Source organism: Megascapheus bottae, chromosome 28, assembly GCF_031878675.1.
Source record: "Megascapheus bottae isolate mThoBot1 chromosome 28, mThoBot2.hap1, whole genome shotgun sequence".
Classification (NCBI taxonomy): domain Eukaryota; kingdom Metazoa; phylum Chordata; class Mammalia; order Rodentia; family Geomyidae; genus Megascapheus; species Megascapheus bottae.
In genome coordinates, this window is record NC_143536.1 from 7,114,286 (window position 1) to 7,402,643 (window position 288,358).

Here is a 288,358-nt window from a genome sequence, read left to right on the forward strand (position 1 = left end):
CAGTTAATCATGCTCTTCCTTGGAACCTGAAAAATGTTTTGTTTTGTTTTTAAAGTGCATGCAAAAGAAGTAAAGCCTTTTTTTTTTCATCATTTTTTATTGTAAGAAAATACACAGTTTGAAAGTGTGAAGAATGCAGTTATTTATGACCAAGATATGGGACTCAGGAAAAGGGAAGGGAAATAAAGAAAAAGGCCGAGATGGTTTGATTGAGAGACAGTGTTGAACTCCAAATACTGAATTGGAAAAGGAGGAAGGTGGGGGGGAGGGGAGAACAGGAGGAGGAAGTAAAAAAATTTGATCAGAGAAACAGTTAAAATACAATATGAAAATAAGTAATACCTCTCCTTAAATTCCTTCTATACACAAAATACACGATTTGCCAAAGCCCGATTTGTGCTACTGGGATTCTGTGAGTTCTTTAAGTGTATTCACATCCTCTGCAAGTGCAGAAAATGGTTATGATACAATCAGGATATGCTGAGGACAAGTTAAATGCTTGCCAGCAAGTTCTTAAAAATCACAAGATCTCTCCACCCCCCACCCCCAGCCCCAAAAAAGTAATAATATGTCACCACTGATATGTACATCACAATTAGTTTCTGTAAAATGTATCAAATTTTCAATCTTTAATAAAACTTTGTTTTTTTAATTCCTGATGAATAAATACCAATAAAATAAAATAAAATAAAAGAATGCAGCAGCTAGTTAAGGTGTAAGGCTGCGGATATTGTGTCTCTCTCCCCCTTGGCATTTAGTATTATTATCATCATCATTATCATTATTATTATTTTTTTTTTGCTTTACTTTCACAGATTGAGCAATTGCTTAAAGCAATATCCATCCACTCTTTCGTTGTTGGTTTATTTTTTTTGTTTGTTTTTGTTTTTTTGTTCAAAGTGTCTCCGAGGTTCTTGTGAATCTGCAGCCACGTCAGCATGACGTGGGTTATGGAGAGAAGGCGGCTGGGAGCTGGCCAGCACTGCAAGTGGACACGGGGGAGGAAGGGGGCCCCTGATGGAGGAAGAATACACAGGCACTAGTCCGACACGGTGTCAGGAAGAGTAAGAGAGAGAGAGAGTGACAGAAACGCCCGTTCAAATGGGGAATGTGGTTTTGCAGGGTCTCAACTTTTTTCTGTTTTCATTTTTTCTGTAAATGGCAAAAAAATTTAATCTCATCTATAGTCCTCCTTAGGAAAATCTAATGTAACCAAATTCCCAAATCCCATTCTGAGGCTCTCCATGTCAAAAGTTTCAATCTCTCGCTCTTGCCTTTCCAAGAGGAACTTGATTCTCTCGCTGCGTTCCTTCTGCAGGGCAGCCAGCTCCTCTTCAATCTGAAACAAGCAGACAGCTATCCTTAGTGGGCTCTCAGCGGGCCCCTCAGGCACATGGGACGCACGTGCACCTACTGTGTGTGTGCATACCTACTATGCATGCACAGGGGTGCCTGGAATAACTCTCACCATAGAAGGCTGGGAGAGGCCTGGGAGGAGTATCCTGTATGGTACCCATTAGGTTTCAGACTTGCTGCTAAGGCTCACCCATGGGAATGATGCCATTCCAGCCAGGCCTCCAAGTTCTGTGCTGATCTAGGTAAGTGTCCTGACTCAGCAGGAGGTAGCTAAAAGTGACAAGGCCACTGTGTATCCAACACAGTGAGATGCGAGGCTTATGCATGGAAAGGCAATGCCTCTTAGAACAGCAGCGGGGAAAGCAGGCTGCTATGCTGGTCTTGGCTAGCAATTAGATTCTCACCAGCTTCCAGATGCCCCATGGCACTGTCCTACTTCCTATGCTCAGGAGATCTGGGGATATTTTGATTGGAATAACATTTACTACAGATGGCAACATCAGCCTACCTTCGCTTTAATTCTTGCTTGTGGCTTAAACACCACATGTGCACTTGGCTTTCCCATGCCACTCAGAGGCTAGACTACCTGCTGAGAAGGTGGAGGGCTTCTTAGCAGAGGGGCAGGAAGGTTGTGGCTATGAAATCAAACTATGTAAGTTCCTGACCTTAGCATCCTGGGGCCAAAACCTGCCTCCCAGGGGTGCCTGGAGTATAATGCTAGCAGTAAGTGCAGTCACTAGTGGGGCTCCCCAGGCCACCTCACCCCAGCCCACCCCATTTTCAGCTTCAGGGGCTTGGCGAGAATGCTCGTACCTTCTGCTCAAGATGTGCTCTGCGCAGAGACACCCTCTGCTCTAGCTTCTGGAGCTCCCGTTCATGTTGTGCCTCTGTCTGCATCTTGATTTTGCTCTGGTAGGCGTTGAGCAGCTCCATTTCCTGCTGGAGCTGTAGCCTCAAGGCCTGGCATTCTGCTTCCTGAGCCTCATCTAGCCGTAACTGCGGGCACACACAGAAGACACACAGTGTAATGCAGCCCTGGCTGGCCACAGGTGGATGACTGTGATTGGTCCCCACGATCTATTCACCCTAGGATCCCACCAGGGATGTCTGCCCAATGAGCCACAAGGTCTTGTGGACACATCGCCTTTGCGGGGGAGGGGTCCTAGTGGATAATGTGTGGGCCTTGGGGACAGAACCTGAGTCTGAGGTCTGGCCACACCATTCAATATGAGTACCCTTGCTAATTACGTAACTTCTCTAGTGCGCCCCCCCCCTCCCTGTCTTGGGGCTTGAACTCAGGGCCTGGGCACTGTCCTTGGGCTTTCTCAAGGCTCTACCACTCAAGCCACAGTATCACTTCCAGCTTTTTCTGAGTATGTGGTACCAAAGAATTGAACCCAGGGCTCTGCGCATGCTAGGTAAGCACTCTATCGCTAGGCCACACTCCTGGCCCCTTCCTCTTTTTTTTTTTTAACTCTAAGGAAACAGTTGTTCCTACTGCCTGAAATTGGCACAAGGGTCACACAAAAGAATCCAGTTTGTAATCCCAGGCGTACTAAAACATCCAATGACCAGAAGTTGGTTTGGTACCATTATTTTGGTTTTGATAGGACCATTTCATATGTAGACTCATTTAACCACAAAATCACAAAGCCACGGAGGATAGCTGTGCATTCGTTAGTCTAATGGCTGTCAAACCTGGGGAGCACATCACAGTACTGTCATGACCTTGTCTTACTAGGTTGGTCCCTCTGGTTGGCTAGAGAGGCTGCCACCCTGTTAGTTGGCTGAGGTGGTTTCAAATCTTTTCCCCCAAGGGTGGCTTAATAATCTCAAGGGCAGACTGGGGGTACAGTATATTCTGAAAGGGGTCCCCAGTGAAAAAAAGAAGACCTGGGCACATTCTTAGCCGGGACCACAGGGTCACAGCCAGGGTGCCTGCCCAAAGGGCTATGAAATCCTGATAACAGTTCTATCAGGATGGAAACTGCAGGAGCTGGTGCCAGGGTGGCTGAGCCCATATAGCAGGTGGAGTCGTGAGGTCTATCCTGCAGAGGCAATCTGGCCAAATTTCCTCTGCTTCCAGAGGCAGCTAACTCTCTCTAGGTCTTGTGTACAATGGGTCAAGCTAGCCCTTGGAAATGCCAACCTCACTTTGAGCAGGAGGAGACGCGGTGTTCTGTGCCTGACTTATTTAGACCATAGATGGCGACACCTAGTTTGGCTGAGACCTGCAAGATGAGAACCCTTGAATCTGAGACGTGCGCGTCTCACCTGAGTGGATCTGCATGCAGATGGAGCTCCATGCAAATCTTGACAGTAAACAACCTATCCTGGCATCTGAATGGAAAACTGACTACTTCTAGTTATTGTGGGAACACAGAAATTCTGGAGAAATACACCATAGATGAAAGGAAAACATAATAAATTAGTAATCATATTTCCATGGCACCTTCTGATCATTAATCCTCACCAGCTTCCATTAAATCCCACAAGTGTTAGACCACTTTCTTCGCATCTCCCTTGTCAGAGGGAGGGGAGCGGAAGGGTGAGTGGTCTGCAGCAGGCGTAGCCTCACAGAGGAATGGCAAGGCGAGACGTTACTTCCCGACATGGGAGGTTCTTCACCGCTCAAGTGCACATCCTGTTCTGTGCTGCTCACTGGTTTTAGGCACTATTACCCTGAGCACGCACATGAGAGGCTGGCTCATTGTACAGGCAATTTAGAGACCAGAATCACCTCTATCCTCTGTTTCTGGCATCTCTTTCTCTCTCTTCTGTTATGGGGCTTGAACCAGGGCCTGGGCACTGTCCCTGAGCTTTATTTTGCTCAAGGCTAGTGCTCTACCACTTTGAGCCACAGCACTACTGGTGGTTCATTAGAGATAAAAGAGTCTCATACAGTTTCCTGCCTGGGATGGCTGGCTTTGAACCAGGATCCTCAGATCTTAGTCTCCTGAGTAGTTAGGATTATATGGATGAGTCACTGGTCTCTAGCTTTTTGGAATTTTCTTATTGTTAATAGAACTCTGAGTATACAAATTCCTAGGCTAGAAATCAGAAGACGATAAGGGACTTGGTGTACACCAAATCCATTAAAAAGCTGTTTATCTGTGTGTTTGTGTTTTCTAAAGTGGCTTAAATGGAAGCCCAGGATTCAAAAGAGGCAGTATAATGCAGCAATGGCCAAATTCACCAACTTGCTGCTCTCATAATGGGTTCAAATCCCAACCCTATGACTACGCAGCTAATTGAATCCCCATAGGCAGGGGCTGACGCACTGTAGTGTGTCTATGGGCCAATGGATCCTGTGGCCTGCGTTTGTGAATGAAGTTTTATTGGAGGCAGGATTGCTCATTGTCTAGGCTGTTTCTGTACTACCTAGCTGTGAGACCTTATAGCACACAAGGCTTATGGCATTTACTATCTGCCTCATTAGACAGAAAAGCAGGAGCTACTCTGCTCCAAGCAGAAGCCTGCCTGTCTCAGAATAGAAGACAGTTGCTGTCCTTCCTTCCCTATTTTCTCTTTTCCATCTTACACAGATTCACTGAATGGCTGCTACATGCCAGCCACTGGCATTGGTGCTAAGAAATAAACTTTTGCAAGACAAGAATCCTATCCACCATTATGGCCCCAGCACCTCTCTCTACTTCTCACCTCTTACCCCTGCCTGTTCTGGTTATGTTCTGACCAGATCCTTCTACTCAAACTGCATCTTCTCCCAGATCTCTGAGATCCTACACATGCCTCTTGTGTTTTTCTCTCACTCTGCACTCTCCTTTCTGGCAGTTCCTGGGCCCTTACTAAAAGTAGGCGCTCCTTAGGGCTTTGTCCCCGGGCTCCCTAAGGCTCCTTCCTAAGGGACCTGGGTCCACTATGAAAGCCTCAGTTGTCAGGGACTCCCATGATCTCAGACTTCCTTTCTGAGGCCTGCTAGAGACAGTCACACCAAAGTCAACTAGTCATTTTCCTTACCACTTTCCCAACCTATTCTATCTTTTTTTTTTTTTGGTGGGTGCCTGGGCACTGTCCCTGAGCTCTTTAGCTCAAGGTTACCATCCTACCCTTGAGTCAAGCCCCACTTCCTGTTTTCTACAGGTTAATTGGAGATAAGAATCTCAGGTCCTTTTGTGCACAGGCTGGCTTTGAACCTTGATCCTCAGATCTCAGCCTCTTGAGTAGCTAGGATTACAGGTGTGAACCACCGCGCTGGGCTCTGTTCTACCATTTGCGTGTGTGTGTGTGTGTGTGTGTGTGTGTGTGTGTGTGTGTGTGTGTGTGTGTGTGTGTGTGTGTGTAGGCAAATGGTACTGTCACTCACCATTCTACTCAAGTCAGAGGCTGGAGCTATCCTTAAACCTCCCTCTCCACTGCCCCCCACCCCCATCGAGAATGCCCCTTACCTAGCCACCCCCAGTGCCCAGGTAAAGCAGCACCATACATGATTTCCTCACACCCCCTCTGGCTATGCCTCAGGTCATTCTCCATGTCACCATTGCTCAAAAGTGCACATTTGATGTCAGGCCCTGCACTAAGCATCAGGATGAGCACTCTTCAAGGTGCAAGTCTTGACTAGAAGACTGGGTTGTTTTCACGTCTTTGCACCTGCAGCTCCTCATTCCAGCCCAGTCTAGCTTCCTGCTGGCTTCTTGAACTCGATGGGCCTTGTCCCATGTTGCTTTCCCTCTATTCTTCCAGAAATTCCTTGAGGACCTTGTCAATGCCACATTTCCCCAGACACAGCACAGGAACTCAAGAAACATCTGCTAGATGGGTGAATGAGTGAATGCAGGAGTGCCTTGGCTCCCCTCCACAGTCTGAGAACATTTAAATTTCTCTCAACTTGCAGAATCTTCCAGAAGCAGGGGTCTGCAAAGTCTCACATACAATTTCTCCTTCCCTTCTGGTGGTACTAAAGGTTTGAAATCATGGCTTCATACTATCACTTGAGCCATACCCTCAGCTCTTTAGGCTTTAAGCTTATTTTTCAGTTAGGAGCTTTTGCCTAGGCTGCAGTCTTTCCACTCTGTGTCCTTGCAGCTGGAATTACAGGTGCACACTGCCACACCTGGCCTCTCCCTCTTTGGATGTTCAGACACTACATCTCCCATTCCCACTGGTCTCATGATGGTCTATGGAAAGCAGTGGACAGATTCACAGCCAGACACCCTGAAGTCCATCATTCTACCTGGTCTCTTTACACTTGACATCTGTAGCTAAGGGTTGCTCTCCTCTGTGGTAAGGGACAGGCTCTTTCCTCATTTTCTTTGTACTGCTCCCTACCCTCTTCCAGTACTGGGGAGTGAACAGAGGGTCTCATGATAGCTCGGCAGGTGCTCTATTCACTTGAACCACAACTCCAGTCTTTTTTTTTTTTGTGGGTCATGGGGATTGAACTCTGGGCTTGAGTGCTGTCTCTGAGCTCTTCAGCTCAAGGCTATTACTCTATCCCTGGGCCTGGGCACTGTCTTGGAGCTCTTCAGCTTAAGGCTACTGCCCTACCCCTGAGCCACAGCCCTACTTCCCAGCTCAAGTCTTTTTTTTTTTTCCATCAGTTATTTTAGAGGGTCTCACTATATGCTGGGCTGGCCGTGGCAGTGATTCTCCTGCCTACACTTCCCCTTTAGCTGGGATAACAGACATGTGTCACCACAGACGGCCATTGGTTGAAAGTTCTGCCTTCCAAGCAGCTAGGATTATGGGTGTAAGAGCCATTATGCCCAGCAAAAAAAGACTTTAAACAGAAAAGGATTGTAATACTAACATTCTGGGGTGGTTTTTTTTTTTTTTTGAATGTTTAAACTCAGGGCTTCACGCTGGTTAGGCAGGTGCTCTACTACCTGCTCCATACTGTCAGACCTTCTTTGTACTCCTTTATGCAAGGGACCCAGGTCTTCTTTCCCTTCCTAATTCCGTGATCCCACCTGCCACTGCCCCCAAATGGTGATGATGTGCAACTTCGTGCCTTTGCGTGGGACATCCTATAGGAACTAGACTTCCATGTCTGTAGGGCTCCAGCTGGGCACTGGGAGAACTCAGGTAAACTACAAGCATCATAGTCACGTCCTATATCCCCCTCCTCCTCTGTCTGCCTTGGTAACAGGACGGCTACAGCTGTCTGTTGTCAAACTCACACTCAAACCAGCCACTAAGTTCTAACTGCTACAGCTCTTATACATTTCTCAAATCTTCCCTTCTTTCTTTCTTTCTTTTTTTATTTTTGCCAGTCCTGGGGATTGAACTCAGGGCCTGAACACTGTCCTCCGGTTTTTTTCAAGTCCAGAGCCCTACCATTTGAGCCAAAGCACCACTTCCAGCTTATCTATGTATGTGGTACCGAGGATTCAAACCTGGGTCTTTGTACATGCTAGGCACACATTCTACCACTTGGCCAAACTCCTGGCTATCTTCTTTCTATCTCCATTAGCAGGTCTGTCTATCTGCCTCTCATGCTGGGACTGGAGCTTGAATTCAGGTCCTCAAGTTCTCAGCTTCTTTTTCACTCAAGGCTGGTAGTTTTACCATTCAGCTACACCCATTTCTTGTTTTTTATTGGTTAATTGGCGATAAGGGTCTCATGAATTTTTCTGTCAGGGCTGGCTTTCAACTGTGACCCTCAGATCTCAACCTACTCAGTAGCTAGGATTACCCCCTCCCACTCTCATCGCTTCCTGACTGGTCTCTTTACCTGTATCTGCTACATGAGTGTAACTCTTTTTGTGGTACTAGGTACCTGCTTGCTAGGCAGGTGCTCTACCATTTGAGCCAGGCCCCCAGCCCTTTTGTTTAGGGGATAAATCTTGTGTTTTGGCCCAGGGCCAGTCTTAGACTATAATCCTTCTACTTATATCTTCCTCATATTTCAGATAAAAGGCATGCACCATTACATCTGATTTGCTGGTTGAGATATTTTGAACCCAAGTTCAAAAATCTTGTTTTTGTTTTTGCTAAGGCTGGCATCAAACTGTGAGCCTCTAGGTGTCTGCCTTCCTAGGAGCTAGGATTACAGGTGTGAACTACCACGCTTAGCTCTGGCCAATGCCTTTTGGTAACACAAACCTCATCCTGATCTTGCCTTCATCAACAGGTTTCAATAGCTCTCAGGTGTCTATGGCATTGCACAGTGACCACACTCCTCCTTTTAGAGGACCTGACCCCAACTACCACCTGCTTCCACTTCCAAACCTGGCAATGACTGGCTGCTTGTTAAACACGCCACCTCTCTAGGTTCCTGATCTGTGCATAGACTGGGGTCTCCACCCAGGCCTTTTCTTCCTCTGTTGGTGGAAGGCTAGCACTCTGTAAGTCCCATTTCCTCATGAAACCTTCATGAATTACCAGGCAGGCTCCACCCCTAGCTTATCAAGCCCTTCATCATTTCACCTTCTGAGGTTCTCAATCTCCCTCCAACCCCGCTTTTTTGTGCTGGTCCTGTAGCTTGAACTCAGGACCTTGATACTTATTCTTGAGCCTTTTTTTTTTTTTTGCCAGTCCTGGGTTTGAGCTCAGGGCCTGAGCACTGTCTTAGGAGTTCTCAAGGCTAGAGCTCTGCCACTTGAGCCTCAGCACCACTTTTTCTATGTATGTGGTACCGAGGAATTGAACCTGGGTCTTTGTGCATGCTAGGCAAGCACTCTACCACTAGGCCAAACTCCCGGCCCCATTCCTGAGCATTTTTGCTCAAGGCTAGTGATCTTCCACTAGAGCTACAGCTTTACTTCTGGCTTTTTTTTTTTTTTTTGTAGTTAACTGGAGAGAAGAGTCTCATGGCTTTTCCTACTTGAGCTGGTATTGGACCATGATCCCCAGATCTCAGCCTCCTGAGTAGCTAGGATTACAGGCGTGAGCCTCAGCACTCAGATTTCTTTTTTTTTTTTTTCTTTTTAGTGTTGGAGACTGAACCCAGGGCTTTGCACATTCTAGGTAAACACTACCACTGAGATATACACCTTCAGTTTTGAGACAGGGTCTTGCTATGGAACCTAGGCTGTCTTCTGACCTCTGATCCTCCTAATTTAGCCTGCTGAAATTACAGGTATGTAGTACTCTGCCTGGCCCAACTCTGGGCTCTCACTTAAGTATGGAGTTCCTAGATGTGTCTTTTCTACCCTTGCCTATGTAGGTACCTCCTCACAGAGCCTTTAAAGCTTACTTCAGTGACTTTCTCTCTACCTCCTGGCTTCCCCAGGACTAGCTTCATTGTCCTTCCTTGTCCCCCCATAAGCTTGCTCCTACTTCTTCCAAGCACAGCTTGGTTACCTCAACTCCTGGTTTGCCTGATCTAGTGTGAGGACTGACTGAGACTCCTGATCTACTTTAGCTCCTGGCTCTGAGCTGAACACAGAGGCTTAGCTAAAGTTTACTGACTGAATGTACCTACTGCTTTATCTCCCTTACTAGTCTGTGAGTTCAGAGACAGTGTCATCCATTTGTTAAGTGTGGTGAGTGGAGGAGGCCAGCAAACCTTTGATAAATGAACATATGACATTACACACAAAATCTATCACATCTAGCCCTTAAACGTCCCTAAGTGCCGCCACAGGGCTGGTTTAGCACAGCATGCCTGGAATTCCATCATTTATGACATTCCTGAAAGGATCCGCATGGGCGTGGGTTTATTCCTCAGCTGGTGGTTGGTTGTATTTCCTCCGCTTGTTGGGTGGAAAAAAAACACCAATATCCTAAATGTGTGCCATGAGCATCCTGGGAAACAAAGGCTGGATCTTGAATTCTCTGGAATCCCAAAGCTCTTGCAGCTGTGGCACCAAACCTACCCACTTACCGCTTGAGAAGCCATCATTTCATTTATACTCTGTTCATACTGCTCGGCCAGAATGGCCAGTTTTCGCGTCTGCTCATCTTTCAATGTCTTTAAGATTGTTTTGTGCTCATTCTTTGGAGTGACTTCCAACTGGTGATTCTTGAGTGCTTTATACTGTTTGGTCTGTACTTTGCAAGTGTCCTGAAACTGTTTTTTAATTTGCATTTCCATGGCCTGTTAGAAAAAGTGACAAAGAGAAAGTAAAGACACATAAGTCAGTCAACCCACAATGCTCTCTGTTCCATCAATTACATAGTTCCCAGGCTGCAACCAGCTGGCTTTTGGTGTGGTGCTAGCCAGTAACCCAGGAAAATAACACAGAGTACACAGACAAGAGTAAACTTTATCAGTGCTTTTGGTTTGACCACAAAATGAGTGGTGGTGATCTTGAGTTTGTAAGAGATTTTGAATTTATGACTCTAAGAGGATCATGCAATAGTATGAAGCTTGTTAACAGGTTGGCAGTTACTTCCATGTGTTCCTATTCCTAGTATTTATAGTAATCACTATTGTTTTTCTTTGTGTGTATGTGTGCATGCACATTTGCACAGGTATCATTTCTCTGTTTTCAGGTCATTATATAAACTAGACCACCTCACCGTTATAATTTACAATATTTCCTCCCCTACATTTTCTGGTTCTAGGGCCTTGCCCTTGCTCAGCTTACTCATAGCTGGTGATCTACCATATAAGCCGTTTTCTGCACAGGCTTCCAGATCTTGGTCTCCTGAGTGGCTAGGATTATGGGTTTGTGCCACGGGTGCCTGGCTATTGTGCTTTGTTGACAAATCAGTAAAGGGAAACATCTGGATAATACCATGCATCCAACCCATTTCTACTGGCTTTCAGTATCAGCTGACAGGGACTGGGATTGTGGGTATTTCCTCATTAAGAGGTATGCTCACACATGGCAATACCAAATTTGGACTTTGGTGTTTATTATTATTATTATCATATTTTATTTTGTCAGTTGTGAGGCTTGAACTCATGACCTATCCATAAGCTCTTTTGTTCAAGGCTAGTGCTCTATTACTTGGACCCACAGCTCCATTTCCTGTTTTTGAGTGGGTAATTGGAGATAAGAGTCCCCCAGGGACTTTTCTGCCTGAGCTGGCTTCCAATCACCATCCTCAGATCTTAGCCTCCTGAGTAGCTAGGATTATAGGTATGAGCCACAGACGTCCAGAGCACTGTGGCTTTCCAGAATCACATGTGTATCTGGTATATGGGGTGATGGGGATCACTCAGGAGACAGTTTAGGGTTTGACATACTGTCATATGAAGGAGGATAGCCCCATATCTGTGCCGGTATAGATGTCTTCCAGACCCAAGGCTTGTTAGAATCATGTGGAGGCCAAAGGAGTTCCTGATAGCCAGTGAAACCTACCCTGGGTGAGGCTATCTCCTGGCAGACAGCACAGGTCTGGCCCAGGTAGGGTCAAACCTGCCTTCCAGCCCATAGCAGACCTCACAAATCAACCATGCTTATTCCTCCCAAGTTCCAGCATATGGCACTCAAGGCAGCTACTACCAATACTGCTACGTCATTTCCCAGCACTAGAACCCTGGACTGGTACTTGCCCCTTTTCCTTTTTCTGGTGTTGAGGTTTGAACTCAAGGCTTTGTGCTTGTCAGGGAAGGTACTTTACTTCTTAAGCCATGCCCTCAGCTCTTTGATTTGTAATTCCTAAAATAGGGTCCTGATTTATGTCCTGTCTAGGCTGGACTGCGATCCTATCACTTTTCCCCCCTCCCCAATGTTGCTGGGGAATACAGTGTGGGCTTCCACACCCAGCCACTGTGGCATGTGCACACAACATCCAGTTACAGGTCTTGTGGAACTTAGAGATGGATCTTATGATTTTTCTTTTTTGACCTTGGTTGGCCCTGGACTTTGTTCCTCAATCTCTATTTCCAAATTATGTAGGATTACAGGCTTAAGCCACTCTGTCTAGTTTATTCAGCCACCTTGAAAGAGGGCAGGTCCTGAAAGGCTGGGAAAAATGACCAGTGGAATAAAAGGGAAATGGAGAAATCATATGGCTTGTCGAACATAGACCCTTGGCTTTCTTTACAACCAGGGACTCGGGGCCAGTGAGTGTGGGCCTAGAAATGCACAATTCTGAACAGATGGCTGACAATCTCTGGGTTCAGATAACCATAACTGGTCTGGCCCCACTTTGTCCTGGATGTCACAACTAGGATGTGCTCCTGTGAACTCTCTTCTCACCTTTAAGTTTTTTGGCTGCTGCCGAAGTTCCATGACGTGCTTCCTGTGCAGCTCCCTCTCTCGCCTCTTATTGTACTCCAGCTGGTTCTCTAGTTCAGTCTGGTGCTGCAAACGGATCAGATCCATGCGGAGCTTCTGTAGCGTGTGCAGCTGCCGGTACTCCAGCTCCCGGGTGGACTCGTCATGCCGGATGAGCATGGCGTGCTCCATCTCCTTCTGCGTCCTCTTCTTGTTGAGTTCCTGCACCGGGAATGAAAGAGGGACGCAGAGATGAGTGAAGGGGGTCGGAGAGGAATATATCACTGATGAGTGGCAAGCAACCACCTCTCCATCAAAGCATGCTGGGACTTGATGAACCATCCCTGGAGCTTTAGGCCCACTGCTTACAAGCAGTCACAACGGCGCTGTCTGTTAAATGATGACTCCCTCCCACTGCACAGATTGGCTGTGACCCTTTGTTTGGTGCTGTGCTGTGCTTGAGTCTAAAATGTTTCTTCAGTGGAGCTGGTGCTTCTTCACCATGCCTGCCTATTACAATCACGTGAATAAACCATTCAGACATAGGAAGCTTAAAGCCCACAATTTGTTGGGACAGGACCTTGGGGTCAGTTTTAGACAGTCCTCCAGGTAACCATTTTTTGGGGGGGGGAGTTCGGGAGGACTACAGCCCAAGTCAGCCCAAGAAGGCTGTGAGCTTAAGACTGTAGCCCCAATTTATTTCTAAATCCAGTCATATACTTTCTTGAAACCAGGGAACTGCCAGGGATTACATTTTTACAAAGTGGTAAATCTCAGATTAGTTAAGCAGGACAAGGCCATAAAACAATAAAGCAATAAATCGATAAGGTCAGGGAGCTCACAATACAGTGTAGCTCAAAAGTTCCTAGGCATGGCACCATACACGACAGCTCATATCTTTGTGTGGTTGTCTTACTGAGTTATGCAGATTCATGGGTCAGTCTAACTCCACACTCCGGCTCCCAACAGTATGGCAATTCCTCAAAAGATTAAGCATAGAGCTCTCCTATGCAATCCCACTCTTGGACATTTCTCCAAATGTCCAGAAACAAGGACATACTAAAGCTACTAGCACAACAATGTTCATTCCAGCATTATTTACCATAGCTAAGATTTGGAACCAGTAAATGAATGGATCAAGAAGATGTGGTATTTATATACAATGGAATTTTATACTGCAATCAGAAAGAATGGTTTGTCTTGTGTTGTTACTGTATCAGTCTTTGGTACCTTATATATTGTATATATATTTATTTACTTGAAATAGGGAAGGGAGGGGGAAAAATGTTGATTGGGAGGGGAAGGAAGAGGGAAAGTAGGAGAAAAACATGAGAAGGGTATCAATATGCAAGAAGTAATGTATCCACTACAGGTGAATGAACTGTAACCTCTTTATACATTACCCTGACAATAAAATACAATATAAAAAAGTGGCATTTTGGGAAATGGGGTCAAAAAAAAGCGGCATATGGTGTGTATTTCCTACATTCCCCCAATTTCAAGGAAAGTATCTATTTGAATAGGCATATTAAACCTGATTTAAACATTGCATAAGGTAAGTCTGTAATCCTAGCTACTTAGGAAGTAGAGATTAAGGGCCAGGAATTTGGCCTAGTGGTAGAGGGCTTGACTAGCATGCATGAAGACCTGAGTTCAATTTCTCAGTACCATATCTACAGGGGAAAAAAAAAACAGAAATTGTGCTTTGGCTCAAGTGGTAGAGCTCTAGCATTGAGAAAGTCCAAGGTCAGTGACTTTATTATGCTGATCATGTCTACAGTGCTCTTAGCTTTTAGAGGAATGCCCTATGTTTGTACATACCAGACATAGTGATCTATTAAACTCTGAGTTTAAGCTATGCTGGGAGAAAACACAGGAGACTTCTTTCCTTTCTACTCTTGAGTATGGCCTGACTGGTCATCTCTATGTCAATCACTATCCCTTCATTTCTAGTTCTCCCTCCTTCTGTCCATTCCTCCCACCTTTCTGCTGAAGTAGGGAAGGAAAGAAAACTAAAAGGGGAACTTGGGCAAAGGGTTCAATGATTTTTCATTTGTTTAATTCAAGAAGATGCACGGTATGCAAAAATTAGACTCCTATGATCTGGATTCTTCTCCTTCTCCTCCTCCTCCTTCTTCTTCTTTTTCTTCTTCTTCTTTCTCTTTTTTGCCAGTCCTGGGCTTGAGCTCAGGGCCTGAGCACTATCCTTGGACTTTTTCAAGGCTAGATCTCTACCACTTAAGCCACAGCACCACTTCTGGCTTTTTTTTTCTCTATGTATGTGGTACTGAGGAATCGAACTTGGGTCTTTGTTCATGCTAGGCAAGCATTCTACCACTAGGCCAAACTCCCTGCCGACTCCCCCATCTTCTAGGCAAGTTGCTGAATTAAATGAAGTATTGCTAATTTCTATGGTAGATTCTCTCATTTTGGCTTAATCCAGTCAAATAAACATTAGTAAACATCCAGACAAAGGGATATTGATTAATATGAAGAAATAAGTTTTATAAGCAGATTTAGGAGGCAAGACAGAAAGGTGAGAGGTGCTAAGATCTCATGTGCTACTGCAGGAAGGTCTAAACATGATTTGGATTTGTTTCAAGGAATTGAAGATAATACCCTAGAGCTTCCTCCATCCCCCCTAACTTGTTTTATTCTCCTATTCATCTAGTCCACCATCTTTCTTCCTTAAGAGATCAGCAACTGGCCCCTAGATGGCACCAAAGGGAAATGAGCCCTTCTAGCCAACTACATACAGCTCTCCTGGCCCAGAACCAATAGAGTCAAGGAAGTTAGGCACCTGTAATCCCAGCTAAGGCTGAGATCTGAGGCTTGAGGTTCAAAGCCAGCCCAGGCAGGAAAGTCTATGAGACTCTTATCTCCAACTCAAATGGTAGGACAGTAGCCTTGAGCCCAAAAGCTAAGGGATAGCACCTAGGGTCTGAGTTCAAACCCCAGGGCTGGCACAAACAAAAACAAACAAAAAAAGAGTGCCAGGCCGGGAGTTTGGCCTAGTGGTAGAGTGCTTGCCTAGCATGCACGAAGACCCGGGTTCGATTCCTTGGTACCACATGCTTAGGAAAAGCCAAAAGTGGTGCTGAGGCTCAAGTGGTAGAGTTCTAGCCTTGAGAAAAATCCAAGGACAGTCCTCTGGCCCTGAGCTTAAGCCCAGGACTGGTAAAAAATAAAATAAAATAAAAGAGTACCAAGGAAAGCCTGGAGGTGGATAAGGAAAGAACCTGTTCCCAGGTCCTGGCAGCATCACACACGACAGTTCCCAGAGCCCCAGGAGTGCGCATTCTCCAGCCCCCTCTCCCCCAAGCAGACAGGTCCAAGGAGAGCCCTGAAACTCAAGAAAATCACTGGGAACAGCAGGATACAAGACATGGAGAACCCCTCTGGGGAAGCAGGGGCTTTTCTCATGTTTAGTGGAAGGACACAGGATACAAACACCTGAGCTGGAATGATCAGGTCAGGAAACATAACAAACTCACCAGCTTCTTCTACGTGGGGTAAAGTTTGAGGGCTCACAGGCAAAGGCTCAGAGGTGTCTGCTAGCCTCAGCTTCTCCCTGAGCATTAGCCTGGGCTGTGGGTACCTCCTTGTCTACAGATTTGTTATGTCCATAATGAACATGTGGGGGAAGGCAAATGAAAGGCCACAAGAACATACTTTGGAATATATTAACATGCTCTCATTTCTCTGTATCTGGAAATGAATATCTAGAATATAGTATCTTTAGTGTGGTTAGTATTAATCAGGAGAGAGAGAGAAATGTTGACACTGGAATGATTTTTCTGTTATGACCCATAGGTTGTTCCCTTTATCTTCCATTTGTGTATCTGAGTTGCCGAACTGTAAGATGGTTAGACTGCCTAAACTATTTTAAAACCACGGGAAAAACATTATTTGCCTTATTAGGAGTCCAGTAGTATGATTAACTCATAATGTGCACATACTTCCAACTGCATTTTCTTGAGACTGGATCTCTGGGTTGCCCAGGCTCATTTCAGGATGGTTGCCTAGCTTTCAAATTCCTGGGACCAAGAGAGTCTCTGGTCTCAGTCTTCAGAGTAGCTGAGACTACAGGCATCATATTCTGGCTCTCATTTTTAAAAAGTATTTCACATATCTCATTCTGGCAGCTCTGTGAAGTGATAATCTCACAGAGATTTTTTTATTTGTGAGAGTAGGGACTATTATAAGGTCATGTGACTTTCATAAACAACATCAAAGCTAAAACTTAGGTTTTTAAGTTTTCAACATTTTTTGGGAAAAGATGTCCTGATAGTTTTCTGCTTAAACTTTCTCAGTGTGAGAGAACAATTTGGAATAATTCCTCTGCTGTAGCTACATAATCTATGTACATGAGAGCCAGGTGTGCATTTAGTCCTGATGATATTTAAAACTCTGAAAAGCAGGTGGTTTTTTTTTTTTTTCTGCTTGTTCGTTTTTGTTTTTGTGGGTCATGGGGCTTGAATTCGGCCTGGGCACTGTCCTAGAGCTCTTCAGCTCAAAGATACCACCCCACCCTTGAGCCAAGCCCCACTTCCCGTTTTCTAGAAGTTAATTGGAGATAAGAGTCTCAGGCCCTTTTGTGCCTGGGCTGGCTTTGAACCTTGATCCTCAGATCTCAGCCTCATGAATAGTTAGGATTTCAGGCGTGAGCCACTGTGCCTGGCTAAAATAGGTTTTTTTTTTTTTTTTTTTTTTTTTTTTTTTTTTTTAACACAACTCTTTGGCCTAGAAATTTCACTGCAGAAATATCCTGCACAAATATTTGCATACATGCACAAGTATTTACTGATATATTTCTGTGGTGCTAGGGATGGAATTTCGTGCATTCTAGACAGAGCTCACTCACAGCCTCTAAAAATACTTACATACAGGCAATGTTGATGATACTATAACATTTCAACAAAATGCCCATTGCAAAGTGCCTCATTAAACACAACCCTATGAGGTTGTCAGATCAGTGTGTGTGGAGGGTGTTGTTTGTCCTGCATAATGAATGGAACACAGAAACACAATCACAGGGTGCACTCCACCAGGCTTGGCATCCACCTTCCTGTCTGTTTATCCCCCATTGTTTTTGCTCCACATTACCCAATCTACTTCTGTCTCCCAGGAGTCTGAATCTCATACAGAAATACTACAGAGGTGAGGAGTGTTGGAAGAGATACATCCATATGCAGTGCCCTGGGGAGTGCGTGTCCTCTCTTGCCCTTGACCTTGTCATGCAGGTACTTTTCTGGGGGTGGTTCTCCATCTCTTCTGGCTCTGGTCTTCAGCTCTGTCACCTGCCCCATGGCCTTGTGGTGAATTCTTTTCTATGTTTAAGTCAGACAGAGTTTGTTTCTATTGCCTACAAATTCAATAACCCCACTGATACAAGAGCAACCTTATTTTGATAAAGTTGTAAGTTGTAAATATGAGGCTGAGTGGAATGAAATGATTAGAAAAGGGAAATGAGGAGATGCTGGTCAAATGCTACAGAATTTTCCTTATGTAAGATGAATAACTTTGAGATGTAATGCATAACATGATGACAGTAGTTAATAAGTGCTAAGAGAATGGATTTTAAATTAAATCTTCATAATACATGCACCTGTACTTACATGTAGCAACAATGTAGAGTTTAGTTAGTTTGAATGTAGGGAACATTTTATAATATATACATACATATAAGCATCAAGTTGGCTACCTTAAATATGTATGATTTTTATATTAACAATATCCTAATAAAGCTATTGAAAAAGAATTATTATCAAGTTTTCTATTTTTTACATGTGTCTCTTTTCAAAGTTCTTTTTTAAAATTATTTTTGTAAGTAGAAAAACTGTACATTTTCATGGAAGTATCTCTTACTTTGCTCTCTTTTAAAAAAAAACACTTCTATAGACTTGCCTGAGCCCAGCTAGTTAAAACCTAGTCTGTAAGGAGTTACACGTGAAATTACCATCCCTTTGGGGAACAATAATCTGCTAGAATAGCTAGGATTACAGGCATGACCCATCATAGCCTGGTTCGGTTTTCCTTTCTCCAAGATGAGATAACATATACAAAGATGCTGAGTCTGGCCTCAAATTCTGTGGGGTGCCAATACATTTTAGTTTGCTTCATCCAATCTTCCCATCTGAATATGATTCTCTGAGCCATATGTGTGTATACTCCTGTAATCCCAACACTAAGGAAACAGAGGCAGGAGAACTGAGAGGTTCTAGCTTGTACTACATAGTGAGGACTCATGTCAGATAAGAAAAACCAGCCTGTCCTTGAACTCACAATCTTCCTGGCTCAGCCTCTTGAGTGGAAGTAATTCTCCCATATACCTAATCATGGTTACTAGAGATTTTGTCTTAGAAATATCACTTCAAGGCATGGTGGCTCATGCCTGTTATGTTAGCTACTCAGGAAGCAGAGATGAGGAGGATTGAACCTTGACAAGTTAGTGAGATGTGGTGCCAGATGTGGTGGCTCACACCTATGCTCCCAGATCTGCAGGAAGCTGTTAGAAGCCCTGAGCAAAAATGAGAGACCATATATATATATATAATATATATATAACTATATATATTATATATAAAATAACCTAAAGCCAGGCACCTGTGGCTCACACCTGTAATTCTAGCTACTCAGGAGGCTGAGATTAGGTGGTCTTGTAAGACCCAACCACAGGGAGGGGAGCTGTGGCTCAAGTTGTATAGTGTTAACCTTTGAGCAAAAAAGTTCAAGGACAGTGTCCAGGCCCTGAGTTCAAGCCCCAGGATTGGGACTAAAAAAGGAAAATAAAAAACAAATAAAAATGAAAGCAAAAAGGGCTCAACCAGTAGTGTAGCAGCCTAGCAGGCACACAGTCCAAGTAATACCTCTGTGTTGATGGGAAGAGTATCCCACAGGCCTCCTGCTTCTTACCCCTCCAGTGTGGGTCCATACTGGTCTACTAACTCTTCCAAGCACAGTCAGATATTATCAGGTCTCTCCCCAGCCTAAAAGCTTCAGATGGCTATGGCTGCCTTCAAGCTACAAGCTAAATACTTTGCTTTTTTTTTTTTTAAACTAGTCATGAGGCTTGAACTCAGGGCCCGAGCACTTTCCTTGGACTTTCTCAAGGCTAGAGCTCTACCACTTGAGCCTCAGCACCACTTCTAGCTTTTTTCTATGTATGTGGTACCAAGGAATTGAACCCAGGTCTTGGTGCATGCTAGGCAAGCACTCTATACTAGGCCAAACTACTGCCTCCCCTAAATACCTTGCTTTAAACAAGGGCTTCGAACGCTGCTCCCAAAGGCACTTCCTGTGCCGCTCCTTTCCAGACATCCAGAACTCTGGTGACCTTGGACTCCTCATCCAGCTCTGAGTTCTCCAAGAGCTATGTCACAACTATGTGCCTGAGATCGTTTATAGTCCATTATGGCACCCAGTGCACTGGGTTATAATTGACCTGCTACTTGTTTTCCCTCCTAGACTCAAGGCCTCTCAGAGGCAGAGACTAAATGGCCCCAGGGCCTTGGCATCTGCCTGTGTGAGTGTCAGATGACTGGCTGAATGAAGTGAATTTGAACTGATTTTGAACACCATACCATTATTTAAGGGTTTATATTATAAAACTCCAAGTATTCAACCGGTAGGCACAGAGCAAAGTTCTCTATTATGCCCCTTCTGATCTTTCACTATGTCATGTGGCAGCAGAGTGAGATTAGATGTTCATTAAAATTCTCTAATGTCTTTAGGACAAGTTGGTTTTCTGTTCTGCAATCGAGCTTTCTCTTACCAATGGTAAATGAAGTCTCTGATGTGTTTTGTACACCTGTTGTGTGTCAGGCATTGTGCTAAAGGCTGAAGATGTAGGAATACAGCACGCAGATAAGATCACCAGCCTCTTGTAGCAAAATGTCCCTTGAGCCAGAGACAGTGGCTGGGAACCAAACATACCTCCCGAATGTTCTGCTGCTCCACCTCATGCCGCTTGATCATGATTTTCCGCTTGAAGAAACGACAGTGTTTGTCGTAGTACAGTCTCTGCTGGGTGAGAAGGTGAGCTTCCTCTTCAGCCTGTGTGTGCTGCAGGTTCTCTTTATGCTTGGAGATCCGCTCTTGCTTTTCTTTCTTGGGTGTGCTATGGTCCTCATTCATTTCCTTGAATAAACAACAAACCCAGGTAGTGATCAGAGGAGATAGAATATGAATCTGCGGTGAAAGGAAGAAGACAACCTTTACAGAAAATGTGTTACTTTTCTATGTTTCTACTGACTTGCTTGGCCTATATTTGGTTAAACATATTTGCACAGTTGAAATCTCCTAATTGCTGACATCCATGTTATTTAAGGTTTTACCATGTGGCATCATATAATATTTTGATTATCTCTGCCTTTCTAGAAAGTCCTGTGGGTCAACTCTGCACATGTTCTATGAAGTCTTGAAAGAAACCTTCAGGCCATCAAGAGAAAGTTGTTTCCAGCATGAGGCAGGAAGGCGGGTGAATCCTCTGCTCAGGCTCTGACCTCAGTTTCAACATTAGTCACATAGTTTGCAAGTCCAGATTCATAGGACCATAAAAATGTATTCTGAAATCAAGAATCAGTGATTTCTGATCATGTATCATTTTGTTTTGTGCATATCCCTGTGCTCTATCAACAGCTGAGATATGGAGACTCACCATTCTGAGAATTCTATATCTAAATATTTATATCAAATCAAGCTTTACTTAAGAAGGAGCTATAGAAGTTTTGCACAGAAAGCCCTACTCAGGTTTCTCAAATTGGCTTTCATCTTTTTTTCTCAGAGTACCTTGAAAGACTTGGAAGTGAAGGCCTTTGATCGCTTTCACATATCAATCTGAATCTGGAAAACCAAAAGAAGCGGGAGGACTACAGGGACTCTTTTTTTTTCGTCATGGGACTTGAACTCTGGGCCTGGGCATTGTCCCTGAGCTATTCAGCTTAAGGCTACTGCCCTACTCCTTGAGCACAGCCCCACTTGCCATATTCTGGCAGTTAATTGGAGATAACAGTCTCTCTGTTCTCTAGTGCCTCAGGCTGGCTTTGAACTGTGATCCTCAGATCTTAGCCTCCTGAGTAGCTAGGGTTACAGGCTTGAGCCACCACGACCTGGCTATTCCAAGTAGGAACTCTAAACAAAACAAAACAAAACAACAACAACAACAAAAACCCCTTGGTGGTTTGGGGTTTGAAATCAGGGCTTCATGCTCGCTAGGCTGGCATCATCACACTAAGTCATATCTCTGGTTTTTTCCACTGGTTATTTTTAGGATGGGGTCTCATTTTCCATCTGCATGTGCTTCTTTGAGTTGATCTGTCTATTTTTTAGACTTTCTCATGTTGCTGGGATGACAGGCAGGTGTCACCACACCCAGCTTCACTTCAGTAGAGTCTCATGGACTTTTCTGCTTGAGCTGGCTTGGCAGCACAATCCCCACAGGCTCAACTTCCCATTTAGTTTGGGGCTGACATGCACACACCATTGTGTCCAGCTATAAATCGAGAAGTCTCCAGAACTTCTCTATGTTGTTCAGCAATATGTAGCTAGGATTAGAGATGAGAGCCACCATGCCTGACCTGAGTGGGGACTCTGGAATGTTGTTTACCAGGCGAATCTTCTAAAGTTAGATTCTAACTTTTTTTTTTTTTTTTTTTTTTTTTTTTTTTTTTGCCAGTCTTCAGGCTTGAACTCAGGGCCTGAGCACTGTCCTTGGGCTTTTTTTTTTTTTTTTTTTTTTTTTGCCAGTCCTGGGCTTGAGCTCAGGGCCTGAGCACTGTCCTTGGACTTTCTCAAGGCTAGAGCTCTACCACTTGAGCCTCAGCACCACTTCCGGCTTTTTTCTATATGTGGTACCAAGGAATCGAACCTGGGTCTTCATGCATGCTAGGCAAGCACTTTAACCACTAGGCCAAACTCCAGGCCCATCCTTGGGCTTTCTTAAGGCTAGGGTTCTACCACTTGAGCCACAGTACTGCTTCTGGCTTTTTCTATGTATGTGATACCGAGAGATCAAACCAGGGGCTTCATGCATGATAGGCAGGCACTACCCCTAGGCTAAACTCCTGGCCCAGATTCTAAATATTTTCTAAATATTTCAATTTTCCTAGTGTTACAAAAGCTCAAAATGGTTGTCATATTCATATAGTATGTTGTATAGGGGGAAAAAGGTAAGAAGAGCTGAGAAAAATGACATTTCTTATGAAAAATCAATTTTATTTCTGTCATCCAGTGGCAATGCTGTAAGAATTTGTCTCAAGGGCTGGGAATGTGGCTTAGTGGTAGAGTGCTTGCCTAGCATGCATGAAGCCCTGTATTCAATTCCTCAGTACTATCTAAACAGAAAAAGCTAGAAGTGGCACTATGGCTCAAGTGGTAGAATGTTATCCTTGAGCAAAAACACCTCAGGGACAGTGCCCAGGCGCTGAGTTCAAGCCTGAGACTGGCAAAAAAAAAAAAAGGTCTCAAGTCAATCACTAAGAAAAAACAAAATGAGCTATTTCCACTCCACTCTCTAGTTTCCTAAACCTTACAGCATCACAGACTTCTCACTTGGCCATTGTGAATCAGTCACAATTGTCTGTCCAGCCTAGCAGTTACAGTGGCTACAGCCACAGGGCAAGAGATCCCTGGACCCAGGCCCACCCCAACCTACTTGCTCTCATTCCCTAATAAACATAGAGTTGGGGAGGAATTCTGTAGTATTAACCTACAAATCAGAATATACCAAAGTAACGGCACATACTGAATCTTATTAAACCATAGTCCACTTAGTAAGTCCACAAATAAGAACGCCTGAGTCTTCTAAGAAGGAAAGTCTACAGAACTACAGCCAATTCTCCCATCAGTGCTAGGAAAGGAGACCTGAAGGAATCCAAGTTTTCAGATGAAACTGTACTTCCTCAAGGAAACGTTCAAAGCCCACCAGTGGTCTTCAACCAGACATTCCTGTACCATATGTACATGGACTGTACATAGTGATACAGTCAAGACCCAAACCAGGCATGGACTCTGCTCTTACAGTACATATAGTAGCTCAAACCATCATTGAAAAAAATAAAAAACTGAAAGTAGCACTGTGGCTCAAGGAGTAGGGCGGGAGCCTTGAGTGGAAGAGTTTAGGAGCAGCGCCCAGGCCCAGAGTTCAAGTCCCACAGCTGATTGAAAAATAAATACATAAAATAAAAAACTGTTATGAAACCAGACACCTGTCCTGCTTGAGACATTCAGAAGAGCTCTCTTGGGGGAATGATATTGAGTCAAAGTTCTGCTTACCCAAGGTCCTAAAAAGAGGAGGAAGATTTAACTGAGCAGAACTGAGAAGGGCTTGAGGGTGGGGAGGGCATCTTGGTGGAAGAGGTTGCATGTGCAGGGGGTGGCTGGTACATCTGAGGAACTGAAAGGTCACTACTGTGGCTGGCACAGCCAAGAGTGAGTCTAAGAGTAAAGGAAACACTGGTGTGAGAAGCCAGTGGAAGGGTAGGATGATTGATTGTACACCACGTCAGATGTTTTGGCATTTTGAGCTGTTCTAAGAGTAACAAGAAGCCACTGGATCTGAAACTAATAGAATAAAATAACTGGATTTATTGTTTGAGAAGAATACTCTGGGCCAGGCAAGATGGCACATGTCTATAATGCACATGACTATAATTGTGGTTCAAGGTCAGTTCAAGTAAAAGGTTAGCAAGACCTTATCTCAGCCAGGGTCTAGTATGATAACATACACCTGTGCCCAGTTATGAGGGAGGGAGGCAGAGATAGGAGGATCTTGGTTCAAGAGCAGACCAGGCAAAAACTCCAGACCTAACTAAAAAGACAACTAAAGCAAAAAAAGGCTGAGGATATGTGGCTCAAGTGGACTAGAGCAGAGTTAGTGAGCAAAAGGACCTGAGTTCAAGTCCTAATATTCCAGAAAAAAAATATTTTCTAGCTCTTTGGCTGAAATCTGAAGAAGCAGCTTGAAGTAGGCAAAGTGGCTTCTGGAGTAGGAACAGCAGACTTTACCTGGGAACTTGTAAGAGATGCATGACCTTTACCTGGGAGGAGGGATGGCTTAGCAATTTGCTTTCATAAGCATTTCTGGTGATTTAATGGGAGGCTGGGGATGAGCTGGATTGGAAAATTTTTTTGTGTGTGTGCAGGTCACGGGGCTTGAACTTGGCCTGAGTGCTGTCCCTGAGATCTTCAGCTCAAGGCTACCGCCCTACCCTTGATTCAAACCCCACTTCCTGTTTTCTAGAGGTTAATTGGAGAGAAGAGTCTCAGGTCCTTTTGTGTCCGGGCTGGCTTTGAACCTTGATCCTCAGATCTCAGCCTCCTGAGTAGCTAGGGTTACACACGTGAGCCACCAGGCTTGGCTGGTTTAGAATTTTGTCCTGAAGAAAGGTGAGGCATTTCTCAGTGTCCGCCATTCTAGTGGTAAACCTGGAGTCTCCCCCATCCCCACAACACACTTGTACCCTTACCTCTTTTATTTTTTCCTTGCAAATCTTATACTGCTTTTTCTGACTTTCTAAGAAAGTTGTCAAGTCTTTCTTCTGCTGGGCCAAGATCTGTTGCTGGAACTTCTTCTCATCTGCTGCAGCTACCTTTGCCTGCAGAGACAACAGACATGACGACCATGAACCTGGCTTCCAACCCATCTGCAGCCTGTGTGCAGGACCATGGTCTCCAAGTGCTGAGTCAGCTTCGAAACAGATAATAGTAACATGAAAGAGAGAGGTCTTGTTTGCCTCGTTCAGATCTTCAAAGAAATGTCATTCCCAATTATGGAGAAAAAATTAGGAGGGTGGACCACAAACATATTTTGTTGAATACAACAAAGACATGTTTTATTGATTCTCCTTTCATGTGGAGAAAGACAGCTTAGCTTAGTTCCTGAGACACCCCTGGTACCATGTCTCTGAGACTCACTGTCCTCCCAAGAAGGAGCATGCACCCGTGCTTTTCCACACTGGGTCAGTGTCACGGAATGACAGGGAAGGTAATTTGATGAGAACTTGTGACTGGGTAGGTCAGTTGAGTTGTGATCAATGTGACTGAGTCATCTTTAATACTGAACACTTACCAGGTGTGACATGGATATTTCAACTTAGTCTTTCTTTTATTTTTCTCCTGATACTAGGGATTGAATTCACACTTGTTCAGCTGGTGGTGTACCATCTGAACCACACCTCCATCCATACTTTTTGCTGGTTTGGAGATGGAGTCTCATCATAGACTATTCTGTCTAGGTTACCTCTGAGCCTTGATTCTTTGGATCTCATCCTCCCGAATAGCTGGATTACAGATATGAGCTGGCACCCTGCCTCTCTTACTCTGTTTTAAAAACTTAAATTCCCAGGGCTGAGAGTGTAGTCAAGAGATGGACTGCATGTTTAGTATGTATGAGGACCTGACTCTTAGCACCAAATAATGTAAATAAATCGACTATAAACTAAGTTAGCTTAGAATGTAGATAAGGAAGAGAGCTATTTTGTAGACATCACAAGTCAAGGCTGGATTAATCCTTTGTTATACTGGGAAGGTGACCCACCTTAGTATACCAGCCACAGGCTGGGACTATCTCACTAAAAGGACAAACTGTGAGTGAGGCAGGTAGAGGACTAGACCTATTTGGTTACCAGAAGACAGAAGCCTCCTGTTTCCTACACTAGTACCCAGAGCACCATGGAGGGAGTGATGCTCAGAATGCATGTGACTAGGTTTTACCTTTTATGCCCACTCAGTGCTCCCCCCTCCCCGCTTGCAGGAACCCACTCCTGTCCCTGGCAGGAACTACCACTGGTGGTAGCATGCTGGTGCATACTGACCTCTTTTTCTATGATAGCCACTTGCTTCTTGGCCAGCTTCTCCAGCTCGATGGACGAGTTGTTGGCATGCGTCTCTACCTCCTTCTGGAGTTTGAGGCGGTGCTCGTCCATCTCAGCCTTCAGCTTGTTCTCCAGGGCGATCAGCTGCTTCTGGTGCTGGCGCCGCATCCGCTTATAACCTGACATCTGTTCCCGTAACTCGTTCTCCTGCTCATGCTCATGGATCTGCCGTGTAACCTGCCACAGGGTGGGGACAGCACTCAGGTCACCAGAGACCAACTCTTGGGGGAAGCCACACTCCAGAAATTATGTGTCACGGTCACCAGGCATTTCCTGTCTGCCTACTGCTCGGTTGGTGGGACACCAGGCTGGGCTCTTTCTGTACTTACCCCACTCCTCAAAGCCACCCTATTCTCTCCTTTGTTTGACACTCTCACAGGAAGGTGTTACTGCTCCATTGAAAATAAACTTGAGACAGGAGGGAGGTAATTTAATTATTCAGCCAAAACACACAGAGACACACACTCCAGGTTACATGGCTAGTAAGAAGGGGACATTTCCACCCACAGGCTCTTGTGCACCCCTATTCTCTGGGTACTACATGCCCCTTGCCTCATCGCCTGGACTCTGTCCACTGGAAGCTTTTCGGTTCCCTTCATGGTACCCTGTCCACATACAGGAAATGATGGGTCCAATATATTGAAATGGACCATGATGATTTGACCTTCAAGTGACAATTTTAAATAGCCCTGCCCCCAAGCAACCACATTCCCCCCTCATCTGTAGCCTATTCCCCACTCTTTCCTCCTGTGGAAGATGTCACTAACTTCACAAATCACGACCATCAAGTGTCTTCTGGTGTCTGGGGTGGGCAATGGCAAAATCTCTCCAGATGAGACACAACTTTTTTTTTTTTTTAAAGCATACCTCTAATAATCATAGAACCTTGAATATTCTTTTAAAATACTTTGAGTATGATTTATTCTCTATCCTTACAACAGGAAAGAGGGAGAAGCAGAGACAGACAGACAGTATACACACACACACCACACACAACACACACACTCACACACACACATACATACACACACACACACACAGAGGCATTTAAAAAATTGTATTTTCTGGCAGCACTGCAGTTTAAACTTTGGGCTTCATATTTTCCAGGTAGATACCCTACCACTTGAGTCATATCCACTTAGCTTTTTTTTGTCAGTCATGGAACTTGAACTCTGGGCCTGGGCATTGCCCTTGAGCTTTTCAGCTCAAGGTTACCATCCTATCACTTGAGCCACAGTACCACTTCCAGTTTTCTGGTGGTTAACTGGAAGTAAGAGTCTCAGGGCTGGCTTTGAACCGTGATCCTCAGATCTCTGCCTCCTGAATAGCTAGGACTGCAGGCATGCTTTAACTTTACTTTGTTGTTGTTCAAATTAGTTTTCAGGTAGTGTCTCACAGATTTTACCTAGGGCTGGCCTCAGATCAACATCCCTCCACCTATGTCTCATGCACAGCTAGGATTACAGACACAAATCAACATGCACGGCCTTTTTTTTTTTTTTTTTTGCACTGAGATGGGACTCTTGTTTAACATTTTCCCTATGCTAGCCTTGTACCTCAGTCCTCCCAATCTCTGCCTCCTGGTTAGCTGGGATTACAGGTGTACCACCATAATCAGACAGAGACCTCTGAAAACATCTGTCATCTGTCTCCCTCTCCCCATTTCCCCACAAAAGAAATGTCAACACAATTATTATAATTTTCTTCCTTCAAAGGAGAAGGTATTTTTATGATTTTTGGATGGCTATTTTTCCCTAATTCACTGTCAAGTAAATATCCAATGAGATGAAGAAGGCAAAGGAAATCTTGAAATCATGGTACCTCTTGCCTCTTCCTTTGAACCTCCCATGATTTTTCAGTCCTTCAATTAATCACTCCTCTTTATCTTCTAGATCTATTCACCTCTCATTTCCTTTTCAATCTTCCTATCTAGTTTAGAAAAACATACTTGACTCCAGGACTATAACTTTAGTTTTGTTCTTCTCTAAGTGATTTGTGCACCCCAACTGGTCCAGGAGGCCCTTTTCCCCAACCTCACCCCTAAACAAGTTTTACTGGAAAATTTCATGCTGCTACTTTCAGTTTATGGGTCAAATTATGTTTAATACAAAGAACAGGTTGTTTCTCTGCTCTTTTTGGAAGGTGTCTCTGCACATTAGACTTAGTCCTGCCTGCCAAGGGAGGGCAGCTCTGTAATCAGGTAGCACAATCACAGTATCCCATTAAACAGTAGCCGAACTTTGCAACTCTTCCAACTGAAACAATCACTAGGTTTCCTATCCATGCATAAAGTTCTGGGTTCAATTCCTTGACACCACCTATACAGAAAAAGCAGGAAGTGGTGCTGTGGCTGAAGTGGTAGAGCACTAGCATTGAGAAAGCTCTAGGACAGTGCCCAGGCTCTGAGTTCAAGCCTCAGGAATGGCAAAAACAAACAAGCAAAAGACATCTAATACTTAAGAATGAACAACTGACTTCATCATCTCATTCATTCATCCTTTTTTGATTCAGTGTTAACAACTGAATCTAGGGCCTCCTATATGTAAAACATGTGTTTTACCTCTCACCTATACTCCTGGCACTGCTGTTGTTATCACTGTTTTTGCTTTTTTGGGGGGACAGGATGTAGTCTCTTGATTGCTGAGATTATAGTCATGTACTACCACATTAGCTCTATAGGAACTTATTATTTTTTGTGGTGCTTGGGATGGAACTCAGGGCCTTGAACATTCTAGGCAAGTGCTCTACCACTTGAATTATACAACCAATCCTATTTATTTTTATTTATGCTGGTTCTAGGTCTTGAACTTGTCTCTGAGCTTCTGTGCTCAACGCTAGTGCTTTACCACTTGAGTCATAGCTCCTCTTCTGGCTTTATTTATTTTGCAGTTTAGTAGAGATGAGAGACTCACAGACTTTCCTGTCCAGGCCAGCTTTGAACTGTGATCCTTAAATCTCAGCATCCTGAGTAGTTAGTGTTACAGGCATGAACCACTGGCATTCTTTTTTTTTTTTTTTTTTTTTTGTCACAGGACTTGAAACTCTGGGCCTGGGCGCTGTCCCTGACCTCTTCAGCTCAAGGCTACCACCCTACCCCTTGAACCACAGCCCCACTTCCCTTTTCTAGTGGTTAATTGGAGACAAGAGTCTCATGTTCTTTAGTGCTCAGGATGGTTTTGAACTGTGATCCTCAGATCTTAGCCTCCTGAGTAGCTAGGATACAGACATGAGGCACTGCATCCAGCTTCCATCTAATTTTAACCAGATACAGTATTTTAACCAGATACTTACATTTTCTTTTTCTTTTTGCTAGTCCTGGGGCTTGAACTCAGTATCTGAGCACTGTCTTTGGGCTTTTTCAAGGCTCAAGTTCTACCACTTAAGCCACAGCACCACATTGGCTTTTTCTATGTATGTGGTACCGAGGAATCAATCCCAGGTCTTTGTGCATGCTAGGCAAGAATTCTACTTCTAGGCCAAACTTCCGGCTCTATTTCCTTATTATAGCATTCCTCTTTAATGAAACTGGGAGATAGTGCATTGCTAACACTATCATGTCACACTTAAATCCTGTCATAGGCATTGGTCTATGTTCAGCAAAAATTCTCAGGATGGCCATTTTTTCTGGGTAGGAGGCTCATATATAGGGCAGCAAGGAGGCAGGAGTCACTTTTTGTCTTCTCAAGCAGATAGGTCCTGATAAAGAGGGAAGTTCTATTGCACACAAGACCTTATCTGGTGTAAGCTCAAGGCATAGACAGATACATGTCAGTGTGAATGGGCCATTAGTTTGCCTCTCCCACAAGGCACTGTGTTTTTCCTGGGCTCTCTGTGATGTGGAAACACCTAGTATCACCTTTCTAATGTCATAACCAAACTTCTAAGTTTTCAGTTGTCTTTCTGGGTGCATGTCAAAATACTAAGTTTTATATTTTCACACTCCAAGCAGACAGATACCTATAAATGAAAGTACAACTAGGTATTTCATTTGTTAAGTGTAACATGCTACATAAGTAAAGTTCATTGATTACAATAAGCATGCTCATGTATTTTAAGGTAATAATGTGTATCTGAAGAACCATTCACTCAGTACATTTTAAAAGCCAACTTATTTCTTCTTTTTTCTTTTTGCCAGTCCTGGGCTTGAACTCAGGGCTGGACGCTGTCCTTGAGCTTGCTCAAGGTTAGTGGTCTACCACTTGAGCCGCAGCAACACTCCCAGTTTTTTCCATGTATATGGTACTGAGGAATTTAACCCAAGGTTTTGTATATGCTAGGCAAGCACTCTACCACTCGGCCACACTTCTGGCCCCAATACTTTTATGTATAATCATACTTTCTGGTTTCTAATGTGGTTACATCCATAATTTGCCTCTTTAGGGATGAAGGAGTGGCTTAATGGTAGAATACCTGGCCTAGCAAGCAGGAGACTGGGGTTTCCAATTTCGTACTGCCAAAAACAGAACAAGCATAACAACTACAACAAATAGCAATATAGAAACCAAAAACAAGAACAAAAAGAAATACTTTAACTTTTATAAGCCCTATGTTTTGAATTGCCTCAGAGAATCCCAGCACCAAGGCAGAAAAAGAGAGGTCATTTTCAGTTATTGAGCAATGGAAGGAACCAACTCCCTCCAAAAGTCCAAGATGGAGGGTTGGTGGGGGAAGTCTGAATGACTTGGTGGAGTGGGGCTGAAAACAGGAAATCACTGCAGAGATGTAATAGTTTTTCTAGGGAAGTCAAACCTCTCCCACTGAGCTGCTTAGAGATCATTCTCTTGTCCCTTATTGTACACCAACCTGGGGGCTAATGAAAATCTCTCCACGTATTTTGGTTTTTCCACATACAAGGAAGAACTAGGAATGTCATCCACAGGGCTGGAAGAACACTAGAAGAACCCCATCAAAGGAATCTGACAATACATGTTAGCTTCCTTTCTTCTCCTGCCAGGCCCTGAGACTACACTGCTTTCTCCCCCCACCCCTCACCCCTGCTCTCACATTTACTGTTTTAGGTGATAGGGATATAGTTAAAAGTGGATCTAAGAGCAAAGAAAGGTGTAAGCAGATTATGGATTGTCAGAGTAAAGATGAAGCTACAAGTCCAGGTTGGTGTGCTTAGCTTAGCATGCACAAGGCCCTAAGGTTGCATCCCCAGCACCAATAAATAAGAAAAGAAATAAGAGTTCAAATATACTATTCACTCTGTCTTCAGTGCTGGGGGATTAAGCCCAGAGGTTCATGCATGTTAAGCAGTACTCTACCATCAAGCCACACCATAGTTTCAGAATCTGAATTATTACCCATTTCATCTACATGGGATGTGTAAAAAATAGCAAATGATATACAAAATGGAAGGTTTTAATTTTTTTTTCTTTTGTGCGTCATGGAGTTTGTACTCTGGGCCTAGGTGCTGTCCCTGAGCTCTTCAGCTCAAGGCTACCACCCTAACCCTGAAGACACAGCCTCATTTCCTGTTTTCTAGAGGTTAATTGGAAATAAGAGTCCCAGGACTTTAGTGCTTGGGGTGGCTTTGAACTTTGATCCTCAGATCTCAGCCTCTTGAGTAGCTAGGATTACAGGCGTGAGCCACCACACCAGGCTAAGATTTAACATTTTTTTTTTGCATGTCCTGGTCCTTGAACTCAGGGCCTAGGCACTGTCCTTGGGCTTTCTCAAGGCTAGAGCTCTACGATTTGAGCCATAGCACCATTTCTGGCTTTTTTCTATGTATGTGGTACCGAGGAATCTAATCTGGGTCTTTGTGCATGCTAGGCAAGCAATCTACTACTAGGCTAAACTCCTGGCCCAGATTTAAACTTTTTAAGGATAGTTTCTTTAATCTTTTAACATGACCTTATTTAATTCTGACAAAATTTGGTCCTTAAACAACATTATACAAGGTGTAGAGTATGAATACCATGTCCAAAACCCTGTACGAAGAGGCTAATAAGCTACTAATTCAACACAAAGAGGGGCGTGGTGGCACATAATATTACCCTCATAAGAGTTCAAAGACAATCAAGAAGATTATTTGTAAAAATCAAAATGATGCATATGAGAAAAGTAGCCACCTCATCACTTAGAACAAATGAAATCCATAGCTGGCTCTTAAAAAGAATAGAATGAGTCACATTTGGGCCTTAGGGAACTGCCATCACACTCTTGAGAACCCCAAGAAAGTCTTTAAGTCCTCACTGGAAACAATGACAGATCCCAGGCAATTCTGCCTCCTGACAGAGAATATTACATGACTAACTCTGAAACACACACTTCCACCATCACATTCTTGCATGTCAGTGTTTGGAAGAGATTTCACAGTTCATTCATTCAGCAGGTGTTTATTGAGAGTGGCTGCATAGGCTGGGCATATTGATTGACAGCACATGTAAAAAAAATAGCCTCTGCAATGATCTGAGTTACAAGGAAGGAGACATTCAGAGTTTGGATGGGCATCTCCTGGCACCCTGTTCTGACAATGGGAACACTTTCTTCTGAGACATTAACACTTCTGTTCTCATGTACTAAACTCACTCAGGTATTCAATTGTACAATGAGGTGAATAATTGGGTTGCATTTTCAAAAAACTCCAAATGTAGTTTTCTTTAATTTGTAATTTTTCCCCCTGAATCATGTAAAGCCAAATAAGAGATTTATATTTGTATGGATGCAAAGCTAATCATATTCTCCTCCGTGTTTTCCTGGGGACTATAAGCTGGGAGTTTCCCCTGTACATCCCTCTCCCTAATGTGTGTTCTGTCCTCAGTTCACCTGGATTAGAAGGACACTGTGTTCCATTCAGAATTCCTGCATAATAAGGCCAAGGCTGAAAAAAAAATGGCTTACGTGTTTTCTCTGTGAACTCAGTGCTTGGGTATTGCCCCATAATATTTTTGCTCAAGGCTGGCTCTCTACCATTTGAGACACAGCTTTAGTTCTTGGCTTTTTGGGACTTTCTTTGAATTGTGATTTTTAGATTGAGTAGCTAGGATTACAGACGTGAGCCACCAGTGTCTGCTCTTGGTGTTTTGTTGTTTTGTTTTTGTCAGTTGTAGGGCTTGAACTCTGAGCCTGAGCACTGTCACTGACCTCTTCAACTCAAGGCTACTGCCCTAACCCTGGAGCTACAGCCCCACTTCCTGTTTTCTAGAGGTTAACTGGAGATAAGAATCTCACAGACTTTACACTTTAGTGCCTGGGGTGGCTTTGAACCTTGATCATCAGATCTCAGCCTCTTGAGTAGCTAGGGTTACAGGCGTGAGCCACCACACCCAGTTCTTGGTGTTCTTTATATTGACACCTCCCAAGGAAATGGCTAGGGACCTGGGCTATTACAAAATTTGAAGAAGAAATAACATCAGATGTACAGACAGATGAAAGCACTTTGTGCATAGGTCAGGAATATAATTAAAATATCATGCAGGGGACGGGAATATGGCTTAGTGGTACAGTGCTTGCCTAGTATGCAGGAAGCCCTAGGTTCAATTCCTCAGTACCACATACACAGAAAAAGCCAGAAATGGAGCTATGGCTCAAGTTATAGAGTGCTAGCCTTGAGCAAAAGAGGCCCATGGACAGTGCCCAGGTCCTGAGTTCAAGCTCCAGGACTGGAGATACATACATATATATATATATATTTATTTATCTTTTCACTCAAGGAAGATTCATCTCAAATGGGCAAGGAATCTTTTGAAGAATTATCCAAACAGTTCTCATTCTCCTCCAGACAACAATTCAATAGGAATATTTTTACAGACAGAAGAGGAGTCTAAAACTAAAAGAAGATGCCATGGCATCTAATTCATATTCCTAGTGCTTCAAAACAAGGTTAATAATCTCTGTTCTTAGGAAACTATGAAGAAAATTACAATTCTAAAGTTTACTTTGTTTCATTTCTTTGTGACAATTGCATTTGTGTGGCAGAGCCTACAAACATAGAAATCTCAATTTTCAGGTGCCCAAACCACCTTTAACAGTTGAGTACTTCAAGTTCATGGGTTCCACACACCTGTCCTAACCTGATTTGCAGGCAGAAAGGAGAAAGCTATACAGAGGAGAGAAATGACCAGGTGTTGCCCCTTTCAGATTTATGTTGAGAGGTAGGTTCACCAAACAATTTAGCTATAATGTTCTTGTTAGCTGTGGCTCAAGAGGTAAGTTGGTAGCCTTGAGCTGAAGAACTCAGGGAGAGCACCCAGGCCAAGAGTTCAAGCCCCATGACCGTAAAAAAAAGAAAAAGATATATTCTCATGAATTACTGGCTCATCATTGAAAATTGAAAATTTAAATTCCTCCTCATTTTGTTGTTCATGTTTGGACCTCTTAGCATTCTCTAAAAGATGACAAAGAATAAAACCAAAATGAATCAGTATTTTACAGCTACCAACTAGGGGAAGTTAGGTTTCCCATCTATCTCACTTGGTTACTCATTACACTGGACCTTCATTTTTCTCCTGGTCTTACTTCTCTGATATTTTAGTCCATTTGAGCTGGGATCCACCACTACTACCAACAAAAACCAAAGAAACCCCCAAACCAACAACAACAAAATACCAAAATAGAAACATCCTCCTAACAATAACAAAGCATCCACAAAAAATAAATCAACTAATAGAATTCATGATCCACTCTGGAAAATTGAATACTTTTGGCTATTCAGTGTCCTGACTCCGACTAGAACTCACCTTTGCAATGATCTGATGTGGAGTTCTGTAGTGTAGGTGAAAATAGCTACACTAGAAGTTAGCTTATCCAAAGTAAGAGATGCGCTACATCATACCATATGCTTTCTGCCTTCCATTGATTTATTATTCCCCCTCAAAACCACTAGATACAAACCCCCTAAACTCTGATAAACTCTCATGGGTCCCATCACAACTCCTGAAGCATTTATTCAGGGAAAGGGCACTGCAAAACCAACTTATTTTTGTGATTAAAGCAAGAGCCCATCAACTACTCTGTTTTGGACTTCATACAGGAGCAGCCTTTTATTCAATCACAAGTCCATCAGAGACATGGCCATGGACAGTTCCCTGGAGGGGTACTGCGAAGCCTGTAGGAGTCAGCGGGGTTCCTGAGTACTTCACTCACAGCCTGTCCTGGCCTAGCAGGGAAGCAGCTTTCTCCTCTGCAGAGAGGAAGACTGTGATGGCTGAAACACACACAGAGAGCAGCCCTGAGTGAGTTCACAGAGGCCAGTGAGAGATTTTTCAGGCCTTGCTGTAGTAGAGTCTTATGGGGAGGGAGGAGAATCATGAATATGTGATGTAGGAAGGAGGGTGTGGCCAGTAGAGAAGAGAATCCGTCCCAGAGTAGGGACTGCACTTGGTACCATGTCTGCTTCCTTGCTAACCTGCCTGTGTTGTGGTGATACTCAGGGCCCTTCGCCATTTCTCTTTCCTCTCTAACACGAGCAGGATGGGAATAGGGACAAGCCTCCCAGGAGCCTGCTCAGTATTTAAGCTCTTACAAATACCATGTTTCTTTTGTCAGCAATCATGGCAGAGAGATACTTGTTATTTAAATAATCCCACCCTGCTTTATTTTGACTCAGAAGCACAATTTCAGTACTTAAGACAGTCATTAGCAAATATAGAGTGGACATTTTAAGACTCCATTACACAGTGTAACATTCTTTTAAAATGAAAAATTGCCCATCAGATTATCAGAAACTTCACCGTCAAGGAACTTACATCTAAATTAAATTGCTTGCTTTTTTTTTTTTAAACAGCATGCATAAGCAATAGGTAGGTATTTTAACTTCCATTTTTCTTTATATTTGGGGTTTAAAAAATTATAATCCATTCTAAATTTCAAATGTAATTGGAGCCTTTCAGAGACTTGAGGAATCAAAGTAGAAATCAGGTTTGAAAAAAAATAGGACAAGGAAAAAAAAAAACCACGATTATTTCTGGGTCGGCCTTGGATGACGTCATCACAGGTTCTAAATGTAATAGCCAAGCAAGCGAGCGGTGTACACTAACTCTTCTTCTTTGCCCATGTGACCTCTAACATCCATTTGGACAAAACAACTAATATTTCAACAATTTTCCTTTTAGTTTAGAAATGAGATGCAAGAGGGAAAGATTAAAGAGAGTTTAGAATGCCAAGGATGAATCGATGTGAGTGTGTGTGTGTGTGTGTGTGTGTGTGTGTGTGAGCGCGCACGCGCACGCGTGGGGGGCCAAGGGGAGGAGGCATGAAAACTAACTCTTCCAGCACACACCCCTTTTGCTACTACAAGGACATGCAGCAATCCCATTTACAATAGTAAAAATGCTGAAGGATCTCACGGTCCCTTTGCTCCTGCAACCACCCCTCCTCTCTCCTACAAAGCCCTTCTGGCTTTACTGGTGCCAGGGAATTCTTCAGGGGTTAAATGGGGAAGCACAGCCACTACCATTGTTGTAATAAATAAATGAATGAACCAGAACGAACCAGCAATCCATCCCTGGGAAGCAAGTATCTGATTTTTTTTCTACAATTTAGAGATGTTAACTGGCACCCATATATTAAAAAAAATTATGTTTTATCTTTTCATGTGTGTATGTATGTGTTCATTACAGACACACATGCATCTCTACATAAAAGAGGCACATACCCCTGCATACACATACATCAATACCTTTAAAACATTTTAGCATTATTTATTTCAATGAAAGACAGATTGCTTAAAAAATTGGATAGGCTAGCAACTCACCTGGAAGGCCTTATTATTTTACATATACAGCATATACAAATACACACAATCACACACACACACACACACACACACACACACACACACACACAAAGGTTTTTTTTTTTTTTTTTTCCCATGCCATACAGAATGCTAAAATATCTGAGATCAGGTTGCTATGCCAACAGATTTTTTTTTTCTAAAATGAATAAAATTATTAAGGAGGGAGAGAACATTCTTGACTCCTTTCCTCCCATCCATGAAGCCGAGAGAAGCTCAGGGAGGGCGAGAGGCTGCCAGACAGGGAGGAGGGGAAGGAAAGGGAAGGTGGGTAGAGGGGTGTTTGCTTACCAAAGATGCTGATTTGATCGTGGCAAAGCGCTCTCTGTTCCGATAGTGGAGGGCCTGGCTCTGAACTGACTGGGTAGGCCGCGGCACAGGCCTGGGATCGCCGTGGCCCGCCTCATCCCTTATGAATACATGACCCTGCAGAAATGGATAAAAACCAGGAGAAAGTCCAGCTGTGCTCTTTCCTCGCCGGCTGCCTCTCTCTCACCCCTCTTTCTGCACAAGCGCTGCTGTTTGAAATGCATAGTTTAGCTCTCTGCTAGTCCCCGCAGCTCCCACGGTACAAAATGAATAAGCAACACATTGCAGCCTTCAGTTAGGAATGTCAGCTGATCGCTAGTGGGATGCCTTCTGAATCCCTGGCAGGCTTTTTCTTTACCTCCAGAATTACATACATGCACGAGAAAAAAAGAATAGAAAAAACAATGCAATGTACAGACTCCTTAGAACGGTTTGCTTAAAAGGCTGTAACCAAAGAATTCCTTTAAAAATGTCATGTCCATGTCTAGCGGGGAGGATGCTGGTGGCTTTGAACATAAAAGCGAGCCCCCGCCTCATTCCCTTGAAAGATCTGTGCTCTCAATTGAATTGTATTTGAGAGCTGGCCGGCAGGACCATCGTTCTGCTTTTAGAATCAGTGGAGGCTTGTGCTGAACTGCCTCTCTAGCTTGTGCTCGGAAGATTCGGCAGTCACTGAGGGATCCTGCTTTCCAGTCATGATCGTACACAGTTCTAGCACCTTCTCTCTACAGCTTCTGAAAGGATTTTTTTTTTTTTAGATTTAAAGAGACAGGCGTACAATTCCATCCAAATGATACTTTCTCAAATTCTCCCTCAACTCAGCATGGGTATGTCAGCAGCGTAAGCAAAGCTAGAATTTAATGTCCTTGACTAATTTAATCAAGCCTGTGCTTCTTGATGGACAAAGATGATTAATCTCATTCTAACGCCCAATAAAAAAAGCACATTCCCTGTAAGCGTAATAATGGATGTTTCTTAGATCTAACCGGGATGACTTTTAAAGGGGAAAGACTTCTAGGCTTCTCCGCTCAATAAAAGATGAAGTGGTCAGTCAGTGAGTAGCCCTAATGCTTCAGATTAAAAAATTTTTTTTCTAGTAATTTGTGGCTCAAAATCATGTACAACTGTGGGGTGTTTTTATTGCACACACTCAGGATGAGGAAGGAGAGACCAACCCCCTATTTCCCCTGGGTTCTAGGAGAAACCATTTATGAGAGAGGTCAGTTTTGCATTTTGTCCATTACTACTTGAAATTTTCCCAATTGTGCTTTCCTTCTCTATAAAGCAAGACACAAATAGATTTAGAAAATACAAGATTGTCTTACTGTCCAGAACGTCAAAAAAGTCAAAACACATAAATTCTTTGGAGGGAAATGAAATTTTACATCCACATTTTTATGTAAAAGCCAAGACCTATGATTAAATTTATTATAAGACTGGTTTTCCTTTTATCTTTTCTTTTGGTGTTTTGATATATAGGGCAGGTAGTTACTGTGATATCCATGTTTAAATATTGTTTTGCATTTATATATGGCAGTTCGATGAATGTCTTTAAGAAACTTTCAATTGTGGGCAAATTCATCATATTTAGCACATTTTCTACAGCTGTGCTGTCCAGTAGGATAGCCGCTAACAACATGTGGCTACTGGAATTAAATTGATTTTAAAATAAAAGGAAATAAAAGGTAAAATTCATTTCCAAAGTTTACCAATTACATTTCAAACACTTAATGGCCATAGGTGGTGGCTGGTAGCCAATGTGGACAATGGGATATAGAACATGTGTCCATCTGGCCATCTATGCAGAAAGTTCTATCAGGCTAAGCTATAGGCTCAAAGTACACTTTTTTTTTTTTTGCCAGTTCTGGGGCTTGAACTTAGGGCCTGAGCACTGTCCTTGGGCTTTCTCAAGGCTAGAGCTCTACCACTTGAGCAACAGCACCACTTTCAGCCTTTTCTGTGTATGTGGTACTGAGGAACTGAACCCTGGTTTTCGTGAATGCTAGGCAAGCCCTCTACCACTAGCCAAACTCCGGGCCCTCAAGATATACTTCTTAAGATGGATGTAGTGGTACAGGCTTGTAATTTCAGCACTGGGGAGGCTGAGGCAAGAAGATTTTGAGTTTGAGGCCAGCCTGGGCTATAAGTTAGCCTTTGTTTTTGAAACACAGAAGAATTTGCTTAAAGGATCAATTAAAATTATTTGCTTTACTTTCTGGGAGATAGGTTACCACTGAAATTCATTGTCTGGGTTTAATGTTCTAAAGAGGGCACTGGAGCCTGATGCCATTTTTTTAAACTATGTATTTATTAGTACATCATATTTATGCCAGAAATCAAACTGATTTAATACAATAGTCTCTTAAAATGCTGCCAATTATCAGAGATCAATCAGGGAGAGATTTATGGTTTTCTATGCAATACTAACACAAGTCTTAGTTTTGGTATTGGCTAACTTATTAATAAACACACTGATGGGGAGAGACCCCAAATATGTAGCAGCAGCCACATTTCAAATAACAGTTAAGTTGACTCACCTAGCTATGTAACAGATCACAGTTATTTGTATACAAATAGGTATAATTTTCATGGCTTGTTTTATGTCTGGTAAAAAGTTAATATTTTAAGTTCAGTGCCCTGTTCATCAAATGAAAAGCCACACTGTATTTTCTCTCTCTCTTTTTTTTTTTCCTTTCTTTCTTGCTTTCTTTGCCAGTTCTGAAGCTTGAACTCAGGACCTGAGCACTGTCCTTGGGCTTTTTCAAAGCTAGAGCTCTACCATTTGGGCCAAAGCACCACTCCCAGCTTTTTTCTATGTATGTGGTACCAAGGAATTGAACCCAGGTCTTCGTGCATGCTAGGCAAGCACTCTACCACTAGGCCAAACTCCCAGCCCCACATTGTTTTCTAAGTTCATGAAAGGTAAGAAGGTTGGTAAAGTTAAGTCAAAATCATATGGATAATTAAATTACCAACTAAAAATATTAAAAAAATCAGGCTGTCTTTTTTTTCCCTGCCTAGGCTCTAATGTCTCTCTGTCTGATTATAATATTCTAGACAAGGGGTTTTACTTTTTTTCTGTAGATGTGTCCCCATGGGTGTTGGGCATGAAACTTCTGGGTTGAAGATTCATGGTGTGGTCATTTCCCTCAAATTTGTATGAATCAGAACTCCTCCGGACTACAATGTGTTTTGGGTGTACTTTTACTACAGTGCTTCACAACTCCTATCTGTCAATCTTATCCTGAGGCTGTGGGTTTTTATAAGGCAGAGCAAATATAATTTGAAAAAAAAAATTCAGTCTCCCCCCAGCACCTGACCTAGTACTTGATACTTAGTTTGCATTCAGTAAATGTTTGCTGAATAAATAAGCTCAAGAATACAGTTCTGGAGAGATTTTGAGAAAATGACATTTTCTGTTGGATTATTTAACAGAATTCAAATGTGTATTCATAAAAAAAAACCCTGCCACTTCTGTATTCTAAGAAAGTCATAAAATAGTGGCACACACACAAGCACACCTTCATGCAGTGTGTGTAGAGTGTGTCTAAAAGTGGCTTTTTTTTTTCTGATGATGTGAGGCCTTTCTATTGACGCCCACACTTTTGCTGTAGAGATCAGCAAACTCTCAGTCTCTCCTTTGTTTTGTTCATTTCAAAATTATTACATGGCTGTGCAGCAGGTGTGGTCACCCAAACCTGAGGTAGAGGAGTGGAGGACAAGTGGGAAGGGCAAGGCAAGGGTGGAAGGGGTTAGGGCAGAAGATGAAAAGGGGCAGGAGAGAGATGGGTGGTGGTGCTGGGCTCTCCTATGTGATTTGATTTTTACTTTGCCATATGTGGCTTTGCCCCTCTGGTCAGCAAAAATAATGGGAAAGGCCACTGAAGCAAGGGAGAACTAAATCAAAACAGTGTAGCCCCTCAAGGCCAATTTCTTTGATCCCTCCCATAAAAATGGTAAAATACTGACCAGTAAAAAGGGCAAAGTAAAAGACTGGGAATACTGCTTAGTGGTAGAGTGCTTACCGAGCATGCATGAAGTCCTGGGTTTGATTACTCAGTACCATATAAAGAGAGAGAGAGAGAGAGAGAGAGAGAGAGAGAGAGAGAGAGAGAGAGAGAGAGAGAGAGAGAGAGAGAGAGAGAGAGAGAGAGAGAGAGAAAAGAGGCTGGGAGTTTGGCTTAGTGGTAGAGTGTTTCCCTCCCATGCATGAAGACCTGGGTTCCGTTCCTCAGTACCATATACATAGAAAAAGCAGGAAGTGCTGTTGTGGTTCAAGTGGTAGAGTTCTAGCAAAAAATGTAACCTGAAATTCTATGCAAAGAAAGGTTTCAAGGTCATGCAAAAATCTGTCCTTATTTATTTATTTTTTTTGTTGGTCTTAAATTCTGGGCCTGGGCGCTGTCAGCTCAAGGCGACCACCCTAGCCCTGGAGCCATAGCCGCCTCCGCCTCCGCCTCCTCCTCCGCCTCCTCCTCCTCCTCCTCCTCCTCCTCCTCTTCTTCTTCTCCTTCTCCTTCTCCTTCTTCTTCTTCTTCTTCCTTCTTCTTCTTCTTCCTTCTTCTCCTTCCTTCTTCTCCTTCTCCTCCTTCTTCCTTCTTCTTCTCCTTTCTTCTTCTTCTTCTTCTTCTTCTTCTTCTTCTTCTTCTTCTTCTTCTTCTTCTTCTTCTTCTTCTTCTTCTTCTTCTTCCTTCTCCTCCTCCTCCCCCTCCCCCTCTCCCCCCCCTCCTCCTCTTCTTCTTCTTTTGTTCTCTCCAGGGGCTTTGAACTCTGAGTATGGGCGGTGTCCCAGAAATTCTTCAGCTCAAGGCTACACTTTCTGTTTTCCAGTGATTAACTGGAGATAAGAGTCTCTCCTTCTTTAGTGGCCGGGCTAGCTTTTTTATTTTGGTGGGCCAGGGGCTTGAACTCTGGGCCTGGCGCTGTCCCTGAGCTCTTCACCAGGCTAGCTTTGAACCGAAATCATCAGATCTCAGCCTCTTGAGTAGCTAGGATTACAGGCATGAGCACCATGCCCAGGCCTGCTTCCCATTTTTTAGTGATTAACTGGAGATGAATCTCTTGTTCCTTAATGCCCGAGCTCGTTTTGAACGGTGATCCTCAGATCTCAGCCTCCTGAATAGCTAGGATTATAGGTGTGAGCCACCTGGCCCAGCTTATTCGTTTATTTTTAAACTGTATTTTTTTGGTCTTCTCTTTTTTGAACCCAGGATGCTGTCCTTGCTAGGTAAGCGCTTTGCCACTGAGCTGCATCCCATCCCTAAAAATTTGTCTTTATTGTGATATGTGGCAGTTAGTTGTAAGCCAAGAGCTAGTTACATGCAGCCTTCAAAAATAAGTTACTAGCTGGGCATCAGTGGCTCATGCCTGTAATCCTAGCTACTCCTGTGTCTGATATCTGAGGATGTTGGTTCAAAGCTAGTTTGGGGATGAAAGTCAGTGAAACTCTTATCTCCAATTAACCACCAGAAAACTGAAAGTGGTGTTGTAGCTTAAGTGTTAGAGCAATAGCTTTGAGCTGAATTGCTCAGGGACAACATCCAGGCCCAGAGTTCAAGCCCCATGCCTGACCAAAAACAAATAAAGTGAGTTACTTCTTGTATAAAATGGTAATTTTATTTATTTATTTATTTTGCCAGTCCTGGGGACTGACTCAGGGCCTGAATACTGTCCTTGGGCTTTCCTCAAGGCTAGTGCTCTACCACTTGAGCCACAGCACCACTTCCGGCTTTTCTATGTATGTGCTACTGAGGAATGGAACTTGGTCTTCCTGCATGCTAGACAAGCACTCTACCACTAGGCCAAACTCCTGGTCTGTTTTGCTTTTATGATTTAATTGTAATGATCAAGAGAGATAAAAATTCCTCACCCCTTGGGAGGGATGGGAGAGAATGAAGAAAGGGATGCTACTGATCAAGTTGCATTGTTAGTACAAAATGACAGGTTGAATGGTAACCCTTTTGCACAACTACTTAAAGGTAATTTTTAAAATTCCTCTTCCCTCTTTTAAAAATATTTTAGTATTTACCAGGCATGTTTTTATTGTTTCAAGTATTATCACTGTCCATTAACTCTTTCAAACCATCATGATAATACTTAAGATTATAATTATTTTTTTATACTTAAAATTATCTAAGCAGCCACTATGTAAGCCACTATGTCCTATGAACAAAATATGAGATATTGAATTTTTGGTAAGCAGAGTATTGGTTGATTTGCTCATTCATTTGTTAATTCCATAGTTACCTTGAAATGAAGTAAGTACTTCATGAAGTACTTCAGTGTACTTACTTATTCTGTGCCAGACACTTTTTTAAGTATTGGGGATACCATGCCAAGTAGGCATGACCCTTGCCTGGTAGATTTCACATCCTATTCATGAAATAATAAATTAATACACAATGTACATTTATATAGTGATAAGGATTAAAAAGAAGAAATAGGATAATGAAGTAATGGCTAGAATGCAATTTATTATACAATAAAAATTTTCTGAAGCCAGGTGCGGTGGTTTACTCCTGTTATCCTACCTACTCAGGAAGCTGAGATCTGATCACGGTTCAAAGCCAGCCTGGGCACTAAAAAGTCCATGAGACTCTTATCTCCAATTCACCACCAGAAAACTGGAAGTGGCCCTATGGCTCACGACTGACAAAAAAAATTTTTTTTGAAGTGATGGAGTTTGAATTTAGGGCTTTGTATTTGCTGGGCAGGTACAGATCACTTGAGTTTTATTCTAGCCCTTTACTCAGCTTTACTACTACTTCTTCTTCTTCTTCTTCTTCTTCTTCTTCTTCTTCTTCTTCTTCTTGTTTTTATTATTATTATTATTTATTTTATTTTTGTTGGTCGTGGGATTTGAACTCTGGGCCTGGGCGCTGTCCCTGAGCTCTTCAGCTCAAGGCAATAGCTCTACCATTTGAGCCTCAGTGCCACTTCCGGTTTTCTGGTGGTTCATTGGAGATAAGAGTTTCATGAACTTTTGTGCTGGGGCTGGCTTTGAACCATGATTCTCAGATCTCAGTCTCCTGAGTAGCTAGGATTACAGGCATGAGCCGCCAGTGCTGGCTGATTACTGTTTTTTTGAATAGGATGCCACTCATTGCTCAGGCTGGCCTGGACTGCCATCTTCCTATTTATATTTGTGCATGGTTGGTTTTATAAATATGTGGTATCACATCTAGCTTCTTATTGGTTAAGATTAGGATCTTGCTAACTTTTCCCTCTGGTTAACTTCAAATTGCAATCCTCCTGATTTCTGCCTCTCAAATAACTGGGATATACAGGCATATACTACTGTATAAAATATATTACACAATAATTTGAAGATATGCTGGCTTTTCTGAATTTCTGGACAGGAACTCCAGCAGAGTTAGTAAATATTTCATAAAAACAAACTACTAGCCAGGCACGGTGGCTCACACCTGTAATCCTAGCTACTCAGAAGGCTGAGATCTGAGGATCACAGTTCAAAGTCAGCCTGGGCACAAAAGACTGTGGGTGGGGGGGAGGGAAATGGGGACAAAAACATAAGAAGGGGTATCAATGTGTGAGAAGTAATGCACCTACTACTATCTGGCGAATGTAACTGTAACCCCTCTATATATTACCTCGATAATAAAAAATAAAATGAAAAAAAAAAAAAGACAGTGGGACTCTTATCTCCAATTAAGCATTGGAAAATGGGAAGTGGGGCTATGGCTCCAGGGGTAGGGTGGCAGCCTTGAGCTGAAGAGCTCAGGGACAGTGCTCAGGCACAGAGTTCTAAAATAATCTGGGTTCATGAATTATGATAGAGTCTGAAATGCACTGTGGATCCCCGGAAGCATTTCTGGTCCTAGCTGCATGGGGATGCTGTTAGCTGTCATTTCCTAATACTAGTTCCTTTGTGTGTGTGTGGGGGGGGTTCTGCTTCAGAGCATATCTGCTTCTATTCCATGATGGATGCAGGCCAGGGCATCTAGACTTGGTCCGTTTCTGCCCAGCTTAGACAACTCAGAGGGGCTGAGTTAGCTCCAAAACTGTCTGTGGGGCTGGTTGCAGGAGACTTTGGTGTAACTCAGTTTCTGCTGTGCCCAGTGTTGTGCCCTGCCCTCTCCCATGGGGGTTCATCCCAAGGGCTGTCCAAATTAAACAAAGAACTCCAGCAGGGCTAAACTATCTCAGCTTGGTTTCCTGGAGATTCCAATCTGAGATAAGTGTCCCCTGGCCCTACAAGGGATACAGTCGAAGGGACTGAGTGCCCTAGTGGCTTCTAGAAAAACCCACTTACAAGGGAATGCCTAAGTGGGTTTGACATTTCTTGATATAAAAGAGAAACAGGCCTTGTCCAGGCTAGAGGAGGATAGGGGAGAGCTGCTTCTTTCAAGGTTACAGGAATGTTGCCTGGTGTTTGTGGTTCATGCCTGTCATCCTAGCTACTCAGGAGACTGAGATCTGGGGATCTTGGTCCAGAGATAGCTCAGGCAGGAAAATCTGAGAGACTCTTACTAATTAATCAGCAAATAGTCAGAACTAGAGGTGTAGTTCAAATGGCAGAGCAGTAGTGAGCAGATAAGAGCTGGAGATTCTGAGTTCAAGGACGAGTATCGATCAAGGTGGGGAAAGATGATTTTACAGGAACAGAAATACAAGATGTTAGAAGGAATCTGTGAAGTTGTACAGTACAAGGTTTGTGACCCGTCCAAAGTAAAATACATCTGACCTGCAGCAGACAGAACTATAGACTAAATTCATCATTCTTAAGAGCTCAATATCCACAAATTTCTGCTGAGAGTTTAAAATCCTTCCATTGTTTTGTTTTTAAGGAACATCTATTTTTTAATATATTTTTTATTGTAATTAATAGAAGGGTTACATGATATTTGCCAGATAAATGGTGCATTAATTCCCACACATTGAGGAACATCTATTTTTAAGCTCAGGTGTAAGGACTAAGTGGATATTATGAAGATACAACATGTTTAAGTTTTCATTTCATTTCATCTTTCCCTCTTCCATCTATCTTTTGCTTTCAATTTTTTGGGGGGAGGGGAAAGAGTGATTTTTTTTTGTCAGTCCTAGAGTTTGAACTCAGGGTCTGGTCACTGTCTCTGAGTTTTTCTGCTTATACTCTACTACTTTGAGCCACAGCTCAACTTCCAGTTTTATGATGATTAACTGGAGATGGGAGTCTGAAGGAGCCAGGCTCACACTTGCAATCCTAGCTCAGGAGGCTGAAATATTTTCTTTCTTTCTTTTTTTTTTTTGCTTTTTTGCCAGTCCTGAGGTTTGAACTCAGGGCCCAGGCACTGTTCTTGGACAGTTTGCTCAAGGCTAGTGCTCTGCCACTTGAGCCAGTTCCGGCTTTTTCTGAGTATGTGGTACCGAGGAATTGAACCCAGGGCTTCGTGCATGGCTAGGCAAGCACTCTACCAGTAGGCTATGCTCCTAGCCCTCAGGAGGCTGAAATCTGATGATCACTTTTGAATCTAGATGGGGCAGGGAAGTCTGTGAGATTGTTATGTCCAATAAACTACTCAGAAAAAGCTGGATGTAGTGCTGATAGATGCAGACTCAAGTGGTAGCGCACAAAGATGCTCAGGACAGAGCCTAGGTCCTGTGTTCAAGTCCAGGACTGGCAATCCCACCCTCCCTCCTGCAGAAAAACAAAACAAAAACAAAACAAAAAACAAAAGAGCCTCACACACTTTCTTGCTTGGGCTGGCTTCAAATCACAATCCTCAGATCTCAGCCTTAGCTAAAATGAGGCTAGGATTACAAGTGTAAGCCACTGGCACCTCATTTTTCTTTTTTTTATGGTAGTACTGGGGATTAGGGATTGAACCCAAGGCCTTACTAGGACTGTGTTCAACTTCTTGGCCCCATGCTTCCACCTCAGCTCCTTTTGCATTGCTTCTTTCTGTTGTTTTGGTACTGAGACTTGAACTCTGGGCCTCACTGAAACTCTACCACTTGAGCCACACCTCTTTTGCTGTCTGATTGGAAATGAAACTCTTGAGAATTTAGCTGTCCAGGCTGTTCAGATCTCATCTTCCTAGGAAGGTAGAACTACAGGCTTGAGCCACTGGTTGTAGTTGAGGACTGGCAAACAACAACAAAAACAACCTATGACTGTGAGGCCTTGAGTTTAATCCCAAGAATTGCCAAAAATGATATCAGAAAGAAAATAGGGGGGAAAAAAGGAACGATTGGTAGATCACCACTGGGAAGCTTTGATGGCTAGCCATCTGAAGGACATAGGTTTAAAGGAGGATTGGGTTCTGTGATATGAGACTTTTTAACTTTTATTTATTGACAGCAGTGGACATGGGAGCAGGCAGAGGAGATGAAGAAAAAGGCATAGGTGAGGCTATGCGCTACTTTTTCACTGAAAGAAACTGTCAGTGTTTGGTTTCCATCCTTATTTCAGTTGCCAAGTGGAGAACTAAAGCATCTTGAGGCCAAGTGGGCCAAACTTGGCTCACCAGGGTGGCAAATCTCAAGCTGCAAGGACCACCAGGAAACTTACCTTCTTGTGCATGATGGAGGAGCTGGAGTTTACTGTGCCGTTGTCATCATGTGACAGGGTAAGCTCAGGGCTGCTCTGGTCCATGAGCTCCTGCATGCTGTTCACGCTGCTGCTCTGGCTGCCGGTGCTCACTGACACACTGGGGATGGAATGGTTGCTGCCCAGACTGTCCATTTCCCTGGTCAGGCTGCTCCCATGTTCACCATCCTAGAGAAATGGGGCATCATGGTTAGAAACCAAAAGACTGGGAATGAAGTACCAATCCCCTGACCAAGAAACTAAGCATGTTCAGTTCCACAGTGGCGGGCTGGTTTTTGGCCAACCTGCGGGGCTGGGGGGTGGGGCGGGGGGGGGAAGGCTATTCATTATGGAGTGAGTCCGGTTCAGCCCTGTGCCTTCCTCCAGGATAGTTCTGGACATGGGTCCCAAAGTTCTCGACGCACCTATCCTAGGGCTTAATCATACACAAGGAGCATACTATTGGGAAGAAGCAATCCAGGTGTGTGAGAGCTCATGGAGCACCACGGTGCTAGAGAGAGGACTGGCCACCAGGCAGGTGACCTGCAGGGTATCTGCAGTCATAGCCGTGGTCCCTGGACCTGAAATGGCATGGGAAGTTTTCAGAGATGCAATGAGCTCCATGCTCCTGTGTGCGTCATTACTGGGCAACTTCATGTCTGAGCAGGGATATTAATTTTACTGTCCTAGACAGGTAATTAAATTCTGCCTCCCTTAAGCAATTCTATCATGTTTCTTCTGTAGTCTTATTAAATATCTCTGTTAAATAATACTGGCATTCATCACTGTTGGTCCAAAGACTATTTGAGAAATGGTAAAATAATCTGAATGTATAATTTATCCATCACAGTGGAATATCTTCAGATATAAGATTAAATAATATAATTAAATTGGCTTAGCTACAAATAAACCCCATTTTCAAAGAACTATACTATAGCCAGATAATATTAATGAATTGTTACTTAGTCATGGCAATATAAGGAATCACTGGGTAATATAAAATGGTACATAATATATTGTATTTTAATAAATTAATTTTCCCATTTCTACATATGCGATCAAGACATTTTATAGTTCAACTCTACTTCCTAAGTATTGTGTTTAAGATTATTGGTAAAATAATTTTGTTTTGTTTTATATTAAAAACCTAACACAAATTCTTCACTCCTTTCTTTTTATTGTTTCTACTTACTCAAAGCTAATTCCTGGAATAATTCTCTTGTTCTTATTCTCTCTAGCTTCTCTACTTACATCTCTTTGCTCTGCCTTCAGTGTCTCTGTCCCAGCTCCATATCTTTTGCATATAAACATGAAACAGCCTGCCCCATATTTATGGGCCTGTGCACAGGCTGAACCCTCTCATATTTCCTTCTTAGCTCAATTCTAAATCTCACAATAACTTTTGCTGTCTGTATCTTCTTTTCTTTTAGTTTGAGACTGGGGCTCAAACTTAGAACCTTCTACTTTTGCTCATTGGTTACCACTCTATCAACAGAACCATACTTCCAATCCCTTTCACAACCACAACTCACAGCAATCCACTACCTGTCCTGTGAAACTGCTTTAACAAAGGTCAACAAGGACCTTTTTATTTTCTTGTCTTTTGGAGGGGGGTTGTCTTTGTCTGACCCGACTTCTCTGGTATCTGACACCACTGCATTTCTCTACTTAAAGCTGTGAACTTTCTTTTTTGGGGGGCGGGGGAGTCATGGGGCTTGTACTCTGAGCCTGGGTGTTGTCCTAAGCTCTTCAGCTCAATGCTACTGCCCTACCCTTGAGCCACAGCCCCACTTCCCATTTTCTAGTGATTAAATGGAGGTAAGAGTTTCATAGCTTTGTATTGCCGGGGCTGGCTTTAAACTGCAATCCTCAGATATCAGCCTCCTGAGATCTACTTTACCTTCAGTTCATGTATGACACAGGCCTTCATCCCATTCTACATCTTGACTCGTGACTACTTAAGGCTCTTGACTTCCAACCAACTTCCCCACACCAGACCACTTTCTTCTATTCCAGATTTGTGTATCCCAACCAAATGCTGATAATTACCTTTCCAGTGGCTCAACCATCATCCTCTTTGTCTTCAACCATTTCTCTTTTATGTGTTAGGAACCAGGTACCTACCTTGCCTGAGAAATCTTCCATCTGTCCATAGTATCAAGAGGAGTATGCTACGACCTTAAATTCAACAAATCCCATCCTCAAATAATCCCAAACCTACTCTTTCTCTTTAGACCTTTTGACTCACCTTGTTATGGACATATGCCTAAGCTGCCCAGGCTCAAGTGTTCAATCACCTTAAACTCATCTGTCCGTGTCACTTTGTCAAAAACCATCCACATCATGCCTTAAGTGCCACCTGCACTAATGCCACTTATTTGTCTCCCATTAAGGACCTGACAATGGCCATGTGCTTCTATGACAGTTCACCATCTGCCTTAGGTAAGAGATGTTCTATGCATGCCTTCTGGGATCTTTGTGTGTCTCTTCAGGGTGTAACTGCAGGGTTATCTTCAAAAGTGTTTCTTCTATCCAGAATGTTCTCACATGGTAGACCTTTTGTGAGGATAGGCTGGAGTAAGCCACACTTACCTCTTCATCTTCTTGGGACTCATTCAAGGGTCCATTTCGAGTTTCTTGGAAGAGGATTTTTTTCATTTTCCGGTACTGCAAATTGTCCAGCTCACGCACAGCATCTTTGGTCCTCTGTATGAGGTCAATGAGGACTCGAGGTGGCCGTTCCCGCCGAACAAAGTCATGCTGTTTAAGGGAGAAGAAAGAAACTGGTAGTACAAAAAGTGTATTCTGAGATGTAGGTATAAAAGCAAATAGAGAAGCATATGAATTTTGCAGAAATAACCAAATATTACTGTATGAGTGTTTATATACTAGTATTGGATACTTTCTTGTGCTGGTAGTTGTCCTGCTCAGGCTGGCTTTGAACTGTTATCTTCAAATCTGACACAGTCTCCCAAGTAGCTAAGATTGCAGGCGTGAGTCACCAATGTCTTAACAGGAATGGTATTTCAATGCCAGGAAGAAATGTGAAGCAGAAGCAGATTATTGAGAAATAAGTAATAGTAATAATAATTTGTAGAGTTTGTCTTTTGTGTTATTTTAATTATTAAATTTATCACTGGAAAAGCCCTAGATAGCTTAGTTTTCTATAGTGCTTTAATGTTTATAATATAATTTTATAGGGCAGTAGCCCTGAGCTGAAGAGCTCAGGGACAGTACCCAGGCCCAGGGTTCAAGCCTTACAACTGACCAAAAAAAAAAAAAGATTTTAACTTGTTATGCGTTTTTCTCCTCCTGCTCCTCCTCCTCCTTCTCCTCTACCTGCTCCTCCTCCTCCTTCTCCTCCGCCTGGCATTGTCCCTGAGCTCTTCAGCTCAAGGCTAGCATTCTATCACTTGAGCCACAGCACCACTTCCTTTTTGTATCTTTTTGTTGCCCACTTCCCTAAATTTTACCTTCTTTTCCTTCCCTTAATTTTGATACAGCCAATATTTATTTACATGTCCTTCCTCTTCTCTCAGCTCTATTCTCATATCCCACTTCTTGCTTGGTTATTTAGAAATCTGCCAGTGATAAAGGTACCATCTTTGTTTCTAGTATATTGTTCTCCTTGCTGTCTCTCCCTGTAGACCTGTGAAGCTGTTGCTCAGGTAGACAAAATAGCTCATGTCTAGAACCTATGGCTCAGGTACAAGAGAGAATGAGGTCAAGTCTGGTCTTGTTGCTTCTGTAACCAGATACCTGTAACCAAACACGCAACAAGAAAGTCTTTACTTTTAGGTGAGTTGGTTTCAGATTGACCTTTTCACTAACATTCTGGGAATCAGAGAACAATGTCTGCAAGATCTAGATGATTTAAAAAAATGACCCAGACAAGGTGTTCTTCAATGATAAAGATAGCTGATATTTTTAAACAATACAAATTTAGTTAATAGAAACCCGAGTTTTTCTTAAAAAAATCCAAACCCCAAAAATGTAACAGTAAAAACTGTTTAGGAATAAAATCCAGGCAATTTGGAGTGAACCAAATAAACAAAGAAACAAAAAAAAAAACCCAACAGTGTTGAAGACTACACATAAAGAAAAAGATTACAAATCTGGAGTGCTGCATATATTAATATTGCAGGAGATTCCTACACATTGTGCCGATGGTGGTAGACTACATGTGTGTAATTTATGGCAGTCCATAGAAAAACATCATGGAGAGATAGATGCTCAACATTATGTTTCAATCAAGTGGATGTGGTACATGTGATATTCTTGCCTTTATCACCTATAGTATAATGTCAGGTAAATGTATGGTTTGGCAACCACATATCTTTACTGCTGGAAGATTTGTAACAACCTAACTTTGGCACTTGAACCCCTGGCAGACTCAGACTTTAGGGCATTGCATTAAAGTCTATGACTCTGAAGTTAGGCACAGAAACATCACTATGATGACCACAACTAGTAGGGAATACTCGTGTGTGTGTGTGTGTGTGTGTGTGTGTGTGTGTGTGTGTGTGTGTGTGTGTGTGTGTGTGTGTCCTGGGGCTTGAAATCAGGGCCTGAGTGCTGTTCCTAAGCTTCTTTTGCTCTATCACTTGAGCCTCAACTCTACGTTTGGCTTTTTGGTGACTGCCTGGAGGTAAGAGACTTATGGACTTTCCTGTCCAGGCTGGCTTTGAACCACCATCCTCAGATCTCAGTCTCCTGAGGAGCTAGGATTACAGAGGTGAGCCACTAGCACCTGGCTGGAAATAATCTTTTTGTTGTTGTTGTTGTTGGTTGGTTGTGTGGCTTGAACTCTGAGCCTGGGTGTTGTCCCTGAGCTTTTCAGCTCAAGGCTCCTGCCCTAACTCTTGGGCAACAGTGCCATGTCTAGTTTTCTAGTGTTTAACTGGAGATAAGAGTCTCACAGTCTTTAGTGCCTGGGCTGGCTTTGAGCGGGATCCTTAACTTTCAGCTTCCTGAGTAGCTAGGATTATAGGTGTGAGCCATCACACCCGGCTTTGGGAATGCTCTTTATTGTAAGACAAAAAAAAAAAGGTGAGGAATGGGAAAAAGGACAAGAAAAGGGTAAATAACCCATGGGGAATTTATGGAACATACATCATGGTGATCTTATTTCTTTGCTTACTGCCATCTCTGGGTAAATGACAAGGGACTTTCTAACCCAGTTTGCCATGATGCCCTGACATTGTCATGATTTACCATGTCCCCCCACAGTGGGACTTTAACATTTCCATCTCAAATATAACTGAAAATTTACCCGTAACAGTTCTGCTGATGTTGGCCTTTCCTGAGGTATTTTCTGCAAGCAGTAATCAACAAATCTCCTGAAGGAGTCCGTCCTATGTGGGAATATATGAAAAGAAGGCCGAGTGAGGGACTGCAGAGGGAGCACTTGATTATACAAAACAACTTCATTATAGACAAAGGTTTGCATGTTAGGAGATTTCAAAAATCCAGTGCTTTGTGGGGGTGGGGGAGTATGTGAATTAATGCACCTTCTATCTGGCGGATATAATGTAACCCTTCTAATAATTACAATAAAAAATATATGAAAAAAAAATCCAGTGCTTTGGAATCTTAAGAGAACTAGACTATTTCCATGTTCTCTAAGTTTTAAGGTATCTGAGGCTAATTCTGGATGTCACTGTTTCAAGGAGGTCAAATATGTGCACACATAGTCACTGATAAGGGGGCATACTTAGGTTAAAGCATAATGCATATCAGACAATGAAAACTACTACAATAATATATAATTGTCCAAAGTACTCTTTTCCTAAGGGGTAACGACCCTCATGGTGTCATGTTGGTATTCTTCATGTCCAGTTAATATCCCTCCCGGTCCACAGCCCTAACAAGGGAGCAAACCCTGAGGTACAAGGCAGAGAGGACCTGGGGATATACTTTCTGAAGAAAAATACTTTCTGTCTTGAAAACTCCACTATCTGCTTTCTAGAACCCTTGTGGCCTCAATGTTATACAGACATCATAGTGTGGGGGAAGGATAGGTACTAAATATCCTGTCCTTCTTCCTTACTTAACTATATAAAGTAAACTAATGACAATTAGGAAAGATGATATCAATAGGGCTGATGAGGGTGTGACAGGCAGGACTTGTTAGGTTAGGAGGCAAGGCATGCCCCCACTAGGATTTCAGATGCTGTACACAGTAGGGACACAGCACCAGCCCAGGTAAGGGCAGAACTAGAAACTGTGCATGTGCATACTTGTCACCTCACAGGTGTGAAGACACTGCTTTCAGAACATCAGTGTCACTGGCTGTGACATACAATGAAGGGTCAGCTATAGAAACTGCAATTTAATGAGACTGTCAGATATCAGGGGCATTTTATTGGAGATGTGGAAGGACAGCAGTCTTACCATTCACTGGACTGCAAGGTGGGGGAATCGTTCTGGGCAATGTGGTACAAAGCACTCATCGCATTCATGTTGAAAAGTGGGGGCTTCCTTTCCGCTGTGAGGGAAGAAACATGATAGGGCCATTCAGGAAAGAAATCAGGCAGAGAGAAAAATAAGGCACTCTGCACAAAGCTTGGCTTCCGAATCGATAGACAGCTCATTACTGTCATCATGCCACACGACCCACTTATTTTAATCTGGAAGGTCAGCCCAGGATAGCCATTCACAGACTGCTGGTCTTTTAATGGACATTGGCAAAGCTCCTAACAGAGCTTGCTTCAAAATTCCTTGTGTCTTTTTCTCAGATCTTCAGAACATTGATCACTGCCTACTTTCCTATAATAGGTATAAACATCTTCATGCATACATGTGCTTTAACTTATAAATATGGACCCATTAAGTATAGAGCAGAATAGAAAAATATTATTATTTGGAATGGAACATTTGAAACCTCACTAACATATATGGGAGATAATCCTCTTCAATGAAGAGTTTGGCAGCCTACCCAGGCCAAAACATTGTTGGAGGAGGGGCAGGGAATTGTGAGGGAGAAAGTGGAAAATAAGTAATACACAAAGCCTGGTCCAACCCATTATAGAGAGAAACTCTGCAACTTAAGTTTATTGTTTCCTTCCTTCCTTCTTTCCTTCCCTTCTTCCTCCCTCCACAGTACTGGGATTTCAACTCAGAGGTTTGTGTTTTAACAGCTAGGCTCTATCACTTGAGCCATGCCTCAATCTCAGCTTTATGCTGGCTAATTGGAAATGGGTCTTGAGATCTTTTCTGTTCATGCTTGTTTCAAACCATTGTCCTTCAAACCACTGTCCTCTAGACATGGCCCTGGCTATCTGTACAGCATCCTCCGGGAAATCTAAGCTCTCAGGACACTGAGTTGTACAAGAGAAATGGCAGGATAGGGGCTAAAGAAAGAAAACAGGTAATTAAAAAGAAGATAATACAACAACAAAGCTTGGTAACAATAATATAGCTCAGAGTTCAACAGGAAAGGGGAGCCCTATAAAGCACAAGTACTAAGCCCATAAACTGGACAAGATAGCTGGGTGTGGTGGCTCATATCTGTAATCTAGCTGACAGCTGGACGAGAGTTATATGACAATCATGAGGTGTGACTCCGAAAAATATAAAGAAAACAGCTTGCTACTCACCTAGCTCTATGCAGGTAATCCCAAGGGACCAAATGTCAACTTTTCCATCATACTGTCCTTCATCCATAGCTAAGATCACCTCTGGAGCCATCCTACCCAAAGAAAACATGTAAAGCTCAGGTCAAAAATCAATCTAGGGGCTGGGAGTTTGGCCTAATGGTAGAGTGCTTGCTTAGCATGCACGAAGGCCTGGGTTCAATTCCTTGGTACCACATACGCAGAAAAAAGCTGGAAGTGGTGCTATGGCTCAAGTGGTAGAGCTCTTGCCTTGAGAAAAAGTCCAAGGACAGTGCTCATGCCCTGAGTTCAAGCCCCAGGACTGGCAAAAAAAAAAAATCAATCCAGGCCAGGCGTGGTGCCACATGCCTATAATTCTAGCTTCTCAGGAGACTGAGATCTGAGAATCACGCTTCAAAGCCAGCCTAGGCACTAGAGTCTGTCAGACTCTTATTTTCAATTAACCCAGAAGTGGTAATGTGGCTCAAGGGGTAGGGTGGCAGTCTTGAGCTGAAGAGTTCAGGAAAATGCCGAGGCCCAGAGTTCAAGCCCCACAATAGACCAAAATAAAAAAAAAAAAATCAAGCCAGGTGCCGGTGGCTCATGCCTGTAATCCTAGCTACTCAGGAAGCTGAGATCTGAGGATGGTGGTTCAAAGCCAGCCTGAGCATGAAAGTCCGTGAGACTCATACCTCCAACTAACCACCAGAAAATTGGAGGTAGTGTTGTGGCTCAAAGTGGCAGAGTGTTAGCCTTGAGCTGAAGAGCTCAGGGACAGTACTCAGACCCAGAATTCAAGCCTCATGACTGACCAGAAAAGAAAAAAAAATCAAAAACTATTTCCCTTATAGGGTCAGTACCAAAGTGTACTCAAGCACACTAAATAATTTTACCTGATACAGCTTTTTTTTTTTTCTTTTTTCTTGCCAGTCCTTCACTTGAGCTTAGGGCTCGAGCCCTGTCCTTGGACTTTCTCAAGGCTAGAGTACTACCACTTAAGCCTCAGCACCACTTCTGGCTTTTTTCTATGTATGTGGTACTGAGGAATCAAACCTGGGCCTTCCTGCATGCTAGGTAAGTACTCTACCACTAGGCCAAACTCCCAGCCCCCTGACACAGCTAGTTTTTACACCAATAATTTTGAAAAAATATTCAAAATGTAAAATATACTTAGCAATTTATATGCAAAACACATTATTTATAAGTCCTGGTTTTTGTCTTTACTATTGGTTTGACCTTGGGTAAGTAGTGCACTTGTATATCACTCTCCATTTTTTTTTTTTTTGCCAGTCCTGGGGCCTGGACTCAGGGCCTGAGCACTGTCCTTAGGCTTTCCTCAAGGGTAGCATTCTACCACTTGAGGCATCGCACCACTTCTGGCTTTTCTGTGTATGTGGTACTGAGGAACTGAACCTGGGTCTTCGTGCATGCCAGGAAAGCACTCTACCATTAGGCCAAACTCCCAGCCCTATCACTCTCCATTTTTATAGATGAAGAAACTAATATATATATGTAGTATCATTTTGCTTGTTTATCATAATCTTTTAATTAGGAGGACAGGGGCCATGGACAGAACTATATTCTATCATTGTGTGGAAGCAATTGCTTGGTAAATGCTACTTGGTGGTAGAGGGAAAAATTCAAATAATAGCTGATGTTTTCTTAGTACATAATTCATTTGCCAGCATATAAATCATTCCTCAAGATGCAGGAAATTTCAGCATATCTACAAAATACAGGCAAGACATCTGGACTAGAATAGGGAACAACTTCAAGTCAGAATGACAAACAGGGTGGTACATGGGAAAGCTCATTCACCGGAAGGTAACATACTTGCTGGCACACCTGAGAAGGCTGTCCTCACCTAGACACTCTGCCTCAAGAGAAAAGTTCAAAAGAAACCTCCAATGAAATCCAAAACCTGAGCTTGGACAGTGAGTTGATAATACTGCTCGGTTTACACACGGTGACATCAAAACCCTTATTTGAACAATTCAAAGTCATTCTCAGTTGTATATTCAGAACTTAAAGTGCTCCTTTGTTTGCTTGTGACTTTTCTAACCTTCTCAAATAAAATCCCATTGGGGACAGATGGGTACCACACATTGCAAAGAAGAAAAACACCACCAAACTAATGCCAGTGCTTTATCTTGTTCATGTGTACCTATTTTAATGCTGTGGTAGATCCACATACCAATAAGGTGTGCCTACGAAGGAATTGGCAGGGGAAGCTATGGAGGCAGATCCAAAATCAGCCAGCTTCACCTGGCCTGGCTCTGTCAGGAGAATATTTCCTGCTTTAATGTCCCTGGAGGAAAAAAAAATAAGAGGAATTAGAAAATTACCTCTCAATTTTGATTATGGGATAGGTCAGAGCATGCAGTTAATAAGATTAAAAAGTTTATTTAAAACAACAACAACAACGACTTTGCTCACATAGCTAGAAGGGGATGTTAATAACTACTGCACATTGTTGGGGGGGTTCAGATTCTTGGGTGTACTTACAGGTAGATCATTGTAATTACTTAAAGATAGAGCTTCCTTCAGAGGGAGGGTATACAGCGAGAAGGAAGGCAGACACAGCAGACAAGGAAAGCTCTTCAGCTGCTACCCCTTTCAAAAGCATCTTCTTCAATGCTAAATCCAGTCACTGCAGTATTCCTTGGATAGAGAAATTGGTACCATTCTAACTGCCTTTCTTATTCTCTATCCCAGATTATGCAGCATTCTGGGAGATTACATGAAATTGTGATGGCTGTGCATTGACTACCTGCAATAACCCTCAACTATACACATACCTTTTCTTTCTTGCCTGTTACCCTTTCTCTCTGCTTTTAATTGTAACTGCAACTAGAAGGCACTTGAGGGTGCATGCTAGATAGAAGGTATTGTTTTAGAAATAACACCATACAGTAAAAGGAAGCCCCTGAAAGATCAAAACAAACAAGGATTAGGGGTTAGGATGCAGCATTTGGATTGTGTTAGACAATGAATTGCATGTGTTTATAACTAAAGATATTCGATCTTTTATGAAGCAAAAAAAGTTTTAAAAATATGGTTTAAAAGATTCACTCTTCATCAAGTCGTTTATAATGAAGATGGGAATGTTCTCCTTATGTTTAGTTACAAAAAGACATGATGTATAATGAACAAAGGAGCCAGGAACTGTAAGTTTATGGACCATGGAAAGATAAATAGAAAAAAATTGCGCAAAACTTATTCCAGGTTGAAAATGGTCAAATTCAAATGCTTCTCAAACAACTTTTGCAAAAACTTCCCTTGGAAATGCAGTTTCCTTCCTCACGGTTGCATTGGACATTGGCAGAAAGAACTAAAAAAAAAGGCATTATTTACTTCTCTTTGCAATAGAAAAAATTATCTTTCTTTTATTTTCAACTAGAATACTGAACTGCCTCTCTTAAATAAAAATAATAAAAATTGGACATAGTATTCACTTTTAAAACTAAAAAACTCAAAGTATTTTTTTCCTTTTCAACTTCTTTTATAAACCAAAGATGATAATGTATTATTCAGAATACAATAGTATGTCAGTGTGGATATTAAGGTAATAAAGACATACACAAGCAAATAATTCACTCAGCAATAACATCTTAGGTCCAAATAAACACATTTTTAAAAAGTCTTCAAATACAGATATTATAATAAATGTATTTAGTTGCAGTCAGGACAGACACACACACACACACACACACACACACACACAAAACGAGCTTAGTTTTTCTGTTATGCTGGGGATAGGACTTTTGGTGTCACACTACCACTGAGCTCTACTCCCAATGCACTATTTCTCCCTCGTGATGACTAAGGCCAATTCCTGACAGGATCTGATGGGCCTGTATTAAGGAAGTTCTTCTCTTGTAGTTGTAGTAACTGTCAGGGCTGCTGCAGGGTGACCTCTGAAACAGAAGCTAAAGGGGGAACTGTGACCTAATAGTTTCACTTCTTCCTAGTAAATGCCAAGTGTTTCCATTGGCTGCAAAGCATTGCAAGTCCTTTGCATGTGGAGCTTTTCTGCTATTACTGCTCATGGCTAGGAGCTCTTCACTGACGGAAGGACAGACTGCTAATAACAGCTTTCTTAGGAGAAGTTAGTGGAGGGGGGGGGGAAGTGGAGTGTGGTGGAATAGTCAGTGGTATACTGGCTTATCAATTTCAAGAGGTCCTGATTCACACATCAGCAGCAATAAAAATAGAAAGAAGGAAGGAAATAAATAAGAAAAGAAAATGGATAAGAAAATAGTGGGTTACTGCATTAGAAGTTAGGAAGTTTGAGGTACAGTTCTTACTCTATTTCTTCAATGCTCCAAAATAATGGGCACATTATTTCTATCTGTCCGAGCTTTACCCTCTCATCCACCAAAATGTAAACTTTAGGAATGAGAAGTGTTTGAGAGTTATGAAACAGCATCTGTTTATAGACAATTAACTTGTTATTTGCAACAGGAAAAGAAACTCAGCTGAGAAATAAATATATCAAAGAAAGGTTGATTTCATTTTTTTTAAATGATGACATTCTATCAAGAGTTACTAAGTGCTTCTTGAGTTTTCCTGAAATGTTTGCCCTGGAGAATGTTAACCTATAGAACAGAGGTGACATAAATCTTTGTGGATGAATGGGAGAGATCAGAAGGTAGGGGATAAATTCTGACAATCTAGTTCCTTATATCCAAGAACAGTAACATCTGTTTGAGCCCCATGAATTCTTAGGTACCCTGAAAGGTAGAGTTCGCACTAGTTTTCAAGGTTCTTGGAAGAGAGGGCAAACAAACCTTACCTGTGAATCAATGCATGAGAATGTAGGTAGGCTAGCCCCTGCAAAGCACCATGCGTAATGGCAGTAATTTCCACTTCCTGAAGTGGCTTCTTATGAACTGAGGAAGGAGGAAGGGAAAGTTAGTTGTGTACTTTGTGAAATGAAGGTGCAGAAATAATATTACTTAACTACATAGGGTATATATTTTCTAGAGAATAGCAATACATGAACAGGTAAGAGAAAAACCAAATGTGAGAAACAAAACAGACCCACCCCTCAAAACAAAACAGTAAAACCCTAATATTCATCAAGGAATGCATTACTAACTTATTAGTCAGTTGCCAGTTAATGCCACACTGCTTCCAATTGGTGTGGTGTGAATGTATTACATGTCCTTCTGACATCTGAAATGCCTGGAATGGTCTAGGACACATTATTCTCCTCTGCCACAGAGCCATCTATAATTATCCCCTCTAACCACAAGTTTTCATTATTTGTAAAAGCAGCTAATAAGTAATTTCTATTCAGAGATCAAGGATGATCTAAGAGATACTTTAATGTGAAATTGTAACATAGTTTTCTGGTTATGCCAACATCTACAGAGGAGAACTGGGTCAGTTACTATTTTGGAGGGGGTTAAATATCAATGTATTTGTTAACTCTTAACTCTGTTATGTGTATGCAGGCATCTGATGTGTTCAACTACATACATGCCACATCAAATTAACCCAACAATTTAGTAGGATTTTTCCTGGATGGGCCATGAATGTATGGCAGGAAAGGTGCTAACATCATGTGATACTCCAGTGCTAATGCAGAGGTGCAGTTTGCATAGCTTACCAGCACAACTCTTATCCTTATCCAAGTAGACTGCTCCAGACTACACTTTAGTACCGGGACAGATAACATGATGACCAAGGTAAAACAGAAAGGAGGGTACATCCAGTGCTTTTATTTACAGAGCTTACCTTCTAACAAGTCAGAGGCTGAACCCAAGCAATATTCCATTACCAACTGTAACAAAGAAAAAACAAAAAAAATGGAACAATAAAAATATTAAATGGTGAATTCTAAAGGTGAATAATACATCTATATTAAATTGGATGTTATTTGAAGTAGCATGCAGAGACTTCTCACTGTCTCACTCTGTTCTGCTCAAGAAGTGAGGTATCCTTTGCCCGGAGTATCCCCTCTGGATACATGACCCACTCATGGCCACTTAGTACTCACCTTGGTTATCACAACAACTTTCAGATCAGCTTTCACAGCACTGCAGTGCAATGTTCAACTAAACCTCAGCTTATTCAATGATGCTTTCAAAGTACAAGTGGAATGGATACTGGCAATTTTACTGTTATTAATATCTTACTATGCCTTAATTTTTACATTTTAGACCTTATTACAGGTGTGTATGCACGGGAAAAATCAAATTATGTACAGACTGGTATTGTCTGTTCAGGAATTCACTAGGATTCTTGAAACCTCTCCCAGTGGTGATATGGGCAGGGACTCCACTGGGATTCTTGGAATATATCTGCCAGGGATCAGAGGGAGAGAGGGGTACAATAATCTGCAGAATGTTGGTTGTCTTTGTCATCACCAGGTGATGGGGAGTTGTAACTTGCTGCCACTGTCCAGCATCAATGGAGACTACTGTACCACACATCACTAGCTTGGGAAAAAGAAAATCAAAAGTCCAAATCCAGGCTAGATGTGATGGCTCATGCCTGTAACTCTAGCTACTCCAGAGGTAAAGATGAGGAGGATTATAGTTCACCAGGGCAAAAAAAAAGGTTCACAAGGCTGGGAGTTTAGCCTAGTGGTAAGAAGAGTGCTTGCCTAGCATGCACAAGGAGCCGGGTTCGATTCCTCGGCACCACATAAATAGAAAAAAAGCCAGAAATGGTGCTGTGGCTCAAGTGGTATAGCTGTAGCCTTGCGAAAGCCCAAGGACAATGCCAAGGCCCTGAGCTCAAGGCCCATGACTGCCAAAAAAAAAGTTTCACAAGACTGGTCTCAAGCCATGGCCGGTTGTTATTGATGCATGCCTGCCATCCCAGCTACACAGGAGCATAAATAGGAGGATCTTGGGCTGGGCCACTGGGGCAACACAAATGCAATCCTATTTTTTTTTTTTTTTGTGGGTCATGGGGCTTGAACTTGGCCTAGATACTGTCCCTGAGCTCTTCAGCTCAAGGCTACTTACTGCCCTACCCTTGAGCCAAGCCCTACTTCCTTTTTTCTAGAGGTTAACTGGGGATAAGAGTCTCAGGTCCTTTTGTGCCCAGGCTTGCTTTGAACCTTGATCCTCAGATCTCAGCCTCCTGAGTAGCTACAGTTACAGGTGTGAGCCATCACATCTGGTGGCAATCCTATTTTAAAAAGCAAGAAAGGCTGGAAGTGTGGGTCAGTAGTAGAATACCTGTCTAGCAAGTGCAAGGCTCTGTGTTCAAACCCCAATACTACCAAAAAACTCAAAATCCAGATTATGGTTTTTATGGAATGTTCACTATAAAGCTGAAAACTCCTAAAGTAAACTGTTCAGAGTCAAGGAACATTTGTATACGACTTCAAAACTGAATGGGATATGTTTGGTGTGGGTATTTTTAAAGTCACATGTTAACAATTTTAACATTTTTTTATCATAGATATTCTTTGTCTTTTTAATCCACAATAAGAAAAATCTGTATATTGATTGTGTTGCTGAGCCTAGACATCTCTAGCTGCTCTTCCTTTAAAATCACTGGGTCTGGCTTCTAGCTGCATTGGCTTCTTCCTCCTGGGCAGATTATTCTTGGACCCACTTGTTTGTATTTCTCCAGAAGCTCCATTCATGAGGTCATCTTCCAATTAGTTTATCAGTTGTAGACAGAAGCTAGGTACCCAAGCTTATTAGCATTCTAAGTAACCTAAGAGTGAAAAGCTTTAAAGTAAGAGCTATAGGGATTTCCTGAAGAATTGAAACATATGAGATTTAGAACCTGGATTTTGTGACTGTTTGTTCTGCCTAAATGGAAATCCCATTCTAGACTCTTCTAAGTCAGCTGAGATTGCTAGAACTGATTTCCAGATAAAATGATATTTCTTCCGTTCATTTCTTCAGTTCAGAATGGAAGCAATAATTGTAGGTATCTTAAAGTCTGCAAGAGTGGAAATGTTTATGCTGATGTATACCACTTGGGAACAAAAATTCCATTCCATAATTAGGGAGTATGTACAGGAAAGAACTTGATACAGGTAAGCAATGAATCATAACTTAATTGAACTTTCAGTTATCAGAGGTGCAATTTGATAACCTGTAAAGTTTAATGTTTTCATGTTCTAAGTAGTACTCACTAAGCCAGTTTAAAAATAGAATGCAATTATATGAAAATATCCAATAGAGTGGACAAATGACTTTTTCACTTTAAGGACATGGTAGGTCTTGGGACTAAACAATGCACAGAGATGAAAATATCCAGCACAATTTCAATTTCGTGTGTGTGTGAACTGGATTGTAGGGAGAGGGCTAAAAAATGAGGAGGGGGATCGGAGCATGGCCTAGTGGTAGAGTGCTTGCCTAACACACACATGCACAAAGCCCTGGGTTCAATTTCTTGGTACTATATACACAGAAAAAGCCAGAAGTGGTGCTGTGGCTCAAGTGGTAGAGCTCTAGCCTTGAGAAAGCTTAAGGACAGTGCCTAGGCTCTGGGTTACAAGACCCAGGACTGGCAAAAAACCAACCAACCAACCAACCAAAAAAAACGTGTAGATAAAAATATTCAGATGTGACTCAAATGTTTTGTCATTTGCTTTTATAAATAAATCATTAGAAGATGATTTTATTAAGACATCACCATTCTTTGCTGTGTCCTCCCTCCCCCTCCAGTCCTGAGGATGGAACTCAGGGCCTGAACACTGTCCTTGGACTTATCCTCAAGGCTTATGTTCTACCACTTGAGCCACAGCACCACTTCCAGCTTTTTCTGTGTATGTGATACCAAGCAATCGGACCTGGGTCTTCATGAGTGCTAAGCAAGAACTGTACCACTAGGCCAAATTCCCAGCTCTTTGCTGAGTGTTCATAGGAGATTTCCAATAGCCTTATACTTAATCTAATGGAATCATATTTAATCTTATGGAATGTGTATTGTAAGACATACCTGGAAGTATTAACAAATGTCAAATACTGGTAATAAAACACAAATGGTTTGGTTATCTGAAATTGGATAGGGAATGGGGGAAAACAAGATGAGGGGTGGGGGAGGGGGGAAGGGAAATGGGGACCATGACATGTGAAAGGATATCATTGTGTGGGAATTAAGGCACCATTTATCTGGCAAATATCATGTAACCCTTATATTAATTACAATAAAAAATATATTAAAAAAAACTCAAATGGGACAGAAATGGGACAGAGACTTTTATAGTTCTGATAAGCAACAGGAAGAATATTTAAGAGATTCTGACTTACCCAAGCAGTGTGTTCTTTCAAATAACAGCCTTTGTACTCAATAGTATTAGGATGCTTCAACTGTCGTAAAAATTTAACTTCTTTAAGTATATCTTGCCATTTCTATTAAAAGAAATGTTTTAAGTTTAAAACTAAAAATAGCATTTTATCAAGTACACATATATAATGTCATTATGATTATAAATGAGCATGTAGTAAATGTTTCATAAATGATGGAGCTATTTTAAATTGTATTATGTCTTAAGTCTGAATATATGTGAATGCAAGTATACACCAAGTACATTAAAATAAGTTCATATTATACATGTCCATGCTCTAGTCTGGAAAATAATTAAGCTAAACTACTAGGAACTTTTCTCCACAAAAAGAGGGAAAAAATGTGATAAGGAAATGTGTAAAGAATTTTGTGAATTACTTCTCTGTAACTTTTACTTTATTTTTTAAAATTTATTTATTTGTTTATTTATTTATTTTTGCCAGTCCTGGGTTTGAGCTCAGGGCCTGAGCACTCTCCTTGGACTTTCTCAAGGCTAGAGCTCTACCACTTGAGCCTCAGCACCACTTCTGGCTTTTTTCTATATACGTGGTACCGAGGAATCAAACCCAGGTCTTCGTGCATGCTAGGCAAGTACCCTACCACTAGGCTAAACTCCTGGCCCTACTTTATTTTTATTATTTTTTTTTCCAGTCCTGGGGCTTGAACTCAGGGCATGAGCACTGTCCTTGGACTTTCTCAAGGCCAGAGCTCTACTACTTGAGCCTCAGCACCACTTCTGGCTTTTTTCTATATATGTGGTACTGAGGAATTGAACCTGGGTCTTCGAGCACGCTAGGCATGCACCCTACCACTAGGCTAAACTCCCGGCCCCGCTTTATTTTTATTTTTTATTTTATTTTTTCCAGTCCTGGGGCTTGAACTCAGGGCCTGAGTGCTGTCTTTGGGCTTTCTCAAAGCTAGAGCTCTACCACTTGAGTTACAGTACTATTTCAGCTTTTTCTATATATATGTGGTACTGAGGAAATAAACCCGGGTCTTTGGGCCCATACCAGTAGGCCAAACTCCCAGTTGCACTTATTTATTTTTTTTATTTTTTATTTTTTGTCAGTGTGATGGGGCTTGAGCTTTGGGCCTGGGCATTGTCCCTGAGCTCTTCAGCTCAAGCTAGAGCTGTAAAGCCACAGTGCCACTTCCATTTTCTGATAGTTAATTGGAGATAAGAGTTTCATGGACTTCAGGTGCCTGAGCTGGCTTTGAACCATGATCCTCAGCTCTCAGCCTTCTGAGTAGCTAGGATTACAGGCGTGAGCCACCAGCGCCTGGCCTTTTACTTTATTTTTAATAGACACATAGTAATTGAATGTATTTGTGGGGTACAATGCAATGTTATATATCTAGATATTGTGTCATCTTCCAATCGGGGCATTTATGTTATCTATCATCACCTCAAACATTTACCATTTCTTTGTGGTGAGATCATACAGAACCTCTCTTTCACTTACTGTGAAATATATGCTCTGCTGTATCTTTACTCATGGTCACCCTAGTGAGCTGAGGAATGCCAGCCCTTCACCTTTGGTGATGCATCAGCCTGGACAGCTGTGGTCTCCTCTTACCTCATGTGTCTGTTTTCCACTGTAGGACATTTTCTTAACTGCCACCACCTCATTGGTGTGAGCATTTGTGGCCTGTATTTGGGGGGAAAGGAGAAGATAAAAACAAACAAACAAATAATGAATCATGTTTAATATTTAACTAGAGAGTTTTATAAAAATAATATCCTCATAGTTCAGTGCCACTGTTCAGAGATGCTCCCAGATGGAGCAACTTTATTCCTCAGCTTTGGGGAACAGTTTCTCTTTATCCTTTTATGAATATAAGTTGTCACTTGAAAAAAAATAAAAAGGATTGTTGCCAGATGCTATGGCTCTCACCTGTAATCTAAGCTTCTTAGGAGGCTGAAATCTAAGGATCACAGTTCAAAGCTAGCCTGGGCAGAAAAGTCCCAGTGAATCACTCAAAACCAAAAGTGGAGCTGTGGCTCCAAGTGGTAGAGTGCCAACCTTGAGCCAAAAGAGCTCAGGGACAGGGCCCAGAGGGTGGCCTAGTGGTAATGTGCTTGCCTAGCACACATGAAGGCCAGGGTTCAAATACTCAGTATCACATGCATAGAAAAAACTGGAAGTGGCACTGTGGCTCATGTGGTAGAGCACTAGTTTTGAGCAGAAAGTGTCCAAGGACAGTGCCCAGGTTCTGAGTTCAAGCCGCAGGATTGGCAAAATAGAAAATGAAAAAAAAACTCAGGGATAATATCTAGGCATTGAATTCAAGGCCTGTAACTGACAGAAAGAAAGAAAGAAAGAAAGAAAGAAAGAAAGAAAGAAAGAAAGAAAGAAAGGAAGGAAGGAAGGAAGAGAAAAGGATATGTTTACCAGTGGAGAAAAATATGGCTAAAAGTTGTACAGCAAGATTCTACTTTTGTAAAAACAATAATGATGTGATTAGTGTATGTTTGTTAAAAGCTATAAAATAATATATCAATGATACCCCTGGAACAGCTCTTTCCAATAGAGCTTTCTGTGGTGAGGGAGATCTATAGCCACATCATTTAGAGGTTGTACTAAACTATGATGTGACTAGGGTGACTGAAGAAATGAATTCTATTGCAGAAAAAATCTCAGACAAAGAATTAAAAGGAAAGATTGTAAAAATGATCAATACAGCTTAAAAGGATACTAATAAACATGAAGAAATACAGAAGAAATATACATATATAAATATATATCTGACTAAAATAAGAGAAATTCATTTAGAAAAAAATCAAATTAAAATTCTTGGACATGATGGGGCCAGAAGTTTGGCCTACTGGTAAGAGTGATTGCCTAGCATGCATGTAGACCTGGGTTCAATTCCTCGGTACCACATACATTGAAAAAAGCCAGAAATGGTACTGTGGCTCAAGTGGTAGAGCTCTAGCCTTGGAAAAAAAGCCCAAGGACAGTGCTCAGGCCCTGAGTTCAAGATCCAGGACTGGCAAAAAAAAAATTCTGGACATGAAAATCTCAGCAAGTCATGTAAATCAGCTGAAATCCTCATCAGTAGAACAGACCAAGTTGAAGAAAGAATATGAAACCTTGAAAAGGAAAGTAAATGAATTAGAATATTCACAGTGATCAAATAAAATTTGGAAAGATAAGATCTCTGGACCATCAATAAAAGATCAAACCTATAAATAATAGGAGAAGACAAAGAAGACGAAGATGAAGGGGAAGGAGAAGGAAAAAGAGGAAGAGCATGTCCATTGTATAAAAAACGTATGTGGGGCCAGGCATTTGGCCTAGTGGTAGAGTGCTTGCATAGGATGCACAAAGACCTGGGTTCAATTCATTGTTACGACGTACATAGAAAAAAGCCAGAAGTGGTTCTGTGGCTCAAGTGATAGAGCTCTAGCCTTGAGAAAACCCAAGGACAGTGCTCAGGCCCTGAGTTCAAGGCCCAGGATTGGCAAGGAAAATAAATAAATTAAAAAAACATTTAACAAAACAATAGCAGAATATGTCATAAATATCAAGAGAGAGATGAAAAAAGTAACATTACAAAGGGTATTTTCAATTAATGATGCTGCAGCTGAAACTTGAAGCATGAGCAAGGGTTCGAGTGTTTCATATATGGGAGCACAATATATGGAGTTGTCTTGGTGAGGAGAAAGGCACAGAGAGGCCTTCGGGGGAAAGGGACTGCTATTCACAATGAATGCACAGGGCTCATATTCAAGCTCTAACATTTGTATGCTACCACAAATAAAGCCTGGAATCTTAGAACTCACCTTTAAGGGAGGTACCATTTAATTTGTAGGACAAATATGAAAATCAAGCACAGTTCACAAGTAACAGCTATTGTGTAGAGAATGAGTGTAATTCAAACTTTCCTACACAGATCTGATTTTTTTTTCCCCCTGTCAGTCCTGGGCTTGAGCTCGAGTCTGAGCACTACCCCTGAGCTTCTTTTTCGCTCAAGGCTAGCACTCTACCACTTGAGTTACAGTGTCACTTGCAGCTTTTTCTGTTTATGTGATAATGAGGAACTGAACCCAGGACTTCATGCATACCAGGCAAGCACTCCATCACTAAGCCATATTCCTAGCCCCTGAATGACTGTTTTAGTACTTACAAAATACACTGCTCCAAAACTTCCATGTCCAATTTCATGCAAACCAATAAAGAGTTCTTCAGGGTCATCTTTGTAGAACAGATCAGCAATCTCTGGGTCCTTTGGTACCCCTTTACGCATGGTGGCCACTCCAGCAAGGCTTCTGCTTTCTAATACCCCAGTCAGTTCTATCTCGCATTGACAGGTCTGAGTATTTACAAATCTTCAGTACCTATAGAAAAAATAACAGTTGTCAAGTAGGTAATTTATAAAATACAAATTAATATTAAAAATATTGGGGAGTTACAATTCAATATTAAAATGATAAAATGCCCAAATGAAAAATATGCTAAGTATTTGGATAAACATTTCTGTACAAATATGTACACATGACCATTAATACATGTGTGATTGCCTAGTATCGCTAGCTTATTAGAGGAATTAAAAGTAAAATTTCATAGTGGGTTGTGGTGGCTCACACCTGTAATCCTAGCTACTCAGGAGGCTGAAATCTGAGGATCACAGTTCAAAACTAGTCTAGACAGAAAAGTTCCAGTGAGACTCTAATCTCCAATTAACCACTAGAAAACCACAACTGGCAACTGGTGCTGTGGCTCAAAGGGAAGGGCAGTAGCTTTGAGCTGAAGAGCTCAGGGACAACGTCCAGGCCCAGGGGTAGGGCCATAGTTTTGAGCTGAAGAGCTCAGGGACAGTGCCCACTTCATACCCCAGGACTGCCAAAAAAAATTAAAACAAAGTAAAACTTCAAATAGCTACGTCTTCATATTCTCCAGAATGGCTATTAACAAAAATAGAAGTATATGGAGCTGGGAGTTTGGCCTAGTGGTAGAGTACTTGCCTAGCATGCACAAAGACCCAGGTTCGATAAATAGAAAAAAGCCGGAAGTGGTGCTGAGGCTCAAGTGGTAGAGCTCTAGCCTTGAGAAAACCCAAGGACAGTGCTCAGGCCCTGAGCTGAAGCCCAGGACTGGCACCAAAAAAAAAAAAAAAAAAAAAAAAGAAGTATAGGTGAGGATGTAGAGAAGTTATAACTGTCCAAAAATGTTGGCAGGAAAATGGCATAGACATTCTGGAAAACAGCATGAGCTCATCCACAACTTAAACACTGAGTTGTTTCTCATCGATAGTTAATCCAAATATTGTATTTGGGGGAGTATACTCAAAGGAAATATATATGTCTATCCCAAACCTTGTGCATTAATGCTTGTAACAGTATTGTTCATAATAGCCAGAAGGTATAAATAATATAAATGTTAACTGGTGAACAAATAAATAAGCTGTGGCATATCCATACAATGGAATATTACTTAGCTATAAAAGGGAATAAAGTATTGGCACATGTTATAATATAAATTAATCTTGTAAATATTAAGCTAAGTGAAAGAAACCAGCCATAAGAGAATACACATTGTATGACTCTATTTATATAAAATTCCCCAAACATGCAAATTCATAGAGACAGAAAACAGATTACTGTTTCCTAGGAGGCTTTGGAGAGCAACAGCCAAAGGATCTGGGATTTTCCTTCGGAGTGAAGAAATGTTGTGACCTGATTGTGGTGATGACTGCAAGGCTCTTGGACCTTGTTCAAAATCACTAGACTGCATATATTATAGATATTATATTATACATGATATAATATATACAATATATAAAATATGTACATATACTATATAGTGTATAGTATATGTATTCATTTCTTTGAGGCTTAAACTCAAGGGTTAGATGCTGTCTTTCAGCTTTTTGGCTTAAGGCTAGTGCCTAATCACATGAGCCATAGCTCCACTTTCAGCTTTTTTGGGTGCTTAATTTGGAGGTAAGAGTATTATGGCAGGGAGTGGCACTGTAGCTCAAAGTGGTAGAGTGACAGCCTTGAGCAGTCACTGTCATGGCCTGACAGTGGCCAGGCCATGAGTTCAAGCCCCACAGTGACAAAAAAATAAAATTAAGATTATATATAGTTGGGAATATGGCATGGTGGTAGAGCGCCTAGAATGCATGAGGGTTTGATTCCTTGGTATCACATAAATAAATTAGTAAATAAAATTAAGTGTAAAAAAAAAATGAGTTTCAGGGCTGGGAATTTGGCCTAGTGGTAGAGTGCTTGCCTAGCATGCACCAAGACCCAGGTTCCATTCCTCAGTACCACATACATAGAAAAAAGCCGGAAGTGGTGCTGAGGCTCAAGTGGTAGAGCTCTGGCCTTGAGAAAGTCCAAGGACAGTGCTCATGCCCTGAGCTCAAGCCCAGGATTGGGGGGAAAAAAAAAGTCTCATCAGGTGTGGTGGCTCACACCTGTAATCCTAGCTACTCAGGAGACTGAGATCTGAAAATCATGGTTCAAAGCAAGCCGGGCACTAAAGTCTGTGAGACTCTTATCTTCAATTAACCTTCAGAAAACCAGAAGTGGCACTGTGGCTCAAGGAATAGGGGGGTAGCTTTGAGCTAAACAGCCAATCAACCAAAAAAAAAAAAGGGCTGGGAGCATAGCCTAGTAGTAGAGTGCTCACCTAGCATGCACAAAGCCTCATATATAGAAAAAGCTGTAAGTGGGCTGTGGTTCAAGTGGCAGAGCACTGGCCTTGGGCAAAAAGTGTCCAAGAACAGTGCCCAAGCCCTGAGTTCAAGCCCCACAACTGGCAAAAAAAAAAAAAGTCTCCTGGGATTTTCCTGCCTAGGCTGGCTTCAAACTATGATTCTTACCTCTCAACCTCATAAGTAGTAGCTAGGAGTATAAGCATGCGCCACCAGTGCTTGGCTCACACACATAATCTTTTTTTTGTTTTGTTTTTTGTCAGTCATGGAGCTTATAGTGAGAGTCTGGGTGCTGTATCTGAGCTCTTTCCCTAAAGGCTAGTAATCTACCATTTTGAACCACAGATCTACTTCCAGTACTCTGATGGCTAATTGGAGATAAGAATCCTCTTGTAACACAACAGCTTTGAGCCACAATGCACATCACTCCCCAAGTCTGTTCAGTTCATTCATCAGCATGGGTGGCTCAGAAGCCTAACTTCCTCCTCCCCCACCAACCCAACTCATTCTTTCATTCTGGAATCACTCACTACTTGCCACATGCTCTACTGGCACAGGTGTTGGAGACAGATTGGGATATAGTTCCTGTCCTTAGAGGGATTCTAGTCAAAAGGGGTGACAGATATTAGATTACAATGACAGGAATGACATAATGGTTGTTACTGATGGCTGTTATGAAGAAAGCTTGAACTGTTTTAACGTAAGGATGTAATAGACTGACTTGGCCTGTTTATGACTTAGAAGTGAAAAAGCATGCCCTTATAGGGAAAATAAATGTAGTTCATTTATTATGGATGGATGGGAGAGCTGGAAAGAGAAAACACACAGTTGGTGTTAAGCCAAGGAAAATCACAAAAGGCTTTTTAAACCGTATTAAGAAATTTGGATTTTATCCTAAGGGTAATGGGCCCCTGAAGGCTTTAAATAGGAAAAAGGATGTCCCTGCCAACAGTGCACCTGCCATTCTGGGCAGAGGTCCTGCCAAGTCATGAGTACCAATGACAGAGCACAAAGCCACTTCATCAAGACTGTTAGAGAATTAACCTAAGTCTTCCTGTCAGACAGGTAATAGAGTACAAACTGAATTTTTTTTTTCCTTTTGGTGGGTTGTAGGGCTTGAACTCTGGGATTAGACGCTTTCTCTGAGCTCTTCAGCTCAAGGCTAGGGCTTTACCATTTAAACCACAGTGCCATTTCCAGTTTTCTGGTAGTTACTTGGATATAAGAGTCTCCTAGACTCCAGGTGTCTGGGATGGCTTTGAATCACAATACTCAGATCTCAGCCTCCTGAGTAGCTAGGATTACAGGTGTGAGCCACTGGCACCCAGCTCACTAAGTATTTTTTTTTCCTTCACTGTTTGTATCTAAGAACAGGAAAGAAGAATAGAGATTCAATCAAGGACATGCCTTTTGGAGACCATGCTTAAAAGCAAATGAGATTGCCTTTCAGGAAAGCAAAAAGATCTATGATTTAATTTTATGTGAACAAATGTTATGATCTTTTCAATCATCATACTGTGTTTTAAACTTCTGAATGTTTTGGTTTCAATGATAATAATGCTAAGTACTATGGATTATGATTTAGATGGAAATGTAGATTGCTAATGTCATACTACAGACATAACTGATTTTTTTCAAACAACAAATATTTAAATGTAAAAATGAGATCACAGAAATTTCTAGAAAAAAACTACAAGAAAATATTTAATTAGTAAACAATATACTAGGGACCAAAGTTAAAAACAATTAGTAAGTTTGACTACATGTAATTAATAACTTCTTTATTTTGAAAAATATAATGAGGGGACTTCTGCTTCTAACAAAGATGGAACAACAGGGACTAGATTTATTAACTGCCACCAGAAATAACCAGAACACTGGATAAAATGAATATAATATTTCAAGATGAGGGATAGAAAGCAAAGTTAAAGATCCCTGATGTAAGAAAAGCAAATTATAGAAGCTATAAGAGGTCCCAGCTTCATGTCCTGGGAGAGATTCCAATCCATGATGCCGAGCAATTACCAAGGAAGGTGGTGGACTCTGGTTTGAGATGAAGAGCTGGGTGACTATGATGATTTGAGTTCACAGGGCAGAGAGACAGGGTTTGGGGACACGCAAGAGTTCCCCTCAAGTCTTCAGGTGAGCAGGGACTAGTATAGCATATGAGAAGAGGCTCTAGTTCAGAGAAACATCCTGAAAAGAGCAGAGAAAACAATACCTGGTGATCACAAAGGGCTGTTCTCACTAGCTAGGGCAGGGAATCTCTAAGTCACAGGCATTGGTGACAGTATTCAAAAAGTCCAAACTCAGCATTAGGAATAATTCCTCACGAACTTAATAGTAGAGTCTGATGTCTAAGCTAGAGCCCAAAGGGCGAAATTATTTCTATATAACACAATTGAAAGTAAAGGGAAAGAAAGAACACTAACCAAAATGCAGCCGAACTAGCTATACTAACATAAGATAAAGTCAATTTCCACTTGGAAATATTACTATTGGGCATGAAGGTGCTTTTACTCTGATCAATTATTTCACCAAAAGGATATAATAAACTTAAATGATTAGGAACTTAGTAACAGGTTTTAAAATATGTGATTAAAAATGAAAATATACAGAGAAATATACAAATCCATAATATACAAGTATCTATAATATACATATTAATATATTTATAATATATAAATCAACAGAGGTTTCAATATAACTACATTGACAGTGAGTCAGTAAGGACACAGAATTTAATATTATCAACCAACTTATTAACATTTGCAACAGAACTCTGCCAACAGCATCAGAATTACATATTCTTTTCAAGTGCACCCAGAACATTTATTCTGGACCATGAAACAGGACATATGGCATAGTGAGTACATATCTAAAATAATGGATTTAAATACATAGCTATAATTGATCCTTGAAAACTTCCAAATACAATGAAATTAAACAACACATTTAAAAAGAATCCATGGGTCAAAGAACAAATCAAAAGAGAAATTAGAACACAGTTTTGTCTGAATGACAATGTAAGTACAATGTGTCAGACTTTGTATGAGGCTGCTGAAGCTGACCTAACAAGGAAATCTAGGGTCTAGATTGCAGATTTGGAAAGGAAGAAAGGTCTCAGGTAAGTGCCCTTAAATTGCACTATTAAAACAACAACAAGCTGGGTGCCAGTGGCTCAGGCCTGTAATCTTAGCTACTCAGCAGGCTGAGATCTGAGGATCGTGGTTCAAAGTCAGCCCAGGCATGAAAGTTCTTCAGGCTCTTATCTCCAATTAACCACCAGAAAACCAGAAGTGACATTATAGCTCAAGTGTTAGAGCAGTAGCCTTGAGCTGAAGAGCCCAGAGACAGTGCCCAGGCCCAGAGGTCAAACAACATGACCAGGGGAAAAAAATTAAAAATAATAAAGGAACAGCAAGAGGAAAAAAGACCAAGTTAGGCTTTAAGTGAACAGAGAAAATAATAAAGATTAAAGCCAAAAATCAATGAAAGAAAAGCCAGAAAAATTGAAGAAGAAAATCAATGAAAACAAAGTCAATTTGCTGAGAAAAATAACCAGACTCATACATTTCTTACTGGACTGACTACATGAGAGTCATGCGAACATATAACAAAAATCATAAAATTTCTAATTGGAAGTCAGAAATGAGAGAGGAGACATCAGTACAGAATGTTCAGATACTAGAAGGTCAGGGGCTATGAGGAACATTACACAAGTGTAACTTTGATGGGAGAGACACATACTTCAAAAGACACAAAGCACTTTAGCTTGCTCCACAAAAAGATAATCTGCATAAGCCTTTATCTATTAAAGTAATTGTATTTGTAACTTGAAGTATTCCTGTAGAGAAAATACCAGGCTCATAAGGCTTTCCCAGTGCATCTAACAAGAATCTAGGGAATATCTCCAATTCTATACAATTCTTCTAAAAAATTGAAATAGATATATGACTATGTCTCAGCCTAAGAGGCTTGCCTATCCTGATATCAGAACCAAAACCCAAAGACATACAAGGCAAAATGGGCAAATCAGACTTCGTCAAAACTTAAGACATCTGTGTTTTGAAAGGCTTAGGAAAATGAAAAGAGAGACAACTCGGAGGGGGATTAGTGGCAGGGGTAACACTAATCAAGGTGCACTGTACTTATGAATGGTGTTTAGTTGAAACCCATTTGAACAAATACTTAAAATACTAAATAGAAGAAATTAAAAAGCCAGGCTAGTTGTTGGGAAAAAGACTTTTGCCAAACCTATCTAAATATGGACTATATTCAGAAATAATAGAGAATTGACAGAACTCAGAAACAATAACCTAATTTAAAAAGAAAGATTATAAACATTACTATTTATTATGGAGACAATGGTTGCCACCCACCTATTAGAATGGTTAACATTAAAAAAAATCTAGGTGTTAGTGGCTCACACCTGTAATCCTAGCTACTCAGGAGGTGAGATCTGAGGATCACAGTTCAAAGCCAGCCCTAAAGAACTCTCCAATTAATCACCAGAAAATGGGAAGTGGGCTGTGGTCTGGGGTAAGGTGATAGCCTTGAGCTGAAGAGCTCAGAGACAGTGCCCACGCCCAGAGTTCAAGCCCCATGACTCATAAAAACAAAAACAAAAACAAATACAAAAGAAGCTCTGAGACAATGTGCAGGCCCAGAGTTCAAGATCCAGGACTGGTAAAATAAGAAAAACAAAAAAGCTGATCAAAACCTATTTCAAAAGGAAATGACCTACATTAACTGGATCTCTCATACATTGCAGGTAAGAATGTAAAGTAGTCAGGCAGTTTGGAAAAACACTAAGTTACACAACTGTAGGTATTCCACTTGTAATATTTACCCAAGAACCCTGCACACCCATGTCCACAGTTCGTGGTGTGTGTATGTGTGTGTGTGTGTGTGTGTGTATGTGTGTGTGTGTGTGTGTGTATGTGTGTGTGTGTGTGTGTGTTTCGGTTGTGGGGCTTGAACTCTGGGCCTGGGCGCTGTCCCTGAGCTCTTCAGCTCAAGGCTATCCCCCAACCCCTGGAGCTACAGTGTCACTTCTGGTTTTCCAGAGGTTAATTGAAGAGTCTCATGGTCTTTAGTGCCTGGGCTGGCTTTGAACTGCGATCCTCAGATCTTAACCTCCTGAGTAGCTAGGATTACAGGCACGAGCCACCGTGCATGGCTTATTTTTTTCTTTTTTTAAAATAGCCAGAACTGGAAGCAATCCAGATGTCTGTCACCAAATGAGTGAGCAAACACTCAGAGCTGCATGTACACGATGGAATGCAGCATTTGTCAAGGGACTGACTGGTGCATGCTACAACACGGTCAATTGCAAACCAGCCATGCCCAGTCTGGGAGTCAACCAGTACATTCTTCATGATGTCAATGATACAAAATTCTAAGATACAACAACAAAGAGGCAGCACGTCAGTGGCTGGCTAAGACAAGTTGGGCATGAGAGGGTTAGGAGGGACTGAAAAGGGGTGTGAGGAAGTTTTGAGGAATGAAAGGTTTATTATCATTACCAAGATGGATGACAGCTTTCATTTCTTTCTATCTATCTATCTATCTATCTATCTATCTATCTATCTATCTATCTCTAGATTGATAGATGTATGCACATATTAAACTGAAAGGCAAATAAAGTGAGAAAATCCTTACAAAACATATACCAGTGAAATTATTCTTAATATTAGAGATGTACACATATCTACATACAGATATATATTTCCTCCAACTCAAGAGATAGGAATAGGAAATCCAAATGAGAAATAGCTATTCTTAATTCTATCTAACAAATGTAACTTCACTAATAATCAAAGAAGCAAAATATTAGGAGACACTTTATTTCATATACCAGTTTAGCAGGATCATAGAGCAAATCTATTTTTTTTGTGGCAAGCAAAGGAGGAAGCAGTCACATTCATCTGTAGTTGAAGGGGTAGAACAGCGAGTGCCCTGACCCAGTGATGCCCCTTGCAGGGGGGTTCCCTGTGGGAGGGTCTCATGTTTGCTTGTTCGCTTTATTAGAAGAGGTAGGTGTAAGCACGTGGAGCACAGAAGGCACTGATGGTGAATAAAGAAAATGTGGCTTCTTCAGCCTACAAGCTTAAATTTCTTTTTTATTATTATTTATTTATTATTATTATAATGATGATGTACAGAGGGGTTATAGTTACGTAAGTCAGGTAAAGAGTACATTTCTTCCTGGATAATGTCACCCCAAGTTTTATTTTCTTTGCAGTTTTGTGTTTTAGCTTAAATAGATATTGTGATTTCAGCTAACTGATTTTTCTTCTTTTTGGTTATCTATATTTGGAAAATTTGTCTTGAAACTTCTATTCCTTGTATAATTACAGAAGTGACATGAAACTGATTTGGTGTGGATCTTAGATATCCCTTAAAACCCAGGCTATAGGTTTAGTACCCAAGGTGGGGTTGCAGGAAAGTAGTGGAGGCCCCTTGGGAGGTCTGTAGGTCATTGGGGTGCCCCACAAGGACATTTGAGGACACTGTTCCATTTATCATTCTCTCCATTGCTTCATGGTCATGAGGTAGAAAGCTCTGCTCCACCAGGCACTTCAGCCACAATGTCTTGCCTCAGCAGTTCAATCTATCATGGAACTAAACCTCCAGTGACAGTAAGCCAAAGCCAACCTTTTCTCTATGTAAGTTTATATCTCAGGTGTTTCATTATGATCTCAGAAAGCTGACTAACAGGTGGGAGTTTGGTCTAGTGGTAGAGTGCTTGCCTAGCATGCACGAAGACCCAGGTTTGATTCCTCAGTACCACATACACAGAAAAAAGCTATAAGTGGTGCTGTGGCTCAAATGGTAGAGCTCTAGCCTTGAGAAAAGACCAAGGACAGGGCTCAGGCCCCTGAGTTCAAGCCCCACGATTGGCAAAAAAAAAAAAAAAAGAAAAAAGAAAGCCGCCTAACAAAGAAATCATTTAGACTTCAAAATCTAATGATAAAGTATTATAACCAAAGAGGATATATATATATACATATACATATATATATTTCTGAAAAACAATTCAATAATTGGAGCCAAGAAACTTTAAGTAAAGCCAGGTGCTGGTGGCTCACATCTGTAACCCTGGCTAATGAGGAGGCTAAGATCTGTGGATTGAAGTTTGAAGCCACCCTGGGCAGGAAAGTCCAAGGGACATTTAAATTATTTTAACCATTTAACCAATTAACCACCATAAAATTTCAGAAGTAGTGCTCAAAGTGATAGCATACTAGCCTTGAGCGAAATAGCTCAGGACAGTAGCCAGGCCCCGAGTTCAAGTCACAGGACCAACAAAAAACAAAACCAAACCAAAAACAACAAAAACAAAAAAGGAAGACACTTTTTTTGTTTTTTGCCAGTTTTGGGCTTGGGCTCAGGGCCTGAGCACTGTCCTTGGACTTTCTCAAGGCTAGAGCTCTACTACTTGAGCCTCAGCACCACTTCCAGCTTTTTTCTATGTATGTGTACCGAGGAATCGAACCCGGGTATTCGTGCATGCTAGGCAAGCTCTCTACCACTAGGCCAAACTCCCGGCTCCAAGGAAGGCACTTTAAGTAAGCATTTGTTTTAAACAAGTAGTTCTCTATGCTGTCAGAACTGAGAATAACGAAAATCTATTAGGAAATAATTTGAAACAAACATTATTTATAGTCTTACTTTTTATTTTTCTAACAAATAATAAAATTAATTGTAGAAAACCCAGAACATATATGTTTTGGATAATGCCTAGTCACAAATCTCTTTATGGTACCTTTTTGAGTATGGCACAAAATACACCATCTGGCTCAGATGCATTGTAGCAGCAGCATTTTATTCCTCCTTTATAACTTCTGTCTTTTGTATTTTACGTGCACCTGTTGGGGGAAAGGAGGGAACTACGTCATTACAGGAGCAAAATTAAAGACACAAAATGAAAGCTTAGTGGTACACTGTTGTAGTCCCAGCTACTGAGAAGGGTAGGAGTAGGCTGGAGGATATCATTTGAGCTCAGGAGTTTGAGGCCAGTCCAGGCAAAACACAGGTCACAGTATCATTCTCCTGAAGCTTGGACTTCAAAAACTCCCTCCTTCTGAGGTGGCTCCAAACCAGTGTTATAATGAGTCTGTGACATGTTCATACACATTTCATAGGTCATGTCATACTTTGTCTTTCCATGTGTGGTTCTTCTATCTACAGTGTCCAAATCCCAACCACTCTCATAGTCTAAATAAATATCACTTCATTTATGAAACCTCTCACTTGGTCCCTTTGCTTCAGTTTTAAATACACAGCTATCACTACTCTTGTGGCAAGGGTCCTACTCTTCAGAGTAGGATACATATATGTAAGTCTATTTTGATGGACCCTTGGATCCTTCTCTCCTACCCATCCTCCATTCCTAAGCAAATACTCATCTGCTTTCTATCTCTCTAGATTTGCTTGTTTTGGATATTGCATGAGCGCAGAATCATCCAGGATGTGTTGCTTTGTGATTGACTTCTTTTACTTAGTGTAATGTTTTCAAAGTTAATCTATGCATCTACATCATGTGAAGCATAATGATTTTATTATGGTCACTGCTAAGTAACATTCCACTATGTAGGTATTCTACATTTAATTCATCCATCTCTCCGTTCCTCATTTGTTAGACCTATGAACTCTTTCTTACTTTTGGCTATTGTGGACTGTGCTGCCGTCATCACTGGTGTACACGTTTTTGTGGGGGTGTATGTTTCCATTTCTCTTAAGTATGTACCTGTGTGTGGAAGTTTGGTTCTATGTTGTTGTTGTTGTTTTTAAATTTGTGCCAACTCAGGGCCTGGGCCTTAGTGTTTTTGCTCAAGGTTAGCACTCTGCCACTTGAACTGCTCCTCTACTTCTGGCTTTTTTTTTTTTTTTGCCAGTCCTGGGCTTGAGCTCAGGGCCTGAGCACTGTCCCTGGATATTCTCAAGGCTAGGGCTCTACCACTTGAGCCACAGCACCACTTCTGGCTTTTTGCTATGTATGTGGTACCGAGGAATTGAACCCAGGTCTTCGTGCATGCTAGGCAAGCACTCTACCACTAGACCATGATCCCCATGGCTTTTTTTTTTTTAGAACTTAATTGTAGATAAGAGATTCATGGATGTTGGACTTTCCCACCAGGGCTTGCTTCGAGCTGCAATCCTCAGATCTCAGCCTCCAGACTAGGTAGGATTATAGGAACTCTGGGCCTGGGCACTGTCCTTGAGTTCTTCAGCTCAAGGTTACTGCTCTATTCCTGGAGCCACAACACCACTTCTGGTTTTCTAGTGGTTAACTGGAGATAATAGTCTCACAGACTTCAGTGCCCAGGCTGGTTTTGAACTTCGATCCTCAGATCTCAGCCTCGTGACTAGCTAGGATTACAGGCGTGAGCCACCACACCAGCTCTGTGGCATTTTTATATAATATATAATCCATAAAACCCTGGAGAAATCTTTTCTTCTTTTCAATTCCAAAAGTCGAATTGAAAACTCAAATCCATCCTTCTCCTCAAATATGAACAGAAATATTTTCCCCTTCAACAGGATAACATTTGAAGAATTAACTAAAAAAATATGCACAAAATAATTTTCTTCTCTCTCTGTTGACCTCCGGTAACCCCAAGTATTACATTTACAGTGAAGACTTAGAATTGTGCCAAGAATGTAGTCTTTCAAGTCTTGGGCCCTTGAGCCAACTCAACAATCCAGCTAGCTAAAGAGTAGATTTCATCAGATATACAATTAAAATAGTGTTCTTTACTCTTTTCTTCTCAGAAGTGGAAACCCTCCAACAATGGTAATCAAATAAATTCCTTTTCATAGACATAACTTAATTTTTCATAATTTTCCTTTTCCCAGAAGAAGCTTTAAGTGCTTAGTTGCCTTTCAGTGTTTTGTTTTGTTTTGTTTTCCAATTCTTGGTCTTTTGTGCTAGACCTGGGGTTTGAACGCACAGCATCAGCACTGTTTTTGAGCTTTTTTTTGCTCAAGACTAGAACTCTGCCACTTGCACAACAGCTTTACATCTGGCTTTTTGGTTGTTAATTGGAGGCAAGAGTTTCAAGGGTTTTCTTGCCCAGACTTTGAAAAATCATTCCTCAGATGTCTCTCACACGTGGAAACCAGCAAAGTTGGTCTCACAGAAGTGGAGAATGGTAGCTACCAAAGACTGGGAGAAAAGAGGGAAAAAGGAGGCCAGGAGTTTGGCCTAGTGGTTAAAGTGCTTGCCTAGCATGCATGAGGACCCGGGTTCGATTCCTCGGTACCATATATAGAAAAAAGCTGGAAGTGGTGCTGAGGCTCAAGTGGTAGAGCTCTAGCCTTGAGAAAGTCCAAGGACAGTGCTCAGGCCCTGAGCTCAAGCCCAGGACTGGGAAAAAAAAAAAAAAGAGGGGAAAAAGGAAAGGAGAGACAGGCTGACCAGTGGTTACTAAGTTACAGTCCCTTAGTTGTGTGAGGTGCTTATGTGCTATTGCACAGCAGGATGCCTGGAAAGACAATATACTACCTATTTACAGACATACAGAATTTTGAGAATGTTGTCATTAAACCGACTTTACAGGGCTAGCTGGGCAGTCAGGCAGACACATAGATGGAAATCTTACACCTCTGATAGATCTGGGAATCATTTGTAAAGAAGAGAAAAGATAAAGAAGAGGCTATGGTAACTTAGGCAAAGAACTCAGAGGGAAGAGGCAGCTAGGGACAAACTACTAGAGAACATTTCAAAATGCTGAATTCTAGAAAATGTTAGATTAATGCTAAGTGCAATATTATATTCTTTAATTAGGTATGCATTCCATCTAATATATAATTAAAAGGTTAAAATCACCTTCTTGGGGCCAGGAGCATGGTCTAGTGTTAGAGTGCTTGCTTAGCATGCATGAAGCCCTGGGTTTGATTCCTTAGTACCATATATACAGAAAAGGCTGGAAGTGGTGATGTGGCTCAAGGGTAGAATGAGACTGAGATCTGAGGATCACAGTTTGAAGCCAACTCAGAAAAGTCCCAGTGAAACTATCTCCATTTAACCACTCAAAAACCAGAAGTGATGCTGTGGCTCAAGTACAGCACCTAGGCCCTGAAGTCAAGCCCTATAACCATCACCACCAACAAGGTAAACTGCCAGGGGGTGATGGCTCATATTTGTAATACTAGCTACTCAGGAGGCTGAAATCTGAGGATTGCAGTTTGAGGACAGCCTAGTCAGAAAAATTCAAGTGATTCTTATCTCTAATAAACTACTCAGAAAAAGCTGAAAGTAGTGCTGTGGTTCAAGTGGTAGAGTATTAGCCTTGAGGGAAAAGAAGCTCAGAAACAATACTGGAGCTCAGAGTTCTGAGTCCCATTACTGTCTAAATAAATAAACAAATTACTAGGAATAAAATTTAGGTTCTTATATATTTTTAAAAAGTTTACAGTGACATTTGCTTCATGACATTGTAAAGAAAAAAATAAAGGCCATGTCTTTTGAGATTTTTTTTTTGTTATTGTTAAGTAAGCTCACTTTTAAATTGATAAACTATCCTAGGTGGTTGGTTGAGGTAATTTCTAAGTTCTCTTTCAACTTGAAAAGTGTGTAATTTGGCATGTCACTCTTCTTAAAAATCTTTCATTCAGATTCACATACACACACACACACACACACACACACACACACACTGATAATTCAAAGAACTGTGTGAAAACACTATTCTTTGAAATGGAGCTGTTTGTTTATTTATTTATTTATTTATTTTGGTGCCAGTCCAGGGCTTCAGCTTAGAGCCTGAGCACTGTCCTTGGATTTTCTCAAAGCTAGAGCTCTACCACTTGAGTCTCAGCAGCACTTCTGGCTTTTTTCTATGTATGTGGTACCGAGGAATCGAACCTGGGTCTTTGTGCATGCTAGGCAAGCACTCTACCACTAGGCCAAACTCCCGGTCTCTGGAGCTGTTTATTATGTTTAGTCTTTGCTCAATTACTGAAACCCACTACACACAAATAAGGTTCCTAGAATAGATATACTAGGCAAAGAGCAAAATCTTGACTAAAAGTCATCTTCCCAAGACTAAATTTATTTGACCTTTCAACAATACTGCCTATGAATATGAAGCTAAAATGTCTATATGTTCCTTGAGGTAAGTGACTTCAACTATTTTGCTTTACAGGTATATAAAGAAGTTTCTTTGAGTTATTTATTTGACATTTGGAAATAAAGTGAAATTGGACTGGGATGTAGCTCAGAGTAGCATGACTGCACAGCATGTATAAGGCCTTGGGTACAATCCCCACCACAGCAAAATCAATCACTAAATAATAATAATAATAAACAACAACACAACATCCATCTTCCGTAAACCATGGGATTTAAAATGTTCTTTAAAACCATTGATGAGGGACTGGGAGTTTGGCCTAGTGGTAGAGTGCTTGCCTAGCATGCCTGAAAATTGGGGTTTGATTTCTCTGTACCACATACATAGAAAAAAGCTAGAAGTGGTGCTGAGGTTCAAGTGGTAGAGCTCTAGCCTTGAAAAGGTCTAAGGACAATGCTCAGGCCCTGAGCTCAAGCCCAGGATTGGCAATTAAAAAAAAAAATAATAAAAACATTGATGAATGGAATCAGCCCTCTCTACTTCTACTAGCTTTGTCTCCCTCAAAGTCAAACCCAGCTCAAAACCTACCATTATCCACCCTGTTCAGGACATATGTCCAATGTCCTCTGCTATGATCTGCTCCTCAATCTCATTCTTACTAACTCTGGGCTTTGCTGCTCAGAATCCTCCCCTCGGATAATTAAGAAGCCCCTGTTAGCAAGAGAAGAAGAAACATTTCCTTCCTAATGAACTAGAATCTGCTCGAGGCACTGCCTATATCATGGAGGTTTTCTACTTTATGTTCCTGGAGAAGAGTGGTACAAATGCTTACTCTCCACATAGTACTTAGCATACAGAATTTAGGTTGTAACAGTAAATATGTCCCCATCAGAAACACATGCTGCTGGAGAGCAGGGGTCCTATTTGTATCAGTACTGTCCAGCAGACTGGCTGACACATTATGTGTGGGCCAAGGGCTGCTGTAGGCTATTAACTCACACATGATATTTATTAGTGTTCTCCTTTTAGAGGAATACCATAGGAAATATTTCTGTAAAGCACATCACCATGATTTCTTTATGTGCTTTTCTGAATTACTGTTTCCACAGACAGCTTTACTTAAGATGAACTTGACCTTTATTTTGAAGATCTATTACTTTTATTAAATGATGTAATGTCCAAATGTCAACAACTTCAGACTATCAGCATTCCTAGTGTACTAGCTGGATGTCTTAATGAACTGGCATTTGAAATTACTCCCATTTAAACATCTATGAGCCTCTTTAGACTCAGATGTATTCATTTTACAAAAGTGAAATAAAGGGCCGGGAGTTTGGCCTAGTGATAGAGTGCTTGCCTAGCATGCACGAAGACCCGGGTTCAATTCCTCAGTACCCCACATACATAGCAAAAAGCCAGAAGTGGTGCTGAGGCTCAAGTGGTAGAGTGCTAGCCTTGAGAAAGTCCAAAGACAGTGCTCAAGCCCTGAGCTCAAGCCCAGGACTGGCAAAAAAAAAAAAAAAGTGAAATAAAATCTAGATTACACAGTTCACAAAATTTTAATCCTATTCCATAACATTTTTCTGTATGAAGGGTCTTAATACATGGTATCTTTGCTTTAAGAAGTTTAGAGTCCCTACTTAGGCGTGCTGTCATCAGCAAGCCCTAAATATAACATATTAATTGACAGGACTTCATCTAGTCTTTTATAAGGATTTCTTGATCATTCATTCACTCATTGGTAGTGTTGTGGTAAATGAAGACATTTGGAACAAGCAGAAAAGAGAAAACATATTAGTCCTGATATTAGACTACTCTGGGCACAGAGAACAGACAGAAGTAAGAGTTAGTGTAATTTACACCACATCCCCTCATTAACATTTATTCTGTACCTGTTGGCTGCCAGGCACTACATCTCATTTAAGCCTTAGCATAACAGCTTCACAGAGCTAGTGTGGGGTAGAGCCAGGATTCAAAGCTCAAGCCCAGTCTTTAAGCCACTCTGGTAGAACTTTCAGCTAAATCATTCTATGAAAGACTTCAGAACTGAATGGCTTAAAGTACAAAGGATTCCATTCAGCCTACAAGCTGCCTGATTGTACCTATGTAATCATTTTGAATTATTTTGTCCACAGCTACACCAGAAACTGAACCTCTTACTCTCAAACTTTCTTTTCCTTTTGTATTTTGTGAAAGGCAATATAGCCCAGTACCATGATGTAAACTTGTAGTTCCGGCTTCTCAAGAGGCTGAGGGAGGAGGATTGATTCATCTCAGGTGCTCAAGACTAACTAGGGTAATATAGAAGCATCTTCTATATTCATGCACACATGTGCACACACACACACATGCACACACACAGAGGCAGTATTATCATTGAGAGTGGAATACAAAATCAAGGAAGTCTAAAGTTTATAAAAGTATCTACATAAGTGTGTTTAGGTATGCTGACCTATACAAGTATATGCTGTGTTAGCTTTTGCCCACCACACTCAGCACAGTGACACACTGCCCAGCCAGATGTGGAACAAGTTACCTCATCTAGGTGTGATGAATTATACTCCAAGTTGTTCCCCCACCGATGACGCATTTCTCAGCACTTATCCCTATTGTCAAATGATGTGCAACACTGGTTTAAAATATAAAACTAATCTTAAAGGATAATTATACTAAAAAAGTTAAATAAAATAGGCCCCTCTAAGACACAAAATTTTAAAGTCTTCTCAAACCTTTGAAGTCTATTTGTTGGCTTCAGCTCTATATTCCCACACCACATATCTAGATTCATACAACTGTTTCTAGCTACACTGAGTTCTGAGTACACTGCCCATTCTTTTAAAAATCAATAAATCATAGCAGATGAATGACCATGAAAAGAGGCACAAAATATGTTCCAAGATACTTTATATAGATCCAAGATACATAAAGTTGCTCATAATTTTGTGAATTATCAACAGAGTTCTACGATTTGTATTTAAACAACAACCTGAAATGTTGATCTTTGTGGCTGTTCTCTAGAGAAACGATAGTTGTGATTTAGTGAAACCCAACAAGACTGTTGAGAAGGCATGTTTCTTCCCCGAGAGTAATCTAAGGCCAGTGGGTATTTTTGACTTTCTTTTCTCTCAACCTGCAATTAAACCTAACATGTACAAATCAAGTGGGTGAATGGGCAAAAGCTGGCTTACCAGGGTGTGAAAGGCTTTTTTGGGAGTCTCAGAAAGGCAGCTCATAAACGGCCACCAAAACCAAGGAAGATGATCCCTTTAAGTGAAGGAAATTGCAAAGACTTTTTAGAAAAGAAATAGCTCTTTTAGTCATACAAATGTTCCCGTACTCATCTGAATGCCCAGAGCTCTGTATTTACAACTAAGCAGCCTCAAAGACCTGACCAAAAGCTGAGAAGACAAGGGTGCACAGGAGAGTTTCTTTTCTGCTCCCTTCTCTGGCAGCCACCACACTGAATTTGCCTCTGCCTAAGTGGTTATGTCCAAAAGTCTGAGTAGAAAATCAAGTTGTTAAAGAGATAATTAGGAGAGATGTGTATGGGAGGAGGGTTGGGGGTTGAATACAAAAGGGGAAGATCAGCATAGTGAAAAAAGCTCACCAAGTTAAAATCTACCCTAAATAAAAATGGGCAGAGAGTAGCTGTAAAAAAAAATAATAGCCACACTATGATATACATGCATGCATGTATAATATGTATGCATGTATGTATAGAGAGAGGCGGAGGGAGGGAGATAGGGGAGGGGAAAGGGAAGAGGAAAAGGAAGACAGAAGAGAGGGGAGGGGAAAGGAAGAGAGAAGAGAAGAAGGGTAAGGGGAGGAGAAGAGAGGAGAGGAGGCAACTTCAGCATTCTGAAGAGTATTTTGTTTTTCTTTGTGAGTTCTTTTTTTTTTTGCCTCTCCTGGGCTTGAGCTCAGGGCCTGGTCACTGTCCTTGGACTTTCTCAAGGCTAGAGCTCTACCACTTGAGCCTCAGCACCACTTCTGACTTTTTTCTATGTATGTGAGACAGAGGAATCGAACCCAGGTTTTCATGCATGCTAGGCAAGCACTCTACCACTAGGCCAAACTCCCGGCCCCTTTCTTCCTGAATTCTATTGTTCTTTCTGACCTTAGATAATTTTGTGACTGTGGCCTGATCATTTTCTCTTTTCTTTTGTTCATCTCTCTTCCCCCCCATTCTTTTTCTCTCTCCTCCCTCCCTTCCTCTTTCCCTTCCTTCCTTTCCTTCTCTCTTTTCTTATACAACCAGAAATAATGAAATCCAGTTTTAAAGTATTGCTTCAGTCCTTCATTTTTGATCCTCCCCACAGATACGTGGCTTCCTTGGAGCCTGATGATAAGTATCAGATACTACAATGCCACAAGCCACAGCAAGTGTCCCCATCCACCAGGTACCATAACAGTTGCAAAGAGGGGGAATTATCCAGGCTAACTAGTCAATGGAAGCTAAACAAAAACAGGAAATGAAAATTTCTACAATTAGTCACTTAAGGGGCCGGGAGTTTGGACTAGTGGTAGATTGCTTGCCTAGCATGCACAAAGACCCGGGTTTGATTCCTCGGTACCACATACATTGAAAAAAGCTGGAAGTGGTGCTGAGGCTCAAGTGGTAGAGTGCTAAGCCTTGAGAAAGTCCACAGACAGTACTCGGGCCCTGAGCCCAAGCCTAGGACTGGCAAAAAACAAAACAAAACAAAACAAAAAACAAAAAAACAATTAGTCACTTAAATGTGAATAGTAAACTTTACAGTGAAATTTAATTGCAAAAATTTGCTTCTGTGTTTGTTGAAGCTTTTAGGATCTTTTCACCAGGAGCACCCTTGGCCTTTGTAGCTAGACTCCTCCCCTAAACCTAGAGAATTTATGAATGGGGTTTCAGTAAGATACTTTTTTTTCCATTTAAATTTGCAGTTATGAAAGTCAGAAGCAGTGATGTGAACAGTCCAGATTCAAAGTAGGACAGAAGAATGTGGTCATTTGTGATCTTATTTTTTTTCTCCTCAGACTTTTTCTTTCATATAATTACATTATTTATGATAAAAAGTGACCATCAAAGCCGGGTGCGGTGGTTCACACATGTAATCCTAGCTACTCAGGAGCTGAGATGTGAGAACTGCGGTTCAAAGCCAGCTCAGGCACTAAAGACTGACCACGAGACTCTTATCTCCAATTAACCACTAGAAAACAGTAAGTGATGCTGTGGCTCAAGGGGTAGGGTGGTAGCCTTGAGCTGAATTGCTCATGGACAACTCCTAGGCCCAGAGTTCAAGCACTATGACCCCTCCCACACACAAAAAATGACCAAAAGGTCTTTTTTGAGGAGTATTTGTGTGTTCTGCTTTCCTAGTAGGTGCCTTTTGTCATTTTGTGTCCTGTTTTCTTGTAAGTGGGGAAAACAATAGGAAGCATGAGTTTCTGGGTAGATTCAGGCAGGACTGAAAAGATCAGCCATCCTTAGAAGTGAAAGGAGACAGAGTAAGCTGTTGGCAAAAGGAAAAAGTACACAGGGCCCAGGCCCAGAGTTCAAGCCCCACAACCGACTAAAAAAAAAAAAAAAAAGAGGAAGCTGGGCGAGGTGGGGGCTCATGCCTGTAATCTTAGCTACCCAGGAGGCTGAGATCTGAGAATCAAGGTTCAAAGCCAGCCCCAGCACAAAATGACCTGAGACTCTTATCTCTAATTAACCTCTAGAAAATGGGAAGAGTGGCTTGGGTCAAGATAGAATGGTAGCCTTGAGCTGAAGAGCTCAGGGACAAGCACCCAGGCCAAATTCAAGCCCCATGACCAACAGAAAAAAAAAGGGGGGGGAGTACATTAGGAGCTCCAGGTCTCAGTATGAATGAAAGTATAGCCTGGGAGATTCTGGCACCTCTCCTGCTGACTGCTGAAGACTGAAGGCAGCCTCACTTGTGGGCTACAGTGTGAACTCAGAAAACTTGTGAATGGTGCTTTTGCTTTTGCTTTGGGGCCACTGGTCAATTCAATCTCTGTCCTAGCATCAGGTAGCATATTGATAATATGTAGACCATCAATTAGAGTTGCTGCAGAGATTATAGGATAGATTGCCACATATTGAATCACACTTTAAAAAGTTTTTTAGTTCTTATCTATTATTGTGGATAAATGGGAATTCTTATTTCCTAAATCTATTCCTATAAACAGAATATTAAAAAAAACCTACACCAGGAATAATGCCTTTCTCACCTTTCTCATGCCTCAAATTATTTCTTATAGCAAATACTGTATATGAAGTAATCTATCCTTAAACAAGCACAATATTTATTTTCAGAATATTCTGAAACTTGAACCTGCTCACATGTGAGTGTTTCAAAGTGGACAAACTTGCCTGGCACTGGTGGCTCCTGTGTATAATCCTAGCTATTTAGGAGGCTCAGATTTGAGGATCGTTGTTCAAAGCCAACACAGGCAGAAAAGTCCATGAAACTCTTACTTCCAATTAACCACCAGAAAACTGGAAATGGAGCTGTGATTCAAGCAGTAGAATGCTAGCCTTAAGTGAAAAAGTTCAGGGACAGCATCCAGGCCCTGAGTTCATGTCCCAAGACTGACAACCCATCAATCCATCAATCAACCAAATAAAGTGGTCAAACCTGAAATAAATAGAGAATAATCTAGCAGACCCTACCTGTTCTTTGCCCACTGACACAAAATCCTTCTTATTTGGGTACAGACAAGTACGTGCCCACCCTGCCTTACAGGATGGGGCTTAAAGTAACCAGTTATGGTAAACTTTCCAATGGCCACTGCAGTCCAGGGTCAAGCATGAGTTTCAGTTATCCCACAGAACTTTCTTATCTCCTTTCCTGTTTTTTTTCCCCATAGCATCTATCACTTTTAATGTACCTCATGGGTAGGGTTCCCCGCTCCCATTTGCATGTTTCTTGTCCCCTCCTTTCAGGCTGTTTTGTTCACTGCTGCAGCTCCAATGTTGGAACTCATGTTTGGCACATTGTATTTGTATAAGAAATAGTTGCTCTGCCAGGTGCTGATGGCTCATACCTATGAGATCTCAGGAGGCTGAGATCTTAGGATCTTGGTTCAAAACTGGACCAAGTAGCAAAGTTCCCAGTTAGCCAGCAAACATCCAAAGTGTAGCTCAAGCGATAGAGCACCAGCCTCAAGTGGCAAAAGCTAAGCAAGAGCTCAAGGTCCTCAGTTCAAGTTCCAAAACAAACCATCAAACAACCAAAACAAAAATAAAAACAAAAGCAGAAAAAAGGAAAAGAAGAAAAGAAAGAATTGCTCTAAGCCTGAATCTACAGCCTAATTCTAAGACCATGTGGAGCAAAGTTCCTTTCGCCTTGCCTTTTGTCTGTGTGCTGTTTTTCCTGTGCTGACAGCACTCTCCAGATTTCATACGATCATATGACATGCTAGGCAAGTCATCAGCACAGAGCTACACCCCAGGCTACAAGTTTCATGAAGGTGCGTTTATGTGTGTCCTGAAGTTATTTCCTTATTGCTGTCGTATTTGCAATACTGGCTGAGAAATGCTGTGTAGTTAACTTGTCTCTCCATGCTCCTGGGGTCCTGTCCTTCCCTCTGCTGCTTCATGCCAGCGGCACTTTGCTCGGGAGTCTGGCCTTCTTTCTGTGAAGTCATTATCTCCACGACTTTGTTAGAAAGTGACTGAATAGATGGCGGTTTTAAGTTTTTGAGACGGCAAGCAGTGTTTTTCAGAAGGAATTCTTTTATGAGTTCAGTGATTCAACTAGCTGGATTACCTTCGTTCACCGAGAGGGAAATTCCACTAAAGAACAGTAAAGAGAGCACACTTCTCTTTAATTTTTTGCTCTCCAGAAGCTTCCCACTCGGTGCCATTTTTCACACTGAGCACCAGAGCTCTCAAAGGTCTCAGGGAACAGAGATGTGGATTGTTTGAACTGGGTTGACTGCAAAATATATTAGTCAAAATGACACCTTGGCCACTTGGCCCAGAATTACCAACTGCCTCTTGTTCAGCTCTTTGGTATGAGAGCTGCTTATATCTTTGCAAACTAAGTTCTAGAAAAAAAATTACCCAAACTTGTGTTTACAGTAAAAGATTCTCGAACAAGTTTGCTGGGTTGCAATGTTCTCAGAAAGACAATAATCAATAATCTGAAATTAAGACAATGCTAAAATAAGCATCTGTGCTTTTTTTTTTTTTTTTGGTCAGTCTTTGGGCTTGAACTCTGGGCCTGGGCACTGTCTCTGAGCATTTCGGCTCAAGGCCATACCCCTTGAGCCATAGTGCTACTTCTGGTTTTCTAGTAGTTAAATTGGAGATAAGAGTCTCACAGACTTTAGTGCCTGGGCTGGCTTTTAACTGCAATCCTCAGATCTCAGCCTCCTGAGTAGCTAAGATTACAGGCATGAGCTAGCATGCCCAGCTGTGCTGGCTTTAAAACTTCTGAGGTTTGAATAATACATGAATACAGCTTGCACCTCAGTTTGTGGTGCTTATGGTAGGTTTTTGTTTGTTTGTTTTTGCAGTTTGCTCAATGTCTTACAACTTGATGTGTCATAACCTTAGGAAACTTAGTTGTGCTATTGGGAATCCAAGAATTTCATTAGACACTGCTTTCTCTTTATTTTCAATTGATAGGAAGGGCAAATGGTAAAGCAGAAAGAACTTGGTTTCCTGGAGTTAGAAGAGTGGTCGGTATCTACAGCCTACTCTGCTTCTTACTAGTGTGGTCAATATTTGAAAAGTACTTGAAAAGACTGAGAGCATAGGTCTTAATTAAGAAGATCTGGGTTCAAATGCCAGGTAATTTAGCCATATGACCATGATCAAGTTTTATAACTGTCTAGGGCTTAGTCTCTTCATCTATAAAATGGACATCAGTGGGTTTGGTAGGACAGTGCATGGAAAATGTGAAACAAGATGACTCATACACAGTAAGCAGTCAACAATTTCATCTATATATAATAAAATAATTAGGTGTGTGTGTGTGTGTGTGTGTGTGTGTGTGTGTGTGTGTGTGTGTGTTACTGGGGAATTGAACCCAGGATCTTTACATATTCTAAAGCAAGCACTTTACCAATGAACTAACATCCCTAGTCAATAAAGGAAATAATTAACTGATAGTCTATATAGAATATATATAAGAACCTTAAAAGTACTTAACTGTTAATTTTCTGCTATTTTATACAAGTCAAAAAGTTGACTAGTCTCGCTGGATGGGGTGGTTCACACCTGTAATCCTAGCTACTCAGGAGGCTGGGATCTGAGAATCTCCGTTCAAAGTCAGCCCAGGCACTAAATCGTGAGACTTATCTCCAATTAACCACCAGAAAACCAGAAGTAGTGCTGTGGCTCAAGGGGTAGGGCAGTAGCCTTGAGCTGAAGAACTCAGGGGCAGCCCCCAGGCTCTGAGTTCAAGCCCCATGACTGATCAAAAAAGAAAAAAGTTGGTTAGTATGTTGTTAAGTTTTCACCCCTGCTGCTTTGGATACAGTCATAACAACAATATAACCAAGTGCTCCTTTAGTCTTTCTCCATTGATAATTACATTTTGTGACAGGAATTGCTCTTAAGACATTTTCAAGAGGTCACCATGGTTACATAGAATAATAAATAATGGAGAAAGCATCAGTATCATTTGATGTTGATTTTTTTGTGTGTGGGTCGCGGGGCTTGGACTCAGCCTGAGCACTGTCCCTGAGCTCTTTAGCCCAAGGCTACCACTGTACACTTGAGCCAAGCCCCACTTCCCGTTTTCTAGAGGTTAATTGGAGATAAGATTTCAGGATGTTTTGTGTCCGGGCTGGCTTTGAACCTTGTCCTCAAATCTCAGCTTCCTGAGTAGCTAGGATTACAGGTATGAGCCACTTGGCCCAGCTGGGGTTCTTTTTTGTTGTTGTTTGTTTTGTTTTGACAGTCCTGAGCTTGAGCTCAGAGCCTGATCCCTGTCCTTGGGGTTTCTCAAGGCTAGAGCTCTACCACTTGAGTCACAACAACACTTCTGACTTTTTTCTATGTATGTGGTACCAAGGCATAGAACCTGGGTCTTCATGCATGCTAGGCAAGCACTCTTAGCACTAGGTCAGATTCCCACTAGGCTGGATTTTTTTTCTTATTCTGTGCTTTATTTTCCACTAATCTTTATTATATCAATTCTATCTTTTTAATTGCCCTTAAGTGGTTACAAAAGGGTTAAAAATGGTTTCAGGGCTGGGATATAGCTCAGTGGCAAAGTACTTGCCTAGCAAGTGCAACATCCTGGGTTTGATCCTCAGTACTCACAAAGAAAGGAAATCAACTCACAAATCAACTGTAAGTACAATGTATCTTAATCAATGCTATTCTTTTCATCATTCTCAATTCTTTTTTTTTTAAAGCCAGTTCTGGGCCTTGAACTCAGGACCTGAGCATTGTTCTTAGGCTTCCCTCAAGGCTAGCACTCTACCACTTGAGACACAGCACCACTTCTGGCTTTTTCTGTGTGTATGGTAACTGAGGAATATGAGCAGGGTCTATGTGCATGCGAGGCAAGCACTCTACCACTATGCCATGCTCCCTGCCCCATTCTCAATGTTTTTCATTTTGACTTATATCATAAGGAATGTGAATGGATGTAAAACATTTCATATTTCATTTTCTATCAGTCTAAAATTAACATAAATATATCTTTGATTTAGCAGACTCTAATGTCCACTTAAAGTATTATCATTTATGCCCAGGATAATCAAATCACTTGGTAGGTACTATCTTTTTATTTTGTTATTTGTTCTCTGAGACAGTGTCTTACTAGGCTGGCTCAGAATTCAAGATCCTCCTGCCTCAGCTTTGGTGTGGTAGTTAGATTCTATCTTTGATTAAAAATTAGACTATACTTGACATTAGATTTCTGCTCTCTGGTGTTCACTGGCAGATCACTGCTTCCAACAGAATGTTCCATGACAATGGAAATAGAGGATCACTGTCCAATATGGTCGTCTTTTAGGACATGGACTATTAAGCACTTGAAAGACGGCCAGTGCAACAGTGGAACTGAATTTATAATTTTGCTTTACTTCCATGAATTAAAATGCAAGTAGGCTATGTGATTTGCAGAGGCCTTGCTGCATAGAACAGTTTGGGACAGTTTAAACAACATCACCACTGGCAGTCATGTTGAAGTAGAAAAATGATACTGAATGAGAGTGTAAGGCCCTGAGTTCAAGCCCAGGAAATGACACATAAACACACAAAAAGTCTATGAAAGAAGTTTGGTTAAATTATATAAGTAAAGCCAGGCGCAGTGGCTCATGCCTGTAATCCTAGCTACTCCAGAGGCTGCCCAGACCCAGAGTTTAAGCCCCATGACTCCTCTCCTCCCCCATCATAAAAAAATTATATAAGTAACTGTGATTTTGAAAACACATAGAAATGTGGGCAGAGGATATAGCTGGTATGTTATGAGGACTTGGCTTCTATTCTAGCCCAGGAAGAGAAAGAAGAAGGACAAAATAAATGGAAGGAAGGAGGGAGGGAGGGAGGGAGGAAGGGAGGAAGGAAGGAAGGGAGAAAAGGAGGGAGGGAGGGAGAGAAAGGAAGGAAGGAAGGAAACACCAATGTTATGATTTTGGATTATAACAGGTAGTAAGCATTACATATCATACCACCATCACACAGTGTCTATTAAGAGGACATAAATATCTTGGAATGTAATCAACATCTAGCTATGTCATTCACAATAACAATAAAGTAGGACATTTTCCTTGGGCTGGGAAAGTGAATGGTAGTGAGCAAACAGTTTCTCAAAATACGTTATTTGTTAATGATTTATTACTAATATCTGACTCAATAAGTGTCACCATAGATCAGTGTCTTACATTTATATTATTCACAGGATCTGTGTAACAGCTCATGTTAGCTTGATCTTATAAATGAAGAAATGAAAGCAACACTAAAGGAAACTAATTGCCCATGGTTGCATACTGAATCGACAGAGACAGGGGAGTATCACTTCTACCATGAGTTTCTTGGTTCTCTATAACAGCTTTTGTCACAACCTTACACCCTGATAGTATTTTTGGCTCAGAGTAACACCCATCTTAACCAGAGGGCTGTAGTATCAGGATTTTACACAACAAAATGGTAATAAGGACCTGGAAAGGAGAAACACAGATCATCTGCTAAGGCTCCATTCTGCTGAGCCCTATATTAAAATCTGGAGTAAAGAATCAAACTAACAAAGAACAAAAAAACCTCACCCTTAAGGAGAAGAAAATGCAGAAAAGAGAGTAATCAATGAAAAAGAGTTTTAAGGAAACACAATGAGACGGGGTTGGGGGAAAGTAGGGAGACAGAAGCTTGACTAATTTGAACTGGGTATAATTTGAGCTATCTGGGAGACAGAAATAGAGAGATTGAGGTTTTGAGGCCTGCTTGGGCAAGAAGTTCATGAGACTGAATTTCACTCAGTAAAACCTGGGGTATGTTGGCCTGTGCCTGTCATCCCTGCTATTCAGGAAGTATAAACCGGAGGGTCAAAATTTAGGTGAGCATAGGTAAAAGTGAGAGCCTGTTTAAAAAATAACGAAAGCAAAAAGAGCCATAGGTGTGGCTCAGGTGAAAGAGGGCCTGACTAGCAAGTGAGAAGTGGTTCAGAGTTCAAACCCCAGTACCATCAAAATAAACTTAAAAATGCAACTTTAACTCTGCTATAGATAATGAACTGACTTGGGTGATGCTGATCTAGGAAGACACAGGCAAGCACTGCAGAGAAAAGGCACTCGCAGCTCTATTGCAAGGAGGAAGCCTTCCTCACAGAACTTCACATAAGACTGGCTTTTTCTACTATTTGAAAAGTTTCTGACAATCGTAACCTAGGACTGGGGTGTGCCTCAAATGGCAGAGCACTTGTAAGGCCCAGTGTTAAAACTCCAGTAAGACCACGGGAAAACAAAAACAAAAACCCATCAGGTTGTGTCAGAGACTGAAGTAGCAACTCTTTTTCTTTGGTGGGTCGTGTGTTGTGAAACTTGAACTCTGGACCTGGGTATTGTCCCTGAGCTCTTCAGCTCAAGGCTACTGCCCTATCCCTTGAGCTACAGTGCCACTTCCCGTTTTCTGGTTAATTGGAGATAAGAGTCTCACCGTCTTTAGTGCCCAAGACCTGGGCTGGCTTTGAACCTCCATCTTCAGATCTCAGCCTCCTGAGTAGCTTGGATTACAGGTGTGAGCCACTGGGTCCAGTTAAAGTAGCAAATCTTTACAGAAGAGGAATGACTGAAGCACTCAGTAACCCAAGGTCAAAATTTAGGGAATTGAAAAGCAAACCTTTTACATGGAAAAACAACCAGAGTGACTTTTATGAAGCAATCAAGCACTCAAGCAATCAAGTACTCAGGACTCTATCTTGCTTGGTGACATTTACCATCTCTGCCCTTGAAGTCTTTTGGAAAGTATTTGTTAAAACTTTCTTGTAGGCTGGGTGCAGTGGCTCACAATTGTAATCCTAGCGACTTAGGAGGCTGAGATCTGAGGATATCTGTTCAAAGCCAGCCCAGGCACCAACATCCGTGGGACTCTTATCTCCAATTAACCACTAGAAAACCAGAAGTGGCACTGTGGTTCAAAGGGTAGGGCTGTAGCCTTGAGCTGAAGAGCTCTGGGACAACGCCCAGGCCCAAAGTTCAAGTCCCACAACTAACAAAACAAAATAAAACAAAAAGACAAAAATTGTCTGGTTGCCATTCCTTTTACCCTGTTTGCTTTACTTAAGGAACAATAAAATGAATTAGCTTCTAGTAGGGAGAAAGCCTACGAAGGAAGAGCTGGATCCTTCCAAGCCCATTAAAAAGCAAATCTTTCAGAAGTTCCATGTCCATTCCCACTATGGTACATGCCTATGGACACAGTAACTATGTATTTGCCTGGGGTTTCCTGAAATCAATCAGACAGGAAGTCTTCAGCTTGCAAACAGTTTGCCTCCAAGCATTCATTTCCAGGCTATGTATCTATAACTTTGACTGTTTCATGCACAGGTCAATGTTTCAGATGGAATCTAGGTTTGTGGGTTATTTTACAGAAGATATATTAACTGGCATGCAAATCTAGTAGATTATTTTGCATTTTCAAATCTTTTTTTAAAAAGTGCTATTAGGGCCAGGAGTTTGGCTTAGTGGTAGAGTGCTTGCCTAGCATGCACGAAGACCTGGGTTTGATTCCTTGGTACCACATACATAGAAAAAAGCCAGAAATGGTGCTGAGGCTCAAGTGGTAGAGCTCTAGCCTTGAGAAAATCCAAGGACAGTGCTCAGGCCATGAGCTCAAGCCCAGGACTGGCAAAAAAAGTGCTATTAAAATATAGTAATATAAATCATAATACACTTAGTTATTAATTTTTAAATGTATCTTGAATTAAGACAGTGAGCATCATGACATGGTAAATGGAGACAAGGACATTCGAAACTGAGCTTTGGTATTAATTAGGATTGTAGCATTGGTAACACTAGTTCTTTATTGTAGCTAATTTAATTTAAAATGGTATAGTTCTTTCTCTCTACACCTATATTATTTTTTTGTAAAACCAGAGAACATGGTTAGTAAAGACTTCAGAGATTATTTTCAGTCTACTCTAGAAGTGGAGAAACTTAGACTTAGGATTGCTATATAATCAAGCACTCCTGGTTATATATAAGCAGGAAATCCTATCAGTATATTAGAGGGACATTTTCATTCAGATATTCATTGCAGCATGATTCATCATAGCTACGATATTGTATCTACCTATATATCCAACAACAGGTGAATGAAAGATGGAATATGTATACAATAAAATACTAACGAGGCTTAAAAATAATAAAAGAGAAAGGAATCTGTCACTTGCAAAAATCCAAAGTACCAAGGTTCTAAGCAGATCTATGTACACCAATGATCAGAGTGGTACCGATCATAGCCAAAAGATGAAAACAACCTAAGGGTCCTGGATGAACAGGTGTGGTATAAATGGAATGGAGTATTACTCAGCCATAAAAAGAAATACAGTTCTGAGACATGTCATGTGAACCTTGAAAACATTATTTAGAGGGAAATAGCTTCTCACAGCAAAGAGGAGAAAGTAGGTGAGAGAGGAGGAAATAGGGACTTGATGCTTAATAGGTACAGAGGTTATATGGATGAAACAGTTCTGGAATTAGATAGTGATAATGTCCCACTATTGCTTCCTTATGATAAATATCTCCAAGTGCAATTGATGGGTCAAAAGGTACAGAATATGAATAGTACTCTACTTTGTATTTTCATACTATAAATAAGGCTTAATAATTTCCTACTTAATGATTAACTCTTCATAATCTCTTTTATTTATCTCTGGTGAAATAGAGGACCACAGGTTTCCTGAAATATAATGATCATATAAAGATTTATGTCTATTTTGTGTGCTGGTGCCTGAACTCAGACCTTGGGTATTGTCCCTTAACTTTTGCATTTGAAGGTGGCATTCTACTATTGTAGCAAAGCACCATTTGTCGGGGTCCTTCGTCCCCAGTCCCTCTTGACTAGTAGGAGGGATGGGGAAAAACACACCCCGACGAGGGCCCACTATCCTCCCGCACTCAGCCTTCCTTCCCAGGAGCATGAACAGAGACACTACGCAGCTTCATCAAGGCAGGAAAATCTCCTCCAAAAAACCCCCCTCCTGAGGAAGTCCCTCCAGCTAATATACCCTCACTCTAGGTCCCAGCAGAAAGTGATAAACAATAACACATTTGTAACCAATGGGAATCAAGTCTTGCACCCTGCCTCTTGCGCCTTGCCTTGTCTCAGCAGAAAGTTATTAGACATGGCATTATTTGGCCCCCAACACCATTTCTGGCTTTTTGCTGGTTAGTTGCCTGAGGTGGCTTCCAAGCTTGATCCTCAGATCTCAGCTTTCTGAGTAGCTAGGATTATAGCCAGGAGCCACCAGTACCTGACTCATTTTCATTTCATTAAGAGGATACTACTGACACATCAACAAGGAAATGGAATAGCACACTGTGCACTTCTGATCCCAAATGGCATAGAATACCCATTGTCTATTCTCCTGGTTCAAACAGGGTTTTTTGTTGTTGTTGTTGTTGTTGGTAGTAGTGGTGGTGTTTTTTCGTTCTGTTACTGGGGCTGGCAGTCAGGGCCTGGGGGCTGTCCTAAGCTTTTTACTCAAAGCTAGTGCTTACCACTTGTGCCTCAGCTCTACTTCTGGCTGTTGGTAGTTAATTGGAGATAAGAGTCTCATGGACCTTCCTGCCTGGTCTGGCTTCAAACCATGTTTCTCTGATTTCAGTGTACTAACTAGGTAGGATTATAGGTGTGAGCCACTGGCATCCAGCTCAAACATTCATAAGTTCCTGTTAGATATACACTTGGTTACATACACTAGACTATTGATTCATCCCTCTGTAATTTGTTGGAGGCTCAAGGCAAATAAATTTATCAGCTTATGGTCAAGATTAGCATTTTACAAACACCGTGAGTAATAGTTGTAATTGACTGGTTCTATAGTTGCCATCCACATTAGACTGTGAGCTCACTGAGAAAAGAACTATATTACTATTAAGAAAACACACACAAAAGAACTTGTGGTTAGCACACCTCTTCATAATAGTCACTGCTAAAATCATGTTGTTTAAACTAAAGGTGCCTTACACTGCGAGAAGTTCATGAGAAAAACAAATAGCTCCCTATATCAGAATATTTTAGAGTCAGAGTAGATGAATTGAAGATGAATCACACTGCTATTTATAATGATAATTACAGCAGAGTCTGTAACAGAAAACATTTGGAAACAACCCAAATGTCTATCACAGAGGAACTGATTACTGTGTAGGGAATACAACCAGAGGAGAGCTCTAGGAAGGTGTCTTACTAATGAAGTCTTCACCAATATGTATGATATGATAACACTTTTAAATAGCACTAATAATGTGAATAATGTTAGGCAAGAGATGCTAGAAGGACCCTAGAAAGAAAAGTCAACTAGGAAAAAACTGCTTTGTATGTTGGGAAATGAACTGAGGCTTGAGTGTTGACCCTGCATTCTCTTGCTCAAGGCTAGTGCTCTACAACTTTGAGCCTCAGTGTCACTTCCAGTTTTCTGGTGGTTCACTGGAGACAAGAATCTCATGGACTTTCCTGCTTCAAACTATGATCTTCAGATCTCAGTCTCCTGTAGCTAAAATTATAGGTGTGAGCTGCTAACACCAGGCCTAATTGGTCATTCTTGACTAGTGTCTACTTTCTCTACTGTTAATTATTTTATTATGTAAATGTTTTATATGTTTGAGTATATTTTCCATAAAAAAATGCTTCCAGCTGAGTGCCTGTGGCTCATGCCTGTAATTTCTAGCTACTCAGGAGGTTGAGACCTGAGGATCATCGTTCAAAGCCAGCTCAAGCAGGAAGACTCATCTCCAATTAAGCATCAAAAAATTTTTTTAAAAAGGAAGCCTTTGTATATAATTATTAATATGAAAATATTTTATGTAGAAAATGAAAATTATTTAGCCAATATAAATGCAGGTGATTTTTTTTAATTTCAGGTTTTAAGAAGGACAAAATGAAGCAATTCAAAAATTTATCAATACTGCTGCACAAAAATGTCAACTTCAAGTCCTGCATGGTGGCTCATGCCTGTAATCCTAGCTATTCAGGAGGCTGAGTCTGAGGATTGAGGTTCAAAACCAGCCAGCCAGGGCACTAAAATCTGTGAGACTCTTATCTTCAATTAACCACTAAAAAATGGGAAGTGGTGCTGTGACTCAAGGGGTAGGGTGGTAGTCTTGAGCTGAAGAACTCAGGGACAGCACCCAGGCCCAGAGTTCAAGCCCACAATTGACAAAAAAAAAAAAAAGAAAAATCAGGCTGGGAGTTTGGTCTGGTGGTAGAGTGCTTACCTGACATGCACGAAGTCCCAGATTTGATTCCTCCATACCATATACATAGAAAAAAGCAGGAAATGGTGCTGTGGCCCAAGTGTAGAGCTCTAGCCCTGAGAAAGCCCAAGGGCAGTGCTCAGGCCCTGAGTTCAAGGACCAGGACTGGCAAAAAAAAAAATCAACTGGTGATCTTCCAGTTCCTAGCCTCCAAAATAGTTGAATTATAGAGGTGAACCACTGGTATTAGGCCAGTAAGTTAAAATTTTAAGTGTCACCTTTCTACAGTGCTTCATTTTTTTTTCTAGTCCTGTGGTTTGAACTCAGAGCCTAAGCACTGTCCTTGGGCTAGCACTCTACCACTTGAGCCACAGTACCACTTCTGGCTTTTCTATGTATGTGGTACTAAGGAATTGAACCTGGGTCTTTGTGCATGCTAGGTAAGCTCCTGGCCTCACAGTGCTTCATTTTTATAATCATGGATTTCACAATTATCAGTGATGAAAAAATACTTACTCTGTGATTTCATCCACATAGTGAGAGATTTATTAGTTCTATTGACAATTTCCACTACACCAACTGCTGCCAAAACATTTAATTGTTTCTGTTTTTTTTTAATTATAAAAACAATACATGCTCAACCATAGTCTAGCATATACTGGAAACTTCCCTCTCTATTTCCTCTCCATTCAGTCTCCCTATTCTCACTCCTCAAAGGTAAATAACTCCTTAAGAAACTACTGAAAAGTCTTTAAAGTTTTTCTATAGATGTATACAATGATCACACCTTTTTCTTATTATACAAATAGTCACATTACAAAATAGACCTGTATTTTGCTGACCTACACCCTCACAAATTGGTTGCTTGATTGCTACATGATTACAATAAAACATTCCTTCTTATTTAGGGGCCTGGGAATGTAGCTCAGTTGGTAGGGTACTTGCTACCATGAATGGGGCCCTTAGCTCAAACCCAAGAATCAAGAGCAAAAAAAAGTTCTCATTGGAAAGACATGTTTGAGCTAATTTGGGGGTCACAGTGATCAAGAACAAGCAAACAAGCAAAACTAAGGAACTCTATCCCAACATCTGGTTTTAATCATGAAAACCATTGGCGATGCTGCTCTGGTGCCATCAGCCAGAATTCACTTACTTTGTCTTTCAAATTTTAAGTGAATCTCAACAGTCAATTCCCACAGGGATCCTGAGCCATAAGCACTATCCTGCCATTTGTACAGATGAAGAAGATGATGTTCAAAAAAAGCTAATGATCACGACCAGAGAAAGTTCCATTTCTTTGCTTCTCAATTACAGCAAGAAAGGTAGAAAGCCAAACAAGCTCCAATCACTCACTTATGTAAAGTAAGCATGTGTCACTTTGAAAAGAAAACACATATGTTTAGAAATAATAATAGTAGAGGAAATTGTTCAAACATTTGTGTAAATGCTATGTATAAGCTACTTTGATCTTTTGCCAACAGTACTGAAATCAGTGCATACTAGAGACCAAGTTAAGTTCATTCAGTATCAAGTCCTTGGAGACTGGCTCTCAAACTCTAGTTTCCTTTCTGGCAGAAGAGGAACTTCTATAAAAATCCCATAACTTGAAGCTTACAAATGAGCCTCAGGATTATTGGTATTTAGAATTTCCATTTCATGTTTTCCTGAAAAAAAATCTATATAGAGGCCACAAACACTTTCTCAAGTTCTTTTGCTATACATATACATCTTACAAAGTCCAAATGTGGCCCCAACAGGGCCAGTTTTTATTTTCATTTAATCATCTAAATATGTATGTATGTATGTATGTATGTATGTATGTATGTATCTATCTATCTATCTATTTATCTATCTGTCTATTTATCTATCTAGTGCTCTGGTACTGAGGCTTGAACTCAGGGCCTTGGCACTATCCCTTGGTTTTTTCTTTCAGGGCTGACACTCTACCATTTGAGTCACAGGTCCACTTCTTGTTGGTTAATTGGACATAGGAGTCTCATGGACTTTCCTGCGTGAGCTGGCTTTGAATGTTGACTCTAAATTCTCAGTCCACTGAGTAGGATTACAGGTGTGAGCCACTGGCACCTACCTGGTGCTATTTATGTGTAGAAAGTGTATTATATTTAGAGGGTAACAGGTATCTACGCATTCTATACCACACAGCATATGCACATCAATCCATATAATACTTCCTCTTTCAGTAATGGATTCCTGATGTACATTCTGGAGTGCTCATTTCTTCATCTACCTAGACAAGCTACAAGTTTTTCCTCTAGGGGAACTGGAGGCCGCTTCCTAAGTAATCTACACAGGCAGTCCCTGATGTTAAATGTAACTGAATAATCAAAATTTTCTGCTGTATTAAAAAAAGAGAAGCTTGAATTATAATCACAAATGGATAGTTGGGAAGATGAGATTTATTATGGCTTTTAAATTTAAAAAGCAATTTGAAATTAAGTAACTTTTTCCCAGTAATTTTATCTATTCCTTCCACAAATAGTTATTTAATATCTATCTGGCTTCAGGCCAGATAGCATAGATAAAATCATGAACATGTTAAGATCTTATTTCCAGACAGATAATATCCATTGAAAATGCAAGCCTGAAATACAGTATCAGATCAGTGCAGATCACATATAGGGTATGTGATCAGTCTTGAGGAAAGGAGGTAAGAAAATCCCAGGAAAGCCAGTGAGTATATATGAGGTTCCAAGCACTTGATGTAAAGACCTAGACATTGACTTTACTTCTAACAAACACAACTGACAGACTGGAGTGCAATACAGACATTTAGAATTTGAAATTTTCTTCAAAAATTACATAATATAGCAGTGATACTAACTAGACACTATACTGAAAATGAACTATTCAACTTGTGTGTGGGGACAGGAAGGAAAAACTGGGAGAAAACAAAGTTAGAAGTGATATTGTTTAACAAGAAATGTACTCATTACCTGACTAAGAAACTATAATCTCTCTGTATATTACCTTTATAAAACCAATAAAAAATTTTAATGGAAAAAACAAACAACATAATGTTTCCTAAAAGTAAAGATGTGGTAGTTACTAGGGATAGTGGCTTGCTACTGGAATCTGGATTCATTTCTCCAGGAAATGTGCCAGGATTCTGTGTCTTGACATCTGAACTGCTAAATGATTCAAACTGATTCTCAACCTTTTCATATCATGTGAAGGTAAACATATATATATATATACATATGTATATATGGCTCATATCTCTAATCCCAGCTATTCATCTGAGGATAGGTTCAAAGCTAGCTTAGGCAGAAAAGTCTATGAGATTCTTATTATCCAATTAACCACCAGAAACCTGGAACTGGTTCTGTGGCTTTTTGCCTTGAGCAAAAAGAAGCCCAGGGTTCACCCAGACCCTGAGTTCAAGTCCCACAGCCAACAATAACAACAAAAAGAGATGGAAGTAGAGGTGTGGCTCAAGTGGTTGAGCACAGCCATGAGCAAAAAAGCTAAGCAAGAGCCAGAAGTCCTGACTAAGTTTAAGTTCTAGGACCAGAAGTATGTGTGTATAAACACAAACACACACACATACACACACACACACACACTCAGATCTTATGTTATTTACTTTAGAGTATAAGTAGGAAGATCAAATGGAGAAATATAATGTATAATTACCAGAAGTATTACATTCCATACTACGAGTCATTTTCTGTATGTTCCTTACTTATATGATATGGAGGAGTAAGATTTCTATATCAAGATATAAAACATGGTATATTCATGAATTCAGCATATTTTAGGAGCATCAATCTTTCTGCCCTTTTACTTTGGAAAGTAACATTCCATCAACTACTGTGAAACAAGGTTAAAACCAAAGGAGATGGGAACACAAATATTCTCTTACTTGTGATACTTCACATTTCATGTGTGAATTCATACTAGTTCTCTGAGGTAATAATTTAAAGATTTGTATAAATACTTGCATACAGCTACTTCTGCAGGACTTAAAGATAGACCTCTGGTTATAGGGCTAATAAGAAATATAAGGAAGAACAATGGGTTGTTCATTAATGATCACACAAAAAAAGACAAGAGAGAGAAACTATACAAATCATTGACATTAAGTCAACTCCAATATGGAAAAATATCTGGGTGTCTGCAATCTGGGAGAAAAGTACAACAGCCATTTCAAGGTGCCTGCTTTCTAGAAAATACCAAGAGTCCTAAAATAAAATCTGATCTTTCATTTCTTCTTTTTTTTCCTGCTACAAAATATTTCTATCTAAAGATGTCCAGATGAGAAAAAAAAACTTAACCTTTTGATTATAAAAAGTCAAAATGGCTAATGAGAAAATACATGTGAAGACTGCATTCAGGTCTATGAGCACAATTACTTCTGGTGGATTGTTGAACTGATATTCTGGAATAGTGACACTAGGTAAGTGTTTACTCACTTCTTTTGTTGGCAAGGAATAGCTCTATGTATTTTTCTATATTCCATCATAAATATACCCACTGGTGGTAAAGGAAAAAATCCTGTTTCTAAAAGAATTTTAAAATATGCCTTAGGGCATAAAAGTTCCTCACCAGTATGCACAGGTTTTTTTTTTTTTTTAATGATTTCTATCTCAGTTAAAACATTTAAACAATGACAAAAACATGAGAAGGGGTCTCAATGTGAGAGAAGTAATGCACCTACTACCCAACAAATGTAACTGTAACCCCTCTATACATTATCTCGACAATAAAATGAATGATAAATCAGCTTTGTGGGTTTTTTAAGGTCATGTTAAGATTCCTGGCCCCAAAGTACATGGAGGAAGCGTAGGCCTCAGCCCTGAGATGGTGAAGATGTGGGGTGAGGGCATGTAAAGTCTGGGCTCTGTTGATAGCAGGGCAGAGAGGAAGTGAGCACAAAGAGGAAGTATGTCACAAAAGAGTTTCTTTGAATTATGCAAATGGACAGTCACCAACTAACCTTTCAATGGGTTGATAGATAAAAAGAAAAAAAAAAGAGAAAGAAACCAAGAAGCTCAAAAAAGAAAAAACTGGAAACGCGTAAGAGGAAAGGGAAAAAGAAAGAAAAAAAGAAAGCGGCAGAAAGAAAAGAAAAAGGGAACAGAGCTGGAAAAAAGTACAGAAGACGATACTGATGAGAAATGAGCCTTGGTTGGGCAGTCATTTATCTTCCTGAGTCTGAACAGCCCAAAGCCTTGAAGACCTAAGACATCTGTTTCCTTTGGTATGATGAACAAGAATAGGGACTTGACCTCATCCGTGCCCAACTGCCACCCACCAAAAATGATCATGAGAAAACCCAGCGATACTATATACAGAGGTCTGTGGCCTCACTTCAGACATTATGGAAAGCTCTTGAACGACATGTACTACCTATGAAGAGTGTCTTTTAGAAAAGTAATTGCTGCAGAATGGAACTATCACAGAATTTAATTCCTTCACCTTCAGTATGAAATATAATGTGCAACTGTTGATAGAATGAATAGAAGTAGAGACATGGAGTTCCAGAAAATACCAGGCTGCATCATGTCCTGAGATTTCAAACCTATCATTTCTTAGAAAGTAAAGATGATATTATCTGATTTTATAGTAATCTTGAGGAACAAATTCCTTAAAATGTACTTTCTTTTAACAAATTGTTATAAAACACAATGTGTTTATTAGTGGTAGGTGCTACTTTCTCAGCTACTCAGAAGGCTGAGAAGAAGTAGAGCAGTCTACAACACTCCACTTCTAAAATCACAAAGAAAAAGCAAGGCTGGGGACATGGCTCAAGTGGTAGAGTGCCAGCAAAATAAGGAAGACATGTGAAATTGAAGCCCGGGGTTCAGATTGTGGGCAAAACACCCATGATAATATTATTAGTAAGTAAAAGCATTTGGAATCCTGTGATGGTGAAGAACCTCAGTTTTCACATTGCAAACTTATTTTTAATATCTGTGAAACCTACAAATAGGCTAGAAAGCTCAGATGCATTTTTAGTGTTTATACTAAAAATTTATTTCTTAGCCACAGTCTTTCTCTATGTCTGTTCTTGTTACCTGCCCACACTCTTTCCAGCCTTCATTTCCCATTCTTACTCATTGGTTATAAACAATTCTCTTTTCATTCCACCTTCTTTTACTTTAATAAACCTGTAAGATTTTTCCATTAAAAAATTATTCACTTTTGAAAAGTACCACTACAGAAAACATCTCAACAGTGTTTCTAAAGCTTCTAGGTCCTTTTTAGATCAGAGTAAATAAATGAAGACTAAACAACAGTCTTTACAGTACAGAAAAAGGAACGATATCTAGCCTTCCCCAACTGCTGGATGATAGAATTTTCCAAAAGCAGAACTGGATATACCATCTCTTACATAATGGTTGGGACAGGCAGTATATTTAAATCATGTAATCAACTTCAAAACATTCTCTAAAGCCCCAGGCTAGGATTACACTTGTAATCCTAGCTACTCAGGAAGTTGAGATCTGAGGATGGCGGTTCAAAGCCAGCCTCGGCACAAAAGATGGAGAGACTCTTACCTCCAATTAATCACTAGAAAATGGGTAGTGGAGCTATGGTTCCAGGGGTAGAGCAGTAACCTTGAGCTGAAGAGCTCAGGGACAATGCCCAGGCCACAGACGACAAGCCCCATACACCCCCCCCCCCCAATGCTCACACACACAAAAAGTTTTCCAAATGAACCACTTGAAATCATTCAAAAGTGGACTATGGGGGCCAGGAGTGTGGTCTAGTGGTAGATTGCTTGCCTAGCATGCACAAAGAGATGGATTCGATTAATCAGTACCACAAACACAGAAAAAGCCAGAAGTGGTGCAATGGCTCAAGTGATAGAACACTAGCTTTGAGAAAGCCTAAGGATAGTGCCCAGGCCCTGGGTTTAAGCCCTAGGACTGGGGGAAAAAGAAAATGGACTATGTTCTCATTGAGATATGTCGACATTAGCTAAAAAACTTAAACTTTTTTACAAAACCACGATAAATACAAAATGGTTTGCTAATGTCAATTTATAGATTTCCTTACCACTGTCACTCACACAGTAGAGTGCCACCTGTGAACAAAAAAGGTCCTGAGTTCAAGCCCCACGACTGGCACACAAAAAAAGTAAATTAAAAAAACAACAACAACAAAATACTAGGGGGATCATGGGGCAATCTTAGGAGAGGGGAAACATAAAATAACCACTTTTGTGCTGCTTGTTAAAATAAACAAAACACATAGGAATACCATACTTTATTTACACTTTGGTTTATGTGTTCATTAGCTTGGTTGTGAGGCTTAAACTCAGAGCCTGTCCATGAGCTGTTTTATCCAAGGCCAGCATTCTTCTATTTCAGGGTGTTTGTTTGTTTGTTTTTGGTGATTAATTGGAGATAAGCGTCTCTACAACTTTCCTTCCAGACTGGCTCTGAAATGCAATCCTCAGCTCTCAGCCTCCCGATATGCATCCTGATATGCATTTTTTGTTGTTGTTGTTCATGGGGCTTGAACTCTGGGCCTGGACATTGTCTCTGAGCTCTTCACTCAAGGCTAGCATTCTACCACTTGAGCCACAATGCCACTTCCAGTTTTCTGGTGGTTAATTGGAGATAAGAGTCTCATAGAATTTTCATGCCAGGGTTGGCTTTGAATTGTGATCCTCAGGTCTTAGCCTCCTGAGTAGCTATGATTACAGGTGTGAGGCACCAGCACCTGGCTTAGGCATTTATTTTAATAAAATCTTTTTTGGCTAGAAGATTCTTATAGTAGTGCCCCAGATCCTACAAAATCCAGAAGCAACCGATAATCCATCGGTCTCACTGATTTTGTTTAGTGTTAATTAATCAATATTCCACTTCCTTAAAAATCCATGTTGGTTCCAAAATAAGTTGGAGTATATCTCCTCAGAAGTGCAACTAGATAACCTGGAAATAATTTAACAGACAATCACAGATGGATTGTGGATGTCAGAGGGAGGAGGACAGCTGGCCAGAGACCTCAGGATGTGGATACCTTCACAAACCACTTGGATTTTGTTTTGTTGTGGGACATGAAAGGTCTCACAGCATAGTACTACCAATGAGTACACAAAAACATAAGGGAAACAAAAAAGCCCACAGCAGTTCCATAGCAGAGAGACCTACATTTCAGCAGGGCTAAGATGCTGCAGAAAGGGCCACAGGAGAACCTGGGCCTGCGGCCCGTTCCAACTTGGTAGAGAGTGGTAGCAAGTGTGTTCTTCCATCTACCCTGATGACTCCCAGCCTTCAGACTATAGTAGAGGACCGTCAGGAACTGGTGATTACTGGCTATCTACTGTGGCCAGGGATCTCCTAGTGCTTTGCCCTTCAGCAAAGGTGAGTAAGGCCCAGGGTAGCAGATGGGGACCAGGGATATGACATTTATTCCCCTGTGACACCAACAGGCATGCGTCCAGGCATTGGAAAGAAGAGGCAAAAACTAAATTTTCGTTGAACCTACCAACCACAAAAAAAAGTCAGTAGCTGTAAACAACAATGCAATATCCAGGATATAATGGAAATGACAATAATAATATTACTTGTCACACTAAGAACCAACAAACCACAATTTGAATATGTAAAGACATTCAACTGAGGCCAGCACTGAGATAAACTGGATCCTGGAATGATCTGGCAAGGATTGTAAAGTGGCTACCATAAAACTCAGAGACTGGCAGAAAGAATAACACCTGAGAAAACATACTGAATGTAAGAAACTCATCTTGAACGTAAGTAGGATAGAGCAAAAATAACTATAGATATGGCTATTCTCCTTTGAGCTCTATTTTGTGCAGTTTGCAACTGTGGTCTGCAGGATTACTCTCTTCTTGGTGGCCTGACACTTTTATCCTATCAGAAGGCATTTATGGAAGGTATGCAAGGGTGGACCCCACATTTGGAAAAAAATCAGTGTAATCTGCCTTATCAACAGGCTACAGATTTAAAAAAAAATCATACGATCATTTCTATTCCAGCAGAAAAAAAGAACAAACCTCAACATCCACTTCTGGTTAAAAACTAAAGAACTAAAACTTTCCACACAAACTTAAGAGTGAGGCATTGAGGAAAACAAATTCAACTTGCTAAAGATGATCTACAAGCTTGATTACCAACTTCACACTTAATGGTCTATGGCATTCCCTGGACCAGTGAAGAGTTTAGTGTATTTAGCTCCAGTTCTCTCCTGGGAGAGGTAAAGGACCAATCTAGAAGTCAGACTGTGGCTATTAAACTAAGACAGTTTGGACTTTCATATAAATCATATGTCACAGGGGAATTTCTGACATCAGAAAAGGATGAGCATATTTGTCTTCTGGGAATTTAACCCTGCAAGGCAGGAAAGATGGACAGCAAGGAGGACAGCCACCAAAGCTAAGAGACTAAGAGACAATGAGAATTCTCAGTTCTTCATAGAGTTCAGTCTATAAGAAAACTCCATTCTGATATGGATGAGAATTGTCAGTTCTTCATAGGGTTCAGAAGTCTTTATCCTTTCTGATTTTTATAACTTTATCTTCAGAAATATGTAATGAATCTTATCGTAGGGCTATGAAGTAGAGCATGAGTCTTTTTATTGTTCTTTACAGAAGATTCTTCCAATATAAGCATATTACTATGTACTTCTTAATTTGAAATCTTCTTTTATATTTTATAAACTACCTTTAATTTTGAAATCAAAGCACATACTTTCACTCCATCAAACCTTGCATGGCACTGGTCAATATATTACAGTTTCATTATCAAAATTACTACTTCCTCATATTCTTTAGGATATTGAGGAATGGTGCTTTTCTTTTTTTTTTTTTTTTTTTTTTTTTTGTCGGTCATGGGACGTGAACTCTGGGCCTGGGTGCTGTCCCTGAGCTCTTCAGCTCAAGGCTACTGTCCTACCCCTTGAGCCATCGCCACTTCCCATTTTCTAGTGGTTAATTGAAGATAAGAGTCTCACAGTCTAGTGCCTAGGCTGGCTTGGAACTGTGATCCTCAGATCTCAGCCTCCTGAGTAGCTAGGATTCAGGTGTGAGCTACCTCACCCAGCTAGGTACTTATTTTTTCTTAAAAAAAACCAAAACAATTGTTTTAGCAACTAGTTAGACAAAGCTTTCATAACTGAAACACTGATGCCTGGAGAGAATAAGTTCCAAATGTGAAACTGTACTTTCCATTTATTTACATGCACAGGTACAGGGATTTGCTTTTGATAAAATGCAGAAATAGTTGAATGGAAACTACAAGGCAATGGTAAGCTAATAGCTCTCAGTTCTGCACATCCCTCAAAAAGCCAACAAAACAACAACAACAAAAATGCTGCCAGTATGGAGAAGGAAGAAGAGTCAAGAGTCAAGCAGAATTCATTCTGAGTATAATAAGATGACTTGTTCTTTCCTTTGCTTTCTTATTATATCAAGTGACAAATTTAATGTGCTTTTCCTATAGCAAAGAGAGAATCAGGGAAATAGACTACAAAGAAGGCTCCCACCCTACCCTAGAGCCAAGCCCCACTTCCCGTTTTCTAGAGATTAATTGGAGATAAGAGTCCCAGGTCCTTTTGTGCCCAGATACCCAGATCTTGATACCCAGATCTCAGCCTCCAGAGTAGCTAGGATTTCAGGCATGAGCCACCATGCCCTGCAACAAGAAACTTTTTAAATGAAAATATAAACATGTTATTTATTTGTAGGGAATGCTCCTGCTTCCTGTTTCGTTTTACAAAGAATAGAAACATTTAAATAGCTTTTTTGGTTTTGTTTCTTGCCAATCCTGGGGCTTGAACTTAGCACCTGAGCACTGTCGTTGGGCTTTCTCAAGCCTAGGACTCTACCACTTGAGCCACAGTACCACTTCTGGCTTTTTCTTTATATGTGGTATGGAGGAATTGAACCTCGGTTTTCGTGCATGCTAGGCAAGTACGTACTCACGTACTCTACCACTAGGCCAAACTCCCGGCCTTAAAAATTCATCTATGGGTACTAAATTTTAGCTTTTGAATCCTCTTTCTCCTCCTCCTCGTCTTTCTTCTTTTCCTCCCTCCTCCTTCTTCTTCCTCTTTTTCTTCTTCCATCTTCCTCCTCCTCTTTTTTTTTTTTTGTTGTTGTTGTTGTATGCTTCTGCCTGTCCTGGGGTTTTCAGGCAGGGCTGAGGCCCTGTTCCTAAGCTTCTTTGTGCTCAAGGGTTAGCACTCTACCACTTTAGCCACAGCTCTACTTCCTAAATCTTCCTCTTATGGAAAATGTGAAACATACAGAAAAGTAAACAAAAGAATATCCTGAACAGGCTCCTGTAAAGCTGTAAGAATTTCCTACTCATGGCTCAACAGCTTTCCACTCCACCCCATTATGAAATAATTCCTAAGGATTTCAGTTTGACTTCAAATATTCAGGATGTATGTTTCAAAGATAAGAAACACTATTTGGACTTGATTATGCAAATTTCAAAAGAGCTTACTTTTAAATGGAGATCAGTTAAAAGTAAATAACTATTTTAAAAGCATAATAATGAAACCATTAGCACACCTAATTTCTCTCCCCCCCCCCCCCCACTTTGGCAGTGCAGGGATGGAATCGATGCTGGCTGTTTTTTTAGGTCAGTGCTCAATCACTGAGCTATACCTCCAGCTTTGACTGCTATTTTTAGTTCTAAATATTTATGAGTAATTTCTTACTAGAACCAAGTTTAAAGTAAAAATTTGAATGTATTCAATTTGCATCACAATTTTTATTTCCATTTTTTCTGTTAAGTACAAATTAGATCTTAACATTATTGGTTGATCTATCCATTTTTATTTCAATGCAAATAATCAACTCAAAAGTCATAATGAGTTTTAAGTAATTAAATCCAATATAAATGTAGTAAACATCCAGAGGAGGTCACCCCAGCAGGGCAGCACTGATCTAGGTGAAACCAAGCAAACTTGAGAGGGAAAAAGGAGGTGGAGACTAGCTGATTTCATGTATGCTTTGATTCAGAACACTTCCTTCTATGCTGATGGGCTTAAATATGATACGATTTTTATCAAGGAAGTCTATTGGGCCATCCTAACAAAATCCTTCCATGATCTCTCATTTGTTTGCTTAACATTTTCACTGTTTTATTTTGGCCAAATAGCTTGCTTCTTTATTTGCAATGAACTTGAGATCACAGGACTTCAGAGTTGGGAGGGCTCCTGTGGCTTCCTGCTTTCAGAAGAGGCAGCTTTGATACTGGGGTGATATCAGGCCTTCCAGTGCAAGAGTGCCATCAGGAAGCAATGTGCTGACAGTACATTCTAATTTCTTGACAGACACTACTAAGCAAATACGATAAGTAACAGTTTTATTAGGACTTGAAATAACTTTGAGTTTGATCCTTTTACAATCATTGGTAAAGTTAGTATTTCCTCTGATAAGTTGAATGATCTGGTTATACAGGAATAAAGAAGTACAGATGTGTGTCCTATTTATAAATAAAATATCCAACATAAAATATTGGATTTTTTTTGTGTGACATTAGAAAATCTTAACAGGTCTGATAAAATATGCATATCATGTCTAATAGTGTGTTTTGGGTGTAAAAAAGATCACTTAGTGTTTCTTTTTTTTTTTTTTTTTCCGGTCCTCGGGCTTGAACTCAAGGTCTGAGCACTGTCCCTGGGCTTTTTTCCTCAAGGCTAATGCTCTACCACTTGAGCCACAGCACCACTTCCGGCTTTCCTATGTATGTGGTACCAAGGAATTGAACCTAGGTTTTTGTGCATGCTAGGCAAGCACTCTACCACTAGCCCAAACTCCCAGCCCCACTTAGCGTTTCTTTTTTTTCTTTTTTGGTGGGTCATGGGGCTTGAACTCTGGGCCTGGGCACTGTCCCTGAGCTCTTCAGCTCAAGGCTACAGCACTATCCCTGGGCCTGGGTGTTGTCCTTGAGCTCTTCAGATTAAGGCTACTGCCCTACCTCTAGAGCCACAGCCCCACTTTCTGTTTTCTAGTGATGAATTGGAGATAAGAGTCTCACAGTCTTTAGTGTCCAGGCTGGCTTTGAGTCATGATCCTCAGATTTCAGACTCTCCAGTAGCTAAGATTACAGGCATGAGCCACCATGCCTGGCTCTACTTAGCATTTTTTTTACATATCCACTGGTATATTCTAGATGGCATCTCACAGTAAATTCATTAATGAAAAGCAAAGATAGTTTTAATGGAAAACTCAAACCAGTAACTGGTAGCTTCACACCTGTAATTCTATAGGCACTGAAAAGTTTTGAGACCTGAAGGATCTTGGTTCCAAGCCAGCAGACAAATGTGGGAGAGTCTTATCTCCAATTAGCCAGCAAAAAGCTAGAAGTGAGTAGAACTGTGGCTCAAGTGGCAGAGTGCCAACCCTGAGTGAATCAAGCAAAGCAAGAGTACATGATACTCTGAGTTTAAGCCTTAGTGCTGGCAGGTGTGTGTGTGCGCACGCGCGCGCGCGCGCGCGCGCGCGCGCACGCACACACACACACACACACACACACACACACAATGGTATCAAGGGCTCAGTATGTAGCTTGTGTAGTAGAAGCCCTTACCTGGCTTAAGACCCGGACTCACTCTCCAAAAGAAGGAAGAAAAGGTGGAGGGAGGGAGGGAGGGAAAGAAAAATACAATTGGCAACTAAAACATTTGGACCTTCCAGTCTTGTTCTTAACATCTTGTATACTCTTCTCTTTCAATTCATATTGGAAACTAATAAAAAGAAAAAAATTAAAAATATTGCTTCCAGCCAGGTACTAGTAGCTCACATCTGTAATTCTAGCTATTCTGGAGGATGATATCTGAGGATCACTGTAGGAAGCTAGCCTGGGCAACAAAGTCAGTGAAACTTACTTCCAATTAATCACAGAGAATGCTGAAGGACTAGGAATGTGGCTTAGTGGTAGAGTGCTTGCCTAGCATTCATGAAGCCCTGGGTATGATTCCTCATTAGCACAAAAATCAGAAAAAAAACTGGAAGTGGTGCTCTAGCTCTAGTAGTAAAGTACTAGCCTTGAGCAAAAGGTCAGGGACAGTGCTTAGGCCCTGCGTTCAAGCCCTAGGACTGGTAAAAAGAAAGAAAGGAAGAAAGAAAGAAAAAAAGAAAGAAAGAAAAGAAAAGAAAAGAAAAGAAAAGAAAAGAAAGATGGCCGGGAATTTGGCCTAGTGGTTAAAGTGCTTGCCTAGCATGCACTAAGACCTGGGTTTGATTCCTTGGTGCCACATATATAGAAAAAGCCGGAAGTGGTGCTGAGGCTCAAGTGGTAGAGTTCTGCCTTGAGAAAGTCCAAGGACAGTGCTCAGGCCCTGAGCTCAAGCCCAGGACTGGCAAAAAAAAAGAAAAGAAAAAAAGAAAGAAAGATGGAAATGGTGCTGCAGATAAAGTGTTAGAGTGCTAGCTTTGATCAAAAAGCATTTAAGGATAGCACCAAGGCCCACAGTTCAAGCCCCATGACCAACCCCAGCCCCCCAAAAGAATACAATGAATAAAATATTGACACTAGTGCATTAATATATAATACAATGTAGGATAGAAATAATATAATTTATAATACTACTAGTATATTGAGACTGGTAGTATTAATAACTGCAGATAATATCTGTTAATGGTATGAATAGTATGGTAGTTCTGTGCTTTCCCATGCTTAACATGATGTGTTTCTTGTTTCACATTAAAACAGTCTGAAGACCTCTGTTATTATACTTCATTGTTTAGTGCCTTGAGAAATCACTCAGCATATGTCTTTAGACATCTTCGTCTTGTTAATACCCATCTACCCTTTCACCTTGCCAAGGATAATTAGAACTTTAATCTGTTCTTCCAAGGTGTTAGCCTACTAAGGATCACTAGCAAATTTCATAAGCTTAGTAATATGCTTGATCATGTAGTCCTTTTCTTTTTTTGGACACAGAATCTACTTCACATATAGTAAGGATGAAAATATATATCTTAGGGTCAGATCAGGATAGAAACTTCAAAATTAACATGAAATTGAATAATTAAAGAAATGAAACAGAGTCCTTAGAATGATGGACTAAAAATATTCATTAATTAAGTGATCAAGTAGATCATTTCATGATGATCTCAAAGGGCTCATCTCCAAGAGGTTTGAAGGCAAGACTAGTATTCTGGTACCCTGAATTCCCTGGGCAGGGATGCAAAGAGAAGGAAGGCTGGTGACTGTCTGAGGAAAGAAATGTTAAAGGAGCGGCGTTGCAGCAAAAGAAGGCCAAGTACAGGGCATGTGTCCAGGGAGATAAGTCTCCATTCTCTGGAACCCTGTTACTCTGAAAAACTGTCCAAACCTGGCTTCTGTTTCTGGTGTGTGGATTAAAAAGGGAACATAATGTAAAACAATGAGTGTCTTTGTCCGGACTATAGTATAAACGTTTGTCCATCCTACTTACTTAAAAAAAGACAAACAGGAAAACCATGTTTCAAGTAACTAAGTCCTCATGATCTGTCTGCTGTTGAATCTGCTTGTGACTGGAAAGAAACCTAAAATTGTACTGGAGATAAAGTCAGAGACAGAAACAGGATGGCACAGGGAGAGAGAGGAGGAAGGGGTAGGGGAAGAGGGGATGGTGAAGAGAGGGGACAGATGATTATGAAACAATAAGAACTCTGTAAGAATAAAACTAAAAAGAAGCCAGGTATGGTAGCTCATGCCTATATCCTAGCTATTCAGGAGGCTGAGATCTGAGGATCAAGGTTCAAAGCCAGCCCCGGCATTAAAGAAATGAGACTCTTATCTCAATTAACCTCTAAAAAATGGGAAGTGGGGCTTGGCTCAAGGGTAGGGTGGTAGTCTTGAGCTGAAGAGCTCAGGGATAGCCCCAGGCCCAGAGTTCAAGCCCCATCACCCACAGGAAAAAAAAAAAAAAGACTGTGAGACTCTTATCTCCAATTAATGACTAGAAAACTGGATGTGGCACTGTGGCTTAAGGGGTGGGACAGTAGCCTTGAGCTGAAGAGCTCAGGAACAACACCCAGGCCCTGGGGATAGGGTGGTAGCTTTGAGCCAAAGAGACAGCACCCAGGCCCTGAGTTCAAGCCCCAGGACCTGGAAAAAAAAAAAAAAAGACGACTAAAAATAAACACGCTTCAGGCCTGGCCCTAACTACTGAGATCTGAGTATCCCAATTCAAAGCCAGCTCTGGCAGGGAAGTCTATAAGACTTTTATCTCCAGTTAACCACCAGAAAACTGGAAATGATGAGCTCAAAGTAGTAGAGCACTAGTTTTGAGCACAAAGAGGCTCAGGGACAGTGTCCAGACCTAAGGCATAGGACTGGCAAGAAAAAAAAAGACAAAATAAAGAAAATGAGGTGGAATAACCTTATTCCCCCCAAATAAGTATTTGTTGATCTAATAACAGTGTTAAAGTAAAAACAACAAAAAGCAGCTTATAAAAGAACATATGTAATATAACCTAGCCACTATTTTTACAAATACTTTGCCTTAAAAAAGGTATCTGGACTAAGGCCAAGGTTATTATAGACAAATGTCACCATATATCTAAATATGAAATATAATTTTAATCTTTGTCAGTCATGGGACTTGAACTAGGACCTGGGTACTGTTCCTGAACTCTTTTGCTTAATTGGCCCTCTGGTTAACTGGCCCTTCCTGCCCAGGCTGGCTTTGAACTGTGAGCCTCAGATCTCAACCTCCTGAGTGGCTAGAATTACAGGTGTAACCCATAAGCACCTGATAATTTTTTTTTTTTTTTGCCAGTCCTGGGCTTGAGCTCAGGGCCTGAGCACTGTCCTTGGACTTTCTCAAGGTTAGAGCTCTACCACTTGAGCCTCAGCACCACTTCCGGCTTTTTTTTTTTCTATGTATGTGGTACCAAGGAATCGAACCCGGGTCTTCATGCATGCTAGGCAAGCACTTTAACCACTAGGCCAAACTCCCGGCCCCGCACCTGATAATTTTTATCTTTAGTTATGCACAGGTTTTTTTCCTACGGATCCAAACAAAAAGCCTGTATTACCTGTGTGGTGGTTAAGAAAGAAGTACATAAGAGGGAGGGACTTCTCAGCACTTTGCTGGAAAGAGGAAAAAGCATTAAACGAAATGAAGAAGGTCTTAGCTTCCATACTTATCAATTTACCAAGTCTTTTTACTCAGAATCTCAAGGTTTGGGACTTAGAAGGAACTGATTTTTGTAGCATCTGAAAATAGGACATTCATAATTGCAAAGCTACATATGTTCATCATGACCTTTTTATAGTGATTGTGCAGATTCAGATGTTATCCTAGTACCTGCCACACTCTAGACTTTTTTTTTGCCAGTCCCAGGGCTTGGGCATTGTCCTTGAGCTTTCTCAAGGATAGAACTCAACCATATGAACCACAGCACCAGTTCCGGCTTTTTGTATGTATGTGGTACCAAGGAATCAAACCTGTATCTTTCTGCATGCTAGGCAAGCATTCTTATCACTAGGCCAAACTCTCAGCTCTATAGAATGTATTTTAACAAGCTAGAGAAAATATAAATATTCTTTTGGGGGATCTTTTAGAAAGAAGAAAACATTTGTATGATTGTTTTAAACCAAGGATTATAAACTAATTTTTAAACTAAATGGTGTACTAATAATATCTACTATTATTAGCGTTTAAAATACCCAGTTTAAATAATTACAAGAAACATGGTCTTGACTGGCCTAACTAGTGGCCTGTATAATTATACCATGAAGCTCTGCTGTTGCAGTCAAATGTATTTAAAAGCATTAGAAAATACATAGTCAATACATAAAGAATAAAACACATAGCAGTGACAGAATTTAGCCTTTCTATATATGATGGAAGTAATTCAAGGCATTTATTTTCTAATTCTAAGTACTAATTATAAGCATTAATACTATAAATTCCACATCCAAGCCATTCAATGTTTGGGTCCTCAACTTTTGTCCATTCCATCAAGAAATTTCCACATAGATCAACTGCCTTCATACTGTAATTCTTCAGCCTGTGGTCTGCTCTTTGCATTAACTTGGCCTTGTCATTTTTTAAAATCTTCAGTTGTTCTCTGTATCCACCTTTCCTTTGGGCCTGTGGTACACTCCAGTTACCCTTTGTTGAGGAACGAGGGAGACTCATTCTGTAGTAAGCTCACTAGCTCTAACCTCCTCATCTCTAAACCCAACAGTGTCTTTGACAGGTTGTACCTTTTAGAACTTCTACATAACAACTTGCTTGAAAGCCTCTGATTTCTTGGTTTGTGTGGCACTGCATTTGGCCACCTCCTTTAGTGGCTTTCCCTCCTCCTACCAGCTCACACAGGCATCTGTGCAGGGAAGCTTCTCTCTGCACGTTCTCTTGTCCATCTCATTCTCTCTTGGGCTCTCAGGCGCTCTCCCAAGCTGTTAATGCCCTCAATAAATCTCTCCCAAGCTGCTTTTCTTCTTTCTCATGGAGGCCATCCTAGTTCCAGAACCATTACCAGTCCCAATTCTCATTCCCAGTCTCTTTCTCCCTTGAAGTCAATCTACAAGCTATCCATGGACTCAAAGGCTCTGGTTGCATCCATCCTTTCTATTCAAACACCATACCTGGCTCTCCATTTTCCTGTTTAAAGTTCAAACCTCTTGGTATGTGAGTCAAAGGCCTTTGATTTGCCACTGTCCCTGAGTATACTAGCTTTGTTTTCCACATCTGAACTAGCCTAAAGAACAAAACGAAACATTGATTATATCCCAACACACCTGCTGAAGAGCTGTCCAGCACTCAAGACTCAGCTCAAATTCCATTTCCTAGCTTTATCTCTTTCCATCCTAAGCAATCTCTTTCTTTGTTATTCACAAAAAATAATTGACGACTTCTAGACTACACTGGTGTCCTTGGGCCTGTCTTTAAAGAACAGGAACATTTCTGAATTTAATTTACTGTGTAGGACTACTAAGAGTCTTAATTATTTGCTCTCCATAGTGCCATCAAGATAGTAGGCAAAGCCGGGCGCAGTGGTTCACACCTGTAATCCTAGCTACTTAGGAGGCTGAGATCTGAAGATCAAGGTTCAAAGTCAGCTCAGGCACAAAAGGACTCTAATTTCCAATTAACCTCTAGAAAATGGGAAGTGGTGCTGAGGCTCAAGTGGTAGAGTTCTAGCCTTGAGGAAGTCAAAGGACAGTGCTCCGGCCCTGAGCTCAAGCCCAGAACTGGCAAAAAAAAAAAAAAAAAGAATTAAAAAAAAGAATAAAGTCATATCATTTGCAGGAAAGTGCCTCAAACTAGATATAATCATATAATCATATTAAGCTTCATGAAACAAGTTTCTCTTTTGTAGAAACTAGAATTTAAAAAGACGAGGGGCAGGAAAGGAGCTACTAAGGGAATAGGATGGAGAGGACAAAGAGGTTACCTGGGAGAGGCTACAATCAACCCACAACACACATATGTATGGGAATGTCACAGTGGAAACCTATTAGTATATGAAATTAGTATGCACTAATTATCAACCCCCCCAATCTTTACTTCTGTAAAGAAATAGCAATGAATAAGACACTATACACACTTTTGTCCATTGGCTTGCTAAATTAAAAATCACCTGGGAATTTGCACCCAAACCAATATATGCTGAAACAGGAAAAGCTTCAAAGAGGAAGTATATTTGGTACAGGGCCTTGAAGGCAATGTAAACTCTGAGTAGTCAGAGAAAAGATGGAGGAGGGTTTTTTAGATCAACGAAGTCAAGTAATAGAGAAGGTCTCAAGTGTGTATGGAGAAGCTGACTTCAGAATTACACAAAGGATGGGTCCAGGATCACAAGAACTGAAACTGGGCAAAGAGTATGGGCTTAGACCCCAAAGTCAGGAATATGAAGCAAAATTTAATGCAGATCTAGCATATAATGTCAAGTATGATACAAACAGCTTCATGGTTTGGTTTAACCAGTTTATACAGACCTGAACTCCCTCCCCAATCTCTCACCCCCCCCCATTTCTCATTTACTTTGATAACATATCTCATGAAAATTTGTTTGTGTAACAATCACTGTATGTTTTTAATTCATGAGTAAAGTTACAGAGTGGAAGCCTCTAGGATGCAGAGGTTGAAAATAGAAAAAACAACAACACATTCTTGTTTTATCTGTTTTTGTTTTTGTTGACACAAAGTTAAGCAATGTAGTATTGGTGGGCTGGCCTCAAACTTACTATGTAATTCAGGTTGTCCTTGAACTCTTAGTCCTCCTGCCTCAGCTTCCACATTCTGGAATTACATGCATGCAACACCATGCTTTGCGAACAGTCTTTTCTATAATCAAATATATGTTCTGTACCATTTGTTTTCGCCAAAGTAAAATTAAAACCTTGTTTTGTATCTGATCTAAAGTCTAAGATATAGTCCTAATATATGTGACAGCGGTCTGCTTGGAAGCTTCAAACACATGAACACTGAAAAAAGGAATTTAAAAAAATTAATTCTTGGAAATCCAGAGGGGTATATATATATATATATATATATACATATATATCTTTTGTCATGTTGCTTTCCTAAATTCTATCAAACTGAGGAGAAACTCTGAGGTGAAACAAAGAAATCTTACTAATGCAAAAGTTGCCTGACTCAACAGTCATTCTGACTAATATTGTCAAAATGCACACAGTGGGTCCTGTGCCCATCCTCCCATCAGGTTAGAGTGGATGGCATATAAAACATCAGATCATAAAAAAGCTCAACCGACTTCACTGATAGGCTCTACAGCACTACCTAAGCACTTCTGTTACAGAACACTGCTTCTGTCACCTAAACATGATGTCATGTGAGAAACTGGAATACTCCAAAATCACAAAGAAGAACAAAGCTGCCAGTAGCCACTGTTTTCTTCCTTTCCACATACGGCTCACCTTGGATTTACCATAAAGTATCTCAATTAATCCTCCCAACACGAATGTCCAGTTTACAGCTGAAGGAAAGTTTCAAGGAGGCTATAGGGTTCGTACTTGTTTCACAAAAACTAACAGGTGGCAGACGTGTTCATTTAACCTATTCTGTATGCTCTTGTAAATCATTAGATTATACTCCCAATTCCAAATATATGGGACCAAATTCAAAAGTAAGAAATAGAAGGAAACTGGAGTACATACCTATAGCCCCAGCACTTGGGAGACTGAGCAGGAGGAAGGAGAATTTGAGGCCAGCTTGGACTGTATAGACATACTGTTTCAGAAAACAAACAATGACACAAACAACAATAACAACAAAAACCCTATCTATCTATCTATCTATCTATCTATCTATCTATCTATCTATCTATGGAGGCTGGCCTTGTCTCTTACTATGTAAAAGAATTAGGGAGGGCATCAGGTGACAGGTTCCTTCACTCTAAGCTGAAAAATTTGTATTGGGTTTGTGAAGGATAGGGAGGCACAGGTAGGGACTGGGGGTCTTACTGTCCTTTCAGCAGGACAACTTATTTTACATCACAGTCCAGTGGCACTGACAAGGCTGAAGTATTTTTCTTAGTTAGTTACATATATGAAGCCCCTCAGCCAGTTGAAGATTTAAATATTTTTCAGATGACCTAAGGATGCTGGAAAAGTATCTTCTTAGAATTTCAGTGACCTGAGCCTCTTATGCTAACTCCTAGAAGCAAAACTAACCTTTTAAATATAGTTCTTGCTACCAAAAAAAATAAATCCATAAGACACTTCTAAAAATAAACTCTCCACTGTAATTCCTTCCTTTCGCATCTGGGCACAGATGTCATATTTCCTCTACAAAGTTTCCTTTTATGTTGCAAGAGTAGTCATGTCAATTTCAAGCTGAACTGGAACAATCTAGAGCTACTAACTCCTTCACAGGAAGTGATTTTTTTCTTTGGTATTTTACATAATGGTTTGACTGCAATGGGACATCCTTGTATCAGAATTGTGCAATACATTTAAGTGGAGAAGAAAGCACTTGGGGTTTTTAAAGGTTTGCCTCCCTCCCCCACTCATTGCTGCTAACACATGGTCTTCTAGAGAAGGTCCATGAGATCTGGGATCTCCAGGGATAAGAAGTATGAACACAGGAAAGGAGGGGCTAGAAGATGAAATGTGTCAGGTCCTTAAAGAATGTGAAGCCTGTCATCTGAGGAAACTAGCAAACTGTTATAATGGCGAAAGAAACACACAAATGAATAAGATACAGTTAGTGACTTCCACTTTTTCCCTTCCACTAGTGGTGTTTCGGCACACAGCCATATATAATCTGCAATAATCTGTCGCTGGGGAGAACCACCCATTTCCTCTACCCCACCCGCTGCTGAGCTGTGACCAGGACACTTCTGGATAGCCACTGTAACCTTCAGACCATCCTGAAAGGCCAACTTTTCCATTCCTCTGTGACCTGAACTCAAAGCATTCACACTTTAAACGTTCAAAAGTCTTAAGGAAGAAAATAAAAGCCACAGATCATATTTCAAAATGATTTTTAATCATTTGAAAAATCTAATTTCCTTTGTTAATACATTAGATAAAATCCTCCTCCAGCATGGGAACTATGCCCGCAAAGCTTCTTGAATGAAAACTGTTCGTACACAATTCTAAGACTGAATTTACTCATAAAACATGTACAACATTAAGGATTATTGTCCAGGTCAACATATACATTTATATATACAATATATACAAGACATACAGGTCAACGTCTACATTTTATTTAAACCTTATTCTGAGGGCCTCGTGAAGTTGGTAAACCAGAACCAAGCTAAAATAAAAACATTTTGAGTAGCTTTACTGATTTATAAAATGTTTCTGAGTGAATTTTTAAATATGCAAACTATGAGTTGTCACATTAAAAAATATTGGGCCAGGAGTTTGGCCTCGTAGTACAGTGCTCGCTTAGCATGCATGAAGCCCTGGGTTCAATTCTCGGGACCACATACATAGAAAAAGCCAGAAGCGGCACTGTGGCTCAAGTGGCAGAGTATTAGCCTTGAGCAAAATAAAGTCCAAGGATAGTGCGCAGGCCCTGAGTTCAAGCCCCAGGACTGTCAATACATATGTATATATATAAATATATGTGTGTGTGTATATATATATATATATATACATATATATCTACTTGCTTACTTCATCCAATTATATTAATGGACTACAGTGGTCTCCTCAGTTATTAATTACCTCACAGTTAAGATATTTTGTCTTCACACTTCTCTAGGTAACTAACCCTATGTACAAACATAAAAAAGTATAGTAGATGAGACTAAATTTTCTGATTTCTCTAAAGTCAGTTTTATATTGTTTTCTCCTATTTTCCTTTTCTGTGAAAGAAATAAAACAGGAAGAATGATATTGTTAAAGAGCACTGAGATAAAGGGCTGTTTTGAGTAGCTTTATTTTCAAACACCATACATTAGCATTACCCATTCTTTTTTTTTTTTTTTTTTTTTGCCAGTCCTGGGGACTGAACTCAGGGCCTGAACACTGTCCTTGGACTTTTTTTTTTTTAATCCTCAGGGCTAGTGCTCTACTTCTTGAGCCACACCACCACTTCTCCATTCATGCTATGCAAGCACACTAACCACTAGGCAAAACTCCCAGCCCCCCCATTCTTAATAAAGATGTCCTTTAGTAAATTTAAGCATTTTAAAAAATAAGACTCATCTGCTAAGATTTTGTTTACCCAAAGAAAAAATAAACAAACAAAACCTCAATTAAAAAATGGCCTTAATGTATATTAGTAGACTATAAAACTACAAATTAAAGTAAATAGAGCATAGGAATGCAGTGGCTTTTGAGGTTGATGGGCTTTCAGCTGAACTTTGAGTTAAGTCGGTAAATAGTCACATGAAATTCAACAGGGAGTTTAAGTTATTCCTATGCGTTAACACTAGTCAGAATGGAGCCATTTCCAGTAAGATATCCAATGCAAACTAGAGGACCATGCAAAGTACATCTGAAATGCAGGAGCCAGTCTTTCCAATCCAACAGACCACAGACCTACAGCAATCAGGTAAACTGGCCCCTGTGATGGCTTAAAAACAAAACAAAATTGTCTCTTAATTTACAGGAAAGATAAAACTAAAGACAATTTCACTAATAAGAATACCACTCAGCTACGAGGACCTTCATCCCCAGAAAGGAAGTTATTACAGACACTTAAGTTTTATAAGCAAGATTCAAACACAGGACTTCCTGGTCACACAATTAACATCACGAACACTTTGTACAGCTTTACACATTGATTCTTGGGAAAGAATTTTCTAAAAATGTTTCCAGGACTTCCCCAATACTCCGTATGAAAGAGAAAACCACACGCACGCTACTCAAATCTTAGGTAAAAACCAGATATTCTGATCATGACTACCATTTATGGTGGTAGCATGTAAATATGAGAGCAGGTTACTGCTGTCAATAAGTGTATCAGCTCAGGTTTTAATGTCTTATGTTCTCTCTCCCACCCAGCATGCTCAAGTAAGATTTCATGGGACAAAGCACTGGACTGGAGAAAAAGAAGAGACTACTCACCAACTCGTTGATAATGAAGGAAAGATGAGCAACCATTTACATTTTAAATTCCAAAATCTACAGTGCTCTATTAAGCTTGTATAAAGAAGAATCTCCAGGAAGCCTGGTATGATCCCAACAAGGAACTGCAGAGACAGCAGAATGCCCTGGGTGCCCCACTCGGCTATCACTCAGCAGATTGAGGTATTTCCTGTTCCCTCCCATTGGTTCTCACAGGTGCATCAGCCAATGGGTGGCGGCAATCTAGCCTTCCTCTTGTACGTAATTCACAAAGGGATATTTAAAATGTCATAGACTTTCAGGACTGGAGCACCTGGGCTAATACTAAGCACTCTAAACTAGGTGGATTATGAATTGATAATCAACTAATTAAAGCATTGTAATTATGGTTATTATATTAAGCCTAAAAGGGCTTTTCCAACCAGGTCCAGTGGTGCAGATCTGTAATCCCAGCACTTGAGAGGCTGACATTAGGAGGATTGAGTTTGAGGCCAACCTAAGCTACACAGCAAGACTCAGTTTCAAAACACCCAGAAAACAAACAACAAACAAAACCAAATAACAAACTTCCTTTTCTAGAACCTAGTACACAAAAGTAAGGGTTTTTAAAAAATACATCTTAAAAATGTTTTCTGAGGGGCCAGGCGTTTGGCCTAGTGGTAGGGTGCTTGCCTAGCATGAACAAAGGTTCGATTCCTCAGTACCATATACATAGAAAAGCCAGAAGTGGTGCTGCAGCTCAAATGGTAGAACTCTAGCCTTGAGGAAAGCCCAAGGGCAGTGCTCAAACCCTAAGTTCAAGCCCTAGGATTGGGGAAAAAAAATGTTTTCTGAATGTTTTAAACAAGCATGTTGGAGGCAATGGCATAGGATCTAGCAGGAAAAGAAAAACTTCCCACCATGAGTCACCAGTGATTAAGTTATTTTAATTTAGGCTTAAAACACATTCATACCCAATTATTTGTACATATAGAAAAATGATAGTAACCCTAGAAATCAAGCTGACCAATTTTCAGGATTAATATCAGCATCTAAGAAAATTAGATGGGTCTTTGTCTTTCTTGGTTTTGTTTTAAAACAGGAATAATGCTCCCATCCATAATTTTATTGTTATTTTGGTGCCTGAGCCAAACATCAGCAGACATTCATTAGTCTGTGTGACAATGAACAGTTTTAACTGGTTTTGGCCAGACTGAGACACTGACATCTCAGGTGAATGGTGTCAGATGGTAGAAATGGATTTTATTTGCATTCAACAACAACAACAGAAATAGCAAATTCAGACTCTCGAAGAAAAATGAAAAAATTCCAGAGAGCAACATATACAGAGAAAGTCTACCAGCCCAAGCTATGCTTTACTTCCTTATGCTTAAAACAACACTTAGTGGGCCAAGAGTTTGGCCTAGTGGTAGTGCTTGCCTAGCATACATAAAGACCCAGATTCGATTCCTTAGTACCACATACATAGAAAAAAGCTGGAAATGGTGCTCAAGTGGTAGAGATCTAACCTTGAGAAAGCCCAAGGACAGAGCTCAGGCCCTGAGTTCAAGGCCCAGGACTGGCAAAATAAATAAAATAAAACAACACTTAGGAGGGTCTGACTGAAATCCAGAAGATGGAGGTTCAAGGCCAGCCTAAGCAGAAAAGTCTTTGAGTCTCTATCTCCAATTAACCCACAGAAAACTGGACTGGAGCTAGGCACCAGTAGATTATACTTGTAATCCTAGCTACTCAGGAGGTTAATATCTGAGGAAGGTAGTTCAAAGTTAGCCTGAGCAGGAAAGTCTGCAGACTCTTATCTCCAATTAATCACAGAAAAGCTGGAAGTGGTACTGTGGCTCAAGTGGTAGAGTGTAAGCTTTGAGCAAAAGGAGCCCAGGGATAGTGCCCAGGCCCAGAGTTCAGGCCTCAGGACTGGCATTTAAAAAATGGGCTGGAGGCATGGCTCAAGTGGTAGATCAGTTCTTAGTACCATCAAAAAGGTTTACATATGCTAATTATAATATAATAACATTATAAACATACATTAACATATGAGGCTTAACAACTGTGAGGCCGGGAGTTTGACCTAGTGGTAGAGTGCTTGCCTAGTATGCACAAAGACCTGGGTTTGAATCCTCGGTACCACATACATAGAAAAAAGCCAGAAATGGTGCTGAGACTCAACTGGTAGAGCTCTAGTCTTGAGAAAGCCCAAGGACAGTGCTCAGGCCCTGAGCTCAAGCCCAGGACTGGCAAAAAAAAAGTTTACATATGCTAATTATAATATAATAACATTATAAACATACACTAACATATGAGGCTTAACAACTGTGAGGGTCAGAAGTGAATTTTCCATTTAGGAATCACCCCTGGCAGCAATACCTTTACTGGAAGCAATAATTATGTTCTATAATTATCTGTATAATTATACTAAAGTATTATTTGAGCCTAAAATAAGTCTTTAAATTTAATACAATTCAACAATTAGGATGTTAGTTGCAAGGCACTCTGTTAGAGGCATCAGACACCATTGTGAAATCAAGAAATCGATGTCAGGGCTAGGAATGTGGCTTTGTGGTAGAATGCTTGTCTAGCATGTATGAAGTTCCTCAGTTATACATACACAGAAAAAGTCAGAAGTAGTACTGTGGCTCAAGTGGTAGAGTGCTAGCCTTGAGCAAAAGAAGGTCAGGGACAATGTCCAGGCCCTAAGCTCAAACCCCAAGACTGGCAAAAAAAAAAAAAAAATGGATGCCTGTTATCATGACACAAGGACAAACCCTATAATTTAACATCAAAGAATATTATCTAATAAGAAAAAGTACAGATTAAGAATTTAGGGAATGTGCCAGGCACGATGGCTCACAACTGTAATCCTAGCTACTCAGGAGGCTGAGATCTTAGGACAGCAGTTCAGAGCCAGCCTGGGCACTAAAGTCCATGAGACTCTTATCTCTAATTAACCACTAGAAAACCAGAAGTAGTGCTGTGGCTTAAGGGGTAGGGCAGTAGCCTTAAGCTGAAGAGCTCAGGGACAGTGCCCAGGCCCAGAGTTCAAGCCCCATGACCGATTAAAAAAAAAGAAGAAGAAGAATTTAGAATTTAGGGAATGCAAAGAAAAGAGAAACAAGGAAACAAGGATGATGACCAGAAATAAACTCATGAAAGGTAGTACTGTAGCTCAGTAGCAGTTAAGATGCTTGCCTGGATGGACGTGTCTATACTACGCACTTGGAAAGAAGAAAAATCTAGAAAATGAGGAACAGGGACATGGAGGCAAAAGAAAGAACAGGAACAAAGACCCAGAGGGTGGCACAGCAGAAAGAAGTTGGCCAGTAAGCATGCCAGTCTGATGGAGCATGTCTATGTGGGTACAAAATCTGTGATAAAACCTAAGAACAGGTTGATAAATCTGTACTCAAGTCAGTAGGCAAAGTTAGAAGTTTCGAACTTACATACAAAATCAGAGCTGTCCTTCACGCAGAGCAAAAGAATAATGAACGGTATATGGCAAAGACAAAACAGATGACTGGAAAATTGTCATGGGAGTACTTCCTGAGAACCTGATCAAAATCTTCAAAGTCAGACGATGGTGCTCAGGCTGCCTAGCTAACTAAGGAGGGTTGATATTTGAAGCCAGCAAGGAGCTGAAAAAGCTAGGGGAGAGAAAGAGGCCCTGAGTTCAAATCCAGTTCTAGCAGAAAGAAAGGGTTGGAAGGAGGGAGGGGCAGAAAAGAAAGGAAAGGAGGGAAAGGAAAGAAAAGGAAGGAAAGGAAAGGAAAGAAGAAAGGAAGGATTGGGTCTTGATCACTGCCATTTATTGTAATAGATAAATAAAATCTATTTGAATTGTCATTACTCACTCTGGCCATAAGCCAGTATCATTACACAGAAAATAAGATACATAAAAATATAGACAGGTGGTAGTGGCTCATGCCTATAATAACCGTATCTGCTCAGGCTGAGATCTGAGGATCATGGTTTGAAGCCAGTCTGGGTAGAAAATTCTGTGAGGCTCTTTTTTTCAATTAACCATCCCCAAAAGGGAAGTGGAGCTGTTTGGCTCTAGTGGGAGAGAGCTAGCCTTGAGGGTGGGGGGGTGTGTGGAGAAGGAGAAGCAAATCAGGGACAGCACCCAGTCCCCTGAGCTCAAGATGGCACATAAGTCAACAATATATAGAGTTCCATTTGATCTTGAAATACAGGGTTTTCCCACTGTTCCTGAAAAACAGTGGAAGAATAGTGTAAAATGGAGCTCTTCTAATGAGTACTTCACTAATTAGCTAGTTAACCACAATATTAAAATATACCACATCTTACATGGGCCGCTCCACTACAGAATCCTGCTCTACATGAACAGCACCTCTGGTTAACAGAAGGATGTTTTGCTACTTATAAACTATTCTGGGGTTAGGGAAAGCACTTGTCTGGCAAGTTTGCACTGAGTTTGGTCCTCAGCTTTGAAAAAGAAAATTAAGCCTGCCCACCTTCTGTCAGTCTCTTCATGGATGAAAACTACGTATTTGCTTCTATATCACCAGCAAATCTCAGGCTTCACAGAAAATAATGCCTTTGGTTGGGTTATAAAGTAGCTAGGTAACCTTAACAACATACAGCTGGACCAATAAATTTAACTCCTACTGGTTTATCATAAAAATTCTAGTCTTTTTAAAAACTTGGTGCCTCTAGTTTAAGAGTGAGTTAAGTTGCTTTTTTTCTTTCTTTTTTTTGTGTAAGATTAGAACTCGCACTCAGTATCTGACATTTTCCCTCATTAACTGGGGCTCTACCAACTAGGCCATGCTTCTAAAACCCTAAATTGCTTTTTATTTAGCCCACAATTTCACCCTAATTAATGTATAGTTACACATAGCTAATAAATATCACATATTTCTTTTACTAAGCTCAATCCAAGAAACAGTAATGGGCTTCTAACAAAGCAATCAATGAAATGTGTGTATGCTAAACAATTACAAATTAAAATCTTGATGCTGAAATACAGCCGTGAAATTTCCCCTAACTCAAAAATAACAACTAAAAAACTATTGATTGGCAGGAATTAAACACATTGACAAACTGAAAGACCTTTTCTCTTTGATGGGTCATAAAATGTTTCTTAGATGGAATCTTCCTTGCTTTCTCTCTCTTCTCCTTCCACTTTCTTTGTGTCTTTTCTGTGTTTGTCTACTTTCTGGACAAGAGGGAAGAAACTGAGGGGAAAAACTACAAAGGAAAAAAGGCTATTATGCTAAAACTGTACAGAAAAAAAAACATTAAAACCAATAGGTATGAATTCTGGCAAGCAACCGGGGAGGTTTATGCAGGTTGGCTTAAACATTAAACCAAATTAGATATGCAGCTCTCCTGTGAGATTACAATGGCTTGACTGTACAGGATTGAAGGAGTAAAGGAAGTGTGAAGTGGGTTATTGTTTCCTGGGCAGAACTTGGATCCTTGCTAAAACTACGACTGAGGGCAGCTAAAGAACCCAGGGGAACTTCCCTCTGAGACTGCTGCAACCATTCCTTTGGAAATGCATCTGAATCTCTTCTTTTATCTTTGTAAACAGAAAACAAATGGTTTAAATGAGTGAAGGCATAAAGATACCATACTTGTAGTTTCTTGTCCTGTAAGTTTTAGTTTCTGAAACAAATGACAATTCCCACATTATTCCTACTCTCCCCTTTCCTGTCCTCCTTCTCCAGGGAATAAAACAAAAATACTAGAGGTTCTTTCTTGCCACTAAGAATTCTATTAGCCAGGCACAGTATCTCAGGCCTATGATGTTACTATTTAGGAGGATGAGACTGGATCACAATTTGTGGCTGGCCTAGGCATACATAGACATAAACACACACACACACACACACACACACACACACACACACACACACACACACACACGTGTGCGCGCGAGCCCTTTATAAACAATTTCTGGCTACAGTGGTGTGCTACTCATCCCAGCTACATGACAGGCTGAGATTGGGAGGATAACGGCTTTAGGTCAGCCCAGACAAATTTTTATGATTATATCTGTGTGGAAGAAGCTGTGTGAAATGGAACTGGCAAAGGCAGGAAGGATGAAACAGGAGGATGGTGGCATGACACACTGGGGTGAACAGTGAGACTGTATCTCAAAATGACCAGTGCAAAAAGGGGATAGAGGGGTAGCTCAGCAGTGCAATGCCTTCCTGTCAAGAGGAAAACCCTGAGTTCAAACCTCAACACCATAAAAAAAAAAAACGAAAACAAAACAAAAAAACAGGCAGTGCATCATGAATTTCCCTGCTCAAACATTTCTATTACGTTGTAGAGTTACTGGCAAGTCCGAGAGAATCTCATATAATATATATTATGCACTACATAACGAATACACTGCTCTTCTAAACAGCCTTGAGTTGAATGACCTGTCTTGTACTTGAATTGTACTTAGCATTCTGGAAAAATAAATTTAATGTAAAAAGTTACACTCAACCCCTCTAAAATGATAGTGTCTGATATTTTAAATTTGTGTTTGTGCTGTTGTCACCCCTCATCTGCATTTCTATTTCTCAGGGGAGGACATTCACTTAGTGGAATTTTCATAACCACATCAAGTTCACACCAGAAACCAGCTCTGAACTATTCTGTATAGGCTAACGTGGTGCCAATACACGGGCTTGAACTCAGTCTGGGCTTTTGCTCCAGGCTAGTGCTCAAACTACCTCTTGAGTAGCTGGGATTACAAGAGTGAGCTGTCAGTGCCCACGCAGGGATTTTTTTTCCCCCTTGGATTTAAACAGTAGAACGGGGTGGGAGTTAGTACAGTGATAGAATGCTTGCTGAGTATGTGTGGAGAACCTGAGTTCGATCACCAGCACATACATGTGACATGCATACACACATACATAGCAACTGCAGGTTCACCTCTATGTTACAGCTTTGGAAATTAACGTGTCGCTCCTTTCTTCCTCTTAAGTTGAAGCTGCCTTTTACTAGTCAATGGATTTTTTAAAAACACACACACATATTTTAAGTGACATATTTTAAACCTGAATTAGGTATCTAAACAACTGGAATGGTGTGGTCATCACGTTCAATTTTTTCCTAAAAGCATCATTTTCAAAGTCTGTTTCTTAAAAAAAGAGAAAGAGAGGAAGAAAGAAAGAAAGAGAAACGAGTGAAGAAGTGAAAATTTAACAAATGAAATTATAGGCTATCACAGAGCATGCACAGTGGAGAGAATATTTAAAAAGTAGTTTGGGTGGTATTAACATAGCCTAAAGTGCTGTGAATAAGTGTCTGGTCCTCAGTTTAATTTTCCCTTGTCAAAGGAGGAGCCAGCCCCCTCAATTTGACATCCCCCGTACATACCATTATTTCTTTTCAATTTAATAGACATCCCTCCCACCAGATCTTAAAGGGTCTAGCACATCTTGGCCTCATAGCTTGCCCTGGAATTATAAAGCCTTTGACTTTTGGGATGAGAAATCCAATGGAAATTATTATGCGTTGGGTGAATCTTATTTGTCTCTCTCTGTTTGACCTTTCAACTGTCTCTAATACGTCAAAGTTAAAAAGCCCCTTTTCCAAACCTGCTGTACAGTTCTTCTAAATCTGCACTGTAAATATTGAAACTGACATTCTGCCAATCTGAAAAACTTTACTCCTTGAGTTAAAATGAGAGAGAGAGAGGGAGGGAGAGGAACAAAAGTCCTAGCAGTCCAGGGAAATGCCAGGATCAAAATAAACATTTTAATGAATCCAGCACGTGGGTCTCCAAAAAGATCCATATCCTCCAACTCCCCCCCACCCCTTCCCCCAGCTTCTCACCCGACTTTGTCACTGAGGCCAGGGCGGCACTCCACCCTCCCCGCCCTCGCCCCACGTCCCCAACAAGACCTGGTCAAGCAGCGCTAGTCTTCATCTTCCCAGGACCCTTCATTACATAGCCGGGCTTGGCTGGAACCCCAAGCTCAAGCCCGGCGGACTCCGGATTCCAGATCCCATGAGCAGTGCGGGTCTCCCACCTCTCACCCTGGGCTTTCAGACCTGGCTCCCTCCGTGTGGGTGCTGCTCCCCGCGCCACCTCGCCTGTCTCTCCCGCTCCCTGCGGGTCGTGGGGTCCACCACGCGCAGCCACTGACCTAAGTCCCTCGGGGAGCCGTCTCTCCCCGCTGCTGTCCTGACCTCTCTCCGGCAGCCCCTCCCCACACCTTCTGCTCTGGTCCCTTGGTTCCTTCCCCTAACTCCTCGGCCCCTGGCCGTCACCTCCGTCCTGGCTCCTCTTGGGGAGAACCCACTGTCTCGACCTTCTTGGCTCCCCCTAATCTCAGACTCGGTGAGAGAAGACCCTCTGAGGACAGCTCCCCTCAGCCCACTGCCCCGGCTTCTCTTGGGGATCTCATGGCTCACCCCTCCCCCCCACCGCGTTCCTCCCTCCGCCCCCACTCTACTCTCAGGGCTCCTTCCATTCATCCTGATGTCCTGACCTGCCTCAGACCTTCTGGGGTCCCCCGCCATGTCACACACCTCAGGGTCCCTTCCGATGTCCTGGCCCTACTCGATGTCCTCTCCCCTCACCCGGCCCCTCTCGAAGTCCCTTCTGCCCCGTCCCTTCTCCACACCTCGCTGTCCTGGCTCCTGCTGGGGAGGGGTGGCGCACTCAGGATCCCCTGTCCTGGTCCCTCTCGAGGTTCCCTTCCCTCCCCTGGCTGGTCCAGATGTCCTGGTCAACCTCGGGGTCCCTCTCCACATCCCGCTGTCCCTGCCACTCTCGGGGTCCCCTCTCCACACCCCCCTGTCCAGTCCACTCTCGGGGTCCCTCTCCACAGCCCCCTGTCCGGTCACTCTCGGGGTCCCCTCTCCACATCCCGCTATCCCTGCCCCACTCTCGGGGTCCCCTCTCCACACTCCCCTGTCCAGTCCACTCTCGGGGTCCCCCCTCCACATCCCGCTGTCCGGTCCACTCTCGGGGTCCCCTCTCCACACTCCCTGTCCGGTCCACTCTTGGGGTCCCCCTCCACATCCCGCTGTCCCGGTCACTCTTGGGGTCCCCTCTCCACACCCTCTGTCCAGTCCACTCTCGGGGTCCCCTCTCCATATCCCGCTGTCCCGGTCACTCTTGGGGTCCCCTCTCCACACCCCCTGTCCAGTCCACTCTCGGTGTCCCCTCTCCACTCCTCCCTGTCGGGTCCACTCTCGGGGTCCCCCCTCCACATCCCCATGTCCGGTCACTCTCGGGGTCCCCTCTCCACACTCCCATGTCCGGTCCACTCTCGGGGTCCCTCTCCACACCTCCCTGTCCGGTCACTCTCGGGGTCCCCTCTCCACACCCCCATGTCCGGTCCACTCTCGGGGTCCCCTCTCCACACCCCCTGTCCGGTCCACTCTCGGGGTCCCTCTCCACACCTCCCTGTCCGGTCACTCTCGGGGTCCCCTCTCCACACCCCCATGTCCGGTCCACTCTCGGGGTCCCCTCTCCACACCTCCTGTCCGGTCCACTCTCGGGGTCCCTCTCCACACTCCGCTGTCCAGTCCACTCTCGGGGTCCCCCTCCACATCCCGCTGTCCGGTCCACTCTCGGGGTTCCCTCTCCACACCCCCTGTCCGGTCACTCTCGGGGTCCACTCTCCACATCTTGCTGTCCCTGCCACTCTCGGGGTCCCCCCTCCACATTCCGCTGTCCCGGTCACTCTCGGGGTCCCCTCTCCACACCCCCTGTTGGGTCCACTCTCGGGGTCCCCTCTCCACACCCCCTGTTGGGTCCACTCTCGGGGTCCCCTCTCCACACCCCTTTGTCCTGTCACTCTCGGGATCCCCTCTCCACACCCCCCTGTCCGGTCACTCTCGGGGTCCCCCCTCCACACCCCCTGTCCGGTCACTCTCGGGGTCCCCCCTCCACACCCCCTGTCCAGTCCACTCTCGGGGTCCACTCTCGGGGTCCCCTCTCCACACCCCCTGTCCAGTCCACTCTCGGGGTCCCCTCTCCACACCCCCTGTCCAGTCCACTCTCGGGGTCCACTCTCGGGGTCCCCTCTCCACACCCCCTGTCCAGTCCACTCTCGGAGTCCCCTCTCCACACCCCCTGTCGGGTCCACTCTCGGGGTCCACTCTCGGGGTCCCCTCTCCACAGCCCCCTGTCCAGGTCACTCTCGGGGTCCCCTCTCCACACCCCGCTTTCCGGTCCACTCTCGGGGTCCACTCTCGGGGTCCCCTCTCCACAGCCCCTGTCCGGTCCACTCTCGGGGTCCCCTCTCCACACCCCCTGTCGGGTCCACTCTCGGGGTCCCCTCTCCACACCCCCTGTCCAGTCCACTCTCGGGGTCCCCTCTCCACACCCCGCTGTCCGGTCACTCTCGGGGTCCCCTCTCCACACCCCGCTGTCCAGTCCACTCTCGGGGTCCCCTCTCCACACCCCCTGTCCAGTCCACTCTCGGGGTCCCCTCTCCACACCCCGCTGTCCGGTCACTCTCGGGGTCCCCTCTCCACACCCCCTGTCCGGTCCACTCTCGGGGTCCCCTCTCCACAGCCCCCTGTCCCGTCCACTCTCGGGGTCCACTCTCGGGGTCCCCTCTCCACACCCCTCTGTCCGGTCACTCTCGGGGTCCCCTCTCCACACCCCTCTGTCCGGTCCACTCTCGGGGTCCACTCTCGGGGTCCCCTCTCCACAGCCCCCTGTCCCGTCCACTCTCGGGGTCCACTCTCGGGGTCCCCTCTCCACACCCCTCTGTCCGGTCACTCTCGGGGTCCCCTCTCCACACCCCTCTGTCCGGTCCACTCTCGGGGTCCACTCTCGGGGTCCCCTCTCCACAGCCCCCTGTCCCGTCCACTCTCGGGGTCCACTCTCGGGGTCCCCTCTCCACACCCCTCTGTCCGGTCACTCTCGGGGTCCCCTCTCCACACCCCTCTGTCCGGTCACTCTTGGGGTCCCCTCTCCACACCCCTCTGTCCGGTCACTCTCGGGGTCCCCTCTCCACACCCCCTGTCCGGTCACTCTCGGGGTCCCCCTCCACACCCCTCTGTCCGGTCCACTCTCGGGGTCCACTCTCGGGGTCCCCTCTCCACAGCCCCTGTCCGGTCCACTCTCGGGGTCCCCTCTCCACACCCCGCCGTCCCGGCCACTCCCGGAACTCCGGTCCGTCCCTGGTCCTCCCCGCCGCCGGCGGTTCGCGTCCCCTCCAGGCGCGGGCTGTCGGTCGGCACCGCGCGCCCCGCGTCCTCGCCTCCGCCGGCACCGGACGCCCCGAGTTCTCACCTCAGCCCCGCTGTCACCGCTCCCGGCCCCGCGTCGCTGCCACCGCCGTCGCTTCCTCCCTCACACTTGCTCCGAGTCGCTGTCGCGCAGCTGGTCCTCTGGAGGACCCCAGGCTCGGGTGGCCGGTGCGGGACTCGGCGTCACGCAGCTTCCGCCTGGGACCCCACGTCGCGCCCCACTCCTCACAGGACCCCGCGCCCCGGGCCACACGGACCTCCTCCGCCGCCGCTGCCGCCGCCGCCGCTGCTGTCCGAGGTGCGGCGCCTGCCAGGGGTGGCCAATCGCACCCGACCGCGCCGAGCGCGCCCCGCCCCCTCTCCTCCGTCCTCCCGCCCCCTGCCCCGGCCACGCCCCTGGCTCGGCTCCGATAGGCTCTCTACTGACCTTCCCTGATCGCGGTGCCTGGGGCCGAGGCCGGATATAGGTATTGGATTGGAAGTGCCTGGGGAAGCCGAGCGGTCGATGGAGACTGAGGATTGGTGGAGCTCGTGGTGGGCGGGAACCGGAGGGGCGGGGCTTCCCCAGACGCGGAAGACCGTGCCACTTCCAAGTTACCCACGGTCGGGGCTGGGGTGCGGTCCGCGTTGTTTGTGCTGCTCCGAGGTCAAAGTTCACGGCACTCCTCCCTCCACGCCTTTGCTTTTCTGGGGAGACTCCGGGAGACCGCCGAGAGACAGACAGACAGACAGACACACAGGGAGGGAGAGAGCGGGAGCGCCTGTGGGAACCACCCTGTTCTCTTGCCAGGTGACCGTGCCACAACTTTGAGTGATTCTGTCCTAAATCAACGATAACATTTATTCGCCTGGGACCTGTGATGATTGAGTCCCTGGATCTCTGGCCGGGAAGACTGCTGCTGTTAGACAAAAAGGGGGGGGGGGGGAAGAAGGAACGCCTGTGTGCTAAGAGCACATACACATTCAAACCTGATGGAGGCACAGAACTTTAGAAATGATCATTTTGTGGGTTTTAAGGACAGTAGAGACAGGGACGGAGGTAGGAAGAACCCTTGTTACAGCTGTTGTTCAATAGCGATGTCCAGAGTCACCCTAGGCCAGGCCCACAGGTTTGAATGACCCTGCCTGAACAAAAGGCCGGAGGCCAGTGAACTTTGACCCCCAAGGTAACTGTGATAAGGGAAGAACCGGCTTAACCCCAGCTGAAAGACAGCATCCATCTATCAGGGGTGAAGGTCATTCACCAGCATGCTTAATAATTCTGGGCTTCTGAATAATGTTAACTAAGTTAACACCAGCAACAGAATACCAAGTGTCAAACAATACGTTGACAGGTGTATGGGCTTGGACCGTTTAGCATTTTATGAAGAAACTGCTTCACTTCCAGAACCACACATTATGATCCTAACCTTTGTCAGACTGTGGAGATGGGGACTTAGCTCTCAGAAAATCCTCCACTAATTTTCTTTTAAACCCCTACCGACAAAGATTTGCTCTAATCGCTATACATGTTTCTTCTAGTGCTTTTGTTTGTTGTTTTTTGGCCAGTGCTGGAGCTTGATCTCAAGGCCTGAGCACTGTCTTTGGGCTTCTCAAGGGTAGAGCTCTACCACTTGAACCACATCACCACTTCTGGCCTTTTCTATGTATGTGGTACCTAGGAGTCTAACCCGGGTCTTCATACATGCTAGGCAAGCACTCTTACCACTGGGCCAAACTCCTGGCCCCTCCTAGTGCTTTTAAGGCTATATCCCATTCCAATTACAATGGCTCCCTTTATGTAAACTGTTTGCATATGATGCAATGTAGAGATTCTGTATAGGTTCTGGAAGCAGCCAAAGGATGGCAGGCTGGACTTTGGTTTAACTTCAGTCTGACATCAACTTCTTCTGAGCACTGAATCTGGGTACAATTTTGGGGAGGAATATATAGGAAGATTTCATGATGGTAAAACTTGGTTTTGAGGGAACTGGACTCTTAAAAGTCTGAAGGAGAGGGCCGGGAGTTTGGCCTAGTGGTAGAGTGCTTGCCTAGCATGCACAAAGACCTGGCTTCGATTCCTCGGTACCACATACATAGAAAAAAGCTGGAAGTGGTGCTGAAGCTCAGTGGTAGAGCTCTAGCCTTGAGAAAGTCCAAGGACAGTGCTCAGGCCCTGAGCTCAAGCCCAGGACTGGCAAAAAAAAAAAAAAAGGTTGAAGGAGACTACAAAGTCATTAAACCATTATGGATGGGCAAGAAGAAAATAGTGAGGTTTTGTTATTTTTTTTTAAAGTAGATCCTCCTTCACTAAAGAGCATTTATTAGTTAAGAGTTCTTCATACTAGTTCTGCAGAAACAGGAAAAAAGAATGAGTAAACTGTCACCACCCAAGTATCTTATTGTATTACTGAATTACATATAAAAAAAGGAATTCATGACCATTTACAGATGCTGTTTGGGATCAAAGAGACTAGATATAGAAATAAAACAAATAGTATGTTTTCTTTTTTAAAAAAAAAAAACCCTATATTCCTGAAAGCATTTAGCAGCAAAATCAACTTTTTTTTTTTCTAACCACAGTCCTAAGACCTCAGCCTACAGACAGACATGAACCATTGGCTCTTGATTTCTTTTTTTTTCTACTGTGTTATGAATAAATTCACTGATCAGGGCCTAAGTTGTTCAGTGTAACTGAATACAAGTAAAGTAGATGTGTTCCAATAACACAAGAAAAGAAAATGATTTCATCTTTTGGAATTGAGACAATTCTGGAATCCTACTTTAAATATAGACTTCAGATCTACACTGAGTTTTGAAAATGATTCTTATTTAGGAGCTTCAGATCTTAAAACTTCTGGAATGCCACCTCATATTCCACTCTGGATAGTCTCATGTTTCACTGGGAAGAAATAACCCTCACAAATGAAGCCAAGATTTTAATTAAAACAAGGTAGTATCTGTGAAATGTCTTAAAAATAAATGGGATGAGAATACATTCTCACTTTTAAAGGCTCCATGGGGGCCAGTGCAGAGATAAATTTGATCACAAAGTATCTGAGAGTGAGAATATTGTACTGGGTTCCACACTGGCTTTCAACATCTGTGTTCAGTTTTGCTATTTCTTTCCCTTGACTCCACTGGGGGTTTCAACTCAAGGCCTCATACTTGTTAAGGTGGTGCTCTACCACTTGAGCCATATCTTTAGCCTTAACTTTTGCTGGTTATTTTGGATATGGAGACTAGTGAGCTTTTCTACCTGAGCTGGTCTTCAATCAAGATCCTCTATGGTCAGGAGTTTGGCCTAGTGGTAGAGTGCTTGCCTAGCATACACAATTCCTCACTACCACATACACCTACATAGAAAAAGCTGGAAGTGGTGCTGTGGCTCAAGTGGTAAGAGCTCTAGCCTTGATGAAGCTCAAGGTTAGTGCTCAGGCCCTGAGTTCAAGGCCCAGGACTGGCAAAAAAAAAGACCCTCTAGACCTCAGCCTCCCCTGTGAGTGTGTAGGATTATAGGCCTATTTCTCTTGGTCCTGCACTACCTTTTTACCATGTGTATGGAGACCTAGGTGTGCATCACAGTGAAAAAACTTTGCACAAATCATTCTATGCCTTTGAGCCCCTTTTGCTGTTCTCAACAAAAGGGATACTGCAAATGTGTTTGGTAAGCACAACAGCAACACCGTGTTCACTTTCCACTCGAGAAATAGCACCAAGTAATTCAAGGAGATGCTCAGCTTTCTTGGTTTGTGTATTTTAGCCAAATTACTTCCCCTAGGCAAAGGTTCCATTTGCTCAGCTAAGTGTTAGCTGGGTAGGAAGCGATTGGATGGGAGAGGGGACCCAAAACAACCCTTAGAAATAAATATTCAAAGACATAGGAGTCATTTGTTCTGGGGCGGATCTGGGGGGGGGGGGATGTCCCTTGTCCTTCTATGCAAACGACAGCCCTTCTTAATCATTTGTAAACCGGGGAAAGGCTTACCTGATGGAGTAAAACCTACACAACCAGGAGTATTTCCCAAGGTCCAGGAAAATACCATTCTGCGGACCCTGGGATGGAGTCACAGAATTTTGTCCTTATTTCAGTTCTGCGAAAACCCCTCTGATTAGACACGGGGAGGGGCCAGGCTCCCTCCTCCCCCCTCCCACGATCACGCCTCCTCTGGCTGTTTAGATTTCCTGACCTACTACGAGGACGGTTTATGGCATGCACCCGCCTGAGTGAGATCTCCTCTCCACCTGTCAGGGCCGAGCCGAGCCCTCCGCCCCTCCGGTCGCCCGCATCCTCCCTTTCGTTCTGGCTCTGGGCGCCGCCTGGCGGCCACTTCCGGAAGTGTCCGCTGAGCTTTGCAAGGGAGGGGCGCGGGGTGGGGAGGGGGGGGTCCTGGCGGGGGTCGGGGCTGCCCACAGATTTGCCTAACTCAAGAGAACCTTGCCTCCGCCCCGCCCCTTCACGGCCTACTGAGAGTTTTAAGACGGCAATGAAGGGGCCGCGGTTCCCACGGAAGGGGCGCCGGGCGTCTCCTCCAACTCCTCGAGCATGGCGGGGTCAGGCTGCCGTCGGGCAGCTCACGACCCGGAAGTCGCTTTCAGCGCGAGGCCCCCGTTGCCGAGTGCGGGCGCGAGGGGCGGAGCGCGGCGCGGGCGGGGACGCGGTCGTCGCGGGCGGGGACGCGGACGCGGACGGGGACGGGGTCGTCGCGGCCGCGGCTCCTCCCCCGGGTCAGAGCCGCTTGAGGCGCCGTCGCGCCGACGTACAGGACGCCCGAGAGGTAGCTGCGAGCGGCGAGGCGACATGAGTGCGGCGGGGCTGCTGGCGCCGGCGCCGGCCCCGGCTGGAGCGCCGCCCGCCCCAGAGTTCTACCCGGAGGAGGACGAGGAGCTGGAGAGCGCCGAGGACGACGAGCGCAGCTGCCGGGGCCGCGACTCGGACGAGGGTGCGTGCGGGGCGGGGAGAGGGGGGCGCGGGGCCAGGGCGCGCGGGGCGGGCGGGCGGAGGGCGCGGGGCCAGAGGCCGGGGTGGGGGGACCCCCGGGGCCGCGACTCCCGCGAAGGGGCTGTGGGGCGGGCTGGGGGGGGGGCGGGACCGGGGCGGCCGGCCCCGGGCCTGGAGTGCCGGTCCGAGTCAAAGCACCCAGACAAAAAGCTCGAAAAGTTGGGGTGGGGAATCCCAGGGCTCGCCGCGCCCCGCACATCGGTAGAGCCGGGGGCAGAGGCGGTCGGAGGTGTTGGTCCGCTTTGAGGCCGGTTCCCCCCCCCCCCCCCCCCCGCCGGGTGCAGCTCGCGTCGTCTTGGCCAAGCTCTCTCTCCCCGGCGCGCTCGGTTCTCGCTCTCCTCACACCACCCTCCTTCTTTCCAAAGTTCCCAGGCATTCTCCCGAGAGGCTGAAATCAGCTCGCCTGACTAGGAGGTGGAAAAACAAAAACAACAACAAAAGCCGGCCGGGCGCCTGGAATCCTAGCTACTCAGGAGGCTTGAGTTGGTTGTTTTTGGGCCAGTTCTGGAGCTTGAACTGAGGACCTGGGTACTGTCCTTGAGCTTTGTCAAGGCTAATACTCCACTAGTTGATCCACAGCACCACTTGCAGCTTTTTCTGGGTAATGTGGTACCAGGGAATCCAACCCAGGGCTTTGGGCATGCTAAGCAATCACTCTACGGCTAGGCCATACTACTGGCCCACGGCTGATTTATTTATTTATTTTTTGGTCGGCCGTGGGGCTTGAACTCTGGGCCCTGAGCTCTTCTGCTCAAGCCCCGCTTTCCATTTTCTAAACGTTAATTGGAGATAAGTCTCAGGTCTTTTTGTGCCGGGGATGGCTTTGAACCTTGATCCTCAGATCTCAGCTCCTGAGTAGCTAGGCGTGAGCCATCGCGCCCTGCTCAGGGCTGAGTAAAGTCTTGGTCCAAAGGCAGCCCAAGCAGGAAAGCTTCTGATACTCCTGTCGCCAATTAACCACAAAAAGGTTGGAAGTGGACCCGCAGCTCAAGTGGTAAAGCAGTATCCTTTGGAAAGAACTACTACTCCTTAGAGATGATGCACTAATCCTGAGTCCAAGCTCCAGGACCAGCGCACACACAGTCTCTCTCTCTCCCTCTTCTGGTATAAATTTGATCTCTAAGTTTAGACTTTCTGGCCCATCTTTTCTCTATTCCCTATGGAGGCCTCACTTCCTGTCTGGGAAGGCGTTCAGTGGGACTGGATCCGCAACCAGGTACTTAGTCTGGGGCTCTGGAAGGGTTTCTAACACTAGGGAAATGGATACAGGGAGCAGGACTTCCTTCATGGTGCCTGCACGCTGTGTGTCCCTTCCCGTGGGCTTCTCAAAGTCCACTTTTTTCATTTTGGTGCAAGGAATGGTGCAAGGAATGAGACAGGGAGAAGAAAGGTGAAATAGAAAAGGGCAGAGAGAGAACCATTTGGGTAGAATATCATGGCTCCTTAGGCCGCAAAGTTAAGACTGACCATCTATCGGGAGTCAGGCTTTCAGGTGCCAAGTAAGCCGGCGGGCTAGTATATGGTAGGACCTCCCTGAACCCCTTCTCCTGAATGGGGCCCCTACAGCCAGACCAGCCCCTAAGGAGACAGGTGCATGATATTGAGCCATTGAAAACTAGAGATTTGGGGTGAAACCCTTTGTATTGCACCCAGTGGCCACCAGGGGGAGCACTGAAACCAAAGTTGACTTTTTCTTTTCTATATTGGATGGGTGAAATTTTCTACCCTTAGGCCATTTGCCAGAGAACAGGGCTAAAACTGATGAAACTTGTGGTTGTTGTTGTTACTATTATTATTTGTTGGCCATGGAACTTGGACTCTGGGCCTGGGTACTGTCCCTGAGCTATTCAGCTCAAGGCTACCGCCTTACCTTTGAGCCACAAGGCCACTTCCATTTTTCTTGTGGTTAATTGGAGATAAGAGGTCTCTAGTTTGCAGATCTCAGCCTCCTGAGTATCAGGCACGTGAGCCACCATGCCTGGCTGAAACTTCTTTTTTCTTATTTTTCTTGTGGGTCATAGGCCTTCAACTTGGCCTGGGCAGTGTCCCTGAGCTCTTCAGCTCAAGGCTGCCCTACTCTTGGGCCTGGGTTTTGTCCCTGAGCTCTTCACCTCAAGGCTACCCCCCTACTCTTTAAGCCACAGCACTACTTCTGTTTTCTAGTAGTTAATTGGAGTGAGTCTCAGGTTCTTTTTTCCCCGGGCTGCCTTTGAACCATGATCCTTAGATCTCAGCCTCTTGATAGCTAGGATTGCAGGCATGAGCCACCATGCCTGGCTTCTCCTTTTTCATTGTATGAATCTGAGGAACAGTGTGTGCAGGGTCAAACCCAGCTCTCCCATGAGAAGAGAATGTACTCTTAAGTTATTGTTGAGCAATGAGTTGGGCTTGGCTGTCTGCAGTTGGCAGGGGTGATGGCCGCTATTTCCCCTGTGCTGCCCTGGCTGTTATGGTGGCAGCCTTGATCGGGACTACCTTTAGCCGATGCAGCTTTTTCTCTGGCTGCCCTTCAGATAAAGGCAGACTTCCATACAGCTGTTTGGGCAAGTTGGAAGTGGCAGTTACTGCATGAAGTATGTAGTAGTTTTCACCTGTGGTTTCATGCAGACCTGCAGTGAGTAGAGGTTTCTCATGTATTTGCTCTGGTCAGTTGTGAATTATAATCTTAACTCTTTTTATTTTCTCAGACACGGAGGATGCCAGTGAGACCGACTTGGCAAAGCATGATGAAGAAGACTATGTAGAGATGAAGGAACAGTGAGTTTATTTGCCTGTTTCTTTATTAATATAAAATTTTTATGGCTGCTGTGTGGTTTTGACCTGGGTACTCAAAAAGCACACAAATCTCTGCACTTCCCCCCTTTAAAGCAATGTGATAAGACTCATGAGTCTGGTGTCTTGTCGATGTGAATGACAGTGCCCAGAGAAGGTAACTGGTGTTCTTACTGGCTGTTGGGACCTGGGACTGGAAAGCGGGCTGCCGACTCCTATTCGCTCTTGTCCCAGTCTCCCTCATTTTCATGCACACCCTCCTCAATTGAGGACAGCCACATAGGCTTGGAGAGCAAACTACTCACCTTTATATGGTCTCTTCCTTTAGAGACAGTAACGTTGTCTAGGCTGCTCTCAAACTCCTGGGCTCTCTGAATACTCCTGTCTCAGCCTCCCAAGTGCTAGTGGGGTAAGGTGCGAATATATAGAGAAACCATGTTTTGTGGGTTTGAAACTTGGAGTCTTTATTAGAAGGCCAGTTGTTGCGTCATAGACTTCTGTCTCAAAGATTAGCAGCCAGAAAATACACTTAATACAATAGGAAATGGGCCAGAGAGAACAACAAATAACAATACCAAAAAGCCAATGGGGAGCTGAATTGGGATGCCATAGTGACCAGAGAACACCCAGGAGACAGGACGAAGGATGAGAGCATGGCATCTAAGCTGGTCCAGGCTTAAATGGACTCGGGTCAGGGGGCAAGGTCATGGGAAGCTCCCAGTTCCAGGAACTTGACTGACCAGGTGACCAGGTCTAGTACCCATCAAGTGCCCATCCCTGTCTCCAAAGATTCAGGCATACCCATCACTTTCCCCTACCCTGAGGACCAGACGCCAGACCTTCATTATCTAAATGCAAAGCTTTCCTCTGGCTGTATTATCTGCATTTCTCTGAAATAGCCCTCCAGGCTTGCTTTGAGCTAGACATCTGCTATTCATGAGTAGCCTTCCTCACCACTAGGCTTTTCAGCCAGGGGAAGGGGCAAGAAATTACTTAAGTTCGGCCTACATAGCCAGATGTAAGGCAGTGGAACATAGTTACTGAATATTGAGGATCTTGGTTTTTGACATCTGAAAGTTTCCTACTTTTAGCCCACGTTCTTTTGTAGGTCCTATGTGCAAAGGTTTGTGGCCATCTGCTGGATTCTTTCATCCTTACTAAGCCTTGCAACTCAGATAATTTAGTTTTAAAACTGACCAGGAAAGATAATAATGGGGTCATCTTGATAATGCCTGTGACCTTTCAAATAGTGGCCTGGGTTTTATTCTTCACTAGCCTTTCCTTGATTGACCTTGATCCCTTTGAGATGTATTCTCATATTTCCTAGTACACAATCCCAGGGAATCTGATTTTTAAATTTTTTGTTTCCAGCCGGATGTGGTGGCCCACGCCTGTAATTCTAGCTACTTGGGAGGCTGAGATCTGAGGATCAAAGCTAGCCCAGGTACAAAAGACCTCTGAGACTCTTATCTCCAATTAACCTGTAGAAAAAGGAGGTGGGGCTTGGCTCCAGGGTAGGGCAGTAGCCTTGAGCTGAAGAGCTCAGGGACAGTGTTCAGGCCGAATTCAAGCCCCATGACCCACCCCCCCAAAAAGTTTCCTTTTTCAGTCTGCCACTGTTCTTTTCACAGACTCAGAGGCAGGCACTGTCTATGGAGTGGAAAATGTAATGCCCTTGGTTTTGAGTACTGACTTCGTGCTTTTTTTTGGTGGGGGGGGGACAGAAGTGGGACTTGAACTCTGGCTGGGGCCTGGTCATAGTTCCTGGACTTTTAGGGAGGGGGAGGGGAGTCATGGGGCTTGAACTCTGGCCTGGGCGCTGTCCCTGAGCTCTTCAGCTCGAGGCTACTGCCCTACCCTTGAGACATAGCCCCACTTCCCATTTTCTAGAGATTAATTAGAAATGAGTCAGGCTTTGTATTGCCTGAGCTGGCTTAGAACCATGATCCTCAGATCTCAGCCTCCTGAGTAGCTAGGATTACAGGTATGAGCCACAGCACTCAGCTCTTCTTGGACTTTTCATTCCTGGCCAACACTCTACCAATTTGAAGATAAGAGTCTATAAAGAGTTTTCCTGGGGCTGGCTTTGAATGGCATTCCTCTAGGATTATAGGCGTGAGCCACTCACTGTGCCCAGCTTGTGCTGGATTTATGCCTGTTCCCTCTCCTTTACTTGATGTTTAAACACTATTTTTAGAGATAATCTTGGTTTGAAAGTAACTATATAATAGTTTTGACTAACATAATGCCTTGTGTGGCTCCCTGTGGCCATTCGGAGTTCATTGGAACCTGCCCTAGGAGGCCTGACCTGTGGGTGAGGGCCAAAGCCTCACTGCTCAGAGATCTCCAAATACAGCCCACACTCTTCCAGTCTGTTGGGCCAGGAGGTAGAAATGTAACATGCCATATGCTTTGTGTACACTTCCTATTCTCATCCAGCTGGGGCTGCATTTTCAATTTTGCCTCTGTACTATTATAAATATAATAGGTATATATAAATTTTTGATCCTGAAAGAGTGGGGCTTGAAAGAAATGACAGGGAAGTTTATCAACTCATCTATTAACAACCCAGTTTTAGAGATTTTAAATAGTTTTTAGTCCTTCAGCGCCTTCCCCTAATTAGATTTCTAAGCCGTGGGAATGTAAGGGCAAGGGTGGTTTGACCTTGGCAAAGGAGGAAAGAGGAATTTTCAGGAATTTAAGGTAAACCAGTCACAAGGTCTGTGGCAGGTCAATCAAGGAGCTGAATTGTAATTGTAATTGCTGTTTGTAATCACTTAACTGCTAATTCTGCTTGCTTGTGTAATTGTTAACTCTCAGTGATTGGTCCTTTTGTAGGCGTATGGTTTCCTTGTGTCTGATTTCCTGCTGGCGCAAAAAAGGACCAAGAGAGAAGTACTTGGTTTGAAGTAATTGGTTATTGTTTGCATTGATCTCTCAGTGCTTAAATTCCCCTGCCCAAGGCAGGATGGGGCTGCAGCCTGGAACCTCAAAGTAGAAGTGTGGCGCTTTCCTTTTTCCTTTTTTTTTTTTTTTTTTTTTTTGCCAGTCCTGGGGTGAGGCTCAGGGCCTGAGCACTGACCTTGGGCTTTCCTCAAGGCTAGTGTTCTACCCTGACTTCTGGCTTTTTCTGTGTTGTGGTACCAAGGAATCGAACCCGGGTCTTCATGCATGCTGGGCAGGCACTCTACCACTAGGCCAAACTCCTGGCCCCAAGCCTTTTTCCTTGTATGCCCTTGATTTGTCCACCATTGGTGCTTCTTGTAATTTGCAGTCTGTATGATTGGACATTTTTGGAGTGGTTCACAGGAGAATCTGCAAAATTAAGGTGCAATGCAAGAACATGGGAGCCTATCCCTTTGTGGTCCCTGTATCTGGAGCCTTCTAAACTGCCATCTGCTTTCCTCTCCCTTGAAGGACACCAGGATGCCCCAATCAGGGAGGACAGCTTCTGTGTGAATGGCGTTTGGAAACGAGGATTGACGTCTTTCATGTGATTTTTTTGTTTTGTTTTTTGAATAGGATGTATCAGGACAAGCTGGCTTCTCTCAAGAGGCAGCTGCAACAGCTGCAGGAAGGTCGGTGTCTGCTCGTCGCTGTGGCTTCTGAATATCCTTGAGATGTGCCTGGCCTGCTGCTCTGTGGGAGCCATTTAAGAGATCCAGGACACATTCTTCTGTCTTCTATCAATAAAGTAGTGGCTTTCAAGCTTTTCCGTGTTTCCAATAGGGAGCAAATTCTCTGGGGCCTACTAGAGGGCTCCAGCTGAGTTCTCTGGTACCTCAAGCGCGGTACTCTTAGGAGCAGCTGCAGTGATGATCTGCAGTGTGCGGAGGGGAGTCTGTAGCACCCAGCAAGGAGCTGGGGCTTTGCTGCTCACTGTGTTCCTATTGTGGAAACACTCCCTATCCCCACCTCAGTGAACCTGCTTTAAAACTTGCTCTCCTTGAACTGGCCTGGGGCCAAGCACTAACATCAGACAACCCCCTTCAGCCCCCCACCCCCCTCCACTGGCTCCTCTTCAGAAAAGAGCAGCTAGTGAGCAGAGGCTTTAGTCTACACCCAAGACTACAGTGGCAATCTGCATGTAATTGAAAGTAGTCATCATCTTCCTCAGCTGTACTAGCAGTCTTTAGTGCTAAAATAGCCACCTAGGGCTGGTGGCTTGGATAGTGCATGTGCAGACCATGCTTCCACCACAGAAAGCCCTCCTGGACAGCCTTGACCAGGTGCTGAAGGAGATTGAGCTTTTTTCCAGGAAAAGGGTCGCCCATTGCCTTAGGGCATAGTCACACATGGTCAGACTGGCCTGGTGTGTCTGCACCCTTTGCTTCTCCCTTTCTCATTGGAGTCTTGGTCGCTTGGAGTGGGCTTCATATTGTCCCAGGGTGGTATCTTCTGTGGGCCTGGGCTGAGGACCCGAATCTAGTGAACTCCATTTGGGTATTGGATTCCTAGGCTTTTTTTTTATTCTGGTGTTACTTAGTCACTAGTGGTGGGAGAAAAGAATCCTAGGACATAATCAGAGCAGATTAATCTTCAGAATACGTATCTGTTGTGTAAATTCCCAAATCCAGGTACATTGCAGGAATATCAGAAGAGGATGAAAAAGCTGGACCAACAGTACAAAGAAAGGGTCCGGAATGCAGGTAAGGGTCTCTAAAATGAAAGCACTCCTGCCTACCTTTCCCTTTGTTGATCCGAGATGTAAAATTAACTCCCCAGCTCCCTGTATGTTCTCCACAAAGTGTCCTGGATATTCCACCAGGGGAGTTTTGGGGAAGATAGACTGCGGTTGGTACCCTTGTCAGGTAGCTTTGGGTGACAGTGGTGGGACCTGTCAGGTGGTTTTCCTGGTATCTCCTGGCGGGTGTTTTTTTTTTTTTTCTCCATCTCTGGTCTGCCTGGCTGAGTACTGGACAGTTACAGGGTCAGATGCTGAACAGGCTGTAGGTGTTTCCACCCACTGTTCGGATTCTGTGCTCAGGGAGAATGGTCCTCCTCCTTTCCCCAAGTATTGCATTGTAAGCCTGCAGAGAGAAGGAACCATGCTTTTAAAAGCTTTGGGGCAGTTGTATGCAGCAAATGAGCTCTTTTGAGCATCTGCTCCATTTACACAGTGGAAGCAACATAAGGCTGTGGTGAATATATAGTCCTAATTTTAGGATACTTGCCATTGCATTGATGGAGGGTAGCCACTCAAGTAAAGGGAAAAAGAACCTTGCAGGAGCGGGGTCAGGTTTGAAAATGAGATGTGTTCCAGCTTTAGTGGATGAGTTGCTTCTCTTCGTTCTTGGAGACTGTCAGTCCTGTTCTTGTTGTGTTGTAATGGACTGAAGGCCCAAAAGTGCTCCTAGATCAGTCCTGATGTGGCTGTAGAAAGCAGAGTCAGTTTTAGAGATAGGCAGTTGTGCTGGTTTGGCTTGCTGCAGGTATGACCGGTCATGGTTATAGCATTGTCTGAAGCCACCATAGCATGGTGCCTTAGGCTGTGTGTGCTTGGGCTCCGGTATCCAGTTGTTTCTGGGGCCAGAGTGCTGAGGGCTTCTGCCCATAAGAAAGCACTGTCTTAGCTCTCAGCCTTTTCCACCAGGCAGCATTAGTTGCTCCCTATGCCCTGTGACCTCTGTGGGATGGGACTGTAGGACATCAGATTTGCACCAGACTCTGCTAAACTCGGCTCAGTACCCAGTAGTCTTTACTGACAGCACACAGTAGGCCATAGCCCTATTTTATTCCCAATGTGGTCTGTGGGAAAGAGGCTGTTCTGTAAACAACCACTAATTGTTAGGTACACAGAAGATTCTCAGAAGCTTCTGAGCACTGCCTGGACAAAACCTGGTGTCCAGAGAATAAGGTCCTAGGAGAGCCCAGCAGGACTTCTGCTATTTCTTCCTGAGCGTATCTGTGTCTCTGGGTAGTGGGAAGGGGAGGGTTGTGAGGGTTGTGGGAGTTGTGGGGGTTGTGGGATGGCTTGACACCCCACACTTGTTTTTGCCTTCAGGCTGAACTGCCTTAGCTGATGACATTCTGGACCAAACTTAAATAAGCACAAGTACTTCTTATGTCCTTCCCTTTTACTCCCACATTTGCTTGTGTAATGTGCTGTCAGAAAGCAGTTCTGTATCTAAATGAGTCCAAGTGTGCCTGGGTGGAAAAGTGTCACATCTGGTGGAATTGAACCTGACTGTACATTGTTTTTCTTTTTCAGAACTCTTCCTCCAGCTGGAGGTAAGTACTGGGCTTGCATATTGGGCTATCTCAGGAAGCTGGCTCTCCTTCTGTGGAGACTGGACACCATCTCTTCCTTTGTTGGTGGATAGCCTTGCCTGTCCTTAACATTGAGACTGCTCACTGCTTCCTGTGGCTTTCCTCATCCTGTCCCTCATATAGGGGCATCATTATTGCTAACTGGTCTTGAAGCAGTCCTACTCATTGGCTCAAAAAACCATTTTTTAGTGGCAACTCTGGGGCCATTTTTGAAGGATGTTCTTGTCCCAGGTGGTGAGTGGGTAGAGATAGTGGTGATTTTTTCAGCCCTGTTGTTGGGAGTCTTTCTAGAACTGGATTTACTGCCTAGAGAATCACATGATACCCACTCTCCCCCCCCCCGCCCCCCAGTGTTTATCACAGTACAGTGCGGGGATCGTTGAAGTGGGTGCTGGCACTGGGGAAGTTCCTCAGTGCTAAAGACAGCCTGGTGTCGGGGGCCCTGGGTTCAAAACTCAGTACTGCTATAAAAGATGTTTACACAGCTGGTTTTTTTTTTTTTTTTCCCTTTTACCGTACTCTTCCCCCCCCCCCCTTTTTTGTGGGTCATGGGGCTTGTACTCTGGACCTGGGGGCTCTCCCTGAGCTCTTTACCTCAAGGCTACTGCCCTATCCCTGAGCTAAGCCCCACTTTCCGTTTTCTACAGGTTAATTGGAGATAAAAATTCTCAGGTTCTTTAGTGCCAGGCCTGGCTTGGAACCATGATCCTTAGGTCTCAGCCTCCTGAGTAGCTAGGACTTGGCCCTGGTTGGCTTTGCTCTCCAGTCCCTGGTGTCACACCTATGTGAGACTTGACTTGTACTTCTGGTCAGTGTTTTCTTGGCTGTTGACTTCCAGCTGCTTGGACTATGTGTCCCTCCAGCTTATGTTTCTCTCTTGCTCAGACTGAACAAGTGGAAAGAAACTATATCAAAGAGAAGAAGGCGGCAGTGAAGGAATTTGAAGACAAGAAGGTGGAGCTGAAAGAGAACCTGATTGCAGAGCTGGAAGAGAAGAAGAAAATGATTGAGAATGAGAAGCTGACGATGGAGCTGACTGGAGGTATGGAAGCTGTGTGTGTATGTGTGTATCTGTGTCTGCCTCTGTGTGTCTGCCTGCCTGCCTTGTCGATCTGTCTGTCTGTTCGTCTGTTCCCCCCCCCCCCATGTCCTTGGAGGACTCCACTTATTCCTGTTGTCTTCTTCCTCCAGAGCAGGGTGTGACCTTGGGGGGAGGGCATTGACAGCTTTCCACCTCCACCTGGTATGGGCTGTGTGGCCTTGAACCAGCTGCTTCATGTGGGTGAGTCCCTTTCCTGACTGTTGAGGCTGTGTTATGAGTAGAGGTGCCCCAGGACAGCATCTAGCTGAGATGCAGGTCGTTCAATACAAGGTGTACCTTGACTAGGAAGTACAATCTTTGTCTTGTGCTTTACCTGACTCTTGCCTGGCCATTGTTCCTGTGTCTTGGTCACTTTTACTAACTTACCCAGCGTATCTGCCATGTGTTTCTGTCTGTCTTAGTTAAAAGGTGTTATCTCTTCTCTCTTGAGCTGCTCTGTCTTCCCCCAGGTGGTATTGTGAGAATTTCAGAGCCAGTGCCATTCCCGCAGGGCACTTGACTATTCTTTGTGGGTACTGGGGCTTGCGGCCAAAGCCACTCTCACCCTAGGGTTTCCTGAACTGTACTGGTAGCCCAGCAGGGTGCAGCAGCTTTCAGGGAGTAGTGCTATGGACTGACTTAGTGGACTGCAAGTAGGCTGATGAACCCTGAAAGGATACAGAGGATGGGCTGGAATTTGGCAAACACTGCAGAGCAGGTTGGTCAAGTCTCATGCTGTGCCCTGCTGCACAGCCCACTTTAAATTAACCATGGTCAGAGGTTCTGATTTCAACAGGGTGCAGGTTTGGCTTTTTTTTTTTTTTTAATGGACATACTTGGAGCTGACTTTGAAACAAAAAGTAACTTATGAGATCCACTCCCCTCCATAAATTTCTGTACTATGAACTCTCTTGGGCCTCCCAGAGGTGTACCCTGATGAGAATGTGCTTGTGTCTTTGATAGTGGGGTGGGGCCCAACTCCTCAAGTCTCTGCTAGCTTCCTCATTGGAGGACTTAGTGGGGGCATGAGTACCTTAGGTCTCTTGTTTTGGAGCAGGCAGGTGCTGTTGTAGCATCTTCAGGAAGCCCATCTTGTTGGGGGGTTTGGTTACTAGACTGCCAACCCTGTGCTGCCTCATTTGTAGCAGTCTGCCTGCTATGATCCTCTGCTGGTGGCTATGACTGGCATTGATGCCTCATTGCTCTGCTAGAGACACCAGATGCTTAGGAGCCTTCATTAGGCTACTGGGAAATAGTGTCTGGTTATAGCTTCTCCCTTTCCATCTGCAGGCAAGGGTATCAGCACCTCACCTGTGATTTGGCATCATAATTGTTGACAAGCCTTAGACATTGTTTGGCCAGGCTGTTTTACAGCCAGAATCGTAACTGGGACAGGAGATGTCCTTAGTGACTTAAGGCAGAGCGTGCCAGGGTGGGAAGACAAATCAATGTAGTGAAATCATTTGTAACGCAATAAAATAGATTACAGAGGTGTTTAAAGCTAGCCATGGGCATTGAAGGTACTGATGTCCTTCCTCAAGCCATTTAGTACCCTTGATATGGAGAGGACTGCCAAGGTAATGATGGAGTGTGCAGAAAAGAGCCACTGGAGCTGGAAGATAATTAGCCTTTCCACAGATGGTGCTGCTATGGAGTTGCATTAAAAGCCTGTTCCCTTCCTCTAATTGACTGACTTATTTCACCTCTGTGGATTGATGCCCAGTGTCAGTGTTGCCCAGCTCTGTGCACAAAAGGTATTTCTACAGATCCCCTCCTTTCAACATGAAGATCTCTTCTACAAACACGAGAGGCTGACTTGAGGCCTTGTCTAAAGGACCCACTGGAATCAGGTGTATCTGGTGACCTCTGAGCATGACCTAAAAAGCATTCACCTTCTGGGGATTACTGCAGGTGGACCTATTGATGCCCAGACCTCTGGAGGTCAAGTGAAGGGCAGTTGTAGAAAAGCTAGGCGAGGCTGTTGCTCTGCTTTAGCTTTAAGGTATGCTGCCTGTGTCAGCTGGGGACCTGGATATAAGGCATGCTGTTCAGAGGGCACCAGGCCCACCATGCTTGCCTGCCACACCAGATTCATAGAATCATCCAAGTGTGCACATTGTCTTTGATGGTGAGGCCAAGATTGTAAGTAGCCCACCTAATCATGTTGAAAATACTTGGGGTTTATCACATTTTCCTTTTGGTGCCAGTACTTAGGATTGAACTTAGGTCAACTGCTATCTTTATTGTAAATTTTACTCCAGTCATTATGATAGCTACTTGTGGTCTCAGTAAAGCTCTTGTTTCCTTAAGAAAATTCTGGGGCCAGGAGTTTGGCCTAGTGTTGAAGTGCTTGCTTAGCATGCAAACCCTGGGTTCGATTCCTCGTTACTACATACTCAGAAAAAGCTGGAAGTGGTGTTGTGGCTCACTAAGCAGGACACTAGCCTTGAGCAAAATGTGTCCAAGAACAGTGCTTACGCCCTGCGTTCAAGCCCCAGGACTTGGCGGGAGGGAACTAGCTGGGAGCATGTGTCATTGAAGTCAGAGTAGAGGTTTGTCTCCTGAGTGACTGAGCTAGTTATGTGGGCCAACTGAAGGAGCATGTCTGCTCCTTCAGTAGCTTAGCTGTGAAGTGCTTTTCTCCTTTGGCAAGGTGGTAATACCTTGATAGCTTTCAGGCAGAGGGGTCAGTGGAAGATAAATGGAGACAATGTGTGTACTGTGCTTTGGAGAACCGGCTAACTCAGAGTAGATACAGGACTTGGGAAGCTTAATCTCTTTCACTTTCTGCATCCTTCCCAGTCTGGGCATCCTTTCCCCCAGTTTATGGATGGCAAAGCTAACTCGAGAAGCACAGCTGTTTGCTCAGAGCACGCAAAGGATCTGGCTAGTGCTTCAACAGAATTCATGTTCACTGCCCAGGCAGCACTGAATGGGTCACAGGGTGAGGCTGAGGGACGAAGTTTGTGCCCTGCTGTTCCAGTTCTGGTCATCACGAAGCCTTCCCAGCATTGCACACAGCCCTGAGAGATGGCCCTCAGTGATGGTGAAGGTCAGACAGGCCTGAGAGTGCCTCAGACCTTCCAGCATCAGTGGATGTGTTGTGCATGAGCAGAAAGGCTCTGACTGCAGTCACCCCATGCAGTGGGCCTGGGGAGTCATGGAAAGGAGCTGGAGTCCCACACAAATGTTTGGGGAAGAGAAGGGAGGAGGTGACCTGGATTTGGGGTGTGACTCATCCTCCAGACATTCTGCGCACGGTATGGAATCCAGGCCATTCTGTGCCGTCGGGGCACTTGTGGGCTCTGCTGTCTGTTTAATGCCATCTGCTCATGGGCAGCTTGGATCTGACTTTACAGTTCTGTCTATGTAGAACACCATGCTGGGCATAACAGAGTTTGAGACTGGTGCTAATGAGCATATTTTTAGGCAGGAAAAAAATATACAAAGGCCATTTTTAAAAAGACGAGGTGTTAAAGAGTCACATGTGATACGTGGATGATATCTCCCAAAGCTTTACAACTTGCAGGCCAAATTGGACACTGCAATGTGAAAGGAGCTCTCCCAGTGCCAGCAGCACCAGAGAGTAGTAGGTGGTTTGTGAACTTCATGGCCTGTCTAGCAGAGTGACTGAACGCAGATGCGGAATTCCAGTGTGGAATTCCCATGAGGTGTGACATTTGGTACAGGAGAAGCTGATGTGAAAGTATTGCTGGGAAGATAGACCAAGCTTCTGACTGGGGAAGTTTTCAGACAAGAGAATAATGAGTGACTTTGTAAGGAGGGATATAGGAGTTCCAACTGCAGAAAAGAAGCTAGTTGGGTGCTGGTAGCGCATGACTAATCCTAGCTACTCAGGAGCCTGAGATGATTGTGATGTGAAACTGTCCTGACTTACCTCCCCTTCACCACTGAAAAACTAGTTTGTGTCAAAAACAAGTTCAGGAATAGCACTCAGGCCTGTGTTTAAGCCTGAGGACTGGCACAAACACAAAAAAAGAAGCTAAGGCAGAGAACCACAACACAAAAGGATGGTGTCTTTGGGTAACAAGTGAGGCCTGGCCTTCACTCTGGAGAGCAGTGGGCCACTGAAGAAGAGTGATATACAAAGCAGCAGGACCTGTGTCTTACAGAGATCACTGAGGAAGGGGCCTTCCTGAGGGGGAGGGCCGCTAAGTAGGTCAGTGAGGCTGAGGAAAGACAGACAAGCACAAGGGGACAGGTTTTGTTGCATGTGGAGGGGGCAGGTGGGAAATATAGGAGAGACAGACAGCCTTGGGAGGGGATGTAGGAAGGATTGAGATAGTCATGGGTCATTATTGCTGGTGCTGATATTGTTGAGTAAAGGACAGCCAGTGTCTCAGGAGGGAGCTGGCCTGGCATCAAAGGCCTTTTATACCACTGGGCTTCAGGGCACCCCCTCTTTGGAAGTGTGAGAGCAGCAGAAATTAGGCACATGAGGACCCGAAGGCTCCTTCAGTCGCGAGAGCAGAGACCTGGCTTCTTGGTTTGAGGGAAAGGAGCAACAGCCCCTAGACTTTTGAGGGTGCCCATGAGAAACTTCCATGTTGGACTGTAGAGCATGGTTTCTGAGGAGTGTGTGTCTAACTTTACTGTCTGAAGCATATACCTGCTGTACCTGTCTTAGAGTAGCATCTGGTTTAGACCATGCAGAGGTCGAACATAACCCAGAAAAAGTTGTTTTGAGGCAGCTGTAGGTAAATATTGCTCAGGAATTACTGATTTCAGGTGGGAGCTGCATAGATTTATTCATTCACTTCTTGCCACAGACTCTATGGAGGTGAAGCCCATCATGACCAGAAAGTTGCGGAGACGACCAAATGATCCGGTCCCCATCCCAGACAAGAGGAGAAAACCTGCTCCTGATATCCATTTCACCAGGCTCCAGTGACCTTCCTTTCCCTGAGACTGTTGAATCCTTTGCTTACCCATTTGATAGAGGGTCCATGGCGAAGGCCTGCAGAAGCCATAGTATTTGATGGGGCACACAGCACCTGGCTCCTCTTAACATGGGTTTGTAGAACGTGGACATTTACAAAGGTACTCAGTATTAGAGGTCCAGCTGGGTTTTAAAACCTCACCTCGGGCAGCTGCCAACCTGATGTGCCTTAATTTTTCCTCCATGGAATGTGAGGACTGTAGTATCTGCCTTTGTGTTCTTCAGTTACCAGGTACCTTGTAAGCAAATGATATTACAGTCAACATAAAGAAGCTCTGTAGCCATAGAAACGGCTGATGGGATGGGGTGCCTGGAGAGCATGGTTCTGTCCCTCTTGAGAAAATAGCTGTTTTTTTAGAGTGCTTCATTCATTCTGCCACCAGCAGAGGGCCAAAGTTCCAGTCTCTTCTCCTTCCTAAAGATTTCAGTGCTGGGGAAGGATAACTACAGAAGTCTAAAGATCTTTGGAATTAAAGTTCTTTAGAAATTCAGACCAAAGTTGTTTTAGTTTGCTATGCTATGACTGTTGTTATAAATACCCAACAAATGCTTTTATATGTTGGTTGACCATGATATTTAGTAGAAGAAACAAATAGGTACTATAAAAGCATCATGTAGCATCATGGTCCGTGACACTGAACATCATATAGTACAGTCAGTGCTGAAGGATAGATTTTTCCTGTTGTGTTGATTTCTGATTTTGGGGGAACCACACTTCTCAGATAGCTTCCTTTAACTCTGCACACCTCAGCTAAACTACTTGTTAACAGATGAGCAGATCATGGAGGATCTGAGGACATTAAATAAGGTATGGCTTGGCTTTTCAGATTCCTGGAATCCCCTCCCTGTGTTCTGCACCAGGTTCTTGTGAACTTGAGTTGCATCTGACACTGGGAGTTGTATCTGAAATGATTTTCTGTTTTTCTTTTTACAGCTTAAGTCACCCAAGAGACCAGGTAAGTGCACAACTTTACTGGCATTTGCAGTCTTTGTACCACATTGTTGGGAAAGCATATGAAAACCTGCCGGAAAATTCGTTGCAGTTTTGAAGAAAAAGTAAAATGTTTATTATATGCCTAAGAGCTGTCATCACAGAAACTGAAGAGAACCACACACAAGCCCTCTATTACCTTTGTCATTTCTGTGGGATTTATTCTAGACCCCCCCCTCCCCACCCCCCCTCCGTGTTGATTGACCTCAGGTCATAGCTTCTGTCCTTTACCTCCCTGCGCCTCAGGTTTGTCTTTTGTTCAGTGCCTACATTCTGGTTTTTATTGTGGATAAAGTACCATGTAACGATGAGGAATTTTGTGGTGCACAAGGTGGATTCGGTGTCCACACTGAGCGCAGCATCAGTATGCTGATCTCCTGGAGTGAGAGACCACCTGGTTACACATCTGAGTCAGGAGGCTTTGTCTGTGAACATCTCTGGCACTCTACCTGGGCAGCACATGAGACCCTGTTGCTTTGAAAAAAAACAAAAAAGATTCTGTCCACTTACAGTTCCTGTCTGTTACTGTAGTTATGGCTCGGTGGTCTATATCAGTTGCCACCCTAGTAATGATTTGATTATAGCTTGTTGGCTGACGGGCTCACCAGATTATTAAATGCTCAGTCAGTGAAGTGCCTGTCTGGTTTCTCCAGCATCTCCATCCTCCCCTGAACATCTGCCTGCCACACCAACGGAGTCTCCAGCTCAGAGATTTGAGGCTCGAATAGAAGATGGCAAACTATATTACGATAAAAGATGGTAAGAAAACACTACCTATTTTTTCTTTTTGTCTGAGACTGGATTTTGAACTTGATGTTGGACAGTGTTCATCAGTACTCATTAGTAGTGTTCTACTATCTTGAGTCATGTCTCCAATCTCAAAAATGTGGTTTTGTTTTTTGTTTTTCTCACTGCCTAGTTTTAATAGTGACTCAGAGAAACCTCTGAGATGGATGGTCCATCTGTGATGGTTATTTCAGATCATTCTCTCTTCCTAATATATTTAGCTGTGGATCTTGCATGTGCTATGCAGGTGTTTTACTATTGACTTGTACTCAGCCCTAACTTAATTTTTGTTTTATTTTGAATGTTTTTTTTTTTTTTTTGAGACAAAGTGTCATTAAATAGCTCACACTGGCCTCAAACTTGTCATCATTCTTCCTCTCAAATGTTGGGACGACACTGGATTTTGGCCCAAATTGGATTTTGAACACAACTCTTAATAGTACATTACTGTATCAGCAATCATTTCCACTATCTCTTTTATGTCTTTGAAAGCCAAGCTTCCTCAGCATTCTTTGGATGGTAGCCTGCCACTTCCTCTATACCCTCTTGCAGGTACCTTTGCCAGCAGGACCAGGGTGCATGTAGTACCCTACATAACTCTCTCATCTGTGTACTGAACTTAATAAGCATTCTGCAGATAAAAAGATTTTGTGGTCAAGTCCATTGGGGAATGATTTTGCTGATTAAGATAAATGAGTTTCCTTCCTGTTCTGTCCCTGTGGGTCCGGTACACTGCAGATTCTCATGTTAGGAGGAATTCTGTATTTGCCATCTGTTCATTCTCATGTGCCATCCCACTGTGGATGTGTTCCAGGAAACTTGGAAACTAACCTTAGACGTGCCTAGGTTAGATTTGAACACTGAAACTCTCAGGCCGTCAGTGTTTTATCATTGGAGAGAAATGGCACAAAAACTATAAAAATGAACCCTAAAACTTGTCTATGTATTCATTCAACAAACATTGCCTTCTGTCTTAGACATTCTAGTAGATAGCACACAGCTCTTGAGTTCTGGTTCAGCATTATTTTCAGGCAGACTCTTTGGTGATGGACCTTTGGTTTGCCCTGCCTTTCCATGTAATTACATGAGAATGTTTTTTGGGGTTGCTGTATGGTCTCTTAATTTATCATGGGTGATGGGTGTATGATAATCCATTTAAGTTTCTCAATGTTTTTATGTAGTATAGAGTTCCAAAATTGGGTTCCAGTTTTCTGGTAGCTAATTGGAGGTATGAGTTTCATGAACTTCAGTGCCCGGGCTGGCTTTGAACCTTGAGCCTCAGACCTCAGCCTTCTGAATAGCAAGGATTATATATAGGTGTGAGCCACCAGGTCCTGCTACCTCTACCTCTCTTGTTGGGTGGCTTTTAGTGTTGTTTTAACACCGCTTATCAGAACCTACCACCACTAGGTGGCAGGTCCGATCTGCTAAATGCAGTGGGCACAAAATAAGATGAAAAATGTTTCTAATAATGAAAACCAAATAACCTTTAAAGATCAAGCCCACATATAAGAATTGTCTTTGGAAATGGTGGATTTTATCACTAACATTTTTACGGATCTGTGCATCTCAAAGCCAAGTGATATTTCAAATGATGTTTATTCGGTGATTGCATTGCTTCAGAGCTTCCTCTTTCTAGACTTAGTGCTTGGACTTTAAGACGTGTCTTGAGGGTGAAAATGCAGAAAAATGAAGGTCCTGGTTCTTTAAAGAAAGGATCCGCAGTGCTGGGTATTTCATAATATAAATAGTGCAATCAGTGTTCATCCTTCCAATGTTAGTAGAAGACATTTGAAAAAGAACACCTCTAGAAACAGTGTTTTGCTTTTCAATGAATTTAAATGTTTTTCAACTGCAGCTTTCTATCGTGTGTGTTTTCCTCCTTGGCTTTGGCAATAAGGCTCACAGTGAGTATAGCAGCAAGAGGTTGCTCCTTTCCATCTCTGGTCCTTATGGAAAGTGGTGAAGGATCGAAGGATCCCTCCCCCGCCCCACCATGTCCCCAGCTCCTGAGGCTGGCTATGTACTTGTCACTTAGGAGCCCTCCTGTTTCTCTCTTGGGCAGACATGGCCCGTAGCCCAGAGGTCAGCTGAGTCCCTTTCTCCTCCCAATAGCACAGTATGTTGGTAGAGCAGTATTTATGGCAAAACATGTTTCATTGAGTTTTAAATGACTTCAGCAGAATTAGGGTGAGCACTTCTCAGCTACATTTCATTTTGAAAGATAAGCATCTTCCTCTGTCCAGCTCATAAAGACTTCTCTCCCCCCACGTCCCATCATGCCTGAAGCTTTCCTCATAGTTTGATTTGGACTAATGATCTCTCAGAAAATACCATGGAAGTAGCTGATATTTTAAAATAACAAAGTTAACTGATGGTGCTATTAGATCTTTTTTTTCCCCTTTCTTTTCTGCTAACGTGAATCAGAAATGAAGTGTTTTACTTGTTCAGTAGATTTAACCCTCCATCCCTGTTGACACAAAAGACCATCAACTATCGGAACAATATTACCTGGAGGTTCTAGATCTGAAATGTAGATTCGGGTTTTGGTAAGTGAAGTGTTAAATTCAGGGTTCCCAGTAGGATACAAAACTCAATTACATCTCTTCCCTCTTTGTCCCACTTTTGAACTTACCTTCTAAAGAAATTGCTTCCATCCAAAAGAATAGTTATTCTAGTTCATTGGGTTTAACAATGAGGCCCACAGCATTAGGAGCTTAATTGTAGGGATTCCCAGGTCAGAATTTCCATCCGTAATAAAGTCAATTTGACATTTATAGCTCCTTCTTCTAGGCTGTTTTTAATGCTTTTTTTCAGCAACTGAATTGGAGCTTGTAAAACAGGTTAATTTTCAAAAAAGATGGTGCACATTTTTCTAAATTAGCTCTATTGATGTTTTTGAGTGGCTTTTCCTTTTTATTTTTTTGGTTTCTAAATGATTTGTGTTTTTCTCTTTATTTTGAGGAATTGAAAATTAACCTCAATAAGGTTGCCATATACTTTTTATCATATAAAATCCCCATTTGAGGCCTTGCCTTTTCAGAGAATTCAAATAATTTCATTTGTGCTGTCCCAGGACAATGGTCCCCCAAAATGATTGTGTTGTGCATGAGACTTCTCCTGATCCTGGAGTCCAGGGATCCCTTGGCTTGGGAGTTGGCTGGTGCTGTGGAAGGGGTGGCGCCGAGGTGGACATTGAGGCACCTTGAGGTACACACCTTGTGCACCTGCGTGGTACCATACCAGAGGTGGTAGCCAACATGGCTGCAGTTACTCCTGAAGTTCACTGGCAGTCAGCCAAGTGTGTTTGGTTTGGTTCTTCTAAGCACAGTTGAAAGAAAACATATCTCATGAGAGTTATTTGAATAGTTGTCTAGGCTGCTATGTTTTAAAAAAATCTTTTTTAATTATGAAAGTGATATGCAAAAAAGTGATACAGAGGGGTTACAGTTGGAAGTCAGGTAAAAAGGACCTCCCTCCCTCCTCCCTTCCTTCCTTGTTGTTCATGGCCCTTGAACTCTGGGCCTAGGCTCTGTCCCTGAGCTCTTGAGCTCAAGGCTACCACCCTACCCTTGAGCCAAAGCCCTACTTCCCATTTTCTAGAGGTTAATTGGAGAAAAGAGTCTCAGGTCTTTTTGTGCCCTTGGCTTCTGGCCTCAATCTTATCCCCCCTGCTTCAGTCTCCTGAGTGCCAAGATGACAGGTGTATCACACCATAATGAGCATGTGTGTGCATGTGCATATTTGTGTGTGTGTGTGTGTGTGTGTATGTATATATAATGCCTATTTTAGAAAAATGAAAGCTATGTGATAGAAGGAATACTTTCGTTAATTTACATCTTACGCTTTAATAAGATTTCAGGGTCTTATTTTATTTTTTGGCTAGTCCTGGGGCTTGAACTCAGAGCTTAGGCACTGTCCTTGGGCTTTTCTCAAGGTTAGCACTCTACCACAGCACCACTTCCAGCTTTTTCTGTATATGTTGAACAGAGAAATCAAGCCCAGGTCTTCATGCAAGCTAGACAAGCGCACTGAACCACTAGGTCAAACTCCTCCTAGCCCTTCAGGATGTCTTTAAAATTACATAGGAACATAGCGGACATAGATTTTCTTCTCCACTTGGCTCTGTGTTGAGTGTGTTACATGCTAATCATGCATTTTTGTATCAAACACCACAGTGGCTTGCTTTTTTAAAGTATTTAGACAGAATCAGAATGATTTGAGGCAGGTTACATTTTGTTTTGTATTTTGCAATTTAATAATTTCTGATCTCCATAGAATGAATGCTTTTCTTTAGTTTAATCATTATTGAAGATGTTAGTGTTTCCATGGGATTGTTAGCTAAGATGGGGAAGAGAATCCAGAAGAGTTAGCGTGTTTCTGTGAGCTGGCTGGTTTAGTGTTCCCTTGCACACTGTAGAATACCAAGCCTTTCTGACCCAGTTTGCTAAAAGTGGCTGGAGAGCTTGGATCTAAATCAGTCTCACTATTCTAATTGCATTCATGATTGACTTTCAGCATTGTTCTCAGAAAGTGCATTGACATGGAGCCCTAAGTTCTCTGCTTCTGGTAGCAGGTTAAGAGTGTGTATAACTTAGGCTGCAAAATCTTCACTGTGGGAGAATACTTCCTTTGTTGGCACTCTTGGGACTCTATCATCTTGTTGTACCTGCAGAGCAGAATCTACCTCCTTCCAACAGATAACTAATAGTAAGATGCTTTATGAGAATTTAGGGTCATGTTCTTGATTGAACTGTGACTGGCCTTGGCCAGGGCTGGCAGCAGCAGCCAACTGATCCTCCCAGCTGTGTCCCTCAGCAGCTGTTCTCTCATCCTTTTGTCCCACTGAGATTTGGCTCAGTCTTCCTTTTTCAGTATTAAGGGATAGGGTAAGAAAGTGGATCAGTTAACATTTTAAATTCAGGTTTTGAACTGGATCATATGGTCTAGAGACAGAAGTCTCTGGTAAAGCTTTCCAACCCTTCTCTTGATCTCAGCGTTCTCCTTTGCAGTGTGGCCTAGAAATTTGAGTTTCAGACCCAGAAGATTCGAGGTCATTCTAATCCAAGGACAGATGCCTTTAAATTCAACCCTTAAAATCCAGACTTTTGCTTAAGTACGAATTACGGAAACTTGATTGACTATATTATTGTGGTGGTGGCATTTGTTTTGTCTGCTTATGTTCTTGCTGTTTTTTTCATCTTGTTTCTGTGCTGTTTCTGGCAGGTACCACAAGAGCCAGGCCATCTACTTGGAGTCAAAGGATAACCAGAAACTGAGCTGTGTGATCAGCTCTGTGGGAGCCAATGAGGTAGGGACCAAGTTTCCTCACTCTGGGAAGTAAAATGTCCCCCGTGGAGTGAAAGTGTTACAGAGGATGTGGGTCACGTCTTCTGTGAGTTACCCCAGAGCAGCACTTGGAGGCACTCAAAGCCAGCCTGAAAGTCCCTGCATTTGCTTACCATCTGGGCTGCCTCATGTGTTCCCTGAGTCTTGGTGAACTCCTGTGCAGTCATTGAGGTGGGAGCCAGAGCTAGACTCAGACGCAGTAGAAGGCTTGACAGTCTGTGCAGTCACTCCTTGCTGAGGGAGGAGTTCCTTGTGGAACACACCCTTCCCCTTTGCTTCTCTAGCATGTCCCTGAGTACTATCAAGCAGTCCTGTTTCTTGCTGTGAGGATTTAATGTGGTATTTGGCACAAGGCCCAGCACTCAGTGCTCAGTGGAAAGGTGCTGGTCCAACCAACATTGACTCCTTGCCTGCTCCCTTTTTGACCCAATGTATCCTGTGGGGCCTGTGAATCTTGAGCTGCTGGGATAATGCCTCTGGGGCTTCGTCTCCTGATCCTCCTGCAGAATGGGGCCTATTGTCAGGTTGCTCAGAGTTCTAGCAGCCAATGCCCACACTGCCCTGTGACTTTTCCACTGGTTGGCCCTCTCAAACTGGTAGTAGTTAAAAGTTTAAAACTTTAGTAGCTGGTCTGGGTGAATCTTTTATCAGTCCACAAATGTCTGCAAAGAAATTGATTTTTATGTGTTTCCCTCTGAAAGTTATTCGTGCCAGTGAGCAGTAAATCTAATGAAACTGGATTATGAAATAACTTAAGCCTCTTGTAGTCTCCTAGCTTCCTGAATTGAAAATGCCCTCAAATGTGACTAGTTTGCAAATTGATTGTTTACTTAAAAGTTAAAGAGAGCCTTCATGATAAATGAATGGCATTCTTCCCTGGGTTTAGCATCTGTGAGCGTGTCTTCCAGCCAAGCTAGAACCAGGAGGGACCTCACAGAAACAGTGTTCCTCAGCCAGGAGGTACTGGGGTCTCGTGTTGTGTTGGTACGTGGCTGTGGGGCTGCTCTACAAGGCATGTGACTTTATAACCAGTGCATTGTTTTCCTGTATGTATGACACTTGAAGGAAATTAATTAGACAGGCAGATCCAATCCTGGCCTCCCATTGTAGATTGCCATGATGCCCATCTGGGCATTTTTGCCCATCAGCGTTGAGCCTCTCTCATCGTGTCCCCTCTGCTGTCCCCGCAGATCTGGGTGAGGAAGACTAGTGACAGCACCAAGATGAGGATCTACCTGGGCCAGCTTCAGCGTGGCCTCTTTGTGATCCGCCGGCGGTCAGCAGCTTGACTTTCCACACCGTCCCTTCTCCCCCGGTCCCTTTTCTGGAGTGGCTTTTATTTTTGGTTTGTTTTCTTAATAGAAAATTCTTAACTTACCGGGAATAGCTACTCCTCGGAATGGAGAATACTTGTAGATTCTGCAAGGCAGGTTTGTGGCTGGCCACTTCGTCCCTGCCACTCTTTCCTGCCTCGGCCTCTTCCAGCCATCAGGCACCACGAGACCTTTCCTGTCAGGAGTATTGGGGGTTTGATCTGTGTTGTTTTTATTTCTATTTTGTGCTTTCACGTTGTCTCTGTTGGAACCTCCTCGTGCTTGAAGGGAGAGCTGTTTTTTTATTACACTTAGGTCTTGCTACCATGAAGATGAGCGGGAAGGAATCCACCACACAGTTTGCATCTGATGGGTGGATCATACAACTCTTTCCCTTACTGAGCCCAATTCACTGTGGCCCCAGAAGCCTGAGGCAAAGAAGATTGATTCTCTTCTCCTGGCTCAGACTTCTCAGAGAAATAAATGCTGTATAACAGCTAGCACATACCATGTATTCCACTGGCAGTCTGAAGACTCTGTGCATCAAAGTAATTTGGAACTGGGAAGTGACATTTTGTATCTCTTTCCATGCTGAAGTTACCATATTTTAAGTGTATTTAATGCAGGTGATTTGTTCAAACTCATCTGCTTTTCCCCAGGCTAGAACAAGAGGTGGTAATTTCCAGTTCTGATTTGTAATTCTTCCCTGTCCCAGTTCCCAGATTGCTACAAGTGGTACATACTCCAGATGGAGCATCTTGGCATGCTGTGGGAGGAGAGGCAGTGAGAGTTGGAGTATTGTGATTGGGGGATCTGTAGACTCCCTAAAGTCAGGACCATTTGTGCTGACACCATGGCTACATGCCCTTCTGTTGGACACACAAGTCACTGGGTGATGGGTCTGTGCACACGGGAAGATGCAGCTAGAGGATAAAAGAATTTGGGCTTCATACAACTGTGAGTACCTCTCTGGGCACAGAGAGGCACATTAGTACGTCTTTGTAGTAATTCCCTGGGTCAAGCCCTGGGATGCTGTTTGTGTTGCCTCTTGTAGTCTGTTGTATATAGCCTACAGCAGGTTGGGGACTGTGGTGACAAATGCATTGCTGTCTCCTGAGTTCTGGCTTCTACAGAGACCAGACCTTTCTGATTGAGTAAAGACTGGTACAGATCTATTTTTGTTTTAATTTATGCTTCCATTTTTCTCCCTGGTGTTGGCATCTTCCTTTTAGAAGGATAAATGATACTGTTTATCAGACGTTGTCTAGGTGTTGGCTCTATTTCTTCTCTGCCCCATCCCTACTGTTAACCATGTTTATCACAGTGCACCACATCTGGGGTAAGCAGAGGCTCCTCCCTTCTTGAGGTTCCTTGGTGGCCCAGGCTGTGAGGGAGGATGTTTCTTGCCACTGGTGTGTGACAGGGTGCTGCTGTGGAAACTTAGTTAAATATGTTTAGTATGTTTTGCCATCAGAGGTTTTCAGAGAGATTTCAATTGATCGCCCATCTTCCTTTCCTTCCCACATAGTACATTGAAGTGTGGTGTGGCTAGGGTCTCATGCATGGCCACAGGGTCTACAGTGGAGCAGTGGCATGTTGCCTTCTGTTCCTGTCTTGTCTAGCTGCAGTTTTGTGTTTTGGTCAAGTCACTATTGGTTTGAAGACCAGGGTGTAGCCACCACTGCTTTCTCAGTGTCCTTAGAAGCCTCACTTATGACCTAGTAAGAGGAGAGGAAATGTGGATCCAGGACATTACATAGGAAATACTCTCCCAATCCCAGAAGGTTTTATTTCTGTTCACTCACCCAAAGGTGGAAAGTCACCAACTGAGCAGAAAGGCCTGTGCATGGATGGATGTTGGGTCTGTGAGGGACAGACCACAGCTAGAGTGAAAGCAGACAGACTCCTAGAGGAGAGGAGGCTGTCTGCAGCCTAGGAGACTGTTCTCATCCCTCAAGGTGAGAACTCTTGCAGTAGGTCCTCACACATCAGGTGAAGCCCCAGATTCAACTGTGTCTAACGACGTGACCTTTGGGGGAGCGGAAATCAGTCCATTCAGGTCTGATCACACCTGCTGGTTTGGTTGGTTGATGTGGCTGGAATCTTAGCTACTCTGGAGTTGGAGAGCATTCGGATTGAATTTCAAGGCCATCCTGGGCAAAAGTTTAACTCCGAGGCAATCAGTAAAGCTGGGAATAATGATACCTCTCTGTCACCCCAAGAAGTATACATAATAGGATCACTGTTCAGGCTGGCCTGGGCAAAAATGTTAAGACCCTGTTAAACAATAAAGCAGGAAGAGATTAAGGGCATGGCACAAGTTAGAGCACCTGCCTAGCAAGTGCAGGTCCCTGAGTTCAAACTCCAGTACTGCCAAAAAACAAAAACAAAAAAAAAACCCACGTTTTCTGTGAGCCATGCCTGCAAATACCACATCCAGTATTTGTTGGGGATTTTTGTATGTCTTGTCTCCAAGCCAGGGTTCTCATGAAAAGTTTGCAGACAGATTTCTGCAGCTGCACAAAGCCCAAGGGCATTTCTGTTCATTTGTATATCAGTGTTTTGGATGTCTTTTAACTACCTACCTTAAATTTTTTTTTGAACTTCTGACTATGTAGGATTCTCGGGACTGATCTATGAATGGAGCCTCATGAATTTGTGTTGGAGATCCTGTGTCAGGGCTTCCTGGCTCTTCTAAGAGAAATAGGAGGGGCAGGGGCAAGCTAAGGGTCACTTTATTTTTTAACCTGACTGGTGTGGGTGTGGGGAATCTTACTATCTACAGTATTTTACTTTTAAGCCTTGAATTTTTTTTCTAAATAATTTCCTTATTTAAAAATTTGGTGTCTTTATCTGGGAATTTGAGATCTCAGTATGTGAATGCATCACCAGTTTTTCCAAAGAGTGTGAACCATTTTAATGCCAGAACCTGGTAAATCTGCAGCCATTTCAAGCAGCTGGTGAGCTTTTTTTATACACTATGGGCTTAACATTAAATGTTTTGAAAGGTGAATGTAAATTGTAAAAAAACAAAAGACAAAAAGACAAAAAAACAGTATAGGGTTTTGTTTTAAATAATAAACTTTCCAAGAGAAACAATGCCAAGGTTTGTTGTTGTCTCTATTGACTTGGAAAATGATGGAATGAGATTGTTGGGTTTTCCTTTTATTGCAAGCTGGTGTTTCGGGGGGGGGGGGGGGGGATAGACCAGGTAGACCAGGGTAGAATCAGAGCATGCTCAAAAGCCTAATACTCAATCTCCTAGGTTTATAAAGAGCATTTTCAAAGGTAATGCACTGTGTAGTTGTTAGAGATGATGAAAATATCTAATGAAAAATGTGGAAATATAATTGTCAGTGGGGAAAAGAACGTAAACTCGAGCCAGACACTGTGGCTCACGCCTGAAATCCTAGCTACTCAGGAGGCTGAGATCTGAGGATTGAAATTCAAAGCCAGCCCATGATAGACTCATCTCCAATTAACCACCAGAAAACCGGAAGTGGCACCTGAGGCTCAAGCGGTAAAGCAGTGGCCTTGAGCTGAAGAGCTCATGGACAGTGCCCAGGCCCAGAGTTAAGTCCCTCAACCAACACAACAGAAGTACACTCAGGACTCAGCCTCCTTTTGTGTGGCATGCCACAGGAGTGAGTTCTGGTCTTGAGAGCAGAGCCATCCCTGTGTTGAGGACAAGGCTATCCTTGGTTACATCACAGACTCCCTGGGATGCTCCTGACCCAACAGTGACCATGCCAGAGTCGTGGGCCTTGCACATCAGGGCAATGAGGAGGCGTGCCAGCTTCGTTACATCTTACAGGTTGCAGAGAAAGTGCTCAGACCTGATGTTGACACAGTGTCTGAGAGTGAGTCCATCATCATTAGCACCTAGATTATAAAGTGACCTTAGAAAGGTCCATGGCCCCCTGACATCCTTTCCCTCAACTAGTTTTTGGTTCTTTTTCTCCTGGAATTGCTGTAGCTAAATCTGAAATGGTCCTCCAAAGGCTCACATTGAAGGCTTAATGCCCAGCTGGGTATATTTGGGAGGTCCTGGAAGGGCTGGCTTGGCTCTCTGCCTCTTGGTCACTATCAGTTGAGCAGCTTGTTCTATCAGGAGCTAGTTCTGATGGATTGTGGCTGACTGCAGATGAGAACCTTCAAACCTGAACTCTCAAGCCTTTTTTAGTTAGTGCAGACATTTTGTGTAGATGGGAGGCTATCATTACATAGTTTCTATCACAGTTGTAGAAGAGCCAGGTACCTGGAACTGATGAGGGATTGGAGAGCAGGTGTGGCTAAACAAGACATCAGGCCTCACATACTCCTGCTTGTTACCAAGGAAGAGGCTTATTCTTAATGGGACTCCAACCCATCTGGTTCTGAGCACTTTGTATGTACCAAATCATTTCAGTGCTTGCACATTCAGGTGTTATGCACCTGTAATACTACCTACTTAGTAGGTTGAGGCAGAAGCATCACAAGTTTTAGGGTTCAGCCTGGGTTATGTAGTGAGATCCTGTCTCAAAAGGGTGTGTGGGGGGGGAGGGCACTAGACAATGAACTAGAAACAGTCACCATTTCACCTTTTGGGTATAATATGGTGAGAGTCACATTAGCTGTGGTGTTTTTCAGAATAGAACCCTCCCTCCCCCCCCACCCGCTGGTTATTAAGAGAGAGTATACTTGTGTTCACTTGCTAGGAGAAAGCGATGAGACACAGCATCAGTATCGAGATGCTTAAACCCTTTACCCATTTCCTTTCATCTCTAATCTTATTTCGCAAAAGATTCAGATCTATAAAATATGGTAAGAGAAGCAACTGGAATCTTAATGATTCTGCCCTTGCTTTCTCTGCAGCTGGAGACTTCACAGTATGTGCTGTTTCTCTGTAGGGTGGCACTCAGGTCTGTGGGTATCTGCCTCTAAATGCTGTGGGCAGGCTAGGGGTTAAAGTAGATGATAGCCCAGACTATTCCAAAGCAGTGTCCCAGCATTGCAGATCTGTTCTTGCATGCTGTTCTGAATGCCAGATCCTAAGGGACCAGAACAATCTCGGGAAGCTAGCTTAACACTGGCTGCTTTAGAGAGCTTGCTAAAGAATCAGCAAAGGGGTTGTGATTGTGCAAGGGGCCAAGGCAAGAAGGGTTATAAAGCCCAAGTGCAGGCACAGCAGAAAAGAGTGACCTATCCATTAGTGTCTGCTGTGGACAAGGGACTCCCATTTATTTATTGTCCCTGATTTACCAGGTCTGTTCATCTTGACAAAACAGATACAGCAGTGTCGAACCACCCAACTGAGGACCTGGGGCTGGTGAGGGATGGTACCATTGTTAGTTATAACGGAACCTCCTAACACCCAGCTCTTCCCATCCAGTGTCCTTGGCCCATCTGTGGCCCTGTGGTTTCTTCTTGGCCACCTTCTGTGGCTCATGATCTCATCTCAGCCACTCTTCTACCCTGGGGCATTTACTTACAATCTCAGTGGGGGTCTGGGAGTTTAGCCTAGTGGTAGAGTGCTTACCTAGCATGCATGAAGATCTGGGTTCAGTTCCTTGGTACCACATACATAGAAAGGGCTGGCAGTGGTGCTGTTGCTCAAGTGGTAGAGCTCTATCCTTGAGAAAGCACAAGAACAGTGCTCAGGCCCTGGGTTCAGTTCCCAGGACTGGGGAGAAAAAAAATCTCAATGTGCTTTGCTGTTAGAGAGACTTTGACTTTGCAAGTCTTGCATACCAAGAGCCTCACTCTGCCCACAACAGCTTCCTCCTCAGTAAAGTGGAGAGAATTGTCCTTTCTCCATCAAGTTGAGGGCTCAGTGATTTATTATGAACACTTAAAAGTGGTATTGGGCATATAGTGAGTCCTCAGTATGTCTCTTGTTTCTATTATCACTAGGACAGAATCCTTGCCATAGAGAACCCTAGAAAACTTTGCTCTAATCCCAAACCAGACAGGGACCCCTGTCTTTTTGTGTCCCCTGCAATCAGTTGTTTCCAATACTTTCTTCTACTGGAAATGGTCAATTATGAGCTTGAGGAATGAATTAGTTATTGTGTTTGATTCAAGCCATGTTAATTGAATTTGACATTATAGAAAGTGTTTGAGGTTCTTTTGGGTGGGGAAGATTTTGAGATCAGCAGGCTGCTTAAGAGCAGTGGATGGGGGGATCTGTACAGAAGAAATGACTTGGTGAGTGGGCCATGTGTGTGTGTGCGTGTAGCAGTATAGTCACGTGAATGAACTTTGCACTTGAAAAATCACTTTACTCCCTGCCAGTATGTTTGTCCTTCCATTGTACTTACCTTCCTGCCCTTCTCTTTTCTTTCCCCAGCCCACCTGTTCTCCTCCTGTCCTCCCCTTTTATATCATCAGTGCAGTGGCTCATGGCAGTCCTGCAGTGATGCTTCTCAATTTCACACTTACATGCTCCTGAAAGTGCTCGAAAACTGACTGGTATGTAAAACCAATAAAGGGCAACAGCATGCATCCCTGTCAGGTAGTCCTTTGGTTTGACTTGCTTTCTTCTACCCTGATTGCTCCTCTTCTCTCAAACATGACCTTACAAGGAATGAATCAGGGCTTACAGTTATTGAGCACTGGCTGTATGCCTGGGGAAGATGCTGTTTTTGTACATTATCTTATTTACCCCATGCTATTCTAGTCTTCCTTCCTTCCTTCCTTCCTTCCTTCCTTCCTTCCTTCCTTCCTTCCTTCCTTCCTTCCTTCCTTTCCTCTCTCCCTCCCTCCCTCCCTTCCTATCTCCTTTCCTCTCTCCCTCCCTCCTCCCCTTGCCCTCCCCCTCTCCCCCTCTTCCCTTCCCCTTCTTCCCCCTCTCCCCCTCTCCCTCTCCCTCTCCCTCCCTCCCTCTCCCTCCCCCCCTCTCTCTTTCTCTCTCTCTCTCTCTTTTATCAAGGGGCTTGAACTCAGCCTGAGTGCTGTCACTGAACTCTTTTGCTCAAGGCTAGTCCTCTGCCACTTTAGAGCCACAGTGCCACTTCCAGTTTTCTGGCAGTTAATTGAAATTCAGAGTCTCAAGAACTTTCATGCCTGGGCTGGCTTTGAACCTTGATCCTCAGATATCAGCCTCCTAAGTAGTTAGGATAACCGATGTGAGCCACCGATGCCTGGCTGAGTCTTTTGTATCTAAGTGTGAACTCCAGAGTGCTGAGCTCCAGTATTTAATGGTGCCCCATTAAATGCTCACTGAATGTCTGAATGTTCAAGTGGATGGCTACAGCCTCCTTACCCCTTATTTCAAAGAACAAAGTCATAAAGATAAAGGGTTTTACAGAGTCACAAAAGAAAAAGAAAAATAGCAACCTACCCATTATCTCCTTTTTTTTTTTTTTTTTTTATGCTAGTCCTGGGGCTTGAACTCAGGGTCTGAGCACTCTCCTTGAGTTTTCTCAAGGCCAGAGCTCTACCACTTGAGGCACAGCACCGCTTCCAGCTTTTTCTATATATGTGATACCAAGGAATCTTCATGCTTGCTGGGCAAGCACTTTACCACTAGCCCAAACTCCCGGCCCCCCCCCCCCCGTTACCTCCTTCTTTCCCCTCCAGAGATGATTTCACTTCTTTTAGCTGATTGTTTTGGCATTGAACATTTATGTCCAAATAGCCCTTATTAGGAAAACTAGATGTTTTGGCTCTAGGTGTTAGGTGTTCCATTCCAATGTGGAAGGCATTCCCCATTCTCCCATTATGGTTCCTCCATTACTTTGGCTAGGTCAACATTCTGTGTTTATGTTATTAAGAGTATGTAAACTCTAGTCACAGGTGATAAATGGAGATGGCTCAGGGCCCTCTCCCCTTTTTTACTTTTTTAGCCAGTCCTGGGGCTTGAACTCAGGGCCTGAGCATTGTCCTTGGGCTTTTTCAGGGTTAGAGTTCTCTCACTTGAGCTATAGCACCACTTCCAGCCTTTTTTATGTATGTGGTACTGAGGAGTCAAACCAGGTCTTCGTGCATGCTAGACAAGCACTCTACTACTAGGCCAAACTCTTGGCCTTCCCCCTTCTTGACAGCTCTTTCCCTCCAGGAGTTAATTGCCTTGTATTTCTCCTCTCCTGTCATTTGCTTAATTTTCTATGTTCTTAGACTAATTTGATCTCAAACTCTTCACTGATTGTATAAGTGCTCCCTAAGATATTTCTCTAAGAAGGTTTCTTCCTGGGGCTGGGTGTTTGGCCTAATGGTGGAGTGCTTGCCTAGCATGCACAAAGATCCAGGCTCAATTCCTCAGTACCACATTCATAGAAAAATCCAGAAGTGGTGCTGTGGTTCAAGTGGTAGACTGCTAGCCTCAAGGAAAAAGCCAAGGACAGTGCTCAGGCCCTGAGTTGAAGCCCTAGGACTGGCCAAAAAAAAAAAAAAAAAGAGGTTCCTTCCTAGAGACCCTCTCCCACTCTACTCTGGTCTGGTTGGCCCTTGGTTTGCCACAGTGCTAGGCAATCATAAAACCTCTCTGGCTTCATAGTGTTCCATGCTAACATACCTCATGACCCTTTTTTGGTTCTGAATATTCTTGTTTGTCTGTTTTGTATCTCTTCTCCCTATTTTGGTAGAGCACACTAAAAACTATTATTTGTGTGTATGTGTGTGGGGGCAGTATTAAGTCTTGATCTTGAACTTAGAGCCTAGACACTCTCCTTTTAACTATCTTTGCTCAAGGCTGGTGTTCTGCCACATGAGTCACTGCTCCATTTCTAGCTTTTTGGTGGTTAATTGGAATTAAGATTCTCACAGGCTTTCCTGCCCAGGCTACATTTGAACCACCATCCTTAGATCTCATTTTCCTGAGTAGCTAGGATTATAGGAGCCAGACTTAAAAACTTTTTGTTAATGCATGTTAATTCTACAAAATGTGTTTTATTATATTTTATACATATATATATATAATCTACTTTGATCATACTGACCCAAGCATGATTGAAAATACTTATTGCAAAGCTATGGATTTGAGCCTGAAGTCATGTCAGTGGCTTTTAACTATAGACTTGAGTTTCACAGCTGAGTGTCAAGATTTAAGAGCAGGAATTTACATACATGCACCTTGAAGGTCTGAATATGTGTATCTTAACACCGTGCCTGTGGGTTCAACTGCATATGTGGGGAACACACAGATATCTCAGAAAATGAGCTTCTTACAACCCAAACTTACCTTTGGACTGTGGATGAATTGAGAAGTATGAAAAATGTTTAGCCTAAAGTATATTTAAATATTCATGACTATTTCAAAGCCAAGCTGTTGGAAAGGCTAAGCCACCTGGAACACAGCTGTGAGAGTACAATGAAGTATCTTGAAAAATCAGAGTCCTTTGCAGAGCTGGGAGGAATATTCAGAGGTGACCTAGTCAAACCCCCTACTGCAGTGTGATAAAAAAAAAATTGGGAGGGATTTGGCATGTCCATTACTAGTGAGATTAAATTTATATTCAGAACATGGACTAAGGTCTTCCCATCTTGAAGATAATTATATTTAGTGTTAAACAACTTATTTAGAGTAAGGGAATTTTCCATTTATTTGCCACCTGACCTCTCTTATGTGATATAGTGCAAGGATTTGGCAATTGGGTCGCACCCTCATCACTACTCTCCCCACTGCACCCATGGCAGACATTGCCAATCAACCACAGCCCACCTTCTCTCTAGTTTAGATAGCAGAGAACACACATAAGGCTACTTTTGGTGGTATCTTTCATCACCAGCCTCAGTTGAACATGTTGCTTTTCTCAGTATTGCTATAAGCATGGTCTCTCCAGAACACACTAGGGAAGAGGTGTATGTATGTGCATGTGTGTATGACCAAATAAAAATCACCTTAGTAATTTTGGTTTCAGTTTCCCAAATCCCATGCTTGGCCTATGTTTTAAGTTGCAGGAGGTGAAGAGCTTTCTTGAACTGGATTGCATACTTTACATAAATCTGGTCACATGTCTTCATCTTTTTATTCTTTTAAAGTAAAAGTCAGCACATCATATAACTCACAGGCCAAGTCTAGCACACCACTTGTTTCTGTAGAGAAAGTCTTATTAAGACACCACCCTACCCACTGCATTGAGCATGGTCTATGGTGATGTTTCTCCTAGAAGGGCGAAGCTGAGCAGCTGTGACAGAGGATGCTGGCCTCTGCAGTGACTTGCTATCTACTTCTTTAGAGAAAACATTTCCTAATTTCGCTATAAGTGAGTGTTTTTGGGCTCTAAATTATTACCTACCATTTTATCCATGTACACTGAATTTCTTAACAACCCACTGATATTTCCACCCAGACTTCTTTGCTCAGTTATACTTATAAGGCCTCTTGAGCAACATTAAGTCCCTTGTTTCCACAGAACTGGGTTAGGCAATCACACTCCCCACTATTTATTGAGCACTTTCTATAGTCCAGGCAGTGCCAAGCACTCTATGTAAATTGAATGAACAGACTTGAGCTTCACAGGTCAAAAAAAAAAAAAGTGAGTGAACTGCTTGGCATTGTGCCTGGCATTGGTAGGTCCTCAATTATTATTTTTAATTTTTGTAACAACTCTATGAAAGGATAAGTATCATTAAAGACTTTAAGTAGCTTAGTAGGTTATTGAACTAGTAGGTGGCAGAACTAGATTCTATCTCAATTTGGATGGATTCCCAAACTTACGGTCTTAATAATAATAATATTAAAACTTGTCTGTTTCTGTGATATCCTCTTGACTTACCAGCATAGTAATTTGTCCAATAATTAGAACAATGGGCATTATATAAATATAAGTAAGTCATCTCCCAGCATCTTCAGGGAACTGGGTCTAGACCCCAAATATCACAATTCACAGATGCTTGAGCTCCTTACAGAAAATGGCAGAGCATTTGCATATTTGCATACAGTCTGCACAACTTCCTGCTATGTATTTTAATATATATATATATATATATATATATATATATATATATATATATATATAGCCAGTTCTGGGGCTTGAACTCAGTGCCTGGACACTGTCCCTGGACATTTTCAAGGCTAGTACTCTCCTAATTGAGCCACAGCATCATTTCTGGCTTTTTCTGTGTATGTGGTACTGAGGAATTGAACCCAGGGTTTCATGTATGCTAGATAAGCACTCTACCAGTAGGCCACACTCCCGACCCCTCCTGTGTATTTTAAACCATCTCTAGATGACTTCTAATACTTGATACCATGTTAGTGTTAGGAATAGTTGTCATGACAAGAAAGAAGTCTGTGTGTGTTCTGGACTATGCAGCCATTGTAGGTCTAAGTGGGGATTGTACTATTTGTGGCTGGTTGCACTACAGAAGCAGCAGCTGTGGAAGGAGACCTGCATATCTTTCCTGCCATCTGAATTTGTACGCGCACACACACACCTGAATATAGGAAAGCTTTGTTCGAATGGTAGTGTGGATTCCTCAGGATATCATCTTCCCCATGTGTATGTGATGCCTACATATATGCCTGCAATGTCCACGTGCGTGTTATAGTGGATTCTTAGGTTAGCTGTTGTTCATTGTTTTGAAGATGAAGAAACCGTGGCTCAGAAACCACGGTTTCTGGTAAATTCTTGTTAGTCTTAACTCAGAGTTGTCAGGATTAAGAAATGATTTATGCCACACTGCTATGAAATGCTACCATGATAGGTGCTGGCTAAGTTGACATGAACCCAGCAGGCCCTACAACAGACATTCACAGAACACTCATCCCATACAAGTACTACTCCTATTCACGATACTGGTTATTTTCTTCCTGTACTGAATTTCTTTTAAGTGCTTGCTGGCTAGTTGTCTATTTGGTGTTCGTTTCATGTCCTTGGTAACAGACATGTGGGGTTGCCTTCTCCAGTGAATTTAAAAGCTTCATTGTTGTTTTATATACTTCTGTGTCCCCCTGCCCTTCCAGTCTGCAGTGAAAACATCTTCTAGTTCTCTTAGTGAGAGTATGAATTTGATCTTAAACAAGAGGATTCATATTCGTAGAGGGTATTTTTAAAAAAGTGCCATTCTGTGGTTAGGGGATTATGAATTTTAAGGAATTGAATTAAGAAATGTTTAAATGGAAGGATATGTGAGCTTCGCTAAGGTCATTAGGTGGCATTGGAAAGCTTGGGTAGGCTGACTGTGCTAAGGAGGAACCGGTGTCTCTGGACAGAGCTCTTTCTCCTGTCAGATGGCCTGTGTCGTGGCTGTTGTCCACTAACCTCCCTCCCACACCACAGTGGAGCCATGCATCGATCTTTAAAATGCCCCCTTTTCATCATGGGCGTTAGCCTTTGGTCCTTGTGGGACTTGGAGTTTGTATGCCCAAGCAGGAGAGATTGAAGCAGGGCCTAAGAAAGGGCAGAATCAACGAGATGAAATGAGCCTGAACAGCATTTGAAGTGAATTCATGAAACCCTTAATTTCTTGATCCTGTGTATCCCAAAGGAACTTACCTTTCAACCAGAACTGAGCGTTTGAAATAAGCAGACATGAAAGAAATGCTATTTTTAACAGACACATCCATCAGTTAAGCTGTGATCCCCACCTACAGAGCAAAGAAGAAGGAAATACTGGAAGGTTATGGCCTAATGAGGGATAAAGCCCAGTTGGGCTTCCAGAGTGTGTGTCCCAGAGCACTGTGGACAGTGCTTTACCTCAAGGTTTTTTTTTCAACTTTAATCATTGCCCAGGGAAACCTGTGTGGTTATATGGCACATAACAACGATGATACATTCTGAGAAATGCACGATCAGGTCATAAGGTGATTCTGTATGCTATGGACATCAACAGTATATTTTTTTCCCTCCTTCTTCTGATAACTGGAATTTGAACTTAGGGCTTGGGCCCTATTCTTTCACTTTTGTGTTTGAGGCTGGTGCTCTACCACTGGAGCCACAGCTCCACTTCTGGCATTTTGCTAGGTAATTGGAGATAGGAGATAGATTCCTTTCCCTGAGCTCTTTTGCGCAAGGCTAGAGCTCTACCACTTTGAACCACAGCACCATTTCCAGTTTTACAGTGGTTAATTGGAGATAAGAATCTCATAGACTTAACTGCCTGGGTTGGCTTTGAACGTGGAGTCTCAGATCTCAGCCTCTTGAGTAACTAGGATTTCAGTTGTGAGCCAGCAGCCTGTGGCTTGTTTTTGTTGTTGTTATTGTTGTTTTGTTTTGTTTTGAGATGGAGTCTCATTATACGGCCCAGGCTGGCCTTCTAATCCTGCTAGGATTACAGTCATGAACCACACACCTGGCCTCATATATATATATATATATGTATATATATATATAAAATATGTGTATGTATGCGTGCATTCATGCATGTATATCAGCTCCAATGGTTGTGTGTTTATTTTACGTGTCTCCATTTGGAATAGCCACACTTCAATAGCTTGGTAACTCCATATGTCAAATGACAATCATACAAGAGAGAATGGTCCCAAAGTACATGCCGGGGAACAGTTCAGAACTGCCTTAAGGTAGGAAGTGTCTTTATGGACCAACTCCTGTTGGTGACTGCAGGCTCCCTGCAGTTTCTGCACTTACCTAGTTGGTTGACTGACACCTCTCCCATTGGCAGCCTTTTCACATTAGGTTTTGTCTCAGTGTGAAGTGCTGCCTTACCATTGTCGAGTGTGAGCACCGTTTTGCTCTCGGAGGCGGCACTCAACTAGGCTTTCCAGACTACCACAAATATGCAACCAGTCATGTGCAGTGCCCAATCGGCCTAAATTCCTCCCCCCAACCCATGCAAAGACTGCCAGCCCCTCACCTCTTCCCCAGCTCATCACTTGGGGAAAAGAGTAAAATGATTGTTCAAGCAGATTGTTCAAGAAGTCCACTGGACTTCTCCAGGATATTCTGTCTGTTAAGGGTCACTAACATTTTAAGCACCTGACACCATTTCCTTGCAAGCCAGCATCATGAGTAATCAGCACAAGCCAGAGCCTCCGGGGCTCTGCAATCACTCTGAAGGAGTTCGCGTCACGCCGGCTGCTGTTCATTTTAGCTTGCAATCTGCAAAGGGTTATTGCCATGTCTTTGTGCCAACCACCCTCACAGACATGGCTTGGAAGTAGCTCTCCCCAAGATGGGGAGCTGGCCTTCAGCCTCTCCCCCAGACCCAAGCCAGCTTTCTTCCCTGGGCTTTCTTGCTTTGGTTGCCCATTATGTGTTTGGATGATGACACCAAGGTGGATTCCCGCCTTCCCCCTGTACTCAGTGGGCTCTGAGCTGACTTCCATACCTCTTGTGTTGGTTGCTCTGTGGTGAATGGCAAGCCATGAAAGTAAAATCACATGGATCTGATTGGGAGCATCTAGATTTAAGAACAAAATCACTTAAAGCAGCAGTTGCAGGAAGGAAGCCATTGAATTAATTGAATGCAGTGTAGGGGTAAAAATCACTCTGAAATCTAGCATTCTCAATGCTTCCTGTTGTAGATGCTGACTTGGGGAGTCTGAAAGGTCAAGGAACTCATCCAAAGTCATGTGGTGGGTCAGGACAGGACTAGCATCTCCATCAGAAAAGACTAGGTGTTCTTTACTCCAACAACGAGCAACCTGCAAATGGATGTGGAACGAACTGATGTCTTCTTTGTTGTTGTTGTTGCTATTGTTTTTCCTCTCCTGGGGCTTGAACTCACAGCCTGGGCACTGTCCCCGAGTTTCTTATGCTCAAGGCTAGCATTCTACCACTTGAGCCACAGTACCACATTAGGCTTTTTCTGAGTAATTTATTGGAGATGAGAGTCTCGTAGACTTTCTTGCTCAGGCTGGTTTCAAATGGTGAGCCTCCAACCTCAGCCTCCTGAGTAGCTAGTATTACAGGCATGAGCCACTATGGTACATGGTTCCAATATCTTTTATAATATCTAAGAGACATAGAGGCAGGAATACCTTTTTAAAGGTATCTATAGTGTGCATTCCGTTTTTGCAAATCCAGTATCCTTTACCCATCCCTCCTATGTTAAGTCCTAGTCGTAAGCTTGGAACATTCCATCTCCTTAGCCACACTGATTTGTTCAGCAGTTGCCATATGACTCAAGCCAGGTGCTCCAAAGCCAGAGACACTCAGCTGTGGGGCTTGTCCCTAGCAGGTCACCACAGGCTGAGCATGGAACTGGGACTGAGAGCTGGCAAGAGCAGGGACACATTTTAATAACGGTATTGACTGCCAACATCCATTTACAGCTGCAGCCAGTGTCTGTCCCTGAATTTTTCCCAGTGAAGTGGGCTGAAAACAAAATTTTTAAAAATCATTTGTACTTGAAACCAAATGATAAACTTGGTTTTGATGCCCCAGTAGGTGAAATAACCTCAGATTAGTTTGAGTTCTTCAACATGTATGGTTTGGAAGGCCACCCTCTCATGACCTCAGGGAAATTGGTCCCTCTTCAGTCTCAGAGAATAAACATTGATTAATCTAACCCTTGCATGGTGGTTTTGTTTTCTTTGTCAATGATTTCTTTGGTCATGACCATGTGATACAACCCTATGGAGTGAGACCCAGAAGGAAATTTGCTGTGTGGACTCTGGGACATGTTCTGCACTTGAACAAAGAGGAAAGGGGCCTGCCTCTTCCTGACTTTGTACATGGTTGTGTGAGGATGAGCTAGCCAGATTCACAGCAATCACTTGGGGCCATGAAGGGCCAAGTTTGAGAATAAGAACAAATATGCCAAGATATTCTTAATGTTATCATTCAACTAACAAGCTTTGTTATTTCTAGGCTTCAAAAAGATTTGAGGTGGGGCTGGGAATTTAGCCCCCGTGGTAAGAATGCTTTCCTAGCATGCACGAAGACCCATGTTCCATTTCTTGGTACCACAAACATAGAAAAAGCCAGAAGTGTAGAGCTCTGGCCTTAGGAATGGGGGTAAAAAAAGAAAGAAAAAGGAAAAAAAGAAAAATTTGAGGTGCTATGATTTTTAAATTCACTTGGGGTCTTGTGCCTGGCTAATTTTCACTAGAGTCTTTGACTCTGAAAACTTAGTTGAAGATTAGGCTACTGTAGGCTACTTAAACTAGAACAAGTTAAAAAAAAAACCCAAAACTTTAGCCCTGTTGATACATTGGGTCATAGTTCTTTATTGGAGGGAGCTGTCATGTGTGTATAAGGACTCAGCATCTTCCTGAGCTTCTACCCACCAGGTTCCAGTCACACCCAGTGCCTGGTAGGGAAGACTAATGCATCTTCAGATGGCCAAAGCTGTTTAGGAAATACAACTCTTCCTGAGAACCACTACACTGGAACTACTCCACAATTATTTTAGAGAAAAAAATGTTTGCAGCACTCTGGTTCATTTTACATGTCATCTTGACTGGGTTATGGGATGTCCAGAGTGCTAGCAAAACATTATTTCAACACAGAAAAAAAAACGATGAAGAAAAGGCAGATTGATGCTTTCTGTTTGAGCTGGGACATCCAGTTTTTTCTACCCTTAGATATTGGGACTCCTGGTTCTTGGAGCTTCCATTCCAAGCTGGTTCTTGGAACTGAATCGTATTATTGGCTTTAAAGAACCTTATGAAACAGGTGCTCATAGAACCCCACTCAGAGAGAGAAGAACCCAGAAAGCCCTATGCCATCTGGACCCCATGCTTTTAAATACTTGAAGGCTTTTTGCTGAAATTTGGAGCTAAAATACATAACTCTGGATCCAAGAACCTGTTTTGCAAGTCTTTCCATTTCTGTACAAATGGTACATCATCATTCTAAGAGATGAGTAGAATTCTGTTGTGTATATGCCTCATTTTCTGCATCCATTTGACCATTGAGGGGAATCTGGGCTGATACTGTACTTTGGCTATGGTGAATAGTACTGCAATGAACATGGTTGTCCTGGTGGCTTTTCTGTATCCTGGTTTGTGATCTTTTGGATAAATGCCCAGGAATAGAATAATTTGAGGAGCCTCCATACTGCTTCCTAGAGTGGCTAAAAAGTTTATATTCTGATCAACAGTGTAATAGGGTTCCCTTTTGGCCATATTCATGCCAGCATCTGTTATTGCTTGGTCATTGGTGATGGTCATTCTAACTGGGTGAGGTAGAATCTCAATGTTGTTTGGATTTGCAAATCTTTCATGGTCAGAGACGTTGAGCATTTCTTCATGGGTCTTTTTCTTGATGGCCATTTTTTACTTCTTCTAAGTAATATTTCATTAGCCCATTTACTAATAGGGTTGCTATTTCTTTGAGGGTTTAATTTTTGAAGCCCTCATATTTTCTGAGGTCTCACTGGCAAAAATCATCTCCCATTCTGTAGGCTGTCTTTTTAGTTTTTTGGCAATGTCCTTTACCATGCAGAAACTTTTAGGCTTGATACGGTCCCATTTATCAAGTCTCTCTTTGATTTTCTGTGCTTCTGGATCTCTACTCAGAAAGTTCCTATCTGTGCCATGGAGTCCTAACATTTCCCTTACTCCTTCCTGTAATAGTTTCATGTTTCAGTCTTACATTGAGATCTTGGGTCTATTTAGAATTGATGCTGGTGCAAGGTGATACCTAGGGACCTGCTTTCCATTTTCTGCATGTGGATATCCATTTTCCCAGCATCGTTTGTTGAAAAGGCTATCTTTCTTCCAGTCTATGTTTTTGGCTCCCTTGTCAAATATTAGATAGCTATAGGTCTGTGGGTTTATTTCTCTGTCTTCTATTCTGTTCCATTAGTCTTCAGGCCTGTTTTTGTGCCAGTACCACGCTGTTTTCATTACTATAGTGCTATAGTAGAGCTTAAAGTATGGTATTATTCTACCACAGTATTACTTTCCCTGCTAAGGATTCCTTTTGCTATTCAGGGTCTTTTGTAAGTCAGGACCATAGTGACAAAGATTTCATGTTTTCTTTCGTATGTGGAAGCTAGAACTAGTTTCTGAACTGGTAAGTAAATACATTAGGTAGTATGCGAATATATACAAATTCAAGGGAGAACTCAGCTAGTGTAATTCTTTAGAAAGCCAAAGTCAAAGTTCAACAAAATGAACAGTGGGAAACGGGTACTTGAAAGAGGTGAGATGGGGTCATGATGAGAGGGCAGATGAAGAAAGGAGTGAAGGGGGGAGAATGCAGTCAAGAATTCAATGTGGATCCTACAAAATTAAGAACAGTGAGGGAAGATCGGGGTGGGAGGGCTGTGTGAGGATGTTGTTGAAGCATTAATCAAGATGCATTGTCTTCATAAACTGCTTTGTTAAATGGTAATTCCACTGTGTAACTACTTAAATGTTAATAATTAAAAAAGAATCTATTTAAACAATAATAATGGAGAAATGAGGTTGTTAGTGGCTTGTAAGAAACTCTGGTCTTTCTGAATTTATAGTAAAACAACAAAACAAAATCACACTCACGGAAGGTATGCTTTCCTCAGTATCAATTAGATCAGAGAACCTTTGCTCCTGGGAGAAAAGCTGGAGCCCAGGGACTTTCCTGTAGTCCAAAGTGTTACTTAGGGAATTATAAACTCACCTCTAAGGCTACTTCTGGTTTCCCGGTAGTTAATTGGGGATGAGTCTCATGATCTTCCATGATGGGCTGGTTATGGATGGAGATCCTCAGATCTCAGCCCCCTGAATAGCTAGGATTACAGGCGTGAATCACTGGTGCCAGCTCTCATTTTCTTTTATCTCCTCCCTTCCTCCTTGGCTTAGCTCCAACCATACAAGTTTACCTTCTCTTTCAATTCCCTGATGGGGCAACATTTTTAATGCTCCAGATCTTTGTACTTGCTCTTCCCTCTTGTGGATCTCTCTTCCTGACCCTGATTGTCTGCCTCGTTAACCTCTAGATTAGGTTCCCTGGGTTGCTTTCACGCAATGTCCCAGCCCAACATCAGAGGAAACCAATCATCCTGGATCCAGGCCAACTCTAGTGACCTTATTTTTTTTGTTGTTTGTTTGTTTGTTTGTTTGTTTTGCCAGTCCTGGGCCATGAACTCAGGGCCTGAGCACTGTCCTTGGACTTTCTCAACGCTAGAGCTCTACCACTTGAGCCTCAGCACTACTTCTGGCTTTTTTCTATGTATGTGGTACCAAGGAATTGAACCCAGGTCCTTGTGCATGCTAGGCAAGCACTCTACCACTAGGCTAAACTCCAGGCCCTAGTGACCTTATTTTTAACTTAATGAAAGGCTTTTAAAGATCTTATCCATAAGGGCAGTGGTATTGGGGGTGAGGTGAGGTGGAGATTAGGGCTTTACCATATGCGTTTTATGGGAACAAAATTCAGCTCACAACAACTCTTCTCACTATTTAGGTTACAGCCTAAATGTCCTCAGAAAGACCCTTTGTCTTTTTTTTCATATATTTTTTATTGTAATTAATAGAAGGATTACATGATATTTGCCAGATAGATGGTGCATTAATTTCCATACATTGATACCCTTTCACATGTCTTGATCCCCATTTTCCTCCCCCCCACTCCCACCCGACCCTTTGTCTTATTCTGTCCCATGCCATCCATATTGGAAGTTTTCATTATTCTCCCATGTAACACCCTGTTTTAATCCCCTCTATCAATGCCTATTTAATTTTGTAATTGCATACTCATATCTAGGTCTTGATCTACCTTATTTAAGTGTAATGAAAGCATGGACTGTATCTTTTCCAGTCATACTCTAACCCCCCGCATCCAGCACAATTTCTTCCAGTTCAGAAGAGGAAGTCTGTGTACATTTGTTGAATGAATAAATGAATGAATGAATAAGAAGTTTAGAGACTCAGTAAAATCTAGCAACTTTGAATCAACTTCCACTGAAACCATTGAAAGGAAGGTTTTTTTTTAACCTATGTTTGAAGATTTGCAGAACAAGTGATTTCACACCACCCCTCAGGACCCCTACTGTAGCCTTTTGGCATGAAATGTGTAAACTGTGACCGGAAATCAATTCAAGCTCGACAGTAGGGAGCTGGAGAGAACACATTTATAAAACTATTGCTGGCTTCTGCTGTAACATGATACCCCAATGTGGCACCAACAGACTTAGGCTGTGACCAAAACTTAATAGCATTGGATTTTTTTTTTTTTGCTAAGAAAATGAGAAAATTTAGCCTTAAGCAGGGACTCAGAACAAATCTCATTTTTTTTTTTTTTTTGGTTGTTGTTGCTTTAGAAGGTGCTTGGATTTAGATTGGATTTGAACTGGATATCTAGGTAGATCCATTTTCAATTGCATATCTGGGTTGCATTAAGATTTAGCACATCAGCACATTTTTATTGTAGCTTCTGGCCTATAGTCTTTTGGAAGATTACTGTGAATCTCAGTTACTCTCAGGCAAGATTGTGAATTTCAAAAACCCTCTTGCTAGAAAATCCTATAGAGTTATTCTGTTTGGTCTTCTGCTTACAAACCTGGTTGTTTGACTTGTCCAAGGAAGGGTGTTCATTTACCTTTATTTATTTATTTACTTATTTATTTATGTATTTATTATTTTTAAAAAATATTTTTATTGTAATTAATAAAAGGGTTACATGATATTTGCCAGATAGTAGGTGCATTAATTCACATACATTGATACCCTTTCACATGTCTTGGTCCCCATTTTTACCTTTATTTATTCAGCAACATTTGTTGAGGGTTTAATGCCTTGCCAGGTACTGGGGATTAGCAAAGAAGAGAAAATACAGTCTTTACTTTTAAAATTGTTTCTTAAAATTGTTTCAAAGACAGTCTTGATCTGTTTTACATAGTGTCCTGGCCCAATTGTTGAAGCAGGAATGCCACTGTTGTGACATTTGTCATCTTTTGTCTGCTCAATGCTTGAATCCCCATTCCATCTTTGAAAACTTTTTTTGCTTTAAGATTTTCGGGGCCCGGGAGTGTGGCCTAGATAGAGAGCTTGCTTAGCATGCATGAAGACCCGGGTTCGATTCTTTGGTACCTTATATACAAAAAGCTAGCTCAAGTGGTAGAGGGCTAGCCTTGACAGTGCTCAGGCCCTGAGTTCAAGCCCCAGGACTGGCAGAAAAATAAAACATAAAATAAAAAGAATTTTAGGAGAGATGAAACTTCTTCCCACAGTAGGACCTCCAAAGATGAGCTAATTGCCTTCCCAAGATCTTTTGCAGTTCAGTGAGCATGTGATCCAGACCTGGCCAATCAGCTGCGAGGCTTTCAAAGGGGAGCATGTTGTGTGGCAGGAGTGACAGTGAGGGTCTAGTGCCATGGGCATTAGTTGGTTTATAGATATAGAGGCAACCACGGTGCCTGTGGCAGTACTCAGTGGCCATGGCCAGTAGTGACTGAGATCTGAGCTCTGATGATGTCCCCGTTCAACGGCTGTTAGAATCTCGACCAGTCAGAATTGTTCCTGAATTTTGGGTAGAGGACTTGGCTGCTGAACAGCTTTCCTTTTTTTTTTTTTTTTTGCCTGCCTATTTGCTGGGTGTGGCTCTGCAGTCTTCTTCATCATTCTGTGAGCTACCCACATCTGACTTACAGGAGCCAGGGTTGTTTTCTGTTGCTTTTGAATGGAGAGCAACAAAGCTAGCTCTCATGCTTGGTGAGGTCTTGTAGACTTTTCTTATCTTCACAGCTGGACAAATCCATATTGTTTGTATCTAGTGGACAGAGGCCAGGGATTCTGCTTAAACATCCTATGATGCATAGAACCACCACACAACCAATAATGACCTAGCCTGATGAGTCAGTAGTGCCCATCTGAGAGGAATAGAGTGGTTATGGTTGCTTATATTAGAGCAATCTCTCTGTACAGAGAAAGCATTGATACCTGGGGAGGTAGAGATGGGAAGACATGCAGGAGATGCTGACCCTGGTCAAAAAGATGAGCAGGACAAGTTCTAAGAGACTCAGACTGAAGGTAAGTACTCTGGTGAGGCACTGAGTGGAAAAGGGAAATGAGCATAGCAAATGTGACTAATGAAAATGTAATTTCTGGTAGAGTGATTGACATGTAGGCATAGGCCTTAGGCTTTGAGTGCCAAGCACATGCACACGCGCGCACACACACACACACACACACACACACACACACACACACGCCATACATTTTGGTGGGGCATGGTGATACACACCTATAATTCCAGTTACAGAAAGGTATTGTGTTAGGAAGGATCATAGGCTAGCCTAAGACTCTACCTGCAAAGTAACTTACAACAAAAGGACTGGGGATGTGGTTCTAATAGTAGAGCATCTGCCTAGCAAGTTCAAGTCCCTGAGTCCAATCCCCAGTACCACTAAAAAAAAAAAAGGAACTAAATAACCTTATTACCATACGACATGCCTTTTGAACAAGATATATAAAAGTGAAATTATCCAGTTCTGGAAATGAAAGTCTCTAGCTACCACCCTACTCCTGGGCCTGGGCATTGTCCCTGGGCTTTTCAGCTCAAGGGTACCATCCTACCCCTAGAGCCACAGCCCCACTTCCCCTTTATTAGTGATAAATTGGAGATAAGAGTCTCAGGGTCTTTAGTGCCTGGGCTGGCTTTGAACCACGATCCTCAGATCTCAGCCTCCTGAGTAGCTAGGATTACAAGCGTGAGCTACCATGCCTGGCTTGGAGATAAGCTTTTATAAAAGTATATTTGCATATTAGTCTTCAATAATGTGCACAATAAAAAATTGTTTTGGGGGGCCTGGTGTGTACCCTAGTGGTAGAGTGCTTGCCTAGCATGCATGAAGACCAGGGTTTGATTCCTCAGTGCCACACACACAGAAAAAGCTGGAAGTGGTGTTGTGGTTCGAGTGGTAGAGTGCAAGCCTTGAGAAAGCCCAAGGACAGTGCTCAGGCCCTGAGTCCAAAAGACTGGCAAAAAAGATTTTTTTTTTTGGTCGTATGGAGATCAAACCCATGGCTTTGCTAGGCTGGTGCTTGACCGTTGCATTGTACCTATGATCTACAACTATCACCTAATATTTTTTCCAACCTAGACCAACCCATGCACATTTATAACATTGTTATTAGTGCTTACATAGCATTGCACTGTGTGGATATATTTGGATTCATTTGAATTTAGATGGAAATTTGGATGCTTTCCAGTTTTTGGTTTTTTTTTTTTCTTCTTGTAACTATCAACAGAGCAAGAAATGACTTTGTACATCTTTGGACTTTTGTGTCAGTGAATTTTCAGAGTAGCATAGCTGGGTCAGAGTGTAAACACATTTAAATTTTTGATAAGATCTTTTAAATTGCCAGATGGCCAGATTTTTAGGAAAGGGTAATGAGGTCAGTTTGGTTCAACTAAAGTCAAGGTGTCAAAGTCCAGAGGGTCACTATCAGTGTCCTCAAATAAATTAGCAACATAGAGGGACACTTGGAATAAAAGTGACAGCTACAGATGTGTCAATGTCAGAGGTAGGAAATCTCTCAGCCTCTCTGTGATTTATAATCATAAACTATGCTTTGAATACTAATGAAAATATACTAGACTTAGCCAGGCTTCACACCGGTAAACTTAGCTACTCAGGAGGCTAAGATCTGAGGATCATGGTTTGAAGTCAGCCTGGCCAGGCCAGCCTATTCAGACTGTTATCTCCAATTCACCACACATGTGCAACACACACACACCCCAGAAGTGGAGCTCTGCCTTAAGCGGTAGAGTACCAACCTTGAACATAAAGCTCAAGGACAGTGCCCAGGTCTTGAGTTCAATCCTTTGAAGGATGGCTTTGATTCCTCAGATCTCTTAGGGCATAATCCAATGCCACTGTCTTTCAGCTAATGTCCCAGAGAAACTCCTTGGCAGTAGGTTATGTTGGGCTTACTCTTCCTTTTGGTGATGGAGGACAGAAGAGCCAGAGGTACCATGAGGCACTGATTAGCAATGATTGGTTATGGTATGCAATAGTTTGGAGCTGGAATGTCCCCCAAGGGCTCAGCTCCAACTGGTCCCAAGGTGGTGGAGATGTTAGGAGAGGGGCCCGTGGAAGGAAGTGGTTGGTTATTGGGCTGGGTGTGTACTGGGATGCTAGCTCCTTGTGCTCTCTTCTTACCTTGCTTCCTGCCCAGGTCAGCAGCTCTGTTCCACCATGACAGGCGATGGCATAGCTGGAAACCTTAGAAATTATAGACTCAGAAAACCTTTCTTCCATTGAAGTTTATTCCCTCAGGTATTTTGTGATAGCCACAAAAAACTAATAGTGTTTAGGCTTTTGTTAGGGGCTTTGATCTAATTGGATGCTGACAGGAAGTAAGAGAAGTTCTGTAATTGACTATCTTAACATCTCATCTAGAGAGGGAAAGACACTCCAATGAGGTACCCGTGCTAAAGTACATAGTTGATAAAAAGAATGGCATCCGTTTGTGTTACATAGATTATGGGGATGCTTAGTTGTGTTTTGGGTTTGGACAGTGTTTGTATTCAGACATTGCTGATTTTAGTCTCTGTGAAATGGTCTGTGGCCAGCAGAACACCAAGCTCTTAGCTCTGTATACCAGCACATCAACCCATAGCAGCATCGAAGCTAAGTGCTAGTACCAGGCCAGTCCCTAGATGTCAGGGGGCTTTGCATATTCTTCCATAAAGCTTTTCACTGTTTTTACATGACTGATCCCTACTAAACTCCTTGTATATCAGCTTTAATTTCCTTTACTAAACTCTCTTTTTTCCCTCATTTCCCACTTCCCTAATTAAATTGGTCATGTCTTTCTGTTACCGAATCTTTTCTTTTTGTAGGTTGTGGGGCTTAAACTCTGGGTCCTGGTGCTGTCCCTGAGCTCAAGTCTATCCCTCTACCCTTTGAGCCACAGTGCCACTTCCTCTGTTGCAGAATCTTTCGTAACCGTCTCCCCTCTACATCACAGTTGTCATTGCTTCCTTCTGCCACATGTTTCTTAACACCCATCTCCTCGGCTCACCCATGAAGTTCAGGATAGCGTGGGTCATTTCTGTCTTGCTCATTCCAGTTTTCTCAGTTACTCACACAGCTCGAACACTCAAAAGATGCTCAGGATTCATATTTGTCCAGTGAATATTGAATGAATGAAAGGCGGACCTTCTTGTGTTCATTTATTATGCCTTTCAGGGCCTTTAGCTGCACTTGGCACAATAACCATTTGCACAGTGGGTTATGTCTTGGATTGAATAAGCTGCAGGATGCCCAGAGATCTGTGTCTGGGAAGGCATTTCTGAGAGAGACTGGCATTTGAATTGGTGGACAAAGTAAAGCGTATGGCCCTTTCCAATGGAGATGAGAATGGTTTAATTTACTGAGGCCCTAAAAAGAATAAAAAGGCAAGGAAAGGTGGAATCAGTGTGGACTTTGGCTTGATGGCTTGAACTCAGACATCTGTCCTCCATGTAATTGATTGTTAGGAGGTGTGGATTGGAATTTATGGCATCAGCTCTCCACTCTTAAGCTAGACTGATTGCCAAGGGCATGGCTAGATTCCTCATTCGCCATAACAGTGTGTTAACATCTTGCAATAAATCTCTTCCTATAACTCCCTCTCTCCTCTCCACATATGCATATATAATATGTAATATATACAGCATGTAGTATATTTTCAATTATTATTTAATTAGCATAACAATTAGGTATTACAATGATTAATTATTAATAAATATGGCTGCCAACAGTATATTACATATTAATGATACATATTGTTATTATATATAATCTCTCTCTATATATACACCATCTTTTAACTCAATATCTCATATCTAAGTATCTATCTACCTACCTACCTACTTACCTAATGCTGGCTTTGTTTCTTTCCGGAGAACTCTGATGAATACCGGAGTTAATGACCTAGTTCTTTCCCATGCATTTCATTCTGTCCAAGAAATCATTTCAATGGCTTCATTGATCCCCATATAATTGACTATGTTCTATGCAAACAGAGCTGGCTATGGAGGTTTAGGCACGTGAAGTTAGAAATACAAGGCATGACCTGAATTTTCTTTTCTTTGCCTCTCACATGTCTTCATCTTACCACACACCCCATACAGTCTCAGATCAAATAAAGGCCCTGGAGAAACCAGCGACAGCCATCAGAGTTCGGCACACTTCATTGGAAAGCCATAAATGCAATTACTAGATCATTAAGGATTGTAAAACAGAGGCTTTGAAGCCACATGCATGGAATTGCCTGGTTGGGCATGAGCAGTGTCCTGTCGAGGCTAGCACCTCCCTGTTGTAAGCTGCCTAGAAAAAAGAGACAAAAGATTGTTAATTGAAATGGCTTAGTGACCATTATGAGGAAATCTCACAGCCCTGGGCTCTATTCACAGTCCCCTTGCTCCTTAGCTGTTGTCTTCCTGAGCAACAGACTCAGGAGGGTTCTCTGAACCTCAGTTTCTGTGCCTGTGAGAGTTGACATTGATTACAATCATGGCTCAGCACTTTACCTCTTGTTTTAATTTGATGGGGGCTTTCATAGCCAAGTCCCAGAGTGGGTAGCTTAGGGATCTGTCCTGCAGGCTCCGAATGTGAGATCAAGGATTGGATCTTTCTGTGAGTCCTTTTCGGGGCCTTTTTCCTCGGCTTATTCTTGATGTTCATCTTCTCCCTGTATTTTGATAGGTTCCTCCTTTTGTGTGTGTTGGTGTCCAAATTTCTCTTTCTCATAAGGACACAAAGTTCTGTTGGATTTGGGCCCTCTCCAATCACTCCTACTTATCTTTGTAATATCGCAGCGTCACAAATAATGTCACCTTTTGAGGTTTCCAGGGGTTAGGTCTTTAGCATGTGCATTTCAGGAGGGTCTCGATTCAACCTGCAATATCCCTTCTGTCTCTAAAACTGCTCTCAAACTGGCGCTGTGGACTTCATCCTTTGAATTTGACTTGACCCTGTGGCTTGCTTTGGCCAATGGGAAGGCCAAGCAGAACCCATGAAAAGTATTTAGTTCCATTTTCACTGTAGGTCTTTGGCAACTACCCCAGGGGGAATTCTGGGTTAACTTGGGTGAGGAGCTGGATTTTCCCAGATTTTCCAGCACAGGCCCCCTCTGGGTTAGCTAGTAGTCATCCACCCTCTAGAATGAGTCCAGCCAAAGCCAGTGGAGCAGCCCAAGTCATCTTGTGTGACCTCCAGATCTGTGAGTGAGGTGAGCTCAGGTCAGCTGAGCCTCTAGCAGATGCTCATTGCTGTCCTGAGGTTGCTATGGTTGCTTGTTATGTCACTTTTTTTTTTTTTGCCAGTCCTGGGCTTGAGCTCAGGGCCTGAGCACTGTCCTTGGACTTTCTCAAGGCTAGAACTCTACCACTTGAGCCTCAGCACCACTTCTGGCTTTTTTTTTTCTATGTATGTGGTACCGAGGAATCGAACCCAGGTTTTCATGCATGCTAGGCAAGCACTTTAACCACTAGGCCAAACTCCCGGCCCCTTGTTATGTCACCTTAAGAGGAAAATGTGATTTGCGGGAATACTCCCACAGAATTGGGAGGACCCAGGAGAAAGCACCTGGTACTTTCAGTCAGTGTGATGTGAATTGTGGTCACAAAATCATAGTGTTTTACAAACTCTTGGCTTCTAGGCGGAGGAAAGGGGTTAACGATCATAACGGTTTATCTTGACAACTTGATTGGATAGAAAATGTCTTGGAGATCAATAAAGCCCAGATCTGGATGTGTCTTTGATGGCGTGTCTAGTGATGATTTGATCAGGAGGTCTCTATCCATGGATAGACTCACGTTTCCATAGACTATTCCACAGACTAGTAGGAACTGTGAAAAGTGATGCCAGGCTAGAGAAAGGAGGCCAGTGGGCATGCGTCTTTGAAGGCCATATCCTGCCTCGGTCCCCTTCCTGTCTGTCTGTCTGTCTGTCTGTCTGTCTGCTGTGAGATGAAGATCCTGCTCCACCTCATATACCTGCTGCCATGGATTTGCTGCTCAGAATGCATGGGGCCATCCAACCATGAAAGGAATGCTCTGAAAGCCTGAGGTGAGATACATCGTTCCTCCTTTGGGTCATTGAAGCCAGGCCTTTTGTTACGGGGAGGGAAAGATCTCACACAGCAATACACAGCAATACACTTTGTAATAATAACAATAAGGAGAGACTTAAAATGAGTGTAATGAACAAACAAGGCACCGGCTATATTATGAATAAATAGAAATCAATTGTTATATATGATAATCATTTATAACATCACGTAAGCTTTCTCTGCAGGTTCCTAGGACTCACCTTTGGTGATGAAGTTCCAAGAATTGACTTAACTTCAGGTCATTTAGTTGGTAAGTGGCAGAGCCTTCACCAATATGGGAGATATTAAGAGATTATCTAATATGAAAAAAACATAGTGTTTGCATATCTCTTTCTCTGGAAGCCATTGACATTTTTTTTAAATGAGTGAACTAAGACTCTGGAAATCTAGCCTGATTTGGAATTTGAAATGAGGGCAAAGAGAAGATTGGGCATTCATTCAACAAATATTGAGTGAGAACCAACCATACACCAGGCATGGTCTTAGGCTCACACTTATTTGCATCACCTCCATCAGGTCGTTTCCTTTACTCTCATTGCTTTTATTCTCATTGCTTCTTTCATTCTCCTCTGTGAACGTATGTGTGGGGAGGGTGTTAAAATCTTTAGCATGTGGAGTTGGGTCTTACTCTTGGGTTGATGCTCGGGGTCTTAATCCATTTCAAATGGCAGCTTCTAGAGGCACACCTAGACACCCTCATTTTGTTGTGTGCTTTTGTAACACTGCCTAATAGAGTGATTGGAAGTACACTGAGAAGCTTAAATGTTCCACTGCAACTTCCCCTATGCCCAGAGCTGTGTCTCACCCTCGCCCACTCATTCCTGCGTTCCTTTGGTTACTGTTTTATTCAGTATGTGGCAGTCTTTGTGTGATGACATGGAACACACAGACAGATTCCAATCATTCTGGTCTCCTTAGTAAAGACAGGAATGCAATGCTATGGAGATTTTTTAAAAATCTTTTTTTGTCAATCCTGGGGACTGAACTCAGGGCCTGAGCACTGTCCTTGAGCTTTTCCTCAAAGTTAGTGCTTTACCATTTGAGCCACAGCACCAGTTCTGGCTTTTCCACATATGTGGTACAAGGAATCAAACCCTGGTCTTTGTGCATGCTACGCAAGCACTCTACCACTAGGCCAAACTACTGGCGTGATATGGAGATTTTTATAGGTCAATTCTTTTCCAAATGCTGCCTTTGTACTAACTCATTTAGCCTTCTCAACAACCCTATGAGCTACGTGTGATTTCCCCTCTTACAAGGAAACTGAGGCACAGAGAGGGGGTACCATAGATGCAACAAGGGTGACGGAGCTGGAATTGGAATTCTCACATCTGGACTCAGAGTCTGTCCTGCACACAACCTCTTCAGAGCCCCTGTTGGCTTCACCACAGAGAGCCACATCCTCTAGCGGGCTGTTGTGACGTGGGCCTGCACTGCCACGAGAGTGCTTATGTGGGAGAGTGATTGCTTTGTAATAAAATTATTCCACTTCACAGCCCACCAATCCCAGTGAAACTCAAAGATTCTCGCACCAATCCAATCTCATGTTTCTTCTGATGCTGGTCTAGAATAGAGCCCCAGTTATGGCTCGTCTTTGTACTAAACCAGGAAGAAGAAGTGCATTTGAAGGGATTTTGTGCAAGCTTCAGTTTCTCATCTATGAAATGAGAACAAGTGACCTAAGTAGGTACCAACTTTCATGGACTGCTTCATGTGTACAATCTCTGTGCTAAACGGGTCACCTCTTGAATGCTGTTCTTTGTTCTTAAAGCAACATTTGCGTAAGGCATGCTCAGAGTTCAGCAGCTTATCTGAAGCCACACAGCTAGGAAATTGGAGGCAGAGTCAAAGAAGCCTCCAAAAGCAGGCTGCAGAGCATTGAACACTTGCTCTGTATAATGTTAGTGGTTCTCACATGGGCGAAACCACCTCTAGGACTCTTCTAGAAATTAGTGGGGACAGCGCTAGAAGGTATATGATAAGGAGGGTGTGGCATTGCCTGACTTACTGTGAGGAAATCAGTATTGCCAGCCGCTTAGCCATGTATGCATAAGCAGGTCTTATTTTTCATCTTGTGAAAGTTCCCAGAATCCTGCCAGATATTCAGGTAGGTGAAAAAAAAATCTCTCATCAACTGAGCCTGATTACTGTAGCTTATTTTTCTTGAAAACCTTAGGAGCAGTTTTTCTGGACACTGTTCCAGAAAAACTCACATTGCCGTTGGCAGTACTGGCAAGGTCGCTTAGGGGTCATCTTATAAGAGGAGCCTGGTTCAGCTCCCTCATAGGAGCAATGATTACACACACACACACACACACATACACACACACACACACAGAGCGCTTTTTTGCCTTTCTTTTTTCCTGTTGTGGTGCCAACATCAGGCCTCCTCACTCTGTCTTCTGGCATTTGCATGTGAAATTAATTTGTGAAAATTACGTATGTATGTAAGTTATATTATCTCCAACTTTCATTTCGGCATACTAAAAGGCACATTACAATATATTCGTTCCAAAAGGGTGGATAGAATGCGTCATTGCCCCCAATTCTTCCTTCTTTCCTTAATGGAATTTTGTGCCAGTGCCCTTTGCTGTGTGACTTTTCAGTGCCTCTCAAGGGGGTAGAGTTTTCTAGGAGAGTCTTTTCCTGGTTCACCTTCCCAAAATCAGATTTTCCTTCTGGAGTCTTGAACAACCTGTTTCTCCTTTGTAGTCCTCATCAAAGTTGTCTTTGCCTCTTTATGCCACGACTTAGCTAACACCTCTCATCAACTAGCTCACCTGTGTACACCAGCAGAGTTGGCAGAGCTGCCAGCCTTGTTCAGCTCTGTGCCCTCAGTACTCACACCACAGTGGATAGGACAGAGGCTCAAAGTCCGTACATGAGACCATGGACTTTCTGTGTTCATTTTATGAGGCCTCACTTATGCCTGTATTCCAGGACCTTTCACAGTGCTTGACACATAAGAGATACTTCATAATTGTCCCCAATAGTGGGTTATAGTGATTCATTTTATGTATCCATCAGTCTTGCCCAGATAGCTGGTTAAACATTCTCTCTGGGTGTGTCAGCAAAGATGCTTGTGGATGATATTAGGATTTGAAGGTCAACGGTTCCCTGTTCTCATTGCTTTTGAGCTTGGCCATGGGGCTTACATAGCTGATGGGATGTGAACAAAATGGCAATGTACCAGTCTTTATTTTGGTGCTCAAGAAGCTGTGTGGGTTTCCATTGGTTCTCTTCTGCTTCTGCCCATTGCTGTGAGGAAGCCATGTCTTGGGAGGCTGCTGGCCTCAGGAGACTAGAGAGATGCCAAGAAGACACCTAGATTCACCATGGATGATAAAACCATGAGATCCCAGGAACATGGTCCACCACAGATGCAGTGCAGAAATTAAGAATATATTTGGAATTGATATGAACTAATTCGTTTGGATTGAAACAGACCATACAATAGAATAATGGATATGACATGATTGGTAGGCCCTGGGATTCCACTATTCCTCTTACAAGTAAAGCAATGGGCTAAAGTGTCAGCCTATGTGCTGGGACAACACTATGAATGGTTCTTCTCTTAGCATCATGGGATGGTGGATACTATGCAGACATGGTGTTCACGAGAGGTGTGGCTCACTGGTGTTCAAATCCTTGGTTCAAGGGTTCTGCAGTTATTACTGGCTCTTCCAACCACAAGGGTAAGTGCTGGTGGTATGCAAGGGTATGAACTCATGGAGTGGGCAGGTCAGGGATAATTGATGAGAGCCCTTCCCTAAAAGGGGCTCTGGCACCATGGAAACAATCAGCCCGTTCAGCTTTGTGACTGTGGACTGTAATTACCAAGTTATTAACCAGGGCGTTAGATGAAAGATTGATAGTTCTTGCTCAATGTAATGTGTCCTTTAAATGCTAAATAATAAGCTAAATGCAAGGAATAAATAAGTTCGATGGCTTATTTATGGGGGTAATTATGGGGATATTTTCAGCCCATAAACTAGGGCATCTGTAGACACCCCAGGCTACAGAGAAAGAGCCCTGAATTAGAAATCAGGAGACCTGAATTCTCTGCCACCTGCCAGCAGGTGACCTTGAACAGGGTACATCACTGCTCTAAGCCCTAGTTTCTTCGTTTGGAAAATTGGAGGTGAGGATAATCAAATATCCATCTCTGAGAGTGTCTGTGAGGAGTCAGAGGCATGATTATCTATGTGCTGGGGAGCACAGAGCCTCATCGATAATAAGCAGTTACAAAACGTCAACCATCATTAAACCATCGTATTTGAAATAAGGGATTTGACCAGGTGAGTAGGAGATTCCCAGCTTTACATTTTCAGTCTGTAAGTGATTAACATAATTTGCAGTTGACCATCAATGAATTCTTACAAAGTCTTCTTTCATGGTCACTTTTCGTACCTTTTCGTTTGGTTGTCAGTGCTGGGAAACTCAGGGTCTGAGCACTGTCCCTAAACTCCTTTTTTCTTTTCTTTTCCTTTGTTTTTTCTTTTTGCTCAAGACTGGAGCTTTATCACTTGACCCACAGCTCTACTTTTGGCTTTTTTTTTCCTTTGGTGGTTAACTGGAGATAAGACTCACAGACTTTCCCAGGCTAGCTTTGAACTATGATCCTCAGATGTGAGCTTCTTCACTAGCTGGGATTGCAGGCATGACACACTGGTGCCTGGCTACTTTCTGTTTTTAACTAAATAATAAATGAAGAGAGGAAGGGTGGGCAAATACATTCATAATATGTATGTATGTATGTGAGTCCAGAAGTAGGAAAATTGAGGGGGATAAGTGGGCTTGGGAGAGATTTAGGAAAATGATGAAAGATCAAGATGCATTAAATTCATACAGTGACATGTTTTGGGATGGAGACCCCTTTGTACAACTACTTAAAGATAATAATAGCAATATTCTGCTGCTGTTGCTGCTCCAGCTGGAATTTGCTTCAGTGCAGGCAAACAGAGAAATAAACGAGACCCCTCCTTGTCCTACCATCTAAATAGAAACACTGTTAATATTCTAATGTAGATTCCCAGTCTTGCTATTTTAATCTATGTATACAAGTTCTTTCTTATATCTGGGATGAGATTCGTGTTGTACCTGCTAATTTTCCACCTGCTTCCATCATCACTCAGGTTTCTCCTAAAGCAGACTTTTTAATGGCCACAGACCAAGCTATCTTTCAGGAACATTGTCTAAGTGGAGAGTTCTTTGTGGCAGCCCACTTAGCCCATTCAGTTAAATTATACTTTTAGACTTTCTGAAATCTTCATTTTAAATTGGTCTTAAGTGGGCCAGGGCTTGCCTTTAAGATTCCTTTCCACCTCCTTCTCCCTCTTCTGGCTGCCCCCAAGCTCTTTCTGTCAAGTAGTTAATGATGGTACAGGCACTTGTTCAGTAGGGGAGCCCTCAGTGTAAAGGTTCTCCATGGAGAGCAGTTTTGTAAAAGGGTAGAATGTCATTCAAATCATCACCCTCTAATTTTTCTGCTCTGTTGAGCTCTCCCCTTCCTCCCCACCCCTCAACTAAACCAAGCTCTTTCCCCAAGTCCATCTCTAGGTTTTAAAAAAAATTCCCCACTGGTCTTCAGCCACCCTACTTGGGACCAGGTAGCAGTTTTTCTCTGAACAAACAAGAAGATATATCTCTTCCTGCCCTTTGTGCCACCCATGGTTGGGTTTATTTATGCTTACTGGTAATGTCTGAGATGAATTTAAGTGATTTGTATATGTCTGTTAAAAATTCAGATGCACACTTATTTTAATCTGGATGAGAACTATGGGTCCATATGGTGATACATGAGTGGAATCCCAGCCCATGGGGGCGGCTGAGGCAAGACAGTCATGGCAAAACCCTGTCTCAGAACAAACGAAAACCCAAAGAAATAACCAAAATCTGTCTGTCTGTCTATCTGCCTGCCTGCCTGCCTCTAAGCCTTTCTATCTTGTAAATGAAATGAGATTTTAATCTGTATTATTTATTGGAGCACAAAGTTCACCTGTGGAAACAGCCTGGCGCAAAGGAAGAGGTACTCTGGGAATGTGGTGTTTGGTATATCTGGTGATTTTGCATCTGCCCTTTTGGTAAATTTGGTGATTTTGCATCTGCCCTCGCAAGCTGCTATCACCTGCCTGGAATTGCCAAAAATCTCTGCTTTCCTTTCCTTCTTCCTGCAACCCATCTTCACCTGGCCTTCAAAGTGATTAAAATATATATATTCACACTAACCAGTGCAAATTGAAGGGTGTATCTCATCTGTACTTGTCAATGCCTTCCCGTCTCTTTTAAGGTAAAAGTCAGCCATCTTTCCCTGGTTTTTGAAGTGCTAGGGTTGGAGTCTCGGGCCTTGTGTGTGTGTCTACGGCTGAGCACGTGCTCTACCACTGGCCTTTGGTGCTAATGTGACTGTGGCATAGGTGCGGACACCCTCACTTTACAGATGGGGAAACTGACAGGCTAAATGGCTGGTTCAAAGCCACGCAGCTAATAAGTAGCAGAGGAAGATCCCAGATCCTTTGTTTCTAGGTTTCCATTTATTTATGTACGCTGTCTCTCCAAATCATTTTATAGTGCATGTGACTATAAGATATTCTTTTCTCCAGCAAGTAGGAAAAACTAAGTAGGTCAATGGCTGATGGTTGATTGGAAACCAGAAAGAGCACAGCTCAAAGCGACGTCAGTCAAGAAGAGATTATATTGACTCTGGTATATGGAAAATTCAGGAGTAGGGCAGGACTTAGGTATGGCTGGATCTAGGGGTTTAAATGGTATCTTGAAAATGCATCCTCTCCTTATTTCAGTATCTTTGTTTTGCCTCTTTTGAGTTGAACACATTCACAGATGAGTTTTTCCTTCATGGTCTTAATAAAATATCAGTGGTTTCTAGAAATACATGTGTTTAGGGCTGTGCCCAATAAGAGAAGCATTCGGTGTCAGCATTCAGACATTGCATAGAGTATATAGAGGAAGATTGGGTCACAAGATGATCCCTGATTAATGAAATTGGACCAGAGGAACTGGATGTTCTGATTGGCTGGTCACATGTTCTGACCTTGGGGTGAGAATGGAGCTTCACCTATAGCACATGACCTGAGGGAGGGTCCATGTGATCGCCCAGAGGCAATTCAAGTGTGTTTTTTTCTTTTTTTTTTTTTTTTCTCCAGAGAAGTGACTGGGTACAGGCTGCACCACACACAGGCAGGATCACATAAAAGTTGTGAAACTCCGCATTAGTGTGGGAACTTTGAAGATTTTCTGGGAAGAGAACTACGTAGGAAAGAAGAGACGTGAGTGCCCCTCCTCCTCCTCCTCCTCCTCCTCCTCCTCTTCTTCCTCCTCTTTTTCAGATAGAGTATCCTTATTGTGTCTAGTCAGATCTTGAACTTCTGGGCTCCACTGGTCCTCCTGCCTAGCTGGGAGTGTAGATGTGTGCTACCACACCTGGTTGCCTTCTGTATATTTGGAGGCTAGCCACATGGAATAATGATGGGTGATGGCTTAGGGTGGGAGATGGCAGTGGTGGCTGTGGATAGAGGCACTACTCTGGGCTTCTACTGGTTTTTGCTTCCTTTGAGCCTTTGTGCTGGTCAGGTCATGTGTCCCTGTGTTCAGGTCAGACTCCTGGCCAGACTCCTGGCCCCCTGGCAAGCCATTTTTATCATCATATCTTTTAAAAAATCTCTAGAACGAATGTTTATTTCTGCCTTTGAATTATAAAACTAAAACATACTAATAAAAGTAGGGAATGCAAAAAAGTACTTGGTAGGTACACAATAACTGTGAGGTTATTGGAGAATTAAGCATTAAAATGACTCATAATTTTATAACCCAGAGGTAATCCCTTTAGCATTTCAGTTTATATCCAGTTTGGCTTTTTTTCTTTATACATGAATATATTGGTTGTAAATAATGCACATACATATACCCACATTATTAAAACAAGATTTTAAGTCTTGCATACAATTCTCTTCAGAATTTGTTTCCCACCTAACAATATCTCATAAGCTTTTCTCTGCTCATGATGAGTTTTTGGAAAATACTAGTTTTAATGACTTCCTAGCGTTCCAGTATTTGTATGTAATATAATTAACATAACCAACACCTGGTTATCCAAGGTACTGGGAGTCTGAAAATTTCCTATGTCATAAATAATTCTGAAACAAATACCCATAAATAAATGCAGCTGTATTCTCAAGCTAAAGCTCATAATATATTTTGTGAACTTACCTTGCGGCTCTTACCTTAAAATGCTTATTTTTGCTGTAAAGTTTCTATACATCTCTTTAAAGTATTTTAAATAGCATTAAGTAAATAGCAAGAGACCCCAGCCACTCCTCCTTAAGGTAATTTCTGTTAACATACATGCTCAGACTCTTTTCTGTGTAAGCACATTGCTAAGTGTACATATACCCCAACATACATGCAGATTTAATTTCTTTTTCTTTCCTCCCTCCCTTCCTTCTTCCCTCCCTCCCTCAGTTTTGCAGATACTCATATTTTATTTCTTTGAGGATCCTAAATATGATACTCCATTGCCTCATACCATAAAATACTTTAGTGTCTAGTGCTTTTGTGGTCCAGAGCTCTAAATATTATCACTTAAAGTCTGACAGTTACTTTTTTTTGGCATAGCTTTAATTTAGTCATTCTGTTTTTTAATTATGACCTTTCATATTTGTTATTTCCTTATTTGGAGTTTATTTATTAGGGACTTTTATATAACTATTATTCAGCTGCTGTTTTCTTAATTTCTTTTAGTCTGTCTCAGAACATTAGTTTATAGTGTTTCATTTCTCTCTTTTTTCTCTTGGGCTTCTATGTCTAGCCTACTTTCATTGTATGTAACCAGTATAAAAAACAAACTATAGATAGATAGGTAGACAGATATAGTTTGTTTTGTTTTGGTTTTGGTCAGTCATGGGGCTCAAACTCTGGGCCTGGGTGTTGTTCCTGAGCTCTTCAGCTGAAGGCTAGTGCTCTACCACTTGAGCTACAGCACCTCTTCCGTTTCTTGGTGATTAATTGTAGACAGGAGTCTTTTGTTCCCAGGCTGGCTTTGAACTATGATCCTCAAATCTCAGCCTCTTGAGTAGCTAGGGTGACGGACATGAGTCATTGGTGCCCAGCTGTCTGTTTGGTTCTTTTTTTTGGTAGGTCATGGAGCTTGAACTTGGCCTGAGCACTTCACCACTTGTGAGACAACATGGTCTCCAACCAAGACCTATGACAAACTCCTCACTCCATCGCTTTCAGTCTCCAACCTCATGTCCACAATCCAGAGATGCGTGATGTTCTCATGCCTGTCAATCAAGTTTAGTCGTCCTTTGAAATGTCCTTATATAGGTTGAGGTATACATTAATTTGGAATGTGATACTGTCCCAATACCAAGAAGGAAAAATTGTCCTAATATCCTACATGGTTTTTAGCCATTCAATAAATATTTGTCTGGTAGCTATCTTGTACAGGATTACAGTCCTTTTTTAAAATGCAAAGATGATAATCTTCTTTGCTTTATTTTGCTGGACAAATGTTGGATAAAGTCTGGGCACTCTCTTGGGACTGCCATGTTAGGAGAGCACCAGGGACGCAGTCAAGGTCGTGTGTTTGGTTTCCTTTTGTACCAGGCTCATTATTTTGGAGGTAAACGCAAGATGAGTTGTTTTTTTTTTTTTTTTTTTTTTTTTTTTTTTTTTTTTTTTTAGGCTGCTGCGGTTTCCTAGGAAGACTGAAATCAACACAGCAATGTGAATAGGTAGACAGATCTGTAGAGGGACTTACGGACATCTGGCAACTCTGAACCAAATGCAAGTTGAAGAGGAGGAGAGTGGATTTTGATGACCCCATAGCCCACTTGAAGCCATTTTCCCCTGGAATTAAAGCAGAACCTCAAATAGGTACATGTACATTGACCTTTGTAACAGCATTATTCGCAGTAGTTAATAGATGGGAGCAACCCAAGTGTTCATCAACAGATGGATGGATAAGGTCTATCCTTACAATGGAATACTGTTCAGTGGTTGAAAGGAACAAAATTGTGACATGTGCTATAATTTTGAAGCTCCTGTGTCAAATGGAAGAAGCCAGTTATAAGGGACAAATGTGCACAATTCCATTTATATGAAATGCCTAGAACAGGGAAATTCATGGAGATAGAAACTAGAATAAGCTGGGCACTAGTGGCTCACACCTGCAATCCTAGCTACTCAGGAGGCTGAGATCTGAGGATCAGGGTTCTAAGCCAACCCAGGCAGAAAAGTCCCCGTGAGACTCTTATCTCAATTAACCACTCAGAAACTGGACCGTGGAGCTGTGGCTGAAATGGTAGAGCGCCTGCTTTGAGCACAAAGAGGCTCAGGGATAGAGCACCCAAGCCCTGTGTTCAAGCCCTGCAACAGACAAAAACAAAACAAAACAAAACCAACAACCAAACTAAAATAGAGACTACAAGGGGACTTGAGGAGGGGGAGGAGAACAAGGAAGCATAACTGCTTAGTGGCACATAAGGGATGTCCACTGACCTTTCCTTTAATGAATGTTCATGGCCCTGTCGAGGAGCTGCGTCCCAAAGATGCCCAGGGACGAAGACACTCCATTGTCTCTGGAATGTCAGACTTCACGATCAGCCAGCGTCCACCCCACTGAGAAGTAGATGTCTGATGGTGGGGCATCCTTGCACTGCTTCGTGTCCTTGAGTAATCTGAATAAAATTCAGAGGTGAGAGGAAGTTCCCATGGGCATATATTGGTTGGTGCGCCTGCAAAAGGTGGGAAATCCTGACTGCGATTTAAAAAGAACTGATCAGGCCACCAGAGGGCAATGCTTCACACGAGGGTTGCCGTAACATTGGGAGGGTGACAAAGAGATGGGGGACATAGTGTTTTAGGGTGGGGCTTTCCCTTAGATTGCATTAAGGTGCTTCACCTACTCAATTCTGAACAGTGAGTGTATACTCATGCATGTGGGGTGGGGTGCTGGGAAGGAGAAGAAATAACAGGGCAGACTGTGCCTTATCTTTAATAAGGAAGAAGGACCCAGCTGGGAGTTTCATGACTGGGTGTCTGTTTGAACTCACTTGGACAGGAATCATTTTTCAAAGCCCTCTGAGTTGCCTTTTACACTCTCTCTGGAATAGCAACGGCATCAGTGCGAGTGTTTTGCAGGTCAGGCCAACTCGGTTTCCCTGACAATAAGATTATCCTAGCTAGACTCAGGTACTGCTTAACCAAGTTAGGTACAGAATAATTTAAAGCCTCAGCTCGCTGGATTTGGAAATCCACAGAAGGAATGTCTGGCTAAAGGCTGATTTATGCTTTATTTGACTTAGAAGGATAAAAGGAAGAACAGCTGAACACATGGGTTTGGGGGAAAAATCTGGTAGGAAGGCCTCCTGGAGAGGACTGTTATAGTCTCTGGATCTCAGTGCTACAAGTTCTGCTCATTTTATGTGGGCAGTATTTTTATATCTATTCTGATTACTGTTAGCAGAAAATTTTATTGTATGTATATAATGCTCCATGCACGGGTACTGAGTAACCCTAAAGATCTCATCCACCCATTCGTGGTCTTTCAGACCCATCCATATACTTATCTACCTACCTATCCATTCATTTGTGCTCACCCACTCACCTATCCATCTTTATATCCATTCACATAGCCACCCATCCATCCATCATCCATCCACTCACTAACCCATATACCTATCCATCTACCCACCCACCAACCTCCATATCCATCCATCCATTGGCCCACCCAAGCGCCCATTCATCTGCCACCCACTTATCAATACTTCTTCCACCAATCCATCCATCCATCCACCCACCAACCCACATACCCATCCATCCATTGACCTCCCTACTCAAGCACCCATTCATCCACTACCCACCTATCAACTATCCATCCATCCATCCATCCATCCACCCATCCACCTACCAACCCACACATCCATCTATTCATTGTCCTACCTACTCACTTATCATCCACTATCCACTTATCATCCATCCATCCATCCATCCATCCTCTCATCTGTTTATCTACCTACTTATCATCCCCACCTTCTGAAGCTCTTTCTAATCCAGCGATTTACCTCCAGCCCGGTTTCTTCACTATGTATTTACAATAATTTCCTTGCAGCCATATTTGCTCTTCAGCTCAGGGCTACTTACTGCCCTACCTCTGGGCCAGGGCGTTGTCCCTGAGCTCTTTAGCTCAAGGCTACCACCCCACTCCTTGAGCCACAGTCTCAGAGGTCTTTTGTGCCCGGGCTGGCTTTGAACCTCGACGCTCAGATCTCAGCCTCCTGAGTAGCTAGGATTACAGGCATGAGCCACTGCGTCTGGCTGCTGCCAGATTTTTTTGCATCGTGCATTTGTTTTGGTTTGTTCTCCACTGTAGCCAGAATGATCTTTCTATATGGCAGTGTCCTCATTTGAAGTAATCACATGGTTGTAAAATTTTTCTCTGGATTATTGCAGACGGGGTCATTGTTTATTCAATTGGATACTACTTATTAAGCTTTCAATGTTCACCATAGACACTGGGGCTACAGCAGTCATCAAATAGATTCCTGCCCTTGTGAAACTTCCATTCTAGAGAGAGATGCAGACAGTAACTATACAATCACATAAATGCATGGTGTGTGCGATTCTGAGTAGTGACAAATGTTGAGAAGAAGAATGATGTGCATGATGTACTTGTGTAATGAAGTGCTGTGGCTGGCACACGTAAGTGTTTAACTAACGGCAGGTGTTAGATTAGCAGTGATTAGTGTTACCATGTAATTGGCCTCCCCTCAACCTTCAAACAATAATTACAATTCTTGAGCTTTTATTGAGCCCCTGCCATTGTGTTAAGCACTGTTATCTCCCCACAGCCCCTGTGGGATGAATATGAGTATCTCCCTCATTTTAGATGACCTGCCTCTGGTCTTCTGTCTCATGCCAGTTTCCCTATCTACTTGTTGTCTTTTCACTGTCACTTTTATGACTCACTCAGGGAAGTGAATCTACGTGCAGGAACTACCTGCAGGAAGTCATCCATCACTACGGCACTCCCCATTCCTTGCCCTAGCTTCCTCATCATGGAACCCGCCATAGTGCTACTGCCATCCACCACAATCCACTGCCCTGAACAGGATGCAGCTTTTTTTCTGAGAATAGGGCTCTTGCTTTTTTCTCTCTCCAAGCCTAAGAGGCAGCTCAATGCCAGGCACCCATAGTAGGTATTCAATAGGTGAATGCCTGTAGGTATTTCATTTTAATTCATCTAACTCTACAGGACAGTGGCTCTTTCTCTGGGATCCTTGGACTCTGTGGATGAAGAATTTCAGGAAGGTGTCCTAATTCTGACTTGCCATGGGCTGTGTGTCCCAGTTAGTCACTGTGACTCCTGTGCTTCTGTGGATGGTACAAATAGCTTAGAGTCCATTTCCAGTGCCTACCTCAGGGCGCTTCCTTTGTCTGTCTTCTCATGGGTAGATAATACTACCTCCGGGACTCCTAGGGACTAAGATATAGCTGATATGAGCCCATAGATGGAGTTTTGCTGTACAAGCTCTGGGCACCATATATCCAAGGTCTGAAAAGGGGCAGGAAGAAGTGTGGATGGGGACTGGAGTTTATGTTTGCACTTCCATTACTACTGCACTATTATACATATTATTTCATGTCCAATGCTTGAACTGTTGAGATGGGTTTTGTTTTTGTTTTTATTTTTTTTGGTTGTGGGACTTGAACACTGGGCTTGGGCATTGTCTTTGAGCTCTTCAGCTCAAGGCTACTGCCCTACTCCTTGAGCCACAGCACTACTTTTTTCTAAAACATTTTTATCAATCCCCAAAGAAACTCTATACCTATTTTCAGTCACACCCAGTCTGCCCTCCATGCATGTATGCTTTGTTGTGGTGGCCTGGGTACTTAATTCCTTTTCATAGAAGGATACCAGGCTATCATAAGGATATATCCCAGTTTTAAATCCAGGCATTAGCTTATCTCCACTTGTGTTATTTCCCAAACAATTTTCCTTTGTGTTGTGGTGTGTGTGTGTTTGTGTTGGCTGTGGGGATTGAACTTAGAGCCTGAGCACTGCCCCTGAGCATTTTCCATTCAAGGCTGGAGCTCTACCACTTGAGCCATACCACCTTCACTTCTCAATACCAAAGAGGAGGCATAGTGTGTGTCCAGATAAAATCACCCCCAAGGCCCATTTTATGCTTGAGCCTTACCTCTTGCTCAGGGATGCTGTCTGCTGGAACGGTGCTCAACGTGACGAACACAGTATCCAAATTAGAGGCTGTCCTAGAAGCAGCGGTTGAGTGGAAAGACCAAATTCTTCAGTGCATGCGTATGATGGTTGGTCCTTCCCACACACCAGTTTGTCTCCCAACCCTCATTCCATCCTTACAACAAAAGAATAGGATTTCAGGCTCAGTGAGATATTGTTAAAGAAAGTGGAGGTGTGGCTCAAACGTTAGAGCTCCAGCCTCGAGTGGAAAAAGCCCAGGTGCTGAATTCAAGTAGTAATGGTGTAAAAAATTACCAAAAATACTGTCATTCTTTTTGACTCATCTTGATATGGCTACTAGATAATTTCAAATGATCACACTGGCTCATGTTATGTTTCTTATTTAAGAAGTGACGCTTCCTTTGGGTCAAAAAATATATTCCCTGCCCTTTCCCCTTCTACTCACCAGAGCATAATAGGGACCATGTTTTCTGAATATCTTCCCATGAAGTATTTGACTTTCCTATGATTTTGCTTCTAGAAGCATTCTCTCTGCACCATGAGGGCAAGGCGACACTGGGTTGTGTAAATCTGAATGGTTATTTGCTTGGTCCTCCACTGGGTCTTGTTCACAAAGCTTAGTTCCCCCTTCCAAAGGCCATCGCCACGTTGAGGCTGAGAGCTGGGCACTGTCCTTCACTCTAGAAGGGCAGCTCTGAAACCCAGATGGTGGCCTCCAGAAGGACACCCAGGACAGATTTGCCTCCAGGAGGCGAATGGTTTTGGCTCTAAGAAAGAGAATTGATTCCAGAGAAAGCCAGAGAGAGTAGATTTTGTTCCAGGGAGAGGAGTGTTGCCTCGGGCGCTTTCAGAAAGAAAAAAACAAAAAACAAAAAACGGAGAAGCTACAGATGGGGAGTATTGGCCAGAACATGATGGTTCTCCTTCAATTAAAATATCAAATAGGGAAGTAATAGAAATAGGCCATTTAGTGGTGGGTTTCTGATAACATAAATCAAGCAGAGTGTGCAGGAAGATCAAAGTCACATTAGCACAGGTGCAAAAGAAATAGCCGTGAATTTTCTTCCACTTCAAAAATCTTTTTCCTCCTTAGTCCATTTCAAAAGTATTGACTTAATGTTTGACAGGTCTGGTGGCCACTTATAGTTGCTATTAAAAGGGACTTTTAAAATAACCATACATAGACAAGCACTGTTTTCCTGTTTAGAGTTCCTCATTCTTAGGTCTTGAAGGTCCTGTCAGGCCTGGAGGGCTGCCTAACTTTCTGTCAAATGAGATAAAGATTCATGGGTGACAAAGGCCAAAGAGGAGAGAGAAGCCAGTTAACCCCTTGGGCAAGCATTTACCCAGCCCTTGAAAGATACAGCAGTGACTTGGTGGGCCTTTTCTGCCCCAGAAATCTTTTGGTTTCAAGGAGTAGAAAACTCTTTGGTCTTCTTTAAGGAAAAGGACTTATTAAATGGCCATTGTGAAATGTCATAGGAATCTTAGGGCATCTTTGGATTAGACAATGGTTAGGCAGACATTTTTTCCCACATTCCTCAGGGGACACATTCCTCCCACAATCCTCTCTGATTCCTCTATGAATAATTTCTGCATTGCTTCTGATGGCTGGAGAGTTGACACCAGACTTGACTGAGATTCTGTGTGCTCAGGACTCTGTAATCCTTCATAATTTCTGTCTCTCTGGGGTTAGGAGTTGGATGTGGGGAAGATAAAATCTTTCATGGGAGGTCAGGGGCTTCATACCTCCTAGCAGCTTAAAAACTGGAGAAGACTTAAGTCCTAGTTTTGATCACAAGTCTTTGGCCTCTGCAAGAGAAATGGGACATGGTCTGACCTGCAGGAACCTACTTGTTTGGTATTCATTGTTTTTCCTCTTCTTTTTCTGAACCGAACTTGAATTTTGTGTACTTGTTCTCTCTGTATCCATCTTTAAGGGTTGATGTAGACCAGAGGTTGGCAGTATTTTTCAGGAGGGCCGAGAGAACATCTTTTAAGCTCTGTGTAGCGGGGAGGTAGATGGCTTTCGTCACAAGTGGATGCTGGGAACCACTCTGCCATGGTAGCATGGAAATGGCAACAGACGAGATGGTGACAGGAAAGCTTGGTGGCTGTTTTCTAGTAGCACATTACAGTCATGCGTTGTATTTCAATCAGCCAGGGACAGCATCAATGCATCTGTGTTTCTGGTGAGACCATGAGTCATGGTGTCACCATTATGGGCTCAGTTTGTGTAAGGACATTTACAGTGTTCACAGTCATGGAATCCTACAACTAGTCCTTGTGGATAAATGATGGAGCAGCTGGTAACAATTCTACCAGTGGGCTCACCTTGCCCTTTGGGCTGTCATTTGCCAATCCTAATCAAGATTGATCTCAGGTCAGCTTTCTTACACTCCTTCACGTTTTGGGCAGGAGGATTCTTTGAAAGTAGCAACAGCCCTTGGTCTCTACCTGTTATACCTCCAACATGGCCAGCTGTGTCAGGATGGTGTTTACCAGATGACCGTGACTGGTCCGGGAGTAATCACATGACCCGTAAGAAGCCAAGTATCCTATGTCCTTGTCCTCCTGAACTTAAATAAGAAAGGATTATTCCTGGTCCTCCTGGAAGTCACATCAAGAATCATGACAACAGCCAATGAATAGATTCTGAACACCTATAGTAGGTGACAGGGGAGGAAGGAAGAGAGAGGGAGGGGAAGAAAGAGCCCTGAGCTCTCTTTCTCCCCTCCCCCCCTCCCTCCCTCCCTCCCTCCCTCCCTCCCTCTCTCTCTCTCTCTCTCTCTCTCTCTCTCTTGACCTGGGGCTTGAACTCAGGGCCTGAGCACTGTCCTTGGGCTTTCCTCAAGGTTAGTGCTCTACCACTTGAGCCACAACACCATTTCAGGCCTTTTCTGTGTATGTGGTACCAAGGAATCGAACCCAGGGCTTCATGCATGCTAGGCAAGCACTCTACCACTAGGCCACGCTTCCGGCCCTGAACACTCCTTTCTGTGGCTTTTTATGGGGTGAGATGACCCATGGAGTTTCTCAGGGACATTCATGGCGGTAACTGGTCAAGGTGCACAGATAGATGTTTAACACCCAGCTTGGCTGAAAGGTAGAGGCCACCAGGGAGGCAGGGGCTGTCTTTGGGGATGGAGGTGGTGTAGGGCTGCAGAGGTGAGGTGAGGGGGAGGGAGGAGGAGGGAAGTAGCTTGAAGAGCATGTTAAGAGACAGATTAGATTTAATGAGGGGAAAGTGGCAACATTTTTCCATTAAAAAAAATACTTCCTTATGCTAAATTAGATGCAGGTGTCCCTGAGACTTGGCAAGTGGGGCTGTGATTTTTCCCATGACCTCCCACTGCCACCCCTTCCCTGGTAAAACTCGGTCATATGCTGGCATCACACTGCCCACTCTTTATGGTACCTTCCTCCAGACTGCTGGAGCCAGCATAAAATAAAATAGCCCCTGCTTCCTTCCTTGCCAGATCTCCTTCTGCCTTGCCCAGCCTGCGGTGCCTAGAATGCTGTTGGCTCCAGCATTCTAAACCAGCATTATTGTCAAGGAATGTGAAGTGGTGGGGCCAGGGAGTAGGGGGTGGGGATGAGCAGTCCATTTGCCATCTGTGGTTCCAGCAAGAGCCGCACTGCCGAGCGTTAGACCATCTCTGCGGGATGCAGAGAAATACGTTTCCACTGAGCTGGCGGTGGGCAGTCATCCACGGCTCACATGTGCTTCCTTCCCATGGTGTCCCTGTCCAGTCTGACAGTAGAGCTGGGGTTGGGAGGGGGCTAGTCTTGAGGTGATGGCTGATATTCGGGGCTCCCATGTCCAGCGCTTCTACTGACTCCCACTGGGCACCGAATGCTGCCAATCTGGGCCCACAATTCTCAATCTGCTTTCTCCCCCATGTCTCTTCCTCTGCTGTGCATGTTTCATCATGAATTAAATCACACTGGGAACTGCTTCCCACCACTGCCGTGTTCTGCCTGAGCTCAGATCCTGTGATCATCAGAACTGGAACGACTCCTTCACAAGTGTTTATTTCTGGAAAATTCCTGTTTCAACCACCTTCTCTCTTGATAGCCAGCTTGGACTCACATTCATGATCCAGGTTGGATCTATTCTGTTTCTCATGGTGCCTTCCCTGCCACACCCTTCTATTATGTCGGTGAGATAGCTTTGCTTTGCGTTCTCCAAGTCCCTGTTGGAACCATTTTACCTACTGGGGTGCATAGGGTCCCCTCTGGACCCAAGATCCCTTTTCCCTTTGCGCCTTGGGGCATTATTTTACCTAAAATCTAAGGGGTGAAGTCTGGGAATGTGGCTTAGTGGTGAATGCTTACCTAGCATGCATGAAACCCTGGGTTCGATTCCTCAGTAGCACAAATGCAGAAAAAGCTGGAAGTGGCTCTGTTGTTCAAGTGGTAGAGTGCTAGCCTTGAGAAAGCTCAGGGACAGTTCCCAGGCCCTGAGTTCAAGCCCCAGGACTGGCAAAAAAAGTCCCAGGGGCAAGTAGGACTGGATTTTGTCCAGTGATTGCTCATGGGATTTAGCTCTCTGTGATCTATCCATCTTCTATCACATCTACATCTTCTCTACATCTGTACTGATGTGTCTTCCTCCTCTATCTCCTCCTCCTCCTTTTTTCCTCCCTCATTTTTTGGGGGGTGAGGGAAAACTCTTGGTTTGCTTGCCTGTATCTCCTGTGTGCTAGCATTACACGTGTACATCACAATGCCAACTTCTTTCACTTAAAAAAATATTTTTAACCAGACCTGGGGCTTGAGCTCAGGGTCTGAGCACTGTCCTTGGACTTACTCAAGGCTAGAGCTCTACCACTTGAGCCTCAGCAGCACTTCTGGCTTTTTTCTATGTATGTGTTACTGAGGAATTGAACCTGGGTCTTCCTGCATGCTAGGCAAGCACTTGACCACTAGGTCAAATTCCTGGCCTTTTTTTTTTTTTTTAAATTTTGTCTTGCGGTTTGAACTCAGGGCTCTGCATTTGCTACGTAGGGGCTCTACCAGTTGAACCATATCCTCAAACCTCTCCCCTTAAACATCCCAGCACTACTCATTTCCTCATCCAGTGTGGTAAAATTACCAGAACGGCAACATTTTAGCCCCAAGTTCCAGCATGTATGACTTCCTGGGTTTCTGTTTCCTTTAAAACTCTGATGATGGGGAGCCTGAATGTATCAGCCCACCAAACAAACTCATAAAGCCAATTAGTTATATTGATGAGCAGTGTTTATGGGTTCCTACAGATCAATTCATAAATATTATAAATGGAAACAATTGCTAGATAATGCCCTGTGACTAATGGCTCTGGTTGTAGTGGATTTTACCACTTTGTTGAGTACCTAATTGGCCTCGGCCCGAGTGCTCTTGTGACCTCCACAGACAAATGGTGACTCATGGCTTGGCAGCCTCAAGGTCAAAGAGCCTGCGTTTATAGCTTCTCTACTAGGTGACAGAAACCCTGGATTTTGGAACTAACTAGTGACCTAATAATTTTTTTTTTGATAGTGAAGATCTGTTCCCACAGACTTAGGAAATACCACGGATTCTGACTTGCTGATCTTCCTGTGGGTTCAGAAGCTCATTCATTCATTCAGTCATCCATCCATCCATTCACTCATTTATTCATTCATCCATCCTTCCACCCATTCACTCATTCATTCCCTCATCCATCCTCTCATTCATTTATCCATCAAAATTTTATGGGGATTTTCTGTGTGTGAAATACTGTGATAGACATTTGGACTGTAGTGATTTCCTGGTCAGGCTAGGCTAGATTGTGTACAGGAATACTTATATGTTACTTTGATATCCCAGATCTTTAGCACAATAATTTTCTTCTTTCTCATTCAGGCTGTATGTCCAGATAGCATCCACAGAGGGCGCTCTCCATACAGTCACTTAGGTGATCCAGGTGATGGAACAGTGTCTATCATTGCCTTAGGGACGTTGGTAACTGGAGAGTTACTGTGATCAGAAGTGATGCATATGAGCCTATGATGCAGAATTAGTCACATGACCCCAATTAACAGCTGTCCTTGGAGAGCTTGGATTACAGTCTGCGTTGTAGGAGAAGTCAGGGATCAAATGAATTACTGCGTAAATAATGACTTAATAAGTGGGATTATGGCTACAAAGAGAATTCAGGAGACTGTAAAACAGGAGATCCAAGGCCTTCTAGGTGGTCTCAGATGGTTTCCCTGGGGAGGAGTTTTATCTGAAAGAGAACTGAGGGATGATTGGAACTGATCGGATACGGAGAGGGAATGAAGGAGCCAGCTATCTCACCAAGACAGCTCATATCATCTTGGACTGTCAGAGAACTTGTGGTGTGTCTTGAGAAATGTGCAGAAATTGCATCATCAACACCATCATCATTTCGTCGTCAGCAGCAGCAGCAGTAGTAAAAGCCTACAGAGATGAACATGAGTTTTGCTGGGTTGTTTCTGCCGGGATTGTTTGCAACAGGTTTAGAAGCACATTGCCCAGGAAACACCTGGGCAGGACTTGAACTTGTGTGTATTCTTAAAGCTCATGCTCTTAACCTCTAGGAACTACTTTTGAGACCATCACTCAGTGACTGACTGCCTTAGATCAGGGGCCACTTGTGGCCGGGCCATTTGTGGTCACTCGTTTTAGACCTCTGTCTTGCTAGTGAGCCACTGGGTTCCCTTGACCTTGGTGCATCTTTAGAATGAGAGCCTTTGGTGGATCAGAGTTTTTCTGAAACACTTGAGTGTGGTGCAGAATATTGTTTTGAAAATGCAATTGATATATAAAGCAGATAGGGGTGATTAATAGCCTGGAAGCACTGCTCAGCCCCTTTAGCAGTGCTTAGGGGCATTTTGGTGGGGGCCAGCCTGGTGTATGGTAAATGCTCAGTAAACTACTGTGTTAGGGAGAGGTGTGCTGGAAGTCACCAGCTATGCCTGCTGGTGGCTATTTGATGATAAGGATGGATGTCTTTCTTAATGCTTCCTACTTGATGGTCTCATCTTTACTCCTCAAACTTGGCCTTATCAAGTAAAAGGAACTTCGTAGATAAGATAAAGTTGTTGATCCTGAGCTCCTGAGCTGGGAAAATGATATTGGATTAATCGGACCGGTCAAAGTAATCTCAGAGGTCCTGGGGTAAGTCCAAGAGAGAGGGAACAGGGAAGGAAAGGAAGGGGAAGGAAAAGGAGGGGGGAGAGGGAGGAGAGAGGAGAGAAAGAGAAAGAGAGGAGGGAGAAAGGATATTTGAAGATACTTCCTGTTGGTTTTAATGATAGAAAAAGGGTCCAGTGGACCAGGAATGTGAGCAGGCAAGAAAACAAATTCTTCCTAACACCTCCAGAAAGAACCCAGTTCTGTGGATACCGTGGTTTGAGTTCTGTATGGCAGACTCACTTTGGACTCCTGATGTCCAGAACTGTGTATGTGGTACTGAAGAATCGAACCCAGGGCTTTGTGCAAGCTAGGCAAGCATTCTACCACTAGACCAAACTCCCAACTTGGAATATAATTTTTCAAAGATTTTTGTGTGTGTGCCAGAGCTGGGGCTTGAACTCAAGGCCTGGACACTGTCCCTGAGCTTCTTTTTGCTCAAGGCTGGCACCCTACCACTTGAGCCATAGCACCATTTCCAGCCTTTTCTGTTTATGTGGTACAGAGGAATCAAACTCAGAGCTTTATGCATGGTAGGCAAGCAGTCTACCACTAAGCCACACTCCCAGCCCTCTCTCCTCTGCCCTAAATTTACCTCATGTCATTCTTTTTTCTTTCTTTCTTTTTTTTTTTTGGTTAGTTGAAGGACTTGAACTCTGGGTCTGTGTGCTGTCTCTGAGCTCTTCAGCTCTACCTCTTGAGCCACAGCCCCACTTCTGATTTTCTGGTGGTTAATTGGAGACAAGAATCTCAAGAACTTGAGTGCCCGAGGCTGGCTTGAATTGAGATCCTCAGATCTCAGCCTCCAAAGTAGCTACTGATAGTATTTTTTCTTTTTGGTTAGTCCTGGGGCTTGGGCTCAGGGCCTGAGCACTGTCTCTGGGCTTTCCTCAAGGCTAGCACTCTACCTATTGAGTCATGAGTCATTGCACCATTTCTGACTTTTCTAAGTACGTAGTACTGAGGAATTGAACCCAGGTCTTCATGCATGCTAGGCAAGCACTCTACCACTCCTGGCCCCCTGATAGGTTTTTTTTTTTATGAGCCTCTGAAGAAATTCCCCAAGAACAGTTTCTACTTTTTTTGGGATCAAGGAAGCCTCTAGCCATTTTCCATCAAAACAATTTTGTGTGTGTGTATGTAATATGTATGTATACATACATATATAGGCTATACAAACATGTATACATATGTACAGGTGCATGTTTTATTTACATATATATAGATATATAAATCTATATTTATATATACATCTATATGTATCTTTTTCCTGTTTTTTTTTGGTTGTGAGACTTGAACTCAGGGTCTGGGTGAGCTCTTTTCTGCTCAAGGCCAGTGCTCTATCATTTTGAGCCACAGCGCCACTTCTGGTTTTATGGGTATTAACCAGTGATAAGAATCTCATGGACTTTCCTGCCTGGGCTAACTTTGAACCACCATCTTCAGATCTCAACTTCCTGAATAGCTGGGATTACAGGTGTGAGCCACCAGAACCTGGGTCTTGACCAATTGGATATTATGGGTCTGGTCCACATGGCTTTTTTCTTCCTTTATATATATTTTTGTTCCCTTCTCCTTTCCCTTTCCTCTCCTCCTCCTCCTCTCTCCCTCCCTTCCTGTGAAAGAAAACTGCAAGCTGTACATAGTGCTCTTGTTATGTAACAATACTTTAGAAAACATGCCAATGCATTAGAAACTTTCCATTACTTGCCAATAAGTATCTATCAGAGCATCATTTTTCATGACTGTACTTTCTGCTTGCTAGATGATGATTTAAACCACACACTTCATCTGCACGTGGACATTTTGGTGGCTTGTGGTCGTTGGCTATCCTGTTAGAAGTGCTTTGGTGAGCATCCTTGAAGCTAATTCATCACCAGGATTCAGGTTTACAAGATGAATGGGTGCTCCATGCTGTGCAATACTCAAGTAGCAACACTAAGCAATGTGACTTCATTACCCACAGCCAGGAGACTCCGGGCTTGAGTGTCACTGTTTGCCATCGCACCTACCACAGCGGCCTCCTGCTGTGGTCTTATCTCAAGCCGACCTGGCTGCAAGGGTCAGATCACTGACTGCCACCATTATTCTGCCAGGTCTTTGCTGCTAGGCTGGAGAGCAGGTGGAATGAAATTCTTCTCAATAGGCAGGAGCCCAGATACAATTCTCGGCCTTGGATAATGATCCTAGAGAGAGATGGGGTCCAAGGGAATGGTTTATTTACAGCTCAGTACTTCTCTCAGCCCCGGGTATATTTCACAGTTGCCTTTTATATTCTGGGAACACACCTAGACTCTCGGCACTGCCTGCGCCACGAGCAGGAGGCCAGGTGCACTGTACTTGATTTCTCTTGGCTTGAAAGGTTCATCGATGAGGCTGATTTTTATTTTATTATTTATTTTTACATTGGTAGCCTTGGGTTTGCTGCTGGGAGGAAAGTGAAAAGCCCATGAGAAGTAAACTGGGAAATGCCCTAGTCCTACTCAGGAAAAGAAGGTCATGTCTAGCAGCAAGTGTTTAGCTCAGATTTCAGAAGGATGGAGAGATGCTAAAAACATTCTACAGCGTATACTGAATGCTGGTGAGCCACGCATGGCTCACACCTGGCGAACACACTGGTGAACACACGTGTGAAGAAGCCACAAGGGGAAGACAACAGGCAGGCCCTCTTGTTCACTATGTAGGCCGAAGGATGAAAGTAGAACTGGGCAGAGTTGGGACAGGAGGGCATATACAAATGGAGGGCATTCTGAAACCCAGGGGTCATGTAAGATGGTTCCAGTGGAGAATCTGGAGGAGAGAGGTTTTGTTAAAGCTTCCAGGGGTGATTCAAAACCTCAGCTGCTCTGCTGAATTGTCTAAGAGCTTCTAGATTCCGAGCTGGTTGGTCTGAGCTGGATTGACCATCACTGAGCCGAATGAGTGCTGAGTGACTTCACCGGATGCCAGGTGCTGTGAGAATTCCCGGAATCCAGAAGTGGCCCACTCATCTGGGGAGTTCCCATCCGAAATCACACTTAGGTCAGAGGCAGAGGGGACTGCTCGCTGTCCTGAAGCTTTCCCTACCCTGTGCTTCTTAGTAGCCTCGTTCACTTGACTCCACAGTGAACTTCTAGAGAGAGATCTACTGGTCCATCCATCCACACTGCAGATGGAGACACTGAGGCACGGGGAGGTCCTTTGTCACCCCCCAGAGGTGAGGGCTACACAGTGATTTCATGACCCCAACCTCAGTTTCTTCTTAGGATCACTTGTGAGATCAGCAGGGACTTTTTCTTCTCCCTTCAGTTCCCATTTTATAGACAGGGGTGAGGTTTGGCAATGACTTCCCCGAAGCCGTGGTTTCTGTCAGGCTTTGTACAGGGTGGATGGAAAATGTCTCCCAGGAGAGATTTTGAGATTCATCGCCTTTGACGTGCTTCAAGTCAGCCAGCAGAACTCAGAGCCTGGCCTTGAGTTCTTTCTCAGGAGGCTCATATCACCTCTGGGTTAGAAAGGCCAAGATGACCCCAATGTTCACTTAGAATGTGGGCCTAGGGTGGTCAGGATTAGCTCTGTCCGAGGACCTACGTCCAGGTGCTGCTGGACTCCAGAACAACATCCTGCCCTCTGGAGCCCACGACACGTGTACATGTCGTCTGAGGGGACCAGTCCCCCAGGACTGGTGGACAGGTTGATATTCTTGGGATGTGAGAGGAAAGAAATGAGGGTTCTGAGTAGCCTTGGCTTCTTTCCTCAAAGAAGCTGGATTTAATCTGAAAGTTTTTTTTTTTTAAAGCTGATTAAAGCTTTAGGTGAGAGATCATCTGGGTGCTTCAAGGTGGGGGGGGGAGAGGGTGGGGTAAGGAAGGAGGGGCCAGGAGGGAGGGGATCTGGAGTGCTGGGACTATAGGTGGCTGCCGCTGTGCTGGGCAAATGCTGGAAACGTTTTGAATGCCGACATGATGCTCCACAGATGTGGAAAACCCCACATCCCACTTCACGGGACAGGGTGCTGTCAAAACACAAGGCTCCTGGACAGCAGTGGACAGAAATCACTACAAGTGTAGGCTTTACATAAATGTGTTTAGAGTTGGTCCCATCCCTGAGCCATCTCACTATGTCTGTGCAAATATTCCCAAATCTGGAACAAACGAACAACATCTGAAACACTTCTGGTCTCCAGCATTTTGAGTAAGGGATGCGCCATTCCTATCAATTACCTCCTCCTCCTAAGAAACCTTTACCGGGAGGGAAACCGAGGCCTAAGCAGAGAAGTTAGTCTGCCCAGGGACAGATGATCACCTTGTTTGGTTGTCACCCAGGGTATGAAGCCTGCTGGATCTGCATGGGAGTCTGTGACAGGTGACACCCATGTCCCAGCCTGCCCCAGGTGCACAGTGGCTCCAGGGTGGTGGCAGAGTTGTTTTCTGGTGTCCTCTCTGCTGTCTGGCTGTTGGGCATCTGTTCTGCGCACACACCCCTGCTCCTTTCTTTCTTTTTTTTTTAACCTGACTGCTGTTTTCACAAGTTTCCATTTTTAGTCCTTTGGACTGGAACACAGTGTTCCATGCACTGTGAACCTCAATGTCAGTTTGATTATAGGAGAGGCATGTGCGGCCCCGCTCTCTCCTTGCCTGGTCTAATCATAGCTCTCTGGATTCACCCCCAACTCCCTTCCCTCCAAGGCTTTCACAGTGCTTCCGAGCCAATGTCCCAGTTAATGCTCCCAGCGCCCTGGGGATGCTGCTGGCTGGTGGCTGTTACAGGAAAAGGCTTCTAGAAGGATTCAGTTTTGTTCAACTAGGAGGGTTTAGTATTATGTCTGGTTTAGGAGTGAAAGAAACGGAGATGCAGGAGTGTACCCTGTGCAGAAGGCACCTGGCATTTAACACAAGCCTACCATGTGCATCTACTCTTACAAACCCTGGCAGGACTACCCAAGCAGTGGACTCTCTCTCCTTCTCCCTCTTCCACCCTCCTTCCATCTCCCTCCTCCTCCCTCTCACTGAAAGAGAAAAAGACTCAGAGACATTAAGTGACTGGCTCAAGGTCATGTAGCTTACAAGTGATTGAGTAGCAATTGGACCCCAGATTTATTCCAAGGCCTTTAGTTTTCCTATTGTGTCACTAAATAAGATTTTCTAGAAACAGAAGCACAGTCAGATCTTAATTTTCTTGGCTCCCAAGCCAAGCCAGCCCCTAATCTCTGTCTTTTAGATTTTACCTGAGAAAATTATAGACTGGAAGGTTTATGTCAATCCTTTGTTATGAACACCTCTCAATTAGCTTCTAAAAACACTAGAGAAAAAGAAAGAAAAAAAAGACTTGTCCTGGGCGCCGGTGGCTCATGCCTGTAATCCTAGCTATTTAAGAGGTGGAGATCTGGGGCTGGGAGTGTGGCCTAGTGGTAGAGTGCTTGTCTAGCATGCACAAAGCCCTGGGTTTGATTTCTTTCGACCACATACGCAGAAAACTCAGATGTGGTGCTGTTGTTCAAGTGGCAGAGCACCAGCCTTAAGAAAGACCAAGGAATTCAAGCCCCAGGATTGGGGAAAAAAAAAAGCTAACCCTGTTGGAAAAGTCTGAGAGACTTATCTCCAATAAATTACTTAGAAAAGGCCAAAAGTGGTGCTGTGACTCAAGTGGTACAGCGCTAGCCTTGAGCACAAAAACGTTCAGGGGAAGTGTCCATGCCCTGAGTTCAAGCCCCAGGACCACCTAAAATACCAAAAGAAAAAAAATTCTGTATTTGACTTTGGTACCTGTTATATTGTGTATACATTTATTCATTTATTTGGAATAGGGAAGGGCAGGGGCAAGACAAGATGATTGGGAGCGGGTATGGGGAGGAAAGTAGGAGAAAAACATGGGAAAGGGCATCAATGTTCAAGAAGTAATGTACCCACTACCTGAAGGATGTAACTTTAACCCCTCTATACATCACTCCGACAATAAAATAAAATTAAAAAAAGGAAAGAAAACTAAACAACAATAGTACTGATAACAACAAAAGCCCAATAAAAGTGAGGAAGCTAAAAAAAATACTGATTTCTGATGAAGTTCCAGCCTTAGCCTTGTGAGAAAAACTCTTTTCTAATGAAGTGAGTTGCTTAAAAGTTTCTGCTTTGGCATAAAAGTGAAAGAGGAACTGCTTTGGGATAAGGAAGGATTTTTGAAATGTAATGTTTTTGTCTAATCTGGTTGTTTGAACTGGGAATTAAGACACACCTTGGAAGACACACCGTAGATTGCTTAAAAAAGCAGAAGGTGTAGGTGTATGTTGAGAGAGCTTGTGTACTGGTTCATCTTTTTTCTTTTATTGTTGGGATAATGTATAGAAAGGTTACAGTCACAATCGTCAGGTAATAGATGCATTACTTCTCACACATTGATACCCCTTCTCATGTGTTTTTGTCCCCATTTCCTTCACTCACTCCTTCCCAATTGTCATGTTTTTCCCTCTTCCCTTTCCTTTTCAAAGAAACAAATATATATATATATATATATATATATATATACCATATACCAAGTAACAAAGTCAGATACAGTAACAATATGAGATTAACCATAAGGGCAAAAAAAGAGAAGAGAAATGACATAGTACCTTAATCCGGTACTCTACACAATCAGTGGAATTTCTCTAGTAACATACTATAGAAATGATCCCTGAAAGGATAGTCTTTGGTTCATCTTATTTCAAAGTCTTTTAATGGGTCTATTTATGTGAACATATCTGACCCTATTCAAACTGACCAATCAGGAGCAGATTATGAACCTGAGCTCAGCCAATCCCAGCAGAGGGGGCGGGCCTGCTGTGTTAGGAATAAATAGGGAACAGCCGGCCTGCATAGCAGGTCCTTGCCTGCTAAAGTTTTGCCTGCTGTAGAAGTAAAATTTGCCTTGCTGAGATCATTCTGTTTTCATGACTATCATGGTGACTCCAGTGGTTCTTGGAAAGGATGTTTATAACAGCCTGATGGGTAGCTCTTGGGAGTGTGAATCATGTCTCAGGGTGCATCTCACCTCCAGGCAGGGGAGCTCAGCTGGGGAACACACACACACACACACACACACACACACTCACTCCTGGGGACTTCTGAGTTTCTGGATGAGGAGGTGCAGCTCTGGTAACTCAAGGACAATGTTCTGACGCCCCTCCCTGGACAGATTCAGCAGCAGAACACAGGTAAGCAACAGCAGTGTGTAGAAGTGCTAAGAAGACCCGGCCACCTGGGGGAGAAGGAGATTCAGGAGGAACATGAGGGAGCAGTACGGGGGTGAGAAGAAATGGAAACCAGAGAAGATCTGGGCAGAGTTAGGCCATCTAAATCTTTTTCAGAACCATGAAGCAGAAACGCCAGCAGGGTACAGTCCCCAGCCTTCTCTATCCATCAGCCGTTCTGCCACTGTCAATATCCATCATCACGCTGCTTCTTACTGACCCTCTCAGCGACGTGCTGAGACTTCACTGAGCAGAAACAAGCCAGGGCTGATTCAGCAAAGGGCACAGGCTGCAGGGAAGCCAGAAGAAGCTCAGCATCCCCGCTAGATGGATGAGATAGGCAAGAGGCCAGTGGTTCCCGGGAGCCCACTGTCCTGTGGCTGGAGGCTGAGAAGTCCTTGTGGGGGTCACTTGGCCTGTAACTGCACCCTGCCTCTCCACTTCTCATCACCAATGGCATCTATGTCTGTCAAGAGCAGATACCACCCTCATATGCCTTCTGCAAGTCATCTGGTATCAAAGCTTCCACCAGGGTACTAGAGAGAGGGACGGAGGAAGAGAAGGTGGGAGGGAGGAAGGGAAGGAGAGAATGGGAGTGGAGAAGATGCAGTATGTCTAGTCTATGGTTCATCTTCAAGGTCAAATCCCTTTGAAATCCCTTTGCTCATTATTTTGAGGGCAATGAGATGGATCAGGACAGAGATGACCAAATGACTGCCCTTGGTGTGTGCCAGGCTCTGTGTGCCAAATGCGTCACCAACACCACCTTGTATCACACCCAATGGTCATTAAAGATGGTATTTTAGGATCCCTTTGGTTACAAAGAATAGAAACCCAAGCCAAGACACTTCATGGTGAAAAGGCTCAATAACTCATAAAAGTGCAAGCCCAGAGAAACGAGGCACAACTGGATCCAAGAGTTCAAATCGTGCCATTTATATCATGTATTTTTTTCACCTTCTTATTCTGCTTTCTTCTGAGTTGGTGTCACTCTCCGGCAACATCTCTGTTTGCCCTCCTTCACTGATGGCTGGTGTCCACAGGGGTGCTCTGCTAAAGCAGAGGCTAGAAGAGCTTCTCTTTCCCAGTGGCCTGTACTGGGAACTGAACCAATCACTGACGACAGGCAGGCATGGAATGCTCTGATTGGTCAAACCCCAATCATGGTTTGCTTTTGGGGATACATTTAACACCTTCTGAAACCCATGGTCTGGGAATGGAGAATGGTGGAAAAATATACCGATTTTTAGCAGATCCTGTGAAGGAAGACTAAAACATAAGGGATCAGTTAGGGACCTGTGCAGTAGTATTCTTCATTTACAGAAAAATAAAAACAAGGATTCACATCAAGATAATAATTTTCTCAAGGCCACAGATCAAGTAAGTGACAGGGTGGGATTGGAAATGATCCAGTGGGGTTGCAAGGCCTGAGCTCTGGTTATTACCCCGGGGCACTGCTTTGATGAGAGAACATATTCTGGAATGATGGGGTGTTTCTTGGATCACTAAGCAGTGATCTCTTTCTTGGAAAGAAGCCAATAGTGGAGTGGGAAGCTGAAGGCATGGGGTCTACTTCTGGACTTCCAGGTGTTGGCTGAGGGCTCTTGGAGCTTAGTGTCTTCATTTATATGTAGACATCATCCTCTGGCTGTCTGTTCATCTACTTTATAGGTAGCTAACTGGATGTAAAAATCTCTTTACCTCTTGTGTTCTTTCTCCATTGACCACGGTATTTCTCCTGTGTGTGTGTGTGTGTGTGTGTGTGTGTGTGTGTGTGTGTGTGTGTGTGTGTGTGTGTGTGTTTAATGCACTATGAGTCTATTTTCTTGAAGGCATGCCTTGATTGTAGTCATTCATTCTTTATTTCACTGAAGATTTTTGACTATTTACAAGGTGGTACACACTGTACTGTCTGTCGTTGGCTATGTCTGCTGCCTGGCCATTACTAGATACTGGGTGGATTTTCTTGAATGTGAACAGTCTCATCCTCTTAACCCAATGGGAATGCAGTGAATGAGTCTCCCCTTCGGTGTAAGGCCACTTTCAGCCAGGCCCGCTTAGGGTTGTAGCTCAGCTTTCAACTGAGAAAAATCTCATATGCAGGAAATTTGTTAAAGCTGTTAGGAATGAGAGAGACAAAGTCACCCGCGACAGACCACACTTAGGTGGGAAAGGCTTGCAGTGGGACTTGGTAGCTTGCCTGGCTTTGGAACAGAATTGATGGGATGCCTGGTGGCAGAGAAAGGGCCATGCTCCTTACTCCCTCTGCCCATCCTCAGCTAGGATCTAAAACTCTTCAGAAAGCTGAACTGACTCCAACGAGTGTAGGTCTGGGCTTGATCTCATCAGCCTCCTGGGGGCAGCAGGAAGGTCGTGTGAGTAACAGAGCATGTGCTCTAAAGTCCTGGCTCTACCAATTCTGCCCCAAGTGCTTCAGTCTTTCTGGGCTTCAGTTTCTCCATCTGCAACATTTATTTATTTAAAGAATCAACACGGGGGGCTGGGAGTTTGGCCTAGTGGTAGAGTGCTTGCCTAGCATGCATGAAGACCCGGGTTTGATTCCTCGGTACCCCACATACATAGCAAAAAGCCGGAAGTTGTGCTGAGGCTCAAGTGGTAGAGTTCTAGCCTTGGGAAAGTCCAAGGACAGTGCTCAGGCCCTGAGCCCAAGCCCAGGACTGGCAAAAAAAAAAAAAAGAATCAGCATGGATGTGTTCAGTGTTTATTAGGTACAAGACACCATGCTCAACTCCCCCCCCCTCTCTCTCTCCAGAACTGGGGCTTGAAATCAGGTCCTGAGTACTGTCCTTGGGCTTTATCAAGGCTAGTTAGCTCAGCCACTTGAGTGATGCCACAGCACCAGTTCCAGCTTTTCTATGTATGTGGTACTGAGGAACTGAACCCAAGTCTTCATGCATGCTAGGCAAGCCCTCTACTACTAGGCCAAACTCCCTGCCTCATCTCTTTGCTTCTATCATCTCCATGGACTGTGTGCAGTCATCAACCTCATGTGTGGTGTGAGACTGAGGCCCAGTAAAAGGTCAAATCGCCATCCAAAGCCATGCGCCTAAGCTCCTAATCACTAAGTTTCATTGCCTGAGCCAAAGCTAGAAAATGTAGTGGGTTGGTGGTAGAATTACGCTTTACCTGGTTTTGGTGTCGGTGCTTTTCCTTTAATTAGGTATTAAAAATTCCAATATATCGACGTTGTAAAGGAGACTGATGATTTGCCTGCTTAACATCCATACCTTTTTTCCCTGCTAGGTGTAAAGCCTCTGTGTTCTTCGGATGAACCACCATTCCTTGGCACTCTGAAGGAGTAAACCTCCCGCCATCCCAGCCAGATAAAGGGGGAGGGAATGTAACTCGGGTCTGGCCAATCAGAGCACTCCATCCTTCCTGCCCCAGAGGTGTGTGTGTTGGGGGGTGGGGATTGTTGGGAAATAAAGGTCATATCCAAGCAGGGCCAGTTCATGGGACATGCTAAGGAAGGAGGGAATGCTTTTGCACCAGTAGATTCTGAGTCAGTAGAGTGTAAACTCTGGGTTGCTGGTGTTACCACGTGGGGGAAAGCCTATCCAAGAATGGAGAGAGGTATAGGCTAAGGACCGCAGACCTGAGAGGTGGAAAGGGATGGAATCTTGGTAGAGTGGATTGAATATCCAGATCCATCTACACCAGAAATTGGGTTTGGGGCTGGCATTTTTTTCCCTCTTGTGTAAGTCAATAAATGCTTTCTTAATTCAGTCAATTCAAGCTGGATTTTTCTGGGCCTTTTAATGAAACAAGAGGAAAGTACTCTTGGCAGAAGGGAGATACTGAGGTGAAGAGACATGACAGATGAAGCAGGAACTCCTGTCTGGTGTCACACCCTAGAGAATCTGGTGATGGATGGCAGGGCCGCTGCTGTCAGTTGGGGACTTTTGTACCATTCATTTGTCTGCCCTTTCCTTCCCAGCACCTCCCCACAAATTGAAAATCACTTGTGATAGCTAATGTGCCAGTTTTAACAGCCCGTCTTCTGCTAAGCCAAGAGGCAGACAATGGTCAGTCAGTTAAATGGCTGGGTTTTGGGCAGTCAATGAATTTTTTTAGGTTCTAGTCCCCGATTTAACATGAGATGTCTGTATGAATTATTCATACATTCACTCAACTGATGGGCCAGATGCAGGTCTAGCCAACAGAGATAATGTTATAAATAAATTGCACAGTGTTTCTTCCCTTTTGGGGATTTAAACTAAACAAATAATAAAAGATGGGCCTGGAAGACACCATTCACGGTAACCCAGTGACCTTGAGGACTTTTTTTAAACCATTCTTTTTTGAGCAGGTTTTTAAGTGAGGGACCAGGGGATGACTGAGGAAATGTTACCACAAGCTGGAGGAGAGGTCATGTGCTCTGTAACTGTGGAAGTTTATCACCATGATTATCTATGGTTGTGTGAAAAACAGGAGATACACAACGCGAAACAATGGATTTAGCTGAGAGGATTTCCGTGAAAAGCACTTGTTGCTCATAGCTTTCCAGGGCAAGATCAAAGACCCAAACATGTGAGTTTAAAAGAAAAGCTTACATTTTAAGGAAAAATCTAGAAGAAACACAAAGGAACTAGGGTTGGCTGGGTTTATAGAGGCTAAAGATGAAATCTGGGACTGGGTTAGGAGAGCCTTTGTTGGGGCCTCAGAAAGATCAAGGCACCCCTTGAACAGGCTAAAGAATCCTCTGGAATCTTAAGATACATTCTCTTAAACAATAGAGAAAAAAATGAGGCGCAAGGTATGGAAAGATTTATCTCAGTGATAATTGTGCCGTGATTTTATTCAATGGAGTGAACCCCAATGAGATTAAGAGGAAACTGGCAGAGTTTTAGAGCTAATTATTCTAATGGAAACACCCGCCTCTTTAGATTAAACAGGACGGGGATAATATAAAGATTCAGCAAAGGATTGATTCCCTGAAGTAATATAAGGAAGAGACAGCTAAGGAAAGCTATGAGCCTCATTCATGATCCTCCCAACTCAACCTCCTGAGGATTGGATGCTTGGATTACAGGTGTATATCGCCATAATATCTGGACCTCTGTTGTGTGTGTGTGTGTGTGTGTGTGTGTGTGTGTGTGTGTGTGTGTGTGTGTGTGTGTTGCTACAAAGCTTGAACTTGGGGCTTGTGCTACTGTTTGGCTTTTTCACTCAAGTCTGGCGCTCTACAGCTTGAGCTATGCCTCCATTTCAGATTTTTTTTGCTGGTTAGTTGAAGGCAAGAGATTTGTCAGCCCAGGTTGGCTTTCAGTCATGAACTTGGCAGTTGTCAACCCTTGAGCAGCTAGAATTACAGGAATGGGCCACCGGTGTCAGGTTCTATCTATACCTTTATACTTGATTTTTCCCTCCCACTTTTTGGTTTGTTTATTGAGGTGGCATCTTGATGATCTTTGTAGCCCAGGCTGGTTTCCCAGGTGCTGGGATTCCTAGCCTGTGTCAGCACACTTAACTCACTTCCTTACTTTTAACATATGTATCGTAATATGTCTCTCTCATGGTTGCAGATAGAACGTGTCAGGGGAAGATATTTTATCTTCTGAACTCCCAAGTCTTTGGACCAAGTAAAACTGTACTCCAGGAGTTCTATTTGCAAAAGAATTACACTTTTTTTTTTTGGTTGTGGGGTTTGAACTCAGGGCTTCAGAGGCTGTCCTGAACTATGTGCTCAAGGCTAACGCTCTACCACTTGAGCCACAGCATCACTTCTGGTTTTTGAGTGGTTAACTGCAGATCACAGTCTCCTGGGGACTTTTCTGCCCTGACTGTCTTTGAACCCTGATCCTCAGATCTCAGCCTCCTGAATAGCTAGGATTATAGGCCTGAGACACTGGCACGGGCAAGCATTACACTTTTACAAGTTATTCTTGTGGGGGAGAGGGTGGAGTCAAAGTTTGATTTAGAATCTTGAATTTTATTGAGGCAGCAGAAGGCTGGAGCTGAGCTGAGTGTTGTTCTGGGATCAAGAGAAACGGGATGAAGATTTGTTGCCTGCCACCAAGCGCGAAATGTATTGCTCCCAAGGGACCATGTGGCGCGATACCATTTAGAGAAGAAGAGATGTCCAGAGAGCCCTCACTATTTTACCCCTCCATGTCCAAGGCTTTCCAGCCCAGCTTTCTGTTCCCGGACATAAGGTGCAAAGAAGTCTTTGTGGGATAGATGACCCCAGCCAGGCGCCAATGCCTGTGACTGAACCACAGATCCTGAGCTCAGGTTTCTGGGCTAAGCTCAGTCAGCCCACACATGGAATTAGGAATGGAATCAAGGGTTGCCATATCAAGCCATGGTTCGGTGGTAGTTTTGCTAGGTGGCAGCTTAGATCATGTTATTAAACATGACGGAGCTACGGCATCTCTTGAGAGAGGCCCCGTGATTGACTCCAAGCCTTGCGTTGGAGCCCTTGACACGCATTCTGCAGGATTCAGTATCGGAATTTTCTATTCTGGCCTTCTGGCATTCTCAGTGGGACTCATGACACATTAAGGGCTTGCTGACCTCAAACCCTGAAGCCTGCAGAAAATGAAAAGCCAATGTCTGCCCGTGTCCAGAGCCGGAAGCACTCGTGGCTGATGTGTGGGAGGAGTTAATGATGTGTTACCCAGGCTCCAGGAGTTAATGACTCATATTCCTACTTCCCAGGAAGGACCACCCACCATGTCCACAGACCCCAATCAGAGCTCGGGCCCACTCATTCTTGCCCACCCACTCTCCTGCCCTGAGAATATACTTTTCACTTTGCTCACCATCAATACATCTACTCTTCCTAGTGGGTCTAATTTTCTCCCTTTTAAGACCAAGGACTTTGCTGAATCCAAGGACTTTAGGACCCAGGGTTATGGCTTACATGTATGTGGTCCTGAGATGATTTGTTCCCAGGCAATGTTGAGAGGGAGAGACAGTCTCTTCCTGTCACAAGGAAATCCAGCCAAGTTTGTCATCACTCACTGCCATTTGGCCCTCAGGCCCAGTGAGACTGTAACATTGAGACCCATGATGTGATACAGGATGATGAGGGGGGAGTCATGCTTATCTGAAGTGGGGACTAAGTACCCTCCCAGCTGCAGACCTCTGATGGATAGAGGAGAGTGAAGGACTGTCAGTGCAGAGTCCTGTTATGGAAGCGATGGCAGAAGGAAGTGGAGGCAGGTTTACCCATTCAGGTACAGAGGGCCCAGGAAAAGGGAGTGGGTATCAGAGTGGAGAGAAAGGAGGCCCAAGGAAATGGTCCTGCAAATGCAACACCAGCACCTCATAATGAGGGTTGCCTTGGTTACTCAAGTGGAAAAAAAAAAAAAGAATCAGGTAGGAAACAATGTCAGCTTTGCTGAGAACATCTGCAGAGTGAAGCCAGAAGCTGTCAGCAGGGGAAGATCCCATCCTCTCCGGGATTCGGTGTTTGAACATGTGATTGAACATGCTCTTTCCTCTGGAGCAAAGGCCCTGTGTAGCCCAGCCCTTCTGTGCTTCTCAGAAAAAGCTGGGAGGGAGGGTGAGCGTCACAGCCACTGGGAAGCAGCAGAGAGGGACTGTGATTTGAGAACTATCCCCCCAAATTTGTAGCTGTGGAATACTTTAATGAAATAACTTTTTTTGGGGGGGGAGGTTATGTTTTATGTACCAATACTGGAGCTTGAACTCAGGGCCTTGAGCTCTTGCTTGGCTTTTTTGTTTTTGTTGCTGTTCAAGGGTAACACTCTACCACGTGAACTTTGCCTCCAGTTCCAGATCGTTGCTCACTAATTGGAAACAAGAGTCTTGTAGTTTTGTCCTCTGCGCAGGCTGCCTTCAAACTGAGATCCTCAAGTCTCAATTGCCTGAGTAGCTGGGATTACAGGAAAAAAATGTTTAAAGGGAATAACTACTTTGGATAACATGTCTGCCATACCTAGCATGCAAAAGAATCATGGTATTTTCTCTGCTGGTATTTTCTAGAGAACTGCCTGTCAGACTTGATGGGCAGATGAAAAATCTGGGGTTCTGAGTAAAGTCTGAACTCCGATTAGCAGGTGTGGAGTGGAGTCAGTCTCTGCCTTTCTAGACAGCTCCTGAATGACACAATTGCCAGTCCTCCAGTAACACTCTGAGCAGTCCTAGAGGACTGTCTCCTAAATTTTTTCTTTTACATTTTGGCTGTGACTGCCAGTAAGATATGTATTGTATATTGCAATCCAGCATTATACACTTATGTATAATTGAGACAAAAGTTTTATGGGGCAATACTTAACTATATGACACACTTGAATACTTTATCTTCTGCTTTTTTTTCGTACAGAATAAAAGCAGTGTGAACCACAAACCTACTAGATGATTGAATTTTTGTTTCACCTGGTCCCCAATTCATGCTTGAGAAACAGAATCCTAGAGAAAATTTCCCCCGCAATGAAGACCTAGAGACACAAAGGCTCACAGATGTATTGTAATACCACCACCAACAACAACAAAAAGAAAAAAACTGGGAAAACCAAACCAATAACCTGAAATACCTGTCTAAAGGAAAGGCATATCAATAGGTCTGTAATCTGTGTGCACAGATCAGCAAATATCTCAAAAAAACATTGTGGAGTGGGGCTGGGAGTTTGGCCTAGTGAAAAGTGCTTGTCTAGCATGCATGAAGACCCGGGTTCAATTCCTTGGTACCACATACATAGAGAAAAGCCAGAAGTGCTGAGGCTCGAGTGGTAGAGCTCTAGCCTTGAGAAAATCCAAGGACAGTGCTCAGGCCCTGAGCTCAAGCCCAGGACTGGCAAAAAAAAAAAAAAAAAACCCAAAAAAAAACACTGTGAAGTAACCAAAAATACAACCTGCTGAAGGATTTGTGTTACATTCTAGGAAGGAGTGAAAGGAATCCATACATAGGTAGTAAGCTCTTAAGGAATGATCAGGTCCAAGTTTAGGAGAATATTTGCCTATTGGGAGAGAGAATGAAACAGATAACAGATGAATGTGGGGCGTGGATTTGATCCTTTGTGTTTGTAAACTTCATTTCCCAAGGTGGGTGAGGAGTTCCTGGGCTTTGCTATCTTAACTCCCAACCTTTCAAACAGGCCCTAAGAATTACATTAGGAAAACAATGAGGGGGAAAGAAGCAAAAGGAAGTGCTCAGGTTGAAATGTCTGGCACTTCCCTAAGAGATGGCTGCAAACTCAGTAGATTAACACAAGGGACATGCCATCTTCCCCAACCCTGGAGGCCAGGAGTATGAGCTCAGGACAGACTGCAGGACTTGCTTTCTCTGCGAAGGAGGTTCATGCTTTTCTCTAGGTTTCTGGCCCATGCTTGTGGGGGCCCCTGAGATGTGGCTGTACAAGTTCCATACACATCTTCAGTCACATTCTCATTTTCACTCACAGGACGGCTGCCACTGCATTCAAATCCACTTGACTCCCGTGTGAGCTCATCTGGACATCCTTAATTAACATTTTAAGTGACCTCCATTTCCAGATATGTTCACAGTCACCAGTTTTGGCTGTCAGGTCTTAAACATGCCTTAGTTCTTAAAATGCTTTTTTTAAAGAGACCAACTTCCTCCCATCCTTCCCAAGCAACCCTGTCCCTCAACAGGATGGCCTGTGGCTCACTGAGAGGCTCCTTAACCTTAGGTGAGAAATCCTTTGTCACAGAACGTCCCCAGTCTGGAAGGAGGTTTGCTCATCCCCCCACCCCCCGCCCGTCCATTAGATGGGACCCCCTTCACGTGCAGTTTCACCAAAAAGGTTTCCACTTACCTTCTGGGTAGGGGCTCAAGATCAAATCTAGAACTCCCAGTTAAACACGAATTTTAGGCAAACCATGATTAACTTTTTTTAGTACATTTCATATATCGCATGGGATATACATATATATATATATATGTGTATGTATAGCATTGCTTCTGTTGGTAATCTTGTTGTTTCTTTATCCCTGATAAGACCATCTACCTATGGGCATATTTGCCCCTGATTTAGGAGCACTGGTTGGAACCAGCGTTTCAAGTTCACAGTCACCAGGTGCATGTTTTGTGCCAGGACAGAGTCTGCCTACAATCCATTGCACTAATAATCTTTCAAGAAACCTGAAGAATAGGTGCTGTATCACCCATACCGTGTAAGCAGAGGGGAAAGTGGGGGAGTGGAGGAAGCCCTGCTTGCTCAAGAAGACTCATGGCAGATGTTTCCCGGGGGAGGTGGGCCTCTGTGGTCTAAAGCCTGGTAAGGCTGGTTGCTGCCATTCTCTGTGTGTTTCCTCTGAATCAGACATGGTTCCATTCTAGCTCTCACACATGCAGCTAGGGTAGAGACACCAGCCTGTCGTAGAGTCGAGCGTCTCCTAACCACACCTGGGACAATACTAGGCCCTCAAGAATGTCTGTTGAATTTTGGAAACACGAATGAATGCAGAGCACAGTGTAACCCTGCTTTCCCAACACAGGGCTAGATCCTACCCTGAGCACTGCTGGAGCTGGACCCCAGATAACAGATCAGCCTTGTCTTCCAAGGAGGAAGACTTCATCCATCTGAGGGATGGGGGGTGAGAATCTACTCTTTGCAAAGCTGTAGGCTGGCTTCATTAACCAGTATTTATAAAGTGGATGCCAAACCATAAATGAAAAGCAAAGCTCTCTGTGCCTGTGTGCTCGTGGTAGGATAATTCACCCCTTATCCAGGCCTCTCAGATAGGTTTTGTGAAACCAAACAACAACAACAACCATGACAAGAAGTAGCACCTAGCTTTGAGATCAGTAAGCCTCTTGTAAAGATTATCTGCTTCCTGATTAACATAAAGACAAGCCCTGTGTCTCCTCCTCTGGCTGGCTCTATTTTCCTGTTCTGGTGAGCTGCCTTATTTTGGGGACACCTGCTTGAGATAGACACTTCCTCTCTGTTGTGGGCATCATTCCTGGCAGAGATTTCAACCCAAAGCCTCCTCATGCAGGCCTAGGAAACAGACCAGAAAGGTCACAGGATCAGTTGCATAATCAAATGCTAATTTGCTTGTGATTCGCATCACTAATCTTGGTCTATGTAGTTAGATCTATTACCTGATCTCCAAAAGCACTGCTGCTTGTGTTTATATAATCATAGGAGTGGTAAAGGTCTTCGGCTACACCTGATACTCATTGCCCAGGGCTATCTTAGAGTCAGGAGGAAGGGACATTTGTTACGACCTACTAATGGGCTTATAAATTTTGCTTAATTCACTGGTTCTCAAGTTTGGTTCACTTTCAGATCAACCAGGGACTTCAGCCCTCGTGCCCAGGGCTTACTTACATGGGTGGGGAGACCTAGCATCTTGGAGCTTTACAATCTCCTCCGTGGTTAGATGTGCTTCTTTGGCTTCTCCATCTCTTTAATTTCTGTAGCATGCCCAATAGACATTTTTGTCTCTTCATCCTGCGAACACTCCCCCAGTGTCTAGAACAATGCCAGGCACAGGATGGTCAGGGGTCAGCGCATCTGCACAGGATGGATGGGCACATGAGGGGATGCCTCTGGACCCGGAACAAACACAAGCTGCGGACAGTTGTCTGGCACCCTGTTCTCAGAATCTTAACATGATCAGAGGTGGAAGAAGGAGGCGTGGAAGGTTACCAGACCTTCTGGCTGTCATTAAATCAAGCCCTGCAGAGGCACTCGTGGTGGTTCACAGCTCTCCTTTGAGGGAGGGAGGGGCTGGGGGGGGGAGTTTTGGATGATGACTAAGATATGGATTTGATCCAGTAACACATTTGCAGGGAATTTAGAGCTGGCTAGGACAAAGTTCCCATTCTGAAAATTGTACAGCCAGGGAGAGAGACTCACAAGAACTCAGTTCAGGGAAGAAAGACTGGAAAATGGGTATTTGAGATAGACTCACAAAAATTAAGTTCAAGGAAGAAAGAATGGAAGTTTCACTGGGTGTGGTGGCTCACATCCTAGCAACTCAGGATGCTGAGATCTGAGGATCACGGTTCAAAGCACTGAAGTCTGTGAGACTCTTATCTCCAATTAACTACCAGAAAACAGGAAGTGGTGCTGTGACTTAAGGGGTAGGGCAGTAGTGTTGAGCTGAAGAGCTCAGGGACAATGCCCAGGCCCAGAGTTCAAGTGTCATGACTGACAAAAAGAAAGAAAGAAAGAAAGAAAGAAAGAAAGAAAGAAAGAAAGAAAGAAAGAAAGAAAGAAAGAAAGAAAGAAAGAAAGAAAGAGAAGAATGGAAACCATAGATTTTTGGAGAGTTGTTAATGGGTATGGGTGTGTGGAACAATGAGTGTGACCCAGCAGCCAGGGATTTGAAAGAATCTCTGGGAGAAGAGATTCCTGGATGGGGCAGGGGCAGGGGGTGAAGAGGAGGATGTTAGCAGCACTTACGTTGGTTGGGGAGTCAGATGTTTTTAGGATCTAAGCAGGGTTGAAGCTGTGACTGCCTTAGTTAGGACGTGTTAGGGTCATGGTTGGAGAGTGGCTTATGATGTGGCCTGCAAATCCAGTTCCCCACTCCTCTTTGTATTTCTACCCTGTCATTCTATAAATGAATTTGAAGCTTGGTTCTCAAGGGATGGAAGTATTTCCCAGGGACTCCTCCTGCCATCTCCTCTCCAATCCCACTGGCCAGCATTGCACTGTCCAAAGAGCACTTAAGCAAAGCCCCCCGGGTCGGGGAAGCTGAGCCTTCTATGATTATTTCGGCCTGTCAGAATTCACCCCTACATGCAGGGCTGAGGAGGGCACTTGGCTCACTCCATACTCAGGAGATGAAGCCTCAGTCCTGTGGTGGAGACTTAATTCAGGCAGTCAGCTTTACCCACCAATGGGGACCTGTGGCCTCTGTGCTTTGTCCATCGCTCTGGCTTCTCCTCACATCTCAGCTGCCTGCCCCGAAGCCTGCAATCTCAGCCTGAACTGCCAAGACTGCAATTTTACAAAGACACTAACTAGTTTCCCCAATTGTTTAAGGCCCATTCCTTTGCAGATCTTCCAATGCAAAGACATCTTTATTTAGGATGTGTGGTCCTGTCTGTACCAAGATATGCTGTCTATGTAAGTCGCATCTGCATTCAAAAAGCTTAGCAGGAGTAAACACAGGTCAGATAAATACAGGTCACTTGGGATATATATGTATATATATATATATATATATATATATATATATATATATATATATATAATATGGTTACCTGTAGTTTAGGATTCTTCATATTGTATCCTATAGTAAAGACACATTAAGTGAAAGGAAACATGCTTAGAGTGGTTTCTATTGTTTCATTTCTTACTTCCCTAGTGTGGACAATAGGAAATTATAGCAGTTATATTCAATTTCTGTTGGACCATGCCAATTGCTAGACTGCAAGTCTGAGGAGGGCAGACATCTTGGCCTCTTTCTTCCCACCTGTGCCTTTATGTACTGCCATACCATGCACATAGCAGGTGCTCAGTAAAGCTTTTCTTGAATCAGACTAGTGGGTAATGCAAATGTTGCTTTTTTGGGGGTGCTTTGCTATTTTGTCTTGTATATTTTTAACAACTTTCCCTCTCTTTCCTCTTCCTCTCTCCCTCTGCCCCCTTTCTTCGTGTTTCTCTCTCTCTCTCTCCTCCCCCTCTGAAAGTGTCTCAGATAATGGCTTAATTTATGTTTAACAAGCCAGTTACTACAGGTCAATTAAATGCCCCTTTATGATTTAGAATCTGTTTATTCAGATGAATAGCCATTAAAGGGCCTTTTATCATACCTTTTTTTCATCTGAAAATATTGCTAAAAATATATTGAAATATACTGGGTGCACTGTTTTGCACCCAATGATACTTAAACACTTTAAAGTTCAAATAATTTCTTTTTCTTCAAATCCTTGATTATTTGCAAACGAATTTTGTTATGGAGGATTAAACACAAAAATCCTTGGAGAGGCAAAAAAGCTTGCAAATACGTGAGTAGACAGATAAAGCTGACCGAACAGGGTGTTCATATTTAAGTGCTATTGCATATTTTAAATAACAGTTGTGTTGAGGTAGAATTCACATGCTATAAAAATTTTCCCTTTAAAGTTTGCATTTATCTGGCGGGAGGTGGAGGGAGTGGCTCCTGTCCCTAATCCTAGCTGAGATCTGAGGGTTGCTGTTTGAAACCAGCCTGGGCGGGAACGTTTGTGGACTTCTATCACCAATTAACTAACCAGCAAAAAGCTGCAAGTAGAGCTGTAGTTCAAGTGGCAGGGTGATAGTCTTGAGTAGAAAAAGCTCAACGACAGCGCTCAGGCCCCTGAGTTCAAGCTCCAGGACTGGCACATGTGCGTACACACACACACACACACACACACACACACACACACACACACACCAAGTGTTCACCTACGTGGTTTTAGTATGTTCACAGACCTGTGCAGTGATCATTGTGATCTAGTTCGGAAACATTCTCTTTACTCCCTAATAGAATCCCCCTACCCATTAGTAGTCCATCTCAATTCTCCCCTCCCCACATGGACCACCAATTGTGAATCGAGTTTCTGTCTGTGTCAGTTGTGTATTCTGCATGTTCTATGTCAGAGGACTCCTACAAGATGTGTACTTTGGAGTCGGGCTCTGTTTCCAAGGTTCACTCCCTTGTAGGATGGATCCGTACATTCCTTCAGTGATGAATCAGATCTCAGCATGGGTGGTAAACGTGGTAACTCACGAGTTAGGCTCCCTGAAGAGACAAAAACTGAGTCCATAATTTGAACAAGGATTTTTGTTTTTGGCCAGACTGGCCAGACTGGAGCTTGAACTCAGAGCCTGGGCACTGTCTCTGAGCTTCTTCTGCTTAAGGCTATCACCCTATCTCTTGATTCACAGCACCACTTCTGGCTTTGTCTGTATATGTGGTACTGAGGAATCAAACCCAGAGCTTCATGCATGCTCGGCAAGCACTCTACCACTAAGCCACATTCCCAGCCCTTGAACAGGAAAAATTTAATATAAAAATTTGTTAGCCTGGGACCGGGTGTGGTAGGTGCAAATACCTGTAATCCCAGCTACTCAGGGGGTAGAGATAGCGCGGGCAAACCTACCCACGTGAATAATCAAGTAAGGCTGAAAGCAAAGGGCATGTGGCTCAAGTAGAAGAGTGCCTGTCTGGTACACAGCTCACTAGGTCTTAAGAAATACGAAGTGGCTGGCTATAGCTGACGAGGTTATGTGCAGGGGATGTCTCTGGCTAGAAATGTTGGTCTGGTCCGCCCACACAAGCCCATGGAGCAAACTCTCCATATTTCACCATTGGGATGCATCATTTGCTGTGTGTGTGTGTGTGTGTGTGTGTGTGTGTGTGTGTGTGTGTGTGTATAATATATGTATATATATACACGTGTACACACGTGTATATATATACATATATTATACACACACACACACACACAAATGTATTTCCAAATCCCTTCCCTCATCTATTGAAACAATCCTATATCCTTTTGGTCTTTATTCTACGCATGGGAAGGAATTGTCCTGATTTCTTTTCAATACAAAACTAACTTTGTACTCTTGGAACAAGCCAAACTTGATTATGACACTGAATACTTTTTATGTACTTGCTGCTTTTAAATCGATATTCTTGCCTAACCATTTTTTAAAACATTTGCATCCATGAAAGAGACTGCTTTATAATTTTCTTTTCTTGTATCCTTGCCAAACTTTGATATCGTGTGTGTGTGTGGGGGGTCAGGATTATTTCTTTTTTAAGGAGTTGGAAGAGTTCACCAGTGAAGTTATCTGGGGCCAGAGGCTTCTTTGTGGGAACATTAATTACACATTCGATTTTAAAAATAGATGCAGAAGTGGTCTGATGTTTTAGTTCTTCTTGTGATAACTTTTTGTAAAGTAGGCTTTTTGTTTGGATCTTGTCTAGTCTTTGTTTATCAATTTTCAAAGAACCAATTTTGGGCTTTGTTGATTTTCTGTATTGTAAGTTTCTTTCTTAAACAATTGATTTCTGCTTTTATCTATTATTGCCTTCTTCCTACTTTCTTTGATTTGTTCTTTTCCAACTGCTTGAGGTAGCTGCTTATACAATTGATTTTTATCCTCTCTTCTTTCTAATTTATCCGTTGAAAGTGTAACTTTTTGTCTCCCCAGAGATTTAGCTACGTAGCAGTTATTTTACATATCCTGATGTTATTATCATTCTGTTCAAAATAGTTCCTAATTTCCTTGGTGATTTCTTATCAATTTCCAAGCTGAAAAATTTCAGCCAGTGTTTAGTTATCGCTATTTATTTCCAACATAATTGCCTTGTTATGAGAATATGTGTTCTGTGTAAATTTACTCTATGACTCAGGTTTGATTAATTAGGTTAATGTTCCATGTGCAATTGAAAAGTGGATGTTTTTCTCCTGTCTTACTGATCATTTTTTGAAGCAGAAAAATAATACAGTCTCTGTTAGATATCCTACCAAATTCTTTATTTCAGTTGTATTTTTAGGTTGTAGGACTTATACTTGGCTCTTTAAACAAACAAACAAACAACAACAAACCACATTCTTTTCAGTACAGGACCTTGCCAGAATTCCAGCCTATTGTTTTTGATTGATTTACTTATTTATACATTTATTTATTTTTTATCCAACTGTTATGTTATGGACTTATGTACTTTTCTTTCTAGTCAACATCTTGATTTATGTGTTTTTGAAAGGTTACTATTATGTGCATGCAAATATAAAATGTTTTTATCTTCCTGGTAGATTAACCCTTTTAGTGAAAGTTTTCTCTGCCTATCTATTAATCCATCTTGCTTTCAAATTTATGCGCTCTGATAATTCCCATTCCCAGAGTAAAAGAAATCCATCATACAGCATGGTGACTGTGGTTAATAGCCGTGGGTTAGACATTTGCAGATGGCTGAGAGATTTTCAGGGTTTTCCTCACACACACATGAAAAGATACCCATGTAATGTTGTGACTAGCTCTGTTTAGCATTCCAGAATGCATAAAGATTCCAAGACACCATGTACGTATACCAGCAATATATATAGCATTCATTTTTCAATTATATAAAAAGGAAGACTATTGGCCAGGAGTTTGGCCTAGTGGTAGAGTGGTAGAGTACTTGTCTAGCATGCACGAAGACCCAGGTTCGATTCCTTGGTACCACATACATAGAAAAAGCCAGAAGTGTTGCAATGGCTCAAGAGGTAAGGCTCTAACCTTGAGAAAGCCCAAGGACAGTGCCCAGGCCTTGAGTTCAAGCCCTAGGACTGGCAAAAAAAAAAAAAGCAAGACTGTTTGAGCCATGTAATGATGAGAGATGGAAAGTAAGGGAGGAGAAATAATTAAGAATTATATTCATTGGAATTTTGCTGTTTGACCCTCTCATATTACTCTCTTCAAGGCGAGCCTTCAGTGTTGGGTGAAATAATGACGTGGCTCGATCCAGACTGGCATCTAAATGACTTATTTCCCTCAAAGGGCCCAGTAGAGGCAAGGAGCTCATCTGTGTAACATATTCATTTCAACTTTTTTAAGAAACAAACAAGGAATAGCTATTTGTGGGTTGGCAGTTGTGTTGGATGCAGTTATGATCAGATTGCCAGGCATCCCTGAGCAGTGGTGGTGATGATTTCCATTTTGCAGACATGGAGACTGAGACCCAGAGCTGTGGAGGAGTTGCCTTAGGAAGCTGCACATGGAGAGGTTTCGGAGGTTTGCTTACTTTTGCATTCTCTGTGTGAAACATGGAGCTTGGAACAATGAAGGAACTTCATAAGTGTCATTTGCTTTTTCCCCCTAATGAGTTCTCCTGCAGAGAACTTCCTGGGAACTTTCTCTGATCAAGCTTTTCTCAGGCATGCTAACAACACCCCTAAAACCACCCCTTGGTAAAACTCCTGGGTTCTGAGTCTCTCAGCTTCGGCTGGGGCTGTGTCCACCTCAGCTGCAGGCTCCATTCTGCTGCTGGCTCCGAATATTTCCTGCTTGCAAATGTTCTTGATCTGACAGCTGGATTCCTCGCAGCACGAGGTCACATTTGCTCCAGCTGACATGATAACGCCAAGAAAATTGGCCTTGTGAATGGATCTCCCTGGGGAGATCAAGCTGTCCCGATGACCGAGCTGACAGGGTGAAGAAGTGGAGAATACAATGAGGAGGCTAGGCTGGTGATTTTCCAATCCGCATGCTCGGGGGGGTCTATAATTGGTTTAGCAGTAATTGAACTGAGATGATCTGAAAATGTCTAAACTGGTGTGAAAGTCACTGGCAGTGTTGGCTTCGCGATGACTCCTCATGAAGCAGGTGGACCGGTGACATTTGGATGTGCTGAGATGGGGGTGAGGGCCGTGGGATGGATTGTCTGCTGGTCTCCACTTGACGTGATCAATTCTGTGCCGTCTGCCCTACCCACAGTCTCACTGCCAGCATTCTCATCTGGAGCCTCCTACAGGGGAGAGCACAGTTGTCACAGGATGGCAAGGCAGAGAAGATCATGTGCGACAAATCAGGATTTGTGCATAGGTTTGATGAATCCCAAACCTTTAGCTTTCCAGGCTCAGAACAAATGGGATGCATGGAGAGCTTGTGCTTCTACAACTTGCTTAGACTAGTGGGTGCATGTGCTCTCTCAGTGTGCTCTGGGGTGTTGCCTTTAATTTAATCCTGAAATCATTTCATTTATGCATCTGTCTGTCTATCTACTATCTATCTACAAACCTACATTTCTAACTATGATCTACATATGTAGCGCTTGTTCTCTCTCTCTCTCTCTCTCTCTCTCTCTCTCTCTCTCTCTCTCTCTCTCTCTCTCTCTCTCTCTCTCTCTCTCCCCCTCTCTCTCTCTGTCTTCTCCCTAGGTGTTGGAGGGGGGGTACTTCTTCAGTAAAAGGCCAGGTAGAAAATGTCCTGGACTTTGTCAGTATTTGTCAGGACAAAAGCAACCACTAAAAGAATGAGCAGGTTGTGTTGCCCATAAACTGTAATTTGTTGAACCTTGTTTTATGTTATAATTTTTCTATCATGATCTGCATTTTTATACAGTGTTGGGGAATGAACACAGGGCTTCATGCATGCTAGGAGCGGGCTCTACCATGGAGCCATAGCCCCAGCTCTTTTATGCAGCTTAAGCCTGAGATATACACAAATTCCTCAACATGAATGTAGGTTCATGGAAAAGAGTGGAGAAAACAGTACAAAGAATTGCTCTATTTTTTTTTTCTTTCAGATCCCATCAAGTCCTCTCTTCACCCTTTGGCAAATCCACTCTAATGACACTATTGGTATTATCTCATAGTTTTGCTTAGCTTGTTTATTTTTTATATGAGCAATAGATGCAATGTTCTTTTAGTTCCTCTCTTTTACTTATCCTCTGTTTTATTTTTAAATAATCTAGTTAAATTGTAGATAGATTCCATGGATTCAGCATTCACAATAAACACGCATGCTGAAATAGGTAGTCAAAATATTCCCTTCTTGTCACTCCTTATCTTCCCTCCCCCCTGGCTCTCCCCTCCAGAAGCCGCTGCGGGCAGATCCTCGCTTTCTTTTAAAAGTTAGCACACACAGGTAGAACAGGAGGCTTCGCAGGGATAAATTCTACAAGTGCCTTTAATGTAGGGCACAAATTCACTCTCTTAGAAACAGAAGAGTGGTTTTATTCAGCTTTCTTTGTATGCATGCCTATGTGTATGCACACAATGACAAAAGATAATATACTTGCTTGTAATGTATGTGGGTTTTTTTTTTTGCCAGTCCTGGGGCTTGAACTCAGGTCCTGAGCACTGTCCTTGGGCATTTCTCAAAGCTAGAGCTCTACCACTTGAGCCAGCGCACCACTTGTGGCTTTTTCTATGTATGTGGTGCCAAGGAATTGAACCTGGGTCTTTGTGCATGCTGGGCAAGCACTCTACCACGAGGCCAAACTCTGGGCCCCATTATATGCATTCTTAACAGTGGATACACTTTCCTATTTGTGAAACTTAGTTGAGGGTCTTTGAGTCTGACATTATTTCCTGCCTGGGCTGGCTTTGGTCCTCAGATCTCAGTCTCCTGAGTAGCTAGGATGACAGGCGTGAGCTCCCGGTGCCGGGCTGGTTAAGAATCTTGGGGTGGGAGGGAATACAATAGAATTTTCTTTCCTAGACATGAATAGAATAGACATTCTCCTTTATCAGCTTCTCACTTGGATGGGGAGACTTTTGTAGTTGGGCAAGAACCCGGGCAGTTTTTGTGTTCAGGGACATGCAAGTTAAGGGAGGGAGAGGTGGATGGGGTAGAGGTGGGTGTCACCTCCCCCTCTGGTCCCAAGAGGTCTCTGTCATCAACAAGGGCACAGTCCTTCCATCCACGGGTCAGGTTCCTTCTGATAGCCAAGTGGGAAGGATAGGTGTTAATTAGGGAGTGTGCAGCCTACAGAACTTCCAGGTTCACTTTCACAGCCGTTTCTGATTTGAGCCATGGTCTGTTGCCTGAGTCAAGTTGCTCTGCATGGCGGAACACAAAGTCCTTCCTTGCTGAGCTTCAAAATGGGGAACAAGAGATGCCCAGCAGGGGCGGGGAGCGTGTCCTAGTGGTAGAGTGCTCACCTAGCATGCGCAAAGACCTGGGTTCAATTCCTTGGTACTACATACACAGAAAAAGCTGGAAATGGTGCTTTGGCTCAAGGGGCAGAGCGCTAGCCTTGAGAAAGCCCAAGGACAGTGCTCAGGCCCTGAGTTCAAGCCCCCAGGACTGGCAATAAGAATAGAAAGAGAGCTGGTCACAGTGGCTCACACTTGTAATCCTAGCTACTCAGGAGGCTAAGATCTGAGCATCTCAGTTTAAATCCAGCCCAGGCACTAAAGTCTGAGAGATTCTTATCTCCAATTAACCACCAGAAAACTGGAAGTGGTGCTGTGGCTCAAGGGGTAGGATGGTAGCCTTGAGCTGAAAAGCTCAGGGACAGCGCCCAGGCCCAGAGTTCAAGTCCTGTGACCACCACCACCAAAAAAAATAATAATAAAAATAAAAAAGAGATGTCCAGAGACCTGTGGTCACCCCAGCCCTGTCTCCTGAGCTGCAGGATCATCCCTCCTGATCTTCCCCGTCGTCCCTCCTGTCCTTTCTCCCCAGGGATCAGCTGGTGTATCCCCATCATTAGGTCCCAGGTGAGCTGCTGGATCAGGAACAAACACCTGTAGCAGAGTAGAAAACCTGTCTGGGAGGGTGGAATCCTGCTGGAGCAGGCAGGCTGATAGTTGAATGCTTTGTTCGGGGAATGGATACAGAAAAGTCCAGATTCGTACACCATTTTTTTCGCCATCCCATTTTTTTCTTTTTTCCAATTGGGTATGACATTTTTGTTGCAATCATCTGGTGGTCCTCTTCAGAAGTCGGGATTGTCTTAGGACATCCTCATTTGTTGCCAGGAAGGGCAAACCAGATGAGCTAGTTCAAAGGAAGAAAGAAGGAAGGAAGGAAGGAAGGATGGAAGGAAGGAAGGGAAACTTCAAAGGGTCTTGGTTAATCAATATTTTTTTTTTGCCAGTCCTGGGCCATGAACTCAGGGCCTGAGCACTGTCTTTGGACTTTCTCAAGGCTAGAGCTCTACCACTTGAGCCTCAGCACCACTTCTGGCTTTTTTTCTATGTATGTGGTACCAAGGAATTGAACCCGGGTCCTCGTGCATGATAGGCAAGCGCTCTACCACTAGGCTAAACTCCAAGCCCTTAATCAATATTTTTTATCTGCACCATATGACTATGAGGTGGTACTGAAGAGCAGTAGCTGTTAAAAGTTAGTTTTTCAATAATTATACAATAAAATTTCTCTCCGTGTGTGTGTGTGTGTGTGTGTGTGTGTGTTGGTCCTGGGGCTTGAACTCAGGGCTTTGGTACTTGCTGTCCTTGAGCTCTTCTTTTTTTCCCCCCCTCAAGGCTAGCACTCTTATCACTTGAGCCACAGCCCTATTTCAGCTTTTTGGTGGTTGATTGGAGATAAGACTCATGGACTTTTCTGCTCTAGCTGGCTTTGAACCATGACCTTCAGATCTCAGCCTCCTGAGTAACATGAGCCACTGACAGGCATGAGCCACCTGCCAGCAGCTATTAGAAATCTCAATGACTCTCGTCACCGGCACCGGCCTGAATCCTTTTCTGCTACCTCCGCTGCCTTGGGGAGTTCCATTTCTCAAGCCCCACCTGGCCTGGGTGACTGTCATCCCGATCGCTTGCTGTTGAGGAGATTGACCTTTATAATTCATCACCTCCCGGTGTACTTTCCATCTAGCTTCTTCTTGTGAGAGGAAACACACGAGGTGTGTCTCTCTGAGCTTGGCTTACCTCATTAACATGATTTGTTCTAGGTCTATCCATTTCCCTGCAAATGACATAGTCTTATTCTTTCTAAGGGCTGTGTAAAATTCCACTGTGTAAAGGTACCACGTTTCATTTTGGATTTTGTTCTTCTTCTTGCTGGCAGAATAATATTCCATTGTGTATCTGCATTGTGTTTTCTGTGGTCATAAATTGATGAGCATCTCAATAGATTGCTGTGTTTGTTTACTGTAAATAATGCCGCCGCTAACATGGGTGTGCAGCTGTCTCTGGTGAGCTGACTTCAATTGGGCATAAACCCAGAAGTGGTTCTCTCAGTTTCTTAAAAAAAAAAAATTATCCCAAGAAGAGTGAACAGTTGCGGGGAGGGGCGGGGGGGAGGGGGAGAAGCAATAAAGAAAATGACACAGCAAGAGCACTTCAAAAGGGAAAGATTTCAATATCAAAATGATTCAAGAGGGCCTCAGGAAAAACTGACAAAACCTCAGAATATTTTTTTTTTAAATGACCCTTTTGCTATCGTGCTTTGAAAGCCAAATCTGCAGTGAGGGATTTTGTCAGAAAAATTACACTCGAAAAAATTTGCTACTTAAGTCGTTTTCTGTTCTTTATCAGAATTCACGCTTGGTTGAAGTGGTAACCTAAATTTTGTTATTTCTGATAAGCGATAGTTTCATTCCTCTCTTCCCTCCACCACCCCACCAAGGATAGCCACTCCGAATCCAATCTCCTTTCCCTTCCACAAAGTGCCATGAATGTGTGGCCTTGGTATGAGGAGACACTCAAATGTCTCCTATGGAGACTGAGTTTCCTCCCAGGGGTGAAAATGAGTCCTTTCTTCATCTTAGGACTACACAATGGGCCTTCTCCTCCTGCTCCACTCCTCCCTTTCTTCCTCCTCCTCCTCCTCCTCCTCCTCCTCCTCCTCCTCCTCCTCCTCCTCCTTCTTCTCCTCCTCCTCCTTCTTCTTCTCCTCCTCCTCCTCCTTCTCCTTCTCTTGGCTCCATTTCCCAGTTTCTCTCTTCACTTCTGTGTTATCTCCTCACTCACACTGAACCCAGATACACTCATGTTTTGTACCATGTGTCACTTCTCCCTGGCCACAGAGTCTCAGATCCTGGGGGGCTGTGAAGGTACTGCAGAGATAGCCAAGGATGAGATTTGACAGATAGGAGATGAGCGGGTCGTTCAGATTCACTCCCAGGGGGTTCTGAGATTCTAATCAGGACACCGGCACACCTATGTTTATCATGCACAATACACAACAGCCCCACAGTGGAATTAGCCTGCATGCCCATGGCTGAATTGACTGATAAAAATTATCTATGCACAATGGAGTATTACTCAGCCATAAAGAAGAATGGGATTTGATGTTGTGTACATGAAAAGGGATGAGTCTGGAGGTGATCACGTCAAGTGGTATTACCTAGACCGAGCAAGACAATACTTCATGTTCTTTCTTACATGCAGAATCTGGGCCTTAAAAAAAGAAAAAAGAAAAAGGAAGACAGGAGTGTAAAATAAGTTTGTGGGGTGGGGGTCTGCTGGGGTGCAGAAAAGAGAGGTGGAGAAGAGGAACATAATGGAAGTATATTATACACACATGTATAAAAACAGAAAAATGAAGCTTGTTAAAATGCGTCCCAAGGCAGGACAGGAAATAAGGGGGTGCAAAAGTAACTGGAGGGGTGAGTTCTGAGCAGATGGAGTTACGTGCACATGCTGAAATCTCACAAGGGAAACTCTTAGTATATGATCAGCATGCGTGAATAAAGAGGAATGGAAAAGGAACAATGAGAAACAAATCTCCCAGAGGCCGTCAGACTTAGCTTGATACCACCATGATGGCTTGGGGCTGGCTTGGGGGTCCTGGAGGTTGTGATGGGTCCAGGTCAGGCTCAGGGGCAAAACAGAGCAACCTAGCTGGACCAAGACATTGACTCAGGCCCCCAGGCCTCGCTCAGTGCTCCCCCTCTATGGTACTTGCTCTTCTGGTGGCAGTACCCCCAAATACACTTCATCTCTAAGCTGTGCTTACATCTAGGGTACTATGTTCCCTGGCCCATCCGCTCCTGGCTGTAATTATGAGGGATAGAAGAGGCACATTGCCTCTCCTGAGCCACCTCGTTAGCCACTCCAAGATGCTTTTGGCAGCCCTTTTGTCCCCTCTGACCCGCTCATATGGATGGGGGCAGGGTCACCAGCTTGATGAAGGCCTGCCCCAGATCTAGGGGTGTGGCATTTCCTTGAGCATGCAGAAAACAGGGAGTGAAGAGAGTCAATATATTATAGATCAAAGAAGCAGAGAGCCATACAGAGTCACCTTCAACGTGGCTCCAGGCCTGCAAGACGGGTTCACCAAGCAGTTGCATGCTTTAGCATACTTAAAGAAAACTGCTCTCTCCACCATGGAAGCTCCAAGAACTGTATGGACAACCTCTTCAGGACAGAAAGTCGGTGTCATATTGCTGTGGCATAGTTCTCCTTCTGGCGGTCAAAGGTAAGTTTAGAAAAAGACTTTGCTCTGTCTCTATTTCTTCTCTTCCTTTCTTTTCCCTCCTCTCTCCTCCCCTCCCCTCCTTTTGGATGCTGGCTGTCAGAAATGTAATGAAGGCCAGGCATGGTAGCACATGTCTGTAGTCTCATCTGGTCAAGAATTGCAGACAGGGGATCAAACAAACAAACACAGGCAAACAGTAAACAGCAATGGAGAAGAGGCAGTCAGTCACAGGTAGAGGCCGTCTCCCTAATGCTGGCTTCCCATAGGTAGTTGTTCATTAAATGCCTGCCTCACTCAACCAGACTGTCATTCCTGCTCCTTCCTCCCCACCTGTGACCTTGGACAGTTCGTCACATAACAGTGTGCCTCCGTTTCCCCATCTGTAACCATCAGGAGAGGTTCATTTCCTCTCTTCTCTCTGTTCATGCCCCTCTAGGCACTTCTAGTGGCTCCTGGCAGCTCACCCTACTTCCTGGAAGAGCAGCAACAGTAAGGGGGTACACGGGGAGGAGGTGGCAGAGCCAGGAGGGAGACTGATTGATTGCTCTCCTCCAATAATAAATAAACCTGATGAAGGAAAACCCGGGCCCTGGCTGGACAGGGTGGGGAGGGGCTGGGAGCATCTTTAGTGGCAGCTTATTGCTTTGATAAAAACTGCAATATCTGAAAATTGTCTTGGGTGCCTGGAAAAAAAAACCCCTTTTGATGACTTGCGCGTGCCTGGGATAAATTGCTTTTGCCGTCTTGTTATATATAATTCAGATCCTTGTGGGTGCGGGGGGGGGGGTTGCCCGATGCCTGCCTGCAGTGATTTATTCAGCGGGATGAGCAGAGCCCATTCTGTCTGCCTGCATGCCAGCTGGCATGGCAAGGGGAGAGGGTGGTGGGGTTTGAGCTTTGCAGATTCAACTGGGAGGAAGGAGTTCGCTGGACTCCTCAATGGGCATTTTGGGGTTGTGCCATGTGTTAGCCCTGCAAGGCAGGCACCCTGTTTTGTTACTGTGGCAATGAGGTTTACAGGTGCCCTGGGACTGGTCCTTGGCCACCCAGCCAGGCAGACCTGGGCTCTGCATCTCAATGGTTTGACCTCCACTCCCATTTGACCCCCACTGGCCTGTTCATACCTGGGCCAGGTACTCCCCTGCTATAGACACACTTCCTGCCTGGCTCCATCTCCCCATCTGAGGCAGGCTGAGGAGACTGTGAGAGTGGAAGGGACGGGCCAGGTTAACCTCCTAGGAATGGCGGCTAATCTTCCCTCCCTGCTAAGTTCTTCCACCCATCCGCTCACTCTCTTCTCATGCCTCCATTTCCTCTCTGACCTTGCAGCATGGTCGGGATGGGTGGGGAAAGCCCCATCTCGGGGCTTCAAGAACCATTCGCAATGAGACTTAGCAGCTCTAATAATTCTTTTGTGCATTTTTCAATTAAGGCCATGTTTAACTGAGTGAGGTGGTGCATGTTGAAAGTACCAGCCTTCAGGAAGTGGAAGCAGGGGTCATGAGTTTGAGGACAGCCTGGACTGCATAGAGGGACCCTGCCTCAAAATAAAAAGAACAAACAACACATTATGAGACTACCTTTTCTTGTATGAGGGTTGAACTCAGGGCTTTGTGTTTGCTGGGCAAATGCACGTAAGCCGCATCTTCAGTCCTTTTTTTTTTTTGCTATAGTTTATCTTTTCAGATAGAATCTCATGCTTGGATATTAAAAATATCCAAGCCAGTCTCAGATTGTGATTCTCCTATCTCTGCCTCTTAAGTAGCTGAGATTACAGGCTTGTGTCCCCACTCGTGCATATGTTTTTGTGAACTAAATGCCTGAATGGCCATCAAGATGGACAAAGTTGGTTCATGAGAAATGAGCGGGAAGCAACCCATTCACAGATTTAAAGAGGCCTGTCTTCCCCTGCCCTGCTTATGAACCTCTCTGAAATTCGGTAGCATCTCACACTTGACAGTGGTCTAAAATCGCTGCAGGAAGGTAGTCTTGGCAGATGAAGGGATGATTGGCTTTACATTTACATCCCATCCCCGAGGCTCCGAAGGCACTGAAGACACTGTCCTGAAGAAATGCAATGGCCATGACTGTGATTTTAAACATAACTACGCCAAGGCCAGAAAGAATGACTCTAAGATTGCGTCCACTCTCACACTGCAGACAAGTTTTAGAATACCTCCGCCCAGCTATTATTTTTTTACTTCTATCTTCTTCTTTTATTATTTTTTTCCAAAGTAGGTGCAGAATGATATGCTATGTGATAAGAATTGATGTCTAAATAAATCTAAAAGGGCTTCTAAAACAAGGAGGAATAAAAACTCTGAATGATAAGCAAGCCGGGTTGACTGCTAGACACCTCCCCAGGAGAATTGGAAACATATGTCTGTATAAAAGCATTTATGGTGACATCAGTCACGCAGCCAAAATATGGAGATAACACCAGGGCTGACAGAGATGTGCAGGGGATGAAAACGCTCTGCATTCTCCCCAGAGAGTGGTCTTCTCCCCAGCGAGGGGACACAGGCTGACCCCTGCCTTGCTGTGGATGAGATCTGAAAACACTATGTGAGCTATAAGAGGCTCATTCCCTCTTCATCTGGGAAGAGGGAATGGTGGAGCGCTTTCCCGGGGCCCAGCCCTCCTGGCTCAGGGAGTGGTGGTCTCTGGGTGCCTGGGGTCAGCCTTGTTTTGTGGTGACAGCCTTGCCAGACTCCAGGATGGGGAGCCCCCGTAAACCTCTTTTCTCTATAAATTACGTGGCATCGGGCATTTAGTGATAGGGTCTGAGTCCCAGAGGGTTGTGAGCCCACAGCTCTGGGGCTTCCTGAGACATCACTGTGGTTTCTTTATCTCACCATCCACACAGAGTGTAGACTGCCAGCAAAGAGCAAGCAGGACTATACTGCCTCTGGGGGGGGGGGGCGTTACATGGTGGATTTTGAGGGGCTTTGGGAGGTTGTCTCACTTCTTTAGCTTCAGACTTGACCCCTATGATGGAGCCCAGGTCACCAGCTTTGCATGGCTGTTAGCCGCTAGCAGATATTAAGACATCCCCAAACCACTGCCTGCATGAGGAATGGGTGTGCCAGTCCCTATGGGGTAAGGGCAGATTTCTCCACATAGCCCTCCTTCCCTCCATCTCTCCTTCTCTTCATCCACCCATTCACGAGTCAATCCCTCCTTCCCTTCCTTCTCTTCGAAGTGAAACATGACACAGATTGATTTAGAAAAGGAAAAGGGTGGGCGTGGTGATCACGCCTGTAATCCTAGCTGCTACGTGGGAGGTGGCGCTAGGTGGATTGCAGTTGAGGCCAGCCTGGGTAGAAAAGTTCTTGAGGTGGCATCTCAGTGAGATGGTGGCCTGGTGACTCACAGCTGTAATCCTAGCTATGGGGGAAGCACAATGGCTAAAGGCGGTCGGTGGCCCTGACTACAATTCCCAGTGCTGCTATTTGAGGAGAAATGTACCTATTCTAGCTCAAGCTAGTACTAATAGGATAAAATATTGATATCAATGTGTCATAAAAATTGATTTGCTCTTCTTCTGCCTCGCATCATTAGTGAGAAGATATGTAATGTCTTATTTTCTTGCTTTCTTTCCCTCCCCTCCTTTTCTTTCTTTCCTTAGCTTTTGTAGGACTGGGAAGAAGCCATTTCTCATGAATAACATTCAGCATGGAAGATGGTGTTCACCTAGGGTTGTGTGTGTGCCCGTCGTTGACGTAGGCCAGTTTCCTCGTCAGCTCAGGAACTTGAGCCACAGCAGCCATGCATGCGTCCCTTCTTCCTGAACGGCTGCCCAGAAATAGAAGCCACCGCCAGGCTGCTGGCCACAGGCTGCTCTGACTCCCCGGCCCCTCCTTTTGCTTCCTCCCGCGCAGCCGGTTAACTTGCACTCGGCTGCTTCTCAAATTAGGCCCAAGGCCACTAGGCCATTTTTGGGTGGAGACCCCTTCTCGGCTTAGCTTCTCCCGGCTGCCGTAACAGGGGGTGAGAGGTGTATAGATAGTACTGGGCAGTGGAGAGCCTGCCTCGCAGGAATAGGCAGGACGAGTCCGGAGCCAGCCGCAGTAGATTTTATGTGGTGCCAGTGTAGCCTTGGCACTGGCTCGACCATCAGCCACTGATCTGTGGGTGAGGGGCCCCAGAGGAGCCGGGCCCCCAGTCCTGGCTAAACCAGCCCTGCTGCCTCAGAAACCTGCAGATGCTGGCCTCTTTCCCTCTGTGTCAACTCTTCCAGACCACATCGCACAGTGTATACACATGTGCCTCCACGTGGACTCTCACATGTACACATCCATACACACATGTGAATCACACTCACAGGTGCATAGACATGCATACATGCAGTCACAAGTACAGATGGACACACACGCATGCACATGTGCGCAATCACAAAACAGATACGCAAACATGCATAGGCACGGATACCTACACAGACATAAAAACACAAGCACAGATTCATACACAGTAGCACACACATGCAGATGCATGCACACAGATGCATGGCCTCCCGCACACATGCGCATACACACAGACACAACGACATAAAGACACATACAAGCACACACAGGTTGCAGGACCCCCTACCCCCCAGGCTCACACACCCATGCAGGCAGAGACCCGGAGACACACCCATAGCTATGTACACTAAGATAGACATGGACATAAAGACACACACACATTTTGTCCCATTTGTCCCACTCACTAAAGAAGTGCATTCGTGGCTTTGTGACTCTCCCCTGGCTGGTCCTTTGATTTGTTGAAGCTTGATGCTTCATCTTGTGTGGAAACAATTGGAAAGGAGAGACAAAAGGGCTCTGTCTTCTTCACTTCCGATAGAAGCCAGGTCCTTTGCAGGTCTTCTTGAGTCTTCTGTGACCTGGGTCCTGCCCACATCTGCCCAGTTCCCCATGGCCCCAGGATGCCCAGCTTGGCGTGTGTGTGTGTGTGTGTGTGTGTGTGTGTATGTGTGTGTGTGCACTACTGGAGCCACAGCTCCACTTCCAGCTTTTTGGAGGCTTATTGCAGATAGGGGTCTCATGGGCTTTTCTGCTTGAGCTGTCTGTGGATCCGGATCCTCAGATCTCAGCCTCCTGAGTAGCTAGCATGACACGCGTGGATTTTTCCCTCGTGGAGTTCCTGGAGGATCTTCTATCAGCCCTGGCTGGCCCTCTTGTCCAGTGTAGATGTGTCTAGACACCCACGCTGTGTTTGCTTTAGAAGTTAGAAGTTTCCCAAGGCCCAAGCATGGCCTCCGACACAGGTCATGAGGCCTGCAGGGTGTCGGTGGTAGGAGGGTGCAGGGCTGGGAAAACATGGAATAGGAAAGGACTTGCGGAGGGTGGTGCCAAGGACAGACCCAGGATGCCCGATTTCCCATACGGGGGCCTGCTCCTCTCCATCATTTTGTGCCAACAAATGGGAGCCATGTCATCAGTCGATGAACAATGGAGTCAGACGTTGTTCTCAGCCCTCCTCATCCACCAGTGCCTGTGTGCTCCGTCTGCAGCGCCTGTCCTTGGAGCCCTGAATATTTGTCCACATCAGTGACTCCAGCAGGGCCCTGCTGGCGGGTCTTCAGGGCACCTGACTAACAACGAACAACAAAGAAGGAGAACATTCAGAATAAACGAGTGAGTGGAGGAGGACGGGTAGAGCGATGCAGACATGCCATGCGCTATGCTTTATATAAGTACTGAACCACTTGACTTGAGCAAAGGGGATGGGGGGGATCGGGGAGAAAGATGGAAGGGGTACATTGACCAACATGTAGTGTGCTGAGAGCTTGGCTTATGGAGGGGTAACCTCTATGTACCAGTATTTAACTAGATATATATATATAATGAAGGGGAGAGAGACAAGGAAAAGAATGAGGAGGAGGAAGGGAGGATAGAGGAGAGGAGAGAAGGAGGATGGGAAGGAAGGAGAGAAGAAAGATATCTATCCATAGATGCTTCCATTTATGATGTTTTCTTTTTTTAAAATTGTATTCTATTGTCGGGGTAATGTATAGAGGGGTTACAGTTACATTCCTCAGTTAGTGGGTTCGTTTACTTCTCAAACACTAATATTCCTCATGATTTTGTCCCCCTTTCTCTCCCCCACCTCCTCCTAGTCATCTTGTTTTCCCCCTTCCCTTCCCTGTTTCAAATAAACAAATAAACGTACATACAATATACCAGGTAATAAAGTCAGATGCGGTAACAACATGAGATAAACCATAAGGGGAAAAAAGAGAAAAGAAATAACTTCTCATAGTCTATTAAGAACAACAATCACAAAGATAAGCCTCCAGCTTCCCTATGAAACAATGTTCTTAATACCGGCGAACCACTCTGCTCCCTCTGGTCCCCTGCTCATTTCCCACCTTCTCTCTCACTTCTCATTCCACACCCCTTCTTCACTTCCTGACCACACAATGCCCTTTAAAGACTCTTGCAAACACCAAACTCCTTTCTGCCCCAGGGCCTTTGCCTGTGCTACATACTTGGCTTGGCACTGTTTCTAGTCCCGCTTTGTGAGGTGACTCCTAGTCTCCCTTAGGGTCATACTTCCAGAATCCTTTTCCTGCCTCCCCCTGGGTTACTTGAGGCCCCTGCTTCTTACCTTGATATCATTCCACACTTAGCTTGAATATCTGTGTAAGGAAGTTGTCAGGTGTGAGAACTCCCGTGGCAGAAGGCACACCCATCCACCACAAGCCTTACCAAGGTGTAGGCTTTGCTGAATGAATGAAAGAATGTGAATGGATGGATGGATGGATGGGTGGGTGGGTGGGGGGTACAGAGCTCCCGGGACAGGCGTTTAAGTTTGCACGGTAGGTTGTAGAGGACAGGCCTCGATTTAGTGAGGTCCCAGGCCTCCTTCCTCTGTCCGGAGCCTGGCATGGCAGTCTGCGGCCGGTCCTGCTGAGAAATCACTTGGTGGGCTCGGCTGCCTGGGAGAGGACAGAGTGAGTAATGGGAGTCAGGCACCGTGTCGCAGACAAAGGCCGAAGCTGACCTGGTAACAACAGCCTAGCCTCTGACATGCCTGGGAAGTGGCCCGGCTCATTTTTCCTGTGTTCGGAGGAGTGTGAAGAGGCCGGGAGGGTGCAGCCCGTTCCTCCGCCTGCAGAACTCAGCCATCCTGTAATGGCCAGGGTTTGGGGCACATGGAAGGCCTGTGACTTAATATGCATTAATACATTCATCTATATTTACATGCTAATAGATTCATATACACCTGGACTACTCAAGGCCTCACCAGAAGGGTCCCCAATATTTTTTTCCCCTTCCCTCCGTGGGTATTTGGGAATAGTTCCATATGCATAATGAAGCAGCATGTTCATTCATGCATCTGATATGTCACATCCACATTACATACATGCAATTTTTATGTGATGGCACAAATATGTACATGGCGGGGGAAACAAGTTTTGTGGTATGGAAATTTTGAGTTTGTGATAATGCATCAGCGCTGCAAGGATCACATTTCAAATCTCTGGTGTTTAGGTTAGAAACGTTCAATTTATATATATTATATGATTGCAGAGGGCTTTTCTTGCCAGTATTGGGACTTGAACTCAGGGAGAGTCTGAGCCCTGTCCCTTAGCTTTTTCACTGAAGGCTGATGTCTGTCCGTTGGTGGTGGGGCAACTCAGGTTGACCCTGTGAATTCTGATGAGATGAGAGGAGAGTCAGCAAAAGAAAATCGCCTGCCAGATTGTTAGTGGATAGGAACAGGTCAATCGGGAATGCCAGCCTCAGAGCAAATCTTACTAGGCAGGTGGCGTTTGCAGGGAGGTCCAAAGGGAAAAAATGAGAGCATGCACAAGGCAGGTATGTGTGGATGAGAACAGGGCTCTTCCATTTAAGTACACAGTTTATATCTTTTTTTTTTAAATCCCCATTGAAATACGAGCTCAAAGCGAGGAGCTGTGTCCGTGCATACAAAGTCAAAGGCATGGAGCAAACTTGGAAAGATGAATGGCTACGGAAAGCTCTGAAATTTATGGGCTGAAAGCTGAGATATTGTCAGAAAGAAAACGAAGGAAAAGAAAAAGCTCACGTGGGAACCAGTGCCGTGCTCAGATTCATTCACAGACGCTTTCTGGAGGAACGGGTTGGGTATCAGAGGTGGTGGGCTATAGTTTCAATTAGTGGAACAAAGAAGGAAGTGAATTTTTATCAGAGCTCTCCCACTACCAGATGAGAACCTTCTCCCTGCCTCAAAAGATCGGGGAACAAAGGACATTTGCTTGTTTTAGGTTAAGTGACAGCACTCAGCAATGGATGCATTGTGCTGTACTAGATGGATGATTCTGGTCTGATCGTGGGAGCTAGGCCAGTTTGCTGAGTGTCCATGAGCTGAAAGCTAGTTCTCAGAAAGTCTATGTAGTACAATGGAATTCCACTGCTGAGAATGAGGAGAAGGAGGAGGAGGAGGAAAAGGAGGGAGGGAGGAAGAGAGGGAGAGAGAGAGGAAGGGGGAGAGAGAGAAACTTGATTTTTTCCTCCTCCTCCTCCTCCTCCTCCTCCTCCTCCTCCTCCTCCTCCTCCTTCTCCCTCTCCTCTTCCTTCTCCTCTTCCTCCCCCTCCTTCTTGATATTTGATGTGTAGGACAGACATTACTTTTCTTTCTTTTACTGTATCTTACTTATAGAGGTGCTATACAGAGGGGTTACAGTTCTATGCGTCAGGTAATGAGTGCCTTTCCTTTTGTGCAGTGTCACCTGTTCCCTCATTCTCTCCTGGTCCCCCTCTTCAGTCTCTATCCAAGAGCTGTATAGTTCACTTTTCTCAGCGTCCTGTGTGTTCCATGGCTGCACCTTGTCCCATGAGTTCTGTACCCTCCCCTCCCACCGGAAGATACACATGCGACTACAGCATACGTGAGGTAAAGAAGACAGAATCATCAAAATTAAACAAAAAAAAAGTCTTTTGCTTCTATACCTTGGTTCGTTTCAGTGTGTGCTTTGTTTTCTTAGGCATTGTGCCTTTGTGTTTCCCTCCTGCCAGTGTCCTCTTTCCGTCTCACTGTGTGTAAGTATCACAAGTCCTGTGTACTTTCTTAGTTACTTCTTAGAACTGGCCCTGCTCATCTGTCACCCGTGGGCCTAGCACAGAAGCTACATGGAGGGATTCAGCAAAGTGGGGCGCAGTAAGGACTTGTTTTGAGCTGAGAAGAAACTTTGGCTTTCAAACTCAAAAGGGTGTACTGACACACGGAGCAAGCTCTTAGAAACCTCTTTTCCTTCTATGCATGGATTCCCTCCCTCCCTTCCTCCGTCCTTCCCTCTCTCCCTTCTCTCTCTCTCTCTCTCTCTCTCTCTCTCTCTCTCTCTCTCTCTCTCTCTCTCTCTCTCTCTCTCTCTCTCTCATTCTTTCTTGGCAATTCTGGGGTTGGAACTCAGGTCCTGGGTGTTGTTGCTTACATTTTTTTTGTGCTCAAGACCGGTGCTCTACCACTTGAGCCACACCTCCACTTCTGGCTTTTGGCTGGCTAATTAGAGATAAGAGTCTTATCTACTTTCCCATCTGTGCTGGATTTGAACCTCGATCCTCAAATCTCATCCTCTTGACTAGCTAGCATGACAGGTGTGACCCACCAGTACCCAGCTATTTTCCTTCTTTAGCCTTGTTTGTCTCATCTTATTTTTCCTTCCAGAATCCTTCCTTGTCCCTGTTTTTTTTTTCTTCCTCCAAAACCAGCCATTAACATCCCCAGGAAGAATATTCTGTGAACGACAGTTTGAGTAATTGTAAAGGAGGCATTTACAGCTGTTTAATTTATTTCCCAAACCGAGAGCAGAGAAAACATTTCACCGTACCTCCTCCAATGTGGGTGAGCAGACCTCTCTCCTCACACAGGAGACAATATAAAATAAACAGAGGTATGCTGGCAGGTAAGTCTCCTGGAAAGCCGTCACTTTAGGGATCTGTGGCTTGAAATTTCACAAGAGGAAGGGCTTTGTTGGGCAATGGCAACACATGATTTATTGACATAGCCTAAATTTTCAATGCACCCTAAATGGAGAGTTGACGAAAGAGGAATTCCTAAGATCCTTGAATGATGTGAGCTTGTGAGTGGCTTATGATATTTTCATATCTCTTTTGTAGACCTAGTCCTGGGTGAGTATGTCAATAACAACTTCCTTTTGAAAGCTTTTTCTTCTTTAGATTGTGATTTTTTTTGTCCTCAGCAGGATTGCTTGGTGATGGTGGGTATGTGTATTGTGGGGGGGGGAGGGTTGGCTGTCATTTCTAATCCATGGACAAGAAAGCATGCCTCTCCCTTAGACGCTAACTTCTGCCAAGCCTGCAGGATAATAGTGTCAAGTGGAGATACAGACATAAAATAGCTACCCATGGGAATATAAAACTATAAGACTCAGAAATAAAGGCTATTGTATCATGCTCCAGAAGGGAGGGGAAACCCAAGAAAACTTTTTTTTCCCCTTTCTTCTTATGCTGGTCCTGGGGCTTGAAATCAGGCCTGAATCCTTTAGATTTTTTTTTTCCTCAAGAATAATGCTTGTCCACTTGAACCCATAGCTCCACTTTATGATTTTTTGCCAATTATTCTTTCCTGGCTTTGAATTTCAATCCTCAAATCTCAGCCTCCTGAGTAGCTAGGACTACAGGTGTGAGCCAACGGAGACTGCACAATGGAATTATTACAAGCACTCAAAAAGTACAAGTGGATTATTGAGAAATAGTGGGGTAAGAGTACTCATGAAACTAGCTTGCTTTCCTTTTGGGAGCATAGATGGACTACAATTCCCAGCCTCTCCTTTGCCATCCTGTTACCATGTGACTTGAGTTGCAGCCAATAGAATGTAAGCAAACAAGATGGCTCCCTCCCCTGGCCCTCTTCTACTCACAATCCTTCTTATCCTTTTCCTACTCTGGTCCCCTTGCATGGGTGGAGAGGGGCTGAGTGACTGGGGCAAGAGATGGGAGGGTCCTGAGTTACTGAGTTAAATTTGGAATGAATTGTCTAGAGCACTAGATTTGGAATCTACCGGTGAGAAATACATTTCTATTATGTTTGAGCTCTTTTATCTTTTGGGCCGTGTTGTCATCATGTCTGGAAGTCCAGACAGGGAGTTTGCGATATGGAATGGTTGGGTGCTGTAGTGCTTTTGGAGAAAGGCCATGGTCAGATAGGAGATAAAAATCTTGACTCTGACCTTCACTTGACTCCATGACCTTGGATAGATGATAGAACATCCCTTGTAGTTTTCCCTTAGGCTCCCCCACACCTCCCTTAGGAAATGGAAGTGATACTTACCCCAGAGGTTTGTGTTTCGAAGTCTAAGGACGATGCATTTCATGCGTCTGTTGGAGTATTATGGATGCACCCTGCAAAGGCTGTGTGGCTGCTGACTTTTCTCATCTATTAAAAAGATCTCCATTTTCATGTGTGGGGTGGGGGAGAAGCGTCCATCAGTTAAAATGGTAATCTCGTCCTTAAATTGCTTTCCTCACATAAACCAAAGCAAAAACCAGCAGCAACCATAGCCAGAGAGCTGAGAAACTTGCTCCTTCTCCTCAAGTCGCTGTCGCTGTAGTTAGAGACTTGGGCAATGCTTGCTTCATTCTTTCTTCCAGCGCATGTTGGTACCTTGAGGGAGCAAATCAGATCCCTGTTGGTCTTCGGTGTCTATTCAACCTTGTCATGAGTCTCACACGATGTTGAGGATGAATACATGCTGCATTGATGGTTTGGTGAGGTTGAGAATCTTCTGCATGTACCTTTCTTTCTTTCTTTCTTTCTTTCTTTCTTTCTTTCTTTCTTTCTTTCTTTCTTCCTCCTCCTCCTTTTCTTCTTTTTTTCACTCAGTACTAAGGTTTTTACTCAAGGCTTCATACTTGGCCAGCTAACTGAGCTGTTCTCTCTCCCTTGAGCCATACCTCCAACCCATTTATTATTATTATTATTATTATTATTATTATTATTGCTGGCTATTTAGATGGAGTCTTCTGGAGTTTCCTGTCTGGAGGTACTCCCGTTCCTCTAGATCTCAGCTTACTCAGCAGTTAGAATTAGAAATGTGAACCATGGACACATAGCTTCTACATTTAAAATCTGACAGAGTTTCCTAAATGCTGAACACTGATGCGAGCAGAGGGACCCTAAGCGCAAAGATTTGTTGCTATAGAAAGAATAATACGCTGCCCAAATCTTTTCTCAACTCTCTCTGATATATTCTCATGTGGGTCTGCATGGTATAGCAATCCCTCCATTCTCACTATAGATATCATATATATATATATATATATATATATATACACATACATATGCCTTAGTATATAGTAAGTGCTCAGATAATACTGTTGGATGTTGATTGACTCAGTAGCATTTACAAGCTGAGCCTGGCTGGGCCACAGCCATGACCTCTGAACACGGAGTGTTGAATGTGGAGAATCACCACACGAAGCTGCCAGGCACACACCATCTGCTTCATCGTTTGTCCAGGCCAGGCCAGAGCCTGCCATTTCCACTCCACTCTTTTCCAGTGCCCACATCTTGGCCCAGAAACTTGTGTTCCATCTCTGCCTGGATTTCTATTCAGTCTCTGACATCCATGCATGCAAAAAGAATTGTTTGTTTGCAGATGTTAAACAGCTGGATCCACGTGACCCTGGCAGTTGGTGGCCAGCCTCGGTGGCTGAGATCTTTATGTCTGAGCAGCCTTCCCCCCACCCCCAATTTGTGTTCCTGTGGGGGAAGAGGAGGCATTGCTATGTGATTCTGTGACACTCAGAGCAATTCTGTGGTCCATTCTTAGTGATTTCCCAAGACACAGGGATAGAGATGGAGGGATGGTGGCCCCTTGTCTCAGTGTCTACTTTTGTCATAAATGGGTCTGCGTAAGGTGATGTGTGGCAGAATGTCCTCTCTCGGTGCCGCTAGGGGTGACCCTTCCTCTGTGGGGAACCCATACTCCCTCATGCCAGCAGCCTGCCTCTGTCCACCTAGCACGTCGCCTCGGGACCCTGACAGCCATGGTGCCTGCCTCGCTTCTCAGTGCAGTGGCAGCTGGACATGGAGTGGTTCTGTCACAGATTTCAAGGTCACTGCCTCTTTGTTAACACCCCTCTCCTGGCTCCCCTATCCCTCCCCTCACAGGCAAGACACAGAGAGAGAGAAAGAAAGAGAGAGAGGGGAAAGGAGAATTTATTTCTAGACTACGAGTATAGCCTATATGTATTTTTTAAAATGAGCTTTGTTTCTTTGTCTGTTTCAGGGTTGGCGGTTGGCACAGGGGAACTCAGTGGTGGTGTGTGTGGCGGCGGTGCTCAGAGCTGCCCGGCGGTGCCCAGAGCTGCCCAGCAATCCTCTTGCCATCTAGAGGGGGTGTTATGGTGTCTTACATTTCTACCTGGGATATGCAGTACCCATCATGCATGAGGTAGAGCAGGCCCCTGCAGCACGGCCCTCCATGTCTTGCTTGCTCTGTGTTGAGGCAGAGGTGGGCCACATGTCCTGAGGACTGGAGCTGTCCCCCACCCCGACCCTGTCGGTGCCCTCAGGGAGTGCACGGTCTCCTAGGGAAGCGAATGACCAGCAGTCCATCGAAACCCAGCACGATGATTATTACTATTGTCACCGAGGTGAGAAGGGGTGGATTCCTCTCCTTCTGCTTCCGCCTGCCTGGTCCTTATGGAGGCTAAAGCAATAGGATCTAGACAGGTAGATGTTCTTCTTTAGCCTAATGGCACATGCAGAATGAACTGGTGGCGCCCATCGTGACGGCAGGTGGCTCTCGTGTCTCCTGGGAATCTCCATGGAGGGAGGGAGGAGAGTTTGAGGACTCATTCTCCCCTCCAAGAACCTGGGTGCCTTCTTCTCCCCACACTCTGGCACCCGAGTGGGACAGAAAGAAGAATCTATGTGGGAGATCAGGGAAGAGTGAGCCATGGCTTTGGATTAGCAGAGGGTTGGGGAGGGAGGGGAAGAAGAGGAGGAGGATACCAGGTTCTGTGGGGGAGATGGATTGGCTGTGCATACCTGTTTATGGGGTTGTGGGCTTTATGGCCACACCCTCTGTGTGAGGGACAAGGGCTAGGGTGACAGAGCCACAGGCTGTAGTTCTCTACATAAAAGCCTGCTCATGTGGCACCTAGGGAATGTGAGGTGCTGTCCGTGGTGCTGAAGGCTCAGTCAGGAACAAAACCCAAGTCCCTGTCCTCTTAGCATTCATGCTCTTTGCGGAAGACTGGCTTGTGTGAGCTCAGAGGAAGTGGTTGATTACTCTTGCCAGAGGGAGGAGAAGCTACACTGGAGCTGGACCTGGGAGGATGAAGAAGACTGGTATTGAACTCTCAATCCTTCTGCCTCCATCTTCTGCCAAGTTGGGATTACAGACATGCAGCACTGTGCCTATCTTTCAGACGAGGCATGCCTCTGTCAACCTAGGGATAGGTCTGTGTAGGCTCTAGTTGATTATGTCAAGTGATTTTCAAGGTACTTTGGTAAATTTACATTTCCACCCTCTCTTCCTACAGCTTCACCTTGGCTAGGGGTTCGATTGTGTGGTGAAAAAGGGGGAAAGAGCTGGAGGAGCTGACAGTAACAAGCTGTTGCAAGATTTTAAGGAAAGGGTGTTATTCAGTTTTCCTTTTCCAGTCCTGGGTCTTGAACTCAGAGCCTGAGCACTGTTGTTGGGTTTTCTCAAGGCTGGAGCTCTACCACTTGAGCCACACCACTACTTCTGGCTTTTTCTATGTATGTGGTACCCAGGAATTGAAGCTGGGTCTTCATCATGCTAGGCAAGCACTCTACCAGTAGGCCGAACTCCCAGCCCTCATTTATTCAGTTTTTAAACATGTACTTAGAGAATTTGCTAGGTAGACCACATATGGTGTGAGGATGTGGTGATCCATTCTCAATAGAATGGGAAGAATTCATGTCCTCATGGAGTGTACAGCCTGGTGGGAAGAAAGTCATTTATTTGGCTCATGGCTTCCCTCGTGTGTAATAATTAGTACACATCTAGGATTCTCCTAGTGGAGGATCACAATAGCTCAAAAGATACGTACATATGGTCATACAGGATGAGACTAAATGAAATGAACTCGAGATTATGGAAACAAGAGGCTTGTCTTTGTGATTGTTGTTCTTAATGTACTATGTGAAGTTATTTCTTTTCTCTATTTTCTTTTGGTTTATCTCATGTTGTTACTGTATCTGACTTTGTTACTTGGTGTATTGTATATATGCTTATTTGTTTATTTGAAATAGTGAAGGGAAGGGGGAAAACAAGGTGATTTAGAGGGGGTGAGGGGAGGGAAAGGGGGACAAAAACATGAGAAGGGGTATCAAGGTTCCAGAAACAATGTACTCGTTACCTGACAAATGTAACTGTAACTCCTCTACACATGACTCCAACAACAAAATACAATAAAAAAGGCATTCATTGTCAGATGTCCCAGCATTGAGCCCTTGTTTTCTGATGTCCATTCCAATTGTAGCCTGCAAATGGATTCCCTTTAGACCCTGTCCACTCTCTTTTTTTGTCCACAGTCTGCTGGGATCCAGATAATTTGACTGGTTTCCTTGGGGATTATTGATTGCTTGGACATCTGGATGCATTTAGATTCCAAAACTCCAATGTCACTCCTGAAGGTCAATTAGTATATGAACCGGATCTTTGTAGCTTGATAATGCTTCCAGATTTCTGATTTATCACCTCCATTTCTCTTGCTGAAGCCAGCCATAAAAAGATGAGATCTTGTTAAATTTCATACTCCATCTTATTGAGTATCCAAACTTCTTTCTTTCTTTCTTTCTTTCTTTCTTTCTTCCTTCCTTCCTTCCTTCCTTCCTTCCTTCCTTCCTTCCTTCTTTCTTTCTTCCTTTCTTTCTTTCTTTCTTTCTTTCTTTCTTTCTTTCTTTCTTTCTTTCTTTCTTTCTTCTTTTCTTTTCTTTTCTTTCTGGAACACCCATTATTGCTTCTGTGATTCTATCCCACTTGAGTCGTCAGGTTCTTTCTCTTGAGGTTCCAAATAGCAGACTTCTCCCAAGATCGGGGCGGGGTGAGAGGCAATGGTCCCATGGGCAGAAGGGTTCATGAGATTCTTCACCACACAAAAAAGTTCATTCCATTTTTCTCCCATATCTATTCAACAATGATTTTTTGAGCTATGGCTTCAAATTCAACCACACATATTGAGTAACTGCTATAGGGCTGGGATTTGTGTTAGGCACGAAAACATCTTAGTGACTGCCCTTGAAGAGCCCAGAGTGTAGTTGAGGAGATAAAGATATGGACAAAAATACTCTGCCCTAGCCAAATCTTAGCTGTAGGAAAGCCCATAGCAGGATGGGCTTGTCGAAGCGAAGCATCTACTCAAGGGATCAAAGAAGGATTTGTGAAATAAGAGTCGCTTACCTGAGACTCGGGGGAAATGGGAGATATGAGACAAGGGTGGAAGCATCGTAGGAAAGGGGAACAGCAGATGCCAAGGCCTGGAAGAAAGCGGATACAGTGAATCTGAGAAATAAAAGTGAGTTCAGTAAAACTGAGTGGGCCATACAGGGTCAGGTGAGGAAAGGTGATGCTTTGCAAGGGGCAGGAACCAGCTGAAGTTTGTTTCTGCCAGTCCTGGGGCTTAAACTCAGGGCCTGAATGCTGTCCTTGGGTTTTCTCAAGGCTAGAGTGCTACCACTTTAGCCATAGCACCACTTCTGGCTTTTTTCTGTGTGTGTTAACCTGGGTCTTCATGCATGCTAGACAAACACTCTACCACTAGGCCAAACTCCTGACTCCCAGCTGAGGTTTTTAAGCAGAATAAGAAACTTGGACTTCTTTTTTATTTTTATTTTTTGCCAGTCCTGGTGCTTGAATTCAGCCTGAGCACTGGCCTTGGGCTTTCTCAAGGCTAGAGCTCTACCACTTGAGCCATCACACCATTTCCAGCTTTTTTCTATGTATGTGGTACCAAGGAATTGCACCAGGTCTTTGTGCATGCTAGGCAAGAACACTACCACTAGGCCAAACTCCCAGCCTCAGAAACTTGGACTTCTTTTAAGGAGGCGGGATGGAGCTGTAGGCAGTGGGAGAGACATGCTGTGTTCAGTTCTTCAGGATATTTTGCTGTGTTGCAAAAGTCTGGTTCTTTAAACGCTGTGAAAGCAGGCCCTGTGGAGATCAGAGTTGTCTCCAGTGGCATACATTTCTTTTCCTGAACTATTTGCTGGACATTCTTAATCGTCTTGTTACTCACTGTGTGGGCATCCTAAACCGATGATTTTCAACAGTCTACTGATGGTGCCGGGTAGCTGCAACCCAGAGAATCTGAACAGGCAGGGACTGGAACGATAGGATCAGATCTGCTTGGTCAAAAATTTACAGAGATCTCCTCTCAACAAGCGTGCTGGATGTGGTGGTGGGAGCTTGTAATCTCAACTGTAAGAGAGGCATAGATAGAATTACAGTCCAAAGCTGGCCCTGGGGTGGGGGTGGCAGTGGGGAGAAACGTTAGACCTAGTGAAAAATAACTTTAAAAAAGAAAAAGGTGGGGCAGGGGTCTTGACTCAAGTGGTAGAGTACTAGCTTAGCAAGTATAAGGCCCAGAGTTCAAATTCCAGTGATGCTCTTTTTTTTTTTTTTTTTTTTTTTTTTGCCAGTCCTGGGCTTGAGCTCAGGGCCTGAGCACTGTCCTTGGACTTTCTCAAGGCTAGAGCTCTACCACTTGAGCCTCAGTACCACTTCCGGCTTTTTTTTTTTTTGTATGTATGTGGTACTGAGGAATTGAACCTGGATCTTCGTACATGCTAGGCAAGCACTCTACCACTAGGCTAAACTCCAGGCCCCAGTGATGCTCTTTTTAAAATTTCCGAGCTTTGAGGGTTGTGCTGTGTCTCATGTGCATTGGGGGTGGGGAATATCTCTGGTCATGAATGAATTTGGAAGGAGGCCTGTGCAGAAAAATCACTTGCTTTTTCTTCCCCCCTCTGTGCACTTTGCGTGGCTGTCTTTTCATTCCACGTCACCAATTTTGGAAAGCCCATCTGCCTGTTTGATTAATGAGCCCTTTCTGCAAAAGCAGCAGAGATAAATGTCCTCTAGGAGCCCAGCAAAGAGAAATGAAGAAATAGGCTGGCTAATTTTCAGCCATTATTTTGGAGTCTGAACTTCTTTTCCCTGCATCAATTTAGCTATTATTTCAAAAACTAATTAATCTTCACTCAGGCAGCTCCGAGGGACCAGTGTTTAGATAATTAACAACCCGTGGATTATGAAAAGTCTCACTTGCAAATTTGGCTCTAGCATGTGGGTAGAAGCACATTTTCAGTATTATTCCGTTTAAACTCTCTTCTGCCCATCCTTCATTTCCTGACAATTAAGAGCAAATAATTAACCGTGATGGATTTTTCTTGCTTACTTGCTGTTCAAATACCGTTCCTCTTTGTTCTCATGCTACCTCCATCAGCTTGCTTTTGACCAGCTTTCTAGATAATTGCTCTGAAATCAGGTAATGTAGAGTGTGTATTTGCCATGAACATGCATCAAGAATATTTGGATTTTTCTCCCGTGTGAGGAAGGTAAGTGGGGGAAATTCCAGGGCTTCATCACAGAAGTGGTTTGTTATTTTTCTAAGACTTTCAGATTATCACATTCAAACATGACTCTGTAAAATAGCCGTTTTCCAAGAGAATGGAGGACTTTTGGTTAGGCACAAAAAGATGGTTTTCAGACAGGAAGGAGGAAGCTATTCTAGGACAGGCTAGCCAAAAAAATGAGAATTGGTGGAAAAATTCAAGATCGTCCCTGCCTCCATTTCAGAAATTGCTCTTGTTCAATAAGCTAAGGGATATGGAGTTTCAAGCACTAGAGAAATTTCTAGAGATGGTGCCTGTGAGGGGAATCATTCCTTCTTTCCTCTCAATCCTGTGAAATGCAGTTGGCTTTTGTGTGATTCCAGGCTCCAGAAATGTTTCGATGACTTAAATGTACATCTAAAAGAATTTGCACACACAATCTGGCACGTCTCTTTTCTTGCTGTGCCCATTCTTTGAGCTGTCATTTGAAGTCTTCAGAGTGGAGAATTTCAAAACCATTCCACTCTATCTAGATTAAGGGTTCACGAGTTGCTATCTCTTCACCACACCTTGAGCGAAACTGTACATTGAGAAAATGTTTCCTGGTCAAGATCATGTGCGTAAAGAGGGGGAGGGAGTAAGAGAGGCAGCAAATGTCAGATAGCTGCTTATAAACCATGCAACATTCTCCAAAGGAAGGCCTCAACGCCACACAGCCATGTGCCCATGTGCCAAAGGACATATAAAATGAAGGCTGTGAAGGAGTCACATTGATTGCCTGTCTGAATGTTGCTGGGAGATGAGATGCTCAGCCAGACATCAATAGCTGCTTCAGAGACTCAGAGGCCAGTGCAGCAGGTAGGCGTTCCAGCCAGGCGCAGCACTTCATCAATCTGAAGAAGGCAAGGCCTGGAGTCATCCCACATTCTCCTAATTCTGGATTGCTCACATGGGCCAGGATTGATGGTTCCTTCCAAAGCTGGAGGGCAGAATGGATGGAGGCCACAGTGAGGAAGGCCCTGGGAATGTTGTGTGTCTCTGGACCACTTTGCGTCTTTCTCTCACGAGGTATCCCCAATCATGCAGAATGATGGGGAGATCACAGCATAGCTGAAATATACTGAGTGCACCCCCCATTCAGACAGGAGGATAAATGCCTGGGCCGCCTTATTTCATCTGAATATTTTTCTGAGATCCATCTCTGGGTAGTGTGACTGAATGGCCTGCTTTACCTGAGACACTCTGGAATGACACTTGCTCTTCTGGCCTGGTTAGTAGTAGGACTCCATTTCACCCTCAGAACAATGCAATTGTCAAGTCTATAAGATCCTCTGTTATGCCAGTAACACCTGGGTTGAACTCTGGAACAGGCTCTTGGAGTTCTTCACATAACATGAATCCACTAATCCAAGTATTTCTCACAGTCTAGATTATTTTATGTAAATTGAAGAATGTAGTTTCATATTCCAAAACATATTAGTGTAATTCACATGTATAGGAGGGTAGTATTATATATAGTTAAAGATGCACCTGTCTGTCTCTATATCCATCTATCCATCGATCCCAAGGTGACTGGCATTTAGTAATTGTTCAGAAATGTGAGAGCTTTTATCCCTTTACATTTTCATTTGTAAAATGACAAAAAATAATATCTTAATGTTGCTGACCACATATGAGTATCTTGGTGAATGGCGTTTATCTTAATTTTATCCAATCTATTTTCTGAAAAGTCTTCCTGTATTTCAGGCAAAATAAGTGGTTGTTTCCTTCCATGCAGTGATTTTAATTTATTTGTTATGGCTAGTAATGTCAAGAAGACACAACTCCATCCCCAGCATCTTGGAAGAGGTTCTAGAGAAATCCACCTTGCCTTAACCTCTAAAGGCGCTCTCCAAGGTCCTGAAGCACCATCAGCTCATTTTGTATCCGGAAAGCTATTTTGAGGCACTCGGGTGCATTTTGTAGTAGACAAATAGAGGGTTTGTGTTCAATGAGTATCATGCCCTGCAATCGAGAAAAAAAAGAGCTGAAATATTAATAGATCTTACCAACTGCTGGGTGATTATAGAGTTGAAAAGGCACAGGAAGCCTTTGAGATAGAATTGCTATGTGCTAGCCCAGAAATGATAGGCGAGAAAAAGCTGTGGGCTGGAAGAAGTGGCTGCCCAAATTGAACAAGGTTAGTATTTGAGGGCAGAGGCCACATTTTCTTTCTGTTATTAGGTGAAGTGTGCCCTGACAATTCTCAGTGAGACAGTTCTGTCCGTGATGGAGGAATTCGCCAAACACCACTAGGTTGAGTTAGATGAGGCAGGGGGAATGGCTTTGTCTAACAGCCTCTTCACCTCAGCCTGCACATCACCTTCACAGCTTAGCTACAGGGATGCACTCCCATGTGGCCTTGGGACCTAGTCTCTGGATCTAGCCCCACGTCCTGTGGAGTGAGTACACTGAGCTCTAAGTTAGAGTCATCTGTACAGCTGCTAACAAGCAGACAAAGTGGCAGATGATTACTGGTTCAGAGAATGGCTTAGATATGTCAGGGCAAGGCACCTGTTCTCTGCTCAGCCTGCCCCCTTTTTTTCTCATTTTGTTGCCTTGTGTTCATTCCATCAGCCTTTTTCTCTGTCATCTCAAGGCAGAAAGAACAGGCAGAGGGAAAAGGCACAGGCACCACTGCATCATCTTTCTGTCTGGAAATGAAAATGTGTTCTTAGCACTACCTCCTTAGTAGATGTACATTCATTGGCTGTGCCTGAATCATATGGCCATCTTTAGCTGCAAGAGAAGCTGGTCAAAGAGATTGTCAGCAGACTGTAGGGATCAATTACAATTCCTTTTCTGGATAAAATGTGGCGCTATTGTGAAGAAAGAGGAGCAGATATTGATGTATCACTTATCAGCAACTGTCCTTTCCTTTTTATCATCAGAGTTTGCATTCATGAGAAACTTAGCTCTAGGATTATTGTTTGTACTTTGAGAGTCTAAGTTTAGGCGCTTATAAAAGATTTCAATAAACAGCCAAGCTTATTTCTGCTGAATTATCAAAGAGACTAACTAGTAATCTCATCTTCTCTTAATATATCGTGGTTTGGGGCTAGGATTTTTTTTTAAATGAAAATATACTTTAATCTGATTCTGAGGTCCTGGTTCCAATAATGAGGATTTCAGCTACCAGTAGGTCAGCAAGGAAAAATGTAACATTTCATAGTGTTGGATGGTACAGAATCCTTATTGGTTTTTTTCCATGGGGGTGAATCCTCGCATATCAACCCTGGATGAAATCTTTGATTAATGATAACCAATATGTAGAACTTATTCAAATCTTCCTAAGTAGTGGGCATCATTTACCAGTAATAGGCACTCTACTGGACTTTAAGATGGCCAACCCTTTCAGTCCTGTGACAAAAGGGTGAGGTAGGCAGTATGATAATTCTCCAAGTTCAGAGATGGAAATGAAGATCTAAAGCTGTAGAGGAGTGACACGTTCAAATTCATGAATATTCAAGTCAAGGAGTTTCAATTCACATCCAGACTGTCTGGTTCCAGAGCACACACACTTCTATTCTTAGACAAGGTGGCCTCTGTAATAATAATAGCTATTGTTGATTGAGCCTATTTATGCAAAACTAGCACTGATTATGTAGAATGCCTTTATATATGCATGTTATTGGCACTTATGTTTGGTTTTCACAGCAACTTTAGGAAGTAACTCTGGTGAGTATCTCCACTGTGCAGAAAGAAATCAAAGCAGAGCACTGGAAGGACCTGCCAGGATAACACTGAGCTTATGTAGGGAGAACTTAAGTCTACATTGACTCTGAGCTCAGGATCTTTTCTTGTGTTAATCTGCATCACTTGCATTCAGTTATCTCCAAATAGAATCTTGTAGATGAGTCTCAACAGGAAGAGGTCACAAAGGTGGCTTCCATGTCAGGAAGTTTACAGTGTGAAGATTGTTCACTCTTTTTTTTTGGAAAAATAATACATTAATTATGATAACATGCAAATGCCCCATAACATGCAAAGAATCCCAGTGACTTCAATAAGATTAAGCACAATTCTCTCTTGTGAAACTAGAACTAGTTTCCATTCATGGATTCAAAACAGGTATTCTAGTTATAATTTCTTGACCAATAGAAAGAAGAAAGGAAATGTAGAGAGAAAACAACTTACTTTTTTTCTTTTTTGTCAGTCATGGGGCTTGAACTCTGGGCCTGGGCCTTGTCCTTGAGCTCTTCAGCTCAAGGCTACCACCCTACCCCTTTAGCCACTGCGCCACTTCCGGTGGTTTTCTGGTGGTTAGTTGGAGATAAGAATTTAGTGCCCCAGCTGGCTTTGAACCATGATCCTCAGATCTCAGCCTCCTGAGTAGCTAGGATTACAGGCGTGAGCCACAGTGTCCAGCTAACAACTTGCTTTTAAGGACTATAGATAGGTAGATAGATAGAAAGATAGAAAGATAAACTTATTTATGTGTAATTGGCCAAAGAGTGATATGTGGCACTGTAAGATATTTCCCAGCTGCAAAGCAGTTGCAAAGCAGGAAATACCTAGCTGCTTGGTCATATGCCCTGGGAAAGGAAGAAGAGGCTAGCAGATATTGATAAATAATCACCAGTCAAGTTGGATAAGGTTTTCCTACACAGTGCAAACTTGGAAAATGTCAATTTTAAGGAAGGCTAGATTAGAAGAAGTATCGGGATGTGGGACAAAAAGTGGGAAAAAAAATCTCTTGAAAAAAATTCTTAGGGGGCAGGGAGTTTGACTCAGTGGTAGAGTCCTTGCCTAGCATGCATGAAGATCAGTACCACATACATGGAAAAAAAGCCGGAAGTGTTGCTGAAGCTCAAGTGGTAGAACTCTAGCCTTGAGAAAGTCCAAGGACAGTGCTCAGACCCCGAGCTTAAGCCCCAGGACTGGCAATAAATAAATTCTTAGAACTAAAATATGGCCCCAGTGAAAGAATCAAGTACTTAGAAATTTTAGACACTGGGGGAGGGAGGGAGTGGGCTGGGTACTCTTTATGGTTCTGGAATGAATAGTGGGATTGAAGTCAGGGACAGGAAGTAGGAAGAGAACAAAGATGATGCCTCTGCAGTTGTGTCTCACATGGGCTCTGTCATGGAGGCTGTTCTACTGCACGCTGGATTCCTTTGGGCAGAGGAAGCAGAGGTTTATGGGTAGAGCTTTTGGAACCCATATCTATGGGAAAAGAGAGAGAAAGGGACCAGGATGGAGAAAAGAAAGAAGTCAGCTGCACTGGGGTCTCAATGGGAACCTTGGTTGATCTTGTCTGTATTCCTTCTGTCACATCCATAAAGTGGCTGCCCAGAGAATGGGGCATGCATTGAGCATGGCCTCAGATGGAGAAACTCCCCTTAGCGGAGGCAAGAAAGGGCTGATTGCAGAGGACTGCCTTCTGTAAGCACCTCTGCAAGTGAGATAACAAGTCCTTCATTTCAGAAAGGGGAACTGTGGCCCCCCAGGGAGTCCGCCTCATCCTCCCCCCATCCCTTGCTCTCCACATCTCCACCTCAGAGTCAATCCCTACCGAGGATGGTGGGCTCTCCTGGTGCCTCTTTCCTCAAATCCCACATTCCTTTGAATTAGATTTCATTATCATTGAATGAGCAATTTTCCTCTCTGTTATCCACTGCTGGGGGTCAGTTGTGGGCAAGAGAGAACAGTCATGGGACACATGACACAACACTAAATAGGACAAGTCAATGGAGACCCATGAGGAAGAAGATGAGAGGAGGAGAAAACAAAACCAGATTCCTCTTTTCCTCCCCTCAAATCAAGACAATCTTGGACTAGGATGAGGGTGAGAGAAAGGGAGGTTTGAATCTAATTTGTCAACCTCACCATTTTGCCCAAGGTGATCCCTATCTCCAAGTTTCCTTTTTCTTTCAGTTCAAATTTCTAATTTCTATTTACCAAGATGGCTGCCTTTCAGATGCGTGAAAGAAAGATCACAGTGTGAACTGACTTGCAGTTTTGATTGTTGTTGTTTCTCCTCTCCTCCTCCCTCAGCATAACAGCTCACGTATCTGAAGACGGGAGCGAGAAAAGCGACTTTAAAAAGACTTCTTGCCAAAGAAATCAATGGGAAGTAAGGGCTCCCTTCGCATCTCTCTCCAGTCTGCCTTTAATTTCTCTCCCTCTCCAATCTCCTGCTAGGAAAGTTTTGTCTGTAGCCATCCAATATGTTCTTTCAGAAAGTTGCCTTGTCGAGGATTTGGGGTCCTGCTGGGTGAGCTGAAGAAGTAGTGAGATTTTCCCTCCACAGTCTTGGCAATTAACTCAGCTCAACAAAGGGGGTGGAATCAAAGAATTTTACCAAGAGACGGAATCCCAAGGCAACATCATCTGTCATGGACAGTGTCGTTGCTAAAACAAACGTCTTGGCAGTCCCCAAGGATCAAGTTCTCTGCAGGGATGGAGTAGAGATCAGAGAGGGATGACCTTTCAAAGGAGATAGGGAGGAAAGGAGTCAGATATGTTGTGTGCCCTTCCTGCTATGTCTAGGTGTCATGGTGAGGGAAGCTAATAAAGGAGGTAGGTGAAGGATACAGGCCTTCTGGGTCTCTGGGGATGGACTGGAAGGTTCTCAGAACCTGAAGCAGTGCCAGTGACTCTCATCACTGTCTCTATTTTTCTATTCTCTTCTTCATGATCTTCCCCCCCCCACACCCAGCCTGAACTTTAACTCATTGTGTTCCTCTAAATATTAGCTTACCTAAGGGGTGTGTGTGTGTGTGTGTGTGTGTGTGTGTGTGTGTGTGTGTGTGTTTTAACAGTACTGGGTTTGAGCTTAGGACCTGGGATCTGCTAGGTCCTGCTGCTTTATCGCTGGGCCACGCCACCAGCCCTTCGGTGCACTGGTTCATTCTGTGATGAGGTCCCATGTTTCTCCTGTGTTGTGGGCCAGGGCTGTGATGGCCTGATTTTAGGCTTTCCTTTAGTACTAGGATAACCCACAGCTACACCACCACTCTTCAGTGCTCAGGTGAGAAAGGGAGAGAGAGGGAGAAGGAGGAAAAATAATGAGAGCACTGAGGGGTTGGCGTGTCAGTGGAGGGATACAGACGGAGTCATCTGTGGAATGTAGGTCAGCCACATTTATACACAGCAGAAAGATCTGGGCTGAGAAATGTGGGACCCATGGGGCAGGCTAATCATTTTATTACACCCATCGAGCTGGTATTTTTAAATACTTGCTTGGGTGTTTATTCTAGGGAGAGTCTGAAGCAGAGCCTGGTGTGGATTCAGGCATTTAACTCTGGCTCTCCACCTGGATCCACCGTCATTAAGAAAAGAAAATCTCTCTGGCTCAGGAGGCCATGGTTAGAGGAAGGAGGTTGAGAAACATCCCCCAGCCCATCCACAAGTGACGCCTCCAGGTTTGCTCTTTGGCCTTGTACTCAAATTCCCTGGTAGGGAATTTGGATTTTCCTTCTCTTGCCACATTTCTGGGGAGTGTTTGTTGTCCCGTAAGAGGCTCTCCAGCCCAGGCATTGTTTCACTAACCAGCCAATGGATCAAGAAGAGAAGCAAGAAGCACAGGGAGAGCCCCCATTGGGTGGGCTCTGGTGGGGTGGCTGGTAGACTTGGGCAGAGCGGTTTCCCTGGGGGATGGGCTGGGTGCAGTCTGGAGGGAAGAGGGAGCAGATGTGTGCTGGAATGTGGTCTGGACAGGTGGAGTTTGATGGATGCAGGAGTGAGCAGATCGAAGGGAACCAGCTCTCATTTTTCTTCCATCATAAAGAATATCCCAAAATGTTGCTTGCTGGGGAGGGAGGAGTCATCAGGCATACACTGTGTAAAGGAGACAGAGGGAGAGAGAGAGAGAGGGGGAGAGAGAGAGAGAGAGAGAGAGAGAGAGAGAGAGAGAAGAGAGAGAGAGAGAGAGAGAGAGAGAGAGAGAGAGAGGGAGAGAGAGAGAAGTAAACACTGTGAAGAAGAGCCAGTCCGAGGAGGGGTGAAAGGTGTGGATGCACCTTCATCCTGGTTCTGCCTCTGCGCCTCTTTCTAGCTGGGTGTCCTCAGGCAAGCTGATTAACCCTTCTTGGCCCTAGTTTGGTTAACTATAGAATGAGGATCCCAAAGCTTATGTTTTACAGGATTATTGGTAAACAGTTTTGGAGAGTACTTAGCAGAGTCATTGGTGCTTAGTCATACTCAGTAAATGCTGCTCAGATTAACAAGAGACCCAGAACCAACTATAGAGGGTGATCCCGTGGATTTGCAGATGGAGTAGAAGGTCAACATTTGACAAGTTCCATTCCTGGAAAAGTGAAGGACTGATTGGTCAGGGGAACTGGAGAAACATTCTATGAGATGCATGAACTTCTAGAAAAGATTTTTCTCCCTCTCTTTCATAACAAGAGCCTTGAGCTGAGAGCCACTCAGGAACCTGAGATCTGAAAATCATGGTTCCAGGCCACCCTAGAGAGACAAATTCAAGAGACTCTTATCTCCAAGTAGCCAGCAAAAAGCTGGAACTGGAGAGGTAGCTCAAGTGGCAGAACACCAGGCTCCAGTAAAAAAGCTAAGGGAGAGCTCAAGGCCCCAAGTGCAAACTCCAATGGTGGTGCACACACACACACACACACACACACACACACACACACACACACACACACACAACGCAAGTTGAGAAGATAAAGTCTCCTTTGGAATGACTTTAGAAGCTGTTGTTGTCAGTTGTGATTCATGGAGCTGTGACAGCTGTTCTGCCACCCTGAGGTGATGATCCAGCCTAAGAATAAAGGGCCAGGAGGAGGATGTTGAAATGGAAAAGTGGAAATGGCCTTTGTGTCATGGTGGGTTGCCATTGTAAATGAGCTATGCCATTCAGTGCGATCAAGTGCATCGCTAAGGGGAACATGTTTCTGGAGGCAGGTACAGCCGGGCAGATGTCAGGGGAGGTGGGAGAAACTGCAGTGTGATTGCAGGCAAGGGTGGAAGTGCAGAGAATTCTATGCAGCAGAAATACAAGGACAGAGGCCAGAAGTGGGGCAGTGTCCTTTCCTCTTCCAACCCAAGCGATTCTTGCCGTGGCTCCAGACTTCCTGATGTAGAAGCAGAAAACGGTAAGTGATGGAGCACCAAACAAGATGGCGGCCACTGGAAAGGTGCAAAACCCTGGTAGCTTTAGGAGCAGCAAGAACCACAGTAATGCCTCTGTCCACATCACTCGCTTCTAAATGAGGCTGGCACACGTCAGTCACTGGGATAAAGTCCTCTCTCATCCTGGGTCAGTGGTCTCTTCCTGCCTCTGGCTAGGCCCCTGATTCTGGGGTAAATGGTGGCCGGGGGGGTGGGTGGCTTGTTATTACTGGAGCACATGTTAATCTTCAGCGATGTGGTATTTCTCATGTACTTTCGTTTAGCAATCTTGTCTCTTATTAAATCTAATTAGTTTCTCTGCTGCTAAGAGGAAGAAGGAATTCTCGAGATGAAAATGTGTAGCTTGAGTCAGGATGAGGGAAGGACTTTAAGCAGCATTTACTGCCACCTCCTGCAGCTGCTTCCAGGGCTAGGACCCCAGCTGGGAATCCCACCCCGCCTGGTTCCAGCCATATTCAGGATGACAGGCATGGCAGAAGGGAGGCGGGATCTTAGAAGATGTATGGTGCCTTCCATTCACGGTTGAGGACATGGAGTCTCACTGGTGAGGAGGATGAGGCTCAGGGCCACACAGCCAATGAGGGGTAGAAACGGGGATACGATGTTGTTCCTTTCTGTCCACTGATCTGCTACCCTCTTGACTTGGTCGAGACTGCCCCCAGACATAGACCTTTTTTTCATATATATTTATTGTAATTAATAGAAGGGTTACATTATATTCACCAGATAGAAGGTGCGTTACTTCACATACATTGATTGATACCCTTTTTCGTGTGTTGGTCCCCATTTCCCTTCCCCCACCCTTGTCCCTCATCTTTTTTTTGTCCCCTTCCCTATCTGATTTCAAATAACCAATTATGCATATATACAATATATCAGATAACAAGGTGAAATACTGTAACAATATGAGATAGCCAAGGGACAGCAAAAGAGATGAGAGATAACATAGTACATTAAGGACAACAATCACTCATTATATGGCTTTTGTTTCTATATCCTGGAGGTCCTTTCACTTGGCATCATACTATATGGCTTTATGTGTCTAGGTTTTGTTCTATTGTAAATCTCTGCTAGGAGAGCCCAAGGTTTCTACTGATTATGACAAATGAGGGAAACCATTGAGCCTTTGTTCCTTTGAGTCTGGCTTACTTCACTTAATATGAGTTTTTTCTAAGTCTTTCCATTTTCTTACAAATGGGGCAATGTCGTTCTTTCTTACTACAGCAGATCCACTCATCAACTGAGGGGCATCTAGGTTGGTTCCATATCTTTGCTATGGTGAATAGTGCTGCAATGAACCTCGTTGTGCTAGTGGATTTAGTATGTCCTTGTTTCTGGACGATTGGGTGAATGCCAAGTAGTGGAATTGCTGGGTCATTGGGGAGTTCTATGTTTAGTCTTTTGAGGCACTGCCATACTGCTTTCCATAGTGGTTGAATGAGTTTGCACTCCCACCAGCAGTGTAGTAGTGATCCCTCCTGGCTACATTCCCTCCAGCATCTGTTATTAGATTTCTTAATAATCCAGCCATAGACTTTTGATGCCATGGATACATGAGAAAGTCACTAGAGAATCATCCATGCTGCCCACTCAACTGCCGTGAAAACACATCTCTCCACTGACCGCGCGTCTGTCTGGCCCTGTCCATCTGTTTGGTGTCTCTCCAGTCTCCAGTGCTGGAAGCCTTCAGCAGAGTTAAGGGAAGTATGAGGTAAAAGTGGTTGGGCGTCTTGGCTGAGATTGGCGATTTCATGAATTCGATGACATGGGTGATGAGGAATTGCTCAAATCCAGTGTAAAACCATGGGCAGTTGAATGGCTCTGGCAGACTTAAGCACATGCAGAAGAGTAAGGGCAGACTAAAGAATTAAATCGAGAAAAATCCACAAAGATACCCTCGGTGGGAGCAGCAGAAAGGAATGCCCAGAACTGTAGAAGAAGCAAAGAGACCCTTGGGAGAATTGATGAAACTCATCTTAATGAACTCGCTATAAAAGTTAAATATGAGGTGATACATCTCCACAGTATGTTGGGATGTAATTTGGTTTAAAGAATTATACTCTTGTCTCAGATAAATCAATGATACATTCATGGACTTAAGAGCACGGAATTATAGCAACTTAATTATAACTTGAATTTGTTCTTTTTTTTACCACTACGTATAAACATACTTTCACTATTTTAAATGTAATTTTCAAGATAAAAATCCCACTCAAAACTTCCTTCCTGCCAGGCATCTGTTAGTCCATACCCGTCATTCTAGCTACTACGGAGAAAGAGAGATCTGGGGGATTCTAATTTAGAGCTGGCATCAGACAAAAAAAGGCCATAAAATTCCATCTCCAGAACAATTAGCAAAAAGCTGGTCTGGAAGTGTTGCACAAATGCACCAGCCTCACAAACCAACCTAGTCAGCATGAGACCTTGCTGTAATTCACACTTCACAAGGGAGGAAACTGGGGTTCCTGGGGTAGAGTCTTTTCCAGGACAGCCGCGCTGGAAAGGGGTACGTTCGGGGTTTCAGTCTTGGTTTGTCTGGATCTGGATTTTTTTTTGTCCTTTCCATTTATAATGGCCCACAGAAGCCTTTTCTAGAGCATTTCCTAATAGTGTGTATGTCAGGCCATGGGGGAACAGAGGTAGACCTTGATGGTCCAGAAGACATTTAGGAGAAGTTGAAAGATCTGATTCTCCTGCCACTGTTTGTTCTTTGTGAATCTGCAATGATATTCCTGAGGAGGAAAGGAGAGAAAGTATAGATAATTATTAAATAGATTAACATCTATAAAGGATTGTCTCTGACATTAGTGTTGCCGTGCATGCATGTACACGTGTGCATGTGTGTGTGTGAAGGTATGCAGACACATGCATATGTATTCATTCTCTCTCTCTCTGTCTCTCTCTATATATGGATTCATTGGAATATTTTGCATACACAGAATAAATCTAACACCAAATGATTTTTTAAAAGGATGTTTATTAGCAGTCGTGAGACCAGACTTGGTAATTTATCATCCAAACCAGAAATTTTGTTCAGGACAAACATGAGCCCATCAGTCATGATGTAAGCATGCCTGGAGCTGTGCTGTAACACCGGGGCGAGTCCTTCCCAGATGACCCTGCATATTGATTATCCTACATCTGTATGCAGCACTGTCTTGGCGTTAACTCCAGAACTTAAAGACACTGGGACCCCTCACAGTCCCAGTCCTTATTTGTTATTTTTTATTTTTGTTTGACTTCAAGCTCAGACATGCCTACCACAGCCCCATGCATCCAGACATCAATGTACCCATCAGTACCAGCTTGGCAAAAGGAAGGGAGACATTTCTTTGAAGCCCCTAACAGACTCCCACTCAGAACATGTCAGGTGTCCTCCTGTCAATCAACCACTGACAAGGGCATCAGGGCTCCTGTGATTGGTTCTCACCGCTGACAAGGGCATCAGAGCTCCTGTGATTGGTTCTGACCACTGACAAGGGCAACAGGGCTCCTGTGATTGGTTCTCACCACTGACAAGGGCATCAGGGCTCCTGTGATTGATTGGTTCTCACCAACGTGTGTCCCTCCCTGGGGGCGAAGGGGGTGGCAGCTTCACTGCAAACAGTTAGTTGTTAAACACAGTGAATAAAATTAGGGTTCTGTTAGGTTGGAAGCAAACTTGCCCAGGCCAGATTTGCAATCTGGAGTTGATTCAGAAGCCAACCAGGGGCTCAGCCATGTATAACTAATAGAGCACACAAACCTTTGAAAGAAACTCAAGGATAAGTAGTATCTGTGTGTGTAGTGTGTGTGTGTGTGTGTGTGTGTGTGTGTGTGTGTGCAGTGCACACACATGCATTCGTGTGTGCCCACATGCATGTGTATATACTGGGGTTTGAACTCAAAGCCTTATGCTTACTAGGCAAGAACTTAAAAGTGTGAGCCAACCTTCCAGCCCTTTTGACTCTAGTTTATTTTCACATAGGGTCTCATGCTTTTATTCAAGGCCAATTTCAGGGCCCCACCACCCAGATTATTTTTGTATTGTCTTAAAAGGAAAAGAACCTTTGCTATCTCTTGATATCTCCACAGCATCCTTGCGATATTAACGATCAAGGAGCATTAAGGTTCCTATTTCTTTTTTTTTTTCTTTTGCCAGTCCTGGGCTTGAGCTCAGGGCCTGAGCACTGTCCTTGGACTTTCTCAAGGCTAGAGCTCTACCACTTGAGCCTCAGCACCACTTCTGGCTTTTTTCTATGAATGTGGTACCAAGGAATCGAACCCGGGTCTTCATGCATGCTAGGCAAGCACTTTAACCACTAGGCCAATCTCCCGGCCCTAAGGTTCCTATTTCTTAGGAGTATTCCAGGCTCTGAAGCCGAAATACCAATGGCTTTATCCAGTGCTGAGGGAACTTAGGGTTCAGACTGGGGTAGGAACCTGCCACGGGTCCCAGGCGAAATCTCAGCTCTGTGTTACTCTGAAGTCTGTCAGTAGGGTAGTTCTCAAAAGCATAATCCTGAATGCATGCTGGTGAGAGCCATACCTGTGTTTATCTCTGCCATGCGATACGTGATAGTGGAATAGAATATAACAGAGAGTGACATTACTTTGAGAGACAAATTGAGCCCATTTTAATTTATTATTTTGTCCTAAATCAATGGAGGAAACTATGGAAGGAAGGAAGGAAGAAGGAAGGAAGGAAGGAAGGAAGGAAGGAAGGAAGGAAGGAAGGAATGGAGGGAGGGAGGGAGGGAGGGAGGGAGGGAGGAAAATGTTACCAGACTTTGTACTTTTTTTTTTCTTTGCTAGTCCCAGGCTTGAACTCAGGGCCTGAGCACTGTGCTTTCTCAAGGCCAGCACTCTATCATTTGAGCCACAGCACCACTTCTGGCTTTTTCTGTATATGTGGTACCGAGGAATTGCACCCGGGTCTTTGTGCATGCTAGGCAAGCACTCTACCACTAGGCCAAACTCCCAGCCCGACTTCGGTACTTCCTAAATAGTTAATGAACTTTGACCACAAGGTGATTGATTATTTTCCCTTATATTTCATTTTCATTTTTATTTATTTTTTGTCAGTTCTTCAGCTCAAGGCTAGTGCTCTACTACATTAAGCCCCAGCTCCACTTATGGTTTCCTGGTGGTTTATTGGAAATAAGAGCCTCACAGACTTTCCTACCCAGACTGACTTTGAGCTGTGATCCTCAGATCTCAGCCCTGGCTAAGCAGGTTTCCGGCCGCCTTCTTCCTTCCTCCGTGCCTGCCCCACTACACCATGCCTGCCCTCTGTCGGCTTGCCTTCTGCCAGCTGTCTTGGTTAATTTGAAGATCTCATGCAGAATCCCACCAGGTGGAGTCAAGGTTTCTCTGATGGTGCTAGTTATGCTGAACACACTTCTGGAGTATCCTCTCGCTGGGTGGATTGGGAGCTTGGGTGTACCCCAGGGGTACTCCTCAAGGTGTGGGCACATTTTGAGTTGACTGGAGGCATCTGCTGGAAGGAACACAAACTGCCATCCTCCTGCAGTGTCATTCCTCCAGTCCTATTGGCTCACTGCACCAATGGAAACCCACCAACACCAGTGCCAGTGGCTCATGCCTAAAATCCTAGCTAGTCAGGAGGCCCGGATCTGAGCATCGAGTTACGAGGCCAACCAGGGCAGACAAATATGACTTTGATCTCTGATTAACCAGCAAAAATTGGAGGTATGGTGCAAGTGGTAGAGTGCTAGCCTTGAGTGAAAAAGCTAAGCAAGAGACCCTGAATTCAAGCCCCAGTACTGGCAGCCTCCCCCCCACCTCTGTCTGTCTCTGTGTCTCTGCCTCTCTCTCTCCACTCCCACGTCTCTCTCTCTCTCTCTCTCTCTCTCTCTCTCTCTCTCTCTCTCTCTCTCTCTCTCTCTCTCTCTCTCTCTCTCTCTCACACACACACACACACACACACACACACACACACACACACCTTACTGAAAAATCACTGCAAAGTGCAGAAGATGGGGCTTTTAACTTCAATCTCATCCTTTTCTTTAGAGGGTTATGATTGAGACACAGAGGTGGTGTCTGAAGGGCACTGGGTAAGTTTGGGATTTGAGGATGTCATGTAGTGTCAGACATACAGAAAATGTTCCATCCCACTGAACGCATGGAGTTGTTCATGGGATTAACATAGACTTGCTTGGGGTTTGAGGGGCTCCACTTGAGGAAGAGACACTTAGATGCAACCTTGAAAGATAGAATGTAGCAGAGCATTGCAAAGGCCAGAAGATGGAGGATGCTGAGGGCTTGGGAAGGTGAGGGGAACAGAGCATGCGCTCCTGTAAGTGGGAAGTGATGCATAGGGCGCCTGCCCCTGGTTCAGGCCTCAACCCAACCTTCCATCCTCCTTCCCGAGGTGTCAGTTCCAGGGCAGACGTGGAGCCCCCGTGCACAGGGCCTCCACCCTGGCCCCTCCTCCATGGGCTCTGCAGCAGCCCCTGCTGTGCCTGGGGCCACTGCCTTCTGCCACTGTGGTCCCCATGACAGTGATCACTTTCTGCATATGGCCGTCGCTCTCAACTTACCTCCTCTTCACTAAGCTCAGGGCCACTTACTGCATGACTGAGGTAACCTCACTTGTAGGAAAAATTACAAATCACACTTTTCCCTTGAGACTCCATTTCTCATCTCTCCACTGGAAAGAGAGGCAGAAAATGGTAGAACCCAGCCATGGGTCCTGATGAGAAGAGGGTCAAGGGCCCAGAAGCTCGCCAGAAAGGAGTTTGCTAAGAAATCAAAAAGCCTGACCCACATGCAGACCTGCCATCTCACTGCTAAGAACTTACCCTCAGGAGAGAAGAGCCAGGGGTCTCGATCTATGGGTGCCCTGCCTGTGGATCCAGCCAAGTGAAATAGTTGAAGGAGAAAGTACGTACCAACGGTTCTCCCGCCACGATTCCCTAAACATCCACGCCACACTTACGTGGTATTAGATACCAAGAATAACCTAGAGCTGGTTTATGGCACTCAGGGGGAGGTGTGGAGCTGCAGGCAGGGGTGAGGCTGATTTATGTACAGGACTGGATACCTTTGGATTTGGGTGATCCTGAAAGCTCCTGTCTGCAGATACCAAGGGTCAGTCGAGTGTCTGTGTGATGGAGATGATCACAGCACATCTCTGAATCATTCTGAGTTAGGCACGTGATCCCAAACTGGAGATCATAGATGAGAACCCCGGAAATCACGAGCCACACACATCCATCCTCCTTTAGGCTGATTTTCTTGGGTGTTCCGGCACAGTGATGGACGCCTGACTGACACATCTCCTATACTATGGTGCTTAGGTTGATGACAGAAAGGAACTTACTATTTTGTAAAAGATACAAAAAGCCAGTGGGGTGGATGGTAGGCTTTGTGGAGAGGTCTTCTGTGGAGAGAACAGAAAGGCTAGGTGTGGTGGTATGACCAGGTATGGGAGAGAGACAGAGACAGAGAGACAGAGACAGAGACAGACAGAGACAGAGACAGAGAGAGAGAGAGAGACAGACAGACAGACAGACAGACACAGAGAGACAGAGACTAACATATCTTCACCACTGAGACGACAGGAGGAAATTTAGTTAATACGTTGCAAAGGGGCTGGCACACAGTAAATGCTTCATAAATGGGACATAAATACACACAACATAGCAATAATACTAAAATCTCACTCTGCCCAAGGCAGTGGCTGGTTTTTGAAGTTGACAGAAGGGATGGGAGCCGAGAACCAGCTGGGGCTGGGTTCTCTTCCTCCTTCCTCTTGCGTGAAGTCCCTTTATGGGCTATTGCTTCTCCTTGCCAAGTCTTGAGAGTGGATCACAGCGAAAGGCGGCACGGGCTCTGAGCTCATGCCACGCCATAAATACTTGTGGTGAGAGGAGAGATATATGGGGTTATAAATGCCAGCAGCAGGCCCCGTTTGTGTTAATAGTCTTATTATTTACATTGCTGTAAAGTCCAGCTCTCCATGCTGTTTAATAGCTACAGCTCTGCTCAAGCAGCATTCATTCAATAAACCAAGGCCCCCTTGACCTAAATCTTAAAGCCCCTGGAACATGATTGGAAATGCTACCTGGTGGCTTTGAGATGGACGGAGGGAGGGAGGCCAGTGAACGTCAAGAGGCAACAAGCAATCCCACAATGCAGCTGTCCCTGGCCACCTCAGTGGGCCATTTCCTACCTGGGATTCCCAAATGGGCTCCACCCTGCCCTCCCACATGGAGAGGCCAAGAGGGATGGCTGGTGATGCAGAGGCGGGTGAAGCAGAGTCTCCCCATGGCGCCATTACTGAGAACTGGAAAGAGACAGGCCCTCCAGGCCAAGGGAGCACCACAGCTGCCCCGGCTGGTTGAAGTGAGGCCCTTGTAAGCTTGTTGAGAAAAGCTAGAGGAGCTACAGGCTGGATCTCAGACCCCTCCAAATACATCCTCTGCTGGGAAGGCTAGGAAACACAGCGCTCTCACAGCGCTGGGGTGGAGACACTTGTAAACTCCAACTCCAGTGAGAGGAATGAAAACCTGAGTTGAAAGACCTATAAATTATAAAGTCTAAAACAAACCACCTCAAACAGTTTGGGTATCTCTATCTATCATCTATTTAAATGTAAGCATTTATAAATTTATAAGTAAATATATATAAATACATATATATTATATATATATCCTTTTTCCTGTACAGATTCACATGAAATTTCATGTATAGATTCAGTGAAGGAGAACAAAAACCATAAGAGCATGATTGCGCTTGGTTATTTTGAGGGGCGTTGAAATAAAGATGATCACATAGCTGTCTATAGACTCATTGCCAGCATTTAGTTTCTTTGAGCAGCAGATTCATAGGATTCATTATGCCATTTTTCAAGGCAGTAAATACAATAAATAGGCTAATCATTGGCTAATGATTATTAATCCCATTCTGGGGACAAGGAGCAGTTGCGGAAAGAAGACAGAGAAGTTCTTTCTGTTGTCTCTCTCTTCTCTCTCCCCTTCCCGTCCTCATTCCGCATGCATTGAGGTGGACCTCTTCCCTTCCCCTCCTTCCTAGATTGAGCTTCTTGCACCCATCGGTCCACTGAATTCTCTGAATCTCCAAAATAAGAGCTGGGGTCCAATCTTGGCTCAAATACACACTGTGTGATTTGGGGGAGCTGAGTTCCTTAATTGCTTTGTGCTTTCCTTTTTCTCCTTTGGTGGAATGTGTTTTAAAATTATTAATCAGCCAAGATCAATGTGCACAGCTGCGAGAGTGAGCTCGGGGTGGGGCGGGAGTTAAAATGATCAACCACGGTAAAGTAATGAAACGTGGGCAGAAAGCTGTGGCGTAGGCCATGAGGACTAAAGGAGACAGGTGTTGGAGCACACAGTCCGATGTGCTAGGTACTAGGGTGCCAAAGTGAAGGATAATTCATACAACCCCTACTTTGAGAGTCCCATGGGCTTTCAGGGCGGTTTTCGTCATTGTTGTTTGTTTTCTGGTTGTGGGGTTTGAACTCAGGGCCTGGGTGCTGTCCCTGAGCTCTTTTGCTCAAGGCTAACACTTTGAACCACAGCTCTACTTCTGGTTTTGGAGTGGTTACTTAGAGGTAAGAGTCTCACAGGGACTTTTCTGCCCAGCGCTGTTTTTGAACCATGATCCTCAGATCTCCTGAGTAGCTAGGATTACAGGTGTGAGTCACGGTGCCCAGTGAGACAGAAATGATCTTTTCTGTCCCACGCCTGTGGCTGGAAGGCATAGGGGTGGAGAGTGGCACCTGGGTGTTTCTAACTAAGCTCAGTTGCATCAGGGACTCACATCATTATCACTGTAACACGGCAAGCACTGGTGGAGTGCCTGGATGCGTTTCCCTCTGAGGGAAACCTGAGGACATTGCAGCTCCCTAAGGCCAGAGCGCATGTCTGTCTCATTCCACTCCCCAAAACCAAGGAGCTCAGCATAGACCCCCTCTGGAGGTGGGGAGAGGGGGCGGTGTGCATCGTGAGATGGAGAAGATGTGGGTATCATTTTCTTGACTGTCCATCACGTGTACCTCATCCAGTTCTGAGAGGGGGTGGTCAGAGGCGGCTTCCTGGAACAGGCGACATCTTAATGTGATGCCTGTCGTTTATAAGGGGGGGTCAGTGGGAGATTGTGGAATGTCAAGCCCGGAGAAACAGCATGGGCAAAGGTGTAGGGGTAAAATAGACATGGAATGCCAGGAGAAGCGAAGGGCATGATGGGAGTGGTGACTGCTAAGGAGCAAGGCGTGGGGTGCTGAAGATTGTGGGGTGCAGAACTGAGGGTCCAAAGGGCAGTTGAAGGACTAGCAGTGGGCAAGGGACAGGACTGGATGTAAGCATTAGGAAAATCCCTCTGGCTATTCTAACGAGGCAGGCAGAATGGATGTCTGTGATTAGTGAGAAGGCTGCTGGAGTTGTCCGAACAAGACAGTCTGGGGTGATGGACAGAAGAGGTGGTGACTCGAGGAAATGGGGAAGGTGATTTCTGGATGTCTGTGGGAGGCAGAGGTCCAGGTGGGAGGCAGCCAAAGCACCCGCCCCATAACTGTGGCCTCAAATGAGTCCACTTGCTCCCTCCACTCAGCTCCACAGCACCTGCAGGTCCGCCCAAACCTCTCCTTCCCTCCCTCCTTCCTTCCCTCCCTTCTCCATGGCAACCCCCACCCTCCCTCTCTATCTCATGCCTGGGTAGCTTCGATAATCTGCTAATTAGTCTCCCTGTCTTCTGGGTGTCTGTTTCCAATCCATCTCACAGGCTGTCACAGGCACACGGATTCTAAAATACAGCTTTACATCATGTCAGTGTTCTGTGGAAAACAATTGAACCTTACTGGAGCTTCCTCATGCTCCCCGATCCACACAGGGGAAAAGGGAAAGTTGCTGGAAATTTCAGAAATTCCTCAGTGTGGTTTTTCTACGAGCCAACTCTGACAGCTATCCAACGGGGTTCATCCTGCCAGGTATAAAAACAGTACCAACATTTGGGGGGAATCTCAAAGGACATCATCTTTAATGGCATGGGTGCTGTGCAGCCGTATCTATCAAAATCGATTAAAATTTCCCTTTGATTTGTCCCTCTCAGAGATCCCTTCCAGCTGCTGACCTCCATCTGCCAGCCCCTTTGACAACCACCGAGAGCTTCCACCAGCTCAAGCCCTTGCAGGCATTTGACATCCATCAGCGAAGTGAGATGGGATAAAGACTTGGCTCTGTCTGGTTGGTTGGCTTTGCTGGATTTTGTTGCTTTTGGTGTTGACATGGTGACTTTTTCTCTGCCCCCATCTTGCTTTCTCTCCCTCCCTCCAGTATTTGTGGGACTGGCAGTATTGAAAGATAATGAATACGCAGTGCAGCGTCTCCTGTATGTAGCATGAACTTACATGAGTTGCAGTGTCATAGAGTTTGTACAACTTGCCCCACAATCCTGCTTCTTTGACGCTTATACCCACTCGCATTCATTCTTGATCTGTCTCCCATCTCATCTGCAAAGATATGCCCCTGTGTGTGTGTGTGTGTGTGTGTGTGTGTGTGTGTGTGTGTGTGTGTATACTGGGGCGTGAACTCAGGGTCTAGGGGCTGTTTCCAAGCCAAGGCCTAAGGTCTAGCAAGACATTGGTTCTGCATCTTCTCAGCTTGCAAAATGACTACCTTTTTCTCTGGACTCTCTGCTGTCTCTTCCTCTTCTTACAAGTGCCTCAGCTCTCAGAGAAGATTGGGACTGCTCACAACGACAACCCTGTTGAATTTTCATTACCTTTTCCATCTGTAAATGCAGCCTTATGAAGGGCTTCACGTTGGAGGTGTAGAGAGACACAACACGTGGCTCATCACGGAACAATTGATTTCTGCTTGTTGCAGTAAACCAATGTCTTGCTACAGGGTGTTTCCCAAGACGCAGCTAATTCCTTGGTGAAGGGAGGAATCCTTCCTAATTAAGAACAAAACAAAACCCCTTTGGGGTCTAAATTCAATTCCATGGCTTGCCAAAACTTACCATGCTGTGTGAGGGGAAGAGCTGGAAGCGCTGGGAGCATGGGCTCAAAGGAGCCCGGTTGTAATCTTGGATGTGTATATCTGCTGGTCAAAGCCCTCCCATCCTCAGTGATTTAAACTCTGAGACCCTCAGGTTTTCTCATCTGGAAAGTAGGGATACAATAGTGTCTAAACAGGTTGGTGAGGGTTAGGATTTAGACTTGGTAAGTGTAGCTGGGACCTAGGAAGCACCGAATTAACGACTGTTTGTTATTTGTCATTGTGAACTAAAGAGCCAGCCAGGTCAGAATATAGCCAAGACTTCTTCCACATGTTTTTTGCCAGTCCTGGGCTTGAGCTCAGGGCCTGGTCACTGTCTTTGGGCTTTCTCAAGCTTAGAACTCTACCACTTGAGCCACAGCACCACTTCCGACTTTTCCCATGTATGTGGTATCAAGGAATCGAACCCAGGTCTTTGTGCATGCTAGGCAAGCACTCTACCACTAGTCCAAACTCTTCTTCCACTTCTGACAGTCTCCACACTAGCATTCTAGCCTAGCCTCAGTATTGTGTGTGTGTGTGTGTGTGTGTGTGTGTGTGTGTGTGTGTGTGTGTGTGTGTGTTTACCATGTTTTGAAATTGCGTATAACCATTCCTAATCTCTGCCCTGGCTGGTTTGGGGATCCAGTGCATGTGTGAGATACCCACAAAGGTCTATCACCTCCTGAATCAGTTCTCTGTGCAACTGAGGGCTCCACAACATTTCAGGGTGACCTTGACACGAAGTGCATCCCTCCCCCGAGGATTTAGTGGTCACTATGGCAGTCTTCAGAAACACTCCTCATCAACTTGATGCAAGCAATGTGGCAGATATGGAGCTGTCTCTCACAGCCACGGGCAGTCCCGCGGGGAAATAACATTTGATGGGGGCAGTGAAGAGTCTTCTGTCCTTGAGAGAAGTCAACACATAACAATACAAGACAGAGCCTTTTGGTATGAGTGAGTGAGTGGAATATTCTAGAACAAGGTCACAGGCCTGACCTGTTGTCAAGATTTATAAGGGGAGGGGGAGGGGTGGCTCCGTGACATTTGCTTCAAACAATAACCCTGGAAATTATGGATCGGAAATGTCACGACCCAGTGCCATCTTGCAGGTGTCCAGCTGAGCTCAGGTCATTCTACACCACCCAACTTCGTGGTTGCTGCCTCTTATTAAAATTAGAATTCTCAAGCTGAAGTGTCTGTGTCCCAAGACATGACAATGAGAGGCGGAATATCACAGGTTAACATGGGAGATACGGGCTTCACAACCTTCAAAAATATTTTTGAGGGGATATATTTATTAGTTATTGAAGCATATAACTAGAGTCAGGTATGGTGCTGTACACCTATAATCCACTACTCAGGAGGTACAGGTAGAAGGACTATATTGTCTGAGGCTGAGTAGGGAAAAAGTATGAGACCCTTTCTGAACACAGGAGACTCTAGCCCAACACAAGACTCCAATACTGCCAAATTCTGAGTCAATAACCAAAAAACAAACAAACAAAAAGACTCCCCCCACCCTAATAATGGAAGTCACAGAAGGCAGAAGCTGGTCAGCAGATTTTTCAGCCGAAGTCCTGTGTTCAGAGCCTGAGGAGAGGTAGTGACTTCATTTATTCTCTTCCAGCTCCTAATTGTTGCTGAGAAGAAGCAAGGCCTTACTTTCAGCTATGAGGTAAAGCCTTCATGCCATTTAACACAGTAGAAAAAGCTCTTTACGGTGGGGGACCCACGTCCTGAGATGCCAGATGTTCCATACAAACCCACCTTTATGTAACCTCTTCTCCCTTCCTCAGTCTCCTTCACTGAGAGGACTTAATGATCCGCTCACTTGGACATCTAAGTAGCAAGCTTACCATGAAGCTTACCATGCCCCCCCCCTCCTCCTCCTCCTCTTCCTTTTTTGTTCCATTGGTCCTGGGGATTGAACTCAGTGTCTAGGCACTTCCACGAGCTCTCTCTGCTCAAGGCTAACACTAGAGT

The 288,358-nt window shown here is 43.6% G+C and overlaps 2 protein-coding genes, 1 long non-coding RNA gene and 1 pseudogene across 5 annotated transcripts; 2 read left to right on the plus strand and 2 right to left on the minus strand.

Annotated features, from left to right (window-relative positions):
* Nucleotides 1–1,159: 1,159 nt before the first annotated feature.
* On the minus strand, nucleotides 1,160–137,235 carry Taok3 (TAO kinase 3). Of its 3 annotated transcripts, none has more exons than XM_090320206.1 (21): nucleotides 137,009–137,235; nucleotides 79,180–79,282; nucleotides 68,874–69,084; nucleotides 66,320–66,391; nucleotides 64,706–64,807; nucleotides 61,218–61,263; nucleotides 60,271–60,367; nucleotides 57,670–57,783; nucleotides 55,479–55,570; nucleotides 54,274–54,367; nucleotides 53,153–53,234; nucleotides 50,473–50,640; nucleotides 47,863–48,069; nucleotides 37,335–37,469; nucleotides 26,243–26,479; nucleotides 24,896–25,024; nucleotides 20,364–20,567; nucleotides 12,411–12,650; nucleotides 10,142–10,354; nucleotides 2,170–2,352; nucleotides 1,160–1,339 (listed from the first exon to the last, which is right to left on the minus strand). In XM_090320206.1, exons 3-21 carry the CDS (start codon nucleotides 68,991–68,993, stop codon nucleotides 1,178–1,180), a joined length of 2,697 nt encoding a protein of 898 aa, XP_090176332.1. In that variant the 5' UTR covers nucleotides 68,994–69,084; nucleotides 79,180–79,282; nucleotides 137,009–137,235; the 3' UTR covers nucleotides 1,160–1,177. The 3 variants fall into 3 exon arrangements, with proteins under 3 accessions (XP_090176332.1, XP_090176333.1, XP_090176334.1); XM_090320207.1 differs by lacking the exon at nucleotides 137,009–137,235 and adding an exon at nucleotides 125,791–125,843; XM_090320208.1 differs by lacking the exons at nucleotides 60,271–60,367; nucleotides 61,218–61,263; nucleotides 64,706–64,807; ... (2 more) ...; nucleotides 79,180–79,282; nucleotides 137,009–137,235 and adding exons at nucleotides 57,981–58,136; nucleotides 58,274–58,402.
* Nucleotides 137,236–141,624: 4,389 nt separating this feature from the next.
* On the plus strand, nucleotides 141,625–168,535 carry Suds3 (SIN3A corepressor complex component SDS3). The gene is made up of 12 exons (XM_090320209.1): nucleotides 141,625–141,887; nucleotides 144,634–144,703; nucleotides 148,241–148,296; nucleotides 149,296–149,367; nucleotides 150,930–150,949; nucleotides 151,874–152,030; nucleotides 156,860–156,955; nucleotides 157,776–157,837; nucleotides 157,964–157,985; nucleotides 158,674–158,779; nucleotides 164,033–164,117; nucleotides 165,346–168,535. The coding sequence occupies exons 1-12, from the start codon at nucleotides 141,746–141,748 to the stop codon at nucleotides 165,442–165,444; spliced, it is 987 nt and encodes a 328-aa protein (XP_090176335.1). The 5' UTR covers nucleotides 141,625–141,745; the 3' UTR covers nucleotides 165,445–168,535.
* Nucleotides 168,536–203,057: 34,522 nt separating this feature from the next.
* Nucleotides 203,058–260,031, plus strand: LOC150045075 (uncharacterized). Its single transcript, XR_016532935.1, has 3 exons — nucleotides 203,058–203,218; nucleotides 225,193–225,338; nucleotides 259,930–260,031. It is a non-coding gene; the product is annotated as an uncharacterized LOC150045075 (long non-coding RNA).
* LOC150045076 (small nucleolar RNA U3) lies at nucleotides 221,312–221,388 on the minus strand (annotated as a pseudogene).
* Nucleotides 260,032–288,358: the final 28,327 nt, after the last annotated feature.

What these genes read in the sequence shown, in the direction of transcription:
- Taok3 (XM_090320206.1), bottom strand. Translation starts at nt 68,993, where the DNA reads ATGCGTAAAGGGGTACCAAAGGACCCAGAGATTGCTGATCTGTTCTAC. An exon ending in AGCCTCTGACTTGTTAGAAG is followed by an intron (nt 60,368 to 61,217) that starts GTAAGCTCTGTA and finishes CTCCTTCCTCAG; the next exon opens with TTCATAAGAAGCCACTTCAG. An exon ending in TCTCATGCATTGATTCACAG is followed by an intron (nt 57,784 to 60,270) that starts GTAAGGTTTGTT and finishes TTTTTCCTCCAG; the next exon opens with GGACATTAAAGCAGGAAATA.
- Suds3 (XM_090320209.1), top strand. Translation starts at nt 141,746, where the DNA reads ATGAGTGCGGCGGGGCTGCTGGCGCCGGCGCCGGCCCCGGCTGGAGCG. An exon ending in TATGTAGAGATGAAGGAACA is followed by an intron (nt 144,704 to 148,240) that starts GTGAGTTTATTT and finishes TTTTTTGAATAG; the next exon opens with GATGTATCAGGACAAGCTGG. An exon ending in TAAGTCACCCAAGAGACCAG is followed by an intron (nt 157,986 to 158,673) that starts GTAAGTGCACAA and finishes TGGTTTCTCCAG; the next exon opens with CATCTCCATCCTCCCCTGAA.